General features: G+C 43.2%; 1 protein-coding gene and 1 long non-coding RNA gene across 3 annotated transcripts; one reads left to right on the top strand and one right to left on the bottom strand.

Annotated features, from left to right (window-relative positions):
- Positions 1-12718: 12718 nt before the first annotated feature.
- Positions 12719-140826, top strand: map2k6 (mitogen-activated protein kinase kinase 6). 2 transcript variants are annotated; one of them, XM_072242155.1, is made up of 12 exons: positions 12719-13037; positions 54998-55059; positions 63272-63320; positions 72349-72462; positions 93740-93859; positions 96284-96400; positions 98419-98470; positions 99333-99460; positions 103533-103610; positions 106473-106612; positions 130289-130334; positions 140602-140826. In XM_072242155.1, the coding sequence occupies exons 1-12, from the start codon at positions 13014-13016 to the stop codon at positions 140677-140679; spliced, it is 1008 nt and encodes a 335-aa protein (XP_072098256.1). In that variant the 5' UTR covers positions 12719-13013; the 3' UTR covers positions 140680-140826. The 2 variants fall into 2 exon arrangements, with proteins under 2 accessions (XP_072098256.1, XP_072098257.1); XM_072242156.1 differs by lacking the exons at positions 106473-106612; positions 130289-130334; positions 140602-140826 and adding an exon at positions 109682-109810.
- LOC140187158 (uncharacterized) lies at positions 136048-150245 on the bottom strand. The gene is made up of 3 exons (XR_011883019.1): positions 149817-150245; positions 141904-141968; positions 136048-136098 (listed from the first exon to the last, which is right to left on the bottom strand). It is a non-coding gene; the product is annotated as an uncharacterized lncRNA (long non-coding RNA).
- Positions 150246-217218: the final 66973 nt, after the last annotated feature.

The following is a 217218-nucleotide window of genomic DNA, read 5'->3' as shown; positions in this document are numbered from 1 at the left end:
TATTTAAAGTGGAGGTTGATAGGTCCTTGATTAGTAAAGGCATCAAAAGTTATGGGGAGAAGGCAGAGGAATGCATGAGAGGGATAATAAATCAGTCATGATGGAATGGGAAGGCAGACTTAATGGGCTGAATGGCCTAATCTTGCTCCTATGTTTTATGGTCTTAAGTTAATTTAGAGACACCCAAGCCATACTTGTACTGTTTCCATACATTATTTCTACTGTTCTTCCTGCTATCTAGTTTGAATTGGATTCACTACAGAACTCCATTCCTTTCTTAAACCTGTGCAGATGTTTAAAGTATAACTCTAGAAGCCAACGCAGGTTGAAGAAAGAAGTCCTATCAGTTGAATGTTAACCAACATTACTCTGTGCAGACATTGCTCATCTTTGACGGCTTCGCATTGCCCATATAAGAAGGAGGGCGGAGGCAACCTTTCGTCAGCTCTCTGCTTACTGGTTTTACTGACTAGAGATTCGTGTTCTCATGCCTGTCTCTTATACATTTGTTCACCCATCTGGTTACAGGACTGAAATCAGAAACATTCTCAATAAGCTACTCACTTAGAAGAAAACTTCATATTCCTGAAAACAATTTGCAGGTCGTGCCTTCACTCCCTTATGGAATAGTGTATCTAGCTGCTCCCACAACAGTTTTTTAACTAAACTCTCCAATTAACAAAAGAGGTATGACTAGACGATATACTGCCACGAGGAAGCAGCATCCATCATCAAGGCCCCTTACCATCCAGGCCATGCTCTCTTCTTGCTATTACTATCAGGCAGAAGGTACAGGAACCTTAGTTCCCATGCCACCAGGTTCAGGAACAGTTATTACCCTGCAACCATCAGGTGTTGGACCCATTGTGGATAACTTCACTCACCTCAACTCCAAACTGATTTCACAACCTACAAACTCACTTCCAAGGATTCTGCAACTCATATTCTCAATATTATTTTGCACGATTTCTCTTCCTTTACACATTGGTTGTTTATCGGTCTTTTTACAGTTTTTCATAAATTTTATTGTATTTTTTTAGCTCCCTGAAAATGCCTGCAAGAAAATGAATCACAATGGTAGCATATACATACTTAGGTAATAAATGCTACTTCAACTTGGATACATCCTCATGCCTGTTTTATCATCTCTCCCAATTCCACTTTCGCCGTCCTATTCTCATACTTACCCCATCACACACGTTAATTAGCCACAATTCACATGGAAGGAAACTACAGTCAGTAAGTTCATTGGCTACTTTTCTTCTAGAGTGTAGGTGAGAAAAGAGGTGGCAATATTATCGATTCAGGATAATAGAACAATAAATATATCACAGATCCTAGCCCTTTGGCCCATCGAGTCTATGCTGAACAGGTGCCACCCAGCTCGTCCCAAATTCCCACATTTGGCCTGTATGCCCCTAAGCTCCACCCTTCCACATACCTATCCAAGTGCTTCTTCAATTAAACTATTGTACCTGCCTCAACCAGCTCCTCTGGGACCTCATGCGTAGAAAAAGTCCACCTAGCTCTTCCTGGATTCCAACGGACCTAACTTTCCAGACCTTGGCCAGTCTACTGTGTGGCACCTTATCGAATGCCTTGCTAAATTCCAAATCGACAACTTCCACTACCCTGCCCTCATTTACCCTTTTTGGTAAACTCCAAAAGATTCGTCAAGTACAACTTTCTACATGCTGGCTCCTAATCAGACTCCGTCTATGCAAGTGCTGGTTGACAACAAAGCTGGAAAAATACAGTAAGATAGGTCACTCTTTGTTCTTGTTTTTGTAGCTTATTCTCCTCAAGCAGCTGCCTCCAATCTTTACACTCCTCCTCCAAACTTGCTCCATGTGCCTCTACCGTATTCCCCACCCTGCCTCCATCTAACATTTACCTGGTACTGCCCTTTCTATTTCTCTCCCATACCTGGCACAACCCACCTGTCATCACATACTCCTCCTCAATCCACCGACCAACTTAGACCCTTTTCTCCACACTCCCTTTCTCCACGTTACACTGGCCATCTCCCCCTCTCCAGAGTGTCCTGATGCAAGGTTTTGACCCGAAACGTCAAGGGATCCTTTCCTCCCACAGATGCTGCTTGACCTACAGCAGATTGCTTGTTGCTGGGTGCTTGACAATTGCATGGACTTGGTATCCTTTGGAGCTTGTCACCATGTCCAATTGCAGAATGACTATGAGACTGATCTTGCTCTGTTATCCTCACTCACACTTGCTAATCACTTGAAGCAATTGTCAATAGAGACACACGATGAGATTCTCACCACTCTGGTATCACATCGCACTGCACTCTCAGCTGGCTGATCAACCAAGCATTTAAAAATGGTTAAATTGTTTTAACAATATATTGAACAACACTCTAAAACGTGACTATCTTTTACTTCTGAATAGTTACTTGGCAGATTCAGAAAATGCAACTTGCTGGAATGCTCCCAGAGGCTATTGTTCCTACAGGACAGTTAGCCAGATGCAAATCTATGATTACAATAATTTTTATTTCACAGGTTTTTACTATTTTTAATGTTTCATTGAAGGGGTGACTAGGGAGGGGCAGAACTCTGCCATGGACGGTCCCAACCCTGGTTGTGAAAGGAGGAAGGTCAGCCGTGGACCCTGTAAAACCCAGAGCTACGGAAGCACCAAAAGAAGCTCCAAGGCATCTTCAAAGATGGGCTACACCTGGGGACAACTTGAAAGACTGGCCCAGGACAGAGGACTCTGGCGAGATACTGTTGGCAGCCTGTGCCCCAGTAGGGGTGATGGCTCAAGCAGAGAGGGGTAGCAGGTGAGGGTAGACAGCAGTCCTCACATTCTGGTGAAATAGGACGTACCGATCCTAGCATGCAAAGTCAGCCCCAGAGAACTGGGCGGAGGAGACCAACAATGAGATCCAATGACGGTTCTGCAATGCTTTGTGGCGATCAAAGGGTATGACAAGGTACAGAATGAGTCATGGTCATTCACTGCAACCCAGGAAGACCCCGGTTGTGATGACTACTCGTACTACTGAGGCCGGACTTCTGAGGTCGAGAGTGTGGAACTGCCCACTGCAGTGGCTTTTCCATTTTAAAAAAAAACTCACGCTGTCATTGTCAGATAAAACAGACATCCAATGTTTCAACAGAGCACACAATCCCGTTCTTTTGTCACTCCATAGCACAGCCTTTAATTGCTTTTCTTTATAACTTTATTTACTGCCTTCATGTATATTTTAAACTATCACAGCGAAACTTTATAACATAATATTTTTGTGGAACAGTTCTTTTTTAATTGTGACACCCACAGAAGGAATGTCTGCCATCTCAAGACAGTGAAAAACCATACAACACAGGGGCAGCATTTAATAGTCACCTAAAATAAAAACAGAAAATACTGCAAATACTCGGCAGGTCAGACCGCATCTGTAAGACCATTCGGCCCATCAGGTTTGCTCAACCATTCCATCATGGCTGATTTATTATCCCTCTCAACACCACTTGCAAGTCCTGACTAATCGAGAACCTATCAACTTCCACTTTAAATATACCCAATGGCTTGGCCTCCACGTCCGTCTGTGGAAATGAATTCATACATTTAAGATGAGGAGGGCAAGTTAAAAGATGTGAGGGGTGAGTTTTTAAAAACACAGAGAGTAGTGGGTGCCTGGGATATGCTGCCCAGGGTGACTGTAGAAGCAGATACATTAGGGACTCATAAGAGACATTTAGATTGGCACATGAATGTGAGGGGAATGGAAGGATATGGACATTGTGTAGACAGAAAGGTTTCTTTTAGTTGGCCGTTCAGTTACTAATTTAATTAGTTCAGCACAAAATTGTGGTCTGTAGGGCCTGTTCCTGTGATGTACTGTTTGTTCTATTTACTATGTTCCAGACACCCTTTGGCTAAGTGGACTATCAGGTCGTAGAAGTGTAACCCTAGTTTCCCTCTGCAGATAAATGAGGTAATAAGTAACTAATTAGTTAACAACAGGAATTCTGCAGATGCTGGATTAACTAATTAGTTAAACTATTTTTGGCCTTAAATATAATTAATAAGAAGGAAACTTTTGGGAAACTTGCATGAGTAATATTAACAGGCAACACTCACAACACGCTGGAGGAACTCAGCAGGTCAGGCAGCATCCGTGGAAACGATGAGTCGACGTTTCGGGCCCGAGCCCTTCATCAGGACTGACGAGGGAAGGGGCAGAGGCCCTATAAAGAAGGTGGGGGGAGGGTGGGAAGGAGAAGGCTGGTAGGTGCCAGGTGAAAAACCAGTAAGGGGAAAGATAAAGGGGTGGGGGAGGGGATAGGCAGGAAAGGTGAAGAAGGAATAGGGGAAAGCACAATGGGTAGTAGAAGGAGGTGGAACCATGAGGGAGGTGATAGGCAGCTGGGGGAGGGGGCAGAGTGCAACTGGGCAACTAACAAGCAACTCTGAGAGAAATGGTGGTAATGCTGTGCTTAAAATACCAAACAAGTAATGTGGAGATTTGAGTTTACTTCCCACTGTGGCAGCTATGAAAATGCAGTTCATAATCACATTAAAATATAGTGAGTTTAAAACCCTTATATAGTTCACCAATATCCTTCAGGAAGGAAATCTGCCATTCATACTTGGGTAGGCACATACACTCAATGGCCACTTTATGAGGTTTATAAGGCGCAAAGTTACTTGGGGGTCCTTGTGCAGGATTCTCTCAAGGTTAATTTGCAGGTTGAGTTTGTGGCGAGGAAGGCAAATGCAATGTTAGCATTCATTTCAAGTGGACAAGAATATAAAAGCAAGGATGTAATGTTGAGACTTTATAAAGCACTGGTGAGGCCTCACTTGGAATATTGTTCGCAGTTTTGGGCCTCTTATCTGAGAAAGGATGTGCTGAAATTGGAGAGGGTTCAAAGCAGGTTCATGAAAATGATTCCAGGATTGAACAGCCTGCCATATGAAAAGTGTTTGATGGCTCTGGGCCTGTATTCACTGGAATTCAGAAGAATAAAGGCTGACCTAATTGAAACCTATCGAATGGTGAAAGGCCTTGACGGGGAGGATGTTTCCTTTGGTGAGAGAGTCTATGACCAGAAGACACAGTCTCAGAACAGAGGGGCATCCTTTTAGAATGGAGATGAGGAAGAATTTCTTTAGCCAGAGAGTGGTGAATCCGTGGAATTTTTAGCCACGGGCAGCTATGACTACCAAGTCTTGATGCATATTTAAGGTAGAGGTTGATAGATTCTTGATTGGTCAGGGCATGAGGGGGGGAGGGGGGAATGCAGGAGATTGGGGTTGAGAGGAAAATTGGATCGGTCATGATGAAATGGCAGAGCAGAGTCGATGGGGTAAATGGCCTAATTCTGCTCCAGTATCTTATGGTCTAAAATCAGTATAGCCCTTCCTTCCTACATTACCCTCCATTTTCCTATTTAAGAGCTTCTTAAATGTCCCTAATGTGTCTACCACCATCCCTGGCAGGGCATCCACGCACCCACCATTCTTTGTGAAAAGAACTTACCTCTGACAACCCCTGCTATACTTTTCCCCAATCAGCTTAAATTTATGCCTCCTTGTATTAGCTATTTCTTTCCTGGGAAGAAGTCTCTGGCTATGTTCTCTTTCTTCGCCTCTTATCATCTGGTACAGTATATTTCTGACAGCTTAAGCCCTTTGTTAACTCCCTAAAGACAGAATCTCAGTTCGATAGTGGTGCTTGCATTCAGAATCTTGTAAATGGCCTTTATGAGAATCCCAGATTAATTGTTCATCCTTTCCAAATTGATTTTTGAATGAAATTCTCCCTCAGTGCTAAAAAGCAGCTGTGACATTATGTGGATCGCTTAACTCAAATACTATACACCGGCAAGAGTTCTAGATCAAATCCCATTTCATGGTCCAAAAGGAGCCTAGTTGGAAAGAGTTAGACCCGAAGGTCAAACCCATGATTGGCAAGTGCTGGGGTGAAGCTTGAAGTTGGAGGTTCAATGTCTGAGAGGACTCAAGGCCATTCCTGTCTGTGTGGATAAGGGGGTAGGAGGGTGGAAATGGGCTGTTTTGCTGTCGTTGTCTTGCTTTGTTTCGTTATTGTTGCTGTTCCTGGTGTTCATACGATGGGTGTGATCTGTTGGCATCATAATGTCTGGCGAAACCTGTAGGCTGCTGCCAGCACATCCTTGGGTATGTCGATTGCTAACAACTGCAAAGCATTTCACTGTATGTTTGGATGTATAGCTTACACTTAAGCCTTCTGAACCACAGGGCTGCAGCAACCCCACAACCCTGGTTAGCCCTAACCCTACTGTATAACGATCAATTAACCTACCTGGAGACCCACACATTCCACGGTGAGGGCGTACAGCGATTCTTTACAGAACACGCTGGAATTGAACTCCGAGCTCTGAAAGCATCGCGCTAACCCTGACACTATGGTGGCGCCCAAATATATGTGATAAATAAATCTGAGTCTGAAGTCGGCAAACAGTTTAATGGTTGCTATGTCTTACCAGCAGCTATGTTGCTGCACTAGTATGCCACACCCCTATCAGCTGTATGTACAGGATGGCATACGTAGATTGATAAGTTGGTCATTTTAGAGCAGACCAGTAACATTCTCCAGAAATTGAGGACTCAGGCCTCTTCTATTTTTGTTATTAATATTGTGGATTACCAAGGTGGTAGGGAGATTCAGAAGGTGCAATCTCGAAGCTCTAATATTGACTTTGATTTTAACTCAAGTATTGCCATAGCAACAACTTTGAGACTGCTCTTCTGTAACTAAAACAGCATCTTCAGTTCCTTTGGGATACAGTCTGTCTTTATAATGCAGTGTTTGAGGATACAAATTGCTCTCTAGGAACTCTCACTTCCTCTTCCTAACCTTTAGTGATCCTTGGCTTTCCATTTCTGCAATTAGAAAGCATGCAGCAGGCACTGAGGAATCACACATTTCTGATACCGGAAATACGTCATATCTGGGTATCAACATCTCTGAAGATCTATCCTGGGGCCAACCTAATTACAATGAAGGCACGACAGTGGCTATATTTCATTAGGAGCCTGCGAAGAGTTGGCATGTAACCGAAGACTGCAGCATATTTCTACGTGGGGAGCATTCTGACTAGTTGTGTCACTGTCTGGCAATGGAGGGACCACAGCACAGGATCTTTGAACACTGTAGAACAGTGATCCTCAACCGTTTTTTGGCCACGTCCCCCTGAGGATCTCTTCTCAGGTTCCAGGGCCCCCCTTTCAAAGAGGGATACCACACGAACAGATAGACAGAAAATCATTTATTACTGAACACCAAGAAAACTTGAACATTCCGACATACTGGACAAAACTTAAAAAAAAAGACTGTATGAAATTAAACATCTATCAGGCCCAACGCGATCCTTGAGCTTGGTGCTTTTCTGCGAGTTTCATGATATCGGGCTCCAAATTAGACAATGACAGTCGGAGGTCACCTCTTGCGTATGCAGTAATTAACACTTTTCACAACCTACCTTAACATATAATATGTCCAAACACATACACTTTAAAGTTACTAGGCTAAAAAAGGCCTAGCAAGACACGCTGATCTTCGGAGAATGAAGTATAGCGATAACGGATGCAAGAAACCTTGATTGAATACGGTGACCTGGTGAGGTCTGATTCGTGACTGACTCTGAAGTGAGGCTGTGTGGGAGGAGCTTAAGCAATGAATTCACCAGGCGCGCCGAATTCAAACGGTGTGTTGGAAAGATATTATAAATAGGAGGGAAACTGTTGACTCTAACGAAGGTTGCTGCTTGGGTATTTCATCGGTTCAGTTACCACGGCCCCCATAAACCCTTGGGGCTCCCCTTCTCACAGTTTTCAGTTGGTGGTCCCCTTCAAATGTGCCATGGCCCCTGTTGAGGAGGGTTGTAAACTCAGCCAGCTCCATTATGGGCACCAGCCTCCCCAGCATCAAGGACATCTTCAAAAGGAGATGCCACAAAAAGACCACATCCAATATTAAGGGCACCCATTACCCAGCATATGCCCTCTTCTCTTTGCTACCATCAGGGACAAGGCACAGGAGCCTGAACACACGTACTCATTGAGAACAGCTTTTTCCCCTCTGCCATTAGATTTCTGAACGAGTAACTAACTAACCCATGAACACTACCTCACTATTTTTTTTGCTTTCTTTTTGCACTACCTACTCAATTTAATTATATATGTTATTCCTTTCTGTGCCTTGTGGCTCATTGGGCAGTAACCTTACCATTTCTTTAGCATTTTTGTCTGTTTTTTAATGAGGCTGAGTTACTAGCTCGACACTCAACCCAACATGGATGGAAAGTTTACAGGAGCTGTATGGATTCCAACCCTCAACCACTCGCCTTGTAGTCCAGTGTGGATACCACTACGCCATTAGCCAACATATATATGTAGGGAAGCGCGCGCGCACACGCACACACATTTTTTATATATATATATATGTACACACACATATAGTAATGGTTTTTGGTTAATAGAGCTGAGAGTTAATTGGGGCAGCTGCTTATTTGGGCACGTGGCCAAGTGGTTAAGGCATTTGTCTAGTGACCTGAAGGTCGCTAGTTCGAGCCTCGGCTGTGGCAGCGTGTTTGTGTCCTTGAGCAAGGCACTTAACCTTACATTGCTCGTGTCTGTGCGAGGAGTGGTGTCCCACACAGACTTTCAATCTGCACCTTGTAAGGCATGAAAATGCCCAATGCAGGCCTCTCATGGTCTGAGTCGGCATTTCCTCCCTCCCTTATTTGGAACAACTCTTACAGCACAAAAACAAATTGAGATAATAGTTGGGTTCCCCTTCATTTATTTGGGATGCTATGCCACTTAATTGGGATAGGATACTGTTGTCGAACGGGTTCTAGCTGTCAGCTGGGTGCACTGGCATGGACGTTAGACGCTATACCGTGCTGAGAGGGAACTGTTTTTAAATAGTGTCAGTTTCCGGATGTTTGTGTTCAAAAAGCAGTGATTTTTGTCACTGATAGTTGCCGTGAAATAAGCAGTGAGACAACTTGGAACCGTTTTGTTCACTACGGCTTCAAGCATTCAGGCTTAGAGATGCCAGAAATGGCCAGGAGTGAAAATGAAAGGATTTCACAACTTCAACAAGTTAGGACCTACGAACTCAGGTTTTGACAATCACCTTGAATGTTACAATGAAAATGAAGATGCGGAGGATGTAGTCGTTGATAGTATTGTACGAAGGCAGTCCATTATCTGCATGAAGTAACTGCTCTGATTTTGTTCATGGTGTACACTTTATGAATTCCTCTGTCAATAACAACTAGGAACTAATAGAACTTTATAGTACTGTAGTAGTATTGGTGGTGTTCTAATTTGTTCTTCATTTCATTTAAATACAAACCCCATTTCCAGAAAAGTTGGGATATTTTCCAAAATGCAATAAAAACAAAAATCTGTGATATGTTAATTCACGTGAACCTTTATTTAACTGACAAAAGTACAAAGAAAAGATTTTCAATAGTTTTACTGACCAACTTAATTGTATTTTGTAAATATACACAAATTTAGAATTTGATGGCTGCAACACACGCAACAAAAGTTGGGACAGAGTTAAAATAAGATTGAAAAGTGCACAGAATATTCAAGTAACACCGGTTTGGAAGGCTCCACATTAAGCAGGCTAATTGGTAGCAGGTGAGGTATCATGACTGGGTATAAAAGTAGCGTCCATCAAAGGCTCAGTTTTTGCAAGCAGGGATGGGTCGTGGCTCACCCTTTTGTGCCAAAATTCGTGAGAGAATTGTTAGTCAGTTCAAAAGGAACATTTCTCAACGCAAGATTGCAGAGAATTTAGGTCTTTCAACATCTACAGTACATAATATTGTGAAAAGATACAGAGAATTCAGAGACATCTCAGTGCGTAAAGGGCAAGGTCAGAAACCACTGTTAAATACACATGATCTTCGAGCCCTCCGGCGGCACTGCCTAAGAAACCATCATGCTACTGTGACAATTATAGCCACCTGGGCTCGGGAGTACTTCGGAAAACCACTGTCACTCAACATAGTCCGTCGCTGCATCCAGAAGTGCAACTTGAAACTGTATTATGCAAGGAGGAAGCCATACATCAACTCTATGTAGAAACGCCGGCGAGTTCCGAGCTCATCTCAGATGGACCGAAAGACTGTGGAACTGTGTGCTGTGGTCAGATGAGTCCACATTTCAGCTAGTTTTTGGAAAAAACGGGCGTTGAGTTTTCCGTGCCAAAAATGAAAACGACCATCCAGATTGTTATCAGCGAAAGGTGCAAAAGCCAGCATCTGTGATGGTATGGGGGTGCATCAGTGCCCACGGCATGGGTGAGTTGCATGTATGTGAAGGTACCATTGACTCTGAGGTGTATATTAGGATTTTAGAGAGACATATGTTGCCATCAAGGTGACGTCTCTTCCCTGGACGTCCATGCTTATTTCAGCAGGACTAATGCCAGACCACATTCTGCACGGGCTATAACAGCGTGGCCTTGTAGACACAGAGTGCGTGTGCTTGACTGGCCTGCTGCCAGTCCAGATCTATCTCCTATTGAAAATGTATGGCGCATCATGAAGAGGAGAATCAGACAACGGAGACCACGGATTGTTGAGCAGCTGAAGTCTTATATCAAGCAAGAATGGACAAAATTTCCAATTGCACATCTACTACAATTAGGATCCTCAGTTCCAAAACGATTAAAAAGTGTTATTAAAAGGAAAGGTGATGTAACACAATGGTAATCATGCCTCTGTCCCAACTTTTGTTGGGTGTGTTGCAGCCATCAAATTCTAAATTTGTGTATGTTTACAAAATACAATTAAGTTGGTCAGTAAAACTATTGAAAATCTTTTCTTTGTACTTTTGTCAGTTAAATAAAGGTTCACGTGAATTAACATATCACAGATTTTTGTTTTTATTGCATTTTGGAAAATATCCCAACTTTTCTAGAAATGGGGTTTGTACATAATTTGTTACTCAGTTTGTCTTTTTGATACCTTTTAAACTATTTCCATTAAATTTTGGCTGTCTGGGCCAGAAGGTACTTGTTCCAGAAGGTACTTGTTCCAACATGTCCCAATTAACCAGAAGCCACTATAAATGCCTTACTGTAATTTAAAGTTTTTTAAACATATTGCACTGTACTGCTGTCACAGGACAACAAATTTCATGACATATTAAACCTGATAGTGATTCTGAACTCACAGTTGTGGGCGACTGGAACCAGGTTAACATCAAAGGAACCTGAGAGAGTGGTAATCACTTCCCAGTCCATCCCAGGCTTGTCACTTCCTTCTATCCAGCAAGGATTCCTGCTGCCCTGAATATTCCCTTTTCTGCCTCCTTTCTTCTGGATGAAGTTAAAAGTCTTAAGTACAGCTTCTCCCCCACAGCTGTCAGACCCCTGAACCAATCACACCCCTCACATTCCCTTCCCGGTGATGCCACCATGCTCTTGGACTTTTAGATCTACCTTGTCATAGAGCACTACACACAGAAACAGGCTATTCAGCCCATCTAGTCCATGCCAAACTATCAATCTGCTGAGTCCAACACACACAAAATGCTAGAGGAACTCAGCAGGCCAGGCAGCATCGATGGAAAAAAATACAGTCCATATTTCAGCCCAAAACCCTGATAAAGGGTCCCAACCCAAAATGTCAACTGTTTATTCCCCTCCATAGATGCTGCCTGTCCTGCTGAGTTCCTCCAGCAATCTGTGTATTTTGCTCTTTGTATTTACTGTTGTACTGTTCAGTTTGCATGCTTCACACAAACTAGGAATTTCATTGCACCCAGGTGTGTATGACAATAAACTAATCCGAATCTGACGATCTGGAAGATAAGCATTGTATTGTAAAAATACATTATTTTATATTTATTTATTTAGAGGGACAGTGCAGAGCTGGCCAATGAACTGACCACCCATCAACCCAAATATGAAACACTAGCACAAAACAATTTCCGATCACCAATTAACTAACTAACCGGTGTCTTTGGACTGAGCGAGGAAACCGGAGCACCCGGAGGAAACCCACGCGATTCACGGGGGTAACGTCCCTATAGACGGCGCAGGAACGGAATGCGTTATCCAGGTTTGAGTTCGAATAAATCAATTTATCAAACCCAGTGTTTGACAGGAGGCCGATATCGCATTTCACAACTTTCATTCGCAATTTTAAAGAATTATTTCTACGAGACAATGCCATGCATACCAAGATGTGCAGGAGGGACATTGAAAACAATCCTCCAGTCACTTGAACAATCACCTGATTTAGATTGCAACACACACACATACACACAAATTGATGTCAGTGAGCGAATCGTATCGGCCTAAGTATCCTGAATTGAGTGGAACAAAACCGAACCAAACAAAAATCAAATCCGTGCTTGTTATCTGCAAATGTTAGAAATTGCCCAAGATCAAAGTGACTGGGACAAGAGTTCAGCTGACATTAATGAATTATCTACGAGTTATGTACCGGATTGTTTATGGGTTCTACTCAAATCCTATGCAAATATGCTAAAACACAATTTTAAACAACGTGTCTTCTTGCATGATACACGGCAACTGCCGTTCAAATGGTAGGAAGTGTATTTGATTAAATATATTCCTCCCACCTTGTTTGAGATCAATGTTCCTTTTGCAGTTGGACTACAATTCCCAGAATGCCTTCTCCTCCAGCAGGAAGAACGCGATGACACGCTGAGAAGTTTGGAGCTGGTGAACTGAGCTCCGGCCGATCATGTAGCTGCAGCTCCGTAATTACCGAAACGGCATTTTGCAATTGCAAACCTTCTACTGTTTGCAGCTTGCTTCCGAGCTGTGCAACCGGCCATTCCCTCTGCACAGCTCGCATCTGCAAGAAATCGGTCAGGATTCCCAGGTGGATGAAAATTGGGAGGCAGCAATTTTTTTTGCATCTTTGTTGCAAAGCTGAAAAGGCAAAGTCTTTTGTGATTCCCCTCCCCCTCCCATTCCCAGCAGGGGGAAAAAGAAAAAAATGTCGCTGTCAAAAGGAGGTAAGGTTTGCACAGATATATGGGGCGATATCTGAGGAGAATGCAAAAAGAGCAGCATTTTATGCAAAATGCATTGATGCACCTTGAGCTTTGCAGTTTCAGTGCTAAGTTTCAAGGCTTGCAGAGCTGATTGCATTTCCTGTTTTAGCTGAACATACCGAATTTGCATTTTGCAGACAGGATCTTGAGGCTGGGTTTTGCTGTTCAGCTGGTCTCTGACGTATTTGCATTCCGATTACTGAGCTCAGGGTGCTTTTTTGCAAACAGATCGAGGTGCTTATGCATTACGTAAGGCATTACCAAGTGGGTGGTGGTGTGTGTGTGTGGGGGGGTAGCGTTTAAATGCGTTGCATTGATCAACAGAGATGCGTGCAACTATAATAATTAGGATTAAGGACATTGTTTTTAAACGCGAGCTAAATCGAAAAACTTCGCAAATTGTTCCCACCAGACAAAAGTATAGTGCATAAGTCGCTTGTACCAGACAAATTTGCAAAAGTAATTTAAAAACTCGCAAAATAAGGTAGCGATGCATTTGGAATGCACAGAACTAATGCATTTCATATCAAGTTGCAAACTACAGCAAAGTATGCCGCCTTCGAATTTAATTCTGCGTGTGGTAATGCTATTCGCCTCTTTCAGTGCCGATTACACATGATACTTAAAACTATTCGAAGAGTTATACTAATATTAGACTTCGACACGCTCGGGTTTTCCTGCCAGTGTAAAATCATCCCATGTCCGCCGCTGTTTGTGTGAATTGGCCATTTATCGCCTGTAAGCACAAAGACTGGGTGCATCTGTCGCCGCCTTTTGCATCTGTTAATGAGATGGTTGCGGAGATAGCACAAGCCCCGGCAGTTCTTTCGGTGACCGATTGACAATAGCGGAGTGTCGCCTCTCGGACACCCTCCGCGGAAACTCCTCGCTCCATTAATTACCACTCACCTTTGACCGGCTCTCACAGTGACCCGCATAAGTAACCAGAGCCCCCCTGTCCTTTCAATTGTGTGTTTATCAAGGCGCGGGGTGCAAGTGTTGGGAATGTGGACTATTCCCATTGTTTTGGAGAGTTTGCATCCGGCTCCAGTGCTGGAGCGAGAATGGAAAAGCGTAAAGAACCGCCCCAACATTGCGATTCCCTTCCCGCCTCACGCCGCAGAAGAATAATGTGCACGACCAACTTCTTTTTCCAAGTAAAAGTTGGTGTCGGAGTCTGGCGACCCACTTTGCATCCAGTTGTGGCGTACCAGTTTAATTTTGTTTTCGTGGCGTCTTTAGGAGACAAATCTTGTCTGGGATGTTGCAAATGTCGAGGATGTCCAGTCTGTCAGGCAGTATCTAGAGAGAGAGAGAGAGAGAGAGAATTGGGAAAACTGTACGTGGTCAGCATCGGGCACGGGAGATCAAGGTGCAGAGGCAGGGAAGGGTTGTGAATGCAGATCCTGGGGGATTTGTCCTTTCGCTATGTGCCCTGTCCTGAGAGATTACATGGCCTTAATGGTGGGGGGGGAATCTTGCACTGGGGCAAAGTCTCACAGTAACAATAAACCAGAATCGGGTTTAATATCACCAATATCTGTCGTGAAACGTGTTGTTTTGTGCCAGCAGGGAAGTGCAATACAAAATACACCGAAAATTACAATTAAAATATAATGCAAATAAGTATTGCAAAATAAGTGCCACCTATTCAAGGAGGAATTTCTTAATCAGAAAATATTCGGATTCTATGCCAGTTTTTCTTTACTCCAGCTAGGTAGGATGTTGAGTCATTTCAGCATATTCAAAGCTGAGGAAGGCTAAAGTAAAAGGAAGGAGGCAGGTAAATATAATTAGGGCCAAAGATTGGATGAGCAACCATTTTATTGAGTGGCAGAAATATGAGGCCTATTTCTGCATCTGTTTGCCAAGTCCTTAAAAGGGACGACATTGAATTAAAATGGGGCGGGTAGAGATGTAAATGGAAACAACAGATATCTTTTCTGAAATCAGTCAATGTGTTGGGGGCTTAACTGTACTGGGTTGGAAAATCACTCCTCTACTCTTCAGAGACGTCCTGTGGGACCTTGTACCTTGCAAGCAGGCAGGCAAAATCAAAAGCACATTCTCGGGACTGCACTTAAAATGTTGGCATGGATATTTGTGCTTGAGTCTCTGGGCAAATCCGCCGACTTGCAGGAGAGGCTGGGTGCTGTGTTTCTCCCACTTCAGGTTCAAATTAAATTTATTATCGAAGTACATATTTGTCATTATATACAATGCAGATATTTATTTTCTTGCATACAGTCCATCCCTACTTTTTGTTCTGTAAGTTGCATCATAGTTACCTTTGAGAAAGGAAATTTGGCCACTACAACTGGGGAAATCACATCTGGATCCCACAGGTGAGAGACAGAGTTGTTAGCATTGAAAGAGCAAGAACTGCTGTAATCAGTGAGAAAATTGAGAATAATTAAAAAATATTGCAGAATGTTTTTAAAATTAAAGTAATTAAATTTTTAATAGTAAATCTTTTGTAAGTTCTTTTGAAGAACTGCAGAGAAAATTTACAAGGATGCTGCCAGGAATTGAGGACCTGAGTCATGGGGAGAGGTTGAATTTATTCGCTGGAGTTTAGAAGAATGATGGGAGATTTGACAGAGGTATACAAAATTTTGATAGGTGTAGATAGGGTAAATGCAAGCAGGCTTTTTCCACTGGGAACACACATCAAAGTTGCTGGTGAACGCAGCAGGCCAGGCAGCATCTGTAGGAAGAGGTGCAGTTGACGTTTCAGGCCGAGACCCTTCGTCAGGACTACTGCGTTCACCAGCAACTTTGATGTGTGTTGCTTGAATTTCCAGCATCTGCAGAATTGCTGTTGTTTTTTTCCACTGGGGTTGGGTGAGACTCGAATTAGATGTCAAGAGCTGAAGGTGAAATATTTAAGGGGATGATAATGGGGAACTTCTTCATTCAGAGGGTGGTGTGATTATGGAAGCTGCCAGTGGAAGTTTAAGAGAAGTTTGACATGTAAGAGAAGTTTGGATAATATGTGCATGGGTCGGGCTTGGAGAGGTATATGGTCCAGGTGCAGGTCAGTGGGGCTAGGCATGATATAGTGGATAATTTCTGTACTGTAATATTAACTTTATGGCTCCTATCCCATCCATTGCATTAATATGTTGTTTTTCACATCCACATGGTGAGCCAGCTAGTGAATAAGCAACAGCAAGGTCCTATAAACAGTGCATTAACCACTGGATAATCTCTTTTAGTGGGTTGGAGTGAGGCAATAATCTGAAATAGCAATTTAAAAAAATAAAGATAATTATGTAGAATCAGAAATTAGAGACAGAGGGAGATCACGCATTCCTTTTCGTCTATGAAGGGCAAATAAAATCTAATGAGACTGATTCTGTAGGCTTGCGGTTTTGGAGGTAATCACACATTAAATGCTCCCTTTAAAGACAAAAGTTTCTGCCTCTAGAAGAAATGCCTCAGCACACTCTAACTTTCCATCTATTAAATCTATAGCCCATAGTTATTTAGTTAATTTAGTATTATATTAGGAGACTTATTTGCATTTTTGAGTTTTAGTTATTGTTGGTTCAATTTAAGGTTTCTTTTGGCAAAATTGTCTCTTTGTTTTAAGTAAAAACCCTGGGGCAAAACACATAATTTCCTTAGATAATAAATTGCAATTAACTGGGGAAAATTCATCAGTAACATTTGGGTTCACATTTTCATTTATCCAGATTTTTATCCCCACGCTCTGAGTGACATAGGCATGTATCACTTGTCTGCAGATAAGTGATTAGTCAATAGTCTGCTAATTATCTGCACTTAAAAAGTTGCATCCTTGAAGCAAAATGCATGGTTGGCATTCTGAAATACATGCTCAGCAGCATATTTGAGTTATTGATTAAAAATTTAAATTGAAGCATCACGGTAGTGTAGTGGGTAGCGCAACACCGTTGCAACTTGGGGGCTTAGCAGAGTTCAGTGTTCAATTCCGGAGCTGTCTGCAAGGAATTTGTATGTTCTCCGAGACTGCTCAGGTTTCTCTTGTGTATTTAATATTTCAGTTCTATTTGAATAATCTTGTGTGTGTACATAGTTAAGCATTCTTGTTCATTTAAATAAATTATTAAGGGTAATATGTAAAAATACATTAATTGCATATGCCATCACACTGTCACGTGATACGTGCATGCCTTGCTTAAAGCAAACATGAACTAGACTCACAATCTGGACTCCTGTATTTTCCTTTGAATTAATTTAATGTTTTGAAGTTACAAAACACAGATTTCCTCTGGGTGCTCTGGTTTCCTCCCACAGTTCAAAGATGTACCAGTTAGTAGCTTAACTGGTCATTGTAAATTGTCCTGTGCATAGGCTAGTGTTAAATAGCTGGGTTGCTGTGCAGTGAGGCTCGTTGGGTTGGAATGGGCCTGTTCTGTGTTGTATCTCTAAATAAATAAATCCAATCATATTTTTATTTTCTTCTTTCGACCTCTCATTTGTAGAGATTTTTGGTCTGATGCACATCCCTCTTGAAAACGGATGTAAGTGTTGCTTGCATGTGGTGCTTAGTTTATTTTCATTCCTTGGTTTTGATAAGGCCGTTCATGGAAAATCAGTTCACAATTGAATAAATGATTACTTAATAGCTGTAAGCCTATCAAAAGGATTCCAAGATTTCATTAAAGGATTATGAAATTGGTACCATGTACTTTAGTTGAGTAACATCTCAAATATCTAATCAGGATGCGAGTCCTGAAGTAGGGTTTCAGCTCGAAATGTCGACTGTTTATTCATTTCCATCAATGCTGCCTGACCTGCTGAGTTCCTCCAGCATTTTTGTATGTCTCTCTTTTTTAAGTAATGTTTCAATTTATTTTCAGCTGCTTGTGTTGATTTCATGGGAGAAATAGCTTGACAATTTAAGAGAGTATAAAGGAATTGAAGAGCACATGTTCTTTGGTTAATGGTAGTGATGGTACACAGGGAATACATCTTTCTATCTTCACTAAAACCTGAGGAGGGCATTGATACTTAAGATTTAATGTAAAAATTATAATTAATGTGAACATTAAATTTTTTTAATCTTTGTGAAAGAATCATAGTAATGGAAATTCTGCAGTTCCCACCCCTCTCAAAAGAATGATATATTTTTCTGGGGCAGATGCAAAGAAACCTTTACATCATCACAAATCAAGTTTGAAGTGGTTTCTTCATTCACATGTAGCCCCCTTTAGTACTGTGTACATTTTCTCTAAGCAATCTTCTCCCAATGGAATATGTAGTTCACTGTTTTATCATATTCAGTAAATTAAATTCTTGAAGAACTATCTTTACACTGCAAATGCTCCATTCAGTACTAAAACCATAGCAAAGTCCCACTGGCAGAAGGAACTGTTCTTATTGGTTTGTACGTGTGCAGGTATCTTTCAGCTTGTGGATTCAGATGTGGAAGTGCTGAATGAGAAAACATTTTGGCATCTTGTTCCAAGGTTAAGGTAGCCTATACAATATTACTTGAATTGTATTGGGTAAGATGCCGTGTTCGGTATCTATGAACTTATTGAACACACATTCCTGAATAGGCTGTTGTGCATTAGTTTTTCTGCACCATTATATAGTTCTTCCTTTTCCCAATGACCCACTTTTCTTGTGGAGACGTTTTAATTTTGTGTTTTTTTTAAAGAAAAAGGTTCCAGTGAGTACAGTCGCAGTTTTATGTTGCTGAACGTGCATTTTGTACAGTGAAAACTTCTCTTGCAATGATTTAAAATAGTTTCAGGTTTTCAAGTGGCTATCACAATTCTGGTTTAAAAAAAAGTTCCCATAAATCTTATTGGGCTCTTTTTACACTGAAAGGTTTTCTTGTAGTGTTTCTGTATAACCAGAAATTAAATAAAATGATGAATTTGCATGCTTTGTATCATAGATTTGTTTGTGTTGCTCAAGAGTTACTTTAACTACATTGTTTGAAATGGAAAATGGACATTGGGCTGTACATTTAATCTGGTAATTAGCAACAATTTCCAGGAAATGTGAATAATTGGTCTATTTAGGTGACTTTTTTTTACTAAATGATAATTCTGCATTTTTTTTTTGTCATCAGAAATGCCAGCAGGTCTTTTCTGAAATGTGTCATTCCTTAGTTTGCCAGTTTCATAAATTACATTTGTCATTAGAGAAACATTACCTGACTCTTATCATTTCAGTTTTCCGTAATTTGAAACATTACTCGTTCACTTGTTGTAGCCTTTTACTAGTCTACATTTTCCATGCCTGTAATAGTTAGAATATTTCTATTCACTTTACTGGCGTACTATATCCTTTTCACACATATGCATTCAAAATTTCTCCAGAAATCCAGTTCTCTTAAAGATTTTCAATTAAGATATTTATCCAGAAATAAGAATAATATTATAAAGAACATCTAAGGTTCTCTGAGGTGGTGTTATGTGTCATTAGAAAGTGGAGCAGAATTAGGCCATTCAGCCCATGATGTTTCCTCTGCCATTCCATCGCGGCTGATTTATTTTCCCTCTCATCCTCGTTCTGCCTTATCCTGTAACCTTTGACACCCTTACTCATCAAAAACACATCCACCACTGCCTTAAATATATCCATGGACTTGGTTTCCACAGATCCACCACACTCTGGCTAAAGAAATTCCTCCTCATCTCTGTTCTAAAGATCATTCAGGAATGATGGAGTGTGGCAGTTAAGTTTGCAGACGAGTAACCGAGAAACCTGCACTAAGAATCCAGATACGAGTTCAATTCCTGAAATTATAACTATGAAATTTAAAACCTAGTTATTTTAAATGATGACCACAAAATCTACCATCTGATTTTCTAATTGGTTGTCTTCTTTATGCCAAGACTGCTCTGATAGAATCCACAAAGCTTACGGTCTTTACTACCAATGACCTATACAGCAGGCACATGGGAATACAACCACGTGGAAGTTGCCTCCAAGTCACACACTATATATTTTATCATTACTGAGTCTAAATGTTGGAATTCTCTACCCATTTTCTTTAAAGTTTCTTTTAAGATAGATCATTTGGCTCCTAGATGGAAACAAACTAACAGATACAGTAGGTATCTATTGGTGTCATTGCATCAATTTTATGTCTGTGCAGACATCATCATTATAGCTTTCATAAAAATTGTTCTCTTAACTTCACTCAACTTCACTTGCCCCATCATTGAAATGTTCACACAACTTATGGAATCGCATTCAAGGATTCTTCATCTCATGTTCTTGATATTTATTGCTTTCTTTATTTATTATTTTTTGCATTTGCATAGTTTGTCTTTTGCTTACTGGTTGAACGCCCAAGATGGTGCAGTCTATCTTTGAGTCTGTTGTGGATATTATTCTATGGATTTATTGAGTATGCCCGCAAGAAAATGAACCTCAGGGTTATACATGGTGACATAGGTACTTTGATAATAAATTTACTTTGAACATTAATCTTTGATCTTTTGTAGCGGTTCATATTCCACTTCAGGCTCATGTCAAACAGGCTGTAGATGAACTGAGCAATGTAATGAACAGGCATGAAACAGCACATCCTGACGCCTTCCCCTTCATTTTGGGGAATTTTAACCAGGCTAGTTTGATAAAGTCGCAAAATAATTATTATTAACAAATCACCTGTGGTACCAGAGGAAATAACACAATGTTACACTAAGGTCAAGTGTGCCTACAGTGCTATCCTATGCCCACACTTTGGTAAGTCTGACCACTTGGCTGTACTTCTATTCCCTGAGTATAGGCAGAGACTGAAGAATTCAGCACCAGTAGTGAGGACCAAGAAGGTATGGAAGGGAGGCACAAGAGTGCTTACAGGATTGCTTTGAATCGGTGGACTAGACTGTGTTCAGAGAGTCATCTTTGAGCCTGAACGAGTATGCCACAGTTGTCACTGACTTCATTAAAACCTGTGTGTACTTGTGAAAACTTGTTGTCCATTTCCAAACCAAAAGCAGTGGATGAACCAGGAGGTTCATAGTCTGCTGAGGGCTAGATCTGTGGCATTTGCGTGGTGATCCAGGTCTGTATAAGAAAACTAGTTATGACTTGCCGAGAGTTATTTCAAGAGCCAAGAAACAATTGTGAGAGAGGTGAGAGGCCACATGGGGTGCATATCGACTCTGGCAGGTTTGTAGACCGTCACTTTGTATAAAACAAAACCTGAAATCATGAATGGCCGTGATGCTTCACTACCAGATGAGCTCAACGCCTCTTGTACTCGCTTTGAAAGGGAGAATAAAACCACGGCTATGAGGATCCCTGCAGCATTTGATGACCCTGTGATCTCTGTCTCAGAGGCCGATGTCAGGCCGACTTTCAAAGAGGGTGAACCCATGCAAGGCCGATGGAGTACCTGGTAAGGCTCTGAATACTCCCGACAGTTGGTTGGCACAGGTTTTCAAAGACGTTTTCAATCTCTCACTGCTACATTCGGAAGTTCTGACCTGCTTCAAAAGGGCAACCATTATACCAGTGCCTGAGGAGCAGTGTGAGCTGCCCCAAGTAACATTCATATCTACTGTGATGAAATGCTTTGAGAGGTTGGTCGTGCCTAGAACCGACACCTGTCTCAGGATGGACCTGGACCCACTTCAGTTTGCCTACCGCCACAGTAGGTCTACAGCTGATGCGATTGTAGCGGCTCTCCACGCAGCCTGGGATCACCGAGACAATGCAAGTGCCTGAGTCAGGATGCTGCTTATTGACCATAGCTCAGCATTTAACAACGTCATTCCTATGGTCCTGATCAAAAAGCTACAGAACCTGGGCCAATGTACCTCCCTTTGCAACTGGATCCTCAACTTCCTGACTGGAAGAGCACAATTTGTGTGGATTTGAAATAACATCACCTCGCTGATAGTCAACATTGTCACTCCACAGGTATGTGTGCTTTAGCCCAATGCTCTACTCCGTTTGCCCCCATGATTGTGTGGCTAGGCGTAGCTCAAATGCCATCTATAAATTTGATGATACAACCATTGTTGGCAGAATTTCAGTTGGTGACGAAAGGGTGTACACCAGTTCGATGAGTGGTGTCACAACAGCAACCGGGCACTCAACGTCAGCAAGACCAAAGAGCTGATTGTGGACTTCAGAAAGGCTAAGTTGAGGGAACGCACACCATTCCTCATAGAGGGATCAGAAGTGGAGAGAGTGAGCAATTTCAAGTTCCTGTATGTCAGTGTCTCTGAGGACCTAACCTGGTCAGAACATATTGATGCAACTGTAAAGAAGGCAAGACAGTGGCTATATTTCATTAGGCGTTTGAGGAGATTTGGTTTGTCAGGTAAAACACTCAAGCTTCTCCAGATGTATCATGGAGAGCATTCTGACTGGCTGCATCACCGTCTGGTTTTGGGGGGTGGGGGCAGGGTAAGTGCACAAGATCAAAGTATTGCAGAAACCTGTAAAATTAGCTCCATCATTGGTACTAGTCTCCGTAATATCCAAGGCTGCTTCAGGGAGTGGTGTCTTAGGAAGGCAGTGTCCATCATTAGGGACTCCCACCACCCAATACGTGCCTTATTCACACTATTACTGTCAGGAAGGAGGTACAGAAGCCTGAAGACACACGCTCAGCGATTCAAGAACAGCTTCTTCCCCTCTGCCACCCAATTTCTGAATGGACATTGAACCTCCTCACTACTTTATTATTCCTGTTTATTTGCTCTACTTATTTTAACTATTTAATAGACATGTATATACTTAATGTAACTCAGTTTTTCTTCTTTATATTTATTTATCATGTATTTCGTTGTACTGCTGCCGTAAAGTTACCAAATTTCACACCATATGTTGGTGATACTAAATCTGATTCTGAAGAAGAAAAGGTACTCGTTTTACTGAAACTTAAAATATAAACGTGAACTTCTTAAACTGTTCGAACATAAAAAGATTCCTAGAAGAAAATACAAATTGTAATCATTTAAAAGCAAATGTAAAATAAAAAATCTGTAGCATATATCAAGAGCACAGCTACTGGGGAAAAAAAAACTTTTGAAAAGTACTTACATGGAAGTTTTGAAGCAACATGTTAGCTGCTTCAATTCATTTCTGGAAGTCCAGATCTTTAGCTTACAAATAATGTAAATGCCACATAAATCAGCACTAAAATGTGTCTTTTATTTACACTGATTTTGACACTGCACGAGGCAGTGTGGTAGCGCCTTTGATTGCCGATTGGGTTCAGTTCCTGCTGCTCCAGGTAAGGAGTTTATACATTTTCCCTGTGATCATGTGGGTTTTCTCTGGGTGCTCCAGTTTCCTCCCACATTCCAAAGATGTACAGTCCAGGTTAGTGAGTTGTGGGCAGGCTATGTTGGCGCTGGAAGTGGAGCGACACTTCCAGGCTGTCCAGCACAATTCTCATTCGATTTGATGCAAATGACGCTTTTCACTATGTACGTACATAGAAACACGACAAAATAAAGCCAATCTTGAATCTGTAATCTTTTGAATTTTTTTCTAAGCTCATAACAAATTTCATGACATATGCTGGTGATACTAAACCCAATTCTGATTCTGTATCCACATAGATGAAAATCAGAGTGAAAACTGCAGTTGTTATAAATCTGAATTAAAATAAATGCTGGAAATAGTTGGCAGAACAGGCAGTATTAGTGGAAAGAGAAACAGTTAACATTTCAAGTTGAATATATTGTGAAATCATTGAAAGATTTTAGTGTGATATATATTTAGAATTAAGAAAAGTGGTCTAAGTCGTTGAAATATTTAGGAATAAATATTCTGAGATTTAATTTTCAATTGAAAATTATTTTGAACTTAATTTATTGGCACCTAGAAATGGATTTAAGTTTCATAATGTGACTATAAATTTAGAGGCATTTTCTATAATCCCTCAAATTTAACAAAATTCCTTGGGGTTTGGAAGGTGATGTCATTCCCCATTCAAAGCTCATTTTGGAGTTTTATAGGGGATGTGGCACATATTGTCTTGGGAGTGTTGAGTCCCGCTGTAAATCTTATTAATTTCCTCTTTTTTTTTCCCACCTCCTGATTTCCCTCGCATTCCAAACTGGCCACTTAAAGCTCCATAGATCCATCTTTACACAGCAATATTATTGCTATTACGTTCCTTAATTTCCAGGCAGAAATAATAATCCTGAGAAAGTAGCATTGGTAGAATCAACAATTATTAATATCATGAGCAGTCAGAAATTAATTGTAACTTCCAAAGTATGGGCAGTTCAAAGTAGAAATCCAGGAGATGCTGTTGTTGATTTCTTGCTGCTTCATGGGGCTTCTCCCTTCTATTGGTTACTACAAGGGGGAACAGTGCAATTCACGAACATTAATGAGCTTATAGGAGCTTCAGGTATATACACATTATTCTTATAGGAAATTGCCCTGAAAATATTTGCCTCTTGAAATCTCAGCTTATTTTACAGATATCTGAGCAAGAATTAGTAACCTCTGGCTCTTTTTTTTTAAAACAATCAATGTAGATAATTCATTTTCAGTATTTGCTCCAAATTTTATTTTGGAAAACGTTGAAAATATTTATTGAATATTTTACTTTTAGATCCTTAGTTTGCAGCACAGGATACCAATGATATGGAAAATTGACGCAAATTCAAGTTAGGGAATATTTCAAGTTAGTATTAATAATCTCAGCCTGAAACGTCGACTGTACCTCTTCCTAGAGATGCTGCCTGGCCTGCTGCGTTCACCAGCAACTTTGATGTGTGTTGCTTGAATTTCCAGCATCTGCAGAATTCCTGTTGTTAGCTATATTTCATTAGGAGTTTGAGGAGGTTTGGCTTGTCACCAGAAACACTTAAAAACTTCTACCGGTGTACTGTGGAGAGCATGCTGACTGACTGCATCACTGTCTGGTATGGGGGGGGGGCGGGGTGTGCGTGGCTACTGCACAAGATCGATATAAGTTGCAGAAACTTGCAAAATTAGTCAGCTCTATCATGGGTACCAGCCTCCGTAGCATCCAAGACATCTCCAAGGAGCAGTTTGCCTTAGGAAGGCAGCGTCCATCATTAAGTATCCCCACTCCCAGGAAATGCCCTCTTCTCATTGTTACCGTCAGGAAGGAGGTGCAGAAACCTGAAGGCACGGGCGCACAGCGATTCAGGAACAGCTTCTTGCCCTCTGCCATCCGATTTCAAAATGGACATTGAATGCATAAACACTACTTCACTAATTTTATTTGTTTTTTTTTTGTTTGCATTACTCATTTTAACTTAACTAATACATATATTTTTAAAATTAATTTTTTTTGTGTTTCTACAATACAGCAACAAAAAAACCCCATCAACAAAATGGAGATTTATACAGTGCAAAACAAATGTGTCCAATATATAATTCATAACAATAAGGAAAAAGCACCTAAAATAAAATCATATATAATTGGTGTCCTCCCCACCCTCCCACGCTGAAACCCCAGGCCAACCATCTCTATATATAAAAGAAAAATTAATTGGAACATTCAACCTCACAGAGCTGTAAATATATAAATATAAAAAGAAAATATAATGCTGACTACCAAAACTATAATGTAATTCACAACAAAAAAGCTGTAAAACTTACAGGGGGGAAAAAAAAGCTGAAAGTAAGGGATTGTAGTACCAAAAAAAAAGATGAACTTAATTTAAAGAGGAGTTATGGAAATATTCAAGAAAAGGTCCCCACACCTTATGAAACTTTGTCTATATATATATATATATATATTACAAAACTAATTCAGTTTTTTTCTCGCTTGTATTTCATTGTACTGCTATGTAAAGTTAATAAATTTCATGACATATGCCTGGTGATATTAAGCCTGATTCTGATATGTCACCATATACAACGATTCATTTTCTTATGGGCATACTCAATAAATCTATAGAATAATAACCATAACAGATTAGTGAAAGACTGCCCAATCAGGGCGTTCGGCCAGAGTGCAGAAGACAGCAAACTGTGCAAATAACCACGTGTTACAACAGTTTAGTACAGAATCTTGAATCTTGAAGCGGGTGGGCTACAGCAGGGGCCCCCAATCTTTTGCGTACCGTGGACCGGTTTAATATTGACAGTATTTTTGCGGACCGGCTGATGGAGGGGGGTGTTCAAGTTTAACAATACATGATGGGGAATGAGGAAAGGTGCATCTGACTCATATCATTTCTGCGCGGCCCAGTAGCATATGCTTACGGCCCAGTACCGGTCCGCGGCCTGGTGGTTGGGGACTACTGGGCTACAGCAGCAGAAGATCACAAAAATGCACTCAGTGGCCACTTTGTTAGGTACAGCAACACACGCAAAATGTTGGAGGAACTCGGCAGGCCAGACAAGCCCCGATGAAGTGTCTCAGCCTGAAACGTCGAGATAAACTGTCCCAGTATCACCTGCCTTACTTACACTGGTGACCTTTGTGTTCCTGCTCGGCACCTTTCAGCACTTGTCTCCGTCCTCATCTTCAGCCTCTCCACAGGGTAAAATCTGTCTCCTGTCTGCATTTTCCTTATTATTTGTCTGCTTCCATCTGTCGTGTCTCCCAACTACCCCCCCCCCCCCAGCTTAACCCAACCTGATCAGATTTGATCTGTATGTCATCTCATCCTCTTCTTGGTTCACCAATTGTCTCAATGCTCCTCCTCTCCTTTTTACACTAGCTATTTCAAATATTGTTTATTAGATCGTATTTATTTTCATTTGCATAATTTGTCTTTTGCACTTTGGTTGTTTGTCACTTTATATGTAGTTTTTCATAAATCCTATTGTATTTCTTTATTTTCATGTAAATACCTGTAAGAAAACGAGTTTTGAGGTAGTATATGGTGACGTATATGTACGTAGCCTCTCCGATAGCAAGCCTCATGTAGGGCCTCCATGCTGGGGACACATGGGGACTGAACTCCTTTCGGACTCCAGCTGCACTTCGGAGGACGGGGAGGAGGTCTGGCCCCATGCACGCTTAGCCCGCGGGCCCACCAGCGCGTGGACAGCCCTGTCGCTGGAGAACCAGATCCCCAACTAGGGGTAAATAGCCTCGCTGCTTTGTGGGCAGCTGCGGGAGAGACGAAGGCTACGGGAGTAAACCAGACCGCAAATCCGGAGTGGAGTCTCCAAGGTGGCTGGACATCACTGCACATCCTTCCGGCAGCTCCTGCAGCCAAGCTGGTGCCAAATGTAATAGAAACATAGAAAATAGGTGCAGGAGTAGGCCATTCGGCCTTTCAAGCCTGCACCGCCATTTATTATGATCATGGCTGATCATCCAACTCAGAATCCCGCCCCAGCCTTTCCCCCCACACCCCCTGACCCCCGTAGCCACAAGGGCCATATCTAACTCCCTCTTAAATATAGCCAGTGAACTGGCCTCAACTGTTTCCTGTGGCAGAGAATTCCACAGATTCACCACTCTCTGTGTGAAGAAGTTTTTCCTCATCTCTGTCCTAAAAGGCTTCCCCTCTATCCTCAAACTGTGGCCCCTCGTCCTGGACTTCCCCAACATCGGGAACAATCTTCCTGTATCTAGCCTGTCCAATCCCTTTAGGATCTTATACGTTTCAATCAGATCCCCCCTCAATCTTCTAAATTCCAACGAGTACAAGCCCAGTTCATCCAGTCTTTCTTCATATGAAAGCCCTGCCATCCCAGGAATCAATCTGGTGAACCTTCTTTGTACTCCCTCTATGGCAAGGATGTCTTTCCTCAGATTAGGGGACCAAAACTGCACACAATACTCCAGGTGTGGTCTCACCAAGGCCTTGTACAACTGCAGTAGTACCTCCCTGCTCCTGTACTCGAATCCTCTCGCTATAAATGCCAGCATACCATTCGCCTTTTTCACCGCCTGCTGTACCTGCATGCCCACTTTCAATGACTGGTGTATAATGACACCCAGGTCTCGTTGCACCTCCCCTTTTCCTAATCGGCCACCATTCAGATAATAATCTGTTTTCCTATTTTTGCCACCAAAGTGGATAACTTCACATTTATCCACATTAAATTGCATCTGCCATAAATTTGCCCACTCACCCAACCTATCCAAGTCACCCTGCATCCTCTTAGCATCCTCCTCACAGCTAACACTGCCACCCAGCTTCGTGTCATCCGCAAACTTGGAGATGCTGCATTTAATTCCCTCATCCAAGTCATTAATATATATTGTAAACAACTGGGGTCCCAGCACTGAGCCTTGCGGTACCCCACTAGTCACCGCCTGCCATTCTGAAAAGGTCCCGTTTATTCCCACTCTTTGCTTCCTGTCTGCTAACCAACTCTCCACCCACACCAATACCTTACCCCCAATACCGTGTGCTTTAAGTTTGCACATTAATCTCCTGTGTGGGACCTTGTCAAAAGCCTTCTGAAAATCCAAATATACCACATCCACTGGTTCTCCCCTATCCACTCTACTAGTTACATCCTCAAAAAATTCTATGAGATTCGTCAGACATGATTTTCCTTTCACAAATCCATGCTGACTTTGTCCGATGATTTCACCGCTTTCCAAATATGCTGTTATCACATCCTTGATAACTGACTCCAGCAGGTTCCCCACCACCGACGTTAGGCTAACTGGTCTATAATTCCCCGGTTTCTCCCTCCCTCCTTTTTTAAAAAGTGGGGTTACATTAGCCACCCTCCAATCCTCAGGAACTAGTCCAGAATCTAACGAGTTTTGAAAAATTATCACTAATGCATCCACTATTTCTTGGGCTACTTCCTTAAGCACCCTGGGATGCAGACCATCTGGCCCTGGGGATTTATCTGCCTTCAATCCCTTCAATTTACCTAACACCACTTCCCTACTAACATGTATTTCACTCAGTTCCTCCATCTCACTGGACCCTCTGTCCCCTACTATTTCTGTAATGCTTCATAAGCTTTTGTTTGGACTACACCGGTGAGGCAGAGAGAGGGATCTTGAGAACTGGGCATCTCAGGACCTCCATACCTTCTGCCCAGGCTTGTGATGATGATGATGATCACCCGTTGTCCTTCGAGTGAGACAGATGCCAACCATTATGTACTTTGATAATAAATTTACTTTGAACTTTGGCCTTTTTCCCCCCTCTTCACTCTCAGTCCTGATGCAGATTTTTGAACTGAATCGTCTACAGTTCTTTTCGCTTCTTATTTCTCTCCCCCCTCCCCAAACAACCTAAACTCCCACAGATGAGTTCTGCCAGTAGATTGTCTGTTGCTCCAGGTTCCAGCCTCTGCGGTATCCTGGTATATTCTATTGATCGCCCACGGAAAGGGCCTGGACTGATTTGGAGAGAGACCTTCCCTTAGGCAGCTTTAGGTTTCCCACATCATATTCCTGAGAAGTTTGTCGGCATGCTAAGTTGGTGCCAGAATGTGTGGTACACTTGCGGGTTGCCCCCAGCGTGTCCTTTGGTGGTGTTGGACGTTAATGCAAACCACACATTTCACTATGCTTCAGCGTAAACATAGCGCAAAAGTCTTAGGCACATATCTGTAGCTAGAGTGCCTAAGACTTTTGCACAGCACTGTAGTAATTTTATGTATTGCACTGTGCTGCTGCCGCAAAAAAGAAACAAGTTTCATGATGTGTGGGTGATGATAACCCCATTTCTAACATGGGTTTCTGTTGTCGACTGAGAGTGGGAAGGGGGCGGGGGGGGGATCGTGGTTGGGTAAAGAAGGGAGAAGGGAGGGAGTGGGAAGCACCAGAGGGACATTCTGTAATGATCAATAAACCAGTTGTTTGGAATCAAATGACCTGCCTGGGCTGGATAATGCTTCACCCACGCTACTCCCTGACCCTGGCACTCCTTCTCTGCCACCTGTCCCACACCCCTCCCGCGGTGCCTCACCCTCGCCATTCTCAACATCCTTTGCTCCCACATGGTTTACAAACTCGCTCTCCACTCTACACTGGCAAACACTGCAGTATTTGGGCACCCTAGCTGTAATATACTGTATGTGCCTAAAACTTTTCTGTATGTGTGATAAATAGATGAGTCTGAATCTGAATTATACGGACACATAAACAACGTGTCACTGGCTGAACACAATTTGCTGTGTTTTGAAGTGATGTCTCACTTAAGGGGTCCTTTAGTCATATAACGTATGACTAACCACTGGGTAGGTTGCACAGGAGGTTTGTGGGTGGCAGCTCTGAGCCAGTCAGGCTCGGTAAGAATGTTAATTCTGTCGGGAAGATTTTGGAGACAAACAGACACTACTGGCTGGAAAGAGAGCAAATTATTATAAATTTATCAAATTGGAATGGGAGCCCTGGCTGGGACTGGTATTGTCACACTTACAGTGATAACAATTTAATTTGTTCTCTTTTCTCCGGCTATACAGTGAAGCTCAACTTGTAACACACTCAAAATGCCGGAGGAACTCAGCAAGCCAGGCAGCCGTGGAATAAAAGTACAGTTGACCGTAATTTTAAATCTCTTCTCATCTTTTTTTCCCTCCAGGACTGCCGAAGGGTTTTGGCCCAAAACGTCAATTGTACTCTTCTGCATAGATGCTGCCTGGCCTGCTGAGTTCTTCCAACAATTTGTGTGTGTTGCTTGGATTTCCAGCATCTGCAGATTTTTCTCTTGCTTGTGAAGTTCAGTTTGTGATGTTTTGACTGGATGTGAAGCAATTTTCAGACCCAGAATATAACCCTTTTTTTTCGCTACACGGTGTATTTAAGGGCGCACTGAAGACCAAGATGAATTGTTCTTATACCTTGTATGTTAAGATGGGCTTTTCAGATGTCATAATCTACGTCAGCGTGGCCTTGAACCTTGTCTGCCAGCCCTTCACTTTCTCTGTAACTGTCACACCTCACTCTATTCTGTTGTCGCTTTTCCCTTGCATTACCTCCAGTACTGGGGTGATGAAATGATCTGTATGGAAGACATGCAGAACAAAATTTTCACTGTATTAGAATCCGATGTACAAACTCTCCTCATGGCACATGCCCTATAATGCAGGCAGCATCCCAGTAAACCTCTTCTGCACTCTTTCCAAGGTTGCCACATCTTTCCTGTAATGGGGATGGCCCGAATTGCATACAATTTCCATGGATAATCAAGGATTTTGCCTCAGCAAAGGAATACTAGGGACCACCTCTTACACTACTGTGGACTTGTCTCTGATTGTGTCCAATTTTGCACTAGAGTCTTGTTTTTGCACAGTTTTTTTTCTCTGTGGCTTCACTGTATTGTGGCTGCTCCTGACACAATCCTGTCTGGTTTGATTTGATGCAAATGAGGCATTTAACTGAACCGAATTTCTCTTTTAAAAAGGTGACCTCTCTTTATCTCTGAATACTGGATTGAAGACTGCTAAAGAGAAATAGAAGTAAAGAGAACTGGAATAAATCAGGCACTTTTAGGTTTGTGAGGCTGTGACTGGTGGGTTGCTGCTGGATTTGGTGCTTGGGGCCTTGGCTGTTCGTGATCTTTTGGTGATTTGGATGAAGGGAGAATTATGTGCTTTGTATCCAAGTTTACGAATGATACAAAACTAGGTGGCATTATGAGCTGCAAGAAGGATGCAGGAAGATTCAGGGGGATATAGAAAGGTTAAATGAATGGACAGAAGAATGCTGGTGTGGAAAATCTAGGTCATCCACCTTGGGGAGAAATAGAAATGGGCATTTTTTTTAATGTGGTAAGTGTTGGAGGGGTGTCGGCATTCAGACAGACTTCGATCCTAATGAGAATGCATCTGGAATACTTTTTATGGATGTTAACTCACTCTACGGAAGGGAGTGCAGCAGGGATACACGGCAGATTGACTCCTGGGATGGAAACTTAGTCATGTGATAGTCCCACCGTGCAGATTGTAGTGAACGTGTGAAGTTGTCTGCTGGATGCTGAGTATGTTCAAGAGATTGATTGATTTTTGAGGAATAAGGAGAACGGGGATTTGTGGTAAGTGGTACTGAGGTAAATAGATCAGCTGATATCTTACTGAAGGGTGGAGCAGTCACAAGTGGGCTGAATGGCCTACTCCTGCTATTTATATTATGTTCTTATGGTGCAGGTACAGCAAACCTTGTTCACACAGACCTTAGTCCTGCATTTACCTGTGCTAGGCCCCTTTTCTGTCCTGTGATGGTCGTCCGTCGTATCCAATGGCGACGAGCTGCCTGCACGAGAGAATTTTTAAAGTGGAAATACAATTGCATTGGGACATTTCCACTCTCTTGACCTTGGAAGTCCATTAGTAGGAGTAGTCATCACTAACTGGGGTCTTGCTTGATTGCAGTGGATGACCGTGACTATTTCTGTGCCTTGTCATGCCCTGTGGTCTCCACTAAGCGTGGCAGAATAGCCTTCTAGGCTATTGGATCTCACTATTGATCTAATTTTTAAAAATGTATTCATTTATGGGATGTGGGCGTCGCCAGCTAAGCCAGCATTTATTGCCCATCCCTAGTTGCCCTTGAGAAGGTGGTGATGAGTTGCCTTCTTGAACCGCTGCAGTCCCTGAGGTGTAGGTACACCCACAGTGCTGTTAGGGAGGGAATTCCATGATTTTGACCCAGCGACAATGAAGGAACTGCGATATGTTTCCAAGTCAGGATGGTGAGTGACTTGGAGGGGGATTTCCAAGTGGTGGTGTTTCCGGGTATCTTCTGTTCTCGTCCTAGATGCTAGTGGTCGTGGGTCTGGAAGGTGTTGCATTAGAAACCTTGGTGTGTTGTTGCATTGCATCTTGTAGACAGTACACACTGTTCGTCGATGGTGGAGGGATTGGATGTTTGTGGAAGGGGTACCAGTCTAGTGGGCTGCCTTGTACTGGATGTTGTGAAGCTTCTTGAGTGTTGATGGAGCTGAACTCATCCAGACGAGTGGCGAATATTCCATTACACTCCTGACCTGAGCCTTGTAGATGGTGGACAGGCTTTGGGGAGTCAGGAGGTGAGTTACACGCCGCAGGATTCCTAGCCTTTGACCTGCTGTGGTAGCCATGGTGTTTATCTGGCTAGACCAGTTCAGCTGACCCCCAGGATGTCAATAGTAGGGGATTTAGTGATGGTGATGCCACTGAATGTCGAGGGATGATGGTTAGCGCCTGTCTTGTTGGAGATGCTCATTGCCTGGCACTTAACATGGCTGGAAAATGTTACTTGCCACTTGCCACTGGATTTTGTCCAGGTCCTGCTGCATTTGGGTATGAACTGCTTCACTATCTGAGGAGTCACGAATGGTGCAGAACATTGTGCAGTCATCTGCAAACATCCCCACTTCTGACCTTATGAGTGAAGGAAGGTCATTAATGAAGGAGCTGAAGACGGTTGGTCCTAGGACACTTCTCTGAGGAACTCCTGCAGTGATGTCCTGAGGATGAGATGGTTGACCTCCAACCACCACAACCATCTTCCTTCGTGTCAGGTATGATTCCAACCAGTGGAGGGTTTTCCCTCAATTCCCATTGACTCCATTTTGGCTCGGGCACCTTGATGCCATACTTGGTCAAATGCTGCCTTGATGTTGAGGGCTATCACACTCATCTCACCTCTGGTATTTAGCTCTTTGGTCCATGTTTGGACCAAGCAGGTGATGAGGTCAGGAGCTGAGTGGTCTTGATGGAGATCCATGAGCAGGTTATTGCCGAGTAGGTACTACATGATAGCACTGTTGATGACCCCCTTCCATTACTTTGATGATTGAGAGCAGGCTGATAGGGTGGTAATTGGCCGGGTTGGACTTGTCCTGTTTCTTCTGTACTGGGCAATTGTCCACATTGCCAGCTAGATGCAGGTGTTGTAGCTGTACTGGAACAGTTTGACTAGTGGTGAGGCAAGATCTGGAGCACAAGTCTTCAGGACTGCTGCTGGGATTGTTTCTGGGCCCATTGCCTTCGCAGTATCCAGTGCTTTCAACCGTTTCTTGATGTCATCTGCCCAGTCTGCCAGAGATGACTTGCTAGGACAGACAGATTCCTATCTCAGCAGGCTATGTGGCTCGCCAGCAGCCCGCACCTGGTCTAGCTCATTTGTGGAAGCGGTGTGGCTGCTGTCACATGTAGACAGCTACTTGGAGCCACAGGTGAGAGCTGGGTGTCCGGTGAGGACCAAGGGTGGATGAGCTGTCTCAGAATGGACACGACAAGCCCCTTCAGTAGAGGTGCTAAACCTCCCAGGACACCCCATACACCCCTTTTCCGTCCTGTTAGCTGTAGAAATGCCTTTTACTTAATGCCTTTTACTTACAATTGTCTCTGCCTGTGCCACCTCCTCTGGCAGCTCACTCTAGTTGATCCCCCTCTGTGTACCCTTGGGTCTCTGCTCTAAGCTTAAACCAGTGCCCTCTAATTCCAGACTCCCCTACCCTGTACTGTTCGACTTACACGAGGATATCTTGAGAGCGGAAAAACAATTCCGATTGACGATAGAGACGGAATCGGATGAACGTCATGTCTGGTGCAGTTTGCAGGCTGTTACTTCCGACAAAGTGAAACCTAAAGTCGTGAATGGCTGTGGCGCTTCTCTCCCGGATGAGCCCAACACCTTTGAAAGGGAGAATAAAACTGCATCGATGTGAATTCCTACAGTATCTGATGAGCTCGTGATCTCTTTTCTCGGAGGCCGACGTCCGAACATATTTCAACCTTCACAAGGCGTCAGGCCCTGATGGTGTACCTGGTAGGGGAACTAACTGAATGGGGGTGTTCAAGGGCATCTTCAGTCTGTTACTGCTGAGGTCGGAGGTTCCCACCTGCATCAAAAGGACAACAATCATTACCAGTGCCGCAATAGGTCTATAGTGGATGTAATGTCATTGTTTCTCCACTTGGCCTTGGATCATCTGGATAATAGTAATATCTGTGTCAGGCTGCTGTTTATTAATTGCAGCTTAGTGTTCTAAACAATCGTCCCCTCGGTTCTAATTGACAAGCTCCAAAACCTGGGTCTCTGTACCTTCATCTGCAGCTGGATCCTTGACTTCCTCACGAGGAGACCACAGTCTGTGCAGATCAGAAGTCACATTTCCTCTTTGCTGACAATCAGCATTGGTGCACCTCAAGGATGTGTGCTTGGCTCACTGCTCTAGTCTCTCTACACCCCACGATTGTGTGGCTGTGCACAGCTCCAACACCATCTATAAATTAGCCAGTGACACAACTATTGCTGGCAGAATTTTGGATGGTGTTGAGGAGGTGTACGGGGGTGAGATAGATCAGGTGGTTGAGTGGTGTCACCGCAACAATCTTGCACTCAACGTCAGTGGGACCAAGAAATTGATTGTGGAGTTCGGGAAGAGAAGTTGAGGGAACACACAGAGCAGTCCTCAAAGGGATTAGCAGTGGAAAAAGTGAGCCGTTTCAAGTTCAGCATCTCTGAGGTCTGTCCTGAGCCCAACATATTGATTTAGTTACAAAGAAGACCCGACAGCAGCTATATTTCATTACAAGTTTGAGGAGAATTGTTATGTCACGAAAGAGAGTAGGAAATTTTTGCAGAAGTACTGTGGAGAGCATTTTAACTAGTTGCATCACTGTCTGATAATGGAGGGGCCCCACTGCACAGGATCAGAGAAAGTTGCAAACTCAGCCAGCTCTATCGTGAGCACTAGGGCTGTCCAGCATCAAAAAGGTGATGCCTCAGAAAGGTGGCCTGCATTATTAAGGACTCTCATCACCCAGTGCATGCCCCTTTCCCATTGCTACCATCAAGGAGGAGGTACAGGAGCCAAAAGAGACACTCTCAACATTTCAGGAACAGCTTCTTCCCCTCTACCATCAGATTTCTGAATGAACCCATTTTTTTTTATCTATATATAGTGGCATGTGATCAGATTAAGCCATCTGTGTAGTATGTATATTTCTCCTAATTCTGCTTCAGTCTTCCTGTGGGCCCGAGTATTGGGAAGCAACTCCTTACCAAGTCTACTTAACATGCAGGCATGAAGTCTTTATTTTCACCCTGGTTCGTGCTTGCGATCTCTGGCAGTGTGTGTGATACGATGATTCACAAACAAAACTTTTTCTTAAGTGACTTCTTCGCGCAAAAAAAAAAAAAAACAGAAGTTTGAAATGTCTTATCCTTGCAAAACTTCGAACAACAGGAAAACATCTGAGCCCAGAGCTCCATCATTTTCTTTTCCTGCCGGTATATACAAGACTGTTTGCTTTACCTCAGTCATTTCCCTTTCCTTGCATTTGGGCTGTTAAAGATAACTGATGTATGGTGTCTCTCCGACATTGACGAGCACACATCAGATTACACCCCTTTACATTTGGTGATATTTTTGTGATTTTTAAAAATTTTGTTAGTTCCTGTTTCCAGTTTTTTTTTTCCCTCTGCCAAATATCTGCCTTAATTTCCCTCTTCAGAAGCGTTCAGTTATATCCTAGACATTTCATGTTGTGTTTTGGGCTTGCTCCTGTCTTTAAAGCCTAAACATCCTGCAGAATGAGTCGCCCACAGGCGTTTACTTGGAAGTTTATTATGAGGAGGATAATGTAAAGTTTGAGGCTGGTGATTCACACCTTCTGATACTATATGATAACAAAGTTCAAATGTCTTGAATTGGTAAGTTTTTTTCTCTCCAACTTATTTTAGCTTCTCACTGAACACACACTGAGTGGTCACTTTATTAGGTGCAGGAGTGGAATCTAGTATGTTCTTTAGCTGCTCTAACCCAACTGTTTCAAGGTTGGACACGTGCGTTCAGAGATGGTCTTCTGTACGCCGCTGTTGTAGCGTGTGGTTCTTCTAAGTTACTGTCGCCTTTCTGTCGGCTTGAACCAGTCTGGCTACTCTACTGTGACCTCTCTCATTAATAAGGCGTTTTTCACCCACAGAACTGCCACTCTCTGGGTATTTTTGTTTCTCGCACCGTTCTCTGAAAACTCTAGAGATTGCTGTGCGTGAAAATTCCAGGAGATCAGCAGTTTCTGAGATACTCAAGCCACCCCATCTGGCACCAGCAATCATTCCACAGTCAAAGTCACTTGGATCACATTTCTTCCCCATTCTGATGTTTGGTCTGAAGAGCAACTGAATGTTTTGACCATGTCTGCATGCTTTTGCCCATTGAGTTGCTGCCACGTGATTGGCTGATTAGATGTTTGTGTTAATGAGCTACTGAAGTGAAAGTGGCCATAGTGTACAATAGTTCCCCTGGTTTGGGTGTCTGATATTCAGTAGTTCTGTTCTTGGGAAGGGGGTGGCAGTGAAAAGGTACAATAGACATAAATTACCATAATATTATACAGTAATCCGGATCACCATCCACACACCATCCTGATAAGTGCTGGTGGTATTGCACAGTATCCACGGTGCCAGGGTGTGGTCCCGAGGCTAATAACAGTTTAACAGGAGGGTGTTATCACTTCCCCAGCTAGAAGAATGACCTCATATCGCGCTTTTTGGAGCAGCGCAGTTGTGTATAACTAAAAGTCCTCCTCTGTTCAGCCAAGGTGGCATGCAGAGAGTGAGAAACGTTGTCCAGAATTGCCAGGATTTTCTGGAGGGTCCTTTGTTCAATCACAGCCTCTAGTATGTCCAATTTGGCTCCTATAACAGAGCTAACCTTTCTAATCAGTTTATTGACCCTGTTGGCACCACCTGTGATGCTGTTGCCACAGCACACCACCACATAGAAGATCGTACTGGCAGCCACAGACTGGTAGAACATGTGAAGGAGAGATCTGCATACTCCAAAGGACCTGTCTCCTCAGGAAGTAGAGGTGACCCTGGCTCTTCTTGTACACAGCTTCTGTGTTGGTGCTCCACTCACGTCTGTCATCCGGGTACTTGTAGGTCCTCTCCACATCCACGTCCTCACCATCAATAGTAACAGGGAGCAGTTCAGGCTTAGTCTTCCTGAAGTCCATCACCATCTCCTTTGTCCTACTAATGTTGAGCTGCAGATGATTCAGTTTGCACTATTTGACAAAGTCTTCTACCAGGGCTCTGTACTCATTCTCCTGTTCTCCCTTTATACACCCAATTATTGCTGTGGAAGCTTAAATGGATTTTGTTTTGTGTTAGGGAAGGTACATGGAATATTGGGGTGAAGAATAACCTCTTCAGGCCCAAGAAGTGACAACTAGTGGATTTTTAAAATATATATATAGATAATATCACATACCCAATTCTAGCTCCTATATTTGTGTTGTATGTGTCTTTTAAATCAATAATGTTGACTTCACCTTGCATTCATAGATTGGAAATAATTTTACAGTAATTATTAATGGGCATGCATTTATAAATTATCCAACAGTCAATTGTTCTAAAATGGAGTAACTGGTCCATTTTCCCTGTGAATTTAATTTTGCCTCTGAATTACCGCAATGACTTAAAGCTAATAAGATTTTTATTATTGATTTATGCATTATTTTCTTTTTTCTCTAGACCAATGATTATACAAACCTAATAAATGGTATAAGGACATTAATTGACCTGGAGCACTAACAGTGCAATGAGAAATTGGAGCAGCTGTCCAAAAAAAACATTTTCTCAGTGTTAAAAATGATTTAAAAAATTGAATCACCTCATTGTGATGTTCAATAACAGTATATTTAATTCTGCATATAAAACCTTGGTCAGAAAGTAAATTCTTTCTGTTTCCATAGATGTAGCCTTGAATATTGAGTATTTCCAGCATTTTCTCTTTTATTTCAGCTTTCCAGCATCTGCAGCTTTATGTTAATTTGACTGAGGTTGTTGAGGTGGATTGTAGGTAGTACTACTTTGCAACACACAAAATGCTGGAGGAGCTCAGCAGGCCAGGCAGCATCCATGGAAGAGAGCAAACAGTCGACATTTGGGGCCGAGACCCTTCATCAGCACTGGGAAAATGGATGAGAAGTTAGAGCAAGAAGGTGGGGGGGGGGGAGAGGAGAGGAAGAAGTACTAGGCGGTAGGTGAGGTGAAAGAGATAAAGGGCTCCAGATAGTTACAAAGCAGAGAAGCCATGGAGCTGTTGTTGAAAGAAAAGACATCACTTCCTCCCCCCCCCACATGAAAAAGAAACAAAAACTCCCAACCCTCCCCCACCCCCTCCCTCGTTCAAAAACTAACAGATGGCCCACATAGAAAATGGCAGCTGGAACATCAAACCCTGAACCACCAACCCCCTCCCTTACAAAAAAAAATCGCCCTCATGGGGGGGGGAGAAAAAACAATAGCGGTAACATCAAACCCCCAACTCCCTCCCTCGCACAAAAAACTAACATATTGCCCATCCAGAAAACGCAAGGACATCAACCAGGGAAGTAAACTGAAGGAGAGCAATATAAACTACTGTCTCCACCACTAATCACTTAAATCTTAGAACTTCGATTATGCCCTCCATCAGCTTCACAGGAGGGCCACAGATGTGGGACATTCAACTCAGTTTGAACCGGAGGCAATTGAACTAGGGGTTATTGCGTTCTTGAGGAACGTGAAGATGAGATTTATTACCCACGGTGTACCACACGAATGCAATTTCTTTACATTTTGATTCCCTTCATTTGCTAACGAGTCACTAAGTCAGTATTTTCTATCTTTTATACTTACTGGCCCAGCCACTTAAACTTTGCCTCTCAGCCCATCATATGAGATGGGTATTTCCTGAATTTTGAATGTGAACTGGTAACTAAAAGTATGTTTCTTGAATGGAGAGACTAGAAAACTGCAGACGCTGGAACCGGGAGCCAAGAAGAAGGGCTGATAGAAGATCTCAGCAGGTCAGGGAGCATTCGACGAGGGAAAGAGACGGTCGGCGTTTCAGTCTAGATCGATGAAGGGTCTCGACCTGAAAAGCTGCTGTTCATTTCCCTCCACTGGCGAACCGCCGAGCTCCTGCAGGAGCTCGTTTTATTTTGCTACAATTCCAGAATGATCTGTTCACATAACACCAGGGTCAAGCAAATACTGGGCTTCCTTATGACTTCTGGTAAACCTTCAGCAGAATTAATCAGCATTGATTTATTTGTGCCTGGTTGTTATTTTCGAAAGAGATGGGAAGCATTAACACAAAATCAGCCTGCTGGCCATCTCCAAGTGTATAGCATTTATATTGCACTGAGATTAACTTAGCTCTTCCTGCAGTTTCAATTTCAATTTGGTTCCTCCTTTCTCCTGAGGATTATGGTCTTGTTCATTAGCATGTCTGCTATTGACTGAGGTAACGAGAGTGTGTTCAGAGGCTCACTGGCTAAGCAGAAATGGGCAGTCTTGTCATTTTCTCCTCACAGACATGCACCGGTTTGATCTCTGTCGAAACTTAGTCAATCAGTACGAGTCCTTGGACTTGACTTGGATCTTCCAGTCAGGGTTAAGACCACAAGTCATAGGAGCAGTACTGGGCCATTCACTCCATCAAGTCTGCTGTGCCATTCAATCATGGCTGATTTACTTTCCCTCTCAACCCCATTCTCCTGCCTTCTTCCCATAACCTTTGACATTTACTAATCAAGAAACTTTTAATTTCTACTTTAAATATATCCAATGACTTGACCTCCACGGTCGTATGAGGCAATGAATTCCACAGATTCACCACCCTCTGGCTCAAGAAATTTCTGCTCAACTCTGTTTTAAAGGGACCTCTGGTCTTAGACTCTCCCACTATTGGAAACATCCTCGTCACGTCCACTCTATCTAGGCCTTACAACATTCGGTAGGTTTCAGTGATACTCTTCCTCACTCTCCTAAACATGAGAGAGACTGCAGATGTTGGAAATCCAAAGCAACTCTCACAAAATGTGCAAGGAACTCAGCACGTCAGGTAGACATTACATATGGAAATGAATAAATAGTCGGAGTGTCGGGCTGAGACACCTCTTCAGGACATTCTTCTAAACTCCAAGTACTGGCAGTTTGAACTATACTGAAAGAACTATGCTTTATTGCTATTTATTTATTATCTGCACTTGCACAGTTTGTTTACAGTTCACAGTTCCGAGTGTTTACTGTTACTGTTCTATAGATTTGCTAAGTATGCCCGCAGAAGAAGCATATCAGCACTGTATGTGGTGATGTGTATGTAATCTGTTAATAAATTTTACTTTGAACTTGAAGCTCATTCAACTAGTAATAGCCCTTGATTTGGATCTTCTAGTCAGAATTGACTCCTCATGTTATCAGTGCAGTTGAACTTGTGAAGAGGTGAAATTTTTGCCCAACGTGTACAGCGGAGATGAGCGGTTCCAGTAATTTCCAGTATCTGCAGCTTTATGTTAATTTGAATGAGGTTGTTGAGGTGGATTGTAGGTACTACTTTGCAACACACAAAATGCTGGATGAACTCAGCAGGCCAGGCAGCATCGATGGAAAAGAACAAACAGAGGTGAGACTTTTAATGTATGTGGCACTGATGTTCATAAAGCCAAAGTGATGGCATTATAAAGATAGAGTGAGGACAGAAATGGGCCCTTTTGACATCCATCCTACATTCTGGTCAGCTTCACCAGTATCTGGGGGTGGCATGGAGTTTGTGTGACTCTTTTGCAGTGCCAGGTTCAATTCCCACTGCTGTCTGCAAGTAGTTTGTACGTTCTCCCAGTGACCACGTGCATTTTCCTCCGGAGCTCCAATTCTCTTCTCTGCACCCCCCCCCCCACCCCCATTCCAGAGGCGTATGGGTTAGTAGGTTAATTGGTCACAGGGGTGTAATTGGGTGTTGTACTTCTACACTCCTAAAATGCAAAATGACCTGCCCAACACTGTCCTCCTCACCAATAAATTCACGGGCTTAAAATTCACAGGCTATCAAGCAGCAAGGAGCCCTGCTGTTCTATACCTTTCAGAGACTTGGACTTCTTTGAACAGGCACCTCCAGCTAATGGAGAGTCACCTCTAAAGCAAAGCCCAGTAAATTCACAGTCAGGAGAAGCGGGCCAACACCAGAATAACCTCTCACAGATCAGCACCCTGGCCCTGAGGTTTTAGTTACTGGTTCTGTTGGGCAGGGAACTTTTTGTTCAAATGCTCAATGTCAGACTCCCGAAAACAGACACTCTATTCTGTCACATCAAGGAAGTACACGAGGGATGTGGGTCAAGAATGTTCTCGGAGCCTCCTTGAGAAAATGTGACTTTGTCGTTGACTTGTGGGAATCCCAGGTCCACGATCGAACAAAATGACGACAGGATGACTATCAGTCATTAATGTCTGGTTTGGTGCAGTGTCTCCTTACAATATACAAAAATTACAGTGACATGTCAGGACAGCAGAGAATGTCACTCTCTGCAATTTACCATCACTGTAGGCCTTTATTTAGAGATACAGTGTAGAACATGCTCCTTTGGCCCAGCGACCCACCTATCTAACTCCAGCCTAGTAACAGGATAATTTACAGTGACCAATTAACCCGCTAACCGAAACGTCTTTGGAGGAAACCAGAGGACCTGGCGATAACCCACACGCTCACGTGCAAACTTCTTACAGACAAATCAGAATTGAACTCTGATGCCCCAAGCTATAATAGTGTTGCTGTCACCGCTATGCTACCGTGGCACCTGTGGACTTGTCTATGTCCAGGACAAAGATCCAGGCCGGAATAATCACTGTGGACACCACCCACCCAACAAACTCCCTTCTGGAAAATGCTGTGGGGCTGTTAAAACACAAAACTTCACAAAGTTTCTTCCCCTTGGCAGTTAATCCGGTCAATCATTCTAGTTATCCCCCGCCCCACTGTATCTCAGGCACTGCACTGCCAACACTTTAAACCACTTACTATAATGCTTTTTACATTGCAGATACTTGCTGGTGTTAATATATTTATGCACATTTTATTCCACATCTGTACTTCTAAAATTATTTTTGGGTAATTCAAAGTTCAAAGTACATTTATTATCCAAGTTTGTGTACATTATACAACCCTGAGATTCATCTTATAGGCAACCATGAAGCAAAGAAACCCAATAGAACCCATTTAAAAAAAAAGACTTGTCAAACACTCAGTGTGCAGAGAGAGAAAAAAACATTGTGCAAATAATAAAAGTAAGCAAATAGCATTCAGAACAAAAGTGAGTCCATGGACACAAAGCCTGGAGCAGGCCGCAGTCTCAACCTCAGTTCAGTGCAGAGCCGAGTAAATGTTGCAGAGCACCAAGTGGAACTGGACCAACCCTTGCCTTTGACCCCTACACCCTGCCTTTACGATCCATCTGGCCTGGTGTTTAAATTGTCCGAACATCAGGTCATTCCTCGCACCGGGACCTGTCACGTCGATGAGCTCTGGGCCTGGACCCGGCTGCCACGTTTCGGCCTGTGCTCAAGCTTTCATACTTGGCCTGGCACTTGTATCGATCAGGCCTCGCTCTCGGTCTAGTTGGACAGGCAGTAAATCTGCCTCCCCTCTACTCTGATGTAGCTCTGCTCCGCCCGCCCTGACTTGGCCTCAGATATGCCTCAACTTCACCTCACACCCGCTTCGACCCTCGACTCAGCCTGACCTGGTGGTGTTAGTGTTATGCTAGCTGCTATGCTACCAGTTTACTACCTCCTTTTTCTTTTTTTGGCGCGTGCCTGTGTGCGTGCGAGTCTGTGTGCGCACGTCTGTGTGTCCGTGTGTGCGTCTGTGATGATGTCTTTTTCATGGCTTTTACAAGGCGTGGGGAGAGAGAGAGACAGAGAGAGACTGTGTGGCGCGCCACTCTTCTCACACACATTTTCACGGTATTTTTCCTTTGTTTCACGAGGTTGAGTTGTGATCTCGACACTCAACCCGGCATGGATGGAAAACGTACTCGGGAGCGGACCCGACTAGTTTCGAACCCGGAAACCTCCGCTCCCGGGTCCGGTGCCGATGTCGTTGCGCCACCAGCCGGCCCCAGTTTGCTACCTTCAATATAATTTTTTTTGGGTTTGGATGCTAAAATATAGATGTGTTGAAGTTCTATATCCGTGAGGCCAAATTTGGAGTTGTGGGTGCATTTCTGTTCACCTACCTACAGGAATTAGCTTAACATGTCTCTAACATGTTGTCTTAATTTTTATTTGTGTGTAGTTTTTAAAAAATTTTATTGTACTTTTATTTTCCTGCAAGTGCCTACAAGAAAATGAATCTCGAGGTAGAATATTGTGACATGTATGTACTTTGATAATAAATTTACTTTGACCGTAACTAAAATAGATCACTTGAGATATTTGTTGCACCCCCTCTCCACTGTTCTGGATTGTCAGATTGGAAGTGGGTTTATGGAATTCACAGGGATGATTATGTGTCTGTGCAGGCGCGTGCATGTCCCTTACTGCAGGGAAGAAACATAGGATATTATTGGAGGCTGGAGAAGGGAATAGGTGTCCTGTTATTTTACCGCATTGCTGAGCTGTGAGTAGTTTTCTATGTAGCAACGCACTGTACAGGATGTGACTAAACACATTGATGAAGGTAGAGCCTTAGATGTAGTGTATATGGATTTCAGTAAGGCATTTGATAAGGTACCCCATGCAAGGCTTATTGAGAAAGTAAGGAGGCATGGGGTCCAAGGGGACATTGCTTTGTGGATCCAGAACTGGCTTGCCTACAGAAGGCAAAGAGTGGTTGTAGATGGGTCATATTCTGCATGGAGGCCGGTGACCAGCGGTGTGCCTCAGGGATATGTTCTGGGGCCCCTGCTCTTTGTGATTTTTATAAATGACCTGGATGAGGAAGTGGAGGGATGGGTTAGTAAATTTACTGATGAGAGAAGGTTGGAGGTGTTGTGGATAGTGCGGAGGGCTGTCAGAGATTACAGCGGGATGTTGATAGGATGCAAAATTGTGCTGAGAAGTGACAGATGAAGTTCAGCCCAGATGAGTGTGAGGTGGTTCATTTTGGTAGGTCAAATATGATGGCAGAATATAGCATTAATGGCAAGACTCTTGGCAGTGTGGAGGATCAGAGGGATCTTGGGGTCTGAGTCCATAGGACACTCAAAACTGCTACGCAGGTTGACTCTGTGGTTAAGAAGGCATATGGTGCATTGGCTTTCATCAATTGTGGGATTGAGTTTAAGAGCCAAGAGGTAATGTTGCAGCTACAGTGGTATGCAAAAGTTTGGGTACCCCGGTCAAAATTTCTGTTACTGTGAATATTTAAGTGAGTAGAAAATGAACTGATCTCCAAAAGTCATAAAGTTAAAGATGAAACATTCTTTTCAACATTTTAAGCAAGATTAGTGTATTATTTTTGTTTTGTGCAATTTTAGAGTGGAAAAAAGGAAAGGAGCACAATGCAAAAGTTTGGGCACCCCAAGAGATTTGAGCTCTCAGATAACTTTTACCAAGGTCTCAAACCTTAATTAACTTGTTAGGGCTATGGCTTCTTCACAGTCATCGTTAGGAAAGGCCAGGTGATACAAATTTCAAAGTTTCATAAATACCCTGACTCCCCAAACCTTGTCCCAACAATTAGCAGCCATGGGCTCCTGTAAACAGCTGCCTAGCGCTCTGAAAATTAAAATAAATGATGCCCACAAAGAAGGAGGCTATAAGAAGATAGCAAAGCGTTTTCAGGTAGCTGTTTCCTCAGTTTGTAATGTAATTAAAAAACGGCAGTTAACAGGAACGGTTGAGGTCTGGAAGACCAAGAAAACTTTCCGAGCGAACTACTCGTAAGGTTGCTAGAAAGGCAAATCAAAACCCCTGTATGACTGCAAAAGGCCTTAAGGAAGATTTAGCAGACAGGGGTGGTGCACTGTTCTACTGTGCAGTGACACCTGCACAGATAGGACCTTCATGGAAGAGTCATCAGAAGAAAACCTTTCCTGTGTCCTCACCACAAAATTCAGCATCAGAAGTTTGCAAAGGAACATCTAAATAAGCCTGATGCATATTGGAAACAAGTCCTGTGGGCTGATGAAGTTAAAATAGAACTTTTTGGCCACAATGAGCAAAGGTATGTTTGGAGAAGAAAAAGGTGCAGAATTTCATGAAAAGAGCACCTCTCCAGCTGTTAAACACGGGGCTTGTGTTACAGCCAGTGGCACGGGGAACATTTCACTGGTAGAGGGAAGAATGAATTCAATTAAATACCAGCAAATTCTGGAAGCAAACATCATACCGTCTGTAAAAAAAAAAAAATGCTGAAGATGAAAAGAGGATGGCTTCTACAACAGGATAATGACCCTAAACACACCTCAAAATCCATAATGGTCTACCTCAAGAGGCGCAAGCTGAAGGTTTTGCCATGGCCCTCACAGCCCCCTGACCTAAACATCATCGAGAATCTGTGACTAGACCTCAAAAGAGCAGTGCATGCAAGATGGCCCAAGAATCTCACAGAACTAGAAGCCTTTTGCAAGAAAGAATGGGCGAAAATCCCCCAAACAATCTCCCAGAAAGCCTTTACAAGTTGTGATACTTGCCAAAGGGGGTGTTGCTAAGTACTGACCATGCAGGGTGCCCAAACTTTTGCTTGGGGCCCTTTTCCTTTTTTGTTATTTTGAAACTGTAAAAGATGGAAATAAGAAAAGTAATCTTGCTCAAGAATTAAAGAAATGTGTCATCTTTAACTTTATGCCTTTTGGAAATCAGGTCACTTTTTACTCGCTTAGCTATTCACAGTAACAGAAATTTTGACCGGGATGCCCAAACTTTTGCGTGCCACTGTATATAGGACCTTAGTCAGTCCTCTCTGGGAGTACTGTGCTCAATTCTGGTCGTCTCACTACAGGAAGGACGTGGAAACCACAGAAAGGGTGCAGAGGAGATTTATAAGGAGCATGCCTTATGAGAATAGGTTGAGTGAACTTGGCCTTTTTTCCTTGGAGCGACGGAGGACAAGAGGTGACCTGATAGGGGTGTTACAAGATAATGAGAGTATTGATAGTGTAGATAGAGGCTTTTTTCCTGGGCTGAAATGGCTAGCACGAGAGGGCATAGTTTTAAGGTGCTTAGAAGCAGGTACAGAGGAGATGTCAGGGGTAAGTTTTTTTACGCAGAGCGTGGTGAGTGAGTGGAATGGGCTGCCGGTGGCGGTGGTGGAGGCGGAAATGATAGGGTCTTTTAAGAGACTCCTGGATGGATACATGGAGCTTAGAGAAATAGAGGGCTATGGGTAAGCCTAGTTCTAAGGTAAGGACATGTTTGGCACAGCTTTGTGGGCCGAAGGGCCTGTATTGTGCTGTAGGTTTTCTATGTTTCTGTGTACAGTTGGCAGCTCTTCAGTCACTTCCAAAAAACAAGTAATACCTGAAGTAATTGAGAGAAAAATGTGAGGACAGATAACCCTATTGCATTATTTGATTGTTTTAAATTGTAAACCACTTCCTAACCACAGGAGTAAGAGGAAGCAAGAGTAACTAGCTTGTAAGGTCAAATGATTGAGTTATTGCTTTACTGCAGTGTTCTGATATGGGCATGTTTAAGATGAAGCATTTCATTTCTTAAAAATAATTTAACTAAATATTGGTTAGTAACCAGTTTGGTTAAAAAGCTAGGTGAATATGTATTGTTGACTTGGCTGTGTTTGAGGACATAAATGGTCATACATTTACTTAAATATTGAATTACCTAATTGACAGACTTGGAAGCTGCTTCATGGGAGCATGGTCAGTAGGGGGCACGGTACCGTAATGGTTAGCACAACGCTTTACAGTCCCAGCGACCCGAATTCAGTTCCCGCTGCTGCCTGTAAGGAGTTTGTACGTTCTCCCCGTGACTGCATGGGTTTCCTCCGGGTGCTCTGGTTTCCTCCCGCAGTCCAAAGACTTAGTGGTTAGTCGGCTTAATGATCATTGTAAATTGTTTTGTGATTAGGCTAGGGTTGAGTCGGGGTTTGCTGGGTGGCACGGCTGAAAGGGCCGGAAGGGCCTATTCCGTGTTGTATCTCATAAATTTAGTTTACAGTGAAAGCAGAAAATGTTGGAAATAGTCAGCAGGTCAGGCTGCATCCGTGGAGAGAGAAGTAGATATAAAACTTCAGGTTGATAACCTTCACCGGCCTGAAATACTAACTCTGGTTCTCTGGTTCTCTCTTCACAGTTGCTGTCCATTGTACCGAATATTTTCATAAATTTCTGTTTCCAAAAGCATTATTACCGATCTGTGTGGATTGGTAATAACACCTCCTGGCTGCTGGTCAACAGGGCTGTGTGCTTAACTCCCTGCTCTACTCTCTCTATACCCATGACTGTGTGACTAGGTATAGCTCAAGTGCCATGTATAAACTTGCTGATTGTTGGCAGAATCTCAGATGGTGGTGAGAAGGCGTCCAGAAGTGAGACATACCAGCTAGTGGAGTGGTGCCGCAGCAACAACCTTGCACTCAAGGTCAGTAAGACCAAAGAGCTGATTGAGGACTTCAGAAAGGCTAGGACGAGGGAACATGAACCAATCCTAATGGAGGGTTCAGAAAGGAGAGAGTGAGCAGCTTCAAGTTCCTGGTTGTTAATTTCTCTGAGGATCTAACCTGGTCCCAACATATCGATGAAACTATAAAAAAAGGCAATAAGTGGCTGTGTTTTATTAGGACTTTGAGGAGGTTTGGCTTGTCACCTGAAACACTCAGACTTCTACAGATGTACTGAGGAGAACATTCTGATTGGCTGCATCTCTGTCTGGTGTGTTGGGGGTGGGGGGTGGGTGGCTACTGCACAGGATTGAAAGAAGCTAGAGAAAGTTGTAAAAATTAGTTAGCTTCATCTTCATGATCAGCCATGATCGTACTGAATGGCGGTGCAGGCTCGAAGGGCCGAATGGCCTACTCCTGCACCTATTTTCTATGTTTCCATGTTTCTATCTTGAGTACCAGCCTCCATAGTATCCAAGATATCTTAAAGGAGCAGTGCCTTGGAACGGTGGCGTCCCTTACTAAGGACCCCCATCACCCAGAACATGTCCTCTTCTCATTGTTACCACCAGGAAGGAGATACAGAAGCCTGAAGGCACACACTCAGCGATTCAGGAACAGCTTCTTCCTTTCTGCCATCTGATTCCTAAATGGACATTGAAGCCATGAACACTACCTCACTTATACTATTTCTGTTTTTGCACTATTTTTAATTTAACTCTTTAATATACATATACTCACTGTAAATAATTTGTAGGTTTCCATAAATAAAATGAAGTGAGGAGTTTTATGTTTCACAAAATCTGTAACACATTTTATTGAACTCCAAAACCTACACACAAAAGTGCGCTAAGAATCTTTTACGTAATTATGCCATCATGTCAGACCAGCCTCTTAAAGTGAAACCCAACTCAATGTTGGTGGTTGTGGATTACGTACATTTCTCCCGGTTACGTTAGCCTACACAGGGCCCCCCAGAATTCAGTAAAACCGGCACTGCAAGCCTGTCTGGAGCTGTGTGTTCCGTGGATGGAGGAATAGCAGGTTCATCTGGCTCATCCAGAGGAACATTGACATGCTCATGGTCATGTTGTGACACCAGGGCCATCATCCCAATCTTGGCGGGTGGCTTTAAGGGGATTGTTCGAAATGTGTTCAGGTTTACTCCTGTTATCTATGATACAAGTCTTGTCTCTCCGTTCCAAAATGTGGAACGGGAACGTCGTAAGGGGGCCTGAGGGGATGTTGGTGTGTGTCACGGTGGATGGAAACAGATGAGGCAGAATGTAGGTCAGCAAGGGCCCAAGAATGCTGCACGCCGTGATGAGAGGTGGGAATAGGCGAAAAAGAGTTGAATTTACTGAGGAGGGTGGAACGCTGTTCAGAGGCCGACCAGGCGGCCGTGGCGTCAGGAATGAGATCACCTGGCACTCGTAGCAGGTGTCCGTATACCAACTCGGCCACGGATGACTGCAGGTCCTCCTTTGGAGCAGTTCTGAACCCCGGCCGGACCATGGGAACTGATCATGCCAACACGGAAGCCTTAAAGGAGGGGTGCCCAGATGGGGTGCCAAGCTGAGCAACCCAGGTGCTGATGAATGCCCGAGCCACATCTGGGGTTGTTGTCGAGACTAGAGGGAAGACCTCTGGCCACCTGGTGGTACGGTCCACCATGGTAAGAAGGTGTGTGAAACCACGGGAGCAACAGGGTCCTCTTTGACGTGGTCAAACCATCAGCCGGGGGCCTCAGGAGGTGCCGGTGGCGCCTGAACATGGCGGCTACTTTTTGCCCGCTGGCACTCCATACAAACTGCAGTCCAATTACGCACGTCCTTTCAGAGGCTGTGCCAAACAAACTTCAGTGCAGCCAGTTTCTGTGGTGTGGCCTCTGGCCTGAATGCGAGGCGCCATGTACGGAGTGGAAAACGGTCTGTCTCTAGTTTGCAGGCACAGTGGGGCGGGGGCAACCGGATGAGGCGTCGCACAGGAGAGAAACCCCAGCTTCCCCAAACTTAATGTCAGCCAACTGCAGGCCCCTGCCTGCTGTTCGGTAAGCCTGGTCCTCTGGGTCAGTAATGTGGTCGGCTGGCATGCTGGCGTAATCAACCCCTATGCGATGGTCTGGTGGCCTGGCCGTGAAAGCCAGTTAGTCGCGGGATTATTTTTCCCCTTAATATGTTGTATATCCGCTGTGAACTCGGATATGTAGGCCAGGTGCTGGTGTTGCCGCCGTGCAGACCAAGCGCCTGATATTTTGGCCATTGCATGTACGAGGGGTTTATGACCGACGAACTCTGTGAAGTGGCGACCCTCGAGAAGAAAACACAAATGGCAGTCAGCCAGATAGAGACCGGGAGGGTCATGGTCAAACGTGCTGTGCTTCCTTCCGGCGGGGATGGAGCTGCCGACTGACGGTGGCAAGCGGCTGCCCCACGCCTCTGACCAGCTGTTCATGTGCAGCACCTATGGCATAGCCTGAAGCTGCTGACCAGTCAAACATATGGTTAGGGCTGTTGCCCTTAAGTATAATGTAAGTTCAACAGCTTGCAGAATGAAGTGGTGATAGAATTCACCATATCTAAAATCTCCTGTAATTTCTTAGTAGTGCAGGGCGGTGGGAAATCCATAATCGTGGTTACTTTTGATAGGAGGGGTTTGCACTTTCTGTGGAGATATGATGGCCGAGCAAGTCAACGGTTGACACTCAAATGGCATTTAGCAGGGTTACTAATCAACCCTTGTTGGCTTAAGCTCTTCAAAAGTGTGCGGAGGTGAGATATTTGTTCAGATTTGGATGCACTGTATGTCAACCAGGTACACAAAAAGAGAAGTCTTTTAATATGGAGTCCATCAGCTGATGGGAAGTCTGTGTTGCATTTTTTCAGTCCAAGCGGCCGGCAAAAAGGCCAAATGAGATTATCACAGCTGTTTTGGGTATGGCCTCTGAGCACACAGGCACCTGATGTGAGCCCCTAACTATATCGACTTTGGAAAAATTTAACTTTGTCTAAATGTGCCAAAAAGTCTTGAATGTGTGGGACCAGGTAATGATTGGGTGGTGACCTCGTTAAGGCGTTGGTAATCTCCTGGTGGGCGGTAGCCACCATTGGACTTGAGGACCGTATGGAGGGGTGAATCCCAGGGGCTGTTTGTCTGGTAAACATTTCAGAGTCTTTCCATGTTGGCAAACTCTGCCTTCGCTGTTGCCAGATTTTCTGGGTGAGTTCTACCGCTCGTGGGCATGGACTGGTTGGCCAGTTTTGAGGAAGGTGGTGCTCGACCCCACGTTTTGTGACTGTAGTGGAGAATGTGGGCTTGTTGAGGTTTGGGAATTTGCCCACCAGTCAAATAAACTCACATGTAGTGGTGCATATGCTTGACAGTCGTGGCTGGGAACTTACTGGGGGAGCAGGACAATGACCCGAAGCCCTTGGGCACACAGAAAACATGCGCTGAGCCACTTTAGCCGGGGCGAAGTCCCCTGTGTTATATCGCCCACTGAAACTGAGCGCCACCCGTTGTGTCTTGTAGGTCTAGATCCTGCTTCTTTGGTGGTCTCCAGCAAGATTTCGTCGCTCTTTGCCTTCTCATCAATAGGTGGTGCTAGCAGCACACTCACTTGAGCTCCCGTGTCGCACAGGAAACGTTGCCTCGAAAGGGTGTCTGTAATGAATAGTAGACGACCCTGGCAACTGGAACCCACCGTGTTCACAGACCTCTGATGTCCTGATGCGCTGTCTGTGTCGAAGCTGTAAGGCAGTCGACACTCCCTAGCGTTCCTACCAAAGTGAGCACGGTAAAAGCACAGGCCCGCCATTGTGTGTATCGCAGCTGCGGACGTTCTTTTGTTGGGGGCCTTGCTGACCGGGCTTACTGAGGTAGGGAAAGGAGGAGTGATGCACTGCTGCCTAGCTACGTGTAGACTGTCAGCCATTTTGGCAAGCTCCCTATAGTCCATCATGGGTGCATTAATGAGGGTTAGGTGAATGGGATTGGGCATTTGCTGCATGAAGAGTTCTTTAAAAAATAAAGCAAAGATATTGATTGCCCAGGAGAGGCAGCATGTGGTCCATTAGCTCTGAAGGGCTACCATTGCTGAGACCGGGCAAGGAGAGCAACTCGGACTCCAATATTCCAAAAGTCTGTAAAAGGTGAGTTTTCGGCGGTTGGTATTTATCCTGTGTAGGCGGGTGTTCAAGCGGACTCACCACTCTCGCCACCATGTAGTCGCTGAGCGACACTACCACATAGAAATATTTGGTGTTGTCAGTGGAGATTCCTCACAGAGCGAGCTGGGCCTCAGCCTGTATGAACCAAACGACGGCATTTTCCCTCCCAAACTCTGGGGGTTTCAAAGCGACAGCATTGACCGACATGTTGAATAACTCTGGAATTGTCCTAGAGCATCGGGGTCACCAGTGTAGGTTTCCGCAAGTAAAACAAGAGTGAGGCTTTTTATGTTACTAGGTTAATTGGTCACAGGGTTGTAATCAGTTGGCATGGGGTCTGTCTCTAAATAAATAAAAAATAAAACTTCTCTGCATATGGAAATCTTTTCAGTTGTTGTATCCTGAGTTGCTACCGGCTCGACGTAACAGGGACAAAGGCTTCCATGTATTGAGCAGTTTTCCAACTGGGTCAGGTTTGAAGAGTATGTACGTGGGGTGAGTGGTGGAAACTACAGACCTTGAACACATTTTCTTTCTTAAACCAAAAACACTTGAAGCTGAGGTTTCAGCTTCTTCAGAAGAACTGTTAATTCTGCGATTTCTCTCAATAAATCTTCCTTCCATTGGGAATTATGCAAGTGGCAGATGACCATGCCTTTGATTGGCTGTACTAAACATATACAAGGGTTGTAGTCATAGATTTGTACAGCATGGAAACAGGTCCTTCATCCCAGCCCATTTCTGGACATTTATTTCCGCTGAAGTCCACTTTAATTATTTTAGGATTAGTTGTAAGCAGACCATTGCCTTTGTCAGAGCTGGGGAGCAGCCAATACCTGCCAAAAGAACATCTGCAGACATCCTGACCTCTGCAAGGGACTGGCAGCTGTTGGTGGACCTCGAACGGCAGCTGAAGTTCCCCAACCATATCGCAGCCACCACCCTGCGACCAGACATTGTCCTGGTGTCTGAGTCTACTAAGCAAGTGGTGCTGCTGGAGCTGACAGTCACATGGGAAGATAGCTTGGAAGAGGCCTTTGAAAGGAAGCTCTCCAAGTACGCAGAACTGGTCAGCAACTGTCAGCAGGCTGGATGGAGAGCGAGGTGTCTCCCAGTGGAGGTTGGTTGTAGGGGATTCGCAGCCCGTTCTTTAGCCAGAGCCTTCAGCAATTTGGGCATCGAGGGGGAGAGGAAGAGGTGAGCCATCCGCAGTACCATGGATGCGGCAGAGAGGGCCTCAAGATCGCTGTGGCTCAAAGGAGGGGAGCCATGGAGTCATAAGTAGCTAGCCATCTGGACACAAGCTGGGGTCTGATCAGCCCTGGCTGGGTCACCTAGAGGAGGTTGTATGATGTTAAAAGACCCGAAACACCTGATGATTCCAGGAACATCACTGAAGGTGTGTCCAGAAGCATGAGTAGATGTGCATACACAGCTGAAAAGGAGGTTATGTTGAAGTTGTGTAAGACTTGTGTGAGGCCAAATTTGGAGTGCTCTGTGCAGTTCTGGCCATCTACCTACGGGAAAACTAATCAATATTGTTTGATATGTGGATTATAACCATAGGAAAAAATGGCTAGAATCGCTTAGTATAAAAGTTAATTAAGATAGTACTTTATTCTCTGGGGCATAGAAGAATGATGGGAGCTCTTACAGAATTAATACAAAATTAGAAACATAGAAAAACCTACAGCACGATACAGGCCCTTTGGCCCACAATGCTGCGCCGAACACGTACGTACTTTAGAAATTACCCAGGGTTACCCATAGCCCTCTTTTTTTAAGGGGGTACAGATAGGATGAATGGATGCAGGGTTTTCACTCGCAGGCTGGTTGTGACTAGAACGAGAGGCCATTGGAAAGGTGACATTGAAAGGGGATCTGAGGGAGAACTTCACTCAGAGGGTGGTTTGAGTGTAGAATGAACTAAAGTGGAATCAGAATTAGAATCAGGTTTAATATCACTGGTGTATGTCGTGAAATTTGTTATACGGCAGTAGTACATGGCAATACAAAATTAAAAAAAATAAATTAAGGTTAGAAATCTATATATTATATGTTAAATAAGCAGTGCAGGAGGAGAAAAGGGAAGTGCTAGATGCAGGTTTAATTGCAGTATTTAAGAGAACTTTGCTAGGTGGATGGGAGAGTTATAGAGGGTTACGGTCTTGGTACGGGTAGGTTAGACTAAGCTGAAAAACAATTCACCACAGACTAAATGGGCCTGTTTCTGTGCTATTGTGCTCGATGACTAATGACTGAGCAAGGAAAATGCACTGGCAATTAAACAATATTATTAAGCCTGGTGTTCCTTTATTTGTGCTTTGCTCTTGCCAAATATTTGGGAGTGGCATATGGTCGGTTTCCTCCCCTCCGCATACGCATCTATTTCGGGTCTTTGGTAGTTGGCGGCTACTGCACTGCCTGTTCAAGGCAACAGTCACCAAGGCACATAAACTGTCCGGAAGATTCCCAGATATGCCTACGATGTTACTGCAAAAGCAGCTGTGTTGGTAGGGCCTGAGAGAAGTAGTGCAAGACAGCAGCTGATTCTCCCGCCTCTCTGTCTTAATTTGTGTCTCCACAGGTAAGAAAAAGAACCGAGGGCTGAAGTTATCAAAGGAGGTTTTCGAGCAGCCACAGGCAAGTCCCACGTAAGTAACCAGCGAATCACAGTTATTTGAAATTGGTGATGGAGATGATGATGATTATGAGGACACACAGTCCCCTTTTATTGTCATTTAGTAATGCATGCATTAAGAAATGATACAATATTCCTCCACTATGATATCGCAGAAACACAGGACAGACCCAGACTGAAAAACTAACAAAAACCACGTAATTATAATATATAGTTACAACAGTGCAAAGCAATACCGTAATTTGATGAGAACAGACCATGGCACAGTAAAAGTCTCAAAGTCTCTCGAAAGTCCCATCATCTCACGCAGACGGTGAACCTCCAGCGCCGCCAACTTGCCGATGCAGCATCCTGGAAGCATCCGACCACAGTCCGACTCCGAGTCTGTCTGAAAACTCCGAGTCTCCGACACCGAGCACCATCTCTGCCAAGCGCTTCGACCCCGGCCCTGGCAACAGGCAATAGGCAAAGCCGAGGATTTGGGGCCTTCGTCTCCGGAGATTCTCATCGCACAGTAGCAGCAGCAGCAGCGAAGCAGGCATTTCAGAATTTACTCCAGATGTTCCTCCGTGCTTCTCACGGCTGTCTCCATCAAATCCGGATTGTGCATGGCCCCTAGTTACACATACGATATCAGTCGGAATGGCCGCGTGCGCTGCGTCGCGTCGCCATCTTCTCCTCCCTCCGGAGAGGGAGTCGGGATAAGGTTGTTCACTTCTCGACTGGACTGCTTGGGTTCATTAATTGGAGTGTAGGAATGAGGTGGAAGGTAGTCCCTGGAAAAGAGGGAATGGGATCATGACTTGATAGTTTACAGATCTACTGGGTAATGGCACTGAATTGAGTGATAGTGCAGAAACAGGACCCTCAGCAATGTTCCCTCTAATTTGTAATGACCAGTGTACGCAAAAATCGTGTGCTCTGCAATTTTTTTTGCCCAATGACAAAAACATGTGCACACTGAATAATTCCTACAATAAAAACAGTATAAATAAGCCAGTTCTAAAATCTGCAGACAAATCATCGCAAACCCCACACTGTCAACACCATCTGTATCAGAAACCGGAAAATGAAATGTGATTTGTGTACGATCGTGAAATATTCTTAACATTGCCAAAGAGGAAGAGGGTGACAACCTTTTGTGTGCAGTTTAAATTCCTTTGTGTGCTAGTAGCAAAAGATGTGAACGTTGCCCTTCAGCCCATCTAGTCTGTGCTGAACTGTTACTGTGCCCAGTCCAGTTGACCCGCACCTGGACCATAGCCCTCCCATCCATGTTTCTTAGCCAAATATCTATTCCATTTTAACGCGCATCTACCACTTCCACTGGCAGCTCATTCCACACTGGCACCGCACTCTGAGTGAAGAGAATCCTCTTTCTGTTCCCCTTAAATATTTCATCTTTCACCCTAAATCTTCTAGCTTTCGTCTCACCCAACCTCAGTGGAGAAAGCTTGCTTGCATTTCCCTTAAATTTTTTTATACCTCTGTATACAGCACTGTCTTAGGCACATTTTATTATTTAGAACATAGAACATAGAAAACCCACAGCACAATGCAGGCCCTTCGGCCCAGAAAGCTGTGCTGAACATGTCCTTACCTTAGAGCTACCTAGGCTTACCCATAGCCCTCTATCTTTTTTTTAATCTCCATGTATTTATTTCCAGGAGCTTATTAAAAGACCCTATTGTTTCTGACTCTACCACCGCCACCGGCAGCCCATTCCATGCAGTCACCACTCTCTGCGTTTTTAAAAAAAAGAAAACAACTTACCCCTGACGTCTCCTCTGTACCTACTTCCAAGCACCTTAAAACTATGCCCTCTCGTGCTAGCCATTTCAGCCCTGGGAAAAAGCCTCTGACTACCTACACGATCTGGGAGACCGTTTCACTGAACGCCTACGCTCTGTCCGCCAGAGAAAGCAGGATCTCCCATCGGCCGCACACTTTAATTCCATGTCCCATTCCCATTCTGATATGTCTATCCACGGCCTCCTCTACTGTCAAGATGAAGCCACACTCAGGTTGGAGGAACAACACCTTATATTCCGTCTGGGTAGCCTCCAACCTGATGGCATGAACATTGACTTCTCAAACTTCTGTTAATGCCCCACCTCCTCTTCGCACCCCATCCCTTTATTTATTTATTAGTATTTATTTTCTTTATTTCCCCTTTTTTCTCTTTTTTTTTTCTCTCTCCCTCTCACTATAACTCCTTGCCCATCCTCTGCTGCTTCCCTCCCCCTTTCTTTCTCCCTAGGCCTCCCGTCCCATGATCCTCTCCCTTGTCCAGCCTCCTATCCCTTTTGCCAATCAACTTTCCAGCTCTTGGCTCCATCCCTCCCCCTGCTGTCTTCTCCTATAATTTTGGATCTCCCCCTCCCCCTCCCACTTTCAAATCTCTTACTATTTCTTCTTTCAGTTAGTCCTGATGAAGGGTCTTGGCCTGAAACGTCGACTGTACCTCTTCCTATAGATGCTGCCTGGCCTGCTGCATTCCACCAGCATTTTGTGTGTGTTGCTCGAATCTCCGGCATCTGCTGATTTCCTCCTGTTTGCACTATCCACACGATCAATGCTTCTATTGATCTTTCAGGATAGAGTGTGGATCAGGCTCTATTGGCCTCTAGACCGCATCGCCCAGCAACTCCCGACTTAGCCCTAGCCCAGTCACAGGACAGTTTATAATGACCAGTTAAAGTACCAACTGACATGTTTTTGGACTGTGGGAGGAAACCAGGGCATCTGGAGGAAACCCACATGGTCATGGGGAGAACGTACAAACTCCTTACAGGCAGCAGCGGGAACTTAGGCTAGACTCACTATCCTCCGGCTAAAGAAACTCTTCCCCATTTCCATCCTAAAGGAGCGTCCTTCTATTCAAAGTTGAAAGTAAATTTATTATCAAAGTCTGTCACCATATACTACCTTGAGATTCACTTTCTTGCGGGCATTCACAGTCGAACAAAGGTATACAATAGAATCAGTGGAAAAACTACACACAAAGACTGATAAACAAAGACTCTGATGCTGAATACTCCAAACTCAGTTTTATAAAGCAACACCATTACTTCCTGACCGTTCAGCTTAATGCCATGACTAACGAAGGCGTACATGCCATGTGTCTTTACCAACCGCGCAATGTGTGGCTGCTTGCAGGGAGCTATTGGCTTGGACCTCAGGCTCCCTTATCCCTGAGACTTGTTCATTCTCTTAACTCCTTGACCATCCTCCGGTGAGGAGCATTACCACCTTGTTCCTGGCCGGTAGAATTCTATCGGTCTCCAAGAGACCTGGCGAGCCGTTTGACAGCATAGCTACTCGCTTGTATTGGCGGCAGCACGCACAACTTTCCAGAAGAACTCAGCTGGTCAGGCAGCATCCAGTCGACATTTCCAGCTGAGACCTTTCCTCAGGACTGGAAAGGAAGGGGGCAGAGACCAGATTAATGAGCTGGGGTGCGGGGGGCGGGGGGAAGAAATGAGGAAGGAGTCAAGATGGCAGCCGATAGGTGAGGGGCAAGTTGGGTTGGTGGGGGGGGCGGGGAGGGATGAAGTAAGAAGCTGGGAGGTGATAGGTAGAAGAGGTAAAGGGCTGAAGATGAAGGAATCTGATTGGACAGGACAGTGGACCATGAGAGGGAGGTTTTCAGCATCTGCAGTCTCCTGTGTCTGTCATTCTTAACAACCTACTTAAGATTCATTGTCTGCCTCTAAGTTGCGCATTAGAATGTAGAAGTGATGGTTAAAGAAAATTGTTGTAACCCTTCCGTTAGACGTGGGGTTGCGTACATGAAGATGAGGAAAGTTGTGAGCTGTGATTCATAATTCCAGTGGCGGGCGGGGGAGGGGTGGGTGGGTGGGATCCATTCTTGTTGTGACTATGGGCCTACCTGTGCTCAGCAATAAAGTGCGGGCTCGGGGGAAGTGGGTGCAGTGTTGCCACAGTTCATGCTTCTGCCCCTGTAGCTGCAGTGACCCCGGTTCAATCCTGCCCTCGGACGCTGTTGGTGTCCGCTCTCCGTGGGCTGGTGCGGGTTTGCCTGGGGCGCTGCGGTCGCCTCCCGCGTCCCAAGACCGAGTAGGTGGGTCAGGAGATGCCAGAAGCTGCTGACGCTGTTATCTGGGGCGACAAACCATCCGCTGGAGGCTCGAGCAGCAGCTGTGGGAGGGGAAGTGATGCGCTGACACTTAGGGTGGAAACCTTGCATCGGGACTGGGCGTTTGGTTGCTCTAATGTGCCCCAAGTGTGGGTGGGTAGCAGAGTAATTGGGGCGGGGAAGGGGGGAAGAACAGTTGATAGGCATCCAAGGAAACATGGGTTACAGGAGTGAAAGAAGATGCATGGCCTGATGGGATTGGTCTGCTGGGGGCCAGTATATACCCGCTGACCTGAATGGCAGCACATTACTTATGTGAGTGTGTCACGTTCTAAAAGAGGGAAAAACACCAAAATCTCAGGAGGAAATGCCGCAACTTGAGTGGGGTCTGTTTTTCTAGAGTTGTTTTGAATGAATTGGAAAACTGACATCTGCTTGGATGTGGCAGAGGGATGGTCTTTATTCCTGGAGCGAGTCCAGTCACCCTGTGTGCCTTGGAGAATAATTATATCAGGAAAAACGCATGGTATGTTTTCTCTCTGTGTGTGGGAAAGTGAAGAGGCGCACAGCCCAGGGTCCGTCCTGTCACTGAGTCGAGGCTTTCCCCCCCACTGAGGTTGCGTGAGACTGGAACCGAAGGTCATGGGTTAAGGGTGAAAGGTGAAATGTTTTAAGGGGAACTTCCTCACTCAGAGGGTGGTGAGAGTGTGGAACGAGCTGCCAGCACAAGTGGTGCATGTGGATTCGATTCCAACAGAGAAATTTGGATAGGTAGATCAACGAGAGCTATGGTCCAGGTCCAGAGGCAGGTCGATGGGACGAGGCAGATGATAGTTCGGCATGGACCAGATGGGCTGAAGGGCCTGTTCCTGCGCCGAATGACTCTCAGATCATTTTGGGCTGAAAGTACAAGTAGGTGGTGAGAAAGATGCCATCAAACCAGAGATTGCTGATTACTGAGAGGCCATAAAGCCCAGAGTGTATGACTGGTCAAAGTAGAATCAATCTGTGCCTTCTAAAAGGGGCTCGAGAGTAATTAACAGAGCTCTAGAGAATAGGACCCATGGGATTGCTCTGCTAGCAGGTGGTAAGTGGGTTGAATGGCCTCATGATGTGCTATGATAGAACTGTACTTTATTTTCAAATAAAATTGTGGACTATGTAAAATCACAAATGCACATTATGAGCAGTTCATGCCCAAGTGTTCCTGTACACTGTATGAGTACTTGCAGTCTTGTATACTGTATGTACCACAGCTCTTGTATACTTCATTTGTGAATCATGTCATCAGTAGGTACCTGTAGTTTAGATATTTAAATCCCTGTGATTTTTCATCAGATAACAATTCTATCAGAGTTCTCCATCATCTTGGAAACTTCTATCTTCTGACTACTGTGGACTATCCTCCTAATGAAAGCACTGTCAATTTGATTCCTGTCCCCCATACCTGCTCTTTGTTTTTATAGTCATAGTCATACTGTGTTGATCCCGGGGGAAATTGGTTTTTGTTACAGTTGCACCATAAATAATTAAATAGTAATAAAACCATAGATAGTTAAATAGTAATATGTAAATTATGCCAGGAAATAAGTCTAGGACCAGCCTATTGGCTCAGGGTGTCTGACCCTCCAAGGGAGGAGTTGTAAAGTTTGATGGCCACAGGCAGGAATGACTTCCTATGACGCTCTGTGCTGCATCTCGGTGGAATGAGTCTCTGGCTGAATGTACTCCTGTGCCCAACCAGTACATTATGTAGTGGATGGGAGACATTGTCCAGGATGGCATGCAACTTGGACAGCATCCACTTTTCGGACAGCATCCACTTTTCAGACACCACCGTCAGAGAGTCCAGTTCCATTCCCACAACATCACTGGCCTTACGAATGAGTTTGTTGATTCTGTTGGTGTCTGTTACCCTCAGCCTGCTGCCCCAGCAAACAACAGCAAACATGATCACACTGGCCACCACAGACTCGTAGAACATCCTCAGCATCGTCTGACAGATGTTAAGGGACCTCAGTCTCCTCAGGAAATAGAGACGGCTCTGACCCTTCTTGTAGACAGCCTCAGTGTTCTTTGACCAGTCCAGTTTATTGTCAATTCATATCCCCAGGTATTTGTAATCCTCCACCATGTCCACACTGACCCCCTGGATGGAAACAGGGGTCACCGGTGCTTTAACTCTCCTCAGGTCCATCACCAGCTCCTTAATCTTATCACGTAAGACATTAGGCCATTTGGCCCATCAATTCTGCTCTGCCATGGATGATTTATCAATCATTCTCCTGCCATTTCCCTGTACCCTTTGACGCTCTTATTAATGGAGAACCTATCAACCTCTACTTTAAATATACCCAATGACTTGTCGTTCACCATTCTCTGGCTAAAGAAATTCCTCCTCATCTCTGTTGCAAAGGGAAGTCCTTGTATTCAGAGGCTGTGCCCTCTGGTCCTAGACTCCCCCACTATAGGAAACATCCTCTCCACATCCATTCTTTATAGGCCTTTCTATATTTGATAGGTTTCAATGAGATACCCTTCGTCATTGCTCTAAACTCCAGTGCGTACAGGCCCTGAGCCATCAAGTGCTCTTCATACATGAATTGAATTATAATATTTAGTTATTCCTTTGTACTGATGCTTTGCTTCGAAATATTTGAACCCAGAATAAAATCCTTGGTACCTGTTTTCCATGATTTTGTGAGCTCTAGTTTGGAACTCAGTGTTCCAGTGAAGGATATGATCTGGTTAGTGAACTAGCTGTCACCTCATCCAAGCCCTGCTCACACTGGGCACCTTCATTCAGTGAAAAGTACAGCTTCTCGAATCCTTGAGAGTTTTGCTAGTTTTTAAAACCCTGCGTTTGCTCAGTGACCTGGGAGTTGCTGCAAGCTATTGAAAGAGGTTCCAAGACTAGGGGAACAATAGTTCACCTTTCCAGCCTTCTGGACTCTTAATTCCCAAGCGTGTTCAGCATCTGCCATTTTGTTTTGCATTTCCAGCACCCGCTGTCTTTTCTGCTTTGATTTCAGACATTTTCAGCTTTATCCTTTTTTGTTTTACTTCTTCCACGAGTGGTGGGGTAGAGATAGGGAGGTGTAAAGCGCTCCTTTCCTTCGCTAGCCTGCAGGTCACCCTTGGGCAAGGACTGGCACTTGCTTAGCCTCTCTTGACTAGGGTCACATGAAGCCATGCGACCAAGTGATGGATGATCACAAGTCCTGGTTGTGCCACCACTGGCAATTTCTGAAGAGTATTGATAATTGCTGCGGTTGTAAGGACACTGCCCAGAAAGAGGCAATGGCAAGCCACTTCTGTAGAAAAATTTGCCAAGAACAATTGGTCATGAATAAGACCATGATTGCTCACGTTAAACACCACAGTACATAACGAGCGAACAAACCACTTCTGCTGTTCTAGAACATGGAACAGTACAGTCAGGTTCTTCGTCCCACGATGTTGTGCTGACCTTTTAACTTACTCTAAGATCAATCTTGTCCTTCCCTCCTATGTAGTCGTCTATTTTATTTCTAAAATGCCCCAATATTTCTAGTATTATTCTCTCACTGTACACCTTGTTCTTGTGGTAGTTGTTGCTTTTCACGGCAGGCTCCACCATCTGCTGAGTCTCGTGTCCCCACAAACCCTCCTTCCTCCGTCCTTCTCTCCTCCCCTTCCCCTCTGTTACATCTGCGCCGGACAGCTATGTCAATATAGCAGTAAGATTAAATGTTTTACTGGGCCAGATTAATAACGGTAAACGCGAGACAACTTGCAGTGTGTTCGTGACGAACCAGGCCCGCCGAGACGTGAAATGGGCACTCGAAAGCCCACAGAAGAAAGAGGGGTTTCTGTGTGTTGGAGGCCCAATCAATTCACTGCATGGTCATTCGGCTCCATACGCATTTAATACGTTCATGCAATCGATCCAATTGGAATCGATTGTTCGTCGCCAACTTTTCCCAATTCTGCTCAAAGGTCATTGGCTTGCAACAGTTCCCCTGCCCTTTACTTCAGAGCTTGCCTGAGCCTCTGAATGGTTCCAGAGTTTTCTGATTTTGCTTCCTGTTGGGTTGGTAGTCGGAGGATGTTGTAGCTGAATTAATTTTGTTCGTTCTCTCTGCAGCCCTCCCAGGGACCTGGACTCAAAGGCCTGCATTGCTATCGGTGAAAAGGTAAGATTCACTCGGCCCCTACCGTTCACTTGGCATCGTGCCAGAGTAATTGCAGAACAGCACGATGTTGTTATAGGGCCCTACATCACCACAAACAGATGTGAAGTCAGAATATTTCATTGTCCGTTTCTTCTGGAATTCTTGGAAAGTAAATAAAAGTGTGTGGAATCCTTAAAATAGAACAAAACCCTTGGATCAATGTGTGACATTGGAGAGGGTACAGAGCGAGGTTCAGGAGAATAATTCCGGGAATGAAAGGGTTAGTGTACGAGGAGCATTTGGCACTAGGTAGCCTCCAACCTGATGGCATGAACAACATTTTCTCTGTCTTCTGGTAATTACTCCCCTCTGTTTTCTCTCCACTTCTCTCCCTACCCCCGCTTCTTCCCTCTTGTTCCATTCCCTATCCTAATCATCCTCTCACCCTCATGACCTACCCATCACCTCCCTCGTCTTCCCCACCTCCTTTCCTTGATTCCATGGTCCACTGTCCTTTCCTATCAGATTCCTCCTTCTTCAGCTCTGTCTTTTCCACCAATTCCCTCCCTGCTTCTTACATCATTCCCCCTCCGCCCCCACCCACTCACCTGGTCTCTCCTTTCTCCTGCCAGCTTGTATTCCATCTCCTCTCCTACCTTTCCAGTCGTGATGAAGAGTCTGGGCCTGAAACGTCGACTTTTTATCGTCCTCCGTCGATACTGCTTGACTTGCTGGGTTCCTCGAGCTCAGGGGTTCCCCAGTCTGGGTTCTGCTTGGAGGAGTGGGTGTCTGTGTCTGTCTTGCAAGATTTCCAGAGTCTGCAGAATCTCTCAGGAATCTCTGTAACAACAGGATTCCTGCAGATGCTGGAAATTCAAGCAACACACATCAAAGTTGCTGGTGAATGCAGCAGGCCAGGCAGCATCTATTGGAAGCGTTTCAGTCGACGTTTCAGGCCGAGACCCTTCGTCAGGACTAACTGAAGGAAGAGCTAGTAAGAGGTTTGAAAGTGAGAGGGGGAGGGGGAGGGGAGATCCAAAATGATAGGAGAAGATAGGAGAGGGAGGGATGGAGCCAAGAGCTGGACAGGTGATTGGCAAAGGGGATACGAGAGGATCATGGGACAGGAGATCCAGGGAGAAAGACGGGGGGGGGGAACAGAGGATGGGCAAGGGGTATAGTCAGAGGGAGGAAAAAGAGTGAGAGAAAGAATGTATGTATAAAAATAAATAACGGATGGGGTACTAGGGGGAGGTGGGGCACTAGCGGAAGTTAGAGAAGTTGATGTTCATGCCATCAGGTTGGAGGCTACCCAGACGGAATATAAGATGTTCCTCCAACCTGAGTGTGGCTTCATCTTTACAGTAGAGGAGGCCGTGGATGGACATGTCAGAATGGGAATGGGACGTGGAATTAAAATGTGTGGCCATTGGGAGATCCTGCTTTCTCTGGCAGACAGAGTGTAGGTGTTCAGTAAAGCGGTCTCCCAGTCTACGTCGGGTCTCGCCAATATATAGAAGGCCACTTCGGGAGCACCGGACGCAGTATATCACCCCAGCCGACTCACAGGTGAAGTGTCGCCTCACCTGGAAGGACTGTCTGGGGCCCTGAATGGTGGTAAGGGAGGAAGTGTAGGGGCATATGTGGCACTTGTTCCGCTTACAAGGATAAGTGCCAGGAGAGAGATCAGTGGGGAGGGATGGGGGGGACGAATGGACAGGGGAGTCGCGTAGGGAGTGATCCCTGCGGAAAGCAGAGGGGGGGGAGGGAAAGATGTGCTTAGTGGTGGGATCCCGTTGGAGGTGGCGGAAGTTGCGGAGAATTATATGTTGGACCCGGAGGCTGGTGGGGTGGTAGGTGAGGACCAGGGGAATCCTATTGTTAGTGGGGTGGCGGGAGGATGGAGTGAGAGCAGATGTGCGTGAAATGGGGGAGATGCGTTTGAGAGCAGAGTTGATAGTGGAGGAAGGGAAGCCCCTTTCTTTATAAAAGGAGGACATCTCCCTCGTCCTGGAATGAAAAGCCTCATCCTGAGAGCAGATGTGGCGGAGACGGAGGAATTGCGAGAAGGGGATGGCATTTTTGCAAGAGATAGGGTGAGAAGAGGAATAGTTCAGATAGCTGTGAGAGTCAGTAGGTTTAGAGTAGACATCAGTGGATAAGCTGTCTCCAGAGATAGAGACAGAAAGATCTAGAAAGGGGAAGGAGGTGTCGGAAATGGAGCAGGTAAACTTAAGGGCAGGGTGAAAGTTGGAAGCAAAGTTAATAAAGTCAACGAGCTCAGCATGCGTGCAGGAAGCAGCGCCAATGCAGTCGTCGATGTAGCGAAGGAAAAGTGGGGGACAGATACCAGAATAAGCACGGAACATAGATTGTTCCACAAAGCCAACAAAAAGGCAGGCATAGCTAGGACCCATACGGGTGCCCATAGCTACACCTTTAGTTTGGAGGAAGTGGGAGGAGCCAAAGGAGAAATTATTAAGAGTAAGGACTAATTCCATTAGACAGAGCAGAGTGGTGGTAGAGGGGAACTGATTGGGTCTGGAATCCAAAAAGAAGCGGAGAGCTTTGAGACCTTCCTGATGGGGGATGGAAGTATACAGGGACTGGAATCTCTGTAGGTGCTTTTGCTGCAGTGCTTGCTTTGACCACTTGAGGGGGCTGCTCCCCTATTCCCTGCTTAAAGTAGAACAGAATGTGCACTTTGCTTCTCAGAAAGACTTTGAAGATTTCTCTGTAACCCATGAGGCAGTCTTTTCAATCTTAAGGTTTAACTCTGATTGTAGAAGGCTGCGTGACAGTGTAAAGTGGGGAACTTCCCTGTGTGTAACTTGGAAATGCATTTTGGTAGCAGGAATAAGGGCGATTTTCTAAATGGGGAGCAAATTCTGAAATCCGAGATGCAAATGGACTCTGGGAATCCTCGTGCAGGATTCGCTAAAGGTTGATTTGCAGGTTGGATCAGTAGTAATGATGGCAAATCAATGTTAGATTTCATTTCAAGAGGACTAGAATATAAAAGGAAGGATGTAATGCTGAGGTGTTATAAGGTACTTGCACACTTGTCTAACCTCAAGACAGGCTGTCCTTTTTTTGGCCTCCAGCCACCAGTGGGTTCTGATTCAGGCCTGGGCATTCAGACATTTGGCCTTTGATCAATGAGTATTCACAAAGCTTCTGTTATTATTTATTTATTTACTTAGAAGTTCGTGCGAGGCGGGGCCAACTGACCCAGTGAGCCATGCTGCCTAGCAACCCAGCTGTTTAACCCCACCCTAACCGCAGGACAATTTACAGTGGCCAATTAACCTACTAACCCATGCGTCTTTAGCATGTGGGAAGAAAGCAGTGTGCCCGGGAGGAGCCCACGCAGTTCACGGGGGAGAACATGCAAACTCCGTACAGATGACGTCAGAGTTGAACCCCGAGCTCCAGCCGCGCTAACTGCACCGCTACTGTGGTATTGAGCGCGGACAGATGGGATTATATTGGATCGGTGCAGACCTGTGGGCGACGGGCCCTGTTCCTGCGCTGGGCTGATCTGTGTTTTAAGTTAGCACATGGAAAGGGCAGGACTGTGGCGGCTAGCATTTGGGGATAATCTAGCCTTGACTCAGTGGAGCTGTGTGGTCACGAGGGGGCAGCAGTGCTCCATGACTACACTGTAGAGTCATGAGTTGGGTTCAGCCCATGTATCGCACAATGCCTGAGCAGAAACTCAAAGAAGTGTTGGGATACCCAAAAAGCACACAGAACCTGCTCTAAGAAGTTAAATGCTCACCTTAGTTCCTTTTGGTGATATGTGTGTTTCAATACTGCAGATTTTGCTAAAATAACAATTCATTTTAGTCTTATAGAAAAGAGAAGACGCAACATCATAGCATAGTCCAGGCCCTTCGGCTCACGACGTTGTCCCGATCTTTTACCTACTCTAAGATGAATCTAACCCTTCCCTCCTAGATACCCCTTAATTTTCCCATCATCCATGTGTCTAAGAGTTTCTTAAATATCCCTAATCTATCTGCCCCCACCACTTCACTATAGATCTCGATTCCTTGTCAGAGTTGACTTTTGGCAATGTTGAGCGAGGGATAAATATTGGCCAGCTGAGGGACCAGATGAGGCCTCTTGTGACACTCTCTTCTGGAAGAGGGAGCATCAATTCCCTCAGGAATCTTGAGTTTCTGCCCCTTTCATGGGATCCTGGTGGAGCCTAAAGCGTCAGAGGGGTGTATGTGATTGTGTGAGTGTGTGTGGAGTGAGAGAGAGATCCGCTGACAAATCCACTGCGGGGCAGGCCTGCGGGGTTACCACGTAAGTTGTGCTCTTTTGCCTGGTCACTCTGGAGATTTGATCAAAGCAAACTCGCCATTTGACATCAGAAACTAACATAATTAACATAAAGTTGATGTTTCAGGCCGAGACCCTTCATCGGGTCCTTGATGAAGGGTCTCGGCCTAAAACATCAACTGTTTCCTCTTTTCCATAGATGCTGCCTGGCCTCCTGAGTTCCTTCAGTATTTTGTGTGTGTTGCTTGGATTTTAGCATCTGGATATTTTTAGGTTTGTGATAATTAACATAAAATTGACTAGTTAACATAAGTTATTCACTACTTAAGATAATTCACCATCTTATAATAGCCTATTTTCTGATAATTGTCACTTTTTCGTACTAGAAGATCAGTTAGCTACACAAAAACACAAGCTGGAGGAACTCAGTAGGTCAGGCAGCACCTGTGGAGAGGAATTATGGAGTCGATTATTCAGGCCGAGACCCTCCATCAGGACTGTTTAAGATCAGATAGCTGCCTTTTTGTCCTGAACAATACCTTGGAAGCAGTGTGATCTGGAATGAATTGTACAGTTGGAATCCACACCAATCTTGTCACAAGGACCAGATATTGTTTGCAGCCTCTGCCTGTCCTTGTCCCAGGAGACCTGACCTTGGCCAACTCTTGTTACTTAACAGCGATCATCCCCTCGACTTAAGGGATTGTCACCTCACCTGGCAACATCGTAATACATAATGTGTTATGCAGCACACAGCTTCTGCCAGGATGAAGCAGTGTCTGACCTGTCAACTGACTGAGTTATGGCAGGGTCTCCGGATGTGAACGTGTATAAATAGTTGGTCTGCAAACGTGTTCTGTCAGTTGCCTCTCTGTTGACAGACGCCCTGTGTCCGTTTTCGTGGGATTGGCTGAAATCTTTTATATTCTTACAATGTTGGAATCCATCGGGGCTCTAGCTCTGGAAATCCTATCAGTTTTCTTTTTTGGATGCCAACCATTCTGCTAGAGATATTTAAAAATAAATTTTTGCTTTCTTTTGCGTCAAAGCATTTTGGGAAGTTGACTTTTGGTAACTTGTGCTGTGGTGTTAGCTGCTGACTTCTGATGGTTGGTTCTGTTAGTCCATGGAGCCTGATCTCAGGAGCATCAAATGGGGGCAAGTAAGGTTGATTGGGGGGGGGGGGGGGAGAGAGGATGTGGAGCTGGGGGAGGGATGGGTTTCAACACTCACGCTCCCTTTGGTGACCAGAAGCAACTTTGCCGCAGACTGCAGGGAAACTTCCTGAGTAATTGAAAACCGATGCTGGAGTGTGCCCAGACACTCGCGGGCTGCCCCCAGCACACCCTCGAGTGTGTTGGCTGTTACTGCAAATTGCTCATTTCACTGTATATGTGATAAATGAACTTGATTCTTGAATCCTGAAAATTACCTCTGAACCTAGACCATTTAGGATTCTGCTCTTAAGATAGTGGAGCAGAATCAGGCCATTTGGCCCATCGAGACTGCGCCACCATTCCATCATGGCTGATGTATTATCTAACCCCAGCTTACACCAGCGCATCCTAAAATGTATCTCAGCATCAACACCATTCTCCTGCCTTCTCCCTGTAACTTTTGGCGCCCTTACTAACGAAGAGTGCATCAAACTGTGCTTTAAATATATCCAATGACTCGCCCCCTCCAGTCATCTGTTGCAATGAGTTCCACAGATTCACAACTGTCTGGTGAAAGGAATTTTTCCTTATCTCCGTTCTAAAGGGGAATCCTTTCATTCTGAGGCTGGCCCTCTGGTCCTAGACTCTCCCTCTGCTGGAATTGTCCTCTCCATCTAGACCTTTCAATATTTGGTAGTGTTACGTACCCCGTAACTGGGTTGCCAAACCAGCAGAAATGGATCACTCAGTTGGAGTCTGGATTACTAGAACTAAGAAAGTTTTATTAAAGAAACAAGCAACACAGTACTCTAATCAAAAGGATAATAAATGCAACAGTTCAGCAATGATAAACACACATGTACACAGAATTTGGATAACAGGATCAATCAAGCTCTATCATTGTCTAGGGGTAAATGACCAGTTTCAAAGTGACGCAAAGTTCAGTTCGCAGTAATCACTGCCGTGGGAGATGGACAGTGGGGGGGAAGGAGAGAGAGAGCAAAAACGAATGAATATTCAAACGGCTTCCACACAGACCTTCGATATTCTTCGCAGTCAGCTTTCGGGCGAGCCCTTTGTGATGTCTTCCGAGGTCACCGACCGTGACCCCTCCGTTTCCAGATACGATCGTTTCTCTGCGGTGAACCTGGCACCCAGGCAAGGGCGGATACACACCAGGTTCCTGCCGATCGCACCTTTCCACCCTGTGCGTCTATGGCTTGGTCCCGCGTCAGCCCTCCAAAAACTCCCACCGACTTGTGGGAGGCGCACCGCTTCCAGGGTCCCGTTACCTCGTGGTGTCGTGTGTCTTGCCTTAGCGAACCTGTCCCTTTTTATCCCCCTGCTGGGGTATCGCCTGTCCATCACTTCAAACAGTTCGGGGTTCAGAGGGGGAGCCGATCTTGACAGCTCTCCTTCCCCTTCATTAACATCTCCAAATGCTGCTCCATTGTTTTCCTTATCTCTCTCTCACCTGAAGACGGGTGGCAGACCAACTGCTGATCCCACTGGTGCCAGCACAGGACAGCTAACATCTTAATCTATGTGTACTCTTGTCACAGTAGGTTTCAGCTTGCTTGGGATGTTCCCAAAGAGTAGCAAGCCACTGGTTAGGAAGATGTGAATTGGAAGCAGGAGTGAACCATTCAGCCCTGCAAACCTATGCCCGATCATTCAGAATGTGGGAGAATGAGGGACAACCTCACTGAAGTGTTTAAAATGACGAGAGGCACTGCTAAGGTTGATGATAGCAGACTTTTCTCCGAGATAGAGGAACACAAAACTAAAGGGCATAATTTTAGGGTGAGGGGGAGAAGAGACCCACGAGGCAACTTTTCCATACAGAAGGCGATAAATGTATGGAATGAGCTGCCAGAGCAGGAGGTTGAGACAGTACAGTAGTGTCATTTCAGTCGGTATGTGGAGGGGCAAGGCTGGGAGGGATATGAGCTTGAGCACACAAAATTGGGATTAGCTGGGCAGGCACTGTGGTGTGGTTGGCTTGGACTTGTTGGACCAGAGGGCATGTATTTGAGTTGTATTGTTCTATGACTGGAAGATGGGATTGCACTCCCAGCGTTCCTGTCCACCCACAGTAACCTAGCTCATCAATAAATTGTCATCCTTTACTTTAAAAACTTTCAAGAGCTCTTTGAGGAAGACAGCTGCAAAGATACTTTGTCCTGTGCCTAAGAATTTTGCGCACTACTGTACATTGTCTTCCCAGTTACCAAATAACACTTCATACTACTGAACTCATACAAAGTTAAGTACTCTATTTCTGTTTCCCAACCACCTTCTCATTTTAAACAATATACAGTACTGTGCAACATTCTTAGGCACCCCAGCTATATATATGTGCCAAGGTCTTTTGCACAGTTCTGTATGCTCGTTTATCTTGAATGGGCACCCTTATTTTTAAACGCTTATTCTCTCACCAGAGGAGTGGTCCTCTCCATTTCCATCTTGTCCTGAGAGCTGAAGATCTTCTACATTACAATGAAGGCAACTCCACTCTTCTGAACTTCAAGATCAACCTCAGGATGCTTGAGGAACCCAGTGGACCAGGCATCATTTGCGGAGAGAAACAGGCAGCCAGTGTTCCAGGTCAAGACCCTCCATCTTGACTGGTCCAAATCCAGTCCAGATGAAGGGTCTCAAACTGAAATGTTGTCTGTCCTTTTCCCTCACGGATGCTGTCTAATCATCTGACCCACTACATTTGCAGCGTGTTGTGTCTCTAGCACATTGAAGACTAGCATGTCCAACCTTTCCTCATGGGATAGTGTGCCATTCCAGGATCAAGCCCAGTAGACTTCCTCTGGACTGCTAAAACATTCACATCCTTCCTTAAGTAAAGAAATCCTGATGGAAGGCAGTCCTCCAGACGAGGTTTCATCAATCCAATATAAACCTGAACCACTATCTCCTAACCTTGCTTTCAATTCCCAGTGTTCTCTTGTGAAATTTCCTAATTACTTGCAGTATCTGTATACCAGATCCCCACTGCACCTTGGATGTAACTTTTTGCAGTGTTAGCCTTAAGCTGATCTGGATTTCTTTGGACTGATTGTAATTCTCACCATTTCCCCATTAGCAACTTCAGAACTCTGCTTTTATAGTGTTGTAATATCCAGGTCCTTAAAAAATAAACCACGTTGTCTGACTGTTACGTATGCGCAGAGCAAGAACGACAATGGCATGGTATAATTAAACTTTTTTCTGAGTAATATTAGTACACACAGGGCAACTTGTAGTGTGTGAACGATGAACCGGACCCGTGAGATGAACAGCACGTGCACTCGAAAACCTTCACCAAAAGAGAGCACCCCCTGCACGTGAGAGCCACTCACCACGATGTCAATCAGCTGCAGGCGGGTTCGTCACGTTCCCACAACCGACCTGCTGTGGTAGTGATTGGCCTTGATGGAGACATACTGTGCGTGCTCCATTGTGTGTTGTCCACTGGGAGTCCAATGTCCATGCTCCCATCTGCTTTATTCACCACCTGGTCTAGTTGAGACGGTCCTCCACTGGCCTGAACTGTACTTACCGGCCGCTGTTTACTGACGGCTACTAAACTCGAGTGCTTGTTTCCACAGAACTTTGAGGTGAAAGCCGATGATTTGGAGCCACTCTCGGAGCTGGGCCGCGGCGCTTATGGCGTGGTGGAAAAGATGCGACACACACCCAGTGACACGCTGATGGCCGTCAAGGTAGGGGCAGTCTGCTGAACGGCGTCTGGCTTGTAGGTCACTTCGGAAGAAGGGGGCCGTGGCCTTTGACCCTGGTGTGTTAATTGTGACTTGAGTCGGTGGTTGTTGGTTGTACTTTCTCCACTTGGCCTGGTTTTCCTGTTGTGCGCCATGCCCTGGGCTCCCTCGGTGTGGAAATCCGGGAGACCCAAGTGATGACTGACAATGGAACCTGGACCAGCAAACAAGATGGGGGAGCTCTGTGGGTCACATAGCATCTGTGGAGGGGAAATGGGCAGGTCATGCTTCAAGTCAAGATTCTTCATTTGGGATTAAAGGTAGAGGAGAGAGAGGGGCAGTCCAAAGGGGGTGAAGGGAAGGAGGAGAGCAAGACCTGGTAGGTGATAGGTGGATCCAGGTTGAGGAGGGGTGATGGGTAGATGGAGGAAGGAAGAGTGGAGATAGAAATGGAGCCTGAGAGATGATAGGTGGAGGTAACGAAGGGCGGCCGACGATTGAATCTGATGGGCGAGGAAGCTGGGAAGGACATGAACTCTCTGACCATTGCTGCACCCTTCCCGGAAACGGTAGCTGCACTAACTCACCCAAATAATTATGTAGCAAATTAACTCCAGTCTGTACCATACCTTCCTCAAGTCTGAAACGGCAACGTGAAAAACAGCAGGGGCAGGTTTGGAGCTCAGACCTTCCGGTCAAGGTGCTGGAAGAGAGTCTGCCCGTACTCTTGAATTTTTTCAGTGCCAGCTGGCAGTCCACGCATTGCGCAAGGTCCAAAGTACTGTGTGTCCTGGGTAAAGTGCCCGAATAGGATATTAAGTTATGATAAGTCTGTTGCAAAAGTTGTCGGCATTAAACATTGGTTAGTGAGGCCCTCCCCCCTCCCCACACCTCCTCCCAATGGAGTAGAAACCTCCCCTTGGCTGCACATTGTGAAGGCGTGACACAATGGCGTGCACTTGATTGGGATGGGTTCTTCCTTCTGATTACTGATGGTTCGTGGGGCACTGGGTGGCTGCCTCTTTGTTGTGCAGGCAGCTTCTCGTCTTCTGCACTGCAGAGCCCATAAACCATGGAGCAGAATTAGGCCATTTGGTCCATCAAGGCTGATCTGCTATCCCACTCAACCCCATTCTCCTGCTGTCTCCCCATAATCTTTGACACCCTTACTAATCAAGAACTTGTCAGCCTCTGCCCAGTGATTAGGCCTGTACAGCTGTCTGTGGCAATGAATTCCACGAAGGTCAGAGGTGAGCCAATGCCCGGTTCCTGCTTCACTGCAGTCTGGAGACAAAGGCGTAGATGCACCTGGCATCTTGCTCCTCCAACCCCCACCCCTGAGCTTTCTGCCAGGGTGATTGGAATTTAACCCCACTCATCTGGATGGGGAATATTGAGGCTGAGAGAAAAGTTAGACAGTTTTTTTTCTATTTGTTGATGTATTTGGCTAATTTCTACGACTTAAGGTGCTTTTAATTAAATGTGTTATTTTTAGATGTTACACTGTTGGGGTGGAGATATGCCTCTACCAAAGGAGGTGTGAGGTACTTCTCCCTCTGCTAACCTGCAGGTCACCCTTGGGAAAGGTGTAGCACCCCGCGTCCCCTCCACCCGATCAGGGTCATGTGAAGCCATGGGAGCAGCTGGTAGATGGTCATTTGAGCAGCTGGTGTGTATCACAGTTCCTGGTTATGCGACCACTGACGCCAGCAGACAGTCTCTGAAGAGTATTGATATTGGATGGGGTCACCTGACTTGTAAAGGCACTATCCAGAAGAAGGCAGTAGCAAACCACTTCTGTAGAAAAATTTGCCAAGAACAGTCATGGTCGCGGAAAGTCCTGGTGGCCCACGTCATACGACACGGCGCATAACGAACAAGTCATTGTTTAAAGATTTTGAACTTGTTATACATGCCCTGGCCTTTATAAACAGTTGTATTAGGGAGCTGTTGAAAGGCTGTCCGGGTGTTCCGGAGATCAGACCTCAGGAGGCACTGCCTGGGGCCAAGTTACTGCTCTTGAATCATTCCAGTTGGTGAGAGGGTTCTTGGATGTTGGAGAGAGTGGCCATGTCGATTGGTTGGGATGGGTGAAGGTTCAGGTTGGGCCTACTTATGATTATTATTATTATTATTATGATTATGAGGACACGCAGTCCCCTTTATTGTCATTTAGTAATGCATGCATTAAGAAATGATAAAATGATTTTCCAGAATGCTATCATGAAAACACATGACAAACCGACTTAAAAACTACAAAAACCACATAATTATAACATATAGTTACAACAGTGCAAAGCAATACCGTAATTTGATAAGAACAGACCATGGCACAGTAAAAGTCTCAAAGTCTCCCAAAAGTCCCATCATCTCACGCAGACGGTGAACCTCCAGCGCTGCCAACTTGCCGATGCAGCATCCTGGAAGCATCCGACCACAGTCCGACTCCGAGTCCGTCTGAAAACTCCGAGCCTCCGATCAGCTCTCCGACACCGAGCACCAAGCACCATCTCTGCCGAGCGCTTCGACCCCGGCCCCGGCAATAGGCAAAGCCGAGGATTAGGGGCCTTCGTCTCCGGAGATTCTCGATCGCACAGTAGCAGCGGCAGCGAAGCAGGCATTTCAGAAGTTACTCCAGATGTTCCTTTGCACTTCTCACGGCTGTCTCCATGAAATCCAGATCGTGCACGGCCCCTAGTTACACATAATGGAAATTCACTGGGAACGGCCGCGCACACTGCGTGGTGCCACCATCTTCTCCTCCCTCCCCTTCATACTTGGTCATGTAGGCCGAGATTCACGCTGACCTTCTGTATTCGTCCAAGAGAGTGGACACCAAAGCCATAGGTGAGGGCCAGCGTCATCCAGCTTGATAGGATAGTAGGAATCCCCACAAACTGTTAGAGAAGTGGAATGCCACACGTGGTGGTTGTTTTATTGCACAGCTGAGTATAAATCTCTGCTCCTTTGGGTGCTGCTGACCATGTTTATCTGTATTAGCATGTCCTTGTCAGGAGCTCTAACATAACGAGCAGTCCTTCCTCCATTTATTAACAATGCATGGAAATGATGGAGAGGAAATGTTAGCCAGCCCAGAACTCTTCAGTCAGGTTTCTGTAAGTGTCATGCCAGCAAGGTTTTCATTCCTGAAGGATATGGTTTTGACAAACTTCTACAGATGCGTGTGCTGGAGAGTGTTACTGACTGACTGCAGCAGAGCCCAGTATGGAAACACCAATGCCTTTGAACGGAAAATCCTACAGAAGGTAGTGGGTTTGGCCCAGTACATCGCAGGTAAAGCCCTCTCAACCATTGAGCACAGCTATATGAAACGCTGCCATAGAAAAGCAGCATTCATCGTCCGAGATCCTCACCACCCAGGTTAAACTCTTTTCTCACTGCTGCCATCGGATAGAAGGTACAAGAGCCTCAGGACCTGCACTTCCAGGTCAACAATTAGGCTTTTGAACAAAAGGGGATAACTACACTCACTTGCCCATCATTTGGATGTTCCCACAACCAATGATCTCACTTTAAGAACTCTTTATTTTGTTACTTGATGTTCTCTTTATTTATTGCTACTTATTTATACTTGCGTTTGCACAGTTTGTTGTCTTCTGCACTCTGGTTGATCTTTCATTGATCCCGTTAATAATTACTATTCTATAGATTTGCTGACTGTGCCCGCAGGGAAATGAATCTTGTGGTTGTATGTGTACTGTGATAAAATTTACTTCGAACTTTGGTTCAAGATAATTAAACAAATATGTGATTGAATTGCAAGTGCGAAGAACTGAGCTTGTTTAACCAAAGCATGTTCTAAAGCAGCAAGGAGAATTTTGTCAGCTCATTTGTATGATGTTGGTAAACGGCAACAGCTTCCATTTCTACAGTGCCTTTAAGGCAGCAAAAATCTCCCATCGAGGTAGGGAAAAAAAACATAGACTCTGAGCTACGTAAAACTGCTGTCTGTGAGGAGTTTATACAGTCTCCCTGTGACCGCGTGGGTTTCGTCCGGGTGCTCCCGTTTGTTTCCACGGTCCAAAGGCGTGTCATTTGGTAGGTTAGTTGATCATTGTAAGTTGTCCCATGATTAGGCTAGGGTTCAATCTGGGGATTGCTGAGTGGCGTGACTTAAAGGGCCGGAAGGGCCTATTCCGTGCTGTATCAAAAGATTAAAAAATAAAGCATCTTGGTGCAAGAGGACTAAAATTTGGTGAGAGACTTTGTGAGGCTGTTTAAAGAGAGGACACTAGAGCAAGGAGCTCTTTGTAGCTGTTCCAGGGGTTGGAAGCCTCTCTGTGGGTTTGAGTGGATGGGGGGTGGGAAAGGGGCTTGCTTTGTTGTTGTTGCTGCCGCTTGTATTGTGATGCTGTGCATTGTGGGTATTTTATGTTGGCGCCAGAACGTGTGATGATACTTGTGGGTTTCCCCCAGCACATTGTTGTGTGTGTTGGTTGTTAATGCATTTCACTGTGTGTTTATGTGATATACTTAAATCTCTTTTCCATTCTCAGTGCACATGGGCAGCTTTCAAACAAAGTTATCAGCATGTGCTGTATGAGATAGAAGTTTTCTTGTCAGTAGCGTGTACTTATGATAGAGAGGAGATGTTACGTTATTTGGTGAACTTTTATTTCAGGAATGCACGATTAGTAAATGTGAGTAGGCAGTTCTAGCCCACAGTGTTTTGTATGTGGAGAGTTTGCTACAATGTGTTGACCTGGTAAGGTCAATTCCTAATCAGCGTGTAAATTCCATGATATCTGATACAGTATTAGGTCTGCTTTCTGATTGTTGTTTATCAGGTCTGTACTTCATTCCAGATGAACTTTATTGGCTTTTTCTGTTCCTCTACTTTTTTTTTTCTTAAAATATTCTCGCTTTCTGTGGCAGTCACAAGACCAATTTTTCCACATTCCTTTACCCAAATTTGTCTTAAAAGAGGCAGCCCGTAAAAGTGTTATTTATAGCGTGCAGAGGTAATTCAATAAACAAGCAGCTTATTACAAATGAGGGCAAGCTGGAGACTGCATTTCTAATTTAAGATAACTGGTCTGTGTGGAAATTATGTCAGTTATGCAGTCGCATAGCTAATTTTTCTGGTAGCCTTTGACTTAAGAACCAGCCTTAAAAGATGGGGATAGGAACACATTTTTGTTTTGAATTTGGAAGACCTTTTCTTTTCTTTAAGAGTTGTTGGTTGCGTTTTGTGCAATACTTATTCCCGTATCAGCCCAAGTTCCCTCTGTTGCAAAGTGCTTAAAGCTTCTTTGATCAAATTGCTTCATTGTGTTAATGAAACCATCATTACAAACTTAAAAGATGAATTACAATCAGAAAATGTATGAAATACTCAGCAAGTTAGACAGATCTAGAGAGAGACAGAGAGAGAGAAACAGCAGTTAGCATTTTCTGCCAAACGCCCTCCTCGGAACTGGGAAAGTATTGGAATGATTTTGTGGTCCTCATTTTCCACCCCAGGTCTCCTTTGTCAATTTCCGCCACATTCAACAAGGTTCCACCATTTATAAGAGTTATCCTTTCTCCTATTTATCCCTCAGCCCAACTATCTGCAACTTGGAAATTAGTTTGTTTTCTTGCTTTCACAGCTCTGACTGCTTTTGACTAGGAACATTGCTGTTAATTCCTTTTTCATAGATGCTCTCTGCACATTGACCATTTCCAGCTCTTTCTGTTTACAATACTATGCAAAAGTCGTGTGTGTGTGTGTGTGTGTGTGTGTGTGTGTGTATGTGTGTGTCTGTGTCTATCTATCTCTGGGTTGCCTAAGACTTTTACACACTACTGTGTATTGGTTAAAATAGGAAGGTAGGTGGGAAACAGAATTAGGAGTACTTAGCTTTGTATTAGCGCAATGGTATTGTGTTATTTTAGTAACTGGAAAGACATTGGGGTGGCAGAGTGGAGATGTATCTCTGCCAATGGAAGTGTAAGGTGCTTCTCCCCTCCACTGGCCTGCAGGTCACCATTGGGCAAGGTGTAGCACCTGCTTAGCCCCTGTTTTTCACCCCCCCCCCATTGATCAGGGTCATGTGAAGCCCAGGTGGTGGATGGTCACACGAGCAGTTAATGCACGTCGTAAGTCCTGGTTACGCGACCACTGACCTCAGGCAGACAATCTCTGAAGTGTATTGATAATGGCTGGGGTCACCCATCTTGTAAAGACAGTGTCTAGAAGAAGGCAACAGCAAACCACTTCCGTAGAAAAATCTGTCAAGAACAATCACAGACGTAAGGGATGGAAGACTATGATTGCTACATCATATGACACAGCACATAATGAACAAATGAAAGACTTAATATATAATACTGTGTAAGAGTTTTAGGCACCCTCGCTATATATATGTGCCTTAGACCACTGTACAGTACTGTATATTATTAGTCTAATAGTTTATCCTTTCCATTGACCAGGTGGTAAAACTGACCACTTATTATTGTGAGACATTTGATTGTATTATCACATTTACAAAGTGTATTGGAATGGATGCTAGGAACTATTTATTATGAAAACAAACGGGTGCATCAATTAAAAAAAAACTTAAATAAGCTTTATTTTCATATTCTGTGCCTGGTAGTACTTCACCTGCCCCCCCCAACTATAATTGTTTGTAAGTTAATTTTTTGAGAAGGTATTTACTTGGTCACAGAATTGTGCGTATTGTTGGCAGTGTAGACAGTTATTTTTCCTAATTGTCCCTGAAGTGAAGAAGCAGTTTAGTCAACCAGATCGGTTAGTTTGGAGTCCTTTACACTTGGTGGCTACTTTATTAGGTACAGTAGATACCAAATGAAGTGGCCACCGAGTGTATGCTCGTGATTTTCTGCTGCTGTAGCCCATCCGCTTCAAGGTTTGACATGTTGTGCATTCAGAGATGCTTTCCTGCACACCACTGTTGTAATGTGTGGTCGTTTGAGTTACTGTCACCAACCTATCAGCTTGAACCAGTCTGGCCCTTTTCCTCTGACCTCTCTCATTAAGAAGGAATTGTTGCCAACAGAACTGCTGCTCACTGGATTATTTTTTTTTTTGTTTGTCACACCTTTCTCTGTAAACTCTAGAGACTGCTGTGCATGAAAATCCCAGGATGTCAGCAGTTCCTGAGATACTCAAACCACCCCGTCTGGCACCAACAATCATTCCGCAGTCAAAGTCACTTAAATCATATTTCTTCCCCATTCTGACGTTTGGTCTGAACAGCAACTGAACCTTCTGACCACGTCGGCATGCTTTTATACATTGAGTTGCTGCCCCATGATTGGCTGGTGAGATATTTGCATTAATGAGCAGGTGTACTTAACAAAGTGACCACTGAGTGTAGATATGTCAGACCAAGCAAGGACAGCAGACATTCTGCCCTGAAGGACATTTATGAGGCTGATTTAAATTTATATTCCCATGCCATCAATACAGAGACAAGCTGTTAGTGCCCGACTTATGACTTACTGCGCCATTTATTGTGGAGGAGCACTTCATATTCTGTTAATCAAATTTACCATTATTACAAGTTTAAATAGACATCATTAACAATTTTGCTCAGTCCATTGCCCCTTGGAGTGTCTGGGTTTGTAGGTTCCCTAATATTAAGTCCTTATCCTGGTGTTCACATCTTCCTGAAGCTTGTTGCTCCCTCCAGCAATAGTGCAGTCACCTGAATCGAGCACTATGTTCTTCAAAGGGGTTGTCTATTGGTCGCTCCTCAAGTGCCTTTAGAGGCTGATCCAGGGTGCACTTAACCATAAATGGAGAAAGCCAGTGTGTGACATTGCCTCGCGTAGGTAGGCTGATGCCTAGGAAGCCAGCACACGCTCCTTTACAGATCGAGGTTAGGTTCCAGTGGTGTGGATCGCAAGATGACTGGTGACCCTTCGCCGCTGTTGTGATGTGTCCTCATCTTCCGCCAGCTCCACCGTTGAGGTCTTGGTTGGATCGCTGTTTGTCTGGAACCTCCCCCTTGACCGTACTGTCAGGGGCCTACCAGGAGCTAAGTGCCAGATGCCTGAACTCCAGACGGTATTGCTTTCAGGAGACCAGAAATACACAAGCCTCTCTACCACAACAAGGTGACAATCGTTGGAGAAGGCCCAGCAAAGGATCCCTCTATGTTCCTGCAAATTTTGCCTTTTGTACATTCCTGATTTCCTTTTCTCCCTCACTGGTACCATGGCCTTTGCTACCAAGCCTCAAGCTCCAGACTCTTATTTCATAAATCCTCCACCATGTTCTCCTCCCTCTCTCTGACCAACCTTTTGGTCTTTTTGGTAAACAATCTTGGAGGAAATAATGTATCATTTGTTAATGCATGCATTACTAAATGACAATAAAAGGGGACTACATGTCTTCATAATCTAATCTAATGAATATTAACTCTCAAGAGAAAATCTGCAGGTGCTGCAAGTCCAAGCAATGCACACAAAATGCTGGAGGAACTCAGCAGGCCAGGCAGCATCAATTGTAACACTTAAACAGATTTTGCCTGTTAATTGCTTTTACCTTACTTGTGTCATGGTTATACAGGTTTTGTTCATCACTGATACACTTTGTTGCCCTGTTTCTCACCAGAGCTGTCATTAATTGGCTGTTTCTGTAAGGCCTACTGGGTCATTCTTTGCCATGGCACTATCATCATTTTTAAAGTGGACAGCTTAACAATTTTTTTTAACAAAATGAAATACCACAAACATGTCAGTTTTAATAATAATAATACAACTTCACTTAATTTTAATGGAAATCTTGTGCTGTAGGACTTTAGACCATAAGACATAGGAGCAAATCAGGCCACTCCGCCCATCGAGTCCATTCCTCATTTGATCATGGCTTATCTATATCCCTCTCACCCCATTTTCTTGCCTCTCCCTGTAACATTTCAAGCCCTGACTTATCAGAAATCTATCAACCTCCTTAAATGTGCCCAATGATCTGGTCGCTGCAGCTGCCCGTGGCAACGAATTCCACAGATTCACCACCCTCTGGGTCAAGAAATTCCTCCTCATCTCTGTTCTCAGTGGACATCCTTCTGTTCTGAGGTGTGCCCCCTGGTCCGAGACTCCTCCATTACAGGAAACATCCACTGTATCTTGGCCTTTCAGCATTCAATACATTTCAAAGAGATTCCCGCTCATTTTTCTGTGTTGCAGCAAGTGCAGATCCAGACCCATCAAACGCTCCTCATTTGATAAGTCTTTCAATCCCAGGATTTCCATGAACCTTTGAACCCTCTCCAATGTCAGCACGTCCTTCCTTAGATGAGGGGTCCAAAACTGCTCACAATGCTCCAAGTGAGGCCTTTCCAGTGCTTTATACAGCCTCAACGTTACATCCTTGTTTTTATATTCTCATCTTGTTGAAATGAATGCTTTCATTGTATTTGCCCTTCTCACCACCAACGTAACCTGCAAGATAACCTTCAGGGAATCTTGCACCAGGGCTCCCAAGTCCCTTTGCACCTCAGATTTTTGAATTTTCTCAAACACGAGGAAATCAGCAGATGCTGGAATTTCAAGCAACACACATAAAAGTTGCTGGTGAAAGCAGCAGGCTAGGCAGCATCTCTAGGAAGAGGTACAGTCGACGTCGACTGTACCTCTTCTTAGAGATGCTGCCTGGCCTGCTGCATTCACCAGCAACTTTTATGTGTGTTTTTTGAATTTTCCCCTTGTTTAGAAAATAGTCCACACTTTTATTCCTTCTACCAAAGTGCATGACCATATACTTCCAGACAATATTCCATCTGCCACACCTTTGGCCATTCTCCTAATCTGCCTGAGGCCTTTTGTAGCCTTCTTGCTTCCTCACTCTGTGCACCTCCACTTATCTTTGTATCGTCTGTAAACTTGGCCACAAAGCCATGGATTCCATCATCTAAATCATTGATATGCAATGTAAAAAGAAGTGGTCCGAACACCAACCCTTGTGGAACACCACTCGTCACCGGCAGCCAATCAGAACAAGCTCCTTTTCATTTGCACTGGCCTCCTGTCAGTCAGCCAGTACTCTATCCAGGCAAGTATCTTTCCTATAATACCATAGGCTCGTAGCTTGCTAATTAGCCTCATATGCAGCACCTTGTAAAAGGCCTTCCAAAAATCCAAGTGCATAACATTCACTCATTCTCCTTTGTCTATCCTGCTTGTTATTTCCTCAAAAGAATTCCAACAGATATCGTCAGGCAAGATTTTCCTTTAAAGAAACCATGCTGACTTTGGTCTGTTTTACCATGTGTCTCCAAGTACCCTGAAACCTTATCTTTACCAATTAACTGTTAAGATCTTCCCAGCCATTGAGGTTGGGCTAACTGGCCTATAATTTTTCTGCCTCCCTCCCTTCTTGAAAAGTGGAGTGACATTTGAAATTTTCCAGTCCTCCGGAACCATGCCAGAACCTAATGATTCTTGAAAGATCATTACTAATGCCTCCACAGTCTCTTCAGCTACCTCTTTCAGAATACCAGAGTGTAGTCCATCTGGTCCAGGTGACTCGTCTATCTTCAGACCTTTCCATTTCCCAAGCACCTTCTCTCTAGTAATTGCAACAACACTCACTTCTGCCTCCTGACGCTCTTGAACTTCTGTCATACTGCTAGTGTCTTCCACAGTGAAGACTGATGCAAAATATTTATTCCTTTTGACTGCCATTTCCTTGTTCCCCCATTACTACCTCTCCATTGTCATTTTACAGCAATCCGATAATCTATTCTCTCCTCTTTTATTCTTTATATAATCGGAAAAAGCTTTTGGTTTTCTCTTTGATATTATTGGTTTCCTTATCTTCATATTTAATCTTACCCCCTCATGGCTTTTTAGTTGCCTTCTGCTGGTTTTTTAAAATTTTCCCAATCCTCTTAATTTCTCGCTAACTTTTGTTCTAATATATCCTTATTCTTTTGCTTTTATATTGACTTTGACTTCCCTTGAGAGCCATGGTTGTGCCATCCACTTTTAGAACACTTTTTCTTTAGGATGTATCTGTCTGAATTGCTGTTGACTTTAACTGATTTTGAATGGTAATTACGCATCAGAGGGGAAAGCTAAAAATCATCATAGCTCGAAAATTAACATTTCACGCAAACTAAAACCAAGTGGAAGATGCTCTTTATACTGGATTTCGTTAATTCCTGCCTTCGTTGTTCTGTCATCCAAATATAATCTGTACCATATCAGAAGAGAGGTTTGACATGCTCATTGGTATCAATGCTTTGACATAATTTTAAGCGATGACTCCTTTAAATCTCTATTTAAGTTTCTAATTAAAGCCTTCAGTTATAAACCTTTAACGATTCTGCTTGTGCACTCAGTGCTTTATTTTTAGACTGCTGTATTTTGAAGGCCAAAAGAATTGGGGGGAATAGGTAAAGTGCAAAATGTCAAAGATTTAATTGAAATAAGGAGACAAATGGTTGAGTTTCCAGGAAAACTCTGTACATTTCCTCTGAAGTGTCGGGCTAATTTTATTGAGATTTGCAAATGGCCTCTCTTTTTGATCTGTATGGAAAATTGACAGGGGAATCAAAAATCTGTTGCTGGCAGCTCCAATGAGCCGTCTGCTCTAAATCCTTCCCCACGCCAGTACGGCAGCCGTGGGCATTGATGGTTATTACTGGCCAGCAGTGCTCCACACTTCGTCTCTGCCTTCGAGTAACTTTACACCACATTCTTCTGCAAAATTATATCAGTCACTGTCGCAGTCACAAGGCTACATTACTTAATTTGTTAATTTCCAGCGCATTTGAATTTAATGGAGCGAACTGAACTTGGAGAAACCTTTATGCAGAGAAATCTGAAGAATGGACTGTTGATGTTCTACGGAAATATTATTTGTACTGTTTTGAAGCAGATGGTGGGTCTAAGTAGGATAGCCCCCAAAATTGGGTATCCATTGTGCAATTGACACACGTGCACACAGGCAGGATATACATGGCATGCACGTACACACGCAAGTTGCAGTGTAAAAGGCTTGTCAGTTTGTTAGGCTGCACTGAGTACATTGCTAATTGACCACTCGGCAACACGGTGTCAATAATGTCAGTGGCAAGTACATTTAGAAGGACATGAACCCTGCCTTTTGATGACTGCACGGTGGCAATTAATGTGTATAGAATATGGCATGGGCCAACCAGAGATCTGGTCAGAATGGTCATCCTGTGGTGGGCCAACCAGAGACCTGGTCAGACTGGTCATTCTCTGGTGGGCCAAGCAGCGATCTGCTCAGAATGGTTATCCTGTGGTGGCCCAACCAGCAATCTGGTCAGACTGGTCATTCTCTGGTGGCCCAGCCAGCGATCTGGTCAGAATGGTTATCCTGTGGTGGGCCAACTAGAGACCTGGTCAGAATGATCATCCTATGGTGGTCCAACTAGAGATCTGGTCAGGATGGTCATCCTGTAGTGGGCAACTAAAGACCTGGTCAGAATGGTCATTTTATGGGGGCCCAACCAGGGATCTGGTCAGAATGGTCATCCTTTGGTGGGCCAGCTAGAGATCTGGTCAGAATGGTTTTTCTTTGGTGGTTGAGCAGAGCCTGTGGTGGTGGGTAGCAGAGGGAGGGTTTAAGGCAGGACTGTTTCTGAGTGTGGTCTCAACTTTCCTGCAGCTTATCTTGGAAAACCTGTTTATGCACTGATTCCTCTGCTCAGCAGGCACAGCTTCCCCCCCACCCCGGTCAGATTTCATATTTCCTTACAGTGTAAGAAAAGGCCATTCGGCCTATCAAGTATGTTGGCCCACAGATCACCTCCCTTTCTCAATTTATTTTCATTTTAACCTTTTCACCCCCACATCCCCATCAATTCTACCACAACCCTGTACTAGAGCTCATTTTACAAAGGTGCAAAAAACAATGAAGTCAGTAAAACAAAATATATAAAATTGCCTCTGGAAGCTATTGCACAATTTCTTATGGAAGTATGAGGGACATCCAACGTGCAGAATGTTTGTGGAATCATAACAATAGCTTGAAGAAATCAGCCAACAACTTACCTGTGGATAGTGCTTTAGGATTGAACTGAACTGAATACGCCTGGGCTCTTTCAGTTTTGTGTTTTATATTCCGTGTTTTTTGCTCGTTTTTTGCCATTTGCGCAGTTAGTTTTTTTTGTGCATGGGGGGGGTTGATGTTTTTCTTTGAACGGGTTCTAGGGTTTTCTTTGTATTGTAGCTGTCTGTGGGGAAGACGTATCTCAGGGTTATATACTACATACATTGATAATTAATGTATTGTGACTCTGAGTATTAATGGTTTCTGAAGTGTGGTTGGAATTGTAATATAAGAAAGGAGGCAACTAAAAAGATCCATTAAACGTTGTGCAGCGGATCTAGATTTGAGGTGGCTCTGAGCAGCTGCCTCACTGCCTGGTTCGGAAATTGCACCATCTCAGATCGCAAGACCCTGCAACGGATAGTGAGGTCCGCTGAGAAGAACATCTGGGTCTGTCTCTTCCGGCCATTACAGACATTTACACCACACGCTGCATCTGTAAAGCAAACAGCATTATGAAGAACCCCACGCATCCCTCATACAAACTCTTCTCCCTCCTGTCATCTGGCAAAAGGCACCAAAGTATTCGGGCTCTCATGACCAGACTATGTAACAGTTTCTGCCCCCAAGCCATTAGACTCCTCAGTACCCTCTAGGCCTTTTCTATCCATGTACCTGTCCAACTGCTTTTTAAATTCTGTAAGCACAACAGATTCCGCAGATGCTGGAAATCCGGAGCAACGCACACCGAATGCTGGAGGAAGTCAAGGTGTCAGGTAGGATCAGTGGAGAGGAATAAACAGTCACTGTTCCAGGCTGAGACTCTTCATCAGTCCCGATAAAGAGTCTTGGCCTGAAACGTCTATTTATTCCACTCCATAGATGCTGCTCCTCCAAGAGGTCCATGGCCTTGTCGTAGGGTTTGGAGGCTTACGTGCCTCACTGACCTGGAGAGCTATGCTGGCTGGAGTCGGGAGTTATGCTTTGGCTCTTGGTAGGATCACCCATGCCAAACAGGTCAAGGGGTAGAGGATAGTCTAAGAGTGGTCCACTGGTCCTCCAGGTTCGGGGGTTCAGCTCAGGGCTAACAACCATGACTGGTCAAACAAAATTGTTCTGGAAACAGCAATGAAGAATCCTTCTACATCCGAGTGTGACGGTATTCCTGAGTCTCCACACAGGACTTGCATGACCGACAGTAGTGAAAACTGAGAGGAAGCTACTGACACGATGAAGGAAGCCCTGATCACCGCCAGAGATAGAGGACTTCATTGCGCCCCTAAACGCCAGCGGCATAATAGGCAGTAATAATAATAATAGATGCTGCCTGATTTGCTGGGAGTTCCTCCAGCATTTTGTCTGTGTAACTTTTAAACATCACAATTATATCTGATTCTACAGCTTCCTCTGGCAGGGGTCGTTCTTTACACCCGTCACCGTGGTACTGGCTGAAGGGTGCGTGTTAATAAAACTTTGGCATTATCTCCTCCGTTCTTCTTTGACGTGCTGCTGTGGTCTTTCAGTTCTCATGGTGTCTGGAATTAGTGTTATATGAAGGATCGTGTAGTAACAGGCAGCCTGCTGGAGGAACAGCATCTGTGGGGAGAAAGGAATTGTTGTTTCGGGACCAAACCCTGGATCAAGATTGAGAGGGGGAGTGTCGTGAGATAGGAGTCCAAAGTGATTGGTAGACTAAGGTGGGGGGGGGGGAGGGTGTAATGATAGGCAGGTTGTGCCAGGTAGGGGAGGAACGAGGTGTGCAGTCACCCCTCCTCAGTCCACCAATCACCTCGAACTCCTGTGTCTCACCACTCCTTTCCCTTTATACTGACCGTCTCCCCTTTCAGTCCTGATGCATTGTTTTGACCCGAAATGTGGGCAGTCTCTTTCCTCCCACAGATTCTGCTTGACCCACGGAGTTCCTCCAGCAGATACTTCATTGCATCTGAAAGACTGCCTTCCAGAGCACAGCCCTCCCTCTGTACCCTAAAGTCAGCACGGGTGTTTGTCTCTGGGTTTGGCATCGAATCCTTAACCACTTGGTTGGTGAGGGGAGGGTGTGTGGCATGTGTTCAGCCAACTGAGCCAGGGCTTGAGGCTCCAAGGCAGGGGCCATGGACCCACCAGTTAATGGTAAAGCTCCATGGCATAAAAATGGTTGGAAGCTCCTGCTTTAACTTAGTGTGCCGCCTTACGGTGCCAATAGCAAGGTCAGTGTTCAATTCCTGCCGCCGCCCATAGGGAGTTTGTATCTCCCCGTGACAGAGTGGGTTTCCTCCGGGTGCTCTAGTCTCCTCCTGCATTCCAAAGCCGTACGGGGTCGGGGCTGGTAAGTTGTAGAAGCGCTTTGCTGGTGCCGGAAGCGTGGCGACCCTTGGGGGCTGCCCTCGGCGCGTATTCCGACTGCGCAGATTGCTGACGCAAGCCGCGTATTTCACTAACGAGAAAATCTGCGGATGCTGGAAATCCGAGCAGCGCACACCAAACGCTGGAGGAACTCAGCAGGCCAGGCAGCATCTGTTGGGGGGCGGGGGGGGGGAGGTGGGGAAGTACAGTCTACGTTTTGTTTGGTCTGAAACCCTTCAGCAGGACTGGAAGGAAAAAAGGTTGAGCAGCAGATTTAAAAGGTGGGCGGGGGGGTGGAGGGAAGAGAGAACTACCAGGTGATAGGTGAAACTGGGAGGGGCCTTCGCTGTATGTTTTGATGTACGTATCCCAAATAAAGCTTATCTTTAAATTTGGCGGAAAATGGAAGAACCTCAAGGAGTAATACAGAAGATGGGAGTGGAAGTGCAGCACTCTTTACAATTTGATTAGCGAGAGGACTTTATGCTACACGTGCACTCTATTTCATTCATTGCAACACTTGTGGCTAATTGTTCCATGAGTATAGCAAGTATAGTGTTGGGCGGAGACTGCTGTCTTGGGTTCTCCACCTTTCATTAAATGAGGACCATAATAGCTGTATAACTATTGTCCACTCTTCTGACACTTCAGATGGTGAAGTCATGTCATCTTGTTGACTCAGGCTCTTTATCTGTTTTTCTTTTGTGGAAATTGTCTTGTGTTGGTGAGCTGTTAAGAAAGTACAGATGTTTTGATAATGGAAAAAATTACTAGCAGGATAATCAGGACCATTCCAAGGTTTAGATCATTGAATAATGAAGAGGAAATGAGGGATGAGTGATTTTTCTTGACAGTCTCTAATTGAGGTGGCATGCCTTGCGTGGTGTTGGGGAGGAGTAGAGCCAGGTGCTCAGATTAAATACTGAAGAATCCAAGAATTGCTCTTGCAAATGGAGTAAAATCAGAATTTGAGTAATCAACCAGCATAATAAACTGATTACTAGCACGGTACTGGGGGAGGGGGAGTGGCCCGGTAGGGTGGCTAGTGCTTTACAGTGATCGGGGTTCGATTCTTGCTGTCGGTAAGGCAACTTGTACGTTCTCCCGGTGACTGCGTGGGTTTCCTCTGGGTGCTCCAGTTTCCTCCCTCATTCCAAAGATGTACATTTAGCGTTAGTGAGTTGTGGACACGCTATGTTGGCATCAGAAGTGACCCCCCCCCCCCCAAAAACACCGGCACAATTTGATGCAAATGACACCTTTCACTCTCTGTTTCAGTGATTCGGTGTCCATGTGACAAATAAACTAATCTTTATCGTTGCGGAGAAAGTTGATTTTGTTCACCCTAATTAATAAGGGTTAAGGATCATTGAACACAGGGTATCTTCTCCATTCACTCAGCGGTCCAGTTTACCCTGTAGCTTTCCACGCGCTGTCATCTTGCCTTGAGGCAAAACAGATCTGTAGGAACAGGATTACATCATTCAGCCCCTGGGCCTGTTCCACTTTTCAACTGTGACTCTGTCACCTAATCTAACTCTGTTGCAAGTCCTCAGTATACCGTTTAACCATCAGGCTCCTGAACCAGTGTGGATATCTTCACTCACTTCAACACCAAACTGATTCCACAACCTAATGACCCACTTTCAAGGTCTCTACAACTTGCATTCTCAACATTATCTATCTACTTGTATTTTTTTCTCAGCTCAAGCTGAGGTAGCCATAGCCAAGATTACACATTTATCAATTACTAGGAACATTTGGACTATGGTAGTAGAGCTTAGTATTGTGGCTTTCTGAAGATTTACTTAAATATTGCTGTGTAAGGCTAATTGTTTAATGCTATAGTGATGATACCAGTTGGAGATATTGCTATCGGGACAATGTATACCCCGTTCATATTCCATAGTCTTTCAGTTTCCTCTTTTAATTCAGCATATATAGAAACACAGAAAACCTACAGCACAATACAGATCCTTCGGCCCACAAAGCTGTGCTGAACATGTCCTTACCTTAGAACTACCTAGGCTTACCCACAGCCCTCTATTTTTCTAAGCTCCATGTATCCATCCTGGAGTCTCTTAAAAGACCCCCTGGAGTTTCTTAAAAGACCCTATCATTTCCGCCTCCACTGCCACCGGCAGCCCATTCAATGCACGCACCACTCTCTGCGTTTTTAAAAAAAACTTACCCTTGACATTGCTGGTGTTTTTCAGTTATTGATGTCTGTACATTATGTGTGTTTGGAATGGCTATATCTATTAAGTAAGTTGACCTATAATAATATATCTGGATGATTATGATGGATTGATATATCTGTAATTTTATTAACTTTTTTATTTGCAGTTTGCCTTTTGCACATTGGTTGTTTGTCAGTGTTTGTGTGTGGCTTTTCAATGATTCTGTAGTATTTCTTTGTTCTACTGCGAATGTCTGCAAGAAAATGAATCTCAGGCTAGTGCGAGGAATGATTGATAAGTTCGTGGCCTCAGGTAGAAGGAGTCAATTTTAGAAAACCCAGCCCATTTATTTTACAACGTAACCCCCTCCTACATTTACACACTTAGCCCAGCAGTCGTGGAGCATACGGATCTTGGACCTCCAGAAAGTGTCCACAGCGGGGGTGATTGATAAGTTCGTGGCCTAAGATAGAAGGGGATGAGTTATATGGCTCTCTTTACATGCACATGCCGTTCAAACCTTTGAGTGATCTTGCAGAAAGTTTGAAGTTAATAACTCATCAGGGGTGATTGATAAGTTTGTGGCCTAGGATAGAAGGAGATGAGTTATTAACTTCAAACTTTCTGCATAATCACTCAAAGTGTTGAACTGCATGTACATGTAACGAGAGCTGTATAACTCATCTACTCCTACCTTAGGCCATAGACTTATCAATCACCCCTGCTGTGGTCACTTTCTAGAGGTCCAAGATCCGTTTACACCAGGAATGCTGGACTAAGTGTGTAAATGTAGGAGGGGACTACATTGAAAAATGAATGTGCTAGGTTGTCTAAAGTTGACTTCTCCTACCTTAGGCCATGAACTTATCAATTACCCCTCGTAGATGGTGACATATAGTGTACGTAATTTAATAATAAATTTACTTCGAAGTTCTTTTTACTGCTTTACTTGTTGAGTTCCTCCAGCTCCTTGTGTGTTGCTGTTCCATATACTTGCCTGATGTCAATCCCTTGATGTCAAAACTGAAGCTTCATAGTGAACCTGGAAATCAGTGGTAGAGAAGTGAGCCATTCATGCAGGACCGGTGCAGAGCAAAGGCTATTTAGTCCAATTCCAGGCCCCAGTCGTCCAGCCTTCATCTGGGTAAACTTAAAAAAATAACGAGGAGGCCTTTCTCCACCTTTTCAGCTGGTGAACTTAATCTGGAAATGAGCTTGGATTTCCAGTACCCTTTATTCCCAAATGTGACTCTGATTTCACTCTCAAATGCAATCCTGTTCTGGGTTTCGCCACTAGATGGAACACCTTCTCTATCATCTCATCTGCTGTTTCAATTGATGGTTTGAAACATCTTGTTTGCATCACCCAGTGTGCCCTTTTTAGTTCAAAGCATTGCACGCTGCATTTCTGTAACTTGTGATCTTACTTTAACCCCGTTAGCTCTGATATCATTCTGTTTTATCACTTCCAGTACAATCACTCCTGACATGCAAGCATTAATTAAATCAAACCAATTCTGGGCTGGCTCAGAGAGAAATGAATTCTGTGAAATTCCTTTCATATCTCCAAAAATGAGCTGCAGGAGATGTGACCACTCACTACATTCCCCGTAATCCACCCACCATTTACTTGTTTAAACATCTTTCCCTAGGCTGCATTTTAGTTTTTTGCCAGCCTTTGTTTAGGAAGAGGTCCCACACCACCAGGGTCAGGAACATTTATTACCCTACAGGCTCCTGAACTGGCATGCATGACTTCCCTCGCCTCAACCTACAGACTTATTTCAAGAACTCCTTACAACTCATGCTCTTGGTTATTTTCTTGCTTGCACAATTTGTCTTTTGCACTTTGGTTGTTCATCAGTTCTTTATTCATGTATAGTTCTTTTTTCAGAAAATCTAATGTACAGTACTGCACGAGAGCCTGCAGTGCATATATATAGCAGATGGTGATGCAACTAGTTAGAATACAATTTGTGATAATCCATTTTTCTATGACTGTGGTTCTTATCTCCTTTTCTCTAACAGCCAGAAACTGCTAATGGAAACAATTTACACGTAGGTAGAAATCAAAACTAAAGACAGAAAACTTCAGGCATTTTCAGCAGGTCAGGCAGCATCTATAGAAAAGGGAACTGTTACAATTTCTCTTTGTCCTAATTCTCCCTCACCCCTCACTAATGAGCTTTTCTCTTAACTGAAGTTTTAGCACTGTTTCTTTCACCACTGACCGTGCCTGACCTGCTGAGTGTTTCTAGCATCTTTTGTTTCTACTTTACACTTGGCTAGAATTCTTTACTTGCAGGAAGTTGCCTAAAGAAAACACGTTTGTTTGAAGAAGTTATGAAAGACCTTGATTAGCCTCAATTGGTGTCTTGGCTGTTGCTTCGTCCTTGTTGGCAGAATTTCACCTTCCCTATCCACCCACTGGTCAGTGGTAACAATTTCCAACACAGAAAGACACTTCACATCAAGAAAAACAAATGTTACAGTTCAGTGTGCTCTCAAGTTTATTACGAAACTTCAGGAAGTCCTTGAACTGTGGATTAGGATTTACTGTGTATTCTCTGCAAGTAATCAAGGGGTGGAAGTTTGATATCTGCTCCATCTGCAGCTTTGTACATTGCTTCTGAAGTTCAGTTCCATTGACTTAAGTGCAAAACTACTTGTGCATGTCTCTAGGGATGTTTCTAGCCCAATCAATCAATTGTATAGAGGCAATCACAGACCCCTTTCTTAATTGGCATTGGTCGATTGCATAAAAATGGTTGGGAGCCCCTGCTTTAAGTGAATAATCCAGAGAGTCTCAAAGGAACATGGACTATGGTAAATTGAGTATTTATTGAAACCGATTAAATTCAGTATATATCGTAAACTTCATAGAACATTTTTGCATGATGTTTATGCATGTGTGGGAGAAGGTGAAAAAGGAGAGAGAGAGAGAGAATGGTAAGGGAGAGTGAGAGGATATTTTGTGATTGTCCACAAAAGGTCTGTATCTATTTCTATAGAATAACTCCTTTCAGACCGCTTTACATTGGATTTGCTGGATGGCATCTTTTAACAAATAGGTGATGATCATGACATCAGCATTAGAGCAGGAATTCCCAACCTGTTTAATGCCATGGGTTCCTAACATTAACCGAGAGGTCTGTGGACCCCAGGTTGGGAAACCCTGCTACCGAGTTTTACATGTTAACATCATACAGATAGAGGTGCTCCTGTCCCATCAAAATGATGCCATCCTTTGCCCACTTCTCTAGTTGATCTAGACCTACACACCAGCCATTTCACAGCTCATCCAAGGATCATGTTATTCACTGTGTGTGTCCTACCTTCCTAGAAACATTCTGGTCAATCCATTCTGTCCATAGCCCAAGACCCTGCTTAAAGCTTCATTCTAATTGCTTGTTTGAGTGGAACAGACGTTCCCCAAGTGTAAGTAATGCAAATAGTGTACCTGAAAATGTCAGTTGTGTGTGTGTGTATATAAAGATGAAGAATACTTGAGTTAATGTTGCTAATCTAATGTGAAAAGCAATTTCATTAACTGACATAAAAATGATTAGGAAGCTGAGCATTGCTTTTACAATTGACATTGACACTAATTGATTAACATTGACAATTAATTGATTAATTGACATTGGCTGATGGTACCTCTCTTTAGATCTCAAAGAAAAGCTGCCTGCTGCTAGGGTATGAGGATGAGCTCTAAGTATGTTGCTCCACTTGTGACAGCTGACTCTCTTGTCTTTTGCAGAGGATCCGCGCCACAGTGAACAGCCAAGAGCAAAAGCGGTTACTGATGGACCTTGATATCTCCATGCGCACCGTGGACTGCCCCTTCACCGTTACCTTCTACGGAGCACTTTTTCGAGAGGTAGGGAAATCACCAGCATCACATGGTCAAATGTCTTGTCAGGATTTGCAGAATTAGTGGCTCCTCATCCACTTGATCTGATTGGCAGAAAGTGCCACTGGATGCCCAGATTTCATGGAAACAATATTCATTGTATGTCCTACAGTTTACATGTATTGGAATATCAGGCCAGGAGTAGCTGTTTACCCCTTAAGCCAGTTCTGTAACCTACTAGTCAATAAATTTATCTTTTTTTTTTTCTGTATATCCCTTAATATCAAAAAATAAATTGACCGACCATCACCTGCATTTATCAACGAACACCACCCTCTATGTGTATGCACTCTGGTCCATCCATTTCCATGCCGTCCAAGTCTCTACATTAATCCCTTTTACTAGTACCTGGTTATTTGGCTGCTGTCCCTTCGCGATTTGAATGCTCTTCCAGATCTTCTCAGGCAGTGTTAGAAGATCTTTGGATGAAAAAATTTTTTCCTCTGGTCTCTTCTAAACCTTTTACTCTTCACCTTAAACCTCTTCCTTCTAGTCTTAGACTCCTCTGCCGTGGGGAAAGGTTTGTCACTGCCGACATGATTCAACTCTCCCACCGGCCTTCTCTGTTCGAAGGAAAACAAATCCAGCTCATCCGGTCCCTCCTTATCACTGAAACATTCCAGTGCGGACAACATCTTGATGAAATTCTTTTCCAGGCAAAGTTATTGTGGAAGGGTTCTGTGGAAAGATGCATTGTCTTGTGGGATGCGTGTGTGTTAAGTTTTGTGTATCCTCCATCACTGCCTCCTGACAATCAACATTGGCACACTTCAAAGATGTGTGCTTAGCCTACTGCTCTACTCAACTCTACACCCACGATTGTGTGGCTCAGCACGGCACAAACGCCATCTATAAATTTGCTGACGACACAACTGTTGCTGCCAGAATTTCAGACGGCATCAAGGAGGAGTGAGATAGGTCAGCTGGTTGAGCGATGTCGCCGCAACAACTTAGCACTCATCGTTATTGAGACCAAGGAATTGATCATGAACTTCAGGAAGGGCAAGTCAAGGGAACACATGCCAGTCCTCATCAAGGGATCAGAAGTGGAAAGTGTTTCAAGTTCCTGGGTGTCAACATCTCTAAGGATCTATCCTGGGCCCAACAAATTGATGCAGTTACAAAGAAGGAATGACGGTGGCTATGTTTCATTAAGAGTTAGAGGAGAATTGGTATGTCACCGAAGGTGGTCACCAATTTCTACAGATTTACTGTGGAGAACATTCTAACTAGTTGCGTCATCGTCCGGGTTGGAGGGGACCACTGCACAGGATTGGAAAGAGCTGCAGAAAGTTGTAGACTCAGCCAGCTTCATTATGGGCACCAGCACCCAGGACATCTTCAAAAGGTGGCATCCGTCATTAAGAACTTCATCTCCTAGGACACGCTGTCTTCTCATTGCTACCATCAAGGAAGAGGTACAGAAGACATGCACTAAACGTTTCAGGAACAGCTTCTGCTCCTCCTCCATCAGATTTCTGGATGGACAATGAACCCATGAACAGCACCTTTCTATTTTGTTTTTCTTTCTTGTCTGACCTAATTATTTTTATATATATAGTTCCTATTATAATTTATAGTTTTTATTACTGTTGCTGGAAAACAACAAACTTCATGACATATGTCAGTGATATTAAACTTGATTCTAATTAGGGTTAGTTGAGTGTTGGACGTGTTATGTGGAAGGACGTGTTGTGTGGAAGGACACGTTTTGTGCTAGGAAGCGAGTGGAAGACTGTTGTGTGTTAGTGTTATGTGCTAAGAAGCGTGTGGAAGGCTGTGTATGTTGGGATGTGTTGTATGTTGGGAAGCATGTGGAAGAACATGTATGGAAGGGTTTGTGTTCTTCACTCCAGAATTGCCTGTTGCTAAACCTATTGGACAAGTTGCCCAGTCCTTGACTCTTGTTCTGGTAGAATGAATTCCATCTCTCTACGTTTTCAAGTCAGCTGAATTGGAAAGATTTAACACTAGATTAGCCTTTTTGATCATTATGACCCCAGGGAGAGCTGTAGGTAATGATCTTTGTAGTCAGGCATCCACCCCAACTGCCCAAATGTTTCTGGTACTCACCTGTTGGAAACTGCTCTGCTCTTTTAAGGTCCCAAGTGGATGAGCTCATATTTGCCATACTTTTGCTGATTCTCTTACCATTCTGTGATTAAATATTTCTGTCTACACTGCTATCTGCTCTGCTATTGGGCCATTGCCAAGCTGGTCTGTGCATCCTTTTGTCCAGGAGCTATGAAAACCACAAATAGTTTTGACATCAACTCCAGTGTTCTGATAGTTTTTTTTTATTTTGCACATACATGTGAGACTATTGAAAGCTTCTGCAATTGCACAGACCTTGACGAGACTTTGTTTGTGTTCTTATTACATTTGTGATAGGGTGATGTGTGGATTTGCATGGAGTTAATGGACACCTCCTTGGACAAGTTCTACAAAGAGGTCATAGACAGGGGTATGACTATTCCTGAAGACATCCTGGGAAAGATAGCGGTATCTGTAAGTCCCTCTCTAATGTTGCTAATCCTGCTTTGCTATTTTCCAAGAGCACCTATGGGTGGAACCCACTGTTAAATTGCTGGCAGACTGCAGAAAACATTCTTTAAGATTTATGATTTTTTGCACAGTAGGTAATTGCCTAGAAATTGGATTTTGTTTCTTCAGCACCAACCCAATCCAAAAGTTAGATGTGGAGTGAATAATGAGAGTGATCATCTCTATGATCTGTGGTGCTTGGACGTTCCCAGTGGTTTTACTCTGCCCTCTCTTGGTGTGAGATCTCGTGCCAGTTCACCTCCAACCACTCAAACTAAGCAGCCAGAGCCCAGATGAAGGGGAATTGGCTTTTCTACAAGTAAAGAAGTTAATCACAGCTATGCTTCTTACTAGATTTTTTTTTTTTTTTTTTTTTTTTTTTTTTGGAGCTTCCATTCTCAACGTAATAGAGAGAAACAGGTCAACAAAAACCAAAGCTTAAAAGATTCTGCTGCGGCCTGTAAGGAGTTCTGTCATTGGGTTTCCCCTAGGTGCACCAGTTTTCTCCCACAGTCCAAAGGTGTACTGGTTGGTAGGTTGATTAGGCTAGGATTAAATTGGGGGTTGCTGGGCGGCGTGGCTTGTAGGTCCAGAAGGGTCTGTTCCACACAGTACCCCAAAAAAAAAATTAGAAAAAAACTCAGTGGATCAAGCAACATCAATGGAGGCATGGGGTATGGTAAACAGTTTTGGGCCTCTTATCTAAGAAGAGGATGTGGAGGAGAGGGTCCAGAGGAGGTTCATGGGAGTGATCCTGGGAATGAAAGGGTTAATGTATGAGGAGCATTCGATGGCCTGAAGAGGATCTCATTGAAAATTGAAAGGCCTAGACAGAGTGGATGTGGAGAGGATGTGTCCGGTAGTGGGACAGTTGAGGACCAGATTGCACAGCCTGCGAATAGAAAGACATCCATTTAGAACGGAGATGGAGAGGAATTTCTTTAGGCAGAGCGTGTTAAATCTGTGGAATTCATTGCCGCAGACAGCTGTGGAAGCTGGTTCCTTGGGTATATTTAAAGCGGAGGATGGTAGGTTCTTCATTAGTAAGGATGCCCAAGGTTACGGGGAGAAGGCAGGAGAGTGGGGTTGAGAGGGATAATAAATCAGCCATGATGGAATGGTGGAGCAGACTGAATGGCCTTGTTCTGTTGCTAATGTCTTGTGGTCTAAAAGGAGCTTTTTTGTGTTTTGTGTCAAAACCTGCAACAGGAGTGAGAGGGAAGAGGAAAGATTGCCAGTCTGTAACAGTATGAGTTTGGGTGAGGTGAGACAGAGGGGACGAGGTGATAGGTGGGACCAATTAGGGATGCGATGATAGATCGAACCAGGTTCATTCCGTAGCACCATCTACAAAGCATGTCACAACTATTCATCTCTGCAACTTCCAAAGACACATTCCAAATTTGTTGCTGGGTCTAAATTCTGGAGGTCCCTACCCGAGCACTTTGAGAGTACCTTCGCCAAAAGTGGTTCAAGAATACTGCTCATCACTACCTTCTTGGCAATTAAAAGAGTTGGGTAGATGCTGGCCATGCAAGTAACCTTAACTCTCTCCCTCTTTCCACAGATGCTTCGTGACCTGCTGGGTGTTTCCACCATTTTCTGCTTTGCTTTGTTTTTAACGAATTTTTGTTTTTTTGTGAATCAAATTTGGCATCAGTTCTAACTGTTTCAAAGTTTCAGTGTGTCAAAAAAAGGATGCCATCCAATTTCTAGACAGATTTTTTCCCCCTCTTGTCCTGATGGAATTTCAATTTGATTTAATTCAACACACCCAGCTCGAATATAATTAACGAAAACCTGACCCAATTATGGATTTCATTTTCATCCAATCTGGCTGAAGTCTCTATTTTTGCATTTAGCTAATTCCGTCTGTCAGATTTGTTCAGGCAGTTTTATTCCACAGCATTAAAACAAAACAAATGGTGCTTCTGCACCAGTCTACATTCTCACGGTCTAATTGCACTGGGCTTGTTTTGCAGATTGTGAAGGCATTGGAACATCTACACAGTAAGCTGTCTGTGATACACAGAGGTACGTGCCTGACTTGAATCCACTTAAGCACCGAACTGTCATAACAACTTGCATTTGAGAACAGGAGGTAATGATGGTGCAGTCTGACTTTCTAATATGGAACCAGCTGATATAGAGTTTAAAGATTCGGTTTGTTGGCTTCCATTGCGTTAACTGCTTCCTTCCATCCGCTGATGCTACCATTCAGTGAATCACGCACATTACCTATTGGGAGTCCTATTGGCAGCCTGTTTGCAATGCGAAGCCCTTATACCTTGCGTACTTTAGAGCTTACGAATGATGTTTCGTTCTGTGACTCAAGTAATTTGTTTTTAAAGCAGGTCGCAATTTCTGATGGGTGAAAGCAAGCTCTTGGAGTACCAACCTATAGGAGCCATGTATCTGTTTGCTATCCATATTGATGCACTAAGACTGTTTATTTTGTTACATTGCTAGTCTTAGTTGCATTAGTTTTTATTGTTTCAAAATTGTTTGTTTTGCTAGTTTCTTAATAAAACATCAAACATATTCTTTGACTTTGAAACCTTGTTGTTGGATTGAAGAGCACGCCATACAAGATCAACTTAGTCTTTAAGCGGTGATCGTTTGTTCGAGTAGCCATTGCATACCTAGTAGGCTTAAAAATGGCAGATTCTGAAAAGCTGAAATAAAATTAGAATGGTGGAAATGCTGCATTAGTAGCTGTTTCTGTCTCCACAGGTGCTGCATGGCCTTCTGAGTATTTCTAGCGTTCTTTTGTTTTTATCTTAGAACACCTAATCTTTTTCCCAAAACCATTCGGCTGGAAGAAAGGCCAGTTCATCTTGCTAACTGTGTCTTGGACACTTCTGAGAACTCATCAGTTTGTTGTGTTTTCTTTCAGACGTGAAACCGTCCAATGTCCTCATTAACGTACAAGGCCAAGTTAAGATGTGTGACTTTGGCATCAGTGGCTACTTGGTGGACTCGGTGGCTAAAACCATGGACGCAGGCTGCAAACCGTACATGGCTGTAAGTCGACCTTCAACCACAGCGTGAAGGCCCAATCTGGGCTTGGGGTTCTGGGCCAGTGTGAACGTGAACAGTGGGGAAGGGTGACAGTTCTGCTGACCTTGCGTGGAATTTGTGTTGGGGTAGAACTTCTCGGCTTGTCTGGTTGATGTCAGAGTGAGAATTTTTGAAAACTCAGAAGTTGGTGTTGGGATTCTGGTTGGAGGCTTAGGACAGAGACCCAAGAGCTGCAGACGCAGGAACCTGGAGTAGCAAGCAGCATGCTGGAGGAGCATGGAGGTTGGACTCAGGTGAGGAGGGGTGAAACCAGCTCTGACTCCCATAAGCCTCTCATTGGGGATGGTTAACTGTTTCAAGCTGCCTTGAGGATGGGCTGGAGCCTTTTTCTCAAGACGACTTCCTGTAGGGAACATTTCAACTTAAGTTCCGCAGGACTTCCAGCCCTGTGATTCCAGATGCCATCGAGGAGAGGTTGGGGTGGTTAATTCACTGCTTGAGTTAAATCCTCCCCTCTGTGGACTTTGTACCTTTCATTGCATCAGTAAAGCAGACAGCCTAATCACAGACATTCTCCCTTCTCCCCTCTTCCATTGGGTGAAGGCTGAAAGCATGTACCACTATGCTCAAGGACAGCTTTTCCCCCCTATTAAATGCGACGAGTTGGACTTCTGACTTGCTCTTTATGCTCTTGCCCCATATTGTTTACCTGCACTGCACTCTCCCTGTAGCTTTTACGCTTTAATCTGCATCGTTTTTGTTTAACCTCATTCTACCTCAGTGCTGTGTAATGATCTGATCTGTAGGAGCAGTTTGTAAGACAAGCTTTACACTCTATCTCAGTACACGTGACAATAATGGGAGCCATGGTATTGCAGCAGTTAACGCGGTGCTATTAGAGCTTGGGGCGCTGGGAGTTCTGGCGCCGTCTGTAAGGAGTCCCTCTGTCTGCCCTCCCCATGGAATGCGTTGGTTTTCACCTGGTGGCCCAGTTTTCTCTCGCTGTCCACCGGGTAGGTTCATAGGTCATTGTAAACTATCCTATGATTAAGGTTAATCAATGTTGCTGGGGTGATGTGGTTTGAAGGGCCAGAAGGTGCCGTATCACTAAATAAAATAAAACAACACCATACAGGAGCAGGCTCTTTAGCCCATGATCTCTTTGCTGAACATAACGCCAAATTAAACTAAATCTCCTCTGCATGTATGTCTCTTCACATCCTGTGTAAAGGCGGATTTATTCTTGTGCATCAAATGTACACCGTAGGTACGGCGTAGCAGCGTACCCTATGCTGTACTCCACGCCGAACCCTACGCCGTAACCTAATGCACACCTCTCCCAAAATGTAACCACGCATCGCGGTGACGCAGACCGCAACAACTGTGATTGGTCCGCTTGGTAGCATCGCATTTCCTCCTACGCTGCAATAGCTTCCCATTGGGGGACTGAAGGGCAGGGAAGGAACTCTGGCTGCAATGCTTTCCATAAAGCTTTACAGACCTCCGAAATTATGGAGGACCCTGTGCTTGACGCCAGTTTGTAGCTAGCTGCTACAGCCTGTTGACTTCCACCTGAAGCTAAAACTCGAATGGTGATTACCAGTCTCTGAGTATACTGTGCGTACACTGATGCGAAATAAATGGTTGGCAACGATGAACCAAATCGTCAAATCTACCTGCCAACATCCGAAAATATTTGAAATGTATTTCCTCGTCCATGTTTATCAGTGGCTGGACAAGCACAGAAAATTCACCCTCCTTCAGTTTCAGTCGCCATTGTTTGAAGTTTGAGTTTCTTCATGTTGAGTTTCAACAAGAAGAAACTCAACACAGTGGCATAGAAACCCCACCGCCAACTAGCGTTTTGGCGGTGAATTGCAGAGCGACGCAGACACACCAACGCACAAGTATAAATGCTCATAACGGCGTAGCCCACTTGCGTACGTTACGGCGTAAACTAGTACACACAAGTATAAATCAGCCTTAAGCTGCACAACAAAATAAATAATTTCAAAACTCTCAGCGACACGAGGTACTTAAAATACAGTTGTTCAAAACATGTTACCACATAGTGGTGATGTATACGTTTTGCTCTGGAAGCACTGATTTATCCTACCTGGTTGTTTTGTTATACAGTTGAGCCTAGAATACCTACTATTCCCTGTGGTTAAAACAAAACTTATCCTGTATGTAACCTTTGAACTAAAGCAACACACACAAAATGGTGGCTGAACCCAGCAGGTCAGGCTGCGTCTATGGAAATGAATAAGCAGTCGACGTTTGAGTCTTGATGAAGGGTCACGGCCCGAAACACTGATTGTTTATTAATTTCCATGGATGCTGCCTGACCTGCTGAGCTCCCCAACCATTTCGTGCTTTGGATTTCCAGCATATGCAGAATCTCTTGTGTTTATTCTCTGAACTTTATCCCACTTGCCTAAATGTGTATCCTGTAGTTCTTGCCATTTAAAAAAAGTATTTATTTATTGAGGTACAGTGTGGAGTAGGCCCTTCTAGCTCTTCACGCCACACAGCAATCCCCCGATTTAATCCCAGTCTAATCATGGGACAATTTACAATGACTAATAAACCTACCAACTGCAAATGAGAGAAATTCTGCAGATGCTGGAAATCCGAGCAACGCACCCAAAATGCTGCAGGAATTCAGCAGGCCAGGCAGCGTCTGTGGAAAAAAGCACAGTCGACGTTTTGGGCCAAGACCCTTCCGAGGATTTAAACTTCTTGAGTTCCTCCAGCATTTTGTGTGTGCTGCTTAACCTACCAACTGGTAGGTCTTTGGACTATGGGAGAAACCTATGTGGACACGGGAAGAACGTACAAACCTCTTACAGGTAGCAACAGGAATGAACCCGGGTTGCCTGTACTGTAAAGTGTTGTGCTAACCACTACGCTACTGTGCCACCATTTCCACTCTGGGGTCAAAAAGATCCAAGGGAACAGAGTTTTGTCATTCAATTTAAAGAGATTTGGATCAGTAAAACTCCCAAGTTACCAGCAGTAAAAATTACTTTTAGTAGCAGTGATGTGAAATTATTACTTTACTGTCGCCAAACAATTAATACTAGAGCGTACAGTCATCACAACGATATTTGATTCTGCGCTTCACGCTCCCTGGAGTACAAATCGACAGTAAATAGTAAAAATTTAAATTCTAAATCATAAATAGAAAATAGAAAAGGGAAAGTAAGGTAGTGGAAAAAAACCAAGAGGCAGGTCCGGATCAGGATCCGTTCAGCAGTCTTATCACAGTTGGAAAGAAGCTGTTCCCAAATCTGGCTGTACGAGTCTTCAAGCTCCTGAGCCTTCTTCCGGAGGGAAGAGGGACAAAAAGTGTGTTGGCTGGGTGGGTCGTGTCCTTGATTATCCTGGCAGCACTGCTCCGACAGCGTGCGGTGTAAAGTGAGTCCAAGACGAAAGATTGGTTTGTATGATGTGCTGGGCTGTGTTCACGATCTTCTGCAGCTTCTTCCGGTCTTGGACAGGACAACTTCCATACCAGGTTGTGATGCACCCTAGAAGAATGCTTTCTATGGTGCATCTATAAAAATTAGTGAGGGTTTTTGGGGACAGGCCAAATTTCTTTAGTTTGCTCAGGATGTAAAGGCGCTGGTGGGCCTTCTTGGCAGTGGACTCTGCTTGGTTGGTCCAAGACAGGTCATTTGTGATATTGGCCCCCAGGAACTTAAAGCTTCTGACTCGTTCCACTTGCGCACCACCGATGTAAATGGGGTCGTGCGGTCCGCTACTCCTTCTGAAGTCAACAACCAATTCCTTCGTCTTGCTGACGTTGAGGGATAGGTTATTGTCTCGGCGCCATGCCACCAGATTCTTAATTTCTTCTCTGTACTCAAACTCATCATTACCCGAGATACGGCCTACAATATGGAAATCCTATGATATAAAAAGAATATCTTACTTCCAAGAAAAAGGGCGTGACTGTCTCTCACCTGTTATTTCTGATGACTGGCATGAGCTGATGATCTCTTTCCAGAGTGGATATTGTATGTTCTGGTACCGAATGTAATTTGGTGAAACCTTTTTGTTCTTTTTTTAGCCGGAGAGAATTAACCCTGAGGTAAACCAGAAGGGATATAGTGTCAAGTCTGACATCTGGAGTCTGGGAATCACCATGGTAAGTGTTCATCCGGGAGATTCAGCAATTTGTAAATTGTCACTATAGTCAGAGTGCATCCTCTCTTGAAATCCTGTTGCCTGAAATACTTTACATTCTATCTGTCTTGTGCAGTAATATGTAGGAGGTTATGTACAGGGCTTTGGGATTGAAAAGTAAAATTATAAATTCAAAGTTCAAAGTAAATTTATTATCAAACTTAGTACATTTAGATAATAGAGTAAAATTAAAAGTTGATATTCAAGTTCAAAGTTCAATGTGAATTTATCATCAGGGTAATTGCGTGTTAAACACGAGATTCTGCAGATGCTGGAAATCCAAAGGAACGCACAAAATGCCAGAGGAGCTCGGCAGGTCAGGCAGCATCTATGGAAATGACAGATGTTTCTTCAGATGCTGCCTGACCTGCTGAGTTCCTTCAGCATTTTGTTTTTATATGTTACCATATTCTACCTTGAGATTCATTTTCTTCCAGGCATTTGCAGGAAAAGGTAATAAAATAGAATTTCAAATAAATATACATAATTGAGCAAAGACTTGGAAACAACCAATGTGCAAAGAAGACAAACTGAAAATAACAAAAAAAGGAACATGAATTGTAAAGAGTCCTTGAAAGTGAGACTGTAGGTCATGGAATAATTTCAACATTGAGCCATAAAGCACTACAATACTAAAGCAGGCTCTTCTACCTAGTCCCAACAACTTGCTCCTGGACTACAGCTCTCCATACCTCTCCCATCCATGTACTTATCCAAACTTCTCTTGAATTTTACAGTTGAACCTGCATCCACTATGAAGCTATTGTCACCAGCACCATCAGCAACCACATCACCTCTCTACCACAACCACCTTTTAAGATATTTTAAATGTTTAAAAACTATAGCTAACTGAAGAAGATGATTAGCCTATGCTGGGAGAATGGCTCAGTATGCTTCTTGTATGTCGTAAATCAGCTATTGACACGTTGAGGTTAGGGTACCCTTCTTCAAAAGGCAACAGACATCTTGCAGGAATTTTTTGCTTTGCAGCTTTGAGAAATATTCATAAGTTCACTCACTTTTGAGGGCTCTACAACTCATATTTTCAGTATTTGTTTTTGTATTTGTGCAGTTTGTCTTTTGCACATTGGTTGTTTGCAAGTCTTGGTTGTTTGTAAGATTGTCAATCTTAAAATGCAGTTTTTAATTGATTCTGTTGTATTTCTTTGTTCTACTGTGAATGCCTGCAAGAAAGTGAATCTCAAGTTAGTATGTGGTGGCATTTATGTACTTTGATAATAAATTTACTTTGAATCTTCATCCATGAATGCCTAGAAATTGGATCGATCCACCTGTTTTTAAAAGAGAAAGTTATGCATGAAGTTGTTTAATACACTGGTAACTGCTTTACTGATCCTTCGCAGGCCAATTAGTGACCTTAAGGAAATGAGTCTGAGCATGTTTCAGCTTAACAATGTTGAACATTACAGCACAGTACAGGCCCTTCAGCCCATGATGTTGTGCCAACCTTTGAACTTACTCCATGATCAATCGAACGCTTCCCTCCAACTTAGTCTCAATTTTTCTTTCATCCATGTGCCTATCTAAGAGTCTTTTATATGTCCCTAATGTGTTTGCCTCTACTATCACCCCAGCAGCACATCCCACACACCCACCACTCTCTGTAAGAGAAAAACTTGCATCTGACATTCGCCCTATACATCCTGCAATCACCTTAAAATTATCCCCACCCCACCGTCTTAACTATTTCTGCCTTGGAAAAAAGTCTGTGGCTATCCGCTTGGTCTGTGCCTCTCCTTGTACCCCTCTACCAAGTTAAAGTTCAAAGTAAATTTATTATTAAAGTACATATAATCACCAGATACAACCCTCAGATTCGTTGTCTTGTGGGCATACTCAACAAATCCATAGAATAATAACCATAACAGAATCAATGAAAGAGCGTACCAACTTGGGCTTTCAGTCAGTGTGTAAAAGACAACAAGCTACAAAAATACAAAAAGGAAGAAATAATAATAAATAAGCAATGAATATTGAAGAATATTTAATATTTATTGCTTATTTTATTGTTAAATAATTATAAATAAATAAACAATAAATCTCATTCCAAAGAGAGAAGCCCTATCCTGCTCAACCTATCCTCATAACCCATGCGTTCTAATCCAGGCCGCACCCTGACCCTTGCTAAAGTTTCCACATCCTTCCTGTCAGGAAACGATCAGAACTGAGCACAAGTGTGTTCTGACTAGGGCTTCATAGCAGCATTACCTCGCCGCTCTTGAACTCAGTGCCTTGGCGGAGCTGTTCCTCCAATCAACAGTCACGTAGCTGGTGACATCATTGATTTCACGGCTCATATATCTTCCATTGCCATTGGCAATTGGAGTACTGAGGTAAACCAGTGGTCACCATTACTAACTTAACAAAGTTCATTGGACTGAAAGGCCCCTTTCTTTTGCTGCATGTTTTGATGACCAGTAGAAATTAAATTGTCTCCTGCATCATATTGATCTCCTGCATATGGTGACTTTTAGCCTGATTTTTCATTTGCCACTGTTAAATTAGATAATTCATAGGAGTTCCCTTCATTGATTATAGTCCTTTATTTTCTGACTCCTTCATATTGTGCTTGCAGGGATCACTGGCTCAGTAATGTGTGATGTGGGGTGCTCCACAATTTTGACCCATCAGCTGATTGTGGTAAAAAAAAATCTCACAATTAATGATTTAGACGCAGCTGTGTATTATTTGACAATTACATCACTGCCTCAGTCAGCCCAAGTGCAGGTGAGAAGACTTAAAGTCTGCTCAATGCCTGGCACCTCCAGAGAATTAACCCTGCCTGTCTGTGTGATCTGTTTAGATTGAGATGGCAATCTTAAAGTTCCCGTACGATTCGTGGGGTACTCCTTTCCAGCAACTCAAACAGGTGGTGGAAGAACCTTCTCCACAGCTTCCTGCTGACAGATTTTCCAAAGAATTTGTCGACTTCAGTGCCCAGTGGTAAGAGTTGGGAACGTCCCTCTCGTTTAGTAGTCTCTACCTCTTGGAGTTTCCCCCATTGTCTTTTGGAATTCACACAGAGTCGAGAAGTTGTTTTTCGCTTTGGACTGTTGATAAATCAGCACTGACCGTACTGTAGCATTTTAAAGTTTGCAGCGGCAATTTAGTTTTGTGTGAATGTATGTAAAGCAAAGGAGAGGCTTCCAGGTAAGTGCAAATTGAGCAAACTCTCCAATTACCTCAGGTATCATAGAATTTTACTGCACAAAAACAGGTCCATGCTGACCATGTTCAAAGTATACAGTATTTATTATCAAAGTGCATATATATCACCATATACGACCTTGAGATTCATTTTCTTGTGGGCACACTTAGTAAATCTAATAATCAATGAAAGACTGCACCAACAGGGCGGACAGCCAAATTGTAAAAGATGGCAACTGTGCAAATAAAAAAAAGAGGAGAAATAATAATAAGTAAATAAGCAATAAACATTGAGAACATCAGATGAAGAGTCCTTGATAGTGAGTCCATATTTTGTGGGAATATTTCAATGATGGGGCAAGTGAAGTTATCCCCTCTGACTCAAGAGCCTGATGGATGAGGGGTTAATAACTGTCCCTGAACGTGGTAGTGAGAGTGCTGAAGCTCCTATACCTTCTTGATGGCAAGCAGGACAGAGAAAGGAGAGCATAATTGGGTGGCGGGGGTCCCTGATGATCGATGTTGCTTTCCATTGACAATGCTCCATGTAGTTGTGTTCAGTGGCGAAGGCTTTACCTGTGATGAATTGGGCTGAATTCACTACTGTTTGTCAGATTTTCCATTCAAGGGCATTGGTGTTTCCGTACCAGGCTGTGATGCAGCCAGTTGATATATTCTCCACCACACATCTATAGAAGTTTGTCAGAGTTTTAGATGTCATGCTGAATTGCTGCAAACTCCCGAGGAAGTAGAGACGCTGTGGAGCTTTCTTTGTAATCATACTTACATGCTGGGCCCAGGACCAGTTCTCTGTAATGATAACACCGAGGAATTTAAATTTGCTGACCCTTTCCACCTCTGATCCCCTGATGAGGACTGGCTCATGGACGCCAGCTTCCTCCTCCTGAAGTCAATAATCACCTCCTTGGTCTTGCTGACATTGTTGTGGCACCACTCAGCCAGATTTTCAATCTCCCTCCCATAGGCAGATTTGCCACCACCTCTGATTCGGCCTACGACAGTGGTGTAGTCAGCGGACTTGAATATGGCATTGTAGCTGTGCCTGGCTTCACAGTCATAAGATGCCCCTCTGTTAGTGCCATTTGCCCAGACTTGGCGCATGTTCCTCTAAAGTTTTGAGTATAAACCTTTCCTATTTGTGTGCCTGTCCAAAAGTTGTTGAAATGTTGTTATTGTACCCGCCTCAATCACTTCCTCCAACTGCCCGTTTCGTATGCACACTGCCCTCTTTGTGAAGAAGTTACCCCTTAAGTTTTTTTTTAATCTTTCCCATCTCACTTTAAATCTGTATCCTCTAGCTTTTGGTTCACATTTCCTAAGAAAGGATTGTATGTATTCAGCCTATGTCTGCACCTCATGACTTTCTATACCTCTAAGGTCAATTGGTAGATGGAGACAGCGTCCATTAGGATGTTCAATAAAAGATAAAATGAGTGTCTTACTTTGTGCCCCCTTTTACCCCCTTCTCCTCGCCTGTCTATCATTTCTCTCTGGTGCCCTTCTTCCTTCCCTTTCTCACATAGCCTACTCTCCTCTCCTATCAGATTCAATCTTCTTCAACCCTTTACCTTTTCCACCTATCACATCTCAGCTTCTTCATGTCCCCCTCCCCAACCACCCACCTTTTCCTTCATCTGGCTTCACCTATCACCTTCTAGCTTACAGGCCTTCCCTCCCCCCGCCCCCCCCCCCATCGGCCCAAAACATCGACTGTCTATTCCCCTCTGTAGATACTGTCTGGCCTGCTGAGTTCCTCCAGCATTTTGTGTGTTACTCTAGATTTCTGACATTTGCAGAACCTCTTGTGTTTACTTTGAGCCTCATTCGTGTCTCAGGAATGAGGTTAAACCAAGACTTTGGACCAGTTCAGGAGGAGGTTGGTGAAGATCCTATTTACAAACCAATAGCTCAAGGGTTCCATTTAATATCAGGGAATGTATACAGTATACAACCTGAAATTCTTACTCTTCACAGACATTCATGAAACAAAAGAAAAACCCAAAGAGTGAATGACAGGAAAACGTTAGAACCCCAAAGCCCTCCCCCCGTTCCCCTCCCATGCGCAAGCAGCAGCAAAGCATCATCGTCCCCCTCCCTCCCCCCATTTGTACCAGCAGGAAGTATCAGTGCCCACCACCCACCAAGCAAGCAATAGTAAAGCCCCCAAGGAGCCCATGATCTACAGTCCAAAGCAGGGCACTCCAACACGCCACAGGCTCTCTCTCGCTTACAAGGGACAGAGAGGTGTCATCCTTTCCACAGAGAGAGGGAGCCCAACAGATGGCTGTTTAGATGTTACAGTCTGAGGCAATGCTTACTCGAGCTCACCTAACTCGAGAGCCAGCAGAATTTCCCCCACCCCCATCGAGAGAGAAAAAGCGATCACCTGAGTTCAGAAGCCTCCAACAGCCGCACCCGCTGTCTCAGTGTTCCAGTTGGCGGCACCAGCAAGGAATCGAGTCATTTGCAGGGGCCACTGAGGCCGTCTCCCTGAAGGCTGCTCCTGGTGATAGCAAGAATGCTAGGCCGCTCGGTCAGCTCCGGAAGTGGAAACCTACCTCCGCGTAGGACCGCATTTTGAGTGCAACCATAGATCACAGACTCTGACAGGATCCCAGCCACCTTGAAAAGGAAAAACGAGACATTAAGGAGAGCATTTTAAGCTGTTTTGCAAATGAGTTTGCAGAATTTTCACTCTGGCGCCATTTTAGCTCCCCCTCCTCTAGAAGTTCTCCACCTTCTTGTCAATGATTATGTTTTTTCCCTATTATTCAAAGATACAAAGTAGAGTTATTATCAAAATATGTTTACAGAATACAACCCTTGAGACTTATCCTCCCACAGGCAGCCACGAAACAAAGAAACACCATGGAATCCGTTCAAGAAAACATCAAGCAACAAACATATGAGAAAAAACCAAATTGCATGCATGGCAAAAAGCAAGCAAGCAGAACGTAGTATATCAAACATTTAACCAGGATCCAGTAGTTTTCAGTTTAGTTCAGTTCAGTGCTGTGCTGCTAGCTCACTGCAGGCCGCAAGGCAGAGCATTCTTTGCCGAATCGCTCTAGTCCATATCGATCGTCCCAATCAAACCGCTCAAAACCAGCAAAGGAAAAGAGTAACCAGAATCCAGAAATATATGCACCATGAACCTCAAAGTCCCTCAAAGCAAGTTCGCAGCCACGCTGATCAATCCTCACAGCATGGAACCCCAGCCTCCAGTACTTTCCTCCGACCGCAGCTAGCAAGAACAAGAGGAACACAGGCAGATGGTGCCAGATACCCACCCGTCCTACGCTCTTGTCCTTGTTGACTTCAACCCTGCTCGATGCCTCAGTCAGAGAGAAGCAATGGAGTCGATCAGGGGCTCGCACCCTGTCTCCAGGCGGCACACCCTCTCCAAACCTTGCTGAACCAGATCACTCACTCGGCACAAAATCTCACCATCCAAGTGTAACTCACATGTTCCAATCGCTTGCAGCTCAGCAGTAGAATTGTATTTGAAGAAGAAGTTTTGTGAGCTGTCTGTAGGACATTGCTGTTGGTTGTGTTGTTCGCCGGCACCGTCCTGCTCCAGTACACTGTTGGGTGGAAATTTGTGACAGTCATGGTTCCTCCACCATAGCAGTTCTGGAGTCCATCAAAAATCAGCAATGCAGATACTGGCAATCTGAAATAAAATTAGAAAATGCTGGAAACACTCAGTGGGTCAGGCAGCATCTGTAGAGGGAGAAACAGTTAACATTTTGGTTCTTGACGTTGTACAAAAAGGAATTTTTATTTTCATCGATCACTAAGGTCTTCTTGTACTGATGGAGGGAGGAATGTTAGCATGGACTTAGAAAATTCTTCTTTAGTTATTGTCATAAAGTCATGAATAGCCACTGGACTGCCAGGATAGCCAGCTAAGGTGATCATGGTGCAACGTTTGGCCAACAGAACAGTATCTTCATAGATTAATCAGTACTTCATGGTCCATTGAAAATAAATGCTATGGACATCAATGTTACTTATAAAAATTACATTTTTCATTGCTTGGTATCTGTAGAGGATATTTGCGGAATATAGATAGGATCAGTGCGCACGTCAAGAACTCGGGGCAGAGGTTTACAGGCAGAGTGGAGAGGTTCAAAACGAATCTGAGGAGGAACCTTTTGACCCGGTGAGTGGTCATTATATGGAATGAGCTGCCAGAGGAAGTGGTTGAGGCAGGTCCAATAACAACACTTCAGGCACTTTGGCAGGCACGTTGGTGAGGAAAGCTCTAGAGCAGGGGTTCCCAACCTGGGGTCCACGAACGCCTTGGTTAATGGTAGGGGTGTGTGGCTTATAAAGGGTTGGGAACCCGTGGTTTAGAGGGTGAGCCAAATGTTGGCAGGTGGGACTGGCTTGGACGGGAATCATGGCATGAACTATTTGGGCCGAAGAGCCTATTTCCATGATCTGTGACTGTGACTGTACAAGGGAAAAATATTGGAAACAATGGAATTGAAGAAAATGTGGATTAGATCAGATTAGCTGAAGAAACCATTTCTATGCCATAAATTTCTTGCTTCCATTGAATACTCTGTAGAATATAACAATGTAAATGTAACAGCTTTTCTCCCAGTTATTTCTCTTCACTGGAGAGGTTTCCTCTCAGCTGTCATGTTTGGTGTGAAGAGCATCCTTTTTCTTGGCAAATACATTTATACTTCTGGCTCTTCTTCAATGTGCTGATTTTAATGAATTCATTAAGTACATCGTATCCTTGTTGACAAGTTGATCTTTAGCACGTAGCTGAAAATAGTAAGGTTGTTTAATCCAGTTATGGAAAATACCAATGCCTCCAACTTTGTCTAATCCTGCTAAATTTAAAACAAAGGTCAGTATATAGCTTTGGTAGCTGTTGTGATTTTATTTAATGTCACAAATTTCAAGAAGCCTTTCACACAAAGATAAAGGCATTGATTCATGCATAATTTGCTTCTTTGCGCGTCATCATCATTATGTGCCATGTCGTATGATGTGGACAATCATCATCTTCCACCTGTCTGTAAACTGAGAACTTCTAATAAGCTCTTCAAAACTTTTGCCCATCCATTCCTTGATGTAACTCATGAATGTTATATCTAGAGAAAATAACCATCTAATTCTGTTTCAACTGCTCCTTTTGTGTATGTACGAAAATCAAAGTAGTCTGGTAGAGGACACAGCACTGGGCGAAACTATTAATATTTCAGCTTGAAGGGTCTCTCAATAATTTAAACTTTACCAGTTCTTTTAACGTTATAAGAAAAAAAATATATCTCTTGACACTCTAGAAAACCAGATGTGGAGTTAGAGAGTGTAGTAAACACAGAGGCTCTGCGGGTGCTGGAAACCCAGAACAACACTGACAAAAGTGCTGGAAGAGCTCAGCAGGTCAGGCAGCATCTATGGAATGAAATATGTAGTCCACGTTGACTGTTTATTCCCCTTCATAGATGCTGCCTGACCTGCTGAGTTCCTCCAGCGTTTTTTGTGTGTTGCTGAAGAATACAGTATTCGGAGGGGTGCAGTGTGAATGGAATTCTTGATGTTGCTTAGATTTCCATGTGGTCAGCGTGTGAGAAATACAAGAAATTAAACAAACAATAGGGATGGCTGACAGTAGATACTTAATGACTGATTTAGCTGTTGGAGCATCTGCTTTTGTGGTCACCTTTGGAAGGAGTAAGAGGCCTGTTCCTACTATCAGGGCAATCAAGAAACCTTTGGCCCAACCAGCAGCAATGGAGAGAGAATTGGCTTTGGAATCCATGCTGCATTGATGCGTTTTATTGAGAGGAGACCATCCAGGCTGACACGGGGCTGAACTTGCTCCGGAGGAAACTGGCTGAATTGATCCGTCACTGCTACTGCTCTTTATTTTCAAATAATGTCACTGAATACATAGACTCTGCACAAGTGCTCTTGTACACATTATGAGTACTTACGCACTAAGATACTTCATGTACCACGGCACTCAAATAATTTATTTGTGAATAATGTCGTAAATAGGTACATTTAATATCAAAGAACCTATGGTTTAGATATTAGATCCCTGTGATTTTTTTTTTCAGTAGTAACAATCCTATCAGAATTCTCCTTCATTCTGGAATCTTCTATCTCCTGTCTGCTTTGGTCTAGCCTCCTAATGAAAGTACTGTCAATATGATTCCGTATTGGATGTTAATTTGATATGGGATGTGTCCTATAATTGTGGAGTCCAGGTTCAGATGGCATTACCTCAGAATACAAGGGCATCTCTTTAGAGCAGAGATAAGTGGGAATTCCTTTAGGCAGAGTGTGGTGAACCTGCAGAATTTGTTGACAGAGACTGCTGTGGACGCCAAGTCATTGGGTATGCTTAAAGTGGAGGTTGATAGGTTCTTGCTCAGTAAGGGTGTCAAAGATTATAGGGAGAAGGCAGGAAAATGAGCTTGAGTGGGATGATAAATCAGCCATGATGGAATGGCGGAGCAGACTCGATGGGCTGAATGGCCTAATTCTGCTCTTTTATCTTACAGTCTTATGATTTTCTGGAGGCATACAGTTGTGCACATACTTCATGTGTTAGTTTGAAGTGCAACATTCTACCCATTTTCTGGAGGCATAAACACGGTGTATGGGAATAAGAGCAGAATGTAGATGAATTTTCGTCTCCCTTAACACTTTTTTCCTCAATTAAATTGTTTCTTGTCATTAGTGTGAATTTAGTGTTAGCCAATCTAAACTAAGCAGAAACATAACCTCGAATGGCAGCGACTTCATAGTTCTAATCAATTCCCAACCAACCTGCGGGGAAACTTCTTTAAATCGTTGTGAGAAAACACCCCAGCTAAATACGTAAGCAGAGAATTGTGATTTCATTTATTTAGCGACACAGTGCAGAGCTGGCTCTTAACCGCCCCCTTGGAGCCATGTCGCCCCTGCAATGCCTGACAACCCCTAATGCAATTTAACCCTAATGCAATCACGGGACAATTTACAATGACCAGTTAACCTATCCGGTACGTTTTCAAGTCAAGTCAAGTTGAGTTTATTGTCATTTCGACCATAAGCTGCTGGTACAGTACAAAGTAAAAATGGAACAACGTTCCTCCAGGCCCCTGGTGCTACATGAAACAACACAAAACTACACTGGACTATGTGAGACAGCACAAGGCTACACTGGACTACATAAAACAACATTTGAAAAAAAAACTGCGCTAGACTACAGACCTGCACAGGACTACATAAAGTGCACAAAACAGTGCTGGGCAGTACAATAATTAATAAACAAGACAGGCACAGTAGAGGACAAATTACAATATAATAATAAATGATGTAGATGTCAGTCTAGACTGAATATTGAGGAGTCTGATGGCTTGGGGGAAGAAACTGTTGCACAGTCTGGTCGTGAGAGCCCGAATGCTTCAGTACCTTTTGCCAGATGGCAGGAGGGAGGAGAGTTTGTGTGAGGGGTGTGTGGGGTCCTTCACAATACTGTTAGCTTTGCGGGTGCAGCGTGTGGTGTAAATGTCTGTAATAGCGGGACGAGAGACCCCGATGATCTTCTCAGCTGACCTCACTATCCACTGCAGGGTCTTGCGATCCGAGATGATGCAATTCCCGAACCAGGCAGTGATGCAGCTGCTCAGGATGCTCTCAATACAACCTCTGTAGAATGTGGTGAGGATTGGGGGGGGGGGGGGTGTTGGTGGGAGATGGACTTTTCTCAGCCTTTGCAGAAAGTAGAGGCGCTGCTGGGCTTTTCTTGGCTATGGAGCTGGTGTTGAGGGACCAGGTGAGATTCTCTGCCAGGTGAACCCCAAGAAATTTGATGCTCTTAACGATCTCAGCAGGGGAGCCGTCAAAGTTCAGTGGAGAGTGGTCGCTCTGTGCTGTCCTGAAGTCAACAACCTGTTGACTTCAGGAGACTGTGGGTGGAAGGCGGAGGACCCGGAGCAAACCCACGTGTTCTGCAGGGAGGATGTACGGAGGCTGCTACAGAGTGCAGCCGGCATTGAAGTCCAAACTCGGGAACCTCCGAGCAGTGATAGCCTCACGCTGGCTGCTATACTGTCGAGGATTTGTACAGCAGCCAGTTAAAGTGAGCCAGCACCCAGCAACACTCAAGGACCTCAGTACCCCATTTATAGGTTAGCTTCAGTGAACTACAGTGACTGCAGGGATGTGGTTTTGAGGTTTCAGCTGCTGTAATACATATTATTAGGAGACAAAGTGAAGATATGTAGAGCTCAGCTCAGCTGTTATGCCCATTGCTCAGCATCTGTGAATCACTACTTAACTGTGCAGATAAATCTCACACAGCCATGTGCAATCGGTTAGCAACCCCTTGTGATGTGAGAAAGGTCCTGACATCTTCAGAAAGAAAACAACAAGGTTATGAAGATCACATTCTTCCAGTGCGGCAAGTAACTCTTGTGATCTTTTGCAATCATTTTGTAAAACAAACTTCAAAATAATGTGAACTACAACTATTCGCGGTGGACATAGTCCAAAACAAACTGTCCTTCCACCTTCACTGGAAAATTAGGTTCTGAAAATAAAAGTCCCACACAGTTCATTTTTCCATCTAAATTTCAAAATACAGATGGGCTTGGGATAGTGACACAGCCACAATCACGCTGAATTTTGAGTTCCTGACAGAAAATCAGTGTTTGGAGCCGATCAAGTGAATTAAAACAGGTGTGAACACATGCACATCCGTCATTAATGAATGTCCTAGTTAAACAATACCTGAGGTCTGAAATCCTCAATATTTTTTTAAATCACTCCCTGGACTGCCATTCCTCCCCTCCCATCTCTGTAATCATCTCCAGATTAGTAACTCTGGTCCCTAAAATCTTAGTTCTTAACCATGTCCACATTTAGTTGTTCCCTTTTTTTTTTGAATTTGATTCCACTTGTGTGAAAGTATTTGACATATTTATATGTTGAAGTTGCAAGTGGTAGTGTCGTGGTTGGCATGACGCCGTAGAGTATAGGCGGCCTGGGTTTGATTCCCGCTGCCACTGCTGGTAAGGAGTTTGCACGTTCTCTCCCTGACTGTGTGGGTTTTCTCTGGGTGCACAGTCCAAAGATTTAATTGCTCATTCTAAATTGTCCTGTTGTTAAGCTAGGATTAAATCAGGGATTGCTGGGTGAAGGGCCGGAAGGCCCTGTTCCACACTGTATCTCAATAAAATAAGTTTTAAAAAATAAAATAAATGGAAGTTGTTACTATGGATGGGCCTGCCTATGTGTGGAAGCTATTGTGTAAGTTAAGATACTATGGAATATGTAATAGTTTAGGCTACTTATTAATTGAAAAACAGCATTACTTACTTGCTGCCTGTTACGCTGCTGACATTTAGGGAAGCAATGAAGATCATCTTCTTTATTGTGCCCCAGGTGTGGTTCAGGGTCCTCGTTTCTGCCTCTGTGGTACGGTGCCAAGTTTTCTTTGGTCTCCCGCGTTTCCTCCGCCCTTCAGGGGTCCAACGAAGTGCTGTCCTGGTGATGGAGTTGTCCCTGGCCTCCCTTCTCATGATGTGCCCAATCCATCTCCAGTGTTTCCTCATGATGATTGTGGCCATGTCCTCCTGGTGACTCTGAAGGAGCAGGGCGTGGTCAGAGACTGATCTTAGCCAGGAAATACGGAGGATCTGCTGGGTACTTATGGTGTGGAATGTTGACAAGCTTGGCAAGGTCTCTCTCTGTTAGGCACCAGCATTCTGACCCATACAAGGGTGTGGACAGATCACAGCTGTGAAAAACAGCATATAATAGGATATGGCAGCATCTGTAGGAAGAGGTGCAGTCCTGACGAAGGGTCTCGGCCTGAAACGTCGACTGCACCTCTTCCTACAGATGCTGCCTGGCCTGCTGCGTTCACCAGCAACTTTGACGTGTGTTGCTTGAATTTCCAGCATCTGCAGAATTCCTGTTGTTTACAATAGGATATATACAGCTGATTTATGACCACAGGACTATAAGACATTGGAGCAGGATTAGACCATACAGGCAATTGAGTCTGTTTCACCATCCCATCACAGTTGATTTATTTTCCCTCTGAACCCATTCTCCTGCCCTTGATACCCTGACCAATCAAGGACCTATCAACCTCTGCTTTAAATATACCCAATGACTTGGCCTCCACAGCTGTCTGTGGCAATGAATTCCACAGATTCAAAGTTGAAAGTTCAAAGGAAGTTTATGATAATTTATTATCACCGTATACTACCCTGAGATTCATTTCCTCGCAGGTATTCACAGTAGAACAACGTAATACAGTAGAGTCAATGAAAAGCTACACACAAATACTGATGAACAGCCAATCTGCAAATGCAGAAAGGAAGCAAATAACAACATACATACAAAAAGACAAATAAATAAATGATACCGAGAACATGAATTGTAGAGTCTGAAAGTGAGTCCATAGATTGTGGAATCAGGTTAGTGTTGAGGTAAGTGAAGTTATCTAGGCTGATTCAAGAGCCTGATAGTTGAAGAGTAGTAACCGTTCCTGAACCTGGTGGTGTAGGTTCTGAGGCTCTTTTCCCTCCTTCCCAATGGCAGCAGTGAGGAAAGTGCATGGCGTGGATTGTGGGTGTCCTTGAGGATGACTGTGCATTTGTCTTTAAATAGGAAAGGGAATGCATACTAAACAATCACTGTGATGTTGTGGCATACTAATAACTGCAGTCCTTTAGCTATTGTGTTGTACTTCCAATCCTCAAGTGTATACCTTGATTGCTAAACTGCTTCAATCCATTTCTCTTGGACTTCCCTGTTTGCCATTGCATTATCTTGGACAGAGTTCTGTTGAGTGCCAACATGTCTGAATTCTGCATCATTAGGAGATATCTGATGTAACTGTAGTCAGCTTTGCTTCTGGGTTCATTGTAATATCATTTGGACTGGGCCTCAGTTGAGGTGAGTCTAAACAGCAGATCAAGAGCAAGATGAATTCATATCACCATTCACGACAAAACCTGACTTTGGTGTAGAGTTTCTGGGTCTACTGTGTGCATTGGGATCAGCTTTAGCAAACCACTACAGCTTGTATCTTGTAGAAGATCTTTAATCAAACCAAAACATTCTCAATGATGGAGGAACTCAGCAAGTCAGGCAGCATCTATGGAGACGAATAAAGACCTGACGTTTCGACCCGAGATCCTTCTCAGCCTGAAATGTCGGCTCTTTATTCCTCTCCGTAGATGCAGCCAGGCCTGCGGAGTTCCTCCAGCATTGAGAGTGTGTGTCTGTGTCTGGCTGGCTGGCTTGCTTTCCAGCATCTGCTGAATCTCTTATGCTTAAACCATCCTTGGGTGCTTTGTCATGCATTATTGAAACTCCCCAGGTGTAGTAGGATGGGTTTACTAGTGCTTTAAGAATTCGGTTAAAGGGGGAGAAAGGTGAGGGGAGAGATGGGAACCTGGGGGAGCTGAAAGTATAGTTGTTGATAATTGAACAGAGAAGATGGCAGATTCACAGGAAATTGGATCAAGGATCAGTTTTATTCACCATAAACATTTGCATGTGTTGGGAGTTTGCTGTGGTGTGTTGGCTTGACATGCAAAAAAAAAACACTATTCAGCAGTTATAAGGAATCAGTCAAAATTAGGTTTAATATCACTGGCATATGTTGTGAAATTTGTTAACTTTACAGCAGCAGTACAATAAAATACATGATAAATACAGAAAAAAGAACTGAATTATGGAAAGTGTATATCTATAAAAATGAGTAGCGCAAAAAAAAAACAAATAAAAAAATAGTGAGGCAGTTTTCATGCGTTCAATGTCCATTTAGGAATCAGATGGCGGAGGGGAAGAAACTATTTCTGAGTGGCTGAGTGTTGTGTCTTCAGGCTTCACTTTAACCTTTAATTTTATGTTTATATAAAAATAAAGTGCAGATGTGGAATAAAATGTGCATAAATACTTAAATGCCAGCTTGGATTTACAATGCAAAAAACCTAATAGAAAGTGGTTTAAGTGTTTACAGTGCACTTCACTGACAAGCGTAATAGATAGAGGGGGGTGGGGAGGGGCTGACTAGAATGGTTTATCTGATTAACTGCTGGGGGAGTTAAGATGGCATGAAGTTTTTGTTTTGATAGCCTTATAGCGCTTTTTTAGAAGGGAGCTTTTAGAAAAGGGAGTTTGCTCTGTGGGTAGTGTCCACAATGATTTATTTCCTCCCTACTTCTTTGGCTTTGACACACGTAATGATGGTAGACTGCAGCCATTGATCTTTTACTGCTACCCTGACAGCTGACTGTGAGAGGATGCTGCAGCTTATAACATTATGCACAGTATTAAAGGGCAGGGCTGCCTCAAAGGAATGGAATCATCTCTCATTGGATTCAGCCGACATCTGCAAATGTTGCTGGAAATTTAAATGTGGAAAGAAAGCGCTGGGAATGTTTTAAACACAAGCGAATCTGCAAGTACACGAAATCTTCAGCAGCGCACAAAATGTTGGAGGAACTCAGCAAGTCGGGCAGCAGCTTTGGAGGGGAATAAACATTCGATGTTTCGGACCAAGACCCTTCATCAGTACGGGAAAGGAAGCGGGCAAAAATCTGAGTAAGAAGATGAGGGGAGGGGTAGGAGTCAAAGCCGGCAGGTGATAGGTGGTCTTGTGTTTAGGGGAGATCTGATGGGAATATTTCACAGAGTCTGGTTGGGGTATGGAATGTACTGACTTTGGGGAAGTTTCTGTCATTGAACCATGTGATGTGGGTCTTCAGATTCCTGTGCCTCTGACCAGATAGCAGCAATGAGAAATGTGCATAGCCCAGATGATGGGGCTCCATTTTCCGCAATGGCCCCACCTGAGTCCGCGGGTCTCTGTAGTCCCTTGCATTCCAGTGCATTGCAGTTTCTATACCAGGCCCTGATGCCACTGGTTTGACTCGGTTGGATGTCAGGCTGGCAAAGGCTGTGAGGGAGTGGGGGTGGGAAGTACCAGAGAGATAATCTGTAATGATCAATAAAACAGTTGTTTAGAATCAAATGACCTTGCCTGGTGTCTCAGGGCTGGGTGTGTTTGCACCTGCGCTGCTCTCTGCCCCAACACACTTTCTCTGCCACCTGTCCCACACCCCTCCCACGGCGCTCCATGCTCGCCGTTTCCAACATCCTTTGCTCCTGCCAGATTTGTAAACTGGCTCTTCACTCCCTGTTGAGAAATTCAGTACTGTGCAAAAGTCTTGGGCACAGTATTTGTTACTGTCTTCAGTGACATGTTAAGTCTCCTTCAACTAACTGAGATTCCAGTGTAAGAGCCACATAGGATCCATCCTCACTCCTGTTTTCCTAGAACATTGAACAGTACAAGCTCTTCAGTCCACGATGTTGTGTTGACATTTTAACCTAGTCTAAAATCAATTAAACTTTTCCCTTCCACATAGCCCTCCAATTTTCTATCGTCCATGTGCCTACCTGTGAGCCTCTTAAATGTCCCTAATGTATCTACCTCTTCCATCACCACTGGAGGAACATTCCACGCATCCATCACTCTCTGTAAACAAAAAGTCAACAACAGCAACATACAATAACAGCCACAACAACTTGCCACTGAAATCCATTCCTCCAGTCCACCTTAAAATGATACCCCTAGGAATTAGTCATTTCTGTTCTGGGAAAAAGTCTCTGGCTATCCACTCGATCCATGCCTATTATCATATTGTACAGCTCTATCAAGTCACATATTATCCTGTTTCACTCCAAAGAAAAAAGCTCGCTCCAACTATTCTCGTAAGATATGTTCTCTTTTCAATTAGTGTCTGATGGGCCCAAGTCTTTGATATCCAAAGCACATGGGAAAAAAAAATGAAGCGAAGCTGCCATTCCTGGTCTTGCTGACATTGTGGATGGAGTTTCTGAGCAAAATCTGCCTAGAATGCCATGTATGGTTCTAAATCTACAAAGAAGTTTGTGCAGATTTGGCCTGTCATCTAATACTTTGACAAACCACTCTAGGTGCGCAGTGGAGAGTATCCTGACTGGTTGCATCATGGCCTGGTACGGCAATATCAATGCCTAACAACAGGAAAACGCCTACAAAAAAGTGGTAGATCTGGCCTAATCCATCAATGGTAAAGCCCTTCCCACCATTGGGCACGCCTACAAGATGCGCTGCCACAAGAAAGCAGCATCCATTGTCAAGGCTATGCTCTCTTCACAGTGCTGCCATCAGGAAGGAGGTAGAGGAGCCTTTGGTCCCACACCACCAGGTTCTGGAACAGTTACGACTCTTCAAACAACAGACTCTTGAACCAGTGTGGATAACTTCACTCACCTCATCTCTGAACTGATTTCACCTTCAAGGTGTCTACATCTCATGTTCTCAATATTACTTATTTACTTTTTTAAAACACATTTGCACAGCTTGTCTTCTTTTGCACATTGATTGTCAAGCTTAATGTGCAGTTTTTCATTGATTCTATTGTATTTGTTTGTTCCACTGTGAATTCCTACAAAAAAAAAGGAATCTCACGATAGTATATGGTGACATATACATACTTTGATAATAAATTTCCTTTGAACTTTGGAAACGTGTCAAAGGTTGTAGACATAGGCCAGATGGCATGGGTTTCAGCTCAACATCAGCAAGGAATGAGTGTGTCAGAAAGAACGAGACTTCTATTAATAACTGAAAAGCCCAATGAAGCCAAACCTGCCCTGAAATGCAAAGGCAAGGCTTGTTGTAACTGCTGATTGTATCTTGTATCGACAAGCATCCTTTCTCGACTGTTTTAGTACTGTGCAACCACTCAGTGACTTTTTATAGTGTTCCTGTAAAACAGCAGGCGACCTTGTAATTTATTGAGGATTTAATGGGAAGTTTTGCAACGGGATAAAATGGGATGAAATATCACAAGATTGTAAATAAGATACTATTGAGCTGTTCAGAGGACTGGGAGAAAGTAACTACATAAATCAGATCAGTTTTAATATCACCATCATATGTTGTGAAATTCTTTAACTTTATGGCAGCAGTACAGTGAAGTACATGATAGAGAAAATAATTGAATTATATTGAGTATATATGCTGTAGGTCTACTGAATAGTTAAAATGAGCAGTGTGAAAAAAACAAATAAAGAAGTAGTGAGGTAGTGTTGATGGGTTCAATGTCCATTTAGAAATCGGATGGCAGACGGGAAGAAGCTGTTCCTGAATCGCTGAGTGTGTGCCCTCAGGCTTCTGTACCTCCTACCTGATGATAGGAATGAGAAGAGGGTATAATCTGAAGAACAAGTGTCCTTGAATCAAGATAAATGGGGAAGTTTGTGTAAGGTGACATTTCATCAGGGTCCCAGCCAAATTGTCAACTGGTTACTCCTCTTCATAGATGCTGTCTGACCTGCTGAGCCCCCTTCCCGCCTTTTGTGTGGGTTGCTCTGGATTTTCAACATCTGCAGAATCTGAAGAGCCTTGGCTGGAACTGTTGACTGTTTATTCATTTCCATAGATGCTGGCCTGCTGAGTTCCACTAGCGTTCTGTGTCTGCTGCTCTGGACTTCCAGCATCTGCAGGATTTTGCGTGTTTATGATCTGCGGACTCTCTTGTGTTTGTGTCGTGTGGAATACTTTTCATGTATTGTGTTAAGTCTGGGGTGTCCTGCTGCTTTTGCATAAACTAAGATTTACAAGCTGGAGAACTGCCTGTGGAGGTGAGGCCTTATTGAAAGTGGGTAGGTGGGCAGGCTTGTAGGGTGCTGTAGTTCCAAAGATGAATGTTTCTTTAATATATAGTGTTAATAATTAGTGTAGAATGGGAGTAAGATGAAGCCAATGTCTTTGAAGTGGGGTGTAATAACGAAAGGTATTGGGATTTCTGCTTAGCCCAGGAGAACAGGGCTCCAAAAAATTACAGAGCATTTTCAGCACAGGCCCGCCCCGTCTATCATGCAAATCATCTCTCTCCAGACCTTCCCTCCTCTCTAAACTCAATTCCCATAATCTCGGGAAAGTTGCTAACATAATAGCTCCTAACACAGCCATTCTTGCTTCTCTCTTCTCACCCCCCCCCCCCCATCCTGTTGGACAGGAGATACTAAAGTCCAACTCAGGATACCATCTATCCTGCTGTTGTTAGGCTCTTGGAATGGATCTCTCCGCCAGTAAAAGATGCACTCTTGATCTCCCGAATTCTTATTGTCTTATGGTCTTATTGTGTATGTACTTCCTCTGTAACTGCAACACACACCGGTGCTGGAGGAACTCAGCAGGTCAGACAGCATTTATGGAGAGAGATGAACAGTCGCTGCTTCAGGCCGAGATCCTTCATAGACCTTTTATGATGCTGTCTGAGTGCCTGCAGCGTTTTTGTTTGTGTTGCTCAAGATTTCCATTGCTTCCAGCTAAACTGCAAACTGCAAACTTCCAATCAAAGTTTGCGCCTCATTGTTTTCTGTTATTTCTAAACCTAGTGAAGATGATGGTGAATGAGCAAGGCATAATGAAGGGCACTGGTCTCACCAAAGCATCACAGTTGGAAGTTCTCATCTTCTGCTTGAGAACACATGCTTCAGCTGCATAACACTTGGGAGTCTTAATGAAGATGGTCATCAAAGATTTTTGTTTAGATTATGAGGACACGCAGTCCTCTTTTATTGTCATTTAGTAATACATGCATTAAGAAATGATACAATATTCCTCCGGTGCGATATCACAGAAACACAGGACAGACCAAGACTGAAAAACTTAACGAAAACCACATAATTATAACATATAGTTACAACAGTGCAACAATACCATACCTTGATGAAGAACAGGCCATGGACACAGTAAAAAAAGTTCGAAGTCTCTGGGAAGTCCCACATCTTACGCAGACGGGAGAAGGAAGAAAACTCTCCCTGCCATGCCCGACCACAGGACTCTGAGTCGTCCGAAAACTTCGAGCCTCCGATCAGCCCTCCGACACCGAGTACCGAGCACCATCTCTGCCGGACACTTCGACCCCAGCCTTGGTCGCCAGCAGCAGGCAAAGCCGGGGATTTTGGGACCTTCCCTCCGGAGATTCTCGATGCACAGTAGCAGCGGCAGCGAACCGGGTATTTCAGAAGTTTTCTCCAGATGTTCCTCTGCGCTTCTCAAGTCTGTCTCCATCAAATCAGAATTGCGCACGGCATCCTACTTACAAATACGATATAATTTCACCGGAGAGTTGCGCGCGCTGCGTTTACCCTGCAAATAATAAAGTACAGGTGACTGGGGTGTAGACCAGATGCCTGCTCCAAACTTATCAAAGTTCAAAGAAAGTTTATTATCAAAGTGCCCATACTATACCATATACCACCTTGAGATTCTTTTCCTTGTAGGCACTTGCAAGAAAACTAATGATATACATTAAAATTTTATGAAAGACACTTTCTGTAGACTTTTTTGTTTCTGTTCCTGGTGGACTAGTTAGCGTAAGATCTGGCATGGAGATGAATTGCTGGATTAATATCCAGGGACCTGGACTCCTCTGATTCAGAATCATGGGTTCAAATCCCACCATGACTGCTGGGAAATGTAACTTAAAATAAATATCTATATGGAATTCGTTACCTCAACAACACTCCAAATGTAAAACAGTATATCAGTGTAAAAAAAAACCTGATTTGATTCAACTAATGTTGAAATGAGGAGAAATTTCTTTAGTCAGAGAGTGGTGAATCTGTGGAAGTCGTTGCCACAGGCGGCTGTGGAGGCCAAGTCGTTGGGTATACTTAAGGCAGCGGTTGATAATTTCTTGGTTAGTCAGGGTGTGAAGGGATATGGGGGCAAGGCAGAGGACTGGGGATGAGAGGGAAAATGGATCAGCTGTGTTGAAATGATGGAGCAGACCTGATGAGCCAAATGGCCTAATTCTCCTATATCTTATGGTCATACGGTCATGCCTTTCAAAAAGGAAATTTTCCATCGCCACCCAATGTGTCCTGTCTGATTCCAGACCAATGAACTTGTTTGTCTGTTAGATTCTTCCTTGGGTCAGGAGAAATAATGGATGGATTAAATAGCTTGTCTTGTCTGTGATGTCCACGTTCCCATGAGCAAATAAATATATACGAAAAAACAACTCCCCACCTGTCCCTAGTTACTTGGGAATTTTTGATGTTCCCTATGTCCTACTTGGCAGCAAGTGAAGGATTACTGGCCTACAGCAGCGTTAGTGGGAATAAAAAAAGTTCTGGGACTTGCAGAGAATTGCCGGCAATTCTGTGCCGGGCTGTGTAAGTTGCCTACTCGTGTAAGGTGATTTGCGCCTGCTGCACGATTGTGGGTCTGTGTCTTGGAGGGGAACTTGTGGGTGGCGGTGTTGCTGCAGTGCTTTTTGTAAATGGTGCATAGTGTGACTTATTGTGTCTGGCTTCTACAACACATTGTCTGAGAATCAGGGTTGTGAAAATGAGCAGCTTGGAGCAACGGAGCAGCGGAGAGAGCAAAACAAGCTGTTACAGACGGCTGTTCTCTTCCTTGTTTTCCTTCTGCCTTATTCCATGTCCTCATATGGCAAAGAGAGGAGTCTCTTCAGCCCACGCAGTTGATACTAGCTGGCAGAGTAATTTCCATTTCTAGGGGCAACTTACAATGGCCAAGCAACCTAACAACGTCCCATGTCTTTACCTGCAGGTAAGAGTTGGTAGTAAAGAAAGCTACTACAATCTTAAGAGAACTAGAACATAAAATCAAGAATGTACTTGTGAGGCTCTATAAGACATTGGTCAGACCCCATTTGGAATATCACAAGCAAGTTTGGACCCGTAGGCTTGGTGTGCAGGAGTTCATGAGGTCACAAAGAGACTGGCTTGACTTAATGACTGAACAGCAAAGGAAGGATGTGTTAGTCCTGGAGAGGATCCAGAGGAGGTTCACAAGAATGATCTTGGGAATGAAAGGCTTAACCTATGAGGAGCATTTGATGCCTCTGGGCCTCTACTCGATGGTGCTCAGAAGGATGGGGGGAGATCCCACTGAAACTTACTGGATATTGAGAGCCTTATAGCGTGTATGTGGAGAGGATGTTAACATTGTAGAAGTGTCTACGATTTGAGGGCACGGCTTCAGAATAAAGGGGTGACCCTTTAAAACTGAGTCGAGCAGAAATTTCTTCAGCCAGAGAGTGGAATTTGCTGTTACAGACGGCTGTGACAGTCAACTCGATGGGTGCAGAGATTGATACATGTTTGATTGATAAAGGGGTTAAGGCTTATGGGGAGAAGATGAGAGAACGCTGTTTTAAAAAAAAACTTGAATGGTGGAGAAGACTGGATGGGCTGAATGGCCTAGTTCTGCTCCTACGTTTGGGAGGAAACTATTAACTGGTAGGAAACCTACATAGTCACGTAAAAGGCATAAACTCCACGCAGACAGCATCAGAAGTTGGATTGAAACCAGATTTCTGGAACTTTGAGATAGCAGCTCGACTATATCTGTGCCACTACATCACCCACCACATCTCCCCACCAGCTCCCAAGTAATGTTGAATATACTTCGGATATTTAAAAGAAAACTTCATTGTCTGGTAACTAGCATAGTTTAACCTTGCCACTGCATATAAAAATGCTGCTAACTACATTTTAATTTAAGTGTTGGAGGTGATTGCTTTCCAGCAGAAATTTACCCCTTTGATAACTACCCTTGTAGCATGTGCATTTGTAACTCTGGTTGGGTTTATTAAAGTCAGTGGGATGAAGTTTAATCATTAAATGAGGTTCAGAAGTGGAGGTTTGTTATTATCTCGGGATCGTGAAAACTGGAAATCATTAATATGTGATTGGTGGAATCTGAGGCAAGGTACTTCGTTAGTAAGAAGTTTCTAGTTATCTGAATTACCCTTTGAACTGGGAAGATTCAGTGTCCCAGTTTCCCAGGTGATGAAGAAAAATTAACTTAGTTATTATTTCCACTTGTTGCTTTTGAAAGACAGGCATTCCTGAAGTAGTAATACTTTTTCTGATTTATGGAAACCTGCCACTGTTTTCATGAATGGACACTTCATTTTGAGCTGCCGTTTTCTGGATAGATATCATGAGCGAGCAGTGCAGGATGTGTGTGTGTGCACATCCTCCGCCATCAGTACTATGGCTGGTACAGAGAAGGAAATTCATTATGCCAGTTTACTTCAAACTCCCATCCCACCTTCACTGAAACTAGAAGCCTTTTCATCTTTGTCTCTGCAGTCCTTTTACAAAAACTCGGGCAGGCAATGAGGTCAGATTGTTTCCTGACTAAAAGAGAGGTATTAAATCAAAAAGTCAAGCAAATATAATCAAGAATACATAAATCAAGTTATGGTCATTGACTCTGTACACGTTTTGGTATCTGTTCTTATTTCAACTCGAAGAGTACACACATCACTCAATGTTGTGCCTCAAGTTAAATATGCTGCTGAAAGATCTCCGGCTGTTTAATAACCGGCTGTGGTACTTCCACCCTTATCGTTCATTTTAGGTCCTTATGTCCTTGACCCCTGTGGTCAGGGCACATCACTATCTGTACTCACGTCAGTGACAATGGGAATGGACAGTGTTGGGTTCATCGTATTTCCTTTGCACTTTAGTCTCCTCGTGTTTGTCTCCTTCCTTCTCTTTGATCATCCATTTAGCTTTCTTTTTGTCACATAGTCTGACAGAGAGCTATTTATCCTATGCAATTCCTTCATTTTGATCTGAAGATGATTTGTATCCCTGTGTGTTTTTCACTCTTTGCAAATGAGGACGTTCCTAGCAAAATGCACAGAGCAAAAGGAAGGAACTTGACTAATTTGAATAATTCTCCCTGTGAGTTGAAGTTGTCTTCACCAGAATAGAAGCTACTCAGAATGACAAGTGTTTTATAAATGCTGGCGTAAAGTGCTAGACATTCTCAGCAAGTCGGGCAGTATCTGTGGAAAGGGAATCAGACTTAATGTTCCAGGTTGAACAAGACAGGTTTTAAGTTGCATAGAGGTTGGAAGAGGGATGATGTGAGAAAGGGACCCTCTCTGATCGGATGAGGTCAGCGTGGATGGAATGAGGCCAGTGTTGATGGGTATGCTGTTTCCGACATCATCTACTTTTGAGAGATTAATAAGGGTGCTTGGAGAGAGGGGAAATAAAGAAATTGATACATTGAAGTCTTTTTTTATTGAGATACAAGGTTCTTCCAGCCCCTTGAGCTACGCCACCCAGCAACCTCCCAATTTACTCCTAGCCTAATCACAGGACAATTTACAATGACGAATTAACGTAACAACCGGCACGTCTTTGGACTATGGGAGAAAACCGAAGCATTCAGAGGAAACCTACACAGTCACAGGGAGAATGTACAAAGTCTTTACAGGTAGCAGCAGGAATTGAACCTGGGTCACCTGTACTGGATAGCGTTGTGCTAACCACTATGCTACCGTGCCGCCCCAAACTTAGTGAGTTACAGTGTTGAATTGGCTCTTCGAGCCACGCTGCCTAGCGATCTCCCAATTTAATCCCAGTCTAATCATGGGACAATTTACAATGACCAATTAACCCACCAACCCCCTATGTCTTTGGTCGGAGGAAGAAAACGAGAACACCCAGAGGCTTGCGGCTAAGGCTGCTCATGGGAAAAGCTTCAGGAATAAACCCCGAGGAGAACACCCAAGGCATGTCTACGTTGAGTTCAACACTGACTGGCAACTCGTGATGCTGCTGGTGCCAAACTGTATCGGTTTCTGCTGTTGCTTTGGATTAATTGCCTGCACGGAGAGGGGGAGCCTGCTGCATAGGCATCAGCTTGCTCCCCATGTCGTACTGCCCTAGCTTGCTTATCACGTAGACAACTGGGAACCAACATCCGTGGTTGACCCTGACCAATGGAGGCCTTCGTGAATTGAAAGTGGGAGGTGGCTGGCTTTTTAGCTACTGGGTGGGGGGAGAATCTGCTTTCTCTGACTGAACTGCAAGAATGCTGGTCTTCTGGTTTATTTAGGGGTATGATTCAGATAGTGCAGATGTGATGCATCTTTAAATGTGACCAGCGAAGAATGTTTGAGAGCACAGACAGATGTGTCAGATGAGATCAGTGCTGTAAAATGTGAGGTGATAGATCTAGTGGAATGAATGAGAAGTACAAGACATTTTAATGGAATGAATGAGAAGTACAAGACATTTTAATAGGGAGACAGTGACGCAGCAAAGGAGGAGAGATGCGTTTCACAAATCATTAAAGGCGAAAGGGCAGGTTACCAAAGTTGTGAATCAACACGGGATCCTGGGTTTCATTGCAGAGGTATTACAGTAACACTAGCTCGGCTGAAGGTTATTCAGATACAGTGATTGTGCGAAGCCTTTGCGGGATCTGCAAGAGTGAATTAGTGGGGTGGTTCCAGGAAGGCGTAATTTGTAGTGATTCATGTTATGATGTGCTTCTGGTTTCTGCTTACTCTTTTTAAAACATTTTTACTTTGTGCCATTTTGATTGGGGTTGCAGTCAACAAACGACACAGCGCTAAACTGAACTGAAATAAACTGAGCATTCCTGGACTGTTGATGCTTCATATTCTCTACCTGCCGCTCTTTTTTTTTGCCGCTTGCATGATTTGTTCTTATTTTTTTGCATGTTAGGAGTTTGATGTTTTCCTCCAAACGAGTTCCACAGTGTTTCTTTGTTTTGTGGCTCTGTGGGAACACGAATCTCAGGGTTGTATACTGCCTGCATACTTTGGTAATAAATGTAGTTAGGAACAGGGAAGGATGAGAAGAGATTTGGAGAGATGTTTAAAATGATGAGGTTGGAGTGCTGAGGGGTAATGCTGGGAACGGCGGGGGGGGGTGCAAAGTGATCTATTTAAAAGATGAATCAGGTTCAGATCTGCTGTTGTCTGTAAGGAGTTTGTACATTCTCCCTGTGACTGTGTGGGTTTGCTCCAGGAGTTCGAGTTTCCTCCCACATTCCAAAATCGTAAAGGGTAAGCAGGTTAATTGGTCACATGGACGTAATTGGGTGGGGGGGGGGTGCAGGCTCATTGGGTCTGTTATCCTGCTGTATCTCTACATAATCTAAGTAGATAGAGGGCAAATGGTTTTCCTAATCAGGTGAGATGGTTAGCGATGGAAATGTCATCCCTGCTAGGGCAGAGGAAATGAATTTGGTAGAAAATTTGCAATGAGAATGAGATAAATATTTGAAGGAGAAAACATTGCAACAATGTGGACGTAAGAGTGGTGAGGTTGAGAGTACACTGGAGAGGGAGAAGGTATAGGTCGCCCTGTCCCGTGGTTCGATAGTCTTTGCTCCTGCCAGTCAACCTGGGTGCAGCATCATCTCAGAACGTTTTGCCCAAACCAGTGGCAGCCCCTGAAGCTCAGATCTTGATCACCAGTCTTCTGGGGATTCAGGATTGATCGCCTATTGACCAGCAGGGAGCCCGATCTCAGTCACAACCCGTGACGGACGTGTAACACAGCATTTCACTAACTCTGATGTTTCCATTTTCTTTGCAGTTTAAAGAAGAACTCCAAAGACAGACCAACATACTCAGAGCTTATGGTAAGAACCCCCTGACTATGTACATGAATTGCATTTCTTTAAGTGATTCCTACAGTTCTAATGATTTCAGTTAACAGACAGATTTGAGAGTAATAAAGATCTTTTAGCTAAACTGAAGCATTACCTCTGTTTCCCTTTCCATATAATTCAGACTTACCTTCTGTCACAGAGTGTTGTTATTCTCACCACTTGCAACTGGTACATTAATGTGCTGTTGAAAAGGAAAGCAAGCTTTTCTGAATGCCATTGGACGGGTTATCCATAAGACAAAGGAGCTGAATGTAGCCACTTGATCGGCTGATTTACTATCCCTCTCGACCCCATTCTCCAGCTTTCTCCCCATAATCTTTGGCGTCCTGACTAATCAAGAATCTATCAACCTCTGTTTTAATTATACCTGATGACTTGGCTTCCACAGCCGCTGTGGAATTACACAGGTGCACCACTGGCTAAAGAAATTCCTTCTCGTCTCGGTTCTAAAGGGATGTGCCTCTATTCTATGCACTCGGGTCTTTGTTAAACGTGCTGTGTGAATCAGTGGTACTGTTTCCTTATGGCATTAAAATTAGTCCCATTTGAACAGTGTCTGGAGCTGGAAAGACTACAGACAAGCTGAACCTGCTCGAGTTGGTTCGCTTTTCCATTGCTCTGTGGGTGGTTTTCAGTGGATGGGATCTTCCAAAGAAACCACGCAGATATCGCTCGAGGGGTTTATTAGTTTTAGGCCTATTTTATACACAATTTGGCTTCTAGTCACATAACAGCCATGACCAAGAAAGCACACCAGTGTTCTACTTCCTCAAGAGACTGAACAAATTCATCATGTCACCGGTGAGATTCACCAGCTTTTATAAATGTACAGTAGAAACCCATCTGGATGCACCATGGTTTGGTATGGAAACTCTGTCTGAGACGGCAAGGGACTGCAGAGAGTGTATGAGGATACAGTTGAGTGCATCATGAAAACCAGCCCTCCTTCCATAGACACTGCCTCCTCTTCTCGCTGCCTTGGTTAAGCAGGACCCCAACCACTTCTGCAACCTCGCTTTGCCCCCTTCCCACTGGACAGAAGATAGGAAGGCCTAAGAGCACAATCCACCAGGCCCAAGAACAACTTATGTCCCAGTGTTATAGGACTATTGAATGGTTCCCTTGTATGATAAAATAGTTTCTTGACCTCACAGTCTAACTTGGATGGCCTTTGCACCTTGTTATCTGCCTGCACTGCACTTTCTCTGTAACTGTGTTACTTCACCCTGCGTAAGTAATTTGACAGGTTGATTAACTTCTGAAGAGACACACTGCCCACCATTTTGACGTGACAGATAATGAGGCAGCAGGCTTCCACTGCAAGACACTGATTCCTCTCTATATCTGAGCAGTGGAGAAAGGCGGTACCATTGAGCTGTCCTGAGCACTTATGGTAATGTTTTACCAGCAATCATGAAGTCCTGATCAATGATTGGTTTGGTTAGTCTTTGTTTATGCCTGGTTAGTTGGTGTAAGATCTGTTTCTGTGCTGTATCGATGATCCAATGAAATGTTAATTAAAGTTGAAGGTAAAAATTTATTATCAAAGTACATATATGTCACTATGTACAACCCTGAGATTTATTTTCTTGTGGGCATACTCAATTAGAATAATAACCATAATCGAATCAGTGAAAGACAACACCAACTTGGGCAAACACCACTGTGGAAAAGACAAGAAAATGTGCAAATGCTAAAAGAAATAATCAATAAACAATAAGTGTTGAGAACATGAGATGAAGAGTCCTTGAAAGTGAGTCCATAGGTTGTGGGAACAGTTCAATGTTGGTGCAAGTGAAGTTATCTCCTTTGGTTCAAGAGCCTGATGGTTGAGGGGTAATAACTTTTCCTGATGCTAGTGGTGTGAGCCCTGAGGTGCCTGTACCTTCTTGCTGATGGTTACAGCGAGAGGAAAGAGAAGATGATGGATGCTGCTTTCCTGTCATAATTAGTTGAACTTACAGCACATTTATAAATAGAAAAAATACTTCCCTTGTCTTGTGATTTATGAATAAAAAGGAAAGGTGCGTTGTATCCGGAGTTTCTCCGGTTCCGTACGAGGCAAGCTACAGCAGTGGTTTGCCAAATTACTGAATTTGTTACTATGAATAAATTACTAAATTACTGAAAATCCCAGCCATCCAGTAAGTTAACATGTGACTCAAAGGGAGATCATGTCCGCAGAGAGTTGCTGGGTTTGCGACTAATAATGTTGTGGCTTTCCTACTCTGTACACAGTTATAATCTGCGTTAGCACTTGACCAGAAATATATTGCAACAGATGTCCCAGGTGATGGGAAAAAGCAAGCATACCATTTCATCTGAAAGAACGCTCTATGCTTAGAAGAGTATATTGTTTTACAAAAATGTTGACTTGTGGTCTCAAAGGAAAATAAATGTTTGAGACTGTCTTGATTAGGGGTTATGAACCCAGTGCTGCTTGGGACACAGAGCCAGATGTTGCTACGAGCATGTAACAGAACCTGAATCCCCTGCCCATGCAACTCAGAATATGGTTTCTGGTCATTTTACATCAGCCTGTTCCATCTCAATACTTTATCATATTTTAGTTTAATTACTTTAATTAGACCACACTTGGAATATTGCGATCAGTTCTGGTCACCTCATTATGGGAAGGATGTAGAAGCTTCAGAGAGGGCGCAGAGGAGGTTTACCAACATGCTGCCTGCCCGGATTAGAGAGCATGTTTTATGAGGATAGGTTGAGCTGACTAGAGCGTTTCTTTTCGGAGTGAAGGAGGATGAAAGATGATTTGATAAGATGGTAAGTGGCGTAGATAGAGGGGACATCCATCTCCCTTTACCCAGGGTGCAAAGGGGCATAACTTTAAGGTGATTGGAGGAAAGTATAGGGGGAATGTCAGAGGTAAGTTTTTTACACAGAGAGTTTCTTTTACATGGAATGCCCTGCCAGGGGCGGTGGGAGAGACAGGTACACCGTAGGCCGACAGGCTTGTACTTTGCTGTGGTGTTTATGCTCTATGTACGAAATGTAGCAACGCAAAACAAATTTAACAATAATGTTTTAATTTATTTTATGCAAGTATTTCTTAAAATGGTTTATGATTTGTTTAAATTTTACAGACCATTCCTCTTTTATGGCTGTTCAAGTAACAGATACAGACCCGTAGAGAATTCAGAAATCACCTCCTGAAATTTTGAGATGCGGAATAAAATACAATCTCATGAAATTTCTATCTTAGAAAGAGTAAATAAGCACAAAATTTATTTGTTTCTCAGCATTTCTTGATGCGGATTTGCATTAGGGATCATTATTTAGAAACAAGCACTGCCAAAATGCAAGAGTTGCTGATTCATGGACATAATTACTGTGATGGTTCTCGTGCTTGGCTTCGGTTTTAATCTTACATCTTCTGGCAACTCATTCCTCTGCACACCGTCCTTTGTATGAAGAAGTTGTTCTTCAAGATCTTTTTAAATCTTTCCACCTCCTAGCTTAAACCTATAGTCTCTAGTTTTAAGTTCCCCTTCCCTGGGACAAAGAATCATGTATGTTCACCCGATCTACATCCCTGTCCATTTCTTTGGCTAGTAGGGTGGGAGGGACTGCAGTGATGTTACATGGTATGCATTGATCCTGAGGCTGTGCTTAAACTCAGGACTGTTGGTTGTTTCAATGTGAGCACAAGTTTACCAAGTATAAGGTACTGGCTGCTGTGGACCCTGGCGTCATTCGACGATGATCTGATTTTCCTAGATAGAGGAATCCAAAGGGATCTTTTCTATAGATTATAGTGAATGGGGTTTGGAGCATTCTGTTTCCTTAACACTGATGGGCTGACCCAAGAGGTACTACAGATGCCTGAAATCTAGAGCAATACACACAATGTGCTGGAGGAGCTCGGCAGATCAGGCAGCATCTATGGAAGGGAATAAATGGTCAACTTTTCGGGCCAAGACCCTTCATCAGACTCATGATGAAGGATCTCGGCTCGAAACATTGACTGATGGGCTGTTGTCGTTTGTGGGGATGAGACTGGTACAGGTCAGGTGATTAATGTTGGATTATTACATTTCTCATGAGTTATCATTTTCTTCCAGTGTGATATACCTCTGTTGTGTTACGGTGTACAGAATCAGTATTCAGACCTCAGACCTCCTGATATTTGACTGTCCTCTGACCCATGTAAACAGGCTAATCTCAGAGTCCCAGTCAAAACGCTTACTAATGTGGTATATGCCAGATAAGTTTCACACCATCTTAACCAATCCCAGTTGGTCAAATGGCACTGTGCATAAACCATATTAAATCTGCCAACTCTTCCCAAGTAGTTCGAAAGTTGCTTCTACCATATAGGCATGAATGAGTGCACAGTTCTGAACATCTCTGTTGTGAAACTTGTTCTTTTGACACCTTAAAGACCAACCATTTCTTCTGGGGCATGGAGTCAGATTTTGTTCTATTTTTGAAAAGAATGCCGTGGAGCTGTTGGAGATAATCTTTCAGTAAGTTTGCATGTACTGGACGGCTTCAGAAATGGCCTCTTGCCTTTTAATGTACTGGTACCCTTTTAGACACGTTGTCCTCATATTTGAGGGGACAAAGCGTTTTGCTTTCATCATGTCAAGTGCCAGAAATCAGGAAGGCCTGTGATGTGCTTGTGAGAATGAACTGTCATGCAGTGGTGAGACATCTCAGACCCTGCTACCATTCTGAGCTTACAGATGATGTGAGGTAGCTGGGGAAACCCAGAACAGTTGGGTCTTCAGGCAGTAGATTAAACCGTAGTGTAATGCTGGAGTCCTGCGATGTTGCCTGGTGATTCCCCTTGACTCTGTTATACTGGTCATTGTGAACTTGGAGCCAAGTCTCACCAATTCAGCCTCATTCAACAGACAGCTGATAATGTACCAGTAGCAAACCAACTTGGCTTAATCAAACATCTTAACCTTTTTTATGCTATGGACCAGTCCCATTAAACAAGGGGTCCACAGACCCCAGGTTGGAAGCCCTTGCATTAGAGGGTTCACTATGCCTCATGGTGGTGCATTGGGTAAAAACACTGCGTCACAGTGCCAGAGACCCGTCCACAGTCCTGACCTTGTGTGCCATCCTAAAGATGTAAGAGTTGGTAGGTTAGTTAGCCACTGTAAATTGCTCCCAGTGAACAATAAAATCTGGGGCTGTGTTGGGAAAATGAAGGGATTAAAGGTGTGACGGGCCTGTTTCCTCACTATATCTCTCCATGACTCTATAGTTTCACTGCTCTTCTGGTGGATCTCTTGCCTTCTGCTGCCCATAAACTTTACCTTATCTAAAACGTGCTGCTCAGTTCCGATCTCACAACATCCCATTCACCTACCACCCGTGCTCATGGTGACTGTCCTCCTTCCTGGAGCGTGAAAGTCTCATATCCTCGCCGCTTCTGAACAAATTTATTGTCTGTAAATTCTTCCCTTCTCCGTAAGCTTCTGCGAGTCAGTGATTTCCCACCATTGACTGATAGATATGGTCTGTGCCCCAAGCTGAGAAATTCCCCACTCAAACTCTTCCCCATTAAAATGCTTTTTAGAACATGAAATAAAAACACAATTTTTAAAAGTTCAAAGTAAATTTATTATCAAAGTACATGTATGGCACCATATACAACTCTGAGATTCATTGTCTTGTGGGCGTACTCGGTAGATTTGTAGATAAGAACCAAAGCAGAATCAATGCAGGACCACCCAACCAGAGTGCAGAAGACAACAGACTGTGTAAATACAAAAGAAGAAATAATGATAAATAAATAGGCAATAAATATTTAGAAGATGAGATTGAACAGTCTGGGAAGTGTGTCCATTGGTTATGGGAACATTTCAATGTTGGGGTGAGTGAAGTTATCCCCTCTGGTTCAAGGGTCTGATGATTGATATGTGGTTACTGTTCCTGAACCTGGTAGTGAGAGTCCTGAGGCTCTTGCACTCTCTTCCTGATGGCAGCAGCGAGAAGAGAGCATATCCTGGGAGGTGGGGGTCCCTGGTAATGGATGTTGTTTTCCTGTGTCAGCGTTTCATGTAGATGTGCTTGATGGTTGGGATTGCTTTACCCGTGATGCACTGGGTCTTATCTGCTACCTTTTGTTGGATTTTCCATGCAAGGGCATTGGTGTTCCCTTGCCAGACTGTGATGCAGCCAGTCAATGTACTGTCCACTACACATCTATAGAAGTTCGTCAAAGTTTTAGATGTCTTGCCGAATCTCCACAAAAGGTCAGGAGGTCCGACAGTCTCTGTGGAGACAGAAATAGACTCAACCACTTAGCATCTTTAGCCAGAGGGTGGTGAATTTGTGTAATTTATTATCACAGGCAGCTATGGAGGCCAGGTCATTGGGTGTACTTAAGGCAGAGCTTGATAAGTTCCTAATTGGACACGGCATCAAAGGTTACGGGGAGAAGACCAGGAAGTGGGGCTGAGGGAGGGAAAGGGCGGAGCAGACTTGATGGGCCAAATGGCCTAATTCTGCTCCTATGTCTTATGGTCTTATTCATCAGTCAGTTTGACGATCCAGTTCTGAAGTAAAGGCCTTTAACCTGATGCGTAACTCCACAGATGCTGCCTTGCCTGCTGAGTGTTTTGTAGCAGTTTTCTGTTTTGAATTCAGAGATTCAAAATCTTCATTGCTTTGTTTCTGTTCTTGAAATCTACCTCTGCCCAAGCTCTTTCCAAATGTCTCAGTATCTCTTTATATATCCCTGCACTGGATTCTGTTTATTGCACACCTGTGGACCACGCTTGGTTATCTTACAGTTTGTGTCCCCCCCATGGAAAAGTAGCCTAGCTGCCCTTAAGCCCCCCACTTGTGGGTGTGTGTTGGGGGGGGCCCATGGTTTCACCTTAGGTGGCCAGAATGAGAATCAGGTTACGTCGTGAAATTTGTTGTCATGCAGCAGTATATTGCAATACATAATAAAACTACATTACAGTGAAGATATACAGTATGTATAAAAAAAGTTGACTTAGTAGAGTAAAAAGAGAAAAAAAGTACTGAGGTCGGGTTTATGGGTTCAATATCCATTCGGAAATAAGATGGCAGAGGGGAAGAAGCTGTTCCTGAATCATTGAGTGTGTGCCTTCGGGCTGCTGTACCTCTTTCCTGATGGTAGCAGTGAGAAGAGGGCGTGCCCTGGGTGGTGGGGGTCATAATGATGGATGCCGCCTTTCTGAGGCTTCGCTCCTTGAAGATGTCTTGGATACTGAGGGGGGGGGGTGTCTAGGGCCCATGATGGAGCTGACTAAGTTCACAACTTTCTGCAGCTTATTTTGACTCTGTGCTGTAGACTCCCACCTCCATACCAGAGAGCGAAGCAACCAGTTAGAATGCTCCAGAAATTTGGTGGTCATTTATGGGGCAGTCACCGGACCTTAATATGGAAGAGCAAGATCACAGCTCCCTTTGTGTCTGAGACTGGAAAGTATGTGTGAGCGAGTTCTGCATCAGGGCAGTTGAAGCTTACTGAGATTTAAAAAAAAAATAACGTAAATAAATCCTGCGATGTGTACTTTAATACTTCACAAAGGTTAGTCATGGAAAACAAGATCTTGACTTCCAATTAAGTAGCCCTGGAAGCCTTGAATCCCTGATGCTTTTACGTCATTGACAGCATAAATCACTAGGAAGTGGTTTTGTTTTGAGTTAGGATTACAGTCTTGTGAAGTGATGCGAGTTGCCTGAAGAGGTCATTTATATTGTTAGTTTGAAGTTGGACCATTAGAATGTTGGCGCCACAGGCTGCTCGTAATTGAAGTGTTGAAACTGAATGTGGGTTTGACAGGGCCCTGACTAAATGCAGCCTCATTATTGATGCAAAAGTAGAGTTTCTGAGTGAGCACTGTAGACTTGGCTAAGAGTTCCTTTCAGACACAAATTCCTTTCGGGAAATCAAATCCACTTTCCGTCTTCACTTTTTGTTATCAAGGTAGTATATTTCCAGATGTGCGTAGCAGACAGTGCAAAGTGGGATCACCCGCTCCACATTTAATGCTTTCTTGTTTAGACATAGGCATAACACATAGGAGCAGAATCAGGCCATTCGGACCATCGAGTCTGCTCTGCTATTCCATCATAGCTGCTGCACAGCACTGAAGTAAGCTGCAGAGGGTTGTAAATTTAGTCGGCTCTATCAAGGGCACTATCCAGGTTATCTTCAAGGAGTGGTGCCTCAAAAAGGCAGTGTCCATCATTAAGAACATGCAATAATCCGGACATGTCCTCTTCTCATTGCTGCCATTAGGAAGAGCCATAAGATATAGAAGTAGAAGTTGGCCATTCAGCCCATCGAGTCTGCTCCGCCATTCAGTCATGGACTGATCCAATTCTTCCAGTCATCCCCACTCCCCTGCCTTCTCCCCATGCCCTTTGATACCCTGGCTAATCAAGAACCTATCTATCTCTGCCTTAAATACACCCAATGACTTGGCTTCCACAGCTGCTCGTGGCAACAAACTCCACAGATTTACCACCCTCTGACTAAAGTAATTTCTCTGCATCTCTGTTCTGAATGGACGTCCTTCAGTCGTGAAGTTGTGTCCTCTTGACCCTGACTCCCCTACCATGGGAAATAACTTGCCATATCCAAGGAGGTGCAGAAGCCTGAAGACACACTCAACAATTCAGAAACAGCTTCTTCTCCTATGCCATCTGATTTCTGACTGGACATTGAACCCATGAATATTAGATACTACCTCACTACTTCTTTTATTTTCTATTTTTTGTTGCACTACTTACTTAATTTAACTACATATACGTACACACACCTTAATTCAAAACCTTCTTTTTCTCTATTATCATGTATTGCATTGTACTGCTGCAGCAAAGTTAATAAATTTCACAACACATGCCAGTAACGTTAAGCCTGGTTCTGATTTATTATCTCTCTCAACTCCATTCTCCTGTTTTCTCCTTCCTAATCAAGAACCTATAAACCTCTACTAAATATACCCAAAGATTTGGCTTCCACAGCCATCTCTGGCAAAGAATTCTACGGATTCACCGCTTTCTGGCTTAAAAAGTTCCCCCTTGTCTCCATTCTAAAGGAACATCCTTCCACTCGGAGGCTGTGCCCTCTGGCCCTAGACTCTTCTTCCACACCCCCCCCCCCACCCCCAAAAGGAGACATCCTTCTCATGTGCACTCTATCAGGCCTTTCGATATTTGAAAGGTTTCAATGGGATGTCCTGGGATTGGCCTTGAATCTGTACTTGTAAATTTTACTTTTACCTGGTGGACTGTGCAGCTTTGCTGCATCAGAGAGCAGCAGATTCAGTTCAGGCAGAGCTGATTAATACAAGAAGCAAAAGGAAAGAGCAGGTTAGGCTTGATTGTGTTAGTGTAAGGCCTGCACTGAACTCACAGATTTCTGTGAGGAACATCACAGAAACCAGCATCCCTTCCGTGGACTCTGTCTACACTTCTCACTGTCTAAGTAAAGCAGCCAACATAATCAAAGACCCCACACCTGTTGACATTCTCTCTCCCCTCCCATCAGGCAGAAAATTAAGAAGACTGAAACCATCTACCACCAGGCTCAAGGACAACTTTAGTCCCACTGTTGAACAGTCCCCTAGTACGATAAGATGGACTTTTGACCTCACAATCTACCTCCTGATGGTCTTCTGCCTTATTGTCTAACTGTAACACTTCATTCTACATTCTTTTGAGATTAAAGGGTTAGCTTTATTTATCACATGCACATCGAAGCATATAGTGAAATGCATCATTTGCATCAATGACCAACACAGTCTGGGGGGGAGGGGGGAGAGTGGGGAGGGCGGACACATGATGTGCTGGGGACAGCCCGCAATTGTCTCCATGCTTCCCGGGCTGGGAACCTATGTTTTAGACCTTTGGATAACAGTCAGAAAGTTGGACTATTCGATTGTTATCACCATACTGTTTGTGGGAGCGTACTTCTTGCAAATTAGCTGCTGTTTCTTGGATTATAACTGAATGTCCTTTAGAAGTCATTCATTTGCCATAATTAGCTTTGGAATAACTGAGGATGTGCAGGGTTATATAGGAGTGCAAGTCACTACTTTTGATTTTAGCTTAATTGTAATGAGTGACCTGGCAGATGATGCACTGACAGTGAATCTGTGGCCCCAGTGTTCGAATTTCAGGCGTTCTGTGCAAATATAAAGGTCTCCCATTAGCAATTGAAAGTCGGTCAGGCATTCCTTTGAATTCTAACCCTTATGCTTTCTCTTTTTTGTAGCAACACCCCTTCTTCACACTACATGAATCCAAAGAAACAGACGTGGCCTCATTTGTGAAGCTAATTTTGGGAGACTGACAAATTCCCAGGCAGTGCGACGGCTTTTGCGATTGGCCCACCTACACGCTCTACTTTGGGAGGAAATCGCAGGATATTTTCTGCCACGGATGATCTTGGAAATTTGTCAGCAGCAGCAGAAGTAACTCCAGTCTTTGGCAGGATCGGCCGGGTTTGGGAGGGGTGGGTGGGCATTGGCAAGGGTCGAGGAAAATTGTGAGGAAACTTAGGCATTTGGGAGAGAGTCCAGAGCAAGTTCCCTAAAAGTCTGAGTGATAGCATAAAATCCCATGGGAGGGGAGAAACTTCTGCTAAGTGTGTTTGACTAACATGCAAAAAAAAGCAAATAATTGGCAGGAAATTCACTTTTAATTGATTATTTTTAAAAAGTTAAATGAATGGTTAGAGGGTGGTGCCCTCAGAATTAACTAACAGTAGTGAATCACTCTGTGACTGTAAGGACTTGCATCGACTCAGATGATAAACTGGGTTCTTAAAAGGCCAGTTTAGCTTCTGAAAATGTAGAGATTTGATACAATGATGTAGAGAGAATGTATGCGTGTGTGGATGTGTGTGTATGCGTGTGTGTGCGTGTTTTTAATAGGTGCACTGAAAATAGTGTGACTGCAGGCAAACTAGAGGACAGCCACACTCTAGATCAATTGGGCAGGGTCCTAGGCGGACCCAAGCTTTGGCTCAGTGTCTACCTGCTTCCTGCCTACACACAGTGTGACTTTTAGCTACGTGTATAAAATGTGTAAATATGTGCTAACTTCCATATGACCCCCCCCAAAAAAACCCAGAAGTAACAATGCTCATCTCACCCCCCCCCCCATGTTTAAAGCACCGGGCAGACTAGATGGAACAGTTACTGTTATGTTTTCACCTGCTAGAGCCACTAAAGGGATAAACTTCATTCCCTCCCATCCCCACCTGATTAAAAAAAATTTAAAAAAACCTCAATTCAGCCTAATATTACATGTCGTGCACATCCTGTAAATTTTTGCAAGTTGTATTTAATGAATTGGTCAGGACAGAGATTGTATTTTTAAATAATGTTTGTACATGTCACATTTGAGGCAGTCATAGATTTTGATAAACCAAGTGATTTCACTTGGTTGATTTTTATAAATCAAGGTAGACTTGAACTAATTTTTATAAACTGATAAAGGAACTGAGTATTGTGAATCTTTGTCCAGTAAGTAGTACAAGTCTTGCAGGAAACACTGCTTACTTATAACCTACCTGCCCTTTTCACTGTTTTACTTGTCTTTATAGCTTCTGGATAATTGATCCCATCTCTTGACCTGCTGAAAATAGATCAGATCATTAGGTCAGAGTTACTTGCTCGCTTTTCAGTCATCAACTGAAAATTGTCATCCTCTTCATTTTCGTGCATTTGGTATTGATATTTTTCACACCCTCTCATTTATTTAACTTCTGTTTTGTTGGAAGAACTTTTGCCATCAGTGGAGCATCCTAATTAACTCTTTCAAACTCTGTACCCAGTGAGCTGCTGGGTCAGGGAACCTCACTTTATGGGGAGCGCCCGAGAGTGAATGCTTTTTTTCAATATTTACAAAGGGCTCAGAGACCTCCCCTGTTGAAAACAAAAATTCAAATGTTGCAGACTCCAGCCATTCTTTTCTGTATCTTACACCATAGCACTAAAAGGTCTACTCCCTTGATTTTGGGCAGATAACCTTCCTGTTTCTGTGAGATATATTCCACCCCCAGAAGGGAGACACCTTGCTTTTCTGACTGAGAAGTCATTTTGACACTAATGGACTGCAGATCAGGAGCCCCGTGTTACAGAGTAATAGTGCTAAGAGACAAGGGCTTGGTTAAGTTTCTGGAGTGTAACTCTCTGTCGAGCTTGTTGCTATTAAAGTCCACTGTTAGAATAGTTCATGGTGTCCTTTAGTTTTGAATGTTTATTCCTCAGCATAGCACTTAAAATGCTGGAGGAACACTGCAGATCAGGTAGCATCTACGGAAGAAAATAATCAGTTGACATTTCGGGCTGAGATCCTTTATTGTTGCTGGAAAGGATTGGGGCAAAAGCCAGAATCTTAGTATTTCATAAAACCAGAAGATAGAGGAGCAAAATTAGGCCATTTGGCCCATTGAGTCTGCTCTGCTATTTCATTATGGCTGATCCAATTTTCCTATCAGCCCCAATCTCTTGCCTCCTCCCCATATTCCTTCATGCCCTGACTAGTCAGGAATCTTTCAACCTCTGCCTTAAATATACGTAAGGACTTAGCCTCCACAGCTGCTTGTGGCAAAGAATTCCAGATTCACCACTCTCTGGCTAAAGAAGTTCCTCATCTCTGTTCTAAAAGGACACCCCTCTATTCTGAGGCTGTGTCCTCTGTTCTTAGACTCTTTCACCAGAGAAACATCCCTTCTACATCCACTCTATCAGGGCCTTGCACCATTCAATAGTTTTCAATTAGGTCACCCCTCAGTCTTCTGAATTCTAGTGGAAACAGGCCCAGTGCCATCAAACGCTCTTCATATGACAAACTGTTCAATCCTGGAGTCATGGACTTCCTTTGAATCCTCTTTAGTTTCAGCACATCTGTTCCAAGATAAAGGGCCCAAAATTGCTCACAATATGCCAAGTAACCCCTCACCAGGGCCTTATAGAGGCTCAACATTACATCCTTGCTTTTATGTTCTAGTTCTTTTGAATGAATGCTAACATCACATTTTCCTTCCTCACCACAGACTCAACCTGTACATTAACCTTTAGGGAATCCTCCAGGACTCCCAAGTTCCCTTGCGCCTCAGTTTTGTGTATTTCCTTCCCATTTAGAAAATAGCCAAACCTTTCATTTCTTCTACCAAAGTGCATGACCATACATATCCCGACACTGTATTCCATTTGCCACCTTTTTGCCCATTCTCCTAACCTAAGTCCTTCTGTAGCCTCCGTACATCCTCACAGCTACCTGCCCCTCCACCTATCTTCATATCGTCTGCAAACATTGCAACAAGGTCATCAATTCCATCATCCAGATCATTGACATATAACTTAGAAAGAATTGGCCCCAACACAGACCCCTGCTTAGTTTAGATGTTTTTAATCCATTCATAGGCCCGTAACTAATTATCCATGAATTGAACAACTTTCTAGGCCATTCCCAAGGCAATTAAGAATCAACTGTATTGACTGAGAATTTAAATCACTGTTGTAACCAAATGGACTTTTATGTTAACCTAGTAGCTTCATGGTTATCATTGCAAATACTAGATGTTAATTCCAGATCTTTTGAATCAATTGAATTGAAAAATGTTTATGGCCAAAGATTTGAATTCTCTCCTTAGCATTACTAGTCTCGGCCTCTGGAAAACTGGTCCATTAATGCAATCACTGAACTGCCATATTACCGGTTAAGAGCACCCACTTGCCACAATACTCTGGAAGCGTATCTTCCATGCACTTTGGAGGTACATGAACAATTTCACTTTTTGATGTTGTTCTTTAAAAATTGACCATGTTTTTAAAAAAAATGCCAACAATAGGACAAGTCTTTCAGCGTGTTCTTGGAAGAATGTTTGCAGGAATATACAGCAGCTCTACATTTCAGAATCCAAATTGTCTAACTATACCGAGATATTAAACATGGAAGATGGAACAGTCCAGCACAAGATCAGGCCCCTCGGCCCCCAATTAAATTCATAATCAAATAGATAACCAGTGTCTTCCAGTTACACAATGTCCATTTCTTTCTATTTTCCTTACGTTCATGTGTCTGTCTAAACATCCCTTATAATGTTTATGCCTTCTAGGCACCCAACACTCTCCTGGTTAAAAAAAAATACTCGCCTCTCACATCTCCTTTGAAATGAGCTCCTTTCAACTTAAGTGCACATCCTCTGGTATGAGACATTTCAACCCGGGGAAAAAGATCTTGTCTAACGTAGTATTTTTAAAAAAAAAACTTAAAATCTTGCATCAGAACCAAAGCTTTGTTAATTTTATTTTAATGATTTAAAAAAAAAAGCCCAAGGCAGAGGAGGTTAAACTTCCAATGAGCCCACTAGACAGAGTCAGCAACTCGCTGAACTTTTCTTTAACGCTGCACTTGTATAGAAACCCAGAGAAGTCCCCTGTTTTCAATGATATGTAAGCACAATTTCCACTTTGCCAGGTCACAAAGCTGCTTTAAGCATTTGGAGTTAGCGGCAAGCACTTATTCGGAGTACTGATCTGGAGAGAGTCAACCCAGGTAGTTGACGTGATTGAAAAAAAGATTGAGGTTCAAGCAGTCCGGCTGATGTGTGGAATGTTGCTCTGGGTCCCTGAGTAGTTTGACGGTAAACAGAAGACTGAGTGGTGCTGTATCAGCATGGAGTTAAGCTGTTTGTGCAATGGTTGAACGGCACTGCCTGAGAGGTCCTGCTTCATTGGTGTAATGGCACTAGAGGGATGTCTGAGATGAAAAAGAAGCATGAAGTAGGTGCTATGCCAATTTAAATACATTTTTGACTTTCTAATACATCGGATGCAGCTCAAAACCTAATTTGCCTCATTTTCAAAGGCTGACTGACAAGAGGTTCTGGGAAAATGAAACCTTAGTTTTACGCCCTCGGCTGCCTTGAGTCTTATATGGACTTGAATCCGGCTGGTCGAGAGTCGGCAGACTGGCAGTCGTCAAGATATTTTAAACTCTGATCCTTGGTAAATCGCACTGTGATGAAGTAACTACCTGATTACAGTTCAGCAAGTGACAATCACACGAGGTTAACACTGTTAGAACATTGTTGATTAATTCATGTTGAGGAAGATGTTGGCAGATCAACACTGCAAATGAGGAGCTATTAGGATAGTATATGTTTATGTGAATTGGATGGGAGAGGGACAGTTGTCAGATGTTGCTATTTTTCCACAATATTTATATGACTGCTTTTGGAGTCACAGAGCACTACAGCACAGAAACAGGCCCTTCTGCCTATTTAATTTGTGCCAAACTATTATACGCCTAGTCCCATCCTCCTGCACTTGGATCACAGCTCTCAATACCTCTCCCATCCATGTACTTATCGAAACATCTCTTAAGTATTGAAATCAAACCTGCATCCATCACTTCCACTGGCAGCTCGTTCCACACTTTCACCGCCCTTTGAGTGATGAAGTTCCCCTTTAACATTTCACGTTTCACCCTTAACCCGTGACCTCTAGTTCTAGATTTCACCCAACTTCAGTGGGGAAAAAACCTGCTTACATTTACATTGACCTCTCAGTCAGCCTGAACTATTAGTGAGTGTAGGGTTCAGTTTGAGCTCGGAAGGTTAAGACTTGAATGGGAGATGGAGAACTTCAGTTCACTAATGTCTACTGCTCCTCAGATTGGACTGACTTTTTAGTTAAATCGCCCATGGACTCTGGGCTGCCTTCCAGATGTGGCTACAAAGAATACACTGCTCATTTTGTCTTTACTTGGATCTACTTTTCACTAGCTTCATTTTTCTAGATAGAGCTTTTAAAGATAGTGGAGTTAAGGGATATGGGGAGAAGGCAGGAACAGGGTACTGATTGTGGATGATCACAGTGAATGGTGGTGCTGACTTGAAGGGCCGAATGGCTTACTCCTACACCTATTGTCTATTGTCTACTTTAAAGGGACTTGACTTGGGGATTTAAGTGATATCGATCACTTCGGTTATCAAAGCCTTATTTTTATCAGTCATTTTAAATTGGACAATTATGAATCCTTTAATTCAGTTAGAGTGACCAAGATTCAGGGCTAAAAGATTGCAAGAGCTAGATAACTTTGATCCTGGTGGTGTGTTAATGCTGCTCCTAAAACAAACTTACTAAATACAGGTTGAAACACTCTGATTTAATATTCTGTGGTCTGATCTGCTCTGGCAAGCTTTACAGATCTCTAGTAATTAACTAATTCTAACTAAGAAATAAAATTAACTAAGATCTGTACTACCCTGGGGGAGCTAACTAAATTACTAATGCCATTTCTGCAATCTCAGCCAACAGTTTACAGCTTGGGGAAACTTCGTGTTACAGGTGGTTCTCAGAGTCCTTCTGTGACCAGGGGGATATATCTAGTTAAAATGCACAGTTCTCCGCAGAGGAAGATGATTGGGAATCATTTCTAAGGTGGGGGTTTTCTGTGGCCTTGTACCTGTCAAGTCAAGAGTTTCGACCTGTAGGATTTGCTTATGATCACTGTAATTAGGAAGTAAGTGTTAACCCTTGGGAAGGATCTGGAGTGATGGCCAGTGGAACGAAATGCTTAGTTCCCCTGATTCTTTCCACAACTGTGGCCCTGGTAAGGTGTCTTTAGCTCAACTCCCAAGTAGAACTTTCCCCCTTTTACTCAAAAGATACTTCCAGTTGAGAGGGTAAAAATTGAAGAGCTTAAATGGAGTTACTGAAGTCATGTGAAGGAATGGGCCAACCCTGAGTCCTCCACACACACCACAAGAGCAGTAGAGGCCTAGTTTTGGGAATCCACTGTCTCGACCACAGACTGCTTCCTGCAAAACTTGAATTTCTACTCCACCGCTGAATATCTCAGTAAATTAACTTTTGATCCAGGGACTCAATGAAGTTCTCTTTTTACTCCAAGTCACTTTACATTAAGGCCATAAGTAGGAGCAGAATTAGGCCATTTGGCCTATTGAGTGTGCTCCACAATTTGATCATGGCTGATTTATTTAACCTCTCGACCTCATTCTCCCCATAACCTTTGACACCCTTACTAATTAAGTACCTATCAACCTCAGCTTTAAAGATACCCCATTGTTCTCCTAACTGACTATGCTTCCTCAAGGTGAACCAGGAGCTGCAGCTCTCTGGTATCTGTACATGTTTTTAAAGATTGGATATGTGACACCAAATGAAATCCACTACAATAGTAACTACACTTTTGGAATGACTTAATTGACTGTGAAATGATTTGAAAGGAATGTGTAAGGTGCTAAATAAATGCAACTCTTTAGTTCTTACCTTCTTAAGGAGCTGTTAAGCGTTTTAGTTAATTGAAGAGCCTCGGTGCTATTTCTACCTGACTTGCAGTCCCTATTTGACATCAAAAAATCATGACGCAAACTGTGTGCGATCCTCAATATCTGCTAGAAGCCAGCAGTTAGATCGGAAGACTGCTTTAGCAATCGGGTTCTGCGTGTGAATTTTACTTTCCATTGAGAAATAAACTGAAGAATTCTCAAGTAGACTTGAGTGTGTGCGTGTGTGTTGCAAACTCGTCGCACTGCAACCTGATGGATTAGAGCAGAGGAGTATTTTCTGTTTTGGTTTTCAAAGTTTGTTATTCATTCATTCCCCCCACCCCCCCACTTCCCACCCCTTATGTACTATTGAACCAATACTGACCTAACTCCAGATGATGAAGCTGTGATTTCTGTCCAACCAGTTGGTGTTTATTTGGATAATGCTAGACAAGTTAGTGGAGCTATTCCTGTGCTGCTGAAGCCCGCCAAGAGCATAACTTGATTTAAACCCTAACAACTGTCCTTCTGACTCACAACATTTGGCAACTTGTGGAAGGGATAATTTCAGTCATTTCTACGCCTAGATACCACTGCCACATCTTGTCTCCACCAACAGACCAAACATTCGATCCACAGTTTGGGATGATTAAGAACAAAAGCATTTTCAAACTCTTAAGGTTCATTTACGTTTGAGATGAGCTGCAGCCAGAATTTCCAGTTCTCAGTGGATGTTGCTTAGGAGTCATCCTTGCATGTGTGTGTATGGGTGTGTACGAGTGTGTGTGGGGTGTAAGATAGGCTTGTTCATTTAAATGTATATGTTTGCAAAAATACTGCACAACCTGTTTGAGTTTATAATATTTATGGCTGGTGTATAATTTAATTTGATTTATTTGAAGCCTGGAGGGTGTGTATTGCGCAGGGGAGTGAGAAAGTAAAGCTGCAGTATTCCTTTCTAATGGCTGTTTGTTTCTCTGGGTGACTGCAAACCATTTGCTGGGGTTGAATGGTACTGCACTGTAACAAGGTATCGAGTCTCATCCAGCGACATGCTGTCGGGAACGTGACCCTCCTTCACAAAATGGTCTACTTTGATTAAGCCCCCCTTCTGATCTCCTTTGCTCAACCCCAGGAAGCCCAAGAGAGCATTGACTGAATATTTCTCCCACAGTCAGCTCCATAGGTAAAGGGGTCTTTCAGTGGAAGTTACCCACATCTTTATCGCTTCTCAGCCTAGTCAAGCACACAGTGAGATGGATTTCATGCTGGACTTAGTTTATTGCTGTCACTTTACCGAGGTACAGTCTTGCATACTGTCCAGACAGAGCATTGAGATGTTACAAGGTGAAACAACAACCCAATGCAGAATAAAAGTGTAACAGCCACAGAAAAAGTGCAGTGCAGTTATACAATAAGATGCAAGATCATAATGAGGAAAAGATTTAATTAATTTAGAGGCACAGCGTGAAACAGGCCCTCCATCCCTTTGAGCCACACTGCTGAGCAGTCCCCGATTTGACCCTGGCCTAATCACGGGACAATTTATAATGAATGACCAATCTACCAACCAGTATGTCCTTGGACTGCCGGAGGAAACCAGAGCACTTGGAGGAATCCCACATGATCACGGGGAAAATGTACCAACTCCTTACAGGCAGCAGTGGGAATTGAACCCGGGTCGCTCGTACTGTAAAGCGTCGTGCTAACCACACTGCTACCGTGCCACCCCTGTATGTGTGCTAGTATCTCAGTACTCCTATTCGCCAGTTGTGTCCTTATATACTATTGTCCATACTTATATATTCTGCCCATATATAGATTCACACCTAATTTTCCCTCTGTTCTCACATTCCTATCACCAGGGAGGTGGTGATACAGGCAATATAGTCGTTCATTCAGGATGGGTTGAAAGGATTGGAAGAATAATATTGCAGGGAGCAGACTCGTATCTGAAAACAGACTTTTCTAGAGTTGATCTTGGCTGCTCAGTGTCCCAAGAGGTTTCCTTCCGTAATGGAATGAGGCAGCAGCAATCACTCGTGACAGATCCTTACGACAAAGGGCAGTGCAATAGTTTACAATGCTATTTATACACTCATTAATTTACTTATGATGCGGACTAGCTGTTGCTACTGAGAAGGATCCGCCAACACAGTCACAGCAATCTGTGAACTTACTCTGAGGCCATCAGTCTCTTCTCCCTGCACAGTGCCCCAGCTGGCAACGAGGCTGCCTGAAAGGTAGAACAAGGCACCAAGGTAGAATAATTCCCTCCCTTGTCAGCTCTGCGAGGTAATAAAATGTAGGGAGTTACTGTCAAACTCCTTCCTCTCTGGAGGTTCAGGCAGGCAGGATAAAATGAGTTTGTTCTGTGACGACTTCTCTGAGCTCTGTGTCGATTAATCAGCGTAATTAACGCAGCACTCTGAGAAGTCGATACATATAAGGAAATCATTGCCTGGCTTGAATTTATTCACCTTGGCAGTACGGGCGGTCGCGCTGCAACAGGAAGGCTGGCTGGAAGTTGGCGCGGACTGCCTTCCAGGGTCTGAACTGAGCTAGTCTCCCATCGTGAACCTGACACCATCTGGTTGCCAGGCCATTAGTCCTCGCTCCGCCGACAGCAGCCTGATGATTTATATTACATAATTGGTCATGTGGCTGGCATTGGACACGTAACGTCATAGAACATCGCAGCACAGCCGAGCGTTGTCCCTTGGCCTGTGATGTTGTGCTGACTTTTTGACTCCTCTAAGATCAATCTAACCCTTCCCTCCTACACCACTTTGTAAGTTTCAGTGAGCTTGCTGTAAATTCTGTTAACGTAATGCTGGGTTTCATCTCCCCCTCATCAGCATTGAATTAAGTAAATGGATGTGACGCTGACTCAGTGCTAATTTTAAACTTATTTATGTGTACAACCCACGGACTGTTAAATAAAGTGTTATATGTTTGAAGTATTTATGAAGATTGAAAATGATCCTTGCAGACAAATTAAAAGGAATACTGCAGCTTTAAAAGGGGACATTAAAAAAAATAAAGAGAATGTTTTTGCTTGTTCAGCATTTTTCTATTTAGGATGATTGAGTTGTTAATCTAAGGAAAATTTCTTTTAAGCCTTTCATATGTCTTAAGTCATGTGATTTCTGACCTCATAAAGCTATCTGTTTCAGAGTGAAGTAGAGTATTGATAGGCTATCAGTTAAAATTAATGTCCCATTGATCAATTTAATTCACTCGAGGTCACCAGGACAGGAACCTTATTCCTCTTGTTTCTTCATGTGCTTTATCCCTTAGCTGTGGAGAGAGTTCAAGCCCAGTGACGTTAATGGGTGCTATCGTATCCCATGTATTCGAGGTTCATTTTGATTTCAAAGCCTTCAGTCCTTGTGTATAATGTATTTTGTCTGTTTGGAAAGTTAGTACACAACTTATGACTGCACACAAAACGCTGGAGGAACTCAGCAGGTCAGGCAGCATCTATGGAGAAGAATAAACAGTTGCCATTTTGGGCTGAAACCTTTCATCGGGACTGGAAGGAAGGGGGCAGAGCCAGAATAAGAAGGTGGGACTTGGCCAGAAATGTCAACTGTTTATTCATCTCCTACTGAGCTCCTCCAGCATTTTGTATGTGTGTGTGTGTGTGTGTATGTTACAGTGGATTTCTGGTATCTGCAGAATCTCCTGTGAAAATAATTTATTAATCTGTTACTGAACTAGACTTAAATGCAGACAAAATCCTTCCCCAGTGATTCTCTTTTCCTTGCCAAAGAAAAATTAGAAATACAGTTTATGAAACCTTTTGGGATATGTACAAAGGGAAAAGTAACACTGAAAATGAATTGTTCAGATTTAGCCTGATGCCCTTTGACATCTCTTCAGTTTGTCCACACACTTCATTGTTTTGTTGATTCCATCTTCCATTGTAGATTAGCTTTTAGCCAGGTGGTTTTGAGACAAAGTGACTGAAGTTGGGATGCAATTTGGCTGTGTGCTCTTCATTCCAGATTATGATTAGAGGGATTAATCATCTCTCTCTTTCTCCCTAATGAGGTGCAGCAGCAGCTAATTGCGTTGAGACCTTTGCCCGTCCAAAGTACTTCCTTCCACTTTGCCTGCCAGCCCACTGTGTCTATAATCTGAAAACTAGCCTTGTATTCTCCCCCCCCCCCCCCCGCCACCCGAAGTGCGAGAGTGTTGCCCAGTTAAACAAGGGGCAGTTTGTGGACTTGCATTGTCAGAGGAAACTCCAATCAGAACTGAGTACGTTGGAATAACAAATGATGCATGAGAACTAAATTTATGGAGCATACAGCATGGAAGTAGGCTTTTTGGCTCAACTTGTCCATGCTCTGTTGCCTGCCAAGCTAGGCCTGTTTGCCAGCGTATTGCCCATATTCCTCTGAACCTAAAGCTGATTGAGTCAAGTGTATGTTTCTAATATCAATAGTACAAGTTACCATTAAGTTTTAAAACGGCCTTTTGTTTTTGAATGGTTCAATCCAAATGGGAACTTTGTATTTTAATTTTCTTTTCAAGTATCTTGCCAACTTTGTGCTTTTGTAACAGACCTACAGCTCAGCGCCAGTCAGTGAGTTTGAGGCAGGACTGTATTCCACAGTAAACAAAGACGTGGCTACGTACTGATTAGGCCCACCAAAATTAATCTCAGTCTTGTGCAGCCACCTTCCTGATTGACAGGGGGATCACCCAGTCACCACCACCTTGGCTGTCTTGTGAACTACACTCAGTGGCCACCTATTGGGTACACTTGCTCATTAATGCAAATATCTAATCAACCAATAATGTGACAGCAATTCGAGGCCTAAAAGCACGTAAAGATGGTCCAGATGGTCAGTTGTTTAGACCAAACATCAGAATGGGGAAGAAATGTGATCCAAGTGACTTCGACTGCAGAATGATAGTGCAAGGTGGGATGGGTTTGAGTATCTCTGAAACTGCTGATCTCCCGGGATTTTCTAGAGTTTACAGAGAAAGGTGCAAAAAATTTAAAAAACTCATCCAGTGAGTGGCAGTTCTGTGGGCGAAAACGCCTTGTTAATAAGAGCGGTCAGAGGAGAATGGCCAGACTGGTTCAAGCTGACAGGAACTCAAATAGCCACACATTACAACAGTGGTGTGCAGAAGAGCATCTCTGAATGCGCAGCCCCATCGAACCTTGAAGTGGGTGGGCTACAGCAGCAGAAGATCACACTGGGTTCCACTCCTGTACCCAATAAAGTGATCACTGAGTGTATCTACGCACGTTTCTTGATAATTGAGTTTTCAAACCTTATGTGTAAATAAGAAATATGGTTGGCTGAAATGCAATGTCAAATAGACACTGTTCTGGAATGAAATGATAATTATAGAGCCATAACGAAACTAGAATGCCAATTGTAGGTTTTCTGAGCACTCCCTTGAAGTTTGTTCTGCCGGTGTCTGAGACGTTGCGTATTGCTTAAGCTGTGCTCTGGAGCTGCTGTGATCTATATTCAAAAGGGATGAGCATGTAGTACGCTGTTTGGACTTTTATTCAGATTAATTAGCTCAAATGTGGTAATGGAAATGATGTGTCATTGAGTGACTGATTTATATTATTACACTTGAGGAGAAGGTTGCCTCTTCTGAAGAAGGAGCTGATGCACTGGGAAAAGTTGCAGCATAGTGACCTCTGAACCAACGATCTGGCCCAAGTCCCATGCTGTCCACGTAGAGAGAGGAAACACCTCCTCAATGCATCTTCAAAGCACATTTGTTATCCAAGCACGTATATGTCACCGTACACTACTCTGAGGTGCATTTTCTTGCAGGCATTCACATAGAACAAAGAAATACAATAAAATCAGTGAGAAACTGTGCACGAAGACTGACTGATGTGCAAAAGATGACAAACTGTGCAAACGCAATAAATAACTATGGGTTGTAGAGGCCTTCAAAATGAGGGCAGAGGTTGTGGAGTCACTCAGAGGTGAGGTGAGTGCACCAGTTCAGGAGCCTGGTGGTTGAAGAGTAATGACCGTCTGTGTACCTGGTGGAGTGGGACCTGAGGCTCCTGTACATCCTTTCCGATGGCAGCAATGAGGAGAGAGCTTAGCCTGGATGGTGGGGTTCGTGGAGTCATAGAAAAGTACAGCACAGAAATAGGCCTTTCAGCCCATTTCATGCTGAAGTATTTAAACTGCCTAGTCCCATTGATCAGCACCTGTGCCATCGACCTCCAAACCCCTCCTATCCATGTGTCTATCCAAGCTTCCATTAAATGTTGAAATTGAACTTGCAGGCAGCACTTCGGCTGGCAGCCCATACACTCTCTCACCACCCTCTGAGTGAAAAGTTTCCCCTCATGTTCCCCTTATATTCCCCTTAAACTTTTCACTTTTCATCCATAACCCATGACCTCTAGTTATCCCACCAACCTCAGTGGAAAAAATCTGCATGCATTTACCCTATCTATACCCCTCATAATTTTGGCTATCTCTGTCAAATCTCCCTTCAATCTCGTTTGTTCCAAGGAATAAAGTCCTAACCTTTGATGACCTTGATGATGGATGCTGCTTTCTTGTGGCAGTACTCCATCTTGCTGTGCTTGCACCTCTCAGTAATGAGCTAAGGTCATGGATAGAGTTGCGATCTCCCTCGGCCTGACAGGCAAATCCTTTGATGGTCAGCTCCTCCGTCACAAGTATACAGGCAGTCATCAGTTCCTCGCTATCTGCATGACATTACCAGCCAGGACTCCAACCTTTATAGCAGCAACTTAAAGTTTCAAGACTGCACAGTCTTTACTAATTATTAAATCCTCACATGCTTGAGATCATCCAGGTTTATATTAACTTGTCGTCATTTATTTTAAATCTGATCTACTTTTATTTTTGCTCCTGCAAACACTAATCGGACTCAATTTAAATTAAGATTAATTTGGACAATTTTTTAAAAGCAACCTATCCCGATATTTTGCAGGGGATTACCTTTGTGAAGATTGGGGTTCGGTGCAGACGTCTTTAAGAAAATAAAATCTAGCCCTGTCCAGAATACCTTCTAGTTAAAAACAATAATTCAGCTCTTCCTCTGTTTTGTTTCTCCAGCAGTTTGCTGTCTTGTGTCCGAGCTAGAGTGGAAACTGTTGCTAAAAATTAGGATCATTGTTGGTGAGATTATTTCCTCATTTCATGCCCTGATCTCCAGAGGATCCTCATTTGCATTCTGATTTATCAAGGAAGTAAACAGAACATCATGTGCTTGGCAATAATTGAATGGTGATAATGTAATAGGCTAACTAGACCGGGTAGTTTACTCTGCCATTGTGCCAAGTTCAGAGGCCAGTTGAAAAACAAAAGAAAACAGATAGTGGAAGTCAAAAAAAATTTTTTTTAACTCAGGAAATATTCAGCAGGCCAATTGGGGAGGGAGAAACAGAGCTAACATTTTAGGTTGCTGATATTTTAATTAGAACTAGGAACGATATTAAAGGAGAAATGTGTTACAGAGAATTGGTGGTGGTGGAAGATGAGGTAGTGGTGGAATGGGCAGTGGGAATGTCTCTGAAAAGATGGAGACCAGAGTGACTGGATAATCGGGAAAGTGACATTGGCCGAGGAGAACGTGAGGAACGGCATCACATCTTCTACTTTGCAGCCCTTCGGACTCAACACTTATTTCAGATAACCTGCCTTACCAGTTTGTGTTTCAGAACTGGCCAATTCTGATGAATTGTTATTGGATCTTTAACTCTGTTCATTTCTTTAACAGGTGTTACCTGAACTGCTGAATATTTCAGCTATCTGTATATTAGATTTCCAGCCAATACAAGGTTCTATAGCTGACTGTTCCAGAATTGCTTTTTCACTTTCTCCTCTATTGTCACTCATTTTCAATTTACACTCTACCAGGCAGGCCAGCTTTCACCTCCCTCTGAAGCGTCTGTGTTATTCAGTCTGTTTTGACCTCTGCCCTATCATGAACATTTCCTTTCTCTGTAACCTAAAGGGCAGCACGGTGGCGTAGCAGTTAGCACGGCGACCCGGGTTCATTTCTCGCCACTTCCTGTGAGGAGTTTTTCTGTTCTCCCTGTGACTGCGGGGGTTTCCTCCGGGTGCTCTGGTTTCCTCCCACAGTCTAAAGCCATACTGATTGGTAGCTTAATTGATCATTGTGAATTGACCCGTGATTAGGTATGCATTAAATTGTAGGTTGCTGGGCAGTGTGGCTCAAAGGGCCAGAAGGGCCTATTTCGTGCTGTATCTCGATAAATAAATAAATAATAAATAGCGTCTTTGATTTCTTAGCTACACACAATGCTGAAGGAACTCAGCAGGTCAGGCAGTATCAATGAAGGGAAATACACAGTGAACGTTTTGGGCTGAGACCCTTTATCAGGACTGGAGAGAAATGAGGCCAATTCTGCAGAATCTCTTGTCTTTGATTTCTAGTTGTTTCTTAGTTTTGATGTAAAGTCATCAACCTAAAACTCTTTATATTTTAAAATAACATGACTAAAATATCAAAAAAAAACTGAAGGTGAAAATCAGTTTCTCTCTCCACAGATGCTGCCTGACCCATTGAATATTTCTTGCATTTTCTGAAGAGATCTGGCAGTCTAGTTTGAAGGATGTAATAATTGTTAATCCCACTCAACTGCACAAATCCTGGGGTTTTGGGGGATGTGTAGCATTTATTTGAAAAACAACCCAAAACTACTGCGACTGAGTGAAGGATTTGACACTGTAAGACGCGCTTCCAAATAACCAAGTTCCAAGTTGGAAAAAGTACGTTTGATTCATTATAATGAAACTAGGAAAGATGAGTGATCGAAGTGATCATTATCAGCGAAACTAATGGAATTAGTGGTCTCAGAATTATTGTAATTAGCGATATAAGCAGAATAAACAGTCTAACTAAACTAAACTTGCCACAAAGGGTAGATATGTAACTCTACTCATTTGCTTCTCTACCACTCCCCAACCCTCATGTCAAATTACCGCAACCCATAATAACACATGCAACAAAGATACAATACAAATGGAAAATAGATACATGGCTCCTGCAGGGAGGTTTCAGAGATGCTTCTGATGTACCTGTTTACGGCTTGGTGCCCCCCACCAACTGGGTTGTGCTATAGCAGTCAGGTGACTTCTCCAGCCTCTGCAGATCATAGTGAAGTAAGAAAGGGAATATCCTGTCATTAATACACTTAGAAAATGGAGAAGGGGAGAGCACAAGAACAGGCCCATTAGCCCACCATGGCTATGCTGCCAATCATGCCCCATCAAGTGTCCTATCTGCACGTGATCTATAGCACCGTATTCCCTCTGTTACTGGGAGCAGTATGGCAGTGTGGTTAGCATAACGTTTCAAGATTGTGGTTCAATTCACGCTCCTGTCCTTGAGGAGTTTGTATGTTCTCCCCGTAACTGCGTGGGTTTCCCCTGGGTGCTCTGGTTTCCTCCCATGTTCCAGTTAGGGCTAGTAAGTTGTGAGCATGCTATGTTGGCATCGGAAACACATTGATATTTGTGGCTGCTCCCAGCACGTCCTCGACTCAAGCGATGCAATGAGTTGTATGTATTGATGTTTCAATATACGTGTGACAAATTTCTCTCCCATTTTGTTCATGTCGGAAAGTCTAGTAAACATTGCTTCCACCTGTCCTGGCAGTGCGTTCCAGGCACCTCCCATCATCTATTTTTTAAGGAACTTGACTCACAGATCTCATTTAAACGTTTTCCCTCGCATCTTAAAGCTGTGACCTCTAATATTTGACATTTTTCCCTGGGGTGGGGAGAGACACTTTCTACCCTATCTAAGCCTTTCACAATTTTAGATACTTCCCTCGTGTTGCCCCTCAAACTATTAATTTTCTCCTGCATCATTGAAATATTATGTAGCTGTGTTTTGGGGGGTTGAGCTCAGAGAATCCATTGTACCCAAAAAAAGTGGGCACAGGAGTGGAGCGCTGATGGGCATTACTGGCCCAATGGTTGGGCCTTGGACATTGTTGACTGGACATTGCCCATTTTGAATTTTTTTTGGTCCCGCCCTGTTCTCTGCTCCACTGTTGAGTTCAGGGTGGCAATAGTCCTAGGTTTGACTGTGCCACTGCTCTGCCCGAGTTTATGACGGTGGCGGAGAGTGATCTTTACACTGATGGGCACAGAATTGGGGATGCAAACACAAGTTGATGGTGAATCAACAGTCTTGACGGGTGGGGACAAAATGGAGATCAGAGATGGTAGTTTAAAGGATGAGGGGCTGGATAGTTGTCTTAACTCATGGGGATCCTGTATCGTCACTGTACTGGGATCCCCACTTCCCTCCACTGTTCCTGAAAGATCCAACAGGTACTTCAAGAACAGCGATCCCAATTTTCTGTGCAAAACTCAATTAGCGTCTTAATCAGGCACAAGACATTGGCAGTATTGGCACTAGTTGTAACTGGAAGAGTTTTTTAAAAAAAATTTCAAAAATAAATCTCAATAAAAATACATATAAATAGAATTGACAAAAACAGTGCATGGTTCCTTACATTGGTTGAGTCATTCAGTCTGTTTACAGTGTTCATGGTTGTATATATTGGTAGCGTTTGCACATTTTTATATACAGTACATGGTACCTTTGCCAGTCATGTGGCCTCCTGGTGTGATACAAACCAGTAATTTGAGGGAATTCCACATTGGGTCAGCCCCTCAGTGTCCATTAGCAGAGGGACGAGCTGATGCAGAGACCGGTGGAGTCTGTTCATCTCAGTTTAAGTTCAGCACAGGTGTAATCCCGGACATCCTGAGCCAGTGCTTAGCAAAACATGACTGAATTGCACGCTTATAGCAGTTACACCTGCTTTGACCTCACCATGTGTGTGAAATCGGTGAGACTACAGCAGCAGGTTGGGGTGTTGAAGTACAAAAGTCTTTGCATGCAGTTACACTTCCATGTTATTTACACCAGTGTGAGATAACATTTGGCTTGAATCTAGTCCTGCCTACATAGATGGCCGTTCTCCTGATTATAACAAGGATGTTGGATATTTATTTATTTGGAGATTCAGCATGGTAGAAGTCTATACCGCCCAATTGCGCACATGTGATCAATGACCCTACTAACCCCTGTGTCTTTGGGAAGTGGGAAGAAACTGGAGCACCCAGAGGAAATCCACGCAGTCTTTGGGAAAATGCGCAAACTCCTATCAGGCAGCAGGGGGGTGTGAACCAGACTGCTGGCGCTGTGAAGCTTTACGCTGCCATGATACGTCTGCTCAAAGCAAACTGAGCTTTTTAGGTGCACAAGTTGGTACTTCTGAAAACTTAATGTGTTTAAAAATAGTTTGTTTACAAAGAAACTAAATGGTGTACACCACAAAAACTAGTAAACCAATGCAAGTTTTATTTAAATAATTAGCAATCGTGTTACTCAGAGATAATGCATTCAAACCTTATTCACAAGTATTTGTATGGATAAAGGCAATTTTAATGAAAGTAGGTCAGGTTACCACTCTCAAAACTATCAACTAATAAATTTTCATTTAATGTATAAGTGAGGCCATCCTGTCTTGTTACATTGCTCTGTTAATCCATAGAAGATTTTGCAGGTGAATTTTGACAGCAGGTGAAATTGTCACACAACCAGCACCAAAACCTGATCTGTTGATGCTGGTGTTCAATGTTTGGTTTCAGTCTACTATGAAGTAGCCAGAAGATGGTGCTGTTAGAGCACACAAAGTACTGCCTCATTGCTTTGTTGACCATTGTCTCAGCAGAAACCCATGCTCGGTAAGCATCTTTGTAGGTCCCAGTTCCTACAATACCTGGCTTTGTACTGTGGCATAGATTAATGTTTGAGGGCTAAAATAGATTAAAGTTCAAAGTATGCCTATGTCACCACATATTACCTTGAGATCCATTTTCTTGAAGGCATTCACTGTAGGATCAGGAAAGATAATACAATCAGTGAAAAGTTATGCACAAAGACCGACAACCGATGTGCAAATGGAGACAAGCTGCAAGTAAAAAGGTGGATAATTAATTAATTAATACTGATAACATGAGTTGTAGTCCTTGAATACGAGTCCATAGGTTGTGGAATGGGTTTGGCGTCGGGTTGAGCAAGAAAAAAGTATGGCCTGGATGGTGGGGGTCCTTGATGATGGATGCTGCTTTCTTGTGGCAGCGCTCCTTGTGGATGTGCTCAATGGTGGGAGGGCTTTGCCTGTGATGGACTAGGACTGAAATAAAAGGCTTTAGCTTTGTGTTAGCTGAGTAGTATTAAGTGTTATTTGGTAACTGGAAAGACATAATAAACAATACTGTGCAAAAGTCTTAGGCACCCTTGCTATATATATGTGCCTAAGACTTTTGCACAGTACTATAATTATAAAGGCAAACAGGGAAGAAAATAGCAACTCCACTGAAGTGTGCTTTATATGGTCAATCAAATACTTTTATAAATGCCGTTGTGTTGGAAAAACAAAAGATAGTATCAGAAAATTAAATCAGTTTGCTTTGACTGTTGCAGAATAAAAAGGAGACTGAGATTTTGACTCCATCGTGACCTGTTTGCATTTGCTACATACAGTGGGGAGACTCCAAATAGTCTTGTCACTGAAGTCCATTTTGACAGAACACACTGTACATTTTTCTACATTACTTTAAGCCCATTCTGTGATCTAAACAGCTGTGGAATTTTTTGTTCTCATTGGCTTTCCACTGCTTACAAAGTTCAGTGAAGCAATTCACCTCTGTTCTCTTGAAATGCCAGAGCCTTACCCCGGTATAATCACTGATGTGGTGCTGGCTTTCACCCTTGGCCAGGTTCACTATGCTGCAGATTCCCACTCATTGACCTTTGAACCGCAGTACAGCCGTCCAAGTCTGTGCCAGTGGCTATTTGTACATCATATCTGATTGTTGCTGTAAGATGTTTGTAAAGAATTATCACTGATTTTGGAAAACAAATATATATTCAGGTTTCTCATTGTAATTGTGTGAAATTGTACTGATTTAACTCAATAAAGAGGTATTTTTCCACAATACATCATCACCTTGGATCTTTATTGCTTATAGAGTAAGAAACTACGAGCTTTGCTCAGAACCAGTTCTCCTACCTCAGATTCGGAAGTTTGAGAGATCAAAACCCCCTTCTGAACTACCAGGAGAGTAAATGGCTGGGACCTTAGGAATGCTGATGACCAGAAAGACATTGGGGTGCAAGTGCATCCTTTCCAAAATGACACAGGTGGCTGGGGTAGTGAAGAAGACATTTGTCAGGTTCACTTTCTTAGGCCAAGGCCTTCAGTGTAAGAGTTGGGATGTCACATTGCAGCTGTACATTGCATAAGTTAGGCCACACTTGGAGTATAGTGTACAGTTCTAATCACCACACTCCAGGAAGGCTGCGGTAGCATTAGAAAGAGTGCAGAAGAAATTCACCAGGTTGTTGCCTAGAACGGAGCGCTTTAGCTACAAAGAGAGATTGGATAGGCTGGATTTGTGCTCACTGGAGCAAAGAAGGTTGAGTGGTGACCTTACAGAGTTTTATAAAGTTTTGAGGGGCATAGATAGGGTGGATCGCCAGAATCTTTTTTCCCCAGAGCAGCAGAGTCTTACTTAACACTACAGGTTAAAGACGGGAAGGGAGAAATTTAGAGAAGATCGGAGGGGCAAATTTTTCACAGGGGATTGTGGTTATAAGGAATGAGGAGCTAGAGGATGTGGAAGAGGCTGATCCAAGGTATAAAGGGCATTTAGAGAAGTACTTCGTTAAGAAAGGAGGGGAGGGATGTGGGCCTAATGTAGACAGAAGAGATTGGCCCAGATAGGCATCACAAGAAGCATAGGCCAAAAGGTCTCTTTCTTTGCTTTACAGCTCGATGACTCTGTGATATTCTGTTCTATTATCTTGCCCAGTTTCTTTCAACACTGCTGCGATCCCTTCTAGCTAATGCCCCCCAGATTTTACTTGAAAGCTTTAGCTAGAATCATACAGTGTGCAGCAACAAAGTACAGATGCAAAAATCCTCTACAATTCAGTATAATTATCACTAAGCACTGCAGGAAAAAAAACTAGGCAGGCCATGCAGGTAGCAGCGCTGAATTTTGGTAACAATGAGGAATCTTGCCACGCCAAGTTGTTGAAGGAAAGTAAATGGCTGTAATCAATTTCCAGGCAGACGCAGACTTCACACAAAATGCTGGAGTCATTATTGAACATTCTTTTTACCCTGGAGAATGGCTGGAATGTTCAACATGTGCCACTCAGCTCCAAAAGGCGATCGGGCCGCTTGCACTTAAGAATATAAAACAGTGAGGAATAGCACAGACCCAATGGGCCACGATGTTGTGCTGACCATTTAACCTACTCTAAGGACAATCTAACCCTTCCCTCCTACATAGATCTCCATTTTCCTTTCATTCATGTGCCTATCAAAGGGTCTCTTAAATGTCCCTAATACATCTGCCTCTACCAACGCCCATGGCAAGGCGTTTCATGCACCCCCCATTGTCTGTGTAAAAAAAAACCTACCTCTATACTTCCCTCCAATCACCTTAAAGTATTTCCTCTCATATTACCCATTGCGACCCTGAGAAACACACACTGGCTGTGCACGCCATGTCTCTTATCACTTTATCAAGTCTCCTTTCATCCCTCTTTGCTCCAAAGAGAAAAGCCCTCAAGCTTGCTCGACCTTTCCTTATAAGAAGCTTTCCTCTTAAGATGGGTGCAATGATTACATGTTGATTAGATTTGATTTATTGCCTGCATTCTGATCACTGCACTAACAGTGGGGCCCTGTCTGAGATTTGCCAGTATCTACACTGGAGAATCACTGTGTAACCTGGTGCTGGACGTGACCCTTACCAAATACTGGCTGCAGGCAGGAAAGCAACAAGAAAGCTACAGTGGCACGCAAAAGTTTGAGCACCTCGGTCAAAATTTCTGTTACTGTGAATAGCTAAGCGATTAAAAGATGACCTGATTTCCAAAAGGCATAAAGTTAAAGATGACACGTTTCTTTAATATTTTAAGCAAGATTACTTTTTTGTTTCCATCTTTTACAGTTTCAAAATAACAAAAAAGGAAAAGGGCCTGAAGCAAAAGTTTGGGCACCCTGCATGTCAGTACTTAGTAACACCTCCTTTGGCAAGTATCACAGCTTGTAAATGCTTTCTGTAGCCAGCTAAGAGTCTTTCAATTCTTGTTTGGGGGATTTTCGCCTATGCTTCCTTGCAAAAGGCTTCTAGTTCTGTGAGATTCTTGGGCCGTCTTGCCTGCACTGCTCTTTTGAGGCCTATCCACAGATTCTCGATGATGTTTAGGTCAGGGGACTGTGAGGGCCATGGCAAAACCTTCAGCTTGCACCTCTTGAGGTAGTCCATTGTGGATTTTGAGGTGTGTTTAGGATCATTATCCTGTTGTAGAAGCCATCCTCTTTTCATCTTTCCTTTCTTACAGACGGTGTGATGTTTGCTTCCAGAATTTGCTGGTACTGTGTTTAATTGAGTTCATTCTTCCCTCTACCAGTGAAATGTTCCCTGTGCCACTGACTGCAACACAAGCCCAAAGCATAATCGATCCACCCCCGTGCTTAACAGTTGGAGAGGTGTTCTTTTCATGAAATTCTGCACCCTTTTTTCTCCAAACGTACCTTTGCTCATTGTGGTCAAAAAGTTCTATTTTAACTTCATCAGTCCACAGGACTTGTTTCCAAAATGCATTAGGCTTGTTTAAAGGTTCCTTTGCAAACTTCTGATGCTGAATTTTGTGGTGAGCACGCAGGAAAGGTTTTCTTCTGATGACTCTTCCATGAAGGTCATATTTGTGCAGGTGTCGCTGCACAGTAGAACAGTGCACCACCAGTCCAGAGTCTGCTAAATCTTCCTGAAGCTCTTTTGCAGTCAAACAGGGGTTTTGATTTGCCTTTCTAGCAATCCTATGAGCAGTTCTCTGGGAAAGTTTTCTTGGTCTTCCAGACCTCAACTTGACCTCCACCGTTCCTGTTAACTGCCATTTCTTAATTACATTATGAACTGAGGAAACGGCTGCCTGAAAATGCTTTGCTATCTTTTTATAGCCTTCTGCTGCTTTGTGGGCATCATTTATTTTAATTTTCAGAGTGCTAGGCAGCTGCTTAGAGGAGCCCATGGCTGCTGATTGTTGGGACAAGGTTTGAGGAGTCAGGGTATTTATAAAGTTTTGAAATTTGCATCACCTGGCCTTTCCAAACGATGACTGTGAACAAGCCATAGCCCTAACAAGCTAATTAAGGTTTGAGACCTTGGTAAAAGTTATCTGAGAGCTCAAATCTATTGGGGTGCCCAAACTTTTGCATGGTGCTCCTTTCCTTTTTTCCACTCTAAAATTGTACAAAACAAAAATAATACACTAATCTTGCTTAAAATGTTGAAAAGAATGTTTAGTCTTTAACTTACGACCTTTGGAGATCTGTTCATCTTCTACTCACTTAACTATTCACAGTAACAGAATTTTTGACCAGGGGTGCCCAAACTTTTGCATGCCACTATACGTTTGTTTCCGTATCCACAACCTATGGACTCACTTTCAAGGACTCGTCATCTCATGTTCTCGATATTTATTCGTTATTTATTTATTATTATTTCTTCTTTTTCTTTTGTATTTGTATAATTTGTTGTCTTTTACACATTGGTTATTAACTGTCCTGTTGCTTGTGGTCTTTCATTGTTCCCTGTTACCCAGGACATGGCCTGTTTTCATTGCTACCATCAGGAGGGAGGTACAGAAGCCTGAAGGCACACACTCAGTGATTCGGGAACAGCTTCTTCCCTCTGCAATCCGATCTCTGAAAGGAGATTGAAATCATGAACACTTCCTCACTACTTTTAAAATCTTTTATTTTTTATTTTTGCACTACTTACTATTTAATATACTATATTATATACTTACTGAAATTCATGATATTTTTCTCTATTATTATGCATTGCATTGTAGTGCTGCCGCAAAGATGAAAAGTTTCACAACAAATAAATAAATGATATTAAACCTGATTATGATTCCGATTCCTGGCTTTACTGAGTATGCCCACAAGAAAATGAATTTCAGAGTATATTGTGACATACTGCGTGCCAGACACCTTCCAGTCTCTAAATAACTTGCCCCGCACATCTTTGAACTTACCCCCTCTCACATGCCCTTTGTTGATCCCATATCTTAATTTGTTTATAACTACTTGTTAATGTTGTTACCATTTAAAAATTCACCTTTGATAATGTTTAATTTAGAAACATAGAAAACATACAGTACAATACAGGCCCTTTGGCCCACAAAGCTGTACTGAATATGTCCTTATCTTAGAAATTACCTAGGGTACCCCATAGCCCTCTATTTTTCTAAGCTCCATGTACTAGACCCTATCATATCTGCCTCCACCACCGTCGCCGGCAGCCCATTCCATGCACTCATCACTCTCTGTGTTCAAAAGCTTAACCCTGACATCTCCTCTGTACCTACTTCCAAGCACCTTAAAGCCATGCCCTCTCATGCTAGCCATTTCAGCCCTGGGAAAAGCCTCTGACTATCCACACGATCAATACCTCTCATCATCTTGTACACCTCTATCAGGTCACCTCTCATCCTCCGTCACTCCAAGGTAAAAAGGCCAAGCTCACTCAACCTATTCTCATAAGGCATGCTTCCCAGTCCAGGCAACATCCTTGTAAATCTCCTCTGCACCCTTTCTATGGTTTCCCCATCCTTCCTACTGTGAGGCAACCAGAACTGAGCACAGTACCCCAAGTGGGGTCTGCGACATTACCTCTCGGCTCTTGAACTCAGTCCCACGATTGATGAAGGGCAATGCACCGTATGCTTTCTTAACCACAGAGTCAACCTGTGCAGCAGCTTTGAGAGTCCTATGGATCCCTCTGATCCTTTTAAAAGTCCTTCAGTTTTAATGATTTGAAATGTCTAAGTGTCAGTAACATTTGAAACTAATGGTTTTGACAGTGTTGACAAAGCTGGGGGCTGTTCAAGGTTTCAGTGGAGTTTTGGAAAGGGGCTTCCTCCATGTGCTGCCAGTGATCGTGTTGGTGCTGAGGTTAAGAGCAGCAACAAAGAGACCCCAAAACATCTGGATGAGGGAAGCACATCAGTGAGAAGACTGTGGACACTAGATCTGGCTGGAGGAGACTCTGCCATCAAGTACGTGGATGCAATAGGTATGGAGGGCTGTGGTCCAGGGGACTGGGCAGAATAAGAGTTTGGCATGGACTAGATGGGCTGAATGGCCTGTTCCTGAGCTGTAGTGCTGTGCAACTATCTGATCGCAGACATCTGGACTTATCTGACAGAGACAGATTTTGCAGATGCTGGAATCTGGATCAACACTTCAAAAGCTGGAGGAACTCAAGGGGCCTGGCAGCATCTATGGATGAAAATGGACAGTCAACGTTTCAAGTTGGGATTCTTCATCTGGTGTCCTAATCTGCACTAGAGTGTATCTAAAGTTTGGCTTCATTTCCAGTTTATTGCCCAATCACACCCGTTGACAAACCTTTGGTCTAAAACACTCCTTGCCTCTGATTTAAATATATTGGATGACTTGACCTTTAGTGGTCATTGGGGTAGAGGCTTTACATCCTTCTCATGGTAGACACAAGAGATTCTGCAGATGCTGGAAATCTTGAGCAACACACACACAAGATGCCAGAGGAACTCAGCAGGTCAGGCAGCATCTATGGTGGGGAATAAACAGTCAACATTTTAGACTGAGACCCTACATCAATTTGGTATTTGTGATAATCGCATCCAGCTCAGGTTTCCTCAATGGTGTCCAAGGAATTTGCTTTTAATATATCCACTCCTGAAAAGCTCCTTCCACCCAATTTTCTGATGTGGTAACTGCATTAGTGTTAGGGTTAAGGTTACATACAGTATCTCTATGTCAGTTTGAAGTGTCCAATATGTCCTGCACTCTGCACTGGCCCAAGGACCTTCCAGTGCTCCTCCTCGTTCTAATCTTAAGTGGCTGATCCCTTCAACAAGACATCTGTCCTTCAGTTTTCGCCTTCCCCCACCAACAAAAATATCCCGACAGTATTTATCATATTAAGCCAAATTGAGTTCGCAAACATGAGGAAATCTGCAGACGCTGGAAATTCAATCAACACACACAAAAAGTGCTGGTGAACACAGCAGACCAGGCAGCATCTATAAGAAGAGGTACCGTTGACGTTTGGGGCCGAGATCAGGCATGAACCGTAAGGTACCCCAAAGGACCCAAACAGCAATAGTGGCATCAGGCTGCGAACCCTCCTCACCCACAAGATGTGGTAGAGTTTTGAGGACGCTGGCAGGCTGAGGTTTGTGTTTCAAGCCGGAGAAACGTTCTTGGCTTTGTCAAGTTCAGGAAGATGTTTACCCCACTGAAGACCATTGGTTTGGCTGCTGTCGACTTGAGATCTTCAAGCTAAATGGCAGGATTGATCTCCATCTAGTATTCCAAACAGGCTTGAAACAGGTCTTGGCCCTCAAACTACAGAAATAGGAGGGGAACGACCCTGGAAGATTGTTGGACAAGTAAGTGCCTCGGACAAATTGAGCCCTTTAACCTGAAACACAGGCACTGTGTAGGCCAGATACCACATCAAAAAATTGGGTGGAAGGAGTTCTTCAGGCAAATTCTTCAGGCACCTTTGAAGAATCCAGTACCCCTGAGTTAGATGTGATTATTATACCTAGTTAAATACCAAGCTGGAAAGCATTTTTTTGTCGTCCCCTCAGCATCAGTAAGTGCACATGTTTGCCAAGATAAAAGTGAAAACTAAACGTTGGCATGCAGTATGTAATTATAGATTGGTTTGAACTTACATAGAGGTCTGATTATATCTGTGGCAGCAAGTTTGAATAGCAAATGGGCGACCCCTATTCCTTAAGATCCAATTTGAATCAAGTGAGGCCTTTCTCAGTCAACAGGTTACTGCTCTTGTTGGACGAGACTCTGCTGTGCGGACCACACACAAGAACTAATTTCTACAAGACTCTTATTGTTTCTTGTCGGAAGGCGAATACCAGAAAACTTTAATTTGTCAACTCTTAAATTTTAGGCATTTGGAATGGTCCAAATTGCATAATTGCCAGCAAGGGTATTTGAAAAATGCAGGTAAATTATAAAGTTCTTTGAAAATAATTTGCCGTTTTTGCACGTCGCAGGTCTCTGCGAGGCTTGGATCACGTAGGCAGTTACATTCTTTCCATCAAGAGGCTGAACTGGGAGGTTTAAAACTCCGAGCAACACACACAATATGCTGGAGAACGCAGCTGGCCAGGCAGGATCTATGGAAAAGAGTAAACAGTCAAAGTTACGGGCTGAGATGCTTCATCAGGACATGCTTAAAACTCCGGCTTAACTGCATTACTTGGTGTGTTTGTATGGCAGCCAGTTTTGTAGATAACTGTATAGGAATTGTATTCAGGAGGAGTTTGGGGAAGAAAGTTGGAACTCCATGTCCTTGGAATGATGTGAGTGATGCCTTCATTACCGGCAACTAGCATTAGCATGCAAGGCATGTTGTTTTGAGGAGCAGGAGTCTAATACTTCTGTCAGTCGCACTCTTGTTACAAGGGGTTACACAAAGCAGAGGATTGAAAGAGGCTTCAGAGGTTTGCAGTCTCAACCAGCTTCATCATGGGCACAACCCTCCCCATCATCAATGATATCTTCAAAAAGCAGAGCCTCAAGTATCCATCATTAAAGACCCTTACCATCTGGGACATGCCGTCTTCTCATTACTACCACCAGAGAAGAAATATAGGAGCCCGAAGACACGCACTCAACATTTTAGGAATAACTTCTAGCCCCTCTGCTACTAGATTTCTGAACAATCCATGAACCCATGACCACTACATCACGATTCCTCCTTTGCACTCTTTATATATTTATTATTGTGAGTTGCAGTATTTTTTTATACCTTGTGCTGTACTGCTGCGACAAGACAACACATTTCATGACTCATGTCAGTGATAATAAACCTGAATCTGATTAAGAAGTACTTCATTTGGTCAAAGTGGTCTGTGCCAATGTTTGCACTTCACGTGAACCTCCTCCAGATCTGTATCGTAAGGATGTTTATCCAGGTACTGGACGGCATAAGAATTGCTGATTGATAGATGTGGGATATTTCAAGTGTGATGGACAATAGGAGCTTAAATTCAGGTGTATTGTATTCAAAGGCATATATACACAGGGTATAAACAGCATAAAAATTAGCTTTACGTAGCAATTGTAATTACAGGGAAGGCATCCATAAGTTAATATAAACTTAAATTAACATAAATTATACACAACCTACACTTGCGTAGTAATTAAATAAACAAAATCAGCATAAACACTCTAGTTAAGATCATTGTTGTTCCTTTTCAGACAGCATGTTTGCTGTTTCCGTAGATTTTATCAGTTGCTAGCTTGACGCTCAACCCAGCACAGATGGAAGACACACACCCTGTGCAAGGGGTACTACTACTACTATGTCGACTCAGGCCTAGGGGGCCGGCGTCGGACACGGTGACGGACTCTCCACTTCTCCCCCTCCCACATCAGTGTGTTCAGTTCATCTACATTAGGTGTGGTGGCTGGGTTCAAACTCCAGACCATTCACCTTGAAGACCAGTGCTGATGCTACTACACCACCGGCTGACTAAGTGTAAGGTGGACAAAGAGAAAAAGAAATATAATCTGAGATAGTGTCAGGGTTTTTCAGTTCAAGAACCTGAATGGGCAGTGGTGCAGAAGCTGTTGTACGGCCTTGAGGTCTGGGCCTTCAGATTCCTGTACCTCCTACCTGATGGCATCATCAAGAAGAGGGCGTGTGCTGGATGGTTGGTGTCCCTGATGATGGATGTTGCCTTCCTAAGACATCCCCTCTTGTAGATGTCCTTGATACTGGGGTGGGGAGGGGTGGAATGACACAGTATCTGTGAAGGAGCTGGTGCTGTTCTTCCCACCGTCTAGAGCAGGGGCTCCCAACCTGCGGCCCATGGACCCCTCAGTTAAATGGTAGAGGTCCATGGCATAAAAAAGGTTGGGAAACCCAGATCTAGTGCATCGGTTGTCTCTAGTACCACTCCCTCACCAGTCAAGGCACAAAAGGCTAATCTGTTGAAGAGGCCAGAGTGTACACCATCTACTCTCTAAGGTACATTTACCAGGGTTTCCCAAAGCTGTGATCTATATTACCTGAATTTTCTGTTTTCATTCCTTATTTTACAGTGAAAAGATTGGCTAAACCTCACCTGGATGTTTGAGACATTCTAAATGAAGCTTCCCAGGAAAAATCCATATATTTTTTGCCATGTTCACAAGCATGGTGATGTACCGTGCAATGAAAAATTTGCTCCCAGCAGCACCATAGGCAACAGGTACAGACAACACACAGAGTGCAAATTATACATAACGTTATGTCATACAAATACCATACCATACAAATTATATATAGCATTAAAAGCAAGACCCTTAGTGCAAAACGGAAGGATATAACTGAAGACAGAGTATCCAGGTAAGTAGTAACATCTTAGTTACACAACACACAAAATGCTGGAGGAGCTTTGCAGGTCGGGCAGCATTTATGGAAATGAATAAACAAAGTTCAAAGTAAATTTATTAGCAAAGTACATATATACAACCCTGAGATCCATTTTCTTGTGGGCATACTCAATAAATCCATAGAATAATAACTATAACAGAATCAATGAAAGACCGCTCAACTTGTGCATTCAAACAGAGTGCAGAAGGCAATAAACTGTGCAAATACAAAATAAAAAGAAGTAATAATAATAACTAAATAAGCAATAAATAATTAAGAACGTGAGATGAAGAGTCCTTGAAAGTGAGTCCATTGGTTGAGGGAACACTTCAATGATGGGGCAAGCGAAGTTATCCCCTTTGGTTCAAGAGCCTGATGGTTGAGGAGTGGTAACTGTTTCTGAACCTGGTGATGTGAGTCCTGAGGCTCCTGTGCCTCCTTTCTGAGGCAGCAGCAAGAAGAGAGCATGACTTGGACGTTAGGGGGTCCCTGACGATGGAAGCTGCTTTCCTGTGACAGCGTTTCATGTAGACGTGCTCAGTGGTTGAGAAGGCTTTACCCGTGACAAACGGCTGTACTCACTTTTTGCAGGATTTTCCTTTCAACAGCATTGGTGTTTCCAAACCAGGCTATGATGCAGCCAGTCGGTATATCCTCCACTACACATCTGTGGAAGTTTGCCAAAGTTTTAGATGTCGTGCCATATCTTTGCAAACTCCTAAGGAAATAGAGGCACTGCTGTGCTTTCTTCATAATTACACTAATGTGCTGGGCCCAAGACAAAACCTCTGAAATGATAACAATGAAGAATTTAATGTTGCTGACCCTCTCATCCCTGATCCTCTGATGAGGACTGGCTCATGGGCCTCTGGTTTTCTTCTCCTGAAATCAATAATCACCTTCTTGGTCTTGCTGACATTGAGTAAGAGGTTGTTATGACACACTCAGTCAGATTTTCAATCTTGACGTTTCAGGCGGAGCCCTTTCATCAGGAATGGAAAGGAGAGGGGAAGATGCCAGAATAAGAAGGTGGGTGGAGGGTAAGGAGGGCAAGCTAGAAGGTGACAGATGAAGCCTGGTGGGTGGGAGAGGGGGGGATGAAGTAAGAAGTTGGACTGAAATGTACCACTACAGTGCACATATTACTGACTGAGTGTTCCCAGAATTTTCTATATTTATTTCATTCCATGTGAATGTTGGTAGTTGTCCTGAAGTGGCCAACAGACAACGGAAAACTGAATGGGAGACCTGGGATTTTCAGTGCAAACAAGATGTTTGCAGTGTTTCTATCTCATTCAGGTGCAGAGCATTTAATTGAATGATTAGGTAGAGTCCTGCTCTGCTGTGTAAGGATTGCTTTCCAGAGTGTTGTTAGGAGTGTAAACCTTGGGAATAAATGGCACTTGTGTCCCGTTGCTTTGCTCAGTTATTCCCACGTCGGTCCAGCTGCAGATTGTATGATAATGTCAGAACATGTACAGTAATCAAATGAAAGTACAATTGGTCAATAAATGTCTGTAATATTGTCATCGCTGTTAAGTCTAAATCATATGATGGAAAAACCATGCATTTTCTTGTGAACTATCAAGTACCAAATGGGATAAAAACAGCTGGACTCAATAGTGTGACTCTATGCTGAGCCTGGTTACAGTGACATATTATTTGGAACACTGAGAACTCTTCCAGAATGTTCTTAAAAACCTCCTTGAAAATATACAGCATCCTCACCAACTTGTTGGAAACTCTGGTTTGTGACTAATCAAATTAGAGGAGCAACAGGCTTGGTGCTGAGAACGCGATGGATGGAAGTTAAACTCCCTCAACACTCAGGTAGCCATTAGCCATCGCATTAGACCTACACACCTTGGAGCATGGAAGAATGATCCTATTGAAACATAAAAGATCCTAAAAGGGTATAATGTGGTGGAAGTTGAGATTAGTCTTCATTGGTGGGAGAATCTCAAATCAGTGGAGATGAATACACGACTGAGAGAAGCTGTTTCCAAGCTAAGGTGTGTGGGAGTTTCTCGCAGGGTCTGATGAATCTCTGGAATGTTCTAGCCCAGAGGCTTGTGGAAGCTGGGTCATAGGGAGTGTTTCAAGAAGAAGTAGATAATTTATTTGAAAGATCAGGGAATTAAGGGATATAGAAAACTGGTACTGAAAAGATGAGGCCTGAGGCAAATCAGCCATGATCATGTTGAATGGTTGTGAAGGCTTGAAGCATGTGTGTGTGTGCATGTTAGGGGAGTGAGGCTTGCTGAATGACGTTTGCTAGTTCCTATTATTTACATAGGGCTGAGATGATTGAAATCCAACCCACAATATTTCTGTAAGATGCGATGACATCAAGTGGAGTGTTTGTCCTTTGCTTCCTGTTGACTTCAGTTTTATCACAGCTTCTTAATATCGCTGTTGTGATGTCAAGGACAGTAATCTCCACTTTCCTTTTCCTGTTTATTGAACTCTATGTTATTCCTTTTGTCCTGAGAGAATAGTCTGATTTAGATACTCTTTAATTATTCTAAATTGTGAGATACTGAAGTTTTTTTTAAGCGTGTCATACCAGACATTCAGCCATTCTTGTCTGGCACGTGGTGTCAGGATTAACCAGGTCACGTTATTAGCATTCCTGACTCGACCCTTGTATTTTTTACAAGGCCGAGTGGCTAGCTTGAAACTCAATACTGAAGTGGAGCTCTCTGATGTTTATGTGGGTTGAATTTCCCCAGTCCACTTTCTGTCAGATATTATCCTAGGTACTGAACCCAAGAGATCCTGCAGTTCCTGGAAATCCAGAGTAATACACACAAAATGCTGGGGGAAAGCGACATGTCAGACAGCATCTATGGAGACGGATAAAGAATGGACGAAAGCTGTCAGCCTGAGAAATAAAATGAGCATCTTATATTGTGCATCCTCTCACCCCTTCTCTTCTCCTTACCTTCCTCTGGTGCCTGTCCTCCTTCCCTTTCTCCCGGCGTCCATTCTCCTCTGCTGTCAGATTCTTTCTTCTTCAGTCCTTTGCCTTTTCCACCTACCTCTCCCCAGCTTCAAATTTCACGCCTCACCTGGCTTCACCTATCACCTGCTAGCTTATATTTCTTTCCTTCTTAACCTGGCTTCTTCTCCCTTCCTTTCTGGTCCTGATGTAGTGCCTTAGCCTGAAACATCAACTCTTTATTCATTTCCGTAGATGTTGCCTGACTTGCTGAGTTCCTCCAGCATTTTGTTTGTGTTATTCTATATACTGAGCAAGGTTGGTAATATTAGGAATAATCATATGCTGCTCCCAGTGACAAACCACATATATAATGTGTGCATAAAGCATAAAAATAATGGTTTATAACCTTGTTTTCATTGTTCTGTCACTTCTGTTTGGGCATCCTTCTATCAAAAGTAATTCTTTGGTGCAGAATTATACCTCTTGTAAGTAGAGCTACTAGGACTTGATGTTTCAATCCCTATGGTAAGTTGGCACCCTCGATGTTGGCAGTGGGTTTGGAGTGGTGACAAGGAGGGAGGGTAGGTATGTCATCGGGGTCATCAGGTGGGCACCCTCTTTCTTTGACGTTTTGTTGATAAGCCCACGACGTCTCCAGAGGGCTCAACAGTGCTACCTGGCATCCCAGATACACCCCCCTCAGTTCCATACCCTCCTGTCTTCATCTTGCAGCCCAGTTGTTGTCTTTCCTTTTAATCCAAATCCAATTGCTGCTTTCTTCTGCTGCGTTTGACAAGGACTTGATCGCTTGTTGGAGGGAGTGACCCCTCACCCCAAAGTTATAAGATGCCTCCTCCCACTTTAGTGATTTCTCACAACCTTTGTTAAAAGGGAGGGCAATCATATTTTTTCATGAACATCACTGTTCGACCAAATCCAATTGGAACCTGGACTTTCAATACAACAGTAAAATACAATCCCTGAGTTTAACAGAGTTCTAATGGTTGCTGACAGAAAAATTGAAATCCAGATAACCTTAGCAGATATTCTCCCTGGAGCTCAGACAGAATGGAGGCACTTAATGTAAGTTGGGCCAGAGTTTCCCTCGGACTCTATTCAGTTCAATTCTATAAAGGACATACAGTTGAAGTCAGAAGTTTACATACCCCTTAGCCAAATACATATAAACTCAGTTTTTCACAATTCCTGACATTTAATCCTAGAAAACATTCCCTGTCTTAAGTCAGTTAGGATCACTACTTTATTTTAAGAATGTGAAATGTCAGAATAATAGTAGAGAGAATGATTTATTCCAGCTTTTATTTCTTTCATCACTTTCTCAGTGGGTCAGAAGTTTACATACACTTCGTTCGTATATGGTAGCATTGCCTTTAAATTGTTTGACTTTACACTTCGTTCGTATTTGGTAGCATTGCCTTTAAATTGTTTTGGGTGGCCTTCCACAAGCTTCTCACAGTAAGTTGCTGGAATTTTGTTCCATTCCTCCAGACAGAACTGGTGTAACTGAATCAGGTTTGTAGGCCTCCTTGCTCGCACACGCTTATTCAGTTCTGCCCACAAATTTTCTATAAAAATCCTATAAAAAATAGTGGATACCGCCCATGGATTAGGACCCCTCTCCCCCACCTCCACCATTGAGAACATCTACACGGAACATTGTCGCAGCATTCATCATCATGGACCCCCATTGCCCAGGTCATGTACCCTTCTCACTACTGCCATCAGGAAGAAGGCACAGGAGCCTCAAGACTCACACCATCAAGTTCAGGAACAGTTATTACCCCTCAATCCTCAGACTCTTGAACCAAAGGGGATAACCTCACTTGCCCCATCATTGAAGTGTTCCCACAACCCAAGGTCTCACTTTCAAGGTCACTTCATCTCATGTTCTTGACATTTATTTGCTTATTTATTCATTATTATTATTATTTCTTTCTTTTTGTATTTGGACAGTTTGTTGTGTTTTGCACGCTGATTGAATGCCCAAGTCAGAACGGTCTTTCATTGATTCTGTTACATTTATTATTCCATGGATTTATTGCGTATGCTTGCAGGTAAGTGAATCTCAGGTTTGTATATGGTGACATATATGTACCTCGATAATAAATCTACTTTGAACTTGAAAAATCCAACACATAGAATTCCATCACAAAGCTCCCATTCAATCTTCCACAGCCTTTGACTGCCTGAGGGGTAGTATGTTAGCCGCAGAGCGAAGGGAACCTGAAACCGTCGCGCTCCAGTGTATTGAATATTACAAGCAAAGCTTAACTAGGAAAATGAAGTACAGGAGATGTAAATCCAAAGTAACAAACACAAAATGCTGAAGGAACTCAGCAGGTTGGGCAGCACCTATGAAGAGGACGATTCTGATGAAATGCCTTGGCCCAAAATGTCGACTCTTTATTCCTCTCCATATATGCTACCTGACCCGCTGAGTTCTATTTGCAACTCATATAACTTGCTAAGGTTAAGGATTAAAGATCAGCTTTATTTGTCACATGTACATCGAACGTACAGTGAAATGTGTCGTTTGCATCAAATCAAGCCAATGAGGATCGTGCTGTGGGAAGCCCACAAGTGTCAAAATTGCATGGCCACAGCTCACCAACCCTAACGCTTACGTCTTTTTGGAATGAGGGTGGAAACTGGAATCCCGAGAGGAAATCCACGCAGTCACGGGAAGAACGTACAGGCTCCTTACAGACAGTGGCGGGAATTGAACCTCCACCAGTGGTCGCTGGCACTGCTATGCTACCGTGTCGCCCTTTAGCACACGCACGTGCACAGGACTTGGTCTTTAACGGTTTTATCAGAATACTACCTCACTTTTAAAATATTCATTACTTCTGTTTTTGCACTATTTGTAATCTGTTTAATATACATATATATACTTACTGTAATTCATTTATTTATTATTTTTTTTTCTTTCTATAATATCATGTATCGCATTGTGCTATTGCTACTAAGTTAATAAATTTCATGACACATGCCAGTGGTAATAAACCTGATTCTGATTCTGAAATGGATCAAAATCTGTACCAGAAATATGAATGCAGCTGCTTATTAATGTGCTGTAGTTAATAGACTAAGGTGAGGGAGTACTGGGTCTGAGATCGACAGACTGCCCGAGCTGATATAGTGAGTGTAGGGGCTGAGAGGTGAGGAGATCTGTGGGGAAAATCCTTGTGCTTTATCTTTATAACTTTAAAGTTCAAAGTAAATGTACTATCAAAGTACATATATTTTACCATATGCATCACACACAAAATGCTGGAAGAACTCAGCAAGTAATGCAGCATCTATGGAGGGGAATAAACTTTTGACATTTCGAGCTGGGACCTTTCATCATCCTATCCATAGATGTTATTTGACTGGCTGAGTTCCTCCAGCATTACTTGTATGTGTTGCTCAAGATATCCAACATCTGCAGAATATCTTGTGTATTTGTTACCATATCCTACCTTGAGATTCAGTTTCTTGTAGGCATCTAGAGAAAAAAAAAATCAGAATTTTCTGACAAACAGTGCATAAACAAAGACTGTCAAACAACCAATGTGCAAAAGACAAACTGCTCAAATAAACATAATACTGAGAACATGAGTCATAAAGAGTCCCTGGAAAATGTGTCTGTAGGTCATAGATTCAGTTCAGAGTAGGGGTGAATGAAGTTATCCACACTGGTTCAAAAGCCTGATGGTCGTATGGTAATAACTGTTCATGAACCTGGTGGTGTGGGACCTGAGGCTTCTATACCTCCTGTCTGATGACAGTAGCAAGAAGGCATGCCCTGGATGGTAGGGGACTTTGATGATGGATATGCTTTCTCATGGCAGTGCTCCATGTAAGTGTGCTCAATAGTGGGGAGGGTTTTGCCTGTGATGGACTGGGCTGTATCCACCACTTGATGTAGGCTTTTCTGTTCCTGGGCATTTAACCGGGCCATGTTGCAACCCACCACTGTGATACTCTCCACTGTGCATCTAGATGTTTTAGATAAGATGCCAAATCTATGCAAGTTACTAAGAAAGTAGAGGCATTGTCATGTTTTCTTTTAGATAATCAGTGGGGGCCTGTCTATCCTGTTTCAAATATTCCTATTATTCTGGACATTTGGTGCAGAAGGAACACAAGGGAGCAGACAGCTGTACTGTGCTACTGATTGGCCCACTGTTGCTAGGGTCGGCCAAAGAAAGAACTTGCGATTGGCCTATTTGTCAACTGTATGATTTGATTGGCTGGTCCCTATGCTGTTGCTAGGATGCTGGTCCTCACTGATTGGCACCATGTGTTGCTCTGTGGAAGTGCTGGCTTATTTAAAGGGGAGGGCTGTTGGAACTCAAAAGCAAACAGAAGGTAAAGAATACAGAAGAATGATGAGAAACCTCTGAGGACACAGATATGCTGAGGTAAAGGAAGCAATGGATGTTGCAAGGAGATAAGTTTTCATTGTCAGGAGCAGTTGTCATAGAGTGGAAATTGAGAGATTCTTGTTGACACTAATCTGGTTGCCAAATTAGCTATCTTATGTTTAGAAACAAACTTGATTTAAATCTTCACCATAACCTTTGCTCCTCCTGATAATCATACCACATGATGTTGTGGATCTATTGTCCAAGCAGGCCTTATTCATAACTGGAAAACATAGAAAACCTACAGCCTAATACAGGCCCTTCAGCCCACAAAGCTGTGCCGAACATGTCCTTTTTAGAAATTACCTAGGGTTACCCATAGCCCTCTATTTTTCTAAGCTCCATGTACATATCCAGGAGTTGCTTAAAAGACCCTATCATATCCGCCTCCACCACTGTCTCTGGTAGTCCATTCCACGCACTCACCACTTTCTGCATAAAAGACTTACCCCCTGACATCTCCTCTGTACCTACTTCCAAGCACCTTAAAACTGTACCCTCTTGTGTTAGCCATTTCAACCCTGGGAAAAAGGGCTGATCAATTCTACTCAGTGTAAATTAATGGAGTTGTTATACTCAGTGACCACTTTATTAGGCAGCTCCTGTATCTAATAAAGTGGTCACTGCGTGTATGTTCGTGGTCTTCTGCCGCTGAAGCCCATCCACTTCAACGTTCGATGTGTTGTGCGTTGGAAGCTCTTCTGCACACCACTGTTGTAGTGTGTGGTTATCTGAGTTACTGTCGCCTTCCTGTCACCTTGAACCAGTCTGCCATTCTCCTCTGACCTCCCTCATTAACAAGGCATTTTCCCCCACAGAACTGCCGCTCACTGGATTTTGTTTTGTTTTTCACACCATTCTCTGTAAACTATAGAGGCTGATGTGTGTGTGAAAATCTCAGGAGATCAGCAGTTTTTGATATACTCAAACCACCCTGTCTGCAACCAACAATCATTTCATGGTCAGTCACATTTCTTCCCACTTCTAATGTTTGGTGTAAACAACAACTGAACCTCTTGACCATGTCTGCATGCTCTTATGCATTGAGTTGCTGCCACATGATTGGTTGATTAGATACTTGTATTAACATGCATGCCTAATAAAGTGAATGTGAATGTATAAATTCAAACTACATTCATATTTCATTTTGTGATATTAAGCCAACAATCACAGAGTGCCAAACTCCTGTCTTTTTATTAGCTGTTCCATCTCATGCCACTAGTTTTTGAAAAATTCCCAGTCTCCTGCTCTACCTTAATAGATAGGAGAGTTCAGCCTGAATAATCAAGTTCACTAATGACACAGCAGTGTTTGGGCTCATCGACAATGATGACGAGACTGCATACAAAGCGAAGGTTGAGCGGCTGGTAGGATGGTGCAAGCAAAACAACTTGAGTCTCAGTGTGGACAAGATCAAGGAAACGATTGTGAACTTTAGCAAGGTGTAGGCTGACCACTCCTTACTACACATACACGGCTCCTCTGTGAAGAGAGTTAGGAGCACATAATGGACAATCTCACCTGGTCCCTTAACACCACGTCTTTGGTCAAGAAAGTGCAGTTGCGTCCCCACTTTCTGAGAAGATTGAGGCAAATGAGACTCCCCTCACCCATTTGAACCAACATTCACAGGAGCACCATCAAGAGTGTTCTGGCCAGCTGCATCACCGACTGGTACGGGAATTGCAAGGCATCTGACCGCAGGTCTCCAATAAGGATTCCAAGGACCCCTGAGAGGATCATCAGGGCCCCTCTTCCCCCCCATTAGAGATATTTATCAGGAACACTGCGTATGCAGGATCCTTAGCATCGTTAACGATCACTCCCATCTGTCCAACAATTTCTTTCACCCCCTACCATCAGGCGGGAGGTACTGCAGCATTAGGACGAGAACTGTTAGGATGGGAAACAACTTCACCCCCAGGCCATAAGATTACAGACCAGCCAAGTCTCATCACTTTTGAAATGCCTGTTAGTGTTGTACTGTTTACACATGCACCTAATTATTTGTTAATCTATTTGTTGTAATATTACTTTACCTGTTATGTGTGGGAGTTACATATACTGTGTTTTGCACCTGGGCCCGGAGGAATGTTGTTTCGCTGGGTGGTGTACGGTTAGATGACAATAAACTAACCTGAACTTGAATAAGGCAACAACCTTGAAACCTTGATGCTGACCTGGCAGATTTCCCTGACAATCAGTTATTACTCCTAATAATACATCAGAACACGTTTGAGTTCATTTTTCTAAAGGATGTTGCACATTGGTACAGTAAATTTTCCGTCAACCAGGTGAGGACAGGGATAGCAAAGGAAGCAGCATCCTGCTAAGTTTAAAAGTAGTGTGATGGGGTTCCAGTATTCATGACTAATCTATTCTACCTCTAGTTTTTTGCTGCTTTGTATGCCCTAGCTTTTGATAGAATATTTTTGTTAACCTCCTTGACGAAGGCAAACGTCAATGTAAAAATAATCACTATCACCTTCTGTAGACCAACTGTTTGAGATGCGGGTTGATAGACATCGGGTAGTGAGTCCCTGGTGGGAAAAGGAAATGTTTCACACATCAAAATCAGCCTGAAGAAATTTAACATTATGTCAAAAAACCGGGAAGACATTGCATTCAAAAGATACACCTGGAGGAGATCTGTTCAGGAGGGAGCTGCGCTAAATGAGAACAAACTCTGTTGTGCCGCAGAGAACAAGCGGCAGCTGTGAAAGTAGAGACTGAATAACCACTAACAACAGCCAGCAATTAATCTTGTCCACATTGCACCAGAATAAGTGGATCCCAGATCTGCCTCTACAGCCACTTGAGAACCCATCAAAAGACAACCCCTTGGGAGAACATCATACTCAACTTGAGTGATCACACAACTACTGGTCAGTTGACTACTTACCGTAAATTGACTCTAGTCTGAAAATAAAACCGGAGAGGTAGTTGATGGAAATGTGGAGAGAATGAAGTATGGGACTACATTGCATTCGACCAATGGTTCCCAAACTTTTTTTGGGTTACTGCCCCCTTGGCTCCCAGACCACACTCCTAGTGCTCCCCCACCCTTTCTGGCCATTACATTAAAACTATAAAGAATTTTGATTTACGATGCACAGTGAAAGAAAATAGGAATTGCAAATTCAAAGCAGTGACAAATAATTGCAAAAAATATTCAAATCTATTTAAAACTACAAATACTTTTTTTTAGTCAATTACAGTAAAAACAATTTTCATCAACAATTTTAGAGCATACATTAGTAGTCCAACTTTTTACTTCTTCATTGCTTTCAGTGAGATGGATCGGCTTGGTGCAGTGCTGTCTGGTCCTCAACATCAGCCTGAATGTCACCCAGAAGGAGCCTCAGATCCCCACATTCGCTAACTTTCAGTCTGTTTCTTTGCTTTGAAAATAGTTGGGTGATGGCACTGAAACCGTGCTCCACTAAGTAATGATATCAGAAAGACAATAAAGAACATCTTGACCTTTTTCCATTGTGCAAGATAGCATTCAGCTACTTCTGTCTCCAACAAAGTCTTGATGTGATTTTTTGAACCTTGGTTTCAGCTCAAAGACATTTTGTAGTGAGGTCAATGTTTCCTCCATCCTTTCTGTTAATTCTTCATTACAAGTTTTCAGTGGGTAATGGATTTATTACCCAATCTAGAATTTGGATTGCGAGAAGACTCTGAAATCCTCCTGACATGTCTTTATGTCCAGCTCTCAGATGGGTACAGTATACTTGAAGACCATCTGGTATTCTTTTTCTCTCTTTCAACTCAAAGAGGCTCAGAAATTGGAAAAAGTCGCGATGGCCAATGTTGTACTGTACTTAAATAGGGGTAACTCGGACAGAATTGTGGCGACGACTGCTTTGCCTTTGATAAGATTGACACCATTTCCTTGCATTTGAAGATAGATTTTATTAAACTTTGTGAATAGTTCTGACAAATAAGCAATATCATGCCTAATATTCTTGAGTTGATTACTGATTGAAGTTTCAAGTCTTCAAAGAATTTTATCACAGTTTCAAAAAGTACATAAAAGCATCTCAGGCAGTTTCTTTTGAGAGCCATCTGATTTCTGTATGCAACAGCAAGCATTCAAATTGTTCATCATTCTCAATGCAAAGCTCTTGAAATGGTTGAGAATTGAGAGCATGGGACCTGATTTTATCTACCGCTGTGATAACAATATTAGTAATTTGTGCAACTGGTCACTTAGGTTTTTTTTTGCAATAAGTTGTTAAACCATACGACTATAAAACATAGAAGCAGAATTAGGCCATTCGGCCCATCAATTCTGCTTCACCATTCCATCATGGCTGATTTATTATCCCTCTCAACCCCTTTCTCCCGCCTTCTCCCATAACCTTTGACAGTCTGACTAATTAAGAACCTATCGGCCTCTGCTTTAAACATACTCAATGGCTTGGCCTCCACAGCTGTCTGTGGCAATGAATTCCACAACTTCACTACTCTCTGGCTGAAGAAATTCCTCCTCATCTCTGTTCTAAATGGATGTCCGTATAATCTGAGGCTGTGCCTTCTGGTCCTATACTCACCCCCTATAGGAAACGTTCTCTCCACATCCATTTTATCAAGGCCTTTCAATGTTTGATAGGTTTTAATAAGATCCCCCCTCATTCTTCTAAACTCCAGCAAGAACACGAAGCACAACCTCATATGTTAACCCTTTCATTCCTGCAATCATTCATAAGAACCTCCTCTGGAACTTCTCCAATGCCAACACATCTTTTCTTCGATAAGGCGCTCAAATCTGCTGAGACCTGCTCACAATACTCCAAGTGTGGTCTGATCAAAGCCTTATAAAGCGTTAGCATTACATCCTTGCTCTTATATTCTAGTCCTCTCAAAATATATGTTAATGTTGCAATTGCCTTCTTTACCACTGACTCACCTGCAAATTAACCCTCAGGGAATCCTGCACAAGAACTCCCAAGTCCCTTTGCATTTGGATTTTTGAATTTTCTCTCTGCTTAGGAAATAGTCTGTGCCTTCACCCCTTCTTCCAAAGTGCATGGCCATATACTTCCCTACATGATATTCCATCTGCCATTTCTTTACCTATTCTCCCAATTTAAGTCCTCCTGCAGACTCCCTGCTCCTTCTACACTGCCTATCCCTCCTCCTATCGTCATATCGGCTGCAAACTTGGCCAGATAGCCATCAATTCTGTCATATAATGTGAAAAGGAGTGGTCCCAACACTGACCCCTGTTGAACACCGCCAGTCACCAGCACTTTGACCATGAATTACACAGTGAATGGCAAATATGTATTACAAGAAAGTAATAAACCCACAGTGGTGCCCTGTCATTGATGATGGGCCACCTGGTTCACAAGTGAGAATGTTGGGGAGCGGAATGTCCTTAAGTTGCTCAACAATCCAAAATATTGACTCCCCCTTTATATCTGTTTCTAGTCCCCTTGCAAATACCAATTCTTGAACCATTCTTTCCCCTTTTATGAAGTGAACATAACCAAGAAGAGAAAGGTTTGTTGCCTGGCAAAGTTGACTCATCCAACTGCAGAGCATATTCTGTTGTCGGAAGTATGTTGCTGAATGTGTATTTCACATTCTCAGACATTTCATCTCTTTGTCTTTGAACAGAGTTGTTGCTCAGGAAACACTTCAATTATTTGGTCTGGTGACTTGTGCAAAGGCATTCTCAGAACTTTACTTACAGCTGGGGCTCTATCTGTATGGGGCTTTCCAGATTTAGCAATGAACGATGAAATGTTGTATGAGGCATGTAAACCAACACTGTTTTGTTGTGAAGTGCTGCCAAGCATGTTTTGAAGTGTTTTCTATCTTTGAAAGTTTTCACAAAGTGACTGAAAGTAAGCCAAGTTCCTGTTTGCTTAGTCAGAGTGTTTACTCTTCAAATGTTCAAGGAGTGTGGATGGTTTCATTGCCTCATTTGAAAAAGCCTTCTCTTACAACAGATGCACTGGTTGTTTGGTTCTGGTATAAATCTATATTTCATATACTCCACACAATACAGCCTAGACTTCTTTTTCATTGGGCCTGCTTCTGTCAATTTCATTATGGATTAATGACCACAGTCAATTATCTATTGTGTAATTCCCACCCCAAGTGCTGCAATCAATAAAGATGAAAGTTATGATGTCATCATAGCTCCAGCAAGGCCTGGCTCTCTGCCTGAAGGTAAATAAAGAGGGCCAGCGATACCTTGGGCTGTGGGCTAGAGAAATGCGGTCAAGCCCATTAGAAAGAGCAGATTCTGAACTTTACCCCATTGAATACCATATCCTAATTCACAGGAATTGCATCACTGTATGATTAGATAATGGGACTTGTACTAGCTAACACTGTACTACAGTAGTGAATGGAAATATTGTGCAGGCTGAGTGTGGAAATAACATGATTTCTTCATTCCAGATTTCTCATGGTATGCCAAATACAGAAATGTCACATTGCTTTTCACAAACCATAACACACTTCGAGCAAAGTCTAAGAGAACAGTGGGTTAGAAAGAGATGAGGTGATTATGTGATCATTGTAATCAATTATGAGGGACTGAGGATCAAATACTTAAAATAAGTAATTCATTCCTTAAATTAAGCCTGTAATCCCTCAGCTGACTCCCTTGCTAATGCTCCTTTATCTTTATTGCCCCCTTAGAAACTCTTGCTGCCCCCACCGCTAATTTTGGGAACCACTGCAGTAGACAGTGGAGAGAAGGTGTATGGGAGTGAGATGGATCAGCTGGTTAAGTTGTGTAGCAACAACAACCCTGCATTCAACCTCTGTAAGATCATGTATACACAATTATGATGGGCATAGACAGGGTAAATGCAAGCTGGCTTTTTCCACTGAGGTTGCATATGACTTCAACCAGAGGTCATGTGTTAAGGGTGAAAAGTGAGAAGTTTAATGGGAACATGAGAGGAAACTTCTTCTCTCAGAGGGTTGTGAGAGTATGGAGTGAGCAGTATAAATAGTTTCAACATGGACTAGATGGGCCGAAGGGCCTGTTTCTGCGCTGTCCTTCTCTATGACTGTATGACTCTATGAATTGTTTGTGGATTTCATGAAGGGGAAGTTGGGAGAGAACACACACCAGTCCATCGAGGCATCAGCAGTGGAGAGGGTGAGCAGCCTCGAGTTCTGGGTGTCAACATCTCTGAAGATCTATATTGATGGATTTACAAAGGAGGCATGAGAGCAGCAATATTTCATTAAGGGTTTGAGGAGATTTGGTGCATCAGCAAAGACTCTAGCAAATTTATACAAATGTACTGTGGAGAGCTTTCTAACTGGTTGCATCACCGTCTGGAGGATCAGAAAAAGCTGTAGAGGAAGCTCGGTGAGCTCCATCATGGGCACTAGCTTTATGCACTAACGTCCTCTTCAAAAGACAATGCTTCAGGAAGGTGGCAAGTATCATCAAGGATCCAGACCATGCAGGACGTGGCCCCTTCCCATTCCTACCATCAGGGAGGACATGCAGGAGTTTTAGGAAACTTTAGGAAACCCTCTTCCCCTTCAGCATCAGATTTGTGAATGGTCCATGAACTTCTGAACATCAATTCAATTTTGCACTCTTTTTGATCTATTTATTTATATTTATTGTAAATTACAGTATTTAAAAAAAATGTGTCGCAGTTTACTCCTGCTGCAAAACAGTAAATTTTGCGACATGCCAGTGACAGTAGACCCGATTCTGAGTCTGACTGGGCTAATTGAATGCTTGGTGATTGATACAGACCCAAGGGCCAAGGGGCCTGTTTCTGTGCTGTACTTTTCAATGACTCTATGACTTCTGAAAAGTCCAGTCACCTAATGGCTCTAGTGTAGAAGGGCGATCAATGCTGAGTATAGAAGTTGGGACGTTATGCTGCAGTTGTACAAGATGTAGGGGAGACCGCATTTGGAATATTGTGTTCGATTTTTCTATAGGAAAGATACAATTAAGCTGGCAAAACTTCAGAGGACGTGGCTGGGACTCGGCGTACTGAGTGGAGGAGAGAGGCTGAGCAGGGTGGGACTACGTTTGGACAGCACAGTAGGGTAGAGCTTAATGTAATGCTGCTAAAGTGCCAGCAACCTGGGTTCAAACCCACCACTGTCTGCAGTGTGCTTGTATGTTCTCCCCACGACCATGTGGGTTTCCTCCACGTGCTCCGGTTTCCTCCCATATTCCAAAGGAGTATGGGGGATTGGTCACTTGGGTGGAATTGGGCGACATGGGCTCATTTGTTTGGAAGGGTCTGTTACTATGCTGTATCTCTAAGTAAAACAATTAAAAAATAAAATATTAATTGCAGCACAGGAAAATGAGGAGTGATCTTACAGAGGTATATATAAACCTGAGAATGCACGTAGTCTTTTTCCCAGGATTGAGGAATCAAGAAGGAGAGAGCATCGGTTTAGAATAGGGGTTTCCAACCTGGGGTCCACAGATCCCTGGGAGAATGTTAAGGGTCCACGGCATGATAAAGGTTGGGAATCCCTCGTTTAGGTTGAGAGGGGACTGATTTGAGAGGAACTGAGGGGCAGCCTCTTCAGTCAGAGGTTGGACAGAATGTGTTACGCTTTGCCAGAGGAAGCAGTTGTGGCAGGTACATTTACAGCATTTAAAAGGTTCTTGGAAAGTTATGTGAAGAGAACTGAGAAAACTACAGCACAGTACAGACTCATCTGGCCATAGTATTGTGCTGACCTTTTAAACTACTCTAAGATCAATCTAACCCTTCCCTCCTACCTAGCCCTCCATTTCACGATCATCCATGTGCCTATCTAAGGGTTTCTTAAATGCCCCAAATATATTTGCCTTTATTACCACCCCTGGCAGGGTATTACACGCACCCACCATTAACTGTTTATAAAACTTACCTCTGGTGGGAAAGGTTCAGAGTCATATGGGTCAAATGGAGACAAATGGGACTAGCGTAGATGAAACTCTGGGTCAGCATGGACTTGTTAGTTTGAAGGGGCTGTTTTCATGCTGTCTGACCCTTTGACTCTATGACTTTGAGAACCTAGAGTTCATTCATCAGAGGTACAAAAGAATCCAGCATAGAGCAGCACACCATCCCCTAAATTGTCCATAGTTCAAATTTCAAATTAAATTTATTATCAAAGTACATACTGTATATGTCACTATGTACCACCCTGAGAATCATTTCCTTGTGAGCACTCACAGTAGAACAAAGGAACCATCAGGCTCTTGAACCAAAGGGGATAACTTCACTCAACTTGCCCCATCATTGAAATGTTCCCACAACCAATGGACTCACTTTCAAGGACTCTTCATCTCATGTTCTTGATACTTTTTGCTTATTTATGTATTATTATTATTTTTTTATTTTTTTTTATACTTGCAGTTTGTTGTCTTTTGCATATGGGTTGAATGCCCATGGTGCGGTCTTCCATTGATTCTGTTATAGTTATTATTCTATAGATTTATTGAGTATAGCACAAGAAAATAATAAATATACTTTAACTTTAGTTTGAAATACAATGGAATGAGTGAAAAACTACATACAAAGACTGACAAACAGCCAAAAAGACAAACTGTATAAAGACAAAAAAAAATACTGAGAACACAGGTTGTAGAGTCGTTGAAAGTGAGTCCTTAGATTGTGGAATCAGTTCAGTATTGTGGTGAATGAAGTTATCCTCACCAATTCAGGAACCCGATAGTTGAAGGGTAATAACTGTTCCTGATCTTGGTGGTGTGGGCCCTGAGTCTCCTATACTTCCTTCCTGATGGCAATAGCAAGAAGAGAGCATAACCTGGATGGTGGGGGTCCTTGACAATGGATGCTGTTTTCTTCTGGCTGTGCTCCTTGTCGATGTGCTCAGTGGTGGTGTGAGCTTTTCCTGTGGTGGACCGAGCGTAGAGATCTGATGAAACACCACGTGCATAACCTGAGGCTATTGTGGGTCCAATCAGCAAAGTCAGCACACTCCAAATTGAAAGGAAAGATTTTATTTTTGACTCTTAGGGATAATCTGACAAATACAGGTTAGGTTTAGAGAAAAAGGATAAGACTTACGCTGAAGTTAGAGGGAAATAGTATTGGGATGGAGGTTCCGGCAGGTATAAACGCAAGTGAAAGGTAAGCTGTAGGGAGATAGGAAAGGTATGAAAATGCAGGATAGATATGGAGGAAACACACAGACATAGAAATGCAAAATCACTTGCAACATAGAGAGACACAAAATAGATAAAGAGATCGACACAGGAGATGCACAACAGGAAAAGAGTCCCAGGACAGGTGGGATACAGGTCCATAATTGCTTGAAATTGACATTACAAGTAGAAAGGGTCATAAAGAAAACTTTTAGCACACTGGCCTTCATAAATCCAAGTACTGAGTACAGGAGTTGGGATGTCATGTTGAAGTTGTATGAGACGTTGATAAGGTCTAATGTGGAACATTGTGTGCAGATTTGGTCACCTACCTATAGGAAAAATGTCAATAAGATTGAACGAGTGTAGAGAAAATTTACAAAGATGTTGCTGGAGCTTGAGGACCTGAGTCACAGGGAAAAGTTGAATATGTTAGGACTCTATTCCCTGGAGCGTAGGAGAATAAGGGGCGATTTGATAGAGGTTTATTTACAAAAATATTTATTTTATTTATTGAGATATAATGCAAAATAGGCCCTTTTGGCCCTTTGAGTCACGCCGCCCCAGCAGTCCCCCGATTTAATCCTGGCCTAATCGCGAGACAATTTACAATGAGCAATTAACCTGTTAACCGGTACGCCTTTGGACTGTGGGAGGAAACTGGAGCCCCTGGAGGAAACCCACACAGTCATGGGGAGAACGTACAGACTCCTTACAAGCAGTGGCGGGAATTGAACCCGGGCCACTGGTACTGTAAAGCACTGTGCTAACCACTATGCTACTATGCCACCCCTTTATGGGGGGGGGGGGTTACAGTAGATAAGGTAAATATAAACCGGCCTTTTCCACTCAGGTTTGGTGAGATGAGAACTAATGGTCATAAGTTAGGGGTGAAAGCTAAAATATTTAAGGGTAACCTGAGGGTGGCGAGAGTGTGGAACGAGCTGCCTGTGGAAGTGGTTGATGTGGGTTGATTTCAATATTTAAGAGAAATTTGGATAGGTACATGGATGAGAGGGGTATGGAGGGCTGAGGTCCATGTGTGGGTCAATGGGACGAGGCTCAATAACAGTTTGGTGCAGGCTGGATGTGCTGAATGTCTTGTTTCTGAGCTGTAGTGCTCTATGATTCTAGGTGCCAGGGCACAGAATACCTAGATATACACAGACGGGTTAGGGAATCACATTGTAGGTGCAGAAATGCAATGTAGATCTGGAAATTCAGGAGAGACTAAAAGTATGGCATAGGTATTGAGGCAAAGAATACGTGTAGTTGTAGGGAAGGGATAGGGATAAGTACCAAAGTACATGGTAGGTATCAAGAGGCAGGATAGTTAAAGGGAAAGAGGAAGGCCATAGTAGCAAAAGGACAGGTATGGGAAAGACATTGGATGTGCAGTATAAGATCATAAGACATGGGAGTGATTAATTATCACTCTCAACCCTATTCTCTTGCCTGCTCTCTGTAACCTTTGACACCCCAATGCTAATGAAGACCTATCAACCTCTGCTTTAAATATACCCAATGACTTGGCTTCTATTGCTGTCTGTGGCAATGAATTCCACAGGATCACAACCCTCTGGTTAAAGAAATTCCACTTCATCCATATTTTAAAGGGATTTCCTTCTATTCTGAAGCTGTGTCCTCTGGTCTTAGACTCTCCCATTATAGGAAACAACCCTCTCCACGTCCACTCTAGAGACATAAGGTAGATCTAGAGAAACAGGAAGTGTAAGGAGATATGAGGTAAATGCAGAGACATGAGATACTTTGAGGGATACAGGGAAGAAATAGAGACAAAATTTAATTATAGATGCAAGGAATCCAGAACAGGTCGAAATATGGAGTAAAAGTACAAAGACACATTATGGGTGTAGTGTCACATGTAAAAAAACATCTAGAGATGCAGAGAAAGTATAGATGCATTTTATTTTTTTCTTTTTATTTGTCACTCTCTTACCTGTCCAGACTAGTTTACACTTACCTCTGCCTTTTAAGTCTCTAATATTTCTAAGTTTGTGTAGATTTCTCTGTGGGATACCCATAAACTCTCACAATCATGATGCTTTGCACATTGTCTGCAAATATGCTGTTGATAATTTAGCTGCATCCACTGTGGAGTTAAGGGAATGGGTTTGTGAAAATCGAGCCCCAGCAAAGGAGTGCTCTCCTCTGCAGGGTTAGGCTTCTGAAAGAACGCGCCTTGGTCACACGGGGGCAGCAGCTTCAAGAGGATTCCACGCACTATATCAGCAACAAAAATTTCCAAGTTTACTCAGAAAAGCATGTGAAAAAGAATCCATTCCCTTCATACGTCTCCCATTTAGAGGTGATCACAGGTCAGGGCCTGAAAATAGAGTTTGGCGAAGAGGTGACTGGATAGAAGATCCAGGATAAACAGAGCCCTTCTATGTTCAACTTTTGGAAATGCTAGAGATTTATATTCTTTCTTAAATGGCTGAATGGAAACTTGGAGCTGAGACAAGTTTCACGTTCATACTTAAAATACTTGACAGGGTACTTTGCTTCAGGGGATGGGTCAGCTGAGATGCAATAGATACGAGCAGGGAAAGTTTGGATTGAGCCAGATACTGCTTCCAAATCCATGTTTCGCTCCTCTTGGATTTACATGTCACCTGCAATTGATTGAAGGAAGTTCTGCTTTAAACCTTAGTTACAATGTCTCACCACAGTGTTCATTAGTAGACTATTCTTTGTGTAAAGCTATAATAAGGCAATGAGGATAGTTTGCCGCTGGTCTGATAGAAGGTATCTGACTTGTTCCCATTCCTATTGCAATTTGACAAGGGGAAGTAATTCCCTTGATAAAATAATGCTGAATGAAAGGAAATGGAAGAAAGGAGCGTTTGATGTCTCCGGGCCTGTACTCACTGGAATTCAGAAGAATGAGGGGGGGGATCTCATTGCACCCTATCAAATGTTGAAAGGCCTCGATAGAGTGGACGTGGAGAGGATGTTTCCTATTGTAGGGGAGTCTAAGACCAGGGGATACAGCCTCAGAGTTGAGGGATGTCCATTTAGAACAGGGATGAGGAGGAATTTCCTCAGCCCAAGAGTGGTGAATCTGTGCAATTTGTTGCTGCAGATGGCTGTGGAGGCTTAGTCACTGGGGATATTTAAGGTAGAGGTTGACAGATTCTTGATTAGTCAGGACATGAAGGGACAGTGGGAGAAGGCAGGAAATTGGGGCTGAAAGGAAAATGCATCAGCCATGATGAAATGGCAGAATAGACTCGATGGGCCTAATGGCCTAATTCTGCTCCTATATCTTATAGTTTTATGATCTAAGAGTTAAACAACACCTTGAAATTTTAATGCTTTGTGCATTTCTTTCATCAGAATCAGGTTTAACAGCACTGACATGTCGTGAAATTTATTGTTTTGTGGCAACACTACAGTGCAGTACATAAAAATCATATAAAATAAGAAATATATATAATTGAATTTAAATAAGTGGTGCAAAAAGAGAGTAAAGATAAAGAATTATGGTTCTTTCTTCATACTTCCATCATTTTTGATCTGCTTTTGTGCTAATTTTCTCCTTTTATAACCCTACATCCATATTCACAGTGAAAACTGGCTATGTAAACACATCACACTGTAATCGCACTCTGTTACCAGTGGTGGCATAGCAGCCTGGGTTTACATCTGCCAATTTGCATGGTTGGGAATCTCTCTGCTGAGGCTGCATGGTGCTGAGCTTTCTTCTTTAATTACGAGTTGTAATACAAAGCTGAAGTGTGATGTAAAAGTAAGGACAGTATGTCTCACTTTAAAATGTGGAATGAATTTTGCCCGCATGACCCCGTCCAATAATTTCCTGCCCTTTTAAACTTTCAAATCACACCTTGCTCTTGACCTCACTTGTACAGCAGCACGGGATAAGGACTAGACTTGGCAGGGATATCACTAAATATTTTGTTGAATCTGTTTGCTTTGATTCCAAAACTGCATGTGAAGCCAGGCTCTGTTGCTGTACCCGAAACTCACCTTGTATCCGCGCCAATGTGCAATCTGTTAATTTGCAAAATTTATTAGGCTTGAAAAAAATTTAGCATATGACACATAACATGACTATATCAACAGCGGAAGAAATATTATAGAAGGAATGTGTGAAGCATAATGTTACAGGGAAGTGTATCTGTCAAACATGGGAACTTAGGAATTAGGAAGAGGAATAGGACTCCTGGCCCTTCCTGTTTGTTCCACCATTCAATATGATCCTTCCGATCTGAATATAATGTCGTCCACATTCTTGTCCTTTTAAGGTAACCTTTCATTCCCTTGGTAGTCAAATATATTATCAGTGGCCACTTTAGTATGTACACCTGCTCGTTAATGTGAATATCTAATCAGCCAATCATGTTGCAGCAATTCAATGCATAAGAGCATGGGGACATGGCCTAGAGGTTCTGTTCTTGTTCAGGCCAAACGTCAGAATGGGATGAAATATGACCTAAGTGACTTTGACTGTAGAATAATTCTTAGTGCCAGATGGGGTGGTTTGAGTACCTCAGAAACTGCTGATCTCCTGGGATTTTCACGCACAACAGTCTCGAGAGTTTACAGAGAAATGTGCGGAAACGAAACAAATCATCCAGTAAGCAGCAGTTCTGTGGGCGAAAATGACTTGTTAATGAGAGAGGTTAGAGGAGAATGGCTAGACTGGTTCAGGCAGACAGAAGGGCAACAGTAACTCAAATAACCACACATTACAACAGTGTTGTGCAGAAGAACATCTCTGAACACAGAACTCATCAAAGCTAGAATCGGATGGGCTATAGCAGTAGAAAGTCACGAACGTCCACTCAGTAGCCATATTATTAGGTACAGGAGGTACTTGAGTGTAAGTCTACCTCTGATTTAAAGATATTCACATACTTATTTTGCACTTCCTCTTCAGGAAGTGCATTCTAATTCCAAGAGAACAGTATTCTCCTGATCTCTGTCTTAAACTCGGCGTGGAACTGATTCTGTGCACTGTGGCTGGCAGCCATCGACACAGCACTGAACAGGCTGCCTTAGTGACTGTGGCTTCTGGATCGTTTCAGGGACTCTGCAGTCTGATGTTTAATGTTCTGAGTGTTATTGGCTCATTTTCTGCTATTTAGCAATTTGTTCTTTATTTTGAGCATTGGGTTGTGTGATGGTCTTTGTTGTGAGAGGTTTTTCTGTAAGAAGGTTCTGTGCTGTTTGTTTGTTTCATGGCTCCCTGCAGGTAGACGAATCTCAGGGTTGTATACTGTATAGAATACTGTGCAAAAGTTGTAGTAGACTCCCTAGATTTTTTATACTGTTTCAGATGGTATGGCCTCCTCAGAGTCCTGATGGCAACATAATTGAGGCTGTCTGGGATTACCTGGAGAGACAGAATCAAGTGAGACAGCCAAAGTCTGCAGAAGAACTGTGTCAAGTTCTCCAAGATGCTTGGAACTATCTACCAGTTGATTGTCTTATAAAACTGCATGACAGTGTACCTAAGAGAATTGATGTAGCTTTAAAGGCAAAGGCTGGTCACACCAAATACTGACGATTTAGTTTTTTACAGTTTATTGTTCTTTATAGTATTTTTTTTGCTATTTAGATATATTTCATTTAATTATTTTTGGACATATCTTTGCCTTACAGAATTTTTTTTACATGTGTCTAAGACTTTTGTACAGTACTGTACATTGATAATAAGTGTACTTTGAGTTTTGAAATGGGCAACCCTTTAAACAACAACCCATATTTCTTGATTCTCCCAAAGAGAAAATATTGCCTCCTTATCCACCCCCTTTGGAATATTATAAGTTTCAATCAAGTCTCCTGTCTTCTGAACTTCATTAAACACTCATCTTTCCTGCTAGTGTTTCCACATAAGACAATCTGCCCAATCGAGTACTAGTCTTGCAAACCTTTTCTGAACTGCTTCCAAAGCACTGATAAACTTTTTTTTAATAATAAAGAGATCCTCGGCATACACTATTCTCCAGTTGAAGTCACATTAATGTCCTGTATAAATGAAGCCAAACTTCTCTCCTGTTGTTCTCAGCTCTGCTACTAATAGACAGCAACATTCTGTTACTTTTCCTAATTTCCTAGTATACCTACCTACAGGCGCTTTGCCAGTCATTAGGATGCCCTGGTCTCTCTGTACAGAAGAACTCTAATCTTTCACCGTTTAGATAATATACAATTTTTATATTCCCTGCCAAAATAGATGCTTTCATATTTTCCCAATATTGCTCTCCATTTATAAACCCTTATCCGCTCATCTAACTTTTGTATGTAAACACAAGAGATTCTGCAGTTGCTGGAAATCGAGGAAAAAAAAATATATATATCACTCTCACTCTGTCTCTCTCTCTCTCTCTCTCTCTCTCACACACACACACACACACACACACACACACACACACACAATGCTGGAGGAACTCAGCAGGTCATGTAGCGTTTACAGAAAGGAATAAGCAGACAATGTTTCGTGTCCTAATGAAGGGTCACAACCTGAAACATGGACTGTTTATTCCTTTCCATGGGTGCTGCCTGACCTGTTGAGTTCCTCCAGTATTTTATGTGTGCTAACTTATGTACAGAATATTCCTCTGCAGCTTCCTTAGATCCTCTTTATAACTTACTTGTCTGTCTGTCGTTGTATCATCATACCTGTTGCAACTGTTGGGGTCTCTCGTCCCGCTATTACAGACATTTACACCGCACGTTGCAGCCGCAAAGCTAACAGCATTTTGAAGGACCCCACACACCCCTCACACAAACTCTTCTCCCTCCTGCCATCTGGCAAAAGGTACCAAAGCATTCGGGCTCTTACGACCAGACTGTGCAACAGTTTCTTCCCCCAAGCCATCAGACTCCTCAATATTCAGAGTCTAGACTGATATCTACATCATTTATTATTATATTGTAATTTGTCCTCTACTGTGCCTATTGTCTTGTTTATTAATTATTGTACTGCCCAGCACTGTTTTGTGCACTTTATGTAGTCCTGTGCAGGTCTGTAGTGCAGTTTTTATGTTGTTTTACGTAGTCTAGTGTAGCCTTGTGCTGTCTCACATAGTCTAATATAGTTTTGTGTTGTTTCACGTAGCACCGGGGGCCTGGAGGAATGTTGTTTCGTTTTTTACTGTGTACTGTACCAGCAGCTTATGGTCGAAATGACAATAAACTTGACTTGACTTGAACTTTATCTTTGGTTCCTTCATCCAAGTCATTTTTATGATCTGTAAAAATCTGAGCCCTCAGTTCTGATCCCTGTGGCACATTATTTGTTACATCTTGCTCTATGGCAGGGATTCCCAAACATTTTTATGCCACGGACCCCAAGTTGGGAAGCACTGCTCTACGGAGAGTGCTGGAATCAACCAATTCCATCACCGATATCCCCAGTTTGGGGGAATAAGTATCAGTATCAGAATCAGAATCAGGTTTATTATCACCAGCATGTGTCATGAAAATTGTTAACTTAGCAGCAGCAGTTCAACGCAATACATAATATAGAAGAAGAAAAACCAAAATAAAATAATAATAATAAATAAATAAGTAAATCAATTTCAGAACACATATATTGAATAGATTAAAAATCATGCAAAAAACAGAAATAATATATTTTAAAAAAGTGAGGTAGTGTCCAAGGGTTCACTGTCCATTTTGGAATCGGATAGCAGAGGGGAAGAAGCTGTTCCTGAATCATTGAGTATGTGCCTTCAGGTTTCTGTACCTCCTACCTGATGTTAATAATGAGAATAGGGCATGTCCTGGGTGCTGGAGGTCCTTAATAACAGACACTGCCTTTCTGAGACATCGCCCCCTTGAATATGTCCTTGTAGGCTAGTACTCAAGATGGAGCCAACAAAACTTACAACCCTTTGCAGCTTCTTTCGGTCCTGTGCTGTAGGCCCCTCCTCCACACCAGACAGTGATGCAGCCTGTCAGAATGCTCTCCACGGTACACCCATAGAAGCTTTTAAGTGTATAGGAAGCAATGCCTAAAGAAGGCAGCATCCATCATCAAGGGCCAAGGTACTTTGAACATTGAACTTTGTTTTCCCCTTCAGGGAACAATGTTACCATTATCTGACTACCTTGAATTCTTTTTAAAGACCGCACTGTAAAACATTTTATTGCCAACAGCTAATTGGCCTGTTTCCTGAAAGCAAATGATATAATGACAAAAAATAGTCTACAAAGAGGACACAGCCTCAGAAAAGAAGGATGTCCCTTTAGAACAGAGGTGAGGAGGAACTTCTTTATCCAGAGGGTGTTGAATCTGTGGAATTCGTTGCCACAGATAGTTGTGGAGGCCAAATCATTCGGTATATTTAAAGTAAGGTTCTTGATTAGTAAGTGTGTCAAAGGTTACAGGAGAAGGCAGGAGAATGGGTTTGAGGGGGGATAACAACAATCAGCCATGATAGAATGCAAGAGTGGACTTGATGGGCCGAATGGCCTAATTCCGGTCTTATGTCTTATAGTTTTATGGTCTTCTAGGCAAATTTGGGGGTGTTTTGGATTTGGCTGGTTAATGTTAACATATGCTAATTAACTTTGTTAAAATATGATTTATCATGATTTTCTTAGTCATTGTATTGGTACATTAAAATATAAATTTAGTGGCTGTTCAGCATCCAGATTGTAGCTGGTTTAGTTTCCATACCTAAGTTTGTAGCTTTGCAGAGAGTAGATCAGGCTCCTCTTCAGGACTTGAGCACAGGAATATAGATGGGACTTCTGGGCATTACTGAGAGAATGTTGCATTGCCAGAGCTGCTGTCTTTTAAATATTTTGCTGGTGGATGTGAAAGAATCCACAGCGCTCTTTGGAAGATTAGTTACGAGTCATGAAATTGTACAACAGAGGGACAGGGTTTTTCAGCTCACCTTTTCCTTTCTGAGCACGGTGCTCATCTATGCTATCTGCAGTATGTGGCTTTAAGCATGATACGTTTCTCCGTCTCCATTCATGTAACCTCATAGACAGGAGAGTGGTGTGACTGCTTTGTGAAAATGTTACCTTGTTAGGGACAATCAGTCTGCAGCAAGTCCAGAAGATTTAAGGTGTATTTTTTGTGCATGTGTACCAAGGCGGCACTGTAGTGTAGCAGTTAGGGTGAGTTACAGCTCCAGTGTTCACAAATCAGAATTTACTTCCCACTGCGGTCTGTAAGGAGTTTGTACGTACTCCCTGTGACACTTGGGTTTCCTCTGGGTGCTCCAGTTTCCTCCCAAATTCCAAAGGCGTACAGTTAGGGTTAGTGAATTGTGGGCACACTATGGTGCTTCCAGGAGCATAACGGCACTTGCAGGCTGCCTGTGCAATCCTCAGTGATTTGATTTGATGCAAAACGACACATTTCACTGCATGTTTTGATGTTTCAATGTACATTTGACAAAAAAAGCTAATCTTTTTGATAATCTCTTTTAAGGATGCTCTCTCTCTCTCAAATTAACTTCTACATCATATATGCCATGTCTCACTGCATTTTTGAAAACATTGCATTGTTCTAATTTAGAATTGACTGTAATAAGATAATTATAACCCTCAGATTACTAAACAGTTGTAGAAATCTTAATCTTAATCTAGACATACTTTCAAAAATCATTGTTATTGTCTGAATAAACTATAATGTATTCCGTAAAAAGTGAATTAAATAACTCTGTCTTATAGAATTGAAACCAATTGTACTTGAATCGGACATTTGCAATGAAATCCCAAATATTGTTATGTGATCATTATAAAAACAACTAGAATATCAGAAAACAAAATTGCATCAATCTGGGAATGCCCCAGGTGAATTCAATGACATATTCCAGAGTGGTCCACAGCAAAATAGATTGTAAATGCAATATTCAGTAACTTTTAATATAGCGATGGGCACAATTTCAGGAATTTGTACAGGAGGGAATAAGTTTCCTGTATTTTTTTCACACAGTTCTGTGGAAAGTGCAGGGGGAAAAAATGATCAACTCGTCCCTCATTCAAAATTCCAGAGCACAAAAGTGGACCAATAGTGGCAAAGCAAGTTTGCAGAACGTTGATATCAAATAGCGATTATCATGGTAATAAACATGAAATCATGCCAGAAATGAGTATTTGTTTGCCTTTGTTATGGAAAAAAAAACTTATTTATATTGCTTTTTGTCAGCACCTGCTTCCCACACCATATATCTATTGTCATGAAGTTGTGTTGTTAGCCACCTGCCACTGTTGACGCACTTTGTTTTGACGCACATCCTTACCCCAACACTCACTCCAGGCCCTAGTCCACACTGAATCACTTCACTCCAAGCATATTTTTAGCTCTTGGCTGTGTGTACTTCCCAATTGACACTGAGCTAGAAATATTGTCTGACTTCCACACAGCCTGAAGGATTACCAAGTCTTCCTTCCTCCAAACATGAAAGGGCAAACCAAAATCCAGTTTGTATGGGAAACAGCCATCATTAGTCAGACAAATAGATTTCATGCTCTTCCACAAACATTTGGAGATTGAAAGGACAAACAGGAATTATTTCATGTGCCTTCCCCACTTTGTGAGCTCAGCAACGTCAGGTCAGGAGCGGGAGGGCAGTTTCTGTTATCCTGGTGTGGTGAGAAATTGTGAATGAAGTATGAAAATTGGAAGGAACATAATCACTGCTGCATTTTCCCATGCAACATAACAAGAGAGAAGTGGTTGTCAGTTTATCACCTCAGCACGCGGATTATCTTAGAACCGGAAAAAAAAGTGTAAAAAAGATGTGATGCAATGCCACAAAATGGTAGCTTTGCATGCACCTCTGAGATGCCTGTATTTCTTCTGTGTTGCAAAAACTCCAAAGCAGAAGGGGCTGACTTGTTTCTGCACTGTCAACATTTAGCAAATGCTGGCATCCAAAGGTTCAAAGGCATCTTCAAAGGTTTGTTTTATTGTCAAAGTGTGCATGCACAATACACTCTGATATTCATCTTCTCCAGATAGTCATGAAATACAGAAAAAAGAAAAGACATCAACCCCCTCCCCCGCACAAAAAGGGGAAAAAACTCGCAAACCCCAAAACCCTACCCCCTCCTTCACACAAAAGTTAACAGGTCGCCCACATGGATCATCAAAACCCAAACCCTTGCAAAAAAAAAAATGACAATAGCATCAAACCTCCAATCCCCTCTCTCAAACACAAAAGCTAACAGATCGTCCATACAGAAAAACCAGCAAGAACATCAAACCTCAAATCCTCAACCCCTCCCTGTCGCAAAAACTAGCATATTGCCCACCCGGAACCTCAACCCGCCAATCGGCAACAGGAAGAAAACACAGAAAACTGAGGGAGAGCAATATAAACTACAATTCAATAACCAAATAAATCTTCGAATTTCGAAAGCATCCTCCTGTCAGAATTGAACTCAGTCCCTTCTGAATGCCATGCCGCTGACTTGCAGCCTTCCAAACGCCACATGACTGACCTGCGGCCTTCTGAACAACACGCCACCAACTTGCGGCCATCTGAGTGCCACACCGCCAACCCGCCTACCAACCCGTCAACCCGTAGCCACTGAAGTGACTGACCTCTTCTGTGTTCACTTCAATGCTTCAATCTTCGTCGATGCTTCGAAATGTAGTCAAGCATGGCCCTGCACCTCGTCAGCAGTCTTCTCCATGAGGCAGCTCTCGGTCCTCTCCAGGGACAGCAGAGCACTAGATCATTCGAATAAATGCCAAACTGCATGTCACAAGCTCCAACAGTTTCCAAAATAGACCAAAAGAACAAGCAGAGGGTGTAGAGAAAGCGGGATAATTGAGGAGATAGGCTATCTGGAAGATGTTGCCTGAGGAATTGTGGTATGCTGATGCCTTCTTGACATTAAATTAATAAATAAATTGCACAATACACTTAGTGCCCTCTTTATCAGGTACATCTGTACACCTGCTCATTAATGTAAATATCTAATTAGCTAATCATGTGACAGCATCTCAATGCATAGAAGCATGCAGACATAGTCAAGATTTTCAATTGTTTTTCAGACCAAACATCAGAATGGGTAGAAATGTGAAATCAGTGACTTTGACCATGGAATGATTTTTGGTGGCAGAAAGGGTGGTTTGAATATCTTGCAAGCTGCTGACCTCCTGGGATTTCCGGTGGGTTAAAATGCCTTGTTAAGGAGAGAGGTCAGAAGAGAATGGTCAAACTGGTTCTAGCTGACAGGAAGGTGAGAGTAACTCAAATAACCACGTGTTACAACAGTGGTGTGCGGAAAAGCTTCTCTGAACACACAACACATCGAACCTTGAAGTTGATGTGCTTCAGCAGCAGAGGACCACGAATGTGCATATCAGGCTCCTTCTGTCACTGATGAAAAGTGGCCACTGACTATATGTCAGTGGTAATAAATCTGATTCTAATTCCGAAGACAGAAAGAGCAAGTCATGAATTATCTACGGATGGAGAAGCACAGTTTACATTTTGGGTTAAAGAATTTCCATTGGAGCGAGAAAAAATGCACCGACTCAGAGGTTTCTAAGCACGTATGCAAAGATGGGTGAGAATGATGGTGGTGGAAGGAAGAATTGAGCAAAAAAGTAGTGTTTGCACTGGACGAAATGAAAAGTGAAATCAGAGGGTGGTGCAGTACGAATGAGACAAGTAAAGAAACCAAGGATTGGTATAATGGAGGTGTAAAGACCAAAGCAGTATCTTTTATATTTATATTTTATTGAGATACGGTGTGGAGTAGTCCCTTTCGGCCCATCGAGCTGCGTTGCCCAGCAACCCCTAGGATTTAATCCTAGCCTAATCACAGGGCAATTTACTTTGACCAATTAACCTACCAAGTGGTACACCTTTGGTCTCTGGGTGGAAACCAGAGCACCCAGAGGAAACCCACGTGGTCACGGGAAGAACATACAAATTCAGGCAGCAGCACTGATTGAACCTGGCTTGCCTGTAGTGTAAAGCATTGTGTTAACCACTATGCTACAGTGCTACTTTATCTCAAGCCATTGCTTGAATGTGTAGTGACTTTTGGTTATATATAAGAAAAAATGCTGTATATATAAACCCCGCAAGTTTATTGGTTTCCTCCAACATTCCAAAGGCAGGCAGGCTGATGGTTAATTGGCCACTACTGTAGGTGGGTGGGAGAATCCAGAAGGATTTATGGAATAAAGGGGTAATTATTGGAGAATTATTCTAAGCACTTAATGGGCCAGATTACTTCCTACGAAATGCAAATGCAAATGGAGATATTGAAAATAATAATAATAATAACAACTTATTTATAGACAGGAGAAAATCTGCAGATGCTGGAAATCCAAAGCAACACACATAAAATGTTGGAGGAACTCAGCAGGTTAGGCAGCATCTATGGAAAAGAGTAAACAGTCGACATTTTGTGCTGAGACCCTTCATCAGGACTGGAGGAAAAAAGATGAGAAATCAGAGTAAGAAAGTTGGGGGAGGAGGGGAAGAAATACAAGGTATTAGGTGATAGGTGAAACTGGGAGGGGGGAGGGGGCGAAGTAAAAGAGCTGGGAAGTCAATTGGTGAAAGTGATAAAGGACTGGAGAAGGGTGAATCTGATAGGAGAGGACAGAAGGCCATAGAAGAAAGGGAAGGGGGAAGAGCAGCAAAGGAAGATGATGGGCAGGTAAGGAGATAAGGTGAGAGATGGAAAAGTGCATGGGGAATGGTGAAGAAGAGGGGGTTGTGACATTACTGGATGTTTGAGAAACCAATGTTCATGGGAGGCTACCCTGGTGGAATATAAGGTCTTGCTCCTCCAACCTGAGTGTGGCCTCATCGTAGCAGTAGAGGAGATCATAGACTGACATATTGGAATGGGAATGGGAAGTAGAATTAAAATGAGTGGCCACTGGGTGATCCCGCTTTTTCTGTCGGATGGAGCATAGGTACTTGGTGAAGTGGTCTCTCAATCCATGTTGGGTCTCTCCGATATACAGGAGGCCACACTGGGAGCACCAGATACAGTAGATGACCCCAACAGACTCATAAGTGAAGTGTCATCTCACCTGGAAGGACTGTTTGGTGCCCTGAATAGTAGTGGGAGAGGAGATATAGGGGCAGGTGTAGCCTGCAATGATACATGCCAAGAGGGAGGTCAGTGGGGAGGGATGAATAGACAAGGGAGTCGCGTTGGAATCCCATCACCAAGCTCATCAAAGAAAGGGCCTTCCCTTCCTCCACCATTAACGCTGCCTTCACCTGCATCCCTTCCATTTTATCCACATCAGCCCTCACCCCATCCTCCTGTCACCCCACCAGGAATGATTTCCTCTTGTCCTCACCTACCACCCCACAAGCCTCCATGTCCAGCGCACAATTCTGCGAAACTTGCACCACCTCCAACTGGATCCCACCACCAAACACATCATTCCCTTCCCCCCCAACTTTCTGCTTTCCACAGGAATTGCTCCTTTGCAGTCTCCACTCCTCTCACCTTCTTACTCTGAATTCTCATGGTGTTTTCTCCAGTCCTGATGAAGGGGATCGGCCTGAAACGTCAATTGTTTACTCTTTTCCATAGATGCTGCCTCGTCTGCTGAGTTCCTCCAGCATTTTGTGTGTCTAATCTTATTTATAGAGCACTTTTCATACAAACGATGCACAAAATGTTTTACAATGGAATACAAAATATGATTAGTGATAAAGTAAACCATTCTCTTATTTCTTTATTGTGTACAATTGTATCTGTGGGCATCCTCATCTTTGAATATTCAGAAGGACTCTCAGACGTTATGTGGCCGTGTGTAATCTGAGGTTGGAGTAGGCAGAATGAATCTGACCCTGCAAACTTCACTATCCTGTGTAAGGCGAAGTAATTCAGATTCAGAAACAGGTTTATTATCACTGGCATGTGATGTGAAATTTATTAACAGCAGCAGCAGTTCAATGCAATACATAATCTAGCAGAGAGAAATAAAAATAATAATAAAATAATAATAATAAATAAACAAGTAAATCAATTACATATATTTAATAAATGTGCAAAAACAGAAATGCTGTATATTTAAAAAAAAGTGAGATAGTATCCGAAGATTCAATGTCCATTTAGGAATTGGATGGCAGAGGGAAAGAAGCTGTTCCTGAGTTGCTGAGTGTGTACCTTTAGGCTTTTGTACCTTCTGCCTGATGGTAACAGTGAGAAAAGGGCATGCCCTGGATGCTGGAGATCTTTAATAATGGATGCCGCCTTTCTGAGACACAGCTCCCTGAAGATGTCCTGGGTACTTTGTAGGCTAGTACTCAAAATGGAGCTGACTAGATTAACAACCTTCTGCAGCTTCTTTCAGTCCTGTGCAGTAGCCCCTCCATACCAGACAGTGATGTAGCCTGTCAGAATGCTCTCCATGGTACAATTATAGAAGTTTTTGAGTGTATTTGTTGACATGCCAAATCTCTTCAAACTCCTAATAAAGTATAGCCACTGTCTTGCCTTCTTTATAACTACGTCGATATGTTGGGACCAGGTTAGATCCTCAGAGATCTTGACACCCAGGAACTTGAAACAGCTCACTCTCTCCACTTCTGATCCCTCTATGAGGATTTGTATGTGTTCCTTCATCTTACCCTTCCTGAAGTCCACAATCAACTCTTTCGTCTTACTGACGTTGAGTGCCAGGTTGTTGCTCGACACCACTCCACTAGTTGGCATATCTCACTCCTCTACACCCTCTTGTCACCACCTGAGATTCTATCAACAATGGTTGTATCGTCGGCAAATTTATAGATGGTATTTGAGCTATGCCTAGCCACACAGTCATGGGTATATAGAGAGTACAGCAGAAGGCTATGCACACACCCTTGATGTGTACCAGTGTTGATCGTCAGTGAGGAGGGTATGTTATTACTTGTATGTTCTCTGATGTGTGACCATTAACTAATAAGAGAGTTTGGGAAGTTAGCTACAGGGAAGATGTTGACCCTAGCTGAACTTGGGATCATGGATGTAAAATAAGCAGTGGGCTATGTAGAAGAGAAATTCCTGTGGACAGAGGGTGGAGAATCTTTGGAATTTTCTACCCCCCATGGGCTGTAGAATTTCTGCCATTGATTATATTCTATACAGAGATCAATAAATATCTGAATATTGGAGGAATCACAAGATAATACTGCTCTTATATCTTATGGGCTTACATGAGGTTAGTGCAGGGAAATTGTGTTTCTGCTAGAAGATCAGTCGTGAACTTGTTGAATAATGGGACAAGTTTGAGAAACCAGAAGTTCCTCCTCCTGACTCTGTTTCTTTGCAGTGAGCATGATGCATGAAATTTATTTTCATCCGGATTGTGCCTTCCAGTTTGTTTCATCCTTTATCCCATCTTATTAAGCATATAACTAGTATTATCTCTATCATTAACCACCTCTAATAAAAGGTCTTTCACTTGTAATGTTATCTCTGTTTCTCCTTCCACAGATGCTTCTGACATGCTGCGTGTCTCTAGCATTTTCTAGACTATTTTAGATTTCCATTGGTTGGTTAGTAAGATTAGGCAGATTGCCATCAGTGGAAGAACAACAAAATACCCCAAGATTGGAGATCATTTGACTACTTAGGGTCAGAGAGTCAAACAGCAGAGAAACATGTCCTTCAGTCCAACTGGTTTATGGCAACCAAGATGCCTACCTATGCTACTCCTACTTATCTTGGTAGCATGCTGGTTATCGAGTTGCCTTACAGCGTCAGTGATTATCAATTTGGGTTTAATTCCTGCTGCTGTCTGAAAGAAGTTTGTGCATTTTCCCTGTGACTGTATGGGTTTCCTCTTGTGTGCTCAGGTTTCCAAAGATATACAATTAGGACTGGTAAGCTGTAGGCATGTTATGTTGACACTGGAAACATGGAGACACTTACGGCCTGCCCCAGGTATAATCCTCAGTCTTACAAGTGTCTGCAGTTTACTTCAATCTTGTGCAGTAGCAGACCCCTCCCCCCCCCCCATACCAGACGGTGATGCAGCCGGTTAAAATGCTCCCCATGGTGATGTGTGAGTGCTTAAGGAGTCATACTAAATTAGTGTTTTATGGTCTTAATCTAATCCTAATTTTAATTTTTCCAAACCTATCCAATGACCTTTTATGAGCTATTTTATGCAGATTCATTTATCCACTGGTGATTCAAAGAGAGCCTGTGTCTTAATTGAAAAGGAAAGGGCCGTGCACTGTATGTTTTCTGTATCCTTATCACAAGAGATGAGATGTACGTCTATTGTATTTTGATCAAAACAATCAGATGAGTTGCATTGGTACTAAAAATAAAATCCCTTCCTTTACAAAACATGACATGCAGAGAATTAGATGAGGACAAGGAACTTTCAGGATTGATATTTGTTCGGCAAAAATATTATAAAGAATCTCACTAATTTAAAACAAACATTGGGCCCTGCTTTCCACCCAAGATATTATGAGACATATCCTTGTGTATAAATAACATCCTGACCATGTCAGAGAACAGTCAGCAGCACAGCAATAACTGGTAAGAGCAGAATTCGGAAGAGAATGGTGTCATTTCTTGGCTTCCAGAAGTGTTGCAGGAAGTAATTTTAAAACCTCTGCAGGGAAAAAAAATTGTTGACCAAAACCATTAAACTTTTCAATTGGGCATGGCATATGGTCATTGCATCACTGAGTTGAAAAAAAGTCTCCTAAATGACATCCTGTATGCTAAGTTTATGAAAGGCAGGATGAGGAGCTAATTTCCCACTGATGACTTGACTCTAGTCTGCTCATTAATAACACGATGTATAAAAGTCTTTATCTCCAATTATTATAGGCTAATAAAAATGTACAGCAACGAAAAATGCAGCAGAGTTTTAAGACACTCTCTGTTTCTTGCCCGAAAAATCCAGGGATCTCATCCATTTCTCGAAGAAACAAAATGTTGGGAAGAATTAGCTTTCAAACCTACAGCACATGAGGTTGTATACTTGAGGAACTGATTGTTATTCCTGTTCCCAGTCGATGGGGAAATTGAGTTTACTGAATCACAGATCAGTGCTGGAGGGTGGAGCGTGTTAAAGCAATCGTGGTTTACTACTGCATTTAAGAAGTATTGGTGAATCCTTTTCTTTGTAACCAAACCTTGGACTAGCTTACACTCAATGGACACTTTATTAGATACAGGATAAGAACCCAATGTGGTTTTCTGCTGCAATAGCTCATCCACTTCAGGGTTTCGACGTGTTGTGCATTCAGAGATGCTCTTCTGCACACCACTGTGGTAATGTGTGGTTATTTGAATTACAGTATCCTTCCTGTTTGCTGAAACCAATCTGGCCACTCTCCTCTGACATTACCTAGGCATTTTTGCCCACAGAACTGCTGCTCACTGGATTTTTTTTTGTTTCTTGCATCATTCTTTATAAACTCTAGAGGCTGATATGTGTGAAAATCCCAGGAGATTAGCAGTTTCTGAGATACTCAGATCACCCTGTCCGGTACCAACAGTCACTGCATGATCAAAGTTACTTAGATCACATTTCTTCCCCATTCTGATGTTTGCACTGAACAACAACTGAACCTCTTGACCACGCCTACATGCTTTTATGCATTGAGTTGCTGCCACATGATTGGCTGATTAAATATTTCCATTAAAGTACAACAAGAATGTAGAATATTTCACGTTTCAGGTCCCTAGTGTTAAATAATCATCCCGCAATAATTTCCTTCATTGGTAATCCTTACACTGACAGGTTGTGAAAACCTTTGTCAGTAAAAGTGCCATGTGAGTAGATAGAGAAGGCGTATGGGCATACTTGCCTTCATGGTTAAGGGCATAGAGTATAAAAGTCAGGAAATCATGTTGCAATTGGATAAAACTTTGATGGGGCTACACTTGAAATATTGGGGCAGTCCTGGTTGCTGCATTGCAGGACGATGTTGAGGCTTTGTTGATGATTTGGAAGTGTTTTGCCAGGATGTTGCTTGGATTAGAGAGCACGCGCCATAAGGTAAGGCTGGACAAAATTGGATTGTTTTCCCCGCACCATCGTAGGCTGAGGGGAAACCCGATGTTTATCTCCATCCACAGAAACTGCTTGACCTCTTGCATATTTGAAATAATTTCCAGCTCCGCAGCATTTTGCTCTTGTGTTTGTTTTATTATTGTGTTTATATTATTTCAGTTTTTTTTCCAGTTCTAAGGGTGGACAGTCAAAATCTGTTTCCCAGAGCAGAAATGTTGAATACAAGAGGTCATTGTTTTAAGGTGAGAGGGGAAAAGTTTAAAAAGGATGTGTGGGTCAAGTTTGTTTATACACAGAGGGTGACAAGTGCCTGAAATGTATTGTCAGGGGTGCTAGTAGAAACAGGTGGGCAGAAGGGCCTTTTCCTGTGCTGTACTACTTTGTTTAATATGCTGCTTTTAACTTATTAAAATCCAAAAACGAAATATAAATTAGCACTGGGAATGTGGACTGGTTGAAAATGTGACATTAAGCCCTCTGGCTTTCTTTGTTGCTCGCACAAGCTCAGTGGGAAGGGTGGTGTTCTTTCATCCACTTAATTAACTAAGCGGATCTTAAGGCCAATCAGCCTTGTTTAATTTGAGTAAGTGCTTGTTAGTGCAAATGTCCTTTTCAGAACTGTGCAATATCACATCGCAGCAGATTTAGCTCTTATTTTTCCAGTAATTGATGGTGTGAATTTGGCAGCAGGCCTTCGGGGAGTAGCACCATGGTCTAATTTAGGAGCAGACCCCAATGCTTGTTTCAGGTGGGTAAACAGACAGAAATTGACAACAGGCCAACGCAGGTTACACAGGGTCACCAACACAAGAGCAGAATATTGCAGAGTTGGAAATTGTTTCAGATCTGCAGGAATTCAAGCTGTTTATGTGGTGGGTATCTTTTACGGATTCTGTCCAACCCGTTGAGTATTTCCAGTTTTTTTTTCCGGTTTCATTGCTGAATCCTTGATGTGAAGAACTTTGTCACAAGGAGATTCTGGAAGGAACAAAGGCCCAGGGTTTGAATTTGGTTATTAGTATTGAGGGAATGATGGTTTTGAACACTGAGATGTAACAGTATCCTGTCACTTGTCTTGAGGTTGTCTGGGTGCTCCAACGATGAGCGGAGAGCTGATAGGATTATGCCCACTGTAGATGTATTGTGGCAGTAGGAAAATTACAGCGAGCCCAGGTTCCTTGCTTGCTTGCTACCTGTTACACCATTGGCACTTAGGACAGCGGAGAAAGTCCTCCACCTCTGTCAGACCTTGTCCATCTTCTCTATTGTGTCTCAGGCGTGGTTCAGGGTCCTATGGCATGGCCTCAAGTTGATTGTGGCTATGTCTTTTTGGTGACACTGAAGGAGTAGGGCGTGGTTGGAGATCTTTCTTGGCCAGAAAATACGAAGCATCTTCTGGAGGCCCATGGTCTTCGTCATGTGCCAGCATTCTCGCTGTGGAAAAAATGATATGCTGGTACTGTAGATAGTCTAGAGGAAGTTCACAAGAATGATCTTGGAAGGGAAAAGGTTAATGTCTGAGGATGCATAAAGTATAGCTCTGGGCCTGTATTTACTGGAGTTAAGAAGGATGAGGAGGATTTCATTGAAACCTATTGAAAATTAAAAGCCCTAAATGGAATGGACATGGAGAGAATTTTTCCAATATTGGGAAGGTCTGGGACCAGAGGGCACGGCCTTAGGTTAGAAGAACAGCTCTTTAGAATAGTGAAGAAGAGAAACTTCTTTAGCCAGAGGGTGGTGAATCTGTGGAATTCATTGCCACAAATAGCTGAGGAGGCCAAATCATTTGGTATATTTAAAGTGGAGGTTGATAGGTTCTGGATTAGTAAGAGTGACAAAGTTTACAGGGAGAAGGCAGGAGAATGGGGTTGAGAGGTTGGCAGACCAGGCTCAATGGGCTGAATGGCCTAATTCTGCTTTTATGTCTGATAGTCTCTTATGGTACTAAAACAATGCAAGCAAGTGGGAGAGTAGATAATGTGTTGGAAATTCTACAGTGGGAGGAGAAATGCTGCCTAGACAGCATTATTTTATGTTACCTTAAGGAAAATAATTAAAATTCACAGAGGAGACTGTGTCCTATGGTGGAACTTAGAGGGGCAAGTGCCGAATGCAAGTAATTGGAGCTAGCTGGGTGGACACCATGGTCCCCATGGACTCATTCGTCTGAAGGTCCGATATTCATTTTGTATTGGGCCAGCAGACTGGGCAGATGAGATCGACAGTGAGATTCAACAGCCAGGAAGTTAGTTCTGCAATGCTTTATGAATAGCAATGGGTGTGGTGTTTATTCCTTGTGTATGTATCATGGGGTGTATGGGGTGTCTAGGGAGGGGTAGCACCTCTGTTGGGAGATCCTGCCGTGCCCTTTTTCAGGGCAGCTCATCCACCTTTGGTTCCCACCTGGCGCTCAGCTCTCACCTGTGGCTCCAAGTAGCTGTAACGCGCGCAGCGGCCACACCCCGGTAAACCGTCTCGGCAGACGGGCCAAACCAGGTGAGGGTAACCGATGGGTCTTCAACCCTCGGTGAGGTAGGGGGTCTGCCTATCCCAGCGCGTGAAGTCTGGCCCTGGCGGATTGAGTGGAGGAGACCAATTAATGGTCCACCGGTCAAGAAGGCAGGCCCAGCAGGCGTTGTGGAGTGCTAAGAGCACAACAAGACACTTAGACGTCCTGGTAATCCACCGCAGCAGGAGAGGTCTCCAGCCATAACGGTTGTTCGTGCCACTGGATCAAGGTCTCTCCTGCCGAGAGAGTGGGATTGCCCCTGTGCAATGGCTGTTCCACTTCAGACTCCATCATGCACAGGTTTCATGCCTTCCTCAAATCCGAAGGACCACCACTACGTATCGTGACAAGGCGCACAAAAAATCATGGCCACCCACTGCAGCCAAGGAAGACCCCAGTATTGACAAATGGACTCTGTCTCCCGAGATCTAGATCTTTCCCAGTGCAATGGCTTTCACCTTTAAAAATTCTCCCACAAAGGTTTCACTGTCATCATTGGATATGACAGGACAACTGATCAATCACCATTGCCCAATGACTCAATGACTCGATCACACATATAAAACTGCAGATGCTGGAAATCTAAAACAAACCAGGAAATGCTGGAAATACTCAGCAGACCAGACAGCAAGCTCTGGTGAAATGTTGGGAGAGAAGGAGCTGTTGAAGTGTAAAACAGGAGGTCTATGTTGGAAGACGAGCTCTATCATTCAATATTGAAATTGCCTGATTTGATGCTGTTATTGATATTTTTTTCTATATAGTTTAAAAGATATCTTAAACTTGCTTTACAGTTCAGGTTGGAGTCCAGATTTTTTTTGTTGATTTATCCCAATGCAATCATTGTTTAATGATTTTTAAAACATTAAATCATTGGAAGTTCAATCCAATCTGCATTTTTTGTTATACTGTACAATTAACGTGGGTTAACATTCATACGTCCATCCAGTCAGCCCCTTGCTTTCATGACTTTTCATGTTTTGAATCTGACTCGGTCATACATGCCGTGAATGAATTTTCTCAGAGCTCTTGGTGGGAATAGATGATGAACTGGGCTGGAAGACACTGGCAAAGATCCACTGCCGGCAGGATGGTGTTTATGAATTAGATCCTGTTTTCTTCCTCTTTACTAAAAGGCCGCTCTTTTCCAGGTGCTTCGCTTTGTCTCCGTCTTTATGCTAAAGGGGCTTCCTTTTGCTCTCTGTGTGAACAACAAAAAAAATTCATCCAAAAATTAGCTGGAGAGGAAAAGGGCTGAAACAGATCAGAGGTCACTTGGCACACCTGGGCTCGAGCTTTCATGACCTCAGTGAGAGGACGGTGCGGGATCCAGCCAAGACACTGTTAGACAAACCGCACACAAAAAAACAATGATCACTCCTTGAAAGACTACTCTAATTATTCTAAATTTGTCCATGTGTCACGAGGATATCCAGTGATCAGCCTAAAATAGCTCTGATGGGTATTGAATAAACATACTATAATATCCATGGGTTCCTCTATTTTAAGCTTGAAACCAAGAGGGGGTTAAACATTCCACGGGATGCTCTACCCTTTCACAACAATTTCATGATATCTTGTTTTTTTTTAATTATCGTACACATTGTTATGCAACTTCTTTATTTTGGCCACTCTATGAACTATGCATGGTATGTCCGGCAACTTAACTGCTGTTTTCTTTGGTTCATTTTGTGGAATGGGAATCTCAGCTGTGAACTGCTGGATTCCAGGGGGTGGTTTGGAGAAGTAGGCAGTGAACGGCCGACGAAGAGCTGCCCAATGGGAAGAAACGATCTCTGTGTGCATTTGGCTCTAGGTGCAAACCTTTGCGGGGAGGAGCCCATGATATATGTACTCTACACACACAGAGCTGGAGACAAAGATCTGCCAATGCATGTTTACTGGGTTTGGTGTGATTATTCTATCCAGAGAGATATCTGGAGAGCTGTGGCCAGTCTGGGAAAAGTAGCAGGGAGAGGTTGCCTTGTATTTGTACAGGAATGTACTGCTGTAGGAAAAGATTTGAAACATTGTAAGAGCTTCCTCATGGCTGCTCAGGTAGTGACACAACCACTGATGACCTGTGCAACCTGAAGACCCTGACACTGCGTGGACGTTGGGAAAGTTATCTGCCAGAGCAAAGGAGAAATGTGTTGCATCGGTCCATCCACCACAAAAGGCTGGATTTCAGTGGCTATCCATTTCAATTCAACCTCCCATTCTCATTCTGGCATGTCAGTCCATGGCCTCCTCCACAGCCAGGATGAGGGCATTCTCAGGTTGGAGGAGCAACACCTCATGCTCCGCCTGGGTAGCCTCCAACCTTTTGGCATGAACAGCGATTTCTCGAACTTCCCTTCATTTCCCCCTTCTCCCCATTCTCTTTTTTCCATTCCCATTCTGGTTCCCACTAACCCATTCTCTTCTCCTCGCCTACCTAGCACCTCCCTCTGGTGCCTCTCTTCCTTCCCTTTCTCCCATGGTCCACTCTCCTCTCCTATCAGATTCCTTCTTCAGCCCTTTACCTTTTCCACCTATCACGTCCCAGCTTCCCACTTCATCACCCCTCTCCCTCCCGCCCACTTTTCCCATCACCTGGTTTCACCTATCACCTTCCATCTTATACACCTTTCCTTCCCCCTTCTTCTTATTCTGGCTTCTTCCCCCTCCCTTTCCAGTCCTGATAAAGGGTCTCAGCCTGAAATGTCAACAGTTTGTTCGTCTCCACAGATGCTGCCTGACCCACTGAGTTCCTCCAACATTTTATATGTGTTGCTCTGGATGTCCAGCATCCGCAGAATCTCTCATGTTGATAATGTACTGCATGTGCGGCCCTAATTTGCCTTTTTATTCAAATCAGACTTCACCCATAGGGTGACGTGGTTAAATAAACCTCCTCTCTGATCCTTGAGACCTGGTTTTGCTTTGTGAGGCGGTCCCTGTAACAGCTTCTGATCTGTCCCTTGCTTCAAGACAGCCAATGGAAATTTCTGGATTTTGCTGGGGCTAATTCAAGAAATTTTCATTGTGACAATCAATGGTAAGTTCTAGGACTTCATTGGAATGGTCATTACAAAAACATTGAATTTCCATGGGATATGCATGAAAACTATTAGCTACTGTTGATACTTCCCTAGTGTTGGATGCTGAACTCAGGCTGAAGCCATAAATGAGCCAAAGATGTTTTCCTACAGTCAAATCAATTAGTGGTTTAAGGATTATTCCCATGTTGTATGATTCCATAACTCGAATCATTTCTTTTTCCTGCTCAGGAGCACCTGGTTAGCTCCCCGATTTTAATGAAGCTGGAAGATAGACCTATGGTTAGTAACACTACAGGAGTCCTCTCTTGAGCTGTTTTAAAAAAAACGGAATCATGCGGTATTGTAGCGTCCAATCTATATTAGAGCTTTCTTTTTACTAGTTGAGTTAATTTATTCCACTGATTCCCCAATCACTCCGATATTCCATTTTTTGGCCAATACCTAACTCCTTTTCAGTAAAATTCGAGGAGTCTCTTTCTACTCCATTCAGTGGCAGGGATGCACGATTTCTAACAACGTTCTCACTCCCCTTGCTTTCCCCAAGTGATCCTTTTAAATTTGAGCAAGCTGTTCTCTGTATTGATAATCAATTTTGTTTATAATTATGAAAATTGCCATCATCACCTCAACCTGCAACATGAACAGGTCCAATGTGTCAGCGAACTTGTCGTAACTATAAACCCTCTCATTTAGGGAAAAATGTCTTCCACTCTAAATAACAGGAGCTTTTGATTGACCACTTATTTATAGGTAGAACAAATTTTTTAAAAAGTTTGAGGATCTGTTCTTGCACATGGTTTTGTTTTTGCCAGTAAGATGGGAGAAACCTTAGGTCCCAAACTACCAGGTTCAGGAACTATTATGACCCTGAACCAGTGTGGATAACTTCACTCACCTCAACTCTGAACTGATTGCACAACCTATGGACTCACTTACAAGGATTCTGCAACTCATGATGTATACCTGCTCTATTTTGATAATAAACTTAGTTTAAGCTCTGAACTTTGAGAAGAGTTGTCACTCAACAACGATCTGATGATCTAACATGATTAACTAAGCCTAACTGAAGAATCATTGGCAGGACCATGTATAACATTATATAGCTCTCCATGTGATTCAATGCTACATCGATCCCTGGGTTTAGGCCCTGATCTTTGAGGAGCTAATATTTTTAACCCATTGTGTTTCCTTTTCAACAGTATGTCATACTGGAATGAACATTATTCACGCAGACACGAGGAAACCTGCAGATACTGGAATTTCAAGCAACACACACAAAAAACGCTGGTGAACGCAGCAGGCCAGGCAGCATCTATAGGAAGAGATACAGTCAATGTTTCAGGCTGAGACCCTTCGTTAGGACTAACTGAAAGAAGAGATAGTAAGAGATTTGAAAGTGGGAGGGGGAGATCCAAAAAAAAAACTGAATATTATTCAGTTTGTTTGTGATGATTTCACATCATCATCACTATATGCTGTGTCATACGATGGTCTTATCCAAGACCATGATTGTTCTTGACAAATTTTTCAACAGAAGTGGTTTGCCATTGCCTTCTTCGGGGCAGTGTCTTTACAAGAGGGTAACCCCAGCCATTATCAATACTCTTCAGAGATTGTCAGTGGTTGCATAACCAGGACATGATAGGCACCATCCACCGCCTACTCCCATGGTTTCACGTGACCCTGACTTGGGGGGCAGGAGATAATTAGGTGCTACACCTTGCTAAGAGTGACTCGCAGGCTAACGGAGGGAGAGAGCGCCTTACACTTCCTTTGGTTGAGACAAATCTCCACCCTGCCACCTACTCCTACCACATGCCCATTTTATTTTAATACTATCCTTGCCTCATCTCATAGAAAAGAACATAGTCAGTCTTGTCAATAACCGACATATTCAATTCATCCATTGGCTATTTTATTTTCCGATTCAGATTTATCTTTTTATTTATCACGGGTACATCAAAACATACGGTGAAATGTGTCATTGGCATTGAAAACCAACACAATCTAAGGATGTGCTAAGGCAGCCGGCAAGTGTCGCCAATCCCCACAATGTTCAGCAGAACAACACAAGCAAGAAGAACAACAACAGCAGAACACAACAAGCAACAAAACAACAGGAGCAAAGTAAACACCTTTCCTCCCTCCCACCCCGCCCCCACTCACAGACAAAGACCATCCAATTACTGCTTTGGTAGACCCTTGAACTTGTCTTTATATACAAATGACTGTACAAGTAAACTGATTATATCATGATAATCAAACCAGATTTTTTTTCCTATTGTTGAGCTACTCTGGTGACTGTGGAAATGACTTGAATTTAGAAATGACTTTGTGACCTTCCATTTGGATTAAAATTGTACTACAGATGGTTATGATACTCTTTGTGGAAGTCCCATGAGAGTTCTTTTGTGAAGTTCACAGTCTGACACTGCTCAGTTTCCTTGTGTAATGCCGTGATGTATCAGTTTCATTGCAGTGTTGTCGATTGATCTATTACAAGTTCACGTAATGTGGAAGTCTCTAGCTGCTGTTGGGCTTCTTTGGCAGATTGTTGCCTGAGAGGTCTCAGGACATGAATGTATTCTCTGAATGTTGGAGCGCTGGGGAATCCTACAATGTCATGAATAGGCCAATCGGCCCTCAAGGTTTCTCCACCATTCAGTAAGATTATGATTGATCTAACTTTGCTTAAGTCCACTTTCCTGTCCTTTTCCTGTAATTTTCACCGAGTAAAATTACATCTATGTCAGATTTGAACCTATTCTATGACTTAGCCTTTACAGCTTTCTGGAACAAGGAATTCCAAAGACTCAGAAAAGAAACCATACCTCATCTCAGCCCCTTGTTCTGTTACCATGCCTTCTTGTCCTACATTCTCCAACGAGGGAGTACATCTTCCAGCATTTGTCCTATTAGGCATCCTAAGCATTTTAGTTATTTCAATAAGTGTGCCTTTCTTTTTCTGAACTGCAGTGGTACTTTGGCAATTCCCCACTGATGAATTAGTCTCCTCTTTGGAAGTTCAAGTGCGCAAGCCTGTGTTTGTTCAAGTGACTCCATCTAGCTGACTAACAATTTGAAGAAGCTTTTTGTCCTGGCACTTTAGCAAGCTTGATGTATGGCAGACTGTTGGATGCTTCAAAGACCTAATTATCCTCACAGTAGGTAATAAATGTCTCATGTGACATTTGGACTTTAACTTGAATTTTATATATCATTATATATATCATTGATTAGACTACAAGTTGCCAGGAGGTACGATGCCAAGAATATGAAAGGGCACAAAAGAGGTTTACTAAAATTACACCAGGGAGGAGTGGCTTTAACAACAGAGAAACTAAATTCTTTTCATCGGAACAGAAAATTTTAGAATGGTTGGAGTTGGAATTGGAATTGGTTTATTATTGTCACTTGTGCCGAGATATAGTGGAAAAACTTGTCTTACATACTGTTCAAACAGATCAAACCATTATACAGTGCAGATGAATAAGATAAGGTAGTAACAATGCAAGGAAGCAATAAAGTGCAAGATCATAATGAGGTAGATTGTGAGGTCAAGAGTCCAATTTATTGAGTGTGAGAACTATTTAATAGTCTTTTAACTGCCCTAAAATAGTCTTATGGTATCTGGTTCTATTGAATGTTTATGATTAGATACACGAGATTAAATTTTTCATTGACTAGCCAAATTGGGTCATATAATTTGAGTTTAACATTAAAGAAAGGAACAAGTTTGACACAATATTCCTCATCTGCACCACCTTCCAGTACCAGTGGGTCCAAGTCCATCTTCAATGACCTGGTCAATGATAGATATGTTCGGCTTTCAGCAAGAACATCTTGCTATTGATGTGGTGTTAGCAGGAACAACTTTTATTAATGCAGCGTGTTTGGTAAAACAAAAACATCTGATGGTAAGTGAGTTCCAGGATTTTGGTCAAATGAAAATGAAGGAATAGTAATACATTCAGTGGTCAATTTATCTGGTACTGGAGGTGTGTTTCATCGTCTTCTGCTACTGTAGCTCATTCACTTCAAGTTTCAACGTGTTGTGCATGCAGAGTTTGAGTTTCTCTCACCTTGAACCAGTTTGCCCATTCTCCTCTGACAGCTCTCATTAAAAGGACATTTTCACCCACAGAATTGCTGCTCACTAGATTTTTTTTTTTGTTTTCACACCTTTCTTTGTAAACCCTAGAGACTCGTGTACATGAAAATTCCAGGAGGTCAGCTGTTTCTGAGATACTCAAACCACTCTACCTGGCACCAACAATCGTTCCACGGACAAGGTCACTTAGATTACATTTCTTCCCCATTCTGATGTTTGTTCTGAACCTCTTGACCACGTCTGCATGCTTCTATGCATTTGGTTGCTGCCACATGATTAGCTGATTAGAATTTCACATTGACAAGCGAGTGTACAAGTGTACTTAATAAAGTGGTCACTGAGTGTGTATGATGAATGAAGTTAACCCTTGATCCAAAGCAATGTAATCTAATTTTTTGGCTCTGCTGTCTAAGTTGCCATTCAAATGCACCTATAGCAAATTCCATTTATGTTGTGCCTTCAATATAAAAGCATTCTATGGTCAATCACAAGAGTGTAATCAAACAATAAATCATTACTAAGCCTCAAATGGAATTATTAGAGTGGATGAGCAATAACCTGGTCACAGAGGCAGATTGTAAGAAGGACAGAAATAGGAGAGAGGGAGGGACTTCAAGAATCCGGGTCCTTGACATGTCATCACTGCCATTGACTGTATGATTAGCTATTGGGATGATCAAGAGTTCAGAATTAGAAAGGCAGAAGGAGGTTACAGAGATTCAGGGGAGAGAGATTTGGAAAAAAGGAAACAAAAATTTTTAAATTGTTGCTTAGAACAAGCCAGGAGGAGGAGAAGATGGCGGTGTGATGCAGCTCGCAGTGGCCACTCCGGTGGTGATGTCTGTTATTTGTCAAGTAGGGTGCCGTGCACAATCCTGATTTGATG

The sequence above is a fragment of the Mobula birostris genome, chromosome 24, assembly GCF_030028105.1.
Source record: "Mobula birostris isolate sMobBir1 chromosome 24, sMobBir1.hap1, whole genome shotgun sequence".
Lineage (NCBI taxonomy): Eukaryota > Metazoa > Chordata > Chondrichthyes > Myliobatiformes > Myliobatidae > Mobula > Mobula birostris.
Note: the sequence above shows the minus strand (reverse complement) of the source record. Positions and strands in the feature narration are given on the sequence as shown.

Coding starts and splice junctions, on each gene's coding strand:
- map2k6 (XM_072242155.1), top strand. CDS start 13,014: ATGTCGCTGTCAAAAGGAGGTAAG. Junction 99,461..103,532: donor GCTGCAAACCGTACATGGCT/GTAAGTCGACCT, acceptor TTCTTTTTTTAG/CCGGAGAGAATTAACCCTGA. Junction 106,613..130,288: donor GTCGACTTCAGTGCCCAGTG/GTAAGAGTTGGG, acceptor TTTTCTTTGCAG/TTTAAAGAAGAACTCCAAAG.